At 38.6% G+C, this 242,185-nt stretch overlaps 34 protein-coding genes, 4 long non-coding RNA genes, 2 other non-coding genes and 1 pseudogene across 78 annotated transcripts; 27 read left to right on the top strand and 14 right to left on the bottom strand.

The window, feature by feature from the left end:
* The first annotated feature begins 819 nt into the window (after positions 1-819).
* On the top strand, positions 820-1,974 carry LOC112199708. Its single transcript, XM_024340683.1, has one exon. The coding sequence runs from the start codon at positions 820-822 to the stop codon at positions 1,972-1,974; it is 1,155 nt and encodes a 384-aa protein (XP_024196451.1).
* Positions 1,975-8,549: 6,575 nt separating this feature from the next.
* Positions 8,550-10,571, top strand: LOC112200129 (PLASMODESMATA CALLOSE-BINDING PROTEIN 3). Its single transcript, XM_024341142.2, has 4 exons — positions 8,550-8,759; positions 8,979-9,221; positions 9,320-9,356; positions 9,983-10,571. The coding sequence occupies exons 1-4, from the start codon at positions 8,708-8,710 to the stop codon at positions 10,224-10,226; spliced, it is 576 nt and encodes a 191-aa protein (XP_024196910.1). The 5' UTR covers positions 8,550-8,707; the 3' UTR covers positions 10,227-10,571.
* Positions 10,572-11,897: 1,326 nt separating this feature from the next.
* Positions 11,898-14,583, bottom strand: LOC112198233 (uncharacterized hydrolase YugF). Its single transcript, XM_024339317.2, has 10 exons — positions 14,314-14,583; positions 14,100-14,194; positions 13,919-14,016; positions 13,786-13,835; positions 13,548-13,643; positions 13,315-13,404; positions 13,135-13,227; positions 12,919-13,014; positions 12,413-12,478; positions 11,898-12,214 (listed from the first exon to the last, which is right to left on the bottom strand). Exons 1-10 carry the CDS (start codon positions 14,476-14,478, stop codon positions 12,059-12,061), a joined length of 1,005 nt encoding a protein of 334 aa, XP_024195085.1. The 5' UTR covers positions 14,479-14,583; the 3' UTR covers positions 11,898-12,058.
* A 5,500-nt stretch (positions 14,584-20,083) lies between these two features.
* On the top strand, positions 20,084-23,235 carry LOC112198579 (erlin-1). The gene is made up of 9 exons (XM_024339732.2): positions 20,084-20,276; positions 20,832-20,919; positions 20,994-21,061; positions 21,146-21,205; positions 21,304-21,462; positions 21,886-22,032; positions 22,434-22,648; positions 22,732-22,840; positions 22,923-23,235. The coding sequence occupies exons 1-9, from the start codon at positions 20,148-20,150 to the stop codon at positions 23,022-23,024; spliced, it is 1,077 nt and encodes a 358-aa protein (XP_024195500.1). The 5' UTR covers positions 20,084-20,147; the 3' UTR covers positions 23,025-23,235.
* A 505-nt stretch (positions 23,236-23,740) lies between these two features.
* On the top strand, positions 23,741-26,307 carry LOC112196148. 2 transcript variants are annotated; one of them, XR_005809179.1, is made up of 6 exons: positions 23,741-24,112; positions 24,675-24,765; positions 24,846-24,910; positions 25,003-25,316; positions 25,445-25,576; positions 26,010-26,307. It is a non-coding gene; the product is annotated as an uncharacterized LOC112196148 (long non-coding RNA). The 2 variants fall into 2 exon arrangements; XR_005809178.1 differs by lacking the exon at positions 23,741-24,112 and having other exon boundaries at positions 24,584-24,765.
* A 507-nt stretch (positions 26,308-26,814) lies between these two features.
* LOC112195824 (erlin-1) lies at positions 26,815-30,661 on the top strand. Its single transcript, XM_024336036.2, has 9 exons — positions 26,815-27,009; positions 27,985-28,105; positions 28,184-28,251; positions 28,332-28,391; positions 28,501-28,659; positions 29,097-29,243; positions 29,470-29,684; positions 29,777-29,885; positions 29,972-30,661. The coding sequence occupies exons 1-9, from the start codon at positions 26,884-26,886 to the stop codon at positions 30,116-30,118; spliced, it is 1,152 nt and encodes a 383-aa protein (XP_024191804.1). The 5' UTR covers positions 26,815-26,883; the 3' UTR covers positions 30,119-30,661.
* Positions 30,662-30,962: 301 nt separating this feature from the next.
* Positions 30,963-41,720, top strand: LOC112200820 (ureide permease 2). 3 transcript variants are annotated; one of them, XM_040518405.1, is made up of 8 exons: positions 30,963-31,244; positions 39,326-39,628; positions 39,919-40,057; positions 40,181-40,355; positions 40,470-40,495; positions 40,607-40,698; positions 40,784-41,158; positions 41,311-41,720. In XM_040518405.1, the coding sequence occupies exons 2-8, from the start codon at positions 39,392-39,394 to the stop codon at positions 41,461-41,463; spliced, it is 1,197 nt and encodes a 398-aa protein (XP_040374339.1). In that variant the 5' UTR covers positions 30,963-31,244; positions 39,326-39,391; the 3' UTR covers positions 41,464-41,720. The 3 variants fall into 3 exon arrangements, with proteins under 3 accessions (XP_040374339.1, XP_024197596.1, XP_040374338.1); XM_024341828.2 differs by having other exon boundaries at positions 30,963-31,270; XM_040518404.1 differs by having other exon boundaries at positions 30,963-31,274.
* Positions 41,721-42,650: 930 nt separating this feature from the next.
* LOC112196894 (ureide permease 2) lies at positions 42,651-45,087 on the top strand. 3 transcript variants are annotated; one of them, XR_002935449.2, is made up of 8 exons: positions 42,652-43,047; positions 43,282-43,426; positions 43,555-43,729; positions 43,833-43,858; positions 43,963-44,060; positions 44,147-44,281; positions 44,422-44,521; positions 44,667-44,807. XR_002935449.2 is itself a non-coding variant. In XM_024337362.2 (7 exons), exons 1-7 carry the CDS (start codon positions 42,733-42,735, stop codon positions 44,817-44,819), a joined length of 1,284 nt encoding a protein of 427 aa, XP_024193130.1. In that variant the 5' UTR covers positions 42,651-42,732; the 3' UTR covers positions 44,820-45,087. The 3 variants fall into 3 exon arrangements, 2 of the variants coding, with proteins under 2 accessions (XP_024193130.1, XP_024193129.1); XM_024337362.2 differs by having other exon boundaries at positions 42,651-43,047; positions 43,966-44,060; positions 44,147-44,521; positions 44,667-45,087; XM_024337361.2 differs by having other exon boundaries at positions 42,653-43,047; positions 44,147-44,521; positions 44,667-45,087.
* On the top strand, positions 44,820-48,003 carry LOC112196895 (ureide permease 2). 3 transcript variants are annotated; one of them, XM_040518403.1, is made up of 8 exons: positions 44,820-44,956; positions 45,898-46,207; positions 46,365-46,503; positions 46,587-46,761; positions 46,879-46,904; positions 47,006-47,106; positions 47,205-47,579; positions 47,745-48,003. In XM_040518403.1, the coding sequence occupies exons 2-8, from the start codon at positions 45,971-45,973 to the stop codon at positions 47,895-47,897; spliced, it is 1,206 nt and encodes a 401-aa protein (XP_040374337.1). In that variant the 5' UTR covers positions 44,820-44,956; positions 45,898-45,970; the 3' UTR covers positions 47,898-48,003. The 3 variants fall into 3 exon arrangements, with proteins under 3 accessions (XP_040374337.1, XP_024193133.1, XP_024193132.1); XM_024337365.2 differs by lacking the exon at positions 44,820-44,956 and adding an exon at positions 45,399-45,506; XM_024337364.2 differs by lacking the exon at positions 44,820-44,956 and adding an exon at positions 45,476-45,624.
* Positions 48,004-54,878: 6,875 nt separating this feature from the next.
* LOC112196893 (protein root UVB sensitive 3) lies at positions 54,879-59,280 on the bottom strand. 2 transcript variants are annotated; one of them, XM_024337359.2, is made up of 16 exons: positions 59,074-59,279; positions 58,929-58,986; positions 58,786-58,845; positions 58,636-58,674; positions 58,487-58,549; positions 58,302-58,358; positions 58,018-58,081; positions 57,688-57,771; positions 57,307-57,389; positions 57,110-57,239; positions 56,536-56,628; positions 55,963-56,101; positions 55,715-55,755; positions 55,439-55,626; positions 55,222-55,320; positions 54,879-55,138 (listed from the first exon to the last, which is right to left on the bottom strand). In XM_024337359.2, the coding sequence occupies exons 1-15, from the start codon at positions 59,187-59,189 to the stop codon at positions 55,222-55,224; spliced, it is 1,314 nt and encodes a 437-aa protein (XP_024193127.1). In that variant the 5' UTR covers positions 59,190-59,279; the 3' UTR covers positions 54,879-55,138. The 2 variants fall into 2 exon arrangements, with proteins under 2 accessions (XP_024193127.1, XP_024193128.1); XM_024337360.2 differs by lacking the exons at positions 57,110-57,239; positions 57,307-57,389 and having other exon boundaries at positions 59,074-59,280.
* Positions 59,281-59,354: 74 nt separating this feature from the next.
* On the bottom strand, positions 59,355-59,428 carry TRNAN-GUU. Its single transcript has one exon. It is a non-coding gene; the product is annotated as a tRNA-Asn (tRNA).
* A 53-nt stretch (positions 59,429-59,481) lies between these two features.
* LOC112200546 (pentatricopeptide repeat-containing protein At1g69290) lies at positions 59,482-64,157 on the top strand. 2 transcript variants are annotated; one of them, XM_040518402.1, is made up of 2 exons: positions 59,482-61,850; positions 62,875-64,157. In XM_040518402.1, exon 1 carries the CDS (start codon positions 59,559-59,561, stop codon positions 61,521-61,523), a length of 1,965 nt encoding a protein of 654 aa, XP_040374336.1. In that variant the 5' UTR covers positions 59,482-59,558; the 3' UTR covers positions 61,524-61,850; positions 62,875-64,157. The 2 variants fall into 2 exon arrangements, with proteins under 2 accessions (XP_040374336.1, XP_040374335.1); XM_040518401.1 differs by having other exon boundaries at positions 62,868-64,157.
* Positions 64,158-64,312: 155 nt separating this feature from the next.
* LOC112200246 lies at positions 64,313-66,213 on the top strand. The gene is made up of 3 exons (XM_024341276.2): positions 64,313-65,353; positions 65,436-65,498; positions 66,019-66,213. Exons 1-3 carry the CDS (start codon positions 64,546-64,548, stop codon positions 66,060-66,062), a joined length of 915 nt encoding a protein of 304 aa, XP_024197044.1. The 5' UTR covers positions 64,313-64,545; the 3' UTR covers positions 66,063-66,213.
* An 859-nt stretch (positions 66,214-67,072) lies between these two features.
* Positions 67,073-68,328, bottom strand: LOC112199707 (40S ribosomal protein S20-1). The gene is made up of 4 exons (XM_024340681.2): positions 68,258-68,328; positions 68,010-68,160; positions 67,786-67,905; positions 67,073-67,368 (listed from the first exon to the last, which is right to left on the bottom strand). The coding sequence occupies exons 2-4, from the start codon at positions 68,134-68,136 to the stop codon at positions 67,226-67,228; spliced, it is 390 nt and encodes a 129-aa protein (XP_024196449.1). The 5' UTR covers positions 68,137-68,160; positions 68,258-68,328; the 3' UTR covers positions 67,073-67,225.
* A 1,844-nt stretch (positions 68,329-70,172) lies between these two features.
* LOC112196296 (probable inactive purple acid phosphatase 1) lies at positions 70,173-74,349 on the top strand. The gene is made up of 12 exons (XM_024336611.2): positions 70,173-70,453; positions 70,546-70,637; positions 70,767-70,833; positions 70,958-71,080; positions 71,227-71,319; positions 71,437-71,566; positions 71,837-71,918; positions 72,062-72,194; positions 72,537-72,742; positions 72,837-72,962; positions 73,260-73,569; positions 73,748-74,349. The coding sequence occupies exons 1-12, from the start codon at positions 70,265-70,267 to the stop codon at positions 74,051-74,053; spliced, it is 1,857 nt and encodes a 618-aa protein (XP_024192379.1). The 5' UTR covers positions 70,173-70,264; the 3' UTR covers positions 74,054-74,349.
* A 407-nt stretch (positions 74,350-74,756) lies between these two features.
* LOC112196295 (probable inactive purple acid phosphatase 1) lies at positions 74,757-78,462 on the top strand. Its single transcript, XM_024336609.2, has 12 exons — positions 74,757-75,110; positions 75,217-75,308; positions 75,398-75,464; positions 75,579-75,701; positions 75,795-75,887; positions 76,025-76,151; positions 76,461-76,542; positions 76,621-76,753; positions 76,955-77,160; positions 77,239-77,364; positions 77,532-77,841; positions 77,952-78,462. Exons 1-12 carry the CDS (start codon positions 74,889-74,891, stop codon positions 78,255-78,257), a joined length of 1,887 nt encoding a protein of 628 aa, XP_024192377.1. The 5' UTR covers positions 74,757-74,888; the 3' UTR covers positions 78,258-78,462.
* An 88-nt stretch (positions 78,463-78,550) lies between these two features.
* LOC112196297 (magnesium transporter MRS2-5) lies at positions 78,551-82,056 on the bottom strand. Of its 2 annotated transcripts, none has more exons than XM_024336612.2 (7): positions 81,859-82,056; positions 80,528-81,224; positions 80,204-80,274; positions 79,974-80,102; positions 79,151-79,495; positions 78,940-78,987; positions 78,551-78,818 (listed from the first exon to the last, which is right to left on the bottom strand). In XM_024336612.2, the coding sequence occupies exons 2-7, from the start codon at positions 81,015-81,017 to the stop codon at positions 78,588-78,590; spliced, it is 1,314 nt and encodes a 437-aa protein (XP_024192380.1). In that variant the 5' UTR covers positions 81,018-81,224; positions 81,859-82,056; the 3' UTR covers positions 78,551-78,587. The 2 variants fall into 2 exon arrangements, with proteins under 2 accessions (XP_024192380.1, XP_024192382.1); XM_024336614.2 differs by having other exon boundaries at positions 80,528-81,102.
* Positions 82,057-85,404: 3,348 nt separating this feature from the next.
* Positions 85,405-88,935, top strand: LOC121053046. Of its 3 annotated transcripts, none has more exons than XM_040519362.1 (4): positions 85,405-85,567; positions 85,695-85,776; positions 86,306-87,632; positions 88,013-88,935. In XM_040519362.1, exons 3-4 carry the CDS (start codon positions 86,308-86,310, stop codon positions 88,236-88,238), a joined length of 1,551 nt encoding a protein of 516 aa, XP_040375296.1. In that variant the 5' UTR covers positions 85,405-85,567; positions 85,695-85,776; positions 86,306-86,307; the 3' UTR covers positions 88,239-88,935. The 3 variants fall into 3 exon arrangements, with proteins under 3 accessions (XP_040375296.1, XP_040375297.1, XP_040375298.1); XM_040519363.1 differs by having other exon boundaries at positions 85,680-85,776; XM_040519364.1 differs by having other exon boundaries at positions 85,406-85,567; positions 86,306-87,608.
* Positions 88,936-89,080: 145 nt separating this feature from the next.
* LOC112199806 lies at positions 89,081-92,277 on the top strand. The gene is made up of 7 exons (XM_024340768.2): positions 89,081-89,376; positions 89,824-89,940; positions 90,041-90,116; positions 90,528-90,623; positions 90,798-91,314; positions 91,473-91,608; positions 91,718-92,277. The coding sequence occupies exons 2-7, from the start codon at positions 89,824-89,826 to the stop codon at positions 91,904-91,906; spliced, it is 1,131 nt and encodes a 376-aa protein (XP_024196536.1). The 5' UTR covers positions 89,081-89,376; the 3' UTR covers positions 91,907-92,277.
* On the top strand, positions 92,266-95,390 carry LOC112199805 (proteinaceous RNase P 1, chloroplastic/mitochondrial). Its single transcript, XM_024340767.2, has 6 exons — positions 92,266-93,422; positions 94,047-94,136; positions 94,221-94,402; positions 94,598-94,718; positions 94,953-95,021; positions 95,134-95,390. The coding sequence occupies exons 1-6, from the start codon at positions 92,301-92,303 to the stop codon at positions 95,233-95,235; spliced, it is 1,686 nt and encodes a 561-aa protein (XP_024196535.1). The 5' UTR covers positions 92,266-92,300; the 3' UTR covers positions 95,236-95,390.
* Positions 95,391-95,494: 104 nt separating this feature from the next.
* On the top strand, positions 95,495-99,770 carry LOC112197586 (LRR receptor-like serine/threonine-protein kinase RPK2). The gene has a single exon (XM_024338322.2). The coding sequence runs from the start codon at positions 96,024-96,026 to the stop codon at positions 99,408-99,410; it is 3,387 nt and encodes a 1,128-aa protein (XP_024194090.1). The 5' UTR covers positions 95,495-96,023; the 3' UTR covers positions 99,411-99,770.
* Positions 99,771-105,549: 5,779 nt separating this feature from the next.
* LOC112200226 lies at positions 105,550-107,911 on the top strand. 5 transcript variants are annotated; one of them, XR_005810287.1, is made up of 6 exons: positions 105,550-105,690; positions 105,944-106,147; positions 106,518-106,703; positions 106,847-106,905; positions 107,072-107,130; positions 107,405-107,911. It is a non-coding gene; the product is annotated as an uncharacterized LOC112200226 (long non-coding RNA). The 5 variants fall into 5 exon arrangements; XR_005810285.1 differs by having other exon boundaries at positions 106,518-106,754; positions 106,853-106,905; XR_002936211.2 differs by having other exon boundaries at positions 106,518-106,754.
* A 14,335-nt stretch (positions 107,912-122,246) lies between these two features.
* Positions 122,247-123,143, bottom strand: LOC112199706 (toll/interleukin-1 receptor-like protein). Its single transcript, XM_024340680.1, has 3 exons — positions 123,097-123,143; positions 122,733-123,029; positions 122,247-122,502 (listed from the first exon to the last, which is right to left on the bottom strand). The coding sequence occupies exons 1-3, from the start codon at positions 123,141-123,143 to the stop codon at positions 122,247-122,249; spliced, it is 600 nt and encodes a 199-aa protein (XP_024196448.1).
* A 16,478-nt stretch (positions 123,144-139,621) lies between these two features.
* LOC112195807 lies at positions 139,622-145,522 on the bottom strand. Its single transcript, XM_040518821.1, has 4 exons — positions 145,380-145,522; positions 140,499-140,796; positions 139,988-140,025; positions 139,622-139,875 (listed from the first exon to the last, which is right to left on the bottom strand). The coding sequence occupies exons 1-4, from the start codon at positions 145,520-145,522 to the stop codon at positions 139,830-139,832; spliced, it is 525 nt and encodes a 174-aa protein (XP_040374755.1). The 3' UTR covers positions 139,622-139,829.
* Positions 145,523-145,880: 358 nt separating this feature from the next.
* On the top strand, positions 145,881-148,584 carry LOC112199704. Its single transcript, XM_024340679.2, has 5 exons — positions 145,881-145,978; positions 146,306-146,561; positions 147,044-147,081; positions 147,195-147,265; positions 148,350-148,584. Exons 1-5 carry the CDS (start codon positions 145,881-145,883, stop codon positions 148,520-148,522), a joined length of 636 nt encoding a protein of 211 aa, XP_024196447.1. The 3' UTR covers positions 148,523-148,584.
* A 7,871-nt stretch (positions 148,585-156,455) lies between these two features.
* LOC112197786 (ninja-family protein AFP1) lies at positions 156,456-159,537 on the bottom strand. The gene is made up of 2 exons (XM_024338621.2): positions 158,678-159,537; positions 156,456-157,155 (listed from the first exon to the last, which is right to left on the bottom strand). The coding sequence occupies exons 1-2, from the start codon at positions 159,387-159,389 to the stop codon at positions 156,737-156,739; spliced, it is 1,131 nt and encodes a 376-aa protein (XP_024194389.1). The 5' UTR covers positions 159,390-159,537; the 3' UTR covers positions 156,456-156,736.
* Positions 159,538-161,888: 2,351 nt separating this feature from the next.
* Positions 161,889-165,248, bottom strand: LOC112199968 (nuclear transport factor 2). 2 transcript variants are annotated; one of them, XM_024340964.2, is made up of 9 exons: positions 164,994-165,248; positions 164,501-164,685; positions 163,863-164,154; positions 163,496-163,770; positions 163,245-163,407; positions 162,924-163,045; positions 162,767-162,832; positions 162,520-162,571; positions 161,889-162,411 (listed from the first exon to the last, which is right to left on the bottom strand). In XM_024340964.2, the coding sequence occupies exons 2-9, from the start codon at positions 164,681-164,683 to the stop codon at positions 162,152-162,154; spliced, it is 1,413 nt and encodes a 470-aa protein (XP_024196732.1). In that variant the 5' UTR covers positions 164,684-164,685; positions 164,994-165,248; the 3' UTR covers positions 161,889-162,151. The 2 variants fall into 2 exon arrangements, with proteins under 2 accessions (XP_024196732.1, XP_040374851.1); XM_040518917.1 differs by lacking the exon at positions 164,994-165,248 and adding an exon at positions 164,792-164,930.
* A 4,124-nt stretch (positions 165,249-169,372) lies between these two features.
* Positions 169,373-170,301, top strand: LOC112201119. Its single transcript, XR_002936592.2, has 3 exons — positions 169,373-169,502; positions 169,665-169,765; positions 170,241-170,301. It is a non-coding gene; the product is annotated as an uncharacterized LOC112201119 (long non-coding RNA).
* A 1,287-nt stretch (positions 170,302-171,588) lies between these two features.
* On the top strand, positions 171,589-181,680 carry LOC112201118 (asparagine synthetase domain-containing protein 1). 2 transcript variants are annotated; one of them, XM_024342132.2, is made up of 15 exons: positions 171,589-171,606; positions 177,472-177,587; positions 177,665-177,923; positions 178,010-178,149; positions 178,254-178,389; positions 178,487-178,762; positions 178,848-178,945; positions 179,402-179,510; positions 179,652-179,757; positions 180,025-180,118; positions 180,246-180,442; positions 180,522-180,621; positions 180,707-180,823; positions 181,145-181,201; positions 181,388-181,680. In XM_024342132.2, the coding sequence occupies exons 2-15, from the start codon at positions 177,495-177,497 to the stop codon at positions 181,499-181,501; spliced, it is 1,896 nt and encodes a 631-aa protein (XP_024197900.2). In that variant the 5' UTR covers positions 171,589-171,606; positions 177,472-177,494; the 3' UTR covers positions 181,502-181,680. The 2 variants fall into 2 exon arrangements, with proteins under 2 accessions (XP_024197900.2, XP_024197901.1); XM_024342133.2 differs by lacking the exon at positions 171,589-171,606 and adding an exon at positions 177,091-177,314 and having other exon boundaries at positions 177,404-177,587.
* Positions 181,681-182,045: 365 nt separating this feature from the next.
* Positions 182,046-182,127, bottom strand: TRNAS-AGA. The gene has a single exon. It is a non-coding gene; the product is annotated as a tRNA-Ser (tRNA).
* Positions 182,128-182,204: 77 nt separating this feature from the next.
* LOC112198108 (cell division control protein 48 homolog B) lies at positions 182,205-186,022 on the top strand. The gene is made up of 12 exons (XM_024339158.2): positions 182,205-182,438; positions 182,531-182,575; positions 182,646-182,701; positions 182,784-182,933; positions 183,069-183,173; positions 183,410-183,509; positions 183,699-183,983; positions 184,055-184,224; positions 184,756-184,884; positions 185,060-185,147; positions 185,236-185,313; positions 185,552-186,022. The coding sequence occupies exons 1-12, from the start codon at positions 182,283-182,285 to the stop codon at positions 185,843-185,845; spliced, it is 1,656 nt and encodes a 551-aa protein (XP_024194926.1). The 5' UTR covers positions 182,205-182,282; the 3' UTR covers positions 185,846-186,022.
* Positions 186,023-186,435: 413 nt separating this feature from the next.
* On the top strand, positions 186,436-191,332 carry LOC112197187 (pre-mRNA-splicing factor ATP-dependent RNA helicase DEAH10). The gene is made up of 13 exons (XM_024337772.2): positions 186,436-186,795; positions 186,888-186,934; positions 187,038-187,118; positions 187,234-187,450; positions 187,613-188,024; positions 188,224-188,427; positions 188,755-188,915; positions 189,156-189,341; positions 189,468-189,705; positions 189,932-190,128; positions 190,274-190,408; positions 190,592-190,790; positions 190,874-191,332. The coding sequence occupies exons 1-12, from the start codon at positions 186,710-186,712 to the stop codon at positions 190,773-190,775; spliced, it is 2,148 nt and encodes a 715-aa protein (XP_024193540.1). The 5' UTR covers positions 186,436-186,709; the 3' UTR covers positions 190,776-190,790; positions 190,874-191,332.
* Positions 191,333-191,479: 147 nt separating this feature from the next.
* On the top strand, positions 191,480-194,456 carry LOC112197188 (putative methylesterase 11, chloroplastic). Of its 2 annotated transcripts, none has more exons than XM_024337776.2 (5): positions 191,480-192,187; positions 193,063-193,299; positions 193,407-193,550; positions 193,644-193,775; positions 193,884-194,456. In XM_024337776.2, exons 1-5 carry the CDS (start codon positions 191,801-191,803, stop codon positions 194,166-194,168), a joined length of 1,185 nt encoding a protein of 394 aa, XP_024193544.1. In that variant the 5' UTR covers positions 191,480-191,800; the 3' UTR covers positions 194,169-194,456. The 2 variants fall into 2 exon arrangements, with proteins under 2 accessions (XP_024193544.1, XP_024193543.1); XM_024337775.2 differs by having other exon boundaries at positions 193,060-193,299.
* A 2,329-nt stretch (positions 194,457-196,785) lies between these two features.
* On the top strand, positions 196,786-199,336 carry LOC112197031 (protein SPIRAL1-like 1). Its single transcript, XM_024337556.2, has 3 exons — positions 196,786-196,946; positions 197,818-198,107; positions 198,970-199,336. The coding sequence occupies exons 2-3, from the start codon at positions 197,835-197,837 to the stop codon at positions 199,057-199,059; spliced, it is 363 nt and encodes a 120-aa protein (XP_024193324.1). The 5' UTR covers positions 196,786-196,946; positions 197,818-197,834; the 3' UTR covers positions 199,060-199,336.
* A 323-nt stretch (positions 199,337-199,659) lies between these two features.
* On the bottom strand, positions 199,660-203,628 carry LOC112197030 (ubiquinone biosynthesis protein COQ4 homolog, mitochondrial). 7 transcript variants are annotated; one of them, XM_024337555.2, is made up of 4 exons: positions 203,397-203,627; positions 203,003-203,105; positions 201,110-201,323; positions 199,660-200,418 (listed from the first exon to the last, which is right to left on the bottom strand). In XM_024337555.2, the coding sequence occupies exons 2-4, from the start codon at positions 203,047-203,049 to the stop codon at positions 199,879-199,881; spliced, it is 801 nt and encodes a 266-aa protein (XP_024193323.1). In that variant the 5' UTR covers positions 203,050-203,105; positions 203,397-203,627; the 3' UTR covers positions 199,660-199,878. The 7 variants fall into 7 exon arrangements, with proteins under 7 accessions (XP_024193323.1, XP_040374229.1, XP_024193322.1 ...); XM_040518295.1 differs by having other exon boundaries at positions 203,003-203,124; positions 203,458-203,627; XM_024337554.2 differs by having other exon boundaries at positions 203,458-203,627.
* A 128-nt stretch (positions 203,629-203,756) lies between these two features.
* LOC112200268 (glucan endo-1,3-beta-glucosidase 14) lies at positions 203,757-209,913 on the bottom strand. 14 transcript variants are annotated; one of them, XM_024341298.2, is made up of 7 exons: positions 209,638-209,883; positions 209,391-209,545; positions 208,852-208,939; positions 208,668-208,751; positions 206,974-207,018; positions 206,628-206,735; positions 203,757-206,237 (listed from the first exon to the last, which is right to left on the bottom strand). In XM_024341298.2, exon 7 carries the CDS (start codon positions 205,610-205,612, stop codon positions 204,278-204,280), a length of 1,335 nt encoding a protein of 444 aa, XP_024197066.1. In that variant the 5' UTR covers positions 205,613-206,237; positions 206,628-206,735; positions 206,974-207,018; positions 208,668-208,751; positions 208,852-208,939; positions 209,391-209,545; positions 209,638-209,883; the 3' UTR covers positions 203,757-204,277. The 14 variants fall into 14 exon arrangements, with proteins under 14 accessions (XP_024197066.1, XP_024197065.1, XP_040374223.1 ...); XM_024341297.2 differs by lacking the exon at positions 208,852-208,939 and having other exon boundaries at positions 208,668-208,797; positions 209,638-209,885; XM_040518289.1 differs by having other exon boundaries at positions 208,668-208,939.
* Positions 209,914-214,567: 4,654 nt separating this feature from the next.
* Positions 214,568-216,070, bottom strand: LOC112196149. The gene is made up of 4 exons (XR_002935005.2): positions 215,947-216,070; positions 215,725-215,804; positions 215,546-215,560; positions 214,568-214,679 (listed from the first exon to the last, which is right to left on the bottom strand). It is a non-coding gene; the product is annotated as an uncharacterized LOC112196149 (long non-coding RNA).
* Positions 216,071-218,871: 2,801 nt separating this feature from the next.
* On the top strand, positions 218,872-220,920 carry LOC112198120 (cytochrome P450 78A5). Its single transcript, XM_024339174.2, has 2 exons — positions 218,872-219,945; positions 220,028-220,920. Exons 1-2 carry the CDS (start codon positions 218,983-218,985, stop codon positions 220,637-220,639), a joined length of 1,575 nt encoding a protein of 524 aa, XP_024194942.1. The 5' UTR covers positions 218,872-218,982; the 3' UTR covers positions 220,640-220,920.
* A 1,763-nt stretch (positions 220,921-222,683) lies between these two features.
* On the top strand, positions 222,684-230,296 carry LOC112198232 (serine/threonine-protein kinase 4). Its single transcript, XM_024339316.2, has 18 exons — positions 222,684-223,443; positions 223,558-223,646; positions 223,739-223,846; positions 223,960-224,067; positions 224,363-224,453; positions 224,737-224,789; positions 225,240-225,302; positions 225,496-225,540; positions 226,300-226,335; positions 226,725-226,780; positions 227,222-227,303; positions 227,576-227,704; positions 227,785-227,917; positions 228,418-228,565; positions 228,647-228,845; positions 229,456-229,656; positions 229,777-229,862; positions 229,962-230,296. The coding sequence occupies exons 1-18, from the start codon at positions 222,777-222,779 to the stop codon at positions 230,059-230,061; spliced, it is 2,394 nt and encodes a 797-aa protein (XP_024195084.1). The 5' UTR covers positions 222,684-222,776; the 3' UTR covers positions 230,062-230,296.
* Positions 230,297-230,532: 236 nt separating this feature from the next.
* On the bottom strand, positions 230,533-234,754 carry LOC112199703 (annotated as a pseudogene).
* Positions 234,755-237,761: 3,007 nt separating this feature from the next.
* Positions 237,762-239,968, top strand: LOC112199702. The gene is made up of 5 exons (XM_024340678.2): positions 237,762-238,180; positions 238,475-238,566; positions 238,663-238,838; positions 239,214-239,322; positions 239,423-239,968. Exons 1-5 carry the CDS (start codon positions 237,877-237,879, stop codon positions 239,726-239,728), a joined length of 987 nt encoding a protein of 328 aa, XP_024196446.2. The 5' UTR covers positions 237,762-237,876; the 3' UTR covers positions 239,729-239,968.
* Positions 239,969-242,185: the final 2,217 nt, after the last annotated feature.

The following is a 242,185-nucleotide window of genomic DNA, read 5'->3' as shown; positions in this document are numbered from 1 at the left end:
ACTGGATATGGGTTTGCACCCGTTGTTTTTATTGCCCGGTCAATACTGTTCACCTTTTTACTGTTCACATAAAATTCACTGTTCACAGGGGTATTTACTGTTTTTAATTCACTGTTCATTAGTTTTTTAAAAAAATGAAAAAAAAAATTTGCTCTTAATAATGAATATTTATGGATAATTAATGTCATAATTATGCAATTTACTTTTTTCAAAAAAAATTTTAGGTGGACAAATTATGAACCACCGACACCGACATTTTATCTTGAAATGAGTGAAAGCACAACCGACAAATTATGAGCCACCGACAATTTATCTTGAAATGAGTGAAGGCACAACGGACAAATTTCCTTGAAATGAGTGAAGGCACAACCGACACTTTTTGAACGGACCAGATCATTTGCATACTATTCAATCTAACGGTTATTGTTGATGTAATCTTATCTAAAATTTCAGATCAGATTACGTCGAACCAGGAGTGGACACGTGTCCTCGAAGTCTGATGACTTTTTATGTGAAAATTGTAAATAAATTGAGCAAGAGGCACCACACCATTCCTCACAAGCTGATATTCACAAATCTCATTCGTTTTCATATTCTCTAGATCCAACACATATCCTCTCCTTCCCTCCTTTCAATGAAGAGATTGTGGGCTAAGTATTGACAATCTAGAGATGAAGATCTTGAAGAGCTGTGTACAACTAATGCTCTTGTGGTAGCAGCAGTCGCTGAAGCTGAAGCTTCCTCCGGATCACGACGACGGGGTTCTCAACCGGGGCGTGCACCGAATGAGGAGTGATTTAGGGAATCAAGAGGGAAAACATGATGGAAGATTACTTTGTGGAGCGTCCAGTTTTCAGTGAAGAGATATTCCGGACAAGGTACAGGATGAGTCACAATGTGTTCAACCGCATCTCCAGTGATCTTTGTGGTACCGACTCGTACTGGGTCCAGAAATCAGATGCTGCTGGCAAAGTCGGACTACTTCCCCAGCAGAAGCTGACATGTTCCTTAAGAATGCTTGCTTATGGTGCAGGGGCAGATCAATGTGCTGAGTATTGTCGGATGGCAAAATCTACCTCCATTCAGGCTCTGAAACGATTTATAAGAGGAATCGTTAATCTGTACTCGGCAGAATACCTCCGGGCTCCTAATCTGGCCGACCTCAGAAGACTTCTCACCAAAGCTGAGAGAAGGGGCTTTCCTGGGATGATTGGAAGCATCGACTGCATGCACTGGCAATGGAAGAATTGCCCAACAGGTTGGGCTGGAGAATACAGCGGTCGAAAACATGTGCCCACTATCATCCTCGAAACAGTCGCTTCTTATGACACATGGATATGGCATGTCTTCTTTGGAATGCCTGGATCATGCAACGACCTCAACGTCCTTGCTAAGTCCCCGTTGTTTGACGAGGTCACTACTGGTCGAGTCCCTCGGGTCCAATTTCAAGCAAATAACAGGATTCACAATTTAGGGTACTATCTCGCTGAAGGTATCTATCCGCAATGGGCGACTTTTGTAAAATCAATTCCAAGGCCTACACGACCGAAGGATCTGAAGTTTTCCCAGGCTCAAGAGGGGTACAGGAAGGATGTCGAAAGATGTTTCGGCATTTTACAGTCGCGCTTTAGTATTGTTCGAAGAGCTGCTCGTGGCTGGGAAAAAGAAGACCTTCGATACATCATGCTGACTTGTATTATATTACACAACATGATAATCGAGGATGAAAGACCAGATGACAGCGACGAGGATTTGGAGTCCAATGAAGAAGAGGATAACAATATGAGGCCCAGGTTGGCCCAGGTTTGGGAAGGACCGACTGGTGATGACTTCGATCCTGTTGGTAGAGATGGTTATTACTTCAACGGATTCATGGATCGATACGATGCCATTAGAAGTGCAAACAGTCACTCAAACCTTCAAGGGGATCTGATAGAGCATTTCTGGAACGTTCAAGGCAACATGGAGATTTAGATCATAAATGAGCATTTTTTGGAATAATTGGCTAATATCTATGTTTTGTTATGTTTGTGTGCTTTGAATTTGGCTTGCATTATGTTTTGGAAAGTTGGTGTGCTTTTAATTTGGGCAATGTATATGTTTTTTATGTCAATGTGATTTGAATTTGGCTTGTATTATTTTTATTATGTGCTATGATTTTTAATATAAAGTGTGTGCTTTAATAAGGGGAATTTCCAAATACAACTTTTATTTCCTTATATTGTCGCTTACATAAATGAAAAACTAGGAATAAGTACAATACAATTACAAACATGCAGATTGTGGGCTAATTATTTAAATCATAATCATCATCCTCTCTAGAAATCCAATTTGTGTTTGAAGGCTCATCATTAAGGTTAGGGTTAGTGGAATCACCCATAGGGAAAGGTGAAAATTGTGGTTGTGTAGGATATCCCCAGGGGTAAGGAGGTTGCGGATAGTATCCACCGGGGTAAGGGGGTTGTGGGAAACTACCGGTGAAGGGAGGTGGCGGGAATCCACCGGTTAAGGGAGGTTGTGGGAATGCATCGGGGTAAGGTGGTTGTGGGTATGCACCGGGGTAAGGAGGTTGTGGGTATGCACTACCAAAATTTGATTGTGGGAATGCACCACCAAAATTGGGTTGCGGATAGTATCCACCCATAGAAGGTGGAGGCTGCTCTTCAAGATCTTCTTTCTCCGCTATCTTCTTTTGTTTTCTTGACCAATAACGCTTTTTATTTGGCGTCATTTTACTTGTATCAATCTCCATAATACACTCTTCCTCTCTTTAATTCGATCTTGCCTTTCTTGAAATAGGAATTGCTCTTTTCGTATTTCGATTTGCAAGAGGATACATGCTCTTTTCTCTTCCTCTTGGAGACTTCGAGCGAATTCGTCATCGAGTTTTTTCTTGCCCTTGGTTGCCTCTATTTGGTTGTTCGCTATACTCTCGAGACTGTTTGACAAAGGACTTTGATCTTTCGCTGCCTTCTTTCCTTTCCGTATTGCTTCTTTGGCAGCCTTCCTTCTTTGAGGCCTCACATTGAGATTTGCAGTTTCACCTGCAATTACCTCATCTACATCCATGTCCAAGTTGATGGGAGAATTTCCAGGAATTGGTTGTGTAGGCGTATGTTAGGCCTGACATTTAAACCCGAAACCCGCAAACCCGCACTATACCGGCACTCTAAAAACCCGCACAAACCCGCCCGTTTATTAATCCGGGTTAAAAAAAGCCCGCACTCAAAAAACCCGCAAATTAAAGGGTTTTGCGGGCTAAACCCATTGGAACCCGTTAACTAAAAATCCTTCCCAAAAACCCATTTCCCATTACCCATACGGGTCCCTTTTTTTCTTTTCTCTTTTTTTTTTTTCAACCAAGGCATTTTTATAATTTTTCTTATTCCCCATGAGGATCCGACAGTTGGATCTTCATATAATTGTGAAAAGACTATTCAAAAGGAGATCCGTGAGGATTCGACCGTTGGATCGTCGTATAATTTTGTGAGGATGATTCTAAAGGCGATCTGGGACGATCCAACCGTTGGATCTTCATATAATTGTGCAATGATGATTCAAAAGGCGATCCATGAGGATCCGACCGTTGGATCGTCATATAATTTTGTGAGGATGATTCTAAGGGCGATCCGGGACGATCCAACCGTTGGATCTTCGTACAATTTTGAGAGGATGAATCTAAGGGCGATCCGTGAGGATCTGACCGTTGGATCATAGTATAAATTGGTAAAGATGATCATCTAGGTGATCCGTAAGGATCTGACCGTTTGATCGTGGTATAATTTTGAGAGGATGAACCTAAGGGCGATCCGTGAGGATCTGACCATTGGATCATCGAATAAATTGGTAAAGATGATCATCTAGGTGATCCGTGAGGATCTAACCGTTGGATCGTCGTATAATTTTGAGAGGATGAAACGAGGGGCAATCCGTGAGGATCTGACAGTTGGATCATCGTATAAATCGGTAAAGATGATCCTCTAGGTGATCCGACCGTTGGATCATCGTATAAATCGGTAAAGATAATCCTCTTGGTGATCTGTGAGGGTCCGACTGTTGGATCGTCGTATAATTGTGATTTGTGAATTATTTTTTGTCCAAAAAGAAAAGGAAAAAAAATCTAAAAAGATAGAAAATAAAAAATTTCAAAATAGAAAACTATAAAAGTTCATATAGAGAAAATGGCAAATGAGGGGGATATATATAAGTCTTAATTGGTTTTAATTGCTTTGATAAAAAGTTAAAAAAAAAAATTAAAAAAAAGTTTACGGGTTTTAACGGGTTCCAACGGAAAACCCACAAACCCGCCGGGTTTGGCCCGTGAAACCCGTTAAGCTAACGGGTTCTTACCGGGTCGGCCCGTTAAAAACCCGACCCGTTAAGAACCCGCACCGTACCCGCACTATACCCGCACGTTGCCAGGCCTAGCGTATGTTGGTTTCCTTCATTTGATGTTCCTCCAGATGTATGACTAGGAATGTCTTTAAATTGTTGAAAACCCTCCACAACAACGTAACTAGCAAAACTCTGAAAATTGTGTTTTTTTGGCTTCTTTTTTCTCTTCATCCCGGCATGCCACAATTTATGTGCTTCATCTCGCTACGAAATAAATAAAAACAATTACTACAATTAAAACGATATTATAATTACTACATTATTTATGAAGACATATTTTACTAAAATGTATCAATAAGATTTATCAACAAATATAAAGGTCATAATTTTAATGAAGACATATTTTAATTATAACTAAAAACAATTACTACAATTAAAACGATATTATAATTACTACATTATTTATCAAGACATATTTTACTAAAATGTATTAATAAGATTTATCAACAAATATAAAGGTCATAATTTTAATGAAGACATATTTTAATTATAACTAAAAACAATTACTACAATTAAAACGATATTATAATTACTACATTATTTATCAAGACATATTTTACTAAAATGTATCAATAAGATTTATCAACAAATATAAAGGTCATAATTTTAATGAAGACATATTTTAATTATAACTAAAAACAATTACTACAATTAAAACAATATTATAATTACTATATTATTTATCAAGACATATTTTACTATAATGTATCAATAAGATTTATCTTAAAAAATATAAAAGTCATAATTTTAATAAAAAAGTATCTATCCCGTTTTACAATAAAAATCAATTAGTACAAATATAAACATTGTTGTAATTACATCATTATTTATCAACTACATTATTTATCATGTAATATTTTAATTTAATGTATCAACAAATTAAATGATTTATCAAAAAATACATACCTCATCAACCGCATTCGAACCGCTCTTGTACTAATTTTTCGCTTGCCTTAATGCACAATGCCACTCAAAGAGTTCAACCTTCAAAATTTTCCACCTTCCTTGCAAAGAGGAAGCTGATCGGCTCTGGGGCCAATTTGCGACAAAGTGTCGCCTCACACGCATCCATAAGTCGTTATTTTTCTGATTTGTGCCCACAGCCGGATCTTGCCCAATAATTTTCCAAGACTTGCACAATTGAACATCTTCCTCATCCGTCCATCTCCTTTTGTCTTGGATATTATCATCTTCAGTTTGATATCCCTCCATTGGACCTGTGTTTCCCATTTCTTCAGCCATATTGGATATAAATAAATTTGGAAGATGAGAGCTATATAAAGAGGAGGAAGCACAAAATTGGGTTACTATGAAAGATAAATTTTTTGGTGTGAGTTGTAAAATAAATGATAGAGAATTGTATTTATAGAGAAATGTTTAGAATTTTTTAAAATTTTTTTAGTTACCGTTTATTAACGTTACAAACATATATATACATGTTTAATTGTAAGCCGTAGGATTGCCCATTTAATTGAAATGAAGGGCTGAGATTTCATGACCGTTGGATCAGAATTCAAACCATATATATACATGTTAATTGTAAGCCGTACGATTGCATCTTTAATTGAAATGGAGGGCTGAGATTTCTTGACCGTTGGGATCAGAATTCAAAGCCTCCAACGGTTCTCTTCCACGTGGTCTGCAGCTGCCGGCCCAATGGATGTCGCTACGCGACAAGCGCGTTGCTGCAGTCGTTCAGCAGTTGCGGCGCCACGCGTCAAGCTGCTGTCCCTCACTTCCCAAGCAGGCGCTTCTCCTTCTCCCCTGTGTTGCTGACGTCCCCCACGTTCCCTTGCAGCCTTCTTTCTCCCCGAGCTCGCCTCTTTCTTGCCTGGGCATGAAAATAGTCATTCCCATGACTATTTTCTTGGCTGTAGTCAGGAAGGAGTCAGTTTTGCCCGGTCAAGCTTCCACCGGTGGAAGGGAAGATTTTACAAAGAAAGTCACCACATCAGCTTTTTCATGACTATAACCAGTCAAGGGCAAACCAGTGCACTTGCTCTTATAGGGGGAGGATCTCAAAGTCACGATATTGATTGTGGAAATATATACTCTCAACTACTAGCTAGATATGTGAATTTCACGATTACGTTTATAAAAGTTTGGAAGCTAAAACATAAACGTCAACAACCTTGCATAAGTAATAAGTAAAAGTAGTGTTTCGCAAGCTTTGGTTAGGCACTTAATAAGAGGGCAAGAGGAATGCTTACCCAAAAAGAGACCAAGAGGGAATTGGCTGTGTGGTGGAGCCAAACAGATCAAGTTTACTAAACAGTTAGATGAGAACATCATCACATGGTTGGATGTTGGTAAAGATCAAATTATCACACCTTTTTGGGTCCCAAGTCCCAACCTTCCAAAACCCTTTTGTGTTTTTCTTTTGTTCCTTTTCAATCTCGGCCTGAATTCCCCTAATAAAAATGTGTTTCTTTCCCAAGTGGCGGTGCGTATGGAAAGAACGGTCATGTGCTAATGGCAGCTAAGGTAGCAAAGGTAGACTTTGATTTCACTGTAACCTTTACAATCGAAGGCTCCATTCCATAAGAAACTGGAAAGATGAAGCATCTTACCTTTGTTTTTTTATGGTCCAATTATTCTCTTTTGAGCTTGGGTAGGAATTTCAAGTCCCCAATCAAGCTGCTCTTTAGAGACTCATGAAACAAAAGCCACCTAAAAGCAATTTCCACAGAAGACTTCCCAAGAATCCTTGATTCCTTGCTAGTGTTTTAGCTTTTGGCACCACCTAAAAACGGTGGCTTGCATGACCCATCAAAAATAATAGAAGGGTTCAATTACTTAACCCTAGAGATATCATTTTGATCTTACTGATCAGCATTTGTTGCCTAGCACCGACGTCATTCGTGTTTTTTCTGTAGAAAGTTAGTAGTTTGTTTTTCTGTGTGGAGTTTATAAGAATAGACTAGCCAAGCTGTACAAACATTTGAGTATATGCACCCAAATAATCAAGAGAGAAGAAGCTAAGCTCAACCAAGAATCACAATAGAAACAGAATGAGTAAGCCTTGGGTAGGTTTTATTGGATCTATCACATACCTAACTCATTAGGTTTATTATAAAAGTGATGTAATGATCGAATTTTCATCATATCGATCGATATTTTTTATTTTATTAGTATTAAAGTAAAATATTAAGATTAGTCGTTTGTATGTGTAAACTCATCGAAATTCTGTTTTTGACAATTACGGGAACAATCAGAACTGTCAACTATGAAAACTTGTTCATATGTGCATGGACGATCAATTATAGCACAACGTGTTTAACTAATATTACTCTTGGTCATATATAGTTATAAATCCACACTCCTCATTTCTTTTTTTAGTAGAAATTTATATAAAAGACAAAATTTAAGTTTTTTATAAAAAAAAAAAATTAAAAAAAATGAAGTGTGAATCGTAAAATAGAGAGTTTGGATTTCACTCCCCTTAATATACTCTATATTTGTTTAGTGTGAAGTACGTCTTTCTACTATGCTCTTCGGCTCTAATGTTCTCGAGTCAATATTTGCATATCAAGGTTTGGATGGGAAAGGACAATAGAAAAGGCTTTAGGTTCAACAGCTGGGATGATGATTCGCATTAAAAAAAAAAATACAGCTGGGATGATCGATCATCACATAGGTCTAGTTTTCTATATAGCTTTAAAGCTCAAAGCTTTTATATTGGTACTGATTGTAGTTACAAACTTCGAATGAAACAAGTCGAGGAAGAAGAAAGAAGCAATTCAGTGATGCGTGATCCACCCAAAAAAGTAAATGACCAATGTGGAAAAGCCATGCATCCAAGTGTCCAACAGAGATAATGATGCTGATGCTTGATGCCTTCAATCAAAGCAAACCCACACTGAGACAACACATCCCAAAAAAGATCTCCATGAACCTCCATGGTGGGGTATCCCATAGAGGAGCACCAACCCGAGCTAAACCACCTCAGAGTTAACTCTTAACCACCCAGATGAGTTTAAGACCGTTTGAAGGGTCAGAAAAACAATACAGTGATTACAGTCCATTACAATACTACATTGAGGAGCACTCTAAACTAATCTAAAGTATAGTATAAAATAGGATTTGGCCACATAATGTATAAAACAAACTCAATTAAAAAAAGGTTTATAAAGCACCCCGATAATAGATACCCACCGTCCCTCTCATATTATTGATTGTCTACTAGAATTCTCCATTTCTTCATTCTCCACAATACCATCCTCTCTCTCTCTCAAAAAAAACCATTCAACCCTCTTAAAGGATCCCATTTACTACTCTCTCTCAAATTTCACCGACAATCTGAGCTTCAATCATGGCTGCTTTAGTATATATAGTGCTTTTCTTGGCCCTCACTGGGCATTCAAGTAAGCTCAAGCTCCTTGATTTTGCTTCTTTTCATAAACTTTGATCTTATTATTGCTGATGTAAAGGTTGCAAACCATCACAAACCTTTATTTCCATCAAAGTTTCAATCTTTCTTCTGTTCTGCTTCAATTTGATTCTGAAAGTTTCTGTCTTTCTTTTTCAATTTGAGAACAAGGGACACTGAAACTGATGTTCTTGTTCTGGGTTTTGTGGAATAGGTGCTACTTATTGCATTTGTAAAGATGGGGTTGGTGATGCTACTCTTCAGAAGGCACTGGACTATGCTTGTGGAGCGGGAGCTGACTGTACACCAATACTTCAAAACGGTGCGTGTTACAACCCCAACACAGTCAAAGACCACTGCAACTGGGCAGTTAATAGCTATTTCCAGAAGAAGGGGCAAACCCAAATGAGCTGTGACTTTGCAGGAGCTGCCACTATTAGCCAAACTCCTCCAAGTAGTAAGTAGTGCTCCTTACCAGTTTATTCACATAGTTCTTTGTTTTTCCTGATCTTAGTTACTGATCTTGTATTTGTTTTTGTTCTTGGTGATCAACAGCCACGAGTTCCACTTGTGTTTATCCTGCAAGTGGCAGGTATGTGTTTTAGTACTTTGTCTGATATTAAATCTTGACTTTGGATGAAAATAAAAAATAAAAATTGGGGATCTACCTCTGCCAAAAATTTATATCTGCAAGTCCCTGATAGAAATTCTATTGTCAATGTCAAGATATCAATCCCCTCTGTTTTCTTGTGTGCAATTAAATGGGTATGATGATAGGTAGGTGCAAGTGTGCAACCTTTCAATTTGGACTTGCACCTTGTAATCCTTAATTGGTAGATTTGAAATGGGTTTTGCCTGAAGTAAAATTTGAAGTGGGGTTAATGAGCAGTTTTGGACGGTGATTAAGAAAAGTAGATCTTGAATATATAAGTCACATATGTTGAGCTGTCATGAAGACATGAAGTAGATACCTCATAAGTTCTTTGTTCTCCCACATATTCAATTCCTCTGCTTCACTGCCTTCACATATGTTCACTGCATTGTCACTTAAGAAAGATTATATTTTCCACCAAATTAGGTTCCCTTCCCCTTTGGCCTTTGCTTTTACCTTAAAGCATTGTTAATTTTTAGGGGATTTAAAATTCCATATTCAATGAATCAATGCATGCTTTTACACATTTTACATGATGATTTTGTTGTTCTTACTATCTTGTGCAGTACTTCCACCACAAACTCAAGCACCACTACTCCAAGCACAACACCAAGCACAACTCCAACCACAGGCACAACCCCAACCACAACTCCAACCACAGGCACAACAACCCCCAGTACAACTCCCTCAGTCTTTGGAATAAGTCCAACAGGGAGTTCACTCACTGATTCAAGCCCTGATATGGCTCCTCACTTCATCACAGCAGCAGCAGCTTTCTCCTTTTCAGTGTTTTTGTTGCTGTGGGGTTGATATTGATTGGTGGGATTCGATGTGTGGATGAGAGTTTACCACTTCAGGATTCAGAATGGTTATGGTGGGTAGGGATGTAATATGATATGACATTTGGGGGCTGTGCAGAGGCAAATCCCATTAGGGTTTTCTTTTTCTTCTTTGTTTTTCTTGCTCCAACGTGAAAAAGATGGGGAATTTGATTCCCATTTTGAGTGGTGATGATATATGACTGCTAGTGCTCTGTGGGGGTATAGAAGAACCTAATCTTTCTTTTTAGATTTTGTATATGTATGAATGAGAGCCAGAGCCCGTATTTTTTAATTTAATGGAACTACTCTATTTTAGCATTGCTGTTATTATATATTTCGATGGATGTGTGTGGCATTTCTGTTGCCTCTTTTTCTTATTTTCTTTCATTGGTGATGTTAACATGGAGAATGATGTTTCATTGTCACCATGTTAACTTAGTCCATAATGAAGTTACTATATATTATCTCCAAATTTCTCCGTGCACCAAACAATGGCAAATGGGCCAAATGGAAGGGAAAAGAAGAAAAGAGACTTGAGGCAGAAGGTTCTCGACTTGAGGTTTAGGTCACATCAATCTTTCAAAGTCGGTAGCTGAATAGATTTTTGATTTTACACGACTCAATCTGACCACGATGAAGTTTTGAGTTCAAACAGGATAATTTAACATATGACTCCATCGAACGTTATACAAAAAGTATTACCAGACCAACTGGAAGTTAGCGCGCGATCATTTTTGAAGAAATAAGGGAAGTGGAGAGTGAGCATTAAAATGTGAAGACTGTAAATCACTAATCAAATATGACAATTCTTTTCTTCTTTCGTTAAAATCTAATCCCTAATCAAGACTAATCTACTCAATGTCTCTCATTTTGTTTTGCTAAGAAAATGAATTATCAAGCCAATAGGGGGAACGAAAACATGTTGGACTTTCTTGCTGTTAGTGTTCGCTTTTTCCTAGTTTGTGAGCCAGTTTATACGTGAAGCAGATTTTCATGGATATATACGGCTACAACGAGCTTGCCGGTCAAAAATCCAAACAGAATAATTGAACTTGACGTGATGCATGGCCGAAAAGGTGGAAAACAATCTTAATAAATAGATGACTAAAATAAAACCTCTATGTAACTAATTTTGTTTATGACTAGAGCATTGGACCTTTGAGAGATGAAGACTCGTGAACTACCCACCAACCACATACAACCATAAACTTTCAGACTTTGAAGTAATGACATAATCTGAGACAACAATCATTCCAATCCTGACACCCAAATCCACTGTGTTTTTTGGTCTTACTTTTCACCCAATGTTGAACCATGGACTTAATGCAACAAAGAGTATGAACACTCATAGATAAGACCAAAAAATAGAGGCTCCTACCAAATTGGCAAATTCCCAATGGTTCCTGAATATTTTTGAAAAGAATCTGAAGCCGACCATCACAGAATAGTGTATATAGGGCCATGAAAATCCACTCAGCTTCTTCAAAAACGATTCTCAACCAATAGAGAAACACTAATGAAGATAATTCCTAGTCCAGGATTGCAGTTGTATGCTAGTAAAAAACTACTACTTGGTTCATCAGCTAATGAGGAGTCTGAATATGACACGGATATATGTCGGAAACTAATATTTTTATCAGTTTAGACAAGTATGCATTCGTACTTGAATCATATACCTTGCTATGTTAGAAAAGATATCATGGATGAACGATTCAAGATTTGCCAAATTTATAAAATATAGGACAGGGTGAATCCCATGAAATGGTGAGGTTCAAAACAACTATGCTCAATATCAACAAAGCGGAGATGAAAAGGAAACCTTCAGAATTGAGTACTATATTCAACCTCTTTGTACTGAGCTTCTCGAACAAATTCCAGAATCATTTTCGCAACAGAGCTCGGCCTTTCTACATGAGGAATGTGTCCGCAATCTGGTATTTGTCGTATAATTGCATCTGGCAGTTCAGAGTGCAATCTCTGCATCATAATGTATAAACAATTAGACAATTATTCAATAGTCAAGAATTGCAAAATTGTGGATAGATGAAATACTCGAAAGAAAAACTTTGCACCATCAAGGATCTCTTAGAATGCATTTGGAGAGTTGTTTCCAGGTATTCTTTAACAGACATGATGGTTCATTTATTATGCCTATAGAAAGGAGAAAAGTACTACCACTCCAAGCTTGTTGCTAATGATCTGGTCTTCCTCGCCCCATATGATAAGTGTCCTCTGCTTTACCTGCCGACCATAATGTAGAGAGAATTACCAAACAAAGAACAAGTTTTGGACATTCTAAAATGAACAGAACCTAGACTATAGCATAAGACTTCTTGTTCTTCACTTTCGGTGGTACATGTGCATACAAGAGGAGGAAAAAAAAAAAACATTATCCAATCAAACTGACCAAAAGATTAATTGATTTTATTCATCTTGAAAAAATATTTAGTTATTTATGGAAGTACGATCCCTCTTGTTCCTCAGACTTGAATCATATTTTCAACAGGAAAACTCATATTTGGCACTGGGATAAAAGTAACTTCGAATACCAAGCAAGAATAAAATTGAAGTTAAACATTAACTATTCATCTTGGCATATAAGGTAAGGTTCCTCTTTCCTATATGCATGATTGAAATTTTAAAGCAATTGTCAAACTCTAATGAAGAATAAAATTGACTACCTGTTCTATCTGGGCACTAACATTGTACACCCCACTCATCATGAAATCCACAAGTGCATCCTCCCACCAAGGAAACCAGCAATGCAAGCGGCCAATCTAGATAAGGAAACAACAGCATTAGGATCTCTTCAGCCCCGAAAAATCCTAACAGTTTTAAAAGTAAGAAATTGCATACAAATATATATAAAGGCAATTTCTTTAAGGTGAAACCCTTACATTTGTCCAATCTAGGCTGGTAGTCAATGATATACCAGTGAAGCACAAAAAGGTTACATAGAAGCGCAAAGGGAAACTCTTCAATATATATGCCTGTGTCACGAAAGTGTATGTGGTCATTTCAATGATGAAATCCAGCAACAAGGGATTTGAAATTAGTGACTACTGAGAAACACTCACTCCAGCATAGGCTAACATTTTAGACAAGGTTGGTTGATTTTCGGTGCCTTCTGTATACACACTTGCATCAATCAAAACTAGCCTTTCAACCTGAAAAGAAGATGTGAAAACTTTCAACTTTCATTAAACTTAGAAACACTAACTATAACACCCTCTTCAATGTACCACTTGAATTTCATTCCTAATGAATTTATAGAGCCGAATTCCAATATCAAACACCGGAAAGCACTTACTGCTTCTGGATAGGTGGCTGCAAAGTCAATTGCAACAGCAGCACCGAGGCTTGGTCCAACCAATATCATTGGCTTTTTAATGTAGGACTTCCAAAGCTGTCATGAACAAATCATTATTAGTCTCTCATCAACAGATTAAAAGAGAGTCTAATGATCATAGCAACAGGCCTAATGTTGTCTTCACTAAAATAGAATACAGTACCGAAGACAGGAGGATTCAAGCAAAGCGAAATTGTACCTGAAAAAAATGGTCACGCTTCGAGGCCACATTACATGGGGGGAGTCTTTCTAGCACATAACAATACAAAAATTGCAATCAAACATAAAGGAGAAAGCAATTAAACAAATCCCAAAGAATTAGACAAACCAACCTAAATCAGAGAAACCCCAACCAAGAATGTCAACAGCCCAAGTCTCGAGGCCAGCTTCCTCAAGCAATGGATAAGTGTATCTCCATTCTAAACAGGAGCTGAATAATAAGAAGAGTGAAACCCAAAAATCACACCACATCATCTCAAGCAATGGTGTCAACTTGTTGCATGTACTAGTTACCTGTCAAAACCATGGAGAAGAACCACCGGACTCTTCTCGCTCCGAACCAACGGCTTCACACAGCTACTCATAACACAATTCTCACCAAAACTAACCTGAATGTTAATGTTGGCAATGAACACAGGAATCAGTCATTGCCCAAAAGAAAAGAAACAGTTACTAAAGTTACCCGGAAAACAAAATTGAAGAAATGGGTGGTGATGGGTGGAGTTACGGGAAGCCTTTCGATTCGTGTAGCGAGTTTCCGGGCAAATGGGTCTTTGATGTTCTCGACCTCTTTGGGAAGGAAAGAAGGGAATGCATCGGAGCGAACAGTGAGACCCCTTTGGACTGTGGAGGCGGTGTGAATGGGGAGAGAGCTGGCTGTGAGTGTTAACATCTTTCTTCACCTGCGGGTGAGGTTTGAATGGAATACTCTATCCATCTCCAGGAAAGTGAAGGAGATGGTCGTGTCGTGGTTTATGTTTGTGGAGCGGGGAGGTTCTTGTCAAAACGGTGCGTTTGGACTTCACCTGTTTTTTTTTTAAGTCGTCGGAAAAGGGTGAAGTCGATGCAGCACATCAATAGCCAATATTCATTTTCATTTTCTTTGTAATTTTTTTTTATTTATTTTTATTTTTGTAGAAGACAAAGAAATTAAGACACAAAATGCGGGGTAGGATGGAATTAATCTAAAATTTTGAATTAGAGAGACTATGGCCAAATAGCATCCACAACATTTCATGTTCAAAATAGAAGTGATAGCATCCGCAGCAAAATTAGCCTCTTGAAGAACATGAGAGAAAATAATAACTTCAAATCTTAAAGCTAACTCTTGATGTCTCGAATCAAGGGTTTGAGGTGCTATGGAGTTTCGCTGGAATTATTAATATAGTTGATGATCAACATAGAGTCGCCTGCTACTTTAATTATGGTGATGTTTATATGGAGAGCATGAAGAAGTCCGTCCTTTAGAGCACTGCCCTAGCCAATAGCTAGGGACATTGCAGATGCTGAGATTGTGAGCTCCAGCAAGTAAAGAGAGCCCGGCCATTTGAATTTTTAATGATGAAACCCGCAGCCGCATTGTTATGGAGCTTGACTAAGTCGTTAAAGTTGAGCTTAATTTTTGTTTTTATCTTTATATTAAGGATAACTTCTTATTAATTAATAATAAAAAAATTAGTTATTTATTAAATTTAGAATTGATAGTAAACAATAAAGTTTATTAGAAACGATAAAGTCATAAGATCATAATAGAAAAGCATATTCTAAATAGAAAGATTGATTTTCTAATTAATAGAAAGATTGATCAACATTCAAAGTAATCACTTTCTTTATACTTGTCCCTGAAGTAGAAAACGTTCCATCTGGTCTTGAATAGCTTCTTTCAAAAGGGTTTCCGCTTCCTCGGTAAATGTCTTGGTAGAAGATATGATTTCTTGGAACTGGGGTTTATTTGTTTTTAAATAAGTACGTAACTCAACAAGAAACTTCCTTACCTGTCCAATTTCTAATGAATTAAGATAACCGTTTGTTCCGGTATAAATAGTCAATATCTGTTCTTCCACCTCGTAAGTAAATTGCTCTCGGTTGTTCAATAATTTGATAACCAGAGTCATTCTTTGATAAATGATCACTATGAGTCAGACTCAATAGAATTTGATCAATCCTTTTTTCTGTCATTTGATAGCTAAGTTTATAAGGTATTGATTTTCCTTATTCACACTTAAGATTGTCAATTGTAGTAAGGGTAAATAAAGGTCTTTCCCGCATAGGACTAAGGTTATAACTACTCAAAACAATGTCACAAAAGTGACCACTGTTCCTAGCGAACAGCAGTCGAAAACCTAATCTACACTACTCAGAAAATTACAAAAATTTACAGAGATATACTAGACACACATGGCATCGATCTAGTACACAAAATTTGGTATTATTAGGAATTGATTTACTATTCTAAATATATATATATAGAGTACAGAAGCTGAAAATAACAAAAACTGGTTTTAAGATGGTTTGAAAACAATATGATGAAGATAATTAGGGAAGATGCATCCACCCTGGAAAATCACACACAAGACAATTTGTTCAATCCTTATTCAATTAATCTAGATGAAGATGCTCAGGTTGGCTTGGTACGCTTGAACACAACCTATTACCCTTTCTTACTTCGTACGCTAGGCAGGAAGTGCTCTACACCTAGACTATTCCCAAGCAATACAACCTAAAGGTACGCTTATTAAATTAAATATGCAGAGATCATTAAGGTCTAAAAGAGTTTGAGACATCACTAGGCATCGCAATAAACTTAGCACCTTGCTAAACCTAGGACTTCGTTTACTTGATAGTGAAAACTAACAATTGCTGCTCTAGAAGGTTTGAGGAGTTCAACTATTGACACAGGCATCAAACAATCAAAGCGGTAGAATCCTAACATGCATATTAAGCGTGCACTCAAAGCATACAAACAAGCATTCATCAATAGAAAAGCAGTAAACAAAAGTCCCATCTTGAATTAAAAGAAAATAAAATCAAAAATCAAATCATCTTGTAGTTCATGTCTAGGGACTTCAAGCAGCCCCCTAACTAATAAGAACTAGTTAAACATAGAAGAAACAAAACTAACTAAAGAAAAGGGAGGAAGAGAGAGAGCGAGAGAGTTGCTGCAGATTGATCTCCTTTTATATGCTTAGAGGTTGCTTTCATCTTTCTTGTTGTGTAGCTAGGAAATCGAAAACCCCTAATTCTTTTAGTTCACGTGCTTAGGTGGAGTTTTCCTATTGGCTCTTGAACTTGATAACTTATTCCAACAATTCACATCATGCCATTTAGTCAGAATATGATGCACAAACTCGTCCTCGGGCTTTTCGGTGTGATTTGGGCTTCGAAACATAAATTCCCGTCCAATCTCAGATTCACGTGCAACATGACTTTCTTGTACTAAATTGGCCATAACTTCCTTTAGAAAAATGATATTGACGAGCCGTAAAAAGATCTGGAAACTAGACATCCAAGACTTTCCATCAATATAAAGATCATCCTCTAGTTTGTCGTGAGCTGGTCTCAGTGATCTGTCGAAATTGACTGATCTGCATAGGCAGATTTGCAGATTTTGCCTTTCAATCCCTCTTTTACTTCTTTTCTCCTTCTTTGCTCCAAGATGCCTATAAAACAAACAAACAACATAAATAACTAGAAAATACACTAAAATAAGAAAGAAAGTATAGGTTAACACTATTAACATCGCATAATTATGCTCCTGTTAAGGTGGAGAACTGAACCAAGAATTCTCTTTCTTTGTCAACAATCAAATTACTGTTCGAGACCCATGATTCTATTTTATCATCAATCCAATCACTGTTCACGTTTTTTCTTTTTCTTATCAATGAATAAATCTCTTTACTTGTATGACTTAGATGTCTCGTATTTCTCGAAAAAGCGATTCGATTGATGGATTTGGTATGATACTGATGAGATTTATATTCAAATATTTTTTCTTAGAACGTATTGATTTGACCCCATAAATGGGATCACCACCTCATAGCATGTTGTCGCCAAAAGCGGAACCCGTATTTCTTCTAGAGAATCTTCTAATTGTTCCGCCCCACGCGCCGGGGGGGGGGGGGGGGAAGGTTGGGCTTCCATCAAATAGTAGATGAAGAAGCCTGATGTGCCTTCAAAGGAGTGGGATTATGTCTCCTATAATTGGAGCCAATCAAAGCAGCAGCATGAACAATCTTATTGGGATAAGTCAGAGCATTGTTGAAGATTTTATTGTTCCGAGCATCTCAAATTTGTCAGCAAAGGATTAGGCAATCCTTGGTTATTAGAGAGGATTCCTTGATGAATAAAGAAAAGGATCCAATCAGCCACAACTAAACTCCTAGATGCTTGAACTGAAAGTGCAAATTTGAAACACTAATACAATTGCATATAAGACACAAACACACATATTGCACTCACACATACACATGCATATATAATTGTAGAGAAAAAAATATGTAGATCCTTAGAACAAGGTGTATACATGTTGGAACTGATGAAGCCATCTGATATAGGACGAGAATGAGTCCGGTTTAGTCTGAAAACCATAAAATCAAAGAAGCGGCGTAGAATCAAGAAAAGTGATTAGAAAATAGGTAACTCACGCGTAATGAGATTATTAGCCGCTGAAATGTTCAAGAAGATTTGGTTTTGGACATTTCAGGTTACTCGTACAAAACGTCAGGTTTTGATTGTGAATTAGATTTGATCAACTTTTGCCAGAATATCTGTTTGAGAAGCATGATATATTTCCAGAACGGGAACGACGAGATATTCAATATTCACTTTAGTGAGCCCTAACAGATTTAGGCCAAAATATATCGTTTTAATTATTAGATTCAGGATTTAATATTTTGAGGCTAGTTTTACATTTGTTTTAGAATTCTTTTTTTATTTTAGGTTTTTAGTTTCCTTTTAAATTTGGATTCTTTAGTATTTCTTGTTAGATTATAATTTTAGGTCTTGGATGTCTATATAAGCACCATCATGTTTTGTATATCATATCAAATTTATTAAAATCTAGAGATTTTTCTCTATTTCTTTGGTGGACTCCAGAATTATGTCTTTTATGATTTATCGCTTGTAAGAGCATCTTTAGCAGACTCTCTATTTTGACTCCTTAGCTATTTTGGAGAGCATGTTTAGCTTTTTATCTATTTTAGCAGCTGCACCAGACTCCTAAGTGGCTCTCTATTATAACTTTTAGCTATCTCGCTCCTAAATATAGAGAGCGGGATGAGGCTCTCTATAATTTAAAACATTCCTTTTAAGTTATTTTATGTAATTTATAAATACATTTAAACTATTTAATCTTCATTTAAAAAATAATATAAATTCAAAACTAGCTAAAATAGAGAGCATTGATGCAGACGTAATTCTAAAGTGGCTAGCTAAAATAACTTTTTAGCTACTTTAGCTAAAATTTGACTCAAAAATGGCTAGCATTGCTAAAGATGCTCTAAACCCCGTTACTTCCGACTGCGTCACCATCTCAAATATAGATCTTTTGTACTTCTCTGTGTGGTGTCTATCTATGGGGCAAGACAATGCCCTCCCATAAAAGGTAGTTGTAATCACAATAATGCATGTATATTCCGATATCTTAGTGCTTGATTCAAACTATTTAGGTTTCTCAATATATTCATTTGATTCATACAATAAATATATTTAAGAGGGAATATGAATTACTTATATCTCTAATTACTTGCTCTATTGGTAACAGTAATTGTTATGCTGAATATATGCTTGTGATCGTTCAATTTCAACTTACACGAACCACTTGCATCACCGACTATACTAGAAACGCTGCCAAGGCCACAATTTACTTCGTCAAATACAGCCTTAAGGAGTCTACTCCAAATATGAAGAAAGTCATAATGAAATGAAGTATTAGTTAATATCAACATATCAAACTCAACTAGAGCTTGGCCAGATTTATGCCAGACCCTACATTAACAACCAATTTCTATCAACAAACCGACCATCCCACCACCCGAAACCGAAATCGAATCAAGAAATGAGTTATCAAACTAGAATGTCGGCCCATCATCCAAGAAGATGACAACCACGAGATAACATAGACTTAATTAAAAAGAGGAAGCCATAGACCACAGAGACGAAAACCGAGAGGATCGGAAGACAATATTCTAACTCAGTTCAAACAAACAAAGGAAAATGAAAACTCTTGAGTCACGATCGGAGAATCAAAAGACTTGAGGGTTTGTGTTCGAAACCTAAAAGGAGCACCATCGGGCCAGCTAAACCCCAAAGAGTCCAGAGAGAACGTAAAATAATAATGAATAAAAGGCGCGAAACCTCACAAAACAGTTTCTCCAACACGTTCCACGTGTAGCCTGTGCTTTATCCAACGGTCAATCTGTAATGATGTAATGACCCGATTCACCATCCGTACCTACCCACGGGCTGGCCGTTTAAATAGCCGAATCCGATTTCATGTAATGAAAGAAATGAAATAAGCGTGAGAACTAGCAACCCAAACAGAGAGAGAGTGAGCGAACCGCCATGTACTCACAGCAGCAGAGACAAACAGCTCCACAGCCTCGCCCTCGGCCTCAGAATCAAGACGGCGGCGATTTCTCGGCCGTTTGCTTCGTTCTCTTCCTGTTCCTTGCCGTCGCCATTTTCACTTTGGTAACCCCTCTGACACGTTTACTCTACTGTCGTCGCTCTGAGAACTCCGGCTAGGTTTCCGTCGTTTTCAACAAACTCGTTTTTCACCGTCCGATTTGTACTCTGTTTTTTTCCATCGCATTTGAGCTAGGGTTTTGATTTGAAGCTTTGTTCATTTTACTTTGAATCTAATTACCAATACAACTGTTCATCGATCAATTTATTGTCACTTATGTAGTTGCTCTAGTTTGATTTCCACGTCGCCGCTCTCAATTTCAACTTAATGCCTAAATTTCTGTGGATTTTCATCTACTTATCTGTTTGATTTTGCACTTTCCCCTTGTTATTATCATTAATGATTAAGTTCTTGGTAAGCATGAGTTGTATAAGTTTTGGATTGTAGATATGATGACACTATAGACTATAAGATAGTTTATAGTTCCGGTTGAATTTGGAAATAGATTGGACTGACATTTTTTAACTAAGATTTTGCTAATTGTTATGGTATTCTACGTAGTGAACTTCAATCAGTAGTATGTTAGATTGTTAAAAACTGGAATTTGCTCATATTGACAGGTAATCAGCGGTCTGCACCAAGTTCCGGAAGGTCATGCTGGGGTGTATTGGAGAGGAGGTGCTCTTCTGAAGACTGTTACAGATCCAGGTAATTTAGTTTAAGCAGCTGCTTGTATAGGACTTTAACTTTACCTGCTGCTTCTGATTAACTTTAAATTTCAGGGTTTCATCTCATGCTTCCCCTGATAACCGACTTTGAGCCTGTTCAAGTCACCCTTCAGACTGATCAGGTAATTTGGTGATCACAGTTTTGAAGATTTGAGGATCTTGTCTTTGTATTCTTATACTGGAAACAATCATGTGAAATTTGTTAGGTGAAGGATATTCCATGTGGTACAAAGGGGGGTGTCGTGATTAACTTTGAGAAGATTGAGGTAGGGGATATGAGATGGTACCACTCTGTTAATGTTATGTCAAGTAATAATTTGCAATATCCGCAGTTTATATGCATTGATTGGGATGCCCTTTTCAGGTTGTTAACCGGCTTCGCAAGGAATTTGTATATGAGACACTTCTCAATTATGGTGTGAAGTATGACCGTACATGGATATATGACAAAATTCATCATGAGATCAATCAGTTCTGCAGCTCACATTCACTTCAAGATGTCTACATTGATGTGTTCGATCAGGTAAACCAGAGAGCATATGAGTTGCACCATATGCTGTGTCTCAATCTGAATAACTATACATGTGCTCATAGTTTTTCTTGTTGATATAAACCTGAGTGTTGTGGCCCATGTGAGGCAATCTATATGTAGGGCTCTACATTCGATTTGAATCAAGCTCCCTAGGGTTTGTCACTGGTTCTAGTGTTATGCCTCCACGAATGAGCTGTTGATATATTAGTGCTGTGCTGTTGTACATGTTTGTTGAGCTTGAATGCTGTTAAGGATCCTCTGGTACTTAACTTATTCTACATGTTTTAATGGAGGTAGTTTGTTATATATTACATGTGGACTGAACTTAGTTTATCTTTTATGTCCAGAACCATATCATTATTTCTTGATTGATATAAATTTCTGTTGACAAAACAATATATTCAACTCTTTCAGATTGATGAAAAGATGAAAGAAGCTCTTCAGGGTGATTGCACACGTTATGCTCCAGGTATTGAAATTTTCAGTGTCCGTGTCACAAAGCCAACTATCCCAGATAGTGTAAGACATAACTTTGAGCAGATGGAGGAGCAACGTACCAAGGTAAAGACAAAAATACTTTCCTTCTATTTCATCAATTTGTTTCATCCTTTGTTTTCGTTTGAACATGGATGGTTGCTCACTATGACTTTGAATCTTTACGTTGAATCTAATTTGTTGAATAATTTGTTCATCCCAATCTTACTTCCTGCTTTTTATCAATTTTATTCCTTTATGCACTGTTTTCCTAAATAATTCATTTGTCCTTTACATTTGACTCATTGCGAGACAAATATTATGTGTCAAGTTTTACTCTGCATAGTTCTTGATGCCCAAACATTAGAGTATCAAATAGACATGCATATGTTGACAAGCATAAATTTGTTATAAGATTTTAGGTTATCCCTTTCCCAGAGTTACAACATGTGTTAATATATCATGTGTTCTGGATTGTTACTGTGTAGGTCCTAATTGCTATTGAGAGACAGAGAGTGGTGGAGAAAGAGGCAGAAACCAAGAAGAAGATGGCTATAAGTGAAGCCGAGAAGAATTCCAACGTGAGTAAGATTCTCATGGAGCAAAAGTTGATGGAGAAGGACAGTTCCAGGAGGCAGCAAGAAATTGAAAATGACATGTATCTTGCTCGGGAAAAGAGTGTAGCAGATGCTGATTTCTACAAGTAATATATGCCTTCTAGTTTCCCACCGCTTACGAATTATATTGTGATTGCAAAGTGACTAATGGTATTACTCCCAATTTCAGAGTCATGAAAGAGGCTGAAGCAAACAGACTGAAGCTTACTCCGCAGTTCCTTGAGCTCAAATTCATCGAGGCTATTGCTGACAATACGAAAGTTTTCTTTGGGGACAAGGTCTGTCTCTCTATCTATCTATCTAGATCATATGTGTGTGTTAGTTGTATTACAAACTTTACTCAGTAGCTTTGTTCTGCAGGTACCAAATATGGTTTTGGATCAGAGGTTGCTGGGGAACTTCTTAAAGGTTTCCAGAGAGTTGTCGGGAGATGTGGCCAGGGGAGGAAGTGCAGCATATTGAGAGAGATTCAGGAGTTGAATATGTGAAATGCTTTAGCTTATGATAGGTATCAAGTATAAACAAACTCTAAACACACAGGTTAGGGAGAGAGAGAACATGATCTAGTTTCTGTAGCTGACTGCTAAACTTCTTTTGTTACAATCTCTACATTGCCTGGTGTTAGAATTGAAACGGATGCCTTAGAATTTTCCTTCTGGTTGCAAACTTCTGATTTTGACATGTGTTGCCTTCTTTTCTAGTTGGAAATGTGCTATTGCTTAATGTAATAGGGAGAGGAAAACAAGATTATGAGAGATATTTTCCTTGCCGTACCATAGCAAAATATTTGCAACGTTAATCTTCAGGAGAAAAATGATGGAGCTTGCTACAAAAAATCTTAATGGAGCGCAATTTGTAAATTTAATATTTGAGTGGTGTTAACTCAGTGGTTAGAGCACCCACTACAAAATTTTCAAAGTAACTTAATCTTTTGCTATAAGGTCCACTTCAAATTTCAGAACAAACAACAATAAATAATCTTATGCACTAACACAGTAACACTCATAAAGATCTCGATTAATAATTTAATTTTTTTTAATAAATTTGACCAAATTGATATTTGAATTATAAAAATAAAAAAAACTAATTTTTGCCTTCTAATATTTTATCGATGTTTCAATTGATTGGTGTGATGTGTCAACAAATTATTTCTTTTCACATTTTTAGAAAAATGTCTATTTCCTTCTCAGAAAAGAAGAAAAAAGAAAAGAAATCTTTCATAGGGTTATAGAAAGAGCGGGAAACGTCACACAATGTTACAGTAACACTCCACGTGTACCCCCATCCAACGGTTGAAATCAGCAACCCGCTACACATTCGGGTACCCCGACCCATATGCTGGTCCTTCAAATAGCCGAACCCGATTACAGGAAAGGAAACAAAGCAAGCAAAAAGCGGTCACTGAGAGAGAGAGAGTGACCGAGTCACTGAGTGAGCGAACCGCCATGGATCTACAGCAGCAGAACGCAAGAGCTCCACAGCCTCGCCGCGGCGGCGGTTTCTCGGCCCAGTCCTCTTTCCTCTTCCATCTAATGGTCATTTTGTTTGTGGTAACCCCTCTCACACGTTTTACTCTCCTCTCTCCTCGCTCTCAAAATAATGACTACGTTTTCGTCTTGGTCGTTTCCATCAAACTCGTTTTCGCCGTCGATTTGTACTGTATCTTTAATTGCATTGAGTTAGGGCTTCGATTTCGAGCTTGTCCTGTACTCGCTGAATTTAGTTAGTTATACAAATGTTCATCATGTTGTTGTCAGTTTTAAGTTTGATTTTGGTGGACTAGTTGATGCTCTAATTTGATGCCTCTGCTCTCAATTTCCACTCCATGCCTAAATGTCGTCAACTTATCTGTTCGATTGTGCATATTTCCCGCTTGTTTTATAATTCCATGATTAGTTTCTTGGTAAGCATGAGGTGTAGATTTGATGAACTAGCTATACACCGTGACATAGCTGAAGTTTGATAGTTTGATAGTTCCGGTTTGATTTGGAATTAGCTTGGATGGCTGTAATAGACAGGACTACATGAACATTTTGCTGATTGTTATGCCTAGCCAGTGAATTTCACTAGTATGTTAACTTCTTAAAAAGTGGAATGTGCTTGTATTCACAGCTAGAAGCCTGTCTGCACCGAGTCCCGGAAGGTCATGTTGGGGTTTATTAATGGAGAGGACATACTCTTCTTAAGACTGTTACATATCCGGGTAATTTACTTTTGACAAGTTGCTTGCATATATAGGACTTTACTTTAGCTGCTTCGACTCATTTTGTTTCTTAAATTCAGGGGTTCATCTCAAGTTGCCTGTGATATACTTTGAACCTATTCAAGTGACCCTTCAGACTCATCAGGTAATTCAGTGATAACAGTTTTGCAAAGTTGGGATGTTGTCTTTCTGTGTTTATACTTGAAATTTAAAATCCATCTGTCATGAACTTTGCAGTTTTGTGATATTCCATGCGGTACAAAAGATGATGTCATGATTAACATTGAGAAGATAGAGGTTGGAGATATGAGATAGTACCACTCTGTTAATGTTGTGAGAACTGAGAAGTAATAGTTTTCATTGTCCTCGATCAGTAAATGCATTGATTGGGATGCCTTTCTCAGGTTGTTAACCGGCTTCGCAAAGAATACGTGTATGAGACATTAAGGAGTTATGGGACTCAGTATTACTGCTCATATACATGTGTCGTCGTGTGTAGAGAGATCAGTAAGCTCTGCGGCTCACATTCTATTGAAGAGGTTTTTGATCAGGTTTGGTATTATACTATACATTGATTGAATTTAGTTTATCTTTTTCGAACGTCCAAAACCATATCATTCTTCTATTGATTAATTTATATATGTTTCTGTTGACAAAACAATATATTAAACTCTTTCAGATTGATGAAAAGCTGAGAGAAGCTCTTCACGATGATAGTGCGCATTTTGCTCCCGGCATTGAAATCATCAGCGTGCGTGTCACAAGGCCTACTATCCCATGCCAGACAGTGTAAGACGCGGAACACACCAAGGTAAAGGAAATAATACTTCCTTGTATTTCATTTGAACATAGAATGGTTGCTAACTAGGACTTGAATCTTTACACTGAACCTAATTCATGCAAAAATTTATTTATCGGGATCTTAGTTGTAAAGAATAATACTTCCTTGTATCTTATTTTCTTCATCATATACTTCACTGCAAACAGTGAATGACTATTAATAAGACTTTAAATTACTGTGAACCTAATTCGTGCATCACTTGCTTATCCTGATCCTGCTAGTTCCTGCTTGCTTGTTCAATATATATCAACTTTATAGTTCCTTTTGCATATTCTCCCTCAATAATGCATTTGTCCATTACACTTGACTGATTGAGTAGCTTTGCTCAATAAAGCAGTAATAGTCTTGATCTCTCTATTATTTGTATTACAGACTTCACTGAGTACGTAGCTGTGCTCTGCAGGTACCAAAGCTGTATGGGAGAAGTACATGTGAAAACTGAGGCGATGGAAGGAAGTGCAGAAGAGTAGGGAGATGTGTTAACATACTCTGTACACACCAAATAGGGAGAGAGGATATGATCTAGTTCAGTAGCCAAATGCTTCAGTTGTTTTGATAGATGCAAACTCTACATTACCTTGCATTAGAAAGGATGAATTGAGAACAAGCTTAAGAATGTATACATCACGCAATCTAATTCCTCAGACGTTGACCTACTTTTAATGTAGTCTACTTTTATATACATATTTATTTATGTTACTGTATGCAATTGGAATGGTATGCCCATTCCATATAAGTAAACTCGAGTTTTTTCTGCTGTATCTCTACTCCTTCAACTTCCATCTCTGCATCTTGCCCCAATTTCAAAATCAAAACCTACTAATTTTTTTCTTCTCCCAATCTCATCCGAATAAACTTGCTCAACAATTGCCTTCTAAAACTCTTCGTTTGTTATTATTTTTGCAAAGAAAATTCTTGATTACTATAGCTTTGCATTGTAACAGTATCTCCTATTTTTCGGAAAACAGAATCAGTCATCAAGTAAATAAAATAAAATTTCAATTTGTCGTTTTCTTTTTTTTGGAGTAAACTTCCAAAATTCAACATTAGTATGGTTCGCCAAACCATTTAAGATCGATTACAATAGGGGACCCACAAGCCCCACCCTAGTATATATCAACTTCCACGTGTTACTTGACGACAGTAACTCGATTCGCAATCCAAAACCCGACCCGTGACTCCCTTCAAATATACCCAAGGCCCACTCAGATTACCCAAACGCAGAAGCAAGGTCTTAGTGAGAGTGAGAGAGAGAGAGAGAGAGCGAACGAACCGCCATGGATCAGCAGCAGAGAGCAGGAGCTCCTCAGTATCGTCCTCCGCCTCCCGGTCAAGGCGGCGGCGGCGGAGAATCCTCCGCCATTCTCGTCGTCCTCGTCGGTTTCCTCGCCATCTTCGCTATGGTAAAACTCCTCTCACTCACACTTCTGCACTCCTCACTTTTTACAACCATGTCCTCTCTGTTTCCCTCATTCAACGCTTCCATCATCCTCGATTTTCATCTCTAATTTGCTTTTTATTTTTTTATAATATTTGTTTCCATCGCATTTTAGGTTAAATGCTTCTGTGCTTGATCCTCTCTTTAATTGCAGTACTGTATATAAATGTTCAGAACAGACTCTGTTCTGAGTTTAACTGTTTAAGTGTAACTTTGTTAACTAATTACTCTAGTTTTAGTCGAATTTCACCGATTTTTACTTGATGAGAGTTATCAACTTTATTTCGTTTCCTTAATGATTGAGGGTAGGGTGGGTATTAAAATGCACCAGGTGACTTCACTAATAGTGTAATGAAATGATACCTTGATTGGGCAGCTATTGCTATGTGTTTGTATTAACCCTGCTAGGGGTATCATTTCATTACCTATTAGTGAAATTGATAGGGGTATCATTTCGCTAGGTTGTAAGTGTTTGTTATTTCTACTCTAGTTTCTTTACCTCTTTATTGAAACGTAAAATTGATAGGGGAAGGTTTCTTTATAATGGCATTGAAGGTCTCTGTGGTGTTTTCTGTTTGGAGCTGTGTTGATTCTCTTTCAGGAATGTGATGCATGACCTATGTTAAAACAGACTATGAATCGTTGCTTTTGTTATTGGCCCATTTGTCTCGAATATAGGTTCAATACAGGTTTCATAAAATTTTGATTCAGTTTACTGGCCGAATAGAACACTTGTGCTATCATTAATGTACTTACCTAGCGAAAACTCTAGAGGTCATGAACTTTTCGTTATTTGCAGTTGGATTTGGAATGAGTCACAACGCATAGTTCCATTAAATAGCTGTAATTGATTGGATATCATTTTGCAAATTGTTATGATATGCTAGCCAAGAAGCTTGAGTATTTAAATCTTAAAATTGCGATGGATTGATTTATACAGGTGGTGCTTCCATCAATATCAACTATTAGCAATAGCTTTTCCATCCTGCACCAAGTCCCTGAAGGTCATGTTGGTGTATATTGGAGAGGGGGTGCTCTTCTAAAGACTATTACTGATCCAGGTAATTTGCATCGAGCAGTTCCTCACTTGCTTGCATAGGGCTTTAACCTGGCCTATTTCTCACTAATTTAAAATTCAGGGTTTCATCTCAAGTTGCCTCTGATAACACAGTATGAACCTGTTCAAGTGACCCTTCAGACTGATCAAGTAATTTTCTGATCCAAGTTATGAAGGTTGAGAATTGTCTTTCTATTGTTTTACTTGAAACTTGGATAAATTTTTTGCAGGTGAGGGATATTCCTTGCGGTACAAAAGGGGGTGTCATGATCAACTTTGAAAAGATTGAGGTATGGCATTATGAGATATTCTGTTTATATCTCGAGATATTACTCAATTGAGAAGTCTAATTTGCAATGTTCTCAATCTATATGTACTGATTGGGCTGCCATTTTTCAGGTTGTAAACAGGCTACGTAAGGAATATGTGTATGAGACACTTCTAAATTATGGTGTGCACTATGACAACACATGGATATATGACAAAATTCATCATGAGATCAATCAGTTCTGCAGCTCGAATTCTCTCCAAGATGTCTATATTGATGTGTTTGATCAGGTAAGCTGGAGTGCTAGACTTCTTAAAGTGTTTAAGAAGTCTATATAATGATGTATTCATGTATGTCTCTGTAATCAGTATTTTCCCCTTTGTTTTGCGATATGAAAGAGGATTGTGCCATATCTCAGGGCAATTGTATTTGTTGGCTCTGGCATTGGTTATGTCGTCCAACTAGGGGTCAATCATATTTTCTAGTGTTATTTCTCCACAAAGTAGCTGTTGATTAGGTGCTGTGGTATTTTACATATATACTGAGGTTCTAGGGCTCTTGAGGAGTTAGTTTATTAGGGTCATTTACTTTCTCCTTGTGCAAATGTTGGAACATCTCGTTCAAAGAGCTCTTTTGTTGTATGATATTGTGGCCTGATTTTATTTTGTCTGTTTGTTATATCGGCAACCTTATTTGATTAATTTGTTCATACACGCTTCTGTTGCAGATTGATGAGAAGATGAAAGACGCTCTCCAGGTTGACTGTACCAAATATGCCCCAGGTATCGAAATTATCAATGTGCGTGTCACAAAGCCGAAGATCCCTGATAGTATCAGACGGAACTTTGAGCAGATGGAGGAGGAGCGCACCAAGGTAAGGTTAAGAAGAGTTTCTTTTATTTAATTTTTTTCATTCCTAACTTTGTTGCAAGCACAAGATGGTTAGTAAGTACTCTAAACCTATCCCACACAGGAATTTCTTTTTTGTTTATTATTATTTTTTTCTTTGAACTGTTACAATCTTGTTTTGCTTTAACTAATGAAAAATTTGTAATAACATTAGCGCATCCGACATTATATCGTGTGGGCTGTATGTGTAGGTCTTAATTGCTATAGAGAGACAGAGGGTGGTGGAGAAAGAAGCAGAAACCAAGAAAAAGATGGCTATCAGTGAAGCCGAGAAGAATGCCAACGTCAGTAAGATTCTCATGGAACAAAAGCTGATGGAGAAGGACAGTTCCAGGAGGCAGGAAGAAATCGAAAATGCCATGTATCTAGCTCGGGAGAAGAGTCTTGCAGATGCTGATTTCTACAAGTAATATATCCGTTCTTTTCAAACCACTACCTATTATATGCTATACTGCGTGTCTGCATGTGACTAATTGTATTACTTGCTCCCAATTTTAGAGTAATGAGAGAGGCCGAAGCAAACAAGTTGAAGCTCACTCCACAGTTCCTTGAGCTTAAGTTTATCGAGGCCATTGCTGATAATACAAAAATCTTCTTTGGGGACAAGGTCAATCTCTCTCTTCCTTGCATTTGTATTGTTGTTTTTAGTTGTGCGTCTTTGTACAAACTTTACTCTGTAGCTTTGCTCTCCAGGTACCCAATATGGTTCTAGATCAGAGGTTGCTGGGGAACTTTTTGAAGGTTTCCAGAGAGGTGGCCAAAGATATATCCCAACAAACGTCCAGGGAAGCTAATGCGGACGATGGAGAAGCTGGTAACCCTGAAGTTGAATATGCCTGAGAACACAGAGTAATGCTTTAGCTTGTGTAGGTATAAACATACTGAGAAGTGAGAACACAGTAGGAAGAAAAGGATATCATTGGGCCATTGTACTGTTAAAATCAGTGAGCCTAGGATTCCAAGTCACTGAAAACTTGCTAGCTCAAAACAGGCTTTTTCGAGTCCAACTGAGCGGCCCAGTCTTTTGCTATTGGGTACGTGTTAAAACTTAATAGGGTGCTTTCATAGCCCCTTCATTTTGAACCTTTGCTTGCCTTTGCTTCTTCTGCATGTCCATCTGCGACCCATGTTTGTATCAATGGCTCCGAAATTTTCATCATCCATTCCTGGTTTGGAGGCTTCGGTTTTCCACACTTGTTATCCACTCTCGAGCTGAAGAAGACGGTGCAATATTCTTGATATGCACCTTCCGAGAAACTATGCCCAAACCTCGATGCGATATTTTTGTGGCGATTTTGTCTTATGTATCTGTACCATCGTCGTCATTGATGAATGGTTTTGTACTAGACTGTATTTACCGATTATGTAACTAAACTCGTCGAATTTTCCGCAACAACTAGTTAAAAACCCTTTTACTACTGTTAACTAAAATAGAAAGAAACGAAAGCATATGCATCACGCATACGAGGAATTCAAGGTAAGAAAATTGAAGAAATTATTTAGTAGAAGAAATTATTGGAATTTGTCAATTTATTTATTATGGTCTAATCTTGGTTTAAGGCTTTAAGCGGTGGCATCAATTATCGGATATGTTGCCTTGTAACATATGGTGAGATCAATTTTCGGATCAACTATGTTAATCCTTTAAATAGGCATGGGCTACCAACCAAGATTCTTCTTACAGCAAACCACATCTTGACGAATCCAGCTTCAAGATTCCAGTTAAACAAGGACTCTTAGAAAATTGCTAATTTCTATCACATAAATAGTGAATCTAGCTTCTACTTCGTCTCTCTCCCTTAAATCCTCAAAGTGTTTCTTCAATCGGATTCATTGAAAGGTTTTCCCAAGTTTTTCTTTGAGAAGAAGAATATGAGGTTCTTGGTTTTTTCCATGAATATGAGAATCTGATTTGCTGGAAAAGTTTATTGGGTTCTGGTGACATAGCTTGTGTCCTATTCAACTTGTGAGTGCAGCATTTTTTTTCGATTTGTAGGTGATCCTTTCTTCCTACATACCTCCAGATATAGTGTATTTTCTTTCTTTCTTGTTGTATTCTTCTTTTTGTAGCTGACCTGCATTGTTGAGGTGTAGATGATAGAGGCAATTCTGTTGTTCATCATAAATGGATTTCTTGTTTTGTCTTTTTTGGGTTATGGTCTGTAGTATATACACTTTATGTACCATGTGGCTATGATTTTGAAAACATGGGATGTTTTGGCAGGCTTTGACTTGTAGATACATATCATGCGATATACTATACTTTTAAGTAATGAATGCTTTCTATTAGGTCTTGTTTGGTTTCCTAAAAGGAAATCAAATTCATTTTTATATTCTATGGGAAAGAAAATAAACTTTCCAATAGCTTTCATTTCCACTATTTGAAAATGTTGGGAAAGTAAAGGGAAAACATTGTTTGTTTCCATTTTAGTGTTTGGTTTGTGCAAAGAAAGAAAGTTAAATCATATTAATATTCATTTATATCCTCATATATTGAAATATACTAGCAAAACCCACATCCTATGTGTGTGGGGACTGGAGATATATGAAGTAGTGAAAAGTTTTTTCTTAATGGTAAAGTAGTGGGAAGTTTTTTCTGCCATGTTTATAGCCATTTGATTTCTTTTTATTTTATAATTTTTAACTTTATCTTCTGTTTTATATATTGACGCTATCGTCTTGATAAGTAATTTAATGTTAAAGTTTATTAATATTTTAGGGCTATAATTGTATAAAAAAAAAATCAGTTATAGAGAGCAAGCTCTCTTCTTTTAATAATAGTATAGATAATTACACAAATCTCATAATGTTTAAGTATATTGGTATTGAGAGAGATTGATGAGAGAAGTGTGTTTCATTATAGAGAATAGGAGCCCTATATATAGGGATTACAAAGTGCATAATCTAATGTTACAAGGAATACCAATCCGTGTAGGATTGGGAAATCTAGAACCTTCTCTCCTATTCCTATTCCTAGTTTGATAAGGCACACTAAACTTGATTTTCCTTCAACACTCCCCCTTGTGCCGCTCAAACTTGGTAGTGACGCTTCATCCGTTGCCTCGTTAAAAACCTTGCCAGGTAACAAAAACCCTGTGGGACAAAAATAATCCTGGTCGAAGGACAAAAAGAGCACAACACGTCCTTCACTCTTCGAGATCGAACATGTAGACATCATAACTCCCCCTGATGTCGATATCTCCCCCTGATTGCTATAATCGTGGGAGTTCGGATAACTTTCTCAATCCGATGCTCTTCACATGTTTCTCGAAGGTGGATTTAGGTAACGACTTAGTGAATAAGTCCGCTACATTATCCTCTGATCGGATTTGATTCACTTCAATCTTTAGAAGTGATTGTTGTTGCTGATTATAAAAGAACTTAGGCGATATATGCTTGGTGTTGTCACCCTTGATGAAACCTAACTTCATTTGTTCAATACAAGCTGCATTATCCTCATAAATGCATGTAGGTTCATCTGTGGTAGACTTCAAACCACAACTTCCTTGAATGTGTCGAATTACAGACCTTAGCCATACACATTCACGTACAGCTTCATGTAGAGCAATAATCTCTGCATGATTTGAGGAAGTAGCAACAAGGGTCTGTTTTGTAGACCTCCAAGATATCGCAGTGCTTCCCATGGTAAAGACATAACCAGTTTGGGAGCGACCTTTGTGAGGGTCAGAGAGGTACCCTGCATCAGCAAAACCCATCAAGACATCATTGTCGTTTTGATGGAGGGAGATAGGAGAACGCCGGCCACCATGAGCGGTGGCGGCGCCGGCGGCGGCAACATGGCCGGCGGCCATTCCATGGACGGGGACGTTTTGCCTTTTGGGGTCCAATCCCAAATTTCCGTCATTCCTTTTCTCTCTGTAGAGATAGAATAAGCCCATATCAATCGTACCTCTTAGGTATCGAAAGATGGTCTTTACACCAATCCAATGGCGGCGTGTTGGCGCAGAGCTGTGTCGAGCTAACAAGTTCACTGCGAATGAGATATCCGGTCTTGTGCATTGAGCTAAGTACAATAATGCGCCTATTGCACTTAAATAGGGCACTTCGGCCTCTAGGGGTTCTTCGTCCTCATCCCTTGGACGAAACGGATCTTTTCCGGGCTCAAGACTACGGCCGATCATGGGAGTACTTGCAGGCTTTGCTTTATCTTCATTAAAGCGCCTTAGGATTTTCTGAGTATATGCAGACTGATGGATCAAGATTCCATCACTACGGTGCTCGAGTTCTAAACCGAGACAAAACCGTGTTTTCCCAAGATCTTTCATCTCGAATTCGGATTTCAAGTATTTAGCAGTTTCCTTCAACTCATCTAGAGTTCCAATTAGGTTCATGTCATCGACATAAACTGCTACGATTGCAAATCCGGAACTTGTCCTTTTAATGAACACGCATGGGCATATTTCATTGTTAATATATCCCTTCCCAATCAAGTAGTCACTTAGACGATTATACCACATCCGTCCGGATTGTTTTAATCCATATAGTGAGCGTTTTAATCTTATTGAAAACGCGCTCCGTGGTTTAGAGCCACTTGATTTGGGTAATTGAAGTCCATCTGGAACCTTCATATATATCTCTGAATCTAGATCCCCATAGAGATATGCTGTAACCACATCCATAAGCTGCATGTCAAGTTTTTCGGAAACTACCAAACTGACAAGGTAGCGGAACGTTATAACGTCCATTACGGGAGAATATGTCTCCTCGTAGTCGATTCCAGGGCGTTGTGAGAAACCTTGCGCCACAAGGCGGGCTTTATATCTTACCACCTCATTTTTCTCATTACGCTTTCTAACAAAGACCCATTTATGGCCAACAGGCTTTACACTTGGGGGTGTCTGCGTTACAGGCCCAAATACCTGTCTCTTTGTTAGTGAATCCAATTCAACCTGGATCGCATCTTTCCATTTAGGCCAATCTGCTCTTCGTTGACATTCTTCAACAGAGCGAGGTTCGATATCATCATATTCTATAATCCCTTTCGCAATATGATATGCAAATGCATCATCAATCGCCATAGAATTTCTATCCATCATCTCATGTACACTAGTGTAATTTATGGAGATCTCTCTATTCTCTGGAGTTGGTTCTGACATTGGAGCGTCCCCCAATGATGTCTCTTGGACATAACCATAATCCGGAATATTCTCATGAGATTGATTATTTATATCGATGATTAATGGATTATTCTGTGCCAAACTCGCTTTCTTTCTTGGGCGAGAATCCATCGAACCTATGGGCCTCCCGCGCTTCTTGGCGGGAGCCGTGGGCCTAGCCACAACGTCACCATCATTGAGAGATGGGACGTTGGCGCCATGCTCATGCATTCTTGAGTTGGCGTCATGTCCTCTACTTTTAGGGACATCAATCCTTGCAGGCACGTTTGCAGCAGGTATGTGTGATCTCGTCACTTTAGCGATCTCAGAAAACGCATCAGGCATCGAATCTGCTACGTTCTGAAGATCGAGAATTCTCCGCACTTCAATTTCTGACTGTGCGGTTCGGGGATCAAGATGAGACATAGTGGGGACAGACCACGACAATTCCTGTCGTTCCTGTTGAACATTGATGTTCTTATCTCCCCCTAACGACGGGAAGACTGTCTCATCGAAGTGACAATCCGCAAATCTAGCGGTAAAGAGATCGCCTGTCAAGGGTTCTACGTAGCGGATAATCGTTGGAGAATCATATCCAACATAAAGGCCTAATCGTCTTTGAGGACCCATTTTGGTGCGCTGTGGCGGCGCAATAGGCACATAGACTGCACACCCGAATATGCGTAAGTGTGAGACATCAGGCTCATACCCAGTAACCATCTGGGACGCAGAGAAGGGTTGAGTGGCAGTGGGCCTCAGACGAATAAGCACAGCTGCATGCAATATTGCATAGCCCCAAGCAGAAATAGGGAGATTGGTGCGCATCACCAATGCTCGAGCAACCATTTGTAGTCGTTTAATGGTGGCTTCTGCGAGACCATTTTGGGTATGAACATGAGGAACAGGATGTTCAACATCAATCCCAATGGACATGCAATAATCATCAAAAGTCATTGATGTAAACTCCCCAGCATTGTCTAATCTTATAGACTTAATGGGATGATCAGGGTGGTGAGCCCGTAACTTAATTATTTGTGCTAGGAGTTTAGCAAATGCAGCGTTCCTTGTGGACAATAGCATGACATGTGACCAGCGTGTCGATGCATCAACCAACACCATAAAATATCTAAATGGTCCGCATGGTGGTTGAATAGGTCCACAAATATCACCTTGAATTCTTTGCAAGAATGGTATATTTTCCTTGGTGTCCTTTGCATAGGATGGTCTTGATCCTAACTTTGCTAAAGAGCAGGCTTTGCAGAACGAATGATGGGCTTTAGAAACAACCAATGAGGATTTTGGTTGAGCCACAAAGTCACAAGTGACTTTAGAAGTAAAAGTTGGAGACAAAGGACCCTTGGTGGCGTCAATGCCACCCTGAGGCCGCAGGGGGAAGGCGGCGCCGGCCAAGGATGGCCGGATTTGGGGGTGAACGGCGCCGTGAGGCGCAGGGGCTCCTTCGGTGTCCAAAAACCGAGTTTTACTTCTTTTCGTTCTGAAAAAGGGATGTCCGTGTGAAGTCCTTAATATACGGATCATCATGTCACGACCTGGGTGTCCCAAACGGTCGTGCCAAAGCCTATACGTGTCGGAATCCCATAAATCATCTCTCATGACATGGTTGGATTCAATGACTCGAATAGTGGTTGCATACAACCCACTAGAACGACACATAAGTTTCTCTAATACTCGTTTATGTCCGTAGTCATTAGAGGTGATGCAAAGGAACTCTTGTCCATTCTCACAATGTGTTTCCACATGAAAACCATTGGCTCTTATATCTTTGAAGCTCAATAGGGTTCTTCCTGCCCTAGGAGCATAAAGAGCTTCGGTGACATTCAAGGTAGTGCCATTAGGCAACATAAATTGAGCTGGTCCTCGACCATGAATCAATTGAGATTGTCCAGCCATCGTAGTCACAGAAGATCGAGTAGGCGCCATCCATAGGAATAGCTGCCTGTTTCGAAGGATGGTATGTGTAGTAGCACTATCCACGAGGCATTCGAGCTCTCCGGGAAACATACTGAAAAATAATAAAGTTCGAATTTAGAATATGTCCAAGACATTTGAATAAAATAAATCGATACTTTATTAATAATAGCCAATGATTACATCAAAGTTTCTTGACCAAAATCTAATCCAATATAAAAATCAAACCGTAGACAAATCGTAGTCACTCAATCCTTTCGGTAATTTCAATTTAGTTGTGACCAGGTAAGGTAAGGCGAGATTTTGGTGGAGCGTTGCTCACTTTTAAAACCGTTCTCTCAGATCAAACCTTGCCTAGACATCACAAGTACTCTTGAGTACGCCTAGAGGGAAAAAGTTAATACAATAAGTCATTTTATTGATTTAAGGCATAATAGCCATTACATAATTCTTGGAAAAGTAAAGGACTATACTAATCAAAATCTGCAGCATCCTTGTGCAATTCTTTGTCAGATTTGAAGTCCGCTATGGTGAGATTGACGTTGACATCATCACCATCTTCTTCTATATTTTCGGCAAAGTTGGCTTCATGCTCTCTGAAGTCTCTAAATGCCTTGTAATGCGCAGCCAATTGTTTGCTTGCGTTGCATTGTTTGAACCAGTGCTCACTAGATCCACATCGATGACACATGTCATTGTGATTTCCTCCCTTTAATTGAGGTGCATTGTTTGCACTTGGGTGGCGTCCCCCATAGGAGTTGGCGCCATTCCCACGGCCCTGGGTGGTTCCTCCATGTCCTGGAGCCCCACGGCCTCCTCTCCCACGTTGCCATGTATTGCCACGTGATCGTCCTTCATTCTGACGAGTACCTTCCTTTGTAGGGCGGTTATATGGACCAGAACGTCCGTTGTGTCCCTTATTCTTAGGGTTCCGCTCCTTGCGCCCTCCTTTGGGTGCATTATTATAATTCGCCTCTTGAACGCTCTTAGTTCCGATAGGCCTTGAATTATAATTCTTCACGAGGATATTATCATGCTTTTCAGCTACAGACATAATAGTAATGAGCTGATGAAATCTCGTGATCCGTCTAGTATCGAACTCCGTTCGATATTGCTTTGAGAGCAAAATTGCTGAGACGGGGAAGGTGGAGAGAGTTTTCTCAATTAGTTCTTGCTCTGTGACGGGTTGTCCACAGAACCCCAACATGGTTTTGAGGCGTAGAACTTCTGAATTGTATTCAGCTACAGACTTGAAGTCGGCGAATCGAAGATTGCCCCATTGAACTTTCAAGTCAGGGAGGAGGGTATCCTTGATATTACCAAATCGCTCTTCTAGCGCGACCCATAATTCTCTAGCATCCTTGATTGCCATGTACTCCAGTCGGAGTGATTTATCCATGTGGCGCCTCATCAAGATGAGGGCGGTGGCATTGTTCGTAGCCGTACGCTCAAATATGAGAGTAGGATTAGGAGCTTGAATTAAGGGTAGGATCCCTTTTGAAGTGAGATGGTGCTCAACATCCGTGGCCCAACTATGATATTCCGAGCCAGTTGAGGTAAGTGCAGGAAAGTCAAGTTTCGACATCCTGAAATAAGAAGAAGAAATATATTAGTTTCGGAGTTTAAAACTTCCACGACAACTAAATATTAAGATTTCCGAGCTATGCTACCAAGAAATCGATTTCCAAGAAAATTGGATTAGACCGAAACAATGATGTTTATAAGGTCATAAATCGATGCTTGCGGACGCTCTTAGTCCGAAGTCTTACGAACGCTCTTAGTTCGTTAATTGCGTGAATCCCCACGATTCCGCATTGAATCGAACCCACGTTCTATGAAAGGTGGGATGAAGAAGAAGGGAGGTTTTGAAGTCCCCGAGAAAAAGAAAGAATTTCAAATCAGGAACTTTAAAGCTTACTCTTTGGATACTTACTTGTTGGTTTTGGATCACGCGCGTGTCGATGCAGGCGTGATGGAGCGAAGTAATCTAAGTAGAGGCGTGCAGCTGATGCGGGGCAGCAGGGGCTGCGGAGGTAGTAGTGGTGCAGGAGTAGCGGAGGCAAACTGCAGGGGCAGCAGCAGTGGTGCAGGGCTGCATGTGCACGGGTGCGTAGGCGGGGCAGCAGGGGCTGCGGAGGTAGTAGTGGTGCAGGAGTAGCGGAGGCAAACTGCAGGGGCAGCAGCAGTGGTGCAGGGCTGCATGTGCACGGGTGCGTAGGCGGGGCAGCAGCGTGCGCAGGTGTGCGCGGGGCAGCAGGGACGCTGCAGGGGCAGCGTGGGGTGGACGCACGGGCGCGGGGCTGCAAGGCAGCGAACTGAGCGCGGGGGCGCGCTGGCAGGTAGGCAGGCCGAGAGGGCTGCAGTAGTAGGCGGGCTAGCAAGGGACTAGGTGCTGCAGGGGCTTGCGGCAGATTTCGGTGGGAAGAACTTTTCAGGGTTTTTGGTTTTCTGTTTTTGTGGCTAGAGTTGTGCTGATAACGTGTTTAAGTATATTGGTATTGAGAGAGATTGATGAGAGAAGTGTGTTTCATTATAGAGAATAGGAGCCCTATATATAGGGATTACAAAGTGCATAATCTAATGTTACAAGGAATACCAATCCGTGTAGGATTGGGAAATCTAGAACCTTCTCTCCTATTCCTATTCCTAGTTTGATAAGGCACACTAAACTTGATTTTCCTTCAACACATAAACGTTTTATATAAAATAGTCAGGGTAGCAAGTTTCAACAAGGATATAAATATATTTATAGAATGTAATTAATGCACAACTAATGCAAGATAAATAGAAGGAAAATGAATAATCTGGACAATGATGTTGATTTATTTGTCGGAACACCAAAAATAGGAAAAGAATTAGGAAAGCCCTTATGCGAACCAAACGAGCCCTTATTGGCAAGTTTCCTTTCCCTTTTCAACTGATTCATGCATGCAAAACTTGTTCTTTGTTAGAAAATGATCGATAGGAAACCAGTGAGTGATATTGAGCTATGCATTAGCAGGATCTTCTGGTGTTCCACTGCTGATTTTATTGCCGTCTGAGTGGAATTTTTCGAGTGAGGTTAAAGATGTATGTGGTGGATAGCAAAGGAGGTGCTATAGCATGCATGCTGCTGGCACTGTTCTTATTGGGGACATGGCCTGCTGTCCTGACTATGCTCGAAAGAAGAGGCCGGCTTCCTCAGCATACTTATTTGGATTACTCTATCACCAATTTGTTGGTTGCTGTTCTGATTGCTTTGACATTTGGTCAGATAGGCAGTAGCACACCTGACAAGCCCAATTTTATAACTCAACTTTCACAGGTCAGATTCAACTTTGAACTTCCTAATGATTTTTCAAACTTCAAAATAGGGATGATCCTATGGAGAAACTTCAGTCATGTGTATTTCTGCACTGGCACTTTCCTATTCTTGTTAATTACTATTTGCTGTTATATGAGTCCTAAGCTTGAATGCTATATAAACCCAATTACCCACAAGGCCACAAGCCAATTCTTAGGACGAGGAGTTTAATACAAAAGCTTGTCCTTGCAATTATTTTGCAGTCACACAGTTTCATCTGGTTTCTAAGTACTCTCTGATGACATGTGCAGGATAATTTGCCTAGTGTTTTATTCGCAATGGCGGGTGGGATAGTCCTGAGCCTTGGAAATCTTTCTTCACAGTATGCATTTGCTTTAGTTGGTTTGTCACTGACAGAGGTGATCACTGCAAGCATCACAACTGTCATAGGTCTCTTCTCTCCTTCCATCAGTGTGGCGCTGCACGACCATGTAGTATATTTTTATGTTCCTTGGATCGGCATTTTGCAAATACTGAACGTACTGTTTACTTTTTTCGTTTTGAATGTAACAGGCACAACCTTGAATTACTTCTTAGACAACAGAATTAATAAAGCCGAGATTCTTTTCCCTGGTGTTGCTTGCTTCTTGATTGCGGTTTGTCTTGGCTCTGCTGTTCACTCGTCCAATGCAGCTGATAACAAAGTAAAACTTGACAGTTTTCCCAGTGATTCAAAAGATGGAGAAAAGTATGTTCTTCTGTCCTAGGTGCTTTTAAATTTGTGATGGGTAGGATATAAAGGTTCATTTAACAGATTTGTTGTTGGTTAATCATTACTTAATCAAGTTTGATGTTGTTACAGGGCTCTAAAACAAATTCCAGATAAGGGTAAGCACTTCTCTGAAGTTCTAACATTCTAGTATATGCTTGTCTGGTTGCTCCTTATGACATATATAGTAGGATGGTGGTTCATTTTCTCTTGATATTGAATATCCATAGATGGGTTAAAGGATTTGGAGAGTGGAAATGAGAAAGCGAAGGCTGGCACTGCAGACTATCTTGTACAGATTGAGAACCAAAGAGCAATTAAGGTTGGAGGTTTGACTTCAATTCGCTTCTCTTTTGCATAGTGAGTGAACATTCCTGATCACAAAGGGAATGGTTCTGTTATTGCAGGTTTTTGGGAAGAAGACTTACATTGGACTGGCCATAACTTTCTTTGCGGGACTTTGCTTCTCCCTCTTCACACCAGCATTCAACGTGGCCACAAATGATCAGTGGCATACTTTGAAGACAGGAGTTCCTCATTTGGTTGTCTATACTGCATTTTTCTACTTCTCAGTATCTTGTTTCGTCATTGCTATCATTTTAAACACCATCTTCCTTTACCGCCCCATACTAGACTTACCCAAAAGTTCATTCAAAGCTTACTTGAACGACTGGGAGGGTAGGGGTTGGGCCCTTTTGGCTGGCCTCATATGTGGATTCGGCAACGGTCTCCAATTCATGGGAGGTCAAGCTGCAGGATATGCTGCAGCTGATTCTGTTCAGGTTAGTTTCATGACATATCACATGTAATCAAAGCGATCAAGATTGATAGTTTAACAACTTAACATGACGTACTTATCTCTTGGTGAGTGACATCCATGCATGTTTAGCAAGTATAACATGCCTATTTATGTGCATTGGGGGTTGTAATGCAGGCACTTCCACTTGTGAGCACTTTCTGGGGCATACTTCTGTTTGGAGAATACCGAAAATCGTCAAGAAGGACATATATATTGCTTACTGGCATGTTGACTATGTTTATTGTTGCTGTTGCTGTCCTCATGGCATCATCGGGGCATCGAAAATGAGTATTCACTCCTTGTCTGGAAATTGTATATCTCTGTATAACTCAGGAATCCAGAGCAAGAAAATAATGAAGAGCAGAATGAGCTCATCAATCAAGAAGATTGTGAATTGTGGAGGTGTTTCCAAAAATGATGGTATTTTGGAATAATAATAGTAATAATAATGTGGGGTTAAAGAAAGATACAAATGGTATCCTTTTACTACTAACGACTTGAACAAAGCTTCTCAATGCTTTAGACGAGGAGTTCAGTATGACGAAGTGTTTGTTTCCTTTTGTTTTTGATAAATTAAAGAAATGAATGTTTGTGATGAACTTCATGTTACATTGGAGGAGACCCGAAATCTAGTCTATTCGAACCTGAAACCTAGTCTATCACCTCTTTCATTCTGTTTCTTAGCAGAAGCAATCATTGGAATTTGCAACTCATTTATTAAGGTCCAACTTATCTACTCCAGCTTGTCAAAGCGGTGACACCAATTATCGGATGTGTTGACTTGAAAAATTTATGGTGACATATTGGGCAGCTAGCCGTTTGTTTCTTCTTACAGCTACCCACATCTTGGGCAATCCAGCTTCAAGATTTTAGTTAAGCAAGTACCCTTGGAATATGGCCATTTTCTATCACATTAAAACTGAAAACCAGCTTCTTCTTCTCTCTCATTTTCATGGTCTTACACTCTTACTCTCACATCCTCAAAAAGTGTTTCTGCTTAGTGAAATCTGCTTCTTTCTCATTTAATGGGATTCTTTCAGTTTCATTTGAGAATAAAAAATATGAGGTTCCTGGTTGTTTCATATTATTGTTAGAGCATGAGAATCTAATAGTGATTCTGAATTTCTGATTGTGACGTGAAAAAGTTTAATGGAATCTGCTGACACAGCTTCTGGGTCCTCCACAGCTAGTGGGTGCGACACTATTGATTGGGGCAGGTGATCTTTCTTCTTCTACTGTACAGGACCTTCAGATTTGTTTTTTTGGTTGTATTATTAAAGCAACTGTGTTGTTCATCAGAATTGGTTTGTCCTCTGTTATGGTATGTAGTATCTATTAGGTCCCGCTTTCTGTGTGATTCTGAATCCATACAATGTTTTTGGCAGGCTTTGACTGGTAGATACCTAAAAGTTGGGGACTTTTCTGTATACCTAAAAGTGGGGGACTTTTCTGGTTCTTAGATGGCTATTTAGTCCTTTAAGCAAATGAATGCTTTCTATTAGTGCAAGCTTATTCTGTGTTAGAAATTAGTAGGAACCCACTGAGTGATATTGAACTATGGACATGCAGGATATCCCTGGTGTTCCACTGCTGTTTTTTTTGCCGTCTGAGTGGAATTTTTCGAGGGGGTTAAAGATGTATGTGGTGGAAAGCAAAGGAGGTGCCATAGCATGCATGCTGCTGGCCTTGCTCTTCTTGGGCACATGGCCTGCTATCCTGACTATGCTCGAAAGAAGAGGCCGACTTCCTCAGCATACTTATCTGGATTATTCGATCACCAATTTCTTGGCTGCTATCCTTATTGCTTTGACATTTGGTCAGATAGGGAGTAGCACAGCTGAGGAGCCCAATTTTATAACTCAACTTTTGCAGGTGAGTTAGAAGTGTATTTTCGGGTTCAGACCTTTGTAATGACTAATGATACATCAAGGATTATGCAGAAACTTCAGCATGTCTATTTTGTGCTTTTCCTTTTGTTTTGTGTCATTACTAGTATGCTTTTCATATTCGATCGATGATGACGATGCTGCTTCTTGGCTGTGCAATTTGTAACGCAGTGACATAGTTTCAGTTTCAACTGCTTTTTGAGTATTCTTGTAATGACAGTTGCCGGAGAATTGGCCCTGTGTTTTATTTGCAATGGCGGGTGGGATATTCCTGAGCCTTGGGAATCTTTGTTCACAGTATGCATTTGCTTTAGTCGGTTTGTCGGTGACAGAAGTGATCACTGCAAGCATCACAGTTGTCATAGGTCTATTTCTCTTCTTCCATATCTGTGTGGATGCTGCACAACCGTTGAATGTTTTTATAAGTATCTTAGATTCGCATTTTGCAATTTGTACAACATAGTGTTTACTCTCTTCTTTTTAAATGTAACAGGCACTACCTTGAATTACTTCTTAGATGACAAAATAAACAGCGCCGATATTCTTTTCCCTGGTGTTGCTTGCTTCTTGATTGCGGTTTGTCTTGGCTCTGCTGTTCACTCATCCAATGCAGCTGATAACAAAGTAAAACTAGACGATTTGCCAAGTGATCCAGAAGACAGAGAAAAGTACTTTTCTTTTGTCTGCTATGTAATTTGTTATGAGTAGTTTTCTTTTAACTGGTTTAAGTAGTTGTTAATCTTCACTAAACCAAGTTTAATGTTATCACAGGCTTTCAAGTGTGATTCCAAATAAGGGTGAGAAATTCTTTGGAATTATGACATGTTATTCTATACTTGTGATGTTGTATTTTATGAGATGGTAGTTCATTTTTTTTTTTTAATATTGGATATATCCATAGAAGGGAAGGACCTGGAGACCGGAAATGATTATGCTGAGAAAGCGAAGGCTGGGACTGCAGATTTTCTTGTGAAGCTTGAGAACCAAAGAGCAATTAAGGTTGACAGTTGTACTTAAAATTGGTTCTGTCTTTTAATCAATGTGTGAACTTTTTTATCAGAATGGGTATGATTCTGTTATTGCAGGTTTTTGGGAAGAGCATTTTTATTGGATTGGCCATATCTTTCTTTGCTGGAGTTTGCTTCTCTCTCTTCTCACCTTCATTCAACTTGGCCACAAATGATCAGTGGAACACTCTAAAGGAAGGAGTTCCTGATTTGGTTGTCTATACTGCGTTTTTCTACTTCTCAGCATCTTGTTTTGTTATTGCCATCATTCTAAATATCACCTTCCTCTACCACCCTATACTAGGCTCACCCATATCATCATTCATAGCTTACTTGAGTGACTGGGATGGCAGGGGCTGGGCCTTTTTGGCTGGTATTATATGTGGATTCGGTAATGGTCTCCAATTCATGGGAGGCCAAGCTGCAGGATATGCAGCAGCTGATGCTGTTCAGGTTAGTTTCATGACATATATACACATTTTATCAAAGTGATTGTTTGACAAGTTAGCATGTTGTACTTATCTCTCACAAGTGACATCAATGCATGTTTAGTGAGTATGACATGCCTACTTATATGCATATGGGGTTGTAATGGCAGGCATTTCCACTTGTGAGCACTTTTTGGGGTATACTTCTGTTTGGAGAGTACCGAAAATCATCACGAAGAACATATGCGTTGCTTGTCAGCATGTTGTTTATGTTTATTGTTGCCGTTGCTCTCCTCATGGCATCATCAGGGCAACGAACATGAGTATTCAACTTCAGAGTCCTTGTCAGGAAATTGTGTACCTCTGTAGAACTCATGGATCAAGATTCAAGCAAGAAAATACTGAAGAACAAAATGGGCTCATCAATCATGAAGAATATGAGTCGTGGAGGTGTTTCCAAGTATGAAATATTCCACTGACGATTATTTTCTTTGGTATTTGGTGGATGTAATTTAGTCAACAGAAAGAAAAAATATATATATGGGAGTTAAAGAAAGGATAGAAATGAAATTTGAATATATTTGTCTCGCATTGAAAGATGAAAACGCCTGACTCAAGTTGATTTTGATTGCCTGACCAAAAAAACAAGAAGTTGATTTTGATTGCTACACTTTTTTCTTAATAATACCAATTAACAAATTGAACTTGTCAATATATTTGACTTTGGACATTTAAATTATAGGCATCAATACAATTTGATTATTACAACAAACCATATCTAAGGGAATCTATATTCAAGATTCCAGTTAGGCGTAGGATTTGAATAATGGTATTCTATCACATCACAGATGCAAAACCAGCTTTTAACCATACAATAATCATATACAGCTATTCAGAAGATTGAAGCAATGAAACCTATTCTGATATAACCCAGAGGGGTCTCTCTCATCCATGGTCTTAACATCCTCGGTAGTGTTTATGTTTAACATATCAGCTTCTGCAATAAAGGGGTGAGTCCTCAGTCCTCTGTAAGAAGAATATGATATTCCGATTCTGATTCTGATTCTGATTGCCGTGATAAGCTTATGGTGTCCGCTTACTTGTGGTTATAACACTCTTTTGGATTGAGTAAGTTTTTCCTTGTCTTGTATTACACTTTAACATGTTGGGTTGTTAGTCGTAGATGATAAAGTCAATTCTGGTGTTCTCAAAAGTTGACAGGCTGTGTTATGATTGTGTCCAAAGGAAAATAGGTGGTGACTTTCCCTTCTAGTCCTTAGATGTTCTAGTCTATTACATGCTTTCTCTAACTGCAAAGTGCAAACTCATGTTCGACTTGTACATATAACTGGAAATCCAGTTAGTGAGTGATATTGAATCATTCATATGTATGTGCTGCAGGTTCTAATTCTTCTGGTATTCCACTGCTGAGTTTTTTTTACCATCTGAGTGGAATTTTCCAAGTTGGGTAGAGATGTATGAGGTGGAAAGCAAAGGAGGTGCTATAGCATGCATGCTCATTGCCTTGTCCTTCCTAGGCACTTGGCCTGCTGTCCTGACTATGTTAGAAAGACGAGGCCGGCTTCCCCAGCATACTTATCTGGACTACTCCATTACCAATTTTTTGGTTGCTGTCCTCATTGCCTTCACATTTGGTCAGATAGGCAGCGGCACACCTGAGAAGCCTAATTTCTTAACTCAACTTTCACAGGTGAGTTTGAACTCTGAAGTTTATTTACTGGTTCAGACCTTCCTAATGATATTTAGGGATTGCTCATAAGCTTCGGTCATGCATAACTTTTGTAGTTCCAGTGCTTTTCGATTCAACTGGTTTTTCATTTTTGATACTTCTGTGATGACATGTGCAGGATAATTTTCCGAGTGTTCTATTCGCAATGGCGGGAGGGATAGTCCTCAGCCTTGGAAATCTGGCCACACAGTATGCTTGGGCTTTAGTTGGTCTGTCAGTGACGGAAGTGATCACTTCAAGCATCACAGTTGTTATAGGTCTCTATTTAGTGTTTCTGCACTGCACAACATTTGGCAATATATTGAACCTACTGTCTAATCTTTCCTTTTAAATGTAACAGGCACAACATTGAATTACTTCTTAGATGACAGAATTAATAGAGCAGAAGTTCTTTTCCCTGGTGTTGCTTGCTTCTTGATTGCGGTTTGTCTTGGCTCTGCTGTTCATGCATCCAATGCAGCTGATAACAAAGTAAAACTTGACAGTTTGCCGAGTGATAAAAAAGATGGAGAAAAGTATGTTTCTTTTCCCTGTAATTGCTTTGAAATTTTTAATGAGTGAGACATTAGTGTTTGTTAAACTAGTTCCAGTAGTTGGTTAATCTAACTAAAGCGAGTTTAATGTTATCACAGGGCTTCTAGTGTGAATCCAATTGAGAGTGAGAAATTCTGTGAATTCATAACATCTCTGTTCTCTACTTGTGTTGCTGCTCTTTATTAGATGTCAGCTCATTTTCTTTCAATATTTGGTTATCCATAGATTTGTCAAAGGATATGGAAAATGGAAATGGTTCGGCTGAGAAGACGAAGGTTGGGACTGCAGAATTTCTTGTACAGCTAGAAAACAGAAGATCAATTAAGGTTGGTGGTTCTGCATTCTACGTTATATTTGTTGTCTCTCTTTTTCTTTTGATATTGAACTGATGCATCAATGAGTGAACCTGATTCTGTTTGTGCAGGTTTTTGGGAAGAAAACTTATATTGGACTGGTCATAACTTTCTTTGCCGGGTTTTGCTTCTCCCTCTTCGTACCAGCATTCAACGTGGCCACAAATGATCAATGGAACACTTTGAAGAAAGGAGTTCCTCATTTGGTTGTCTATACCGCATTCTTCTACTTCTCAGCATCTTGTTTCGTCATTGCTATCATTTTAAATATCATCTTCCTCTACCGCCCTATACTCGGCTTACCTAAAACAACATTCAAAGCTTATTTGAATGACTGGAATGGTAGGGGTTGGGCCCTTTTGGCCGGTGTCCTATGTGGTTTCGGCAACGGTCTCCAATTCATGGGAGGTCAAGCTGCAGGATATGCAGCAGCTGATTCTGTTCAGGTCAGTTTCATGTCATAAACACATGCCCGTTTCCAGACTAGGAAATTACACATTTTTCTTGAAACATGATAAGATTGAAACTCTACTGACGTAAAATTAAGTCACCTCATGATAAAAGATTGTAGAGATCTCTGTTATATGAATTTCAACATTGTGTTGTGGCAGGCGCTTCCGCTAGTGAGCACTTTTTGGGCAATACTTCTGTTTGGAGAGTACCGAAAATCATCACGAAGAACATATGTGTTGCTTATCAGCATGTTGTTTATGTTTATTGCAGCTGTTGCAATCCTTATGGCATCATCAGGGCATCGAAAATGAGTATTCCAACTCTAAATCGTGTCAAGAGCAGAAAAATACTGCAGTTGGTTGGTAAAACATGTAGTTTGTTACAAGATACAAAAAATATGGCAGTTACAGAAAGATGTAATACTCTTGTTTTCCGTCTTCTTGAAAATTCCATGTCACATGGAGAATTGGTTAGATGTTTTCCCATATATAGACCGTACAGATTACACTTTAAATGAAGGACGTGAATTGACAGAGAGGGATAGATTTGATGAAGATAATCCAAGTCCTACTTTTAGCATCAGATTTAGCATACATTACTAGCTCAAACAGACTACTAATCCCTACAAGATTGGAAGCATATATGGATAGAAGTAGACTCCTCTATGGTTCTTGATTTAATTCGCTCTCCTCATTTGGTCCCTTGAAAGCTTCGCATAGAATGGGGTAATTCGTAATTGTTTGCACCGAATGTCTCAAATGCATTTCAAATCTTCGCATATATTTCGAGAGGGTAATCAAGTGGCAGATGTTTTAGCAAATTATGGTTCTACCTCCTCTGGTTTGATATGGTGGAACTTGGATCCACCCTTTATCCAGGCACAATGTAATAGTGGAGGGGAGACATTGTATTCTTGATTTCGGAGGGGAGACATTGTATTCTTTTTAGTTCAATAAAATCTGTGTTAACGTTAGAATCCGAGGGGGCTCTAGTTAGCTATAAATAAGAGAGATAGAGAGAGAGAGAGTGACACGAGATGTATAGTGGTTCACCTCCCGCCTTAGCGGGAGACTACGTCCACTTGAAAGCTTATACTAGTGTGTCGAGCCTTGCGGCCCAAGTGCATTACAAAATGTGTAATGGAGTGTGTTGAATGGTGTTTAAGTGGGAGGAGGCATTCCTTTTATAAGTGAAGGAAGCCATCTCCTCTACATTGTTTTCGATGTGGGACAAGTAACAACTATTCTAGTGTAGAAAGTCTAGTTTGTGAGGGCAACTTGGCAAGGGCGGAAAGGTGGCTTCCCGGTGGCGGATTTGTGACTTCCGGATACCGTAGCGTAGCTTGAACATAGGGCTACAAGATGCAAGTCTCGGTTGGGCCTCACCATGGCTTGTGGATGTCCCAAAGAGGGTGTTAATTATGCTTGGTGATGTAGAGAACTAGCTTGCTAGTGTAGGTATAAACAAGTCCCCGAAGTCCCCGAGTAAGAGTAGCTTCTTGGTTGGGGAGTTCAAATCATGAAGTCATCAAGCATAAGTAATATCCGAGAGGCGCACGGCCCCTACAAGTCCCGAGCTCCGCAAGCAAGAAGGGACTCGCTATCCTGTATCACAAAAGACAAAAATTCGTATATGTAGCTACATCGAAGGTGCACTAATGTATGAAGTGCATGAGATAATGGGGTGTCGCCCGGAGGCTATACCATATGTAAGCATGGTGGTAGGTCGTAGACCATAGACTCGTGGAGCCCGGAGGCTAGACCATATGTAAGCAAACGTGAAAAAATGTGGTGCACACAAGAATTTGGAGATTGGGCACTAGCGGGAATGTCACTCCTTGGCGGAATATGGCCTCGTGCACGGCAGCACATCCCGCTGGGAGCATCGAGGCCTTCTCATCCGCTGTCGGGGGGCGCAGCTTCACCGAGCCCGGCAACCGGAACGTCCGCTTCATCCGGTTAACAGCGGCGGCATCCATCCGCCCACCTGCCTCGTCGACGGCGGTGCCATCTGAGAGGTACCACGCCGACTCGACGTTTTGGCCCGGCGCTTCCCCTTCGCCAGCGGAGCCGCTAGCAGCACTATTGCTCGCTAAGCGCTCGTCGCGCCTAGCCAACTCACCCGCCCTAGAGCTCTCTGGACGCGAACCACGATCCATAGCTATTTCCCAGGGGATGGTCCGAAGTGGCTCAACTTCAAGCGGTTCTGGCAGTGAGGTTCCTGCATGGGCAGACGGACGCAACGAGTCAATAAAGGTCATATCCGCCACGTTGAACGACACGTCAGACCCGGAATCCTCACTGCTCGAAATATCTATGACATTGGCCATCCCAAACCCTAAAACCCACATCAGTTAGCACAAATACAGATCTAACCTACTCTCACATCAGATATAGCCAAAGATGCCAAGAACAACTACCCACAAAAATACCAAAACAAAAACAACCGCACGCTCAACCCAGATTAGACCGTCTAGCAAAACCCAAAACCCCAACTTTCTGTCAAACACCATAACCTCCCTCAAATCTCTCCCTACACCCTCCGAGAACAACACAGAAGCAATATCATACCATTAACAGAAATACCAAAACCCAGAAACCACCATTGCAGATTCAATGAAACAGGAAGAGGATCCGAAATACCAACCTCACGTCGAAGACTTTGGAGTGCAGCTCGTCTTCACTAACAGATTTCGTCCTCTCCAGTCCGACTACTCCACGCAAACCCGGGGATCTCCTTCGCAATTCGCAGGCGAACAAGGCTCGAAGCAGGCAACTCAGATTTGAAGATTTTCCAGAAATGTCGAAACTCGCTCAGTTCCCCCCTTTTTATGTCAACATCAAATAATCCTGAGCCGTCCGCTACAAAACTACATCACGTACCAACCGTACACGTGTCCCACGTCTTCATTAACTCCCTGGATTAGCCGAGGCGTCGCCTCGGTTACGAAATCCATCATTACTCGCATTAATGACGAGAAGACGGCTAGGCTTAGGAGGCAAGCCTCCAGACGCTAACCCTCTCAGAGTTAGCCACGTGTCAACCGTCATCATTCTTTGGCTTCCAAGGGAAGTCACCACCTGACAAGTAAACCCCCAACCATGGCAAGTCTCCGCTGAGCGAAAACCCCGCTCAGCGGATCCATCCTCACTTGTCATCTCCCAAGTGACGGAGTCTCCGCTGAGCGAAACCCCGCCAGCGGATCCTCACTTTCATCTCCCAAGTGACGGAGTCTCCGCTGAGCGAAACCCCGCCAGCGGATCCTCACTTGCATCTCCCAAGTGACGGAATCTCCGCTGAGCGAAACCCCGCCAGCGGATCCTCACTTGCATCTCCCAAGTGACGGAGTCTCCGCTGAGCGAAACCCCGCCAGCGGATCCTCACTTGCATCTCCCAAGTGACGGAGTCTCCGCTGAGCGAAACCCCGCCAGCGGATCCTCACTTGCATCTCCCAAGTGACGGAGTCTCCGCTGAGCGAAACCCCGCCAGCGGATCCTCACTTGTCATCTTCCAAGTGACGGAGTCTCCGCTGAGCGAAACCCCGCCGGCGGAGCTTCTCTCCTCATTTAGTAAACGGGGCGTCCTCCGCTACACAGCGCACCGCTGGCTGACCCCATTTCTCATCTGACAAGCTGCGTACTTTATTCAGCGCAACACCGCTCAATAAAATACCAAGCACATCTACTTGACGCTGCTTCCTGCTACATCTAGCGGGGGGGCTTCCGCCAGCGGCGGATCCCGAGGCCACGCCTCTCTGACAACGCCGCCACGCGGGGTTACGGTCAGAATGTCCCTACGGGACACGGGGACTAGTCAACAGTCTACGACAGCCCTGATCAGGTACGTTGACCCCCGTCACCTGGGTGCTAAGATTGGGCTCGCAACCCAACACCCTCTGCTCCGTGCAGCGCTGCTCCGTGCAGCTCCCCCTCAACAAACAATAACAACGACCATCCGGAGGTCCATCTTAGCCGGGGAGTGGGGGACTCCCTGGGGGGCCTAGCAGGGGCCCACCCGAAAGGGCACAAAGCGTTTGCTCAGTAAATCCATGGTTGACAACGCACTGACGCTAATTATGCTTCTGCAAAGTCTAGCGGGAGAAACGCTTCAAACCGCCGATCAACTCCCCAACCAAGATTGCCCTCCTTGACTGGGGATTTGGGGGACTTGTACATGCATGTCCATTTGCAAGCATAATTAGCTATAATGAGCCACGCTCATGGTACCACCAGGGGTACCAACGCCCACCATATGAGTGACTGGCGTAAAGACAGTTAGCCGGGTTACCGCCTGAGCCCCGGATCAACCCCAAAGCACCGCCGACGCGCCGCCACGCGCCGTGTCAAGATGGCATCAGAAGCTACTGAAACTGGGAACTGAAGCACCATCAGTCCCACATCGAAAACAAAGAGAAGATCATCCTCTTCCTCACCTATAAAAGGTTCTCTCCTCTCTCCTCATTAATGACGCATTCAATACTTACCTACTATTACTTTGTCAACATAAATACATTGACTAACTTAGGCATCGGAGAGTTGAAGACCGCCCGGCGCGGTCTCCCTCTGACGCCCATTGTATTTTATTTGACAGGTAACGGGAACCACTCACAACAAAGGTATCGATCCGCCCGCCGGATCAGCGTTAACTAAGGTCCAGCTACCGCTAGACTTTTAGACATTAACATTGGCGCCGTCTGTGGGAAGCCGACACACAAGGGCTTCGTCACCTACCACGAACTTTGACCCGAAAATGTCGAGTCGACGCTCATTCAACATCAAATTGGGTCCGGTCAACGCCCGGCGGAGCTGGTCAACGCCCGGCGGAGTCGGTCAACGCCCAACTCACAAAAGTCAACGCCGAACAGGGCTGATCAACATCTAGTCAACGCCCAACAATGGTCAACGACCATCAAAAAAAAAAAAAAAAAATTTGGCACATCCCTTCCGCTGGACAACCTCCGCTAGACATCCTTGGCTAGACGCCCTCTGCTGGCCATCCACGGCTGGACGCACCCTCCAAGCATCATCCTCCGCCAGCTCCAATTGACAGCTCGTTGCCATGGCACCCAGCGTTCATTTCTCCGCCAACCACCTCCGCTGGCCAAACGCTCCGCTCCGCCAGCCTCCGGGCACCGCTGGAGGGTCAGGTCACCGCCGAGCGGAAGTTCACCGCTGGAGGGTCACCGCCGAGCGGCACCGCTGGAGGGTCAGGTCACCGCCGAGCGGAAGTTCACCGCTGGAGGGTCACCGCCGAGCGGCCCCGCTGGAGGGTCACCACTCGAAGTTCACCGTCGAACTTCACCGCTGGAAGTTCCAAACGCTCCGCTCCGCCAGCCTCCGGGCACCGCTGGAGGGTCAGGTCACCGCCGAGCGGAAGTTCACCGCTGGAGGGTCACCGCCGAGCGGCACCGCTGGAGGGTCAGGTCACCGCCGAGCGGAAGTTCACCGCCCAACTTCGAAGTTCACCGCTGGAAGTTCACCGCCCAACTTCGAAGTTCACCGCTGGAGGTTCACCGCTGGAAGTTCACCGCCCAACTTCGAAGTTCACCGCTGGAGGGTCACCGCCGAGCGGCCCCGCTGGAGGGGCACCACTCGAAGTTCACCGTCGAACTTCACCGCTGGAAGTTCCAAACGCTCCGCTCCGCCAGCCTCCGGGCACCGCTGGAGGGTCAGGTCACCGCCGAGTGGAAGTTCACCGCCCAACTTCGAAGTTCACCGCTGGAAGTTCACCGCCCAACTTCGAAGTTCACCGCTGGAGGTTCACCGCTGGAAGTTCACCGCCCAACTTCGAAGTTCACCGCTGGAGGGTCACCGCCGAGCGGCCCCGCTGGAGGGTCACCACTCGAAGTTCACCGTCGAACTTCACCGCTGGAAGTTCACCGCCCAACTTCGAAGTTCACCGCTGGAGGGTCACCACCGAGCGGCACCGCTGGAAGGTCACCGCTAGGAGTTCACCGCCGAGCACCTCCGCTAGCCTCCAAACCGGCATAAGATAAGTCACCATTTCTTATCTTTTCCGCTCTTGCGATTAGAGCTATTGCCATGTCTATACATGTCTCTATAACCCTTAAGCATGCCTACAACATGTTATTAGCAACTTTCCTACAAGTACATGCTACACACATACATGCTTAAATTCACTTTCATGTGACATTCATCTACAACATTGTGACACTTATAGCTCAATTAAACATGCCCGGATAAACGCTTGCGAAACGGTTACGACTCGCTTGGGTATCAAAGCATGGCCGCGACTCGCTTGGGCTACGCCCCGCACGCTCATACAGCGCCTACACCCAACTTGCTCGAACACCTAACTCGCTCCACTTATCCAACATGCTTTAGTTACGCTCTCGGTTCACAATGCTTCATAAATATGGTCTAGCCTCCGGGCACCACATTTTTTCACGTTTGCTTACATATGGTCTAGCCTCCGGGCTCCACGAGTCTATGGTCTACGACCTACCACCATGCTTACATATGGTATAGCCTCCGGGCGACACCCCATTATCTCATGCACTTCATACATTAGTGCACCTTCGATGTAGCTACATATACGAATTTTTGTCTTTTGTGATACAGGATAGCGAGTCCCTTCTTGCTTGCGGAGCTCGGGGACTTGTAGGGGCCGTGCGCCTCTCGGATATTACTTATGCTTGATGACTTCATGATTTGAACTCCCCAACCAAGAAGCTACTCTTACTCGGGGACTTCGGGGACTTGTTTATACCTACACTAGCAAGCTAGTTCTCTACATCACCAAGCATAATTAACACCCTCTTTGGAACATCCACAAGCCATGGTGAGGCCCAACCGAGACTTGCATCTTGTAGCCCTATGTTCAAGCTACGCTACGGTATCCGGAAGTCACAAATCCGCCACCGGGAAGCCACCTTTCCGCCCTTGCCAAGATGCCCCCATAACATAGCTTTCTACATGTTGAATAGACTATAATAGTAACTTTGCTTGTCCCACATCGAAGAACAAGTAAATGAGAAGCATTCCTTCATCTATAAAAGGAATGCCTCCTCCCACAACTCAACACATTCATTACATCTCTTGTAATCTTGTTAGGCCGCAAGGCTCGACACACTAGTATAGCTTTCAAGTGGACGTAGTCTCCCGCTCATGCGGAGGCGAACCACTATACATCTTGTGTCAATCTCTCTATCTCTCTTATTTATAGCTAACTAGAGTCCCCTCGGATTCTAACGTTAACAATCTGGAACTAAGAAAGCTATTTGCCTTTGCTTAGTTCTCCAGTTTCAACAAAAAAGAAAAGAAAAAAGAACAGACTACTAATCCCTGGTCATTCTATTTGCTCAATCAAAGTAATGAGTTACTGAGGTTGACATATATTTGTTACAAAGTACAAGGTTTACGCTACTTGTAAAATAATAAGAAGAATCTAAACATTCTGTTAACCCCCCAGGAAAAATTCTTTGCTCTAAGGTTAGCCAGAATTGAAGGTTTAATATGAAGTGCAGCTGTGAAAATTCTTTGTTTGTACATCATCTAACAATCTCTCCCACAGATTGATCAAGACCATTATCCTGTCGAACAACTTTTAAGTCAATATTATATACCATCATTTTCATCTCTTTTCAATATATCAAAGAAAGTTGCAGGAGACTACCTAGTCAATCTTGCCATCAGAAGACCCACAGATCCAGTTTGCCTTCCAAATGATCGTTGGTGATAAAAGACGTTCTGTTTTCCAACCAGATACCTTTAACTGCAATACAAATAAAAGGATAATATGTTCAGTGATAAATTTATCTCTGTATCTTGTCCTTCTCATCCAAATCCACATAGGCATAATGTATTGAACTTTCGAGTTGCTAACAAAGTACCTTTTGAATGAAAGCTTCATAATGTTTATCCATCCATGATTGGCTTTCAGAATGAAGACTTCGGTGTTTATCCATTAGATTTGCCATTGCATTTGCATGAAAAAATGACTGCAAGACATCTGTGGCAGCAGAATCTTTGTGCATAACAATGCAGACAATTCCTTTCCTTTCCACCAGCAAGTACTTGGCTAAAAAGATCACCACAGAACTAACTCATATAAACAGGAAAGTTCATGGCTGAAATCCATTTATTGGAAGCACAAAGCAGATACCAACCTTTCTTGTAATGAAAGCCCGCAGAATGCAATAACTCCCTCCTGTTTGACATTATTACTCAGATTTGTCAGTCATATACACAACAAATAAACTTCCCTAATAGCAGCGATGACTAGGAGCCAGCTCAGAGCTGCTACTATTCTAAATGCCAAAGTGCCTAAGTGGCTAAAGATATATTTGGTAAAAGATAACAGAAGATTCCTAGGAGCTAAGATATATGAGTTCAGAGGGTGAGAAAATAAACTCACAGTTCCAGGTGATTTAGTGAGGAGACCCTGACACCTAGAGATATATCCACATTCATCGACTCTGAATTCTTTGAGCTCCATGAAGATGCCCATATGGGTAAAACATGCTCCATCTTAGATACCTGTTCAGGTGAGAGAACTGGCAAAAAAATTCAGACACAGGTATTAAATCTCACTGAAAGAAAGCAATTACAAAGATTTAAACTTAATGGAAACCAAGTCTCAAAGCAACATAAAACATAGATATACTGTCAACATAAAATGTGGATTGCAACAGCAGTTAAAGTAACATGAGAAACAACATAACCCTCAAGTTCTTACATATATAGCAGAGTTACCGGAAATGTTCAACTTAGTGTTTTTTAAAGTACATGTTGGACAGAGTCATATTGCTTATCAATTTAAATTTATGACATTTGTCAAGATATGGAATGAGGCATTTTTGATCATGTAGAGCTGCCAATACGTTGTTTTCAGGAGAGTTTTTGATGACCCTAATGTAATTATAAACTCTGGTACAGGAAAGCACAAGGAGCTGGTCTAGGGAAAGACAAAGAACAGTTAAATGCATACCTTTGCCGGTTTTCATAAAATGCTGCAAAAGAATTGAGCACCTCTGAGGGTTCAAAGAATTTAATGCAAGGCACCGGACAGCCTTGTAGTTTGCTGCAAAGGAAAAACAAGTATCCAGTCAACAGGTTGAACTCAGCACATAAAATCTCAGTTTATAATTCAGAGAAATTCAGAGAACACAATTCCACAAAAGAAGATTAATATAGGATATCTGATGTCAACATTGGTCAGTAAAGCCTCTACATTTGTTTTAATTACTGTAAGATTTCCTTCTTTAATTATGTTTTGAATATATGAGCTCTTCATTGTTTAACAACCAAAAACCTTTCACAGCAAAAGTACTAAAATAAGTCGAGTTCAGTTTAAAAACAGGTCACATTCAATTCTTGGTAAAGTTCAATAGTAATAAACGCTCATGGTATATCTTTCCTTTGGGCCACATGCATCATAAAGTTCCCCCCCCCCCCCCCCCCCCACCCCTCCTCTGACATTTCTTGAATTAAAAAATTGAGATTGAGGCACCAGAAGTACTGTTGAAAAGACTACAGGAACCGGGGCTAGTGGGTGTACTTACCATACATATGGAACACGGTGAGAGACAAAAAAGAAAACCAAATAGCTAGTGGGTGCTCCATAGTTACACGAGCAAGAAGCATGCCCAGTGCCATACCAATCATTGTTGCCATTGTTTCTTGACTTCCTTCCTATTAGTGTACAACAATGGTTAATTGACGAAACGAGATAATAATGGATAGAAACACTGTGCTGTACCTTGGCAGATATATCTGCAGCGTTATTCTGAAGAGCAAAATGTTGTGTCAAAGCAGCTCTAGTTGCTCCACTTGCAACACCGGCTGGATGAGAAGAAATGTTGAAAGTCAAAATTCTGATCAGGTCTATATTGCAACTTTTCTGTTCTCTTGATGAAAAAATAGGGACAGCATAATGGTAACTGCCATAGTAACACTAAAGGGAAGAGCGATAGATTAAATGGATTGCAGTGTAATTGACAGCTTTAAATGTGTGGGTACACTAGAACTGACACTGATGAATAAATCAATGATAAATTGATAATCGACATAATAACATGAACATAAACAATATAATATATTACAAACAATATGATGTTACAAAGGGTATATAAGAACTTACTGAATGATCTCGATAGGCTTCCTAGACAGACCACAAACACAAAAGCAGATGGAAACAAAGGCGAAACAAGGTCCATCAACATTGCTGCAACCAAACAACAATCTTTGTCATCATTTTAAGATGTAAAAGAGAAAATGAACAACCTCAAACAACGGATAAATGAGTCTGTTCACATTCAAAATTGTCAACATCTGTCTGTAAAATACTGCTTCTATGTTTCTTTTCCTTTTTTGGTAAGGTTCTTCTTAGTACAAAAAGACAGTAGAAGGTTCTGACTATGGTCTCCAAAGTCCAAACTAAGAGAAAGGTAAAAAGATAATTAGTTCATACCAAGGTCATTCATAAGATCTGCAACTAAGCGCCACATTTTAGCATTGCTATCCAGATTTGAGCCCTGAAGATAAAGAGGTGATGCTAAGCAAGAACTTGTTAAGAAATAAGAGCACAGATTTGAGAATACTCAGTAAAGATAGACTTCAGCCACAGAAACACTAGCCTAGAACACCCCATACTAGTTCCTTCAAAAGCATCCAAGGCCAGAAAGACATATTCGGATGCAGAAGGCTACAATGTAAACTGTGAAAAGCATGATTAAAAGAACAAGAATATGGCACCTGATAAAATGTGAATAAGATACCTCCCAGCATTCCAGTCAAGTCCCTCAAGAACCACTGCAGCATTCAAACGGTCAAGAAAAAAAAAATCCATTTACTATTTATAGCCAGCTCAATTACTCAATGCAGCTCTCTCTCTTCCACCAAAAATCCCAACACTGATGCTAGAAGTACAAATTCTTTACCTGAAAGGTGGCACCAATCACAGTGGCTGATTTCTCACCGACCCCAATAGCTCCCAGCAGAGCCTTAAGTGAACACAACACACAACTCATTCATTCAATAATCAACCATGGACCTTCAACAAGACTATAAAAGTAAACAAAACGCTTACTTGGGTAGAAAGCATCATCCTTATGTAAGTAGAAAGACCCTTCAGAAAAGAAAATCAACAAATCAACCATACTGTATAATCACCCCTCTATCTTACACTAAGTTTTACTTATCAGAGAAACAGAAAAGCATTAGTTGCATAAATTAGTACCTGAAGTGAATCCCACATTTGAAAAGGGACATAATCTGGAGTAACACTACTGGGAAAGCCCTGCATTTGGGCCAACAACACCAAAATCAAAACAGAAAGCACTGTTTTCATGAAATTAGAGTGATAATAATAAAGGGTCTTGCCTCAGGTACAAAAGCTTGAAGAACTCGCCGCCAAACATGGTGGAACCGGTTCCCGGATCTTCGAAATCGGCATAAAAATTGGAACTTTGATTAGAAACGAAGTGGGTGAAGAGCAAAATCATAAAGCAGAGGAGAAAGGAGTGACCTTTGGATGCAGAGTGAAGGAGACGAAGTTATAGTGGCAGTTCTGGAGAGTTTGGTTGAAGATGAACCATTCCATTCTTCCAATATAATCTCCGATATTGCCGACGATACCTCCATCGCTGATTGCTTCACTGTCAGAGAGTCCTCCTCACAATAAAGTTGACCTCTTTTTGCTTGCTGATCAAAAATGAAGACCACCAATGTGCTCAAAAAAATCAATCACCTTGAAAAAAACAAAAAACAAAAAACCTTTTTGTTTGTAGGAAAATCACAAAAAGATTTCGCTAGAAGGAGGGTTCGAACCTCCGACCTTGTGGTTAACAGCCACACGCTCTAACCAGCTGAGCTATTCCAGCTATTGTTGTTAGTGTACTTGGTTATTTTTATTTATATGATTGATAAGATACTGAGAAATTAGGATTCTGAGCTATAGAAACAGAGCGCAGAGCAGAGGAGGAAGACAAAGTTGGAGTCTTTGATTATAGAATGTGGAGAAAAGCCTTCACTTTGCTTCAACGCAGACCCTTTTCCTCTTCCCCTGAAATCCCGACCCTCTATTCCTTTCTCCAACCTTCAATCTTCGCCCTTAAAAACCCACCATCTTCTTCCTCATCCCACTCTGACCTCCCAACCTCACCTCCCAAAACCCTAACCCCAGACCACGTCACCACTCTACAGACCACCCTCCACAAATCCCTATTGACCCACAACACCGATGAGGCGTGGAAGTCCTTCAAGTCCCTCACAGGCAGCTCTGTTTTCCCAAGTAAGTCCCTCACTAATTCTCTGATAACCCACTTAGCTTCATTGGGGGACATTCATAATCTGAAGAGGGCTTTTGCTTCTGTGGTTTATGTGGTGGAGAAAAGCCCAGAACTTTTGGAGTTTGAAACTGTTGGGTCTGTTTTGGGTGCTATGAAATGTGCCAATACTGCGGCCCCTGCTTTTGCTTTGATTCAATGCATGTTCAAGAACAGGTTTTTCCTGCCTTTTAGTGTGTGGGGGAGTGTTGTGGTTGAGATTAGTAGGAAAAATGGTAACTTTGCTGCGTTTTTACGGGTTTTCGAAGAGAATTGTAGGGTTGCTTTAGATGAGAAGATGGAGTTTATGAAGCCGGATTTGGCTGCTTGCAATGCAGCTTTGGAGGGGTGTTGTTGTGAGCTTGAATCGGTGAGTGGGGCCGAGAAAGTTGTGGAGACAATGGCGGTTTTGGGTGTGAGGCCTGATGAATCCAGTTTTGGATTTCTTGCTTATTTGTATGCATTGAAGGGTTTGGGGGAGAAGATAAGTGAGTTGGAGGGTTTGATGGGTGGGTTTGGTTTTTCGGATAAAAGGGTGTTTCGGAATAATTTGATCAATGGGTATGTTAAGTCGGGCAAATTAGAATTTGTTTCAGCAACTATTCTGCAGGGTTTAAGAGAAGGTGATGGGGAATGCTTGGATTTGGATGGAGAAACGTATTGTCGAGTTGTTAAAGGATTTCTTGATAACGGAAAGGTGAAAGAGTTGGCAACTTTGATTATTGAAGCTCAGAATCTAGAGTCTTCAACAGTTGTGGTTGATAGATCAGTTGGTTATGGTATTGTTAATGCTTGCGTTGGTATTGGATTATCAGATAAAGCACACAGCATTCTTGATGAAATGAATGCTCAGGGCGGTACTTTGGGGCTTGGTGTGCATGTGCCAATATTGAAGGCTTATTGCAAAGAGCATAGAACTGCTGAAGCCACTCAACTGGTCATGGATATTAGTAACTCAGGGCTTAAGTTGGACATGGAAACATATGATACTCTAATAGAAGCATCTATGTCTAGTCAAGATTTTCAATCAGCCTTTTCTTTGTTTAGGGACATGAGAGAAGCAAGAACACCTGACTTAAAGGGTAGTTACCTGACAATTATGACAGGCTTAATGGAAAATCACCGGCCAGAGTTGATGGCAGCTTTCTTAGATGAGGTTGTGGAGGACCCTCGAATTGAAGTGGGTACCCATGACTGGAATTCAATTATTCATGCCTTTTGTAAAGCTGGGCGACTAGAAGATGCGAGGAGGACTTTTAGAAGGATGATATTCTTGCAGTATAAACCTAATGACCAGACATATTTGTCATTAATTAGTGGGTATGTTTCTGTGGAGAAATACTTTTGTGTTTTGATGTTGTGGCATGAGGTGAAGAGAAACATTTCAGTTGATGGAGAGAGGGGGCTTAAATTTGATCACAACATGGTTGATGCATTCCTGTATGCTCTTGTTAAGGGAGGCTTTTTTGATGCAGTAATGCAAGTCGTCGAGAAATCTCAAGAGATGAAAATCTTTGTGGATAAATGGAGGTACAAGCAGGCATTCATGGAAACCCATAAGAAGCTTAAAGTGTCAAAGTTGAGAAAGAGGAGTTTCAGGAAAATGGAAGCACTTGTTGCTTTCAAGAATTGGGCTGGTCTCAATGCATGAATTCAGGCAGGGCTGGGATCAAATTTCTTTTCTGAACATCAGCTTCCACCTTTAGCTGCATTTAAAATGGTAATGATTGAGGAGGAGGAACCTCAAATTTGGCTTTTCTTGATGGATGAACAGTACAAGCAGTTTAGTTCTTCGATCACTGAATTCTGCTTCATATAGTTTAGAAGTTGACGGGGAACAATATGCTATATTGATCTGGCTCTTTAGAGGTTGATGGTTTGCTTTCATGAATTATAAAGCACATTGATTTGCAGGAGGCTTTTTGATTTGCAGGAGGATTCTTATGTCACAGAGGAGCATTTGCTGGCAATTTCAGATGTAAGTGACAGATCTAGTTGGAAATGAAAGCTCTCATCAGTTTATAATAATGATGATGTGATTCCATGACTGATGACTACATTTACTGTAATGCTGGCGTTAGTAAAAGTTGATCATAAGCTCGCACAGTAAATAAATAGGGTTATAAATTTATAACCAGGTTCTGTATGCTGGCTAGTGGCTACAACTAAAGGCATGAGGGCATGAGTCCTTGAGTCATCATACTTCATCATGTCATGAAATGATTACTGATCGATGTAGTGGAATGATGAATTCCCTTGGTTTTCCAGTACACACACACAGACACACAGCATCAACATTACCTTTCAACCCAGTTTAGCATTCTGTAATTTTTTAGCAACAGTGGCTTAATATATTAATCATAGATAATCTGACTGGAAGCAGTTTAAATTCACTGTTGCTTTTATTTTGAGTAGTATCACCTACGGTGCGTCCTATGCACCAACTTTTTAGCTGAATTGAGACTTGTAAAAGTTCCACTTTTTTGAGTTTCAGAATTGCTTTTTTTTTCTTTGGTGATGAATATCTACACTAGACGATGTCGGACATCATAAAACTTAAATTGTGCAGACTGCAGAGAGTCAAAGGATTGTTAATTTCAATTCTTTTGCCTTTTGTATTTAGGGACTAGAGACTTGAGTTAGTTTGAGATTGTTTGAATTATAAAGACTCTTACCTAGGTTGCTTAGCTTGATCTCAACAGATTTCCTAATTCTTGTGGAATATTATTTCCTTATTGTTATAGGATTGTGATATCCTTATCCTTATTATCATAGCAGTTGAATTGTCTATAAAAGGCCACACATGTTCTCTGCTTTGTGGTTTTGGTTTCTTTGGTTCTTAACTCCATTATGTGTTCAAAGATGTCCAACGAGAAGCTCTGTTGTATAGACTGGCCAGATTGGGCAAGTCTATGGGAGAGTCTTCATGGAACCCTTGTCTGTTTGTTTCTGGACAAGTTGTTGGAACCCATTGATCTTGTTCGTTTTGGTGCAGTTTGCAGGAGTGGCGTGCAGTTTCAAAAGATTATAATGAAGCAAGGCAGCGGTGGTGTAAAAGTAAGCTACTTCCGATGCTCTTGATCCCATGTACTTCCGAAGAAAAGCTGAGACTGTACAGCATTGCCGAAAGAGAAGTCTACAGCAATATTGAGTTACCATTGCGTTGTAATAATTCTAGGAGGTGTTGTGGCTCCAACTACGACAGTGGTGGTTGGTTGACCATAGTAGATCTAGTAGAGCGTGAGTTGCCATATTTTGATATAACTCTCACGAACCCTTTCAGAAAAGAAGTGGCACCCATTCATCTTCCTCGTTTGCAATCCAAATATTTTTCTCAAAAAGGACGTCGGCAGCTCCCGAAGGTTATATTATCCGGTGATCCCACATTGAATCCCGACAGTTTTGTGGTTTTAGCAATCAATAGTCAATTTCAATATGGACACCCGGTGTCTTCCATTAAGGGACTAAATAGTTATTGGATTCATTGGGACTTTGTATATAACGGTACTGATGCCATAGTTTATAAAAGCCAGATCTACTTGGTTACTGCTGATAGATGGCTTGCTTTGTTGGATGTTGATCAGGCAATAACAAACATATTCCTTCCGCCTCAACCACTTCTTCCGCCAGCTAAGGTGTATCTTGTAGAATCTACACGGGGAGACCTGTTGCTTGTTCAAAGATTCATGGAACTAAAAAATAAGAATGTGAACGGTTTGCATCAGAAATTTTGGACCAATAGCTTCGTTATTCACAAGGTGGTGTTCATCAAGAGAGACAGAGCTGGACGGAGATATAAACTACTTAAAGTTTACAGAGGGGACGATGTCTGAACTCTGAAGGTGATCGAGATCGTTCACGGTCGTTTGAGCAATTTGAGGTAGAAAGTATTGGAGATGAAGTTTTGTTTGTAGGTGACAACTATTCGTTCTCGGTTTTGGCTTCGGACTGTCCTGGGTGTCAACCCAATTCCATATACTACACAGATGATTCCATGGAAATTGAAGGGTATGAACTCGCTGGAGAAGCACCGTATGACATGGGTGTCTTCAACCTAGCAGATAAAAGCATCACACCACTTTGTTATTCTCTGAATCATTCGGAGAGGAATGTTCAACCACCGTTTTGGACAATCCCACCATTTAATGGACTCTGCCAGCTTCTTTTTCATTTGTTCAAGACACTAGTCTCTTTGATTTCTATATTCTATAACAAGCTTTCAATCTGTATCCATATTTTACAATACCGAAACTCTGGTTAATTTAATTTAATTTGATTTCTCGAATTGTTTTCAAGCAAATTAATGCATGTCTTCGATCTATTAAGATATATAGTTCAAGAAGTAAATCACTAAATTGTGAGTGATACTTCAGGCACCATTTGCATTATTAACCCTATCTTCTTTTTTCGGTCACTTTGAGCACCTTCTTCCTTCTGTTTGGAGTTGAATATTTCCCTTCTTTTCACACTAAACCCTTTCGAAAAATCCATATTGCTTTATAGCTAGCTAGAACCCACAAGAACACAGGCCGGCTCTTCTTTTTATGAAGAAAAAATAGAAAGGATGTTGCACCAGAAAGTAATCAATCACCTCCACAAAGAACTCCCTCAATCATGTAGAGGTACATATACCACACTCAGCTCTCTCAAGTAAAACCCTAGCCTAGTTACCAATGCCGTCTGCCTCAGAAACCTTGCTCCTCTCCACCATTTTCCTCTTGCTAACTCCTCCGATCCACACCGCCTCTTCCATAATCTACAAGACATGCCGTGACACATGCGGCACAATCCCTGTCAAGTTCCCATTCGGCACCGGATTCGGCTGCGGCCACCCGGACTTCACCAGGTACATCAAATGCACCAACCTAGACACTCTTCAGTTCACCACCGGAACCGGCATTTACACCATTTCCTCCATAGACTACACCAGCAACACTATCATAGTCGCAGACCCGCTAATGTCAACATGCTCCTCCATGCAAAACTCCGGTAGCTTCAGCTTGGACAAGGCCAGCCCTTTCACTATAAGAGATGAGAACATCTTTGTTCTTCTCGGCTGCTCCACAACATCTCCTGTTTTCGATCCAAGTGAAGATCTGTGTAACACGGGCTCGGCTTCTCGGGTTTGTAGAGGGTTATACTCCTGCAAAGGGGTGTCTGGAATAGGGTTGCAGCAGAATGCGCCGATATCTACTTGTTGTGTTTATGATGATTCTGTTGCTGGGTTCGGGTCGGGTTATGCGTTGGATCTTCCCAAGCTGCAATGCTCGTCTTATACATCGGTTTATGAGTTTGGAGACGAAGGGGATCCGACGAAATGGAAATTTGGGATTTCTTTGCAGTATAATGATTCTTATTATACTAGACCCTGCAAGGATTGTGAGGCGAGTGGAGGGTTGTGTGGCTTTGCTGCTACGGATCAGTCTTTTGCTTGTATATGCCGGAGTGGGATGAACACCACCACAAATTGCTTTGGTCAAGGTTAGTGAATAGTAATGGTTGCAGTACTCTTGGGACTTTTGGTAAAATTATTGTTTTTGATTTATGGTTCTGATATGATTAGGGTCTGCTTGGAGTGGGAGTGGGACATTGGAGCCCAGAGTTCAAATTAAAACCATTATTGGAGGTACGTACGTACTCATACCCTACCAACTTGGCAGTGCTTTCTTGACTCTCTTTCCTTGATGAAAATTTCTGAACGGCCAAAAGTCTATCTTTGTGGCCAAAGATTTTTTCTCTTTTACTGTTTTACACACTATAACCTTTCCATTACAATTGCTTCTTCAGTCTTATTGTTTAGTTCATACGCTTTTATGGAAGAAATACTTGTACTACGGAAGAGGATGTGACTGGAAGAGAAATGTTGCGCGGTGAAAAACGGAAAGTTAATTTCATATTAAAAAAAGTAGCAAATAAACTACAACAAAAAATTATACAGTAAATTATTATGTATGATTAATTAAACATGTACTACAACGTATAAATAAGTAGTTACTGAGTTACTGACTAGCTAATCAATAGTGAACAGGGTTAAATTTCCTTGTTGTTTAACTTTATATATATATATATATGCAAGAAACTAATTCACTGATGTGAGTGGTTATTAATATAAATTTTTTTTTAACTTTATATTTCTCTGTTTGTAGGATTTTTGCTCTCATGGGTCTTACTATTTGTAAGGAGCAGATAATCAGCTTGCTTCAAACATTTTGGGTACGTAAATTGCAAAAGAAGATTCAGGCTTCGTGAGCTGTTGGAAAGCATTAGTTATCAAATTTTGTGTGGAAGGCAGCTGTACTATATTAATCTCATTTCATATGCAAGTGCAATCTATTTGTCAATTTCACTTCCTTCCTATGCGGCACTGATTGTGACAATCATGCTCCCCCTAATTACAAAGATCGATATACGAATTTGATCAAAAGAGAAGACACAAGGAGCGGTAGCTATCCTAGAGTACTGCTCTTTCTGGAACTCTAGTAGACTGCTCTAAAGTATCACCAACAAACCCAAATTCATCTTTTTGAAAATGTTTATTATCCTTCATCAATATTAGAAAATGTTTTTTATTTTCTTTTTAAAGAATGAACATTTATCATATATCGAGTATCAGAATCGTTACAGAAAGTAGAAACGAACCTTCAATGAGTAACTTCATGTTTCTTTTCTTTTTTGAAAGGAGAAGTAGTGTGCTGTAAGATATTCATGCATCTTCAATAAGGAGATCATTTATTCTACTAAATTCTGATGTGTAACGATTGTTATATATATATATATATATATATATATATATATATATATAGCTAGAGTATATTCGATTGCATGGAGCCAAGCAGAAAATGGCCTCGAAAACAGTTTTCACAATAATACGAATCTTCTTTCAAAACATTCTCATTCCTCGGTTGCAATCTTGATAAAAGCCTCAGCATGCAAATAACTAGCTAGCCATCCAACTGTGAAGCCTGGGCGACTAGCTTCTATATATATCCTGATCCAAAGCCTTGGACGCGATTTCTCTTGATTTGTTGTTTCGACTTATGTCATCAAGGTAATTTTGCTGTGACATTGGCTTCTTAACATAATTTTTTATCTTTCATCATTTGCTAATTAACTTGAGACGACCACAATTCTTTTCAGCATCCCTGATCACTTATTGGTTTATATGTTACTTATTTGCTGCTTATAATGGTTTTGGGAAAAAAGGTAGGTTGAAGAAACACCACTCAAACTATAATGTCGCCATGCCAACAGTATTATCCATGTAAACTCAGTACCAAAATGAAAAAGGCCTATTCTGATGAGAAATTGAAGGCTTAACATGTACCCACAAAAACAATTCAAACACTCGGATCATCAAATGTCACCAATAGTAACTTCAACCTCCACGCCTGGTTCCATGTCAATTTCAGTAATCTTCCTGACCGTCCCTGGAGTGGTGAAGAGGTCGATCACTCTTTTGTGTATACGCATCTCGAACCTATCCCAGGTGTTGGTTCCTATGCGCCAAAAAACAATAATACCTCATGTTAAAATTTGGACATAATTTTGACATTACAACATATGCTCTGAAAGCAAAATAGGTAATTAAAACTGCTCAATACAAAAATTTTAATTGCCATAACCCCACAGACAAGTGATCTTATGTAAAAAGGACGAGCAAGTAACAAAACAAAACTCAAGTCCCCTTTGTACCAAGTTTTGGGACGACCCGAGAGGCAAGAACTAAAACCTAAACCTTGATTAGGTTTGAACTGATGCAAATTTACATGTTCAAAAAAGTGTTCGCAGAACCAGATCTAATGACTTGAATTTTTTGATTTAGTTACTTACAGCAGATCAATCTCATTCAAATCCAATTATTCAACAAACAAAAAGCAAAATAGATCCAATCATGTAATCATGAGAAAATATACCTTCTCCACAAGGGGCCTTCCTAGTAGTGATGCGAAGAGTCTTAGTGGGCATCCGCACTGGACCCTTAGTCCTGATGGAATCAGGATGTTGCTTGGCTCTCTTTATGAGATCACTGCATACTAATATTGCCGACGAAAATCAAAATGAAGCTCATAAACTCAATATCAAAAAAGAAAAATCAAAATAATAAACTAAACCCAAAAATATGGATGTGATAGACAACCTTTCTCAACGTTCTTCACTTTCTTGGAGGAGAGTGTGATCCTAATCTTACGAATCGGCTCTTGGTTTTGCTCCTCCAAACCAAGCTTTGCAGACTTGGTGGGAACTTGGTATGCCGCCGTAGCCATGTTTTCTTGCTTCTTCTTTTAGTACTGCAACGAATAAAATATCAATCCCAACAAGAAAAAATGGTTAGTGAAATTTGCTTGCTCTCATCAACCAAAAAGCGCAGATAGAAGATTAACTTACCCAGCCGCTAGAAACTGGCTTGACTTCTTTTGCAAGAATAACTAGGGTTTCGACGACTACTAGACCTAATTTCCACCTCTATAGTTCGTTTATATAGGGTTTTGACCTTTTGTATTGGACAGTGGCCTTTGTACAACCCAGAAGTACACCCTTTCTGGGTTGTTTTCAGCCCGGTAAGTCTTTCTCACAGCTCTATGGACTCTGTCCCTAGTTTGAGCCCATCTCTTATTGACCCACCTCCAAAACTAAATGGGCATGACTTTTTAGCCCATTTGTTAACAAGAGTAAAATTATCTTCCAAAACAAACGAAAATTTTAATTTTTTATCGGAATTCTAACATATAAGTAGTGTTTCAAAAATTTCTCTGGGCAGCACTTAGGCTAGGCCTCATCATTTAGCCCGCAGATTAAATGGGCCGATGGAGGCTCGCAAGCGTGATGGTTAAAAACCCGGCTCGGCCCGCATAAAAGACCGCAAAGGCCCGCCTCAGTGGGTAGAGGGTCGGGCTTGGTTTAGGGGTTTAAAATCCCACCGACCCATAGGCCCGACCCTCCAAAGGCCAGTAAAAGCCCTCCAGGCCCGGCCTGGAAAAGCCTGTAAATTAATGTATATTATATAAAATTATATATATATATATATTAATATATAGTTTTCTAAAATATCTATACTATTATTAAGAAAAGAGGCTTTGTTAGCCAAAACTGACTTTTTATCTTTTTTAACCCTCAAAGATTAAAATAGCATGGATAACATTTTATTCATCAGAGACAAAAGTGACAAAACATAATAAACAAAATATAAAAAATTAACTAAAAAAATTTCCTAAAACTACCCACTCATACAAGCATAACTACCCACACCCATCGGGTGTAGGCAATTTCTAGTATTATATATACAAACACCAAAGGATGAAACCAAAAGGAATATCAGACCTCAGCTTTATTTGGAAGTGCAAACCTTCTTTTTTCCACTGATCACAATCACACCTTTAAACTAATGAGGAAAGAGGACAGTTCCACACACACACACAGATATATATATATATATATATATATATATATGATCAAGTCAGCCGCCCACTACTGGGTCATGTAATAATTCATTTTCATCATGAACTAGGATATATCCTGGGTTCAAACTCTTTAAAAAAAAAAAAAAAAACTATCTTTAAAGATTTCTTCATAAATAAAGCTCGCTCTGGCCCGGAAAAATGAGGGCTACCTGACTCGGCCCGTAAAAACCCGTTTTATATGGACGAGCTTAGATCTTGTGATTTACAATGAAGCCCGATCCGACCTGTTATTATTTAAAAATGTAGTAAGACTCGACTCAGTCCGCTCCAAATCCGGCCCATTGACAAGACCTAACCTAGGTCTATTTAGACTCTAGAAAGTGGTCAGCCCCCTCGATTAGTAATTTAGCACTAGCCTCATTGGTGCTTAGGTGGAACTGCCTACTTGGCAACTGGCTAGAAGATCCGAAAAGGGTCACGCTTCCACTGCCAAAACCAAAAACAAATAATTGGATTCCACTGCTTGTTTGCCCTTTGCAGATGGCGGGCTGATCAAGTCGTCATAAAAGAGAAGGAAAGGGCCCCAAACAGCGTCGACTTTCAGAAAGCGGTACCTTTGCCTTGCAATAAATTCCCGGCGACTTTCCCCCGTGTAAATCTTAAAAAGATAGCTTTCTGTGTATAAACGCAATCTCTGTGTGTAAACGCAAGACTTGGAATCTTCCTCCACAAAGTAAACGCAAGGCTTGGATTCTCAAGTCCATTTTTGCCTTGCACTTTGACTTGGTCCATAAAAACAGCCCACAAAGTAATATATACAATTAATTCTCTCTCTCTCTCTCTCTCACAGTCTCACTTCATATCTTTAGCTTCGTGCTTCAGTTACTTCCCCACAGGTCAGTTCCACCAACTCAAACACCCACTTGGTGTTTAGAGTTTATGTATTGGAATTTGTGAATCAAAGCAAATGGAATAAATTGGTTCTTAATTTTACATGATGGGCAGGTTGAGAAAGATGAAAGTTGTTGTTACCTTGTTTGCAATCACATTGGTGCTTGCAACAGTTGAGGAGGTGAGGTCTGATGGAGATCAGCCCTTGTCCAAAATTGCGGTTCACCGGGCGTTATCTGCTCTTCATGACAGAGCTTATGTTAAAGCCTCCCCTGAGCTTCTTGGACTGAAGGTGATCAGATGTACAAATGGGAATGAGTGTGCTTCATTGGTATTAGTTCAACCTATAAATTTCTAGTGCTTATGCTGTTCTTGTTAATTCAGGGGGAAACTTCAGTTTGGGTAAATCTGCAGTTCAGTTCTCCTCACCCTTCATATGATGATTGGATTGGAGTATTTTCTCCTGCAAATTTCAGGTCAACAACATTTTTCTCTTGCACTGGTTTTGATTTTGATTTTGATTTTGATTTTGATTTTGATTTTGATTTTGATTTCGTTGCGATGAATAGTAGAGCATTGATTTAAGGACTTGATTGGATATGCAGTGCTTCAACCTGCGCTGCAGAAAATTCTTTGATGACTGCTCCATTTTTATGTTCTGCACCAATTAAGGTTACCACAGTGCTGCTTTTCCATGGCTATTTTTTACCTGGCTTCTCAGTGTGTTATGCTGTCAAGTGGATCCAGAGTTACAGAAGCGCAGCGCATATTAAATATGTTTCTTCTTTTTGTGCAGTACCAGTATGCAAATTACTCTAGTCCGAAGTACCAAGATACAGGGACAGGCTCCTTGAAGTTACAGTTGATTAACCAGAGATCAGACTTCTCTTTTGCACTATTCTCCGGTGGATTGTCAAACGTATGCTATCTTTTAATTTTTCTATAACTGTATATTGGTTCGATAGCTCTTACAGTACCATGCCTTCTTGCATTTGCCAAATTTTAAAGAATGAACTGTTGTGATGTATCTGGTTTTGTTTCTTATCTGACTATTTTGTAAAACAGCCAAAGCTGGTGGCAATCTCTGGTAGAGTAACATTCGCCAATCCAAAAGCTCCAGTTTATCCACGCTTAGCACAAGGGAAAATGTGGAATGAGGTAACGACACATTCTTATTTGGTGTACTGAATTTCTTTCCATTGAATAGCTTATTTTTCCACAAGAATGTGACCTGCTGTTTCTCATGAAATGATATCCGTTATACTTGATATCTAGATGACTGTAACATGGACAAGTGGATATGCTCTAGGGGAAGCAACACCTTTTGTTGAATGGGGTGAGAAAGGAGGAGACCTTGTGAGATCCCCAGCTGGGACTTTGACCTTCGATCGCAACAGCATGTGTGGTGTGTGAATATTTTCTTCACATGTGAAACTTCTTCTGCATAAAATAAGAGGAAAAATAAATACTAACCATTCTCTAGGTGCATGATCTAATTATTATTATCTTTACTGAGTATGGACTATGGAGTAGTGACATTTAGAGGTGAAATTTGTTGCCGCTATTTCATTCATACATTGTCTTCTTCTACCGTTGAGGCTTCTTAATGTTCTTGCGTATATATTCATTTTCTAGTACATGATTCACATTAACCATGTGCATACTACGGACACAGGTGCACCAGCAAGAACAGTAGGATGGCGAGATCCTGGATATATACACACTGCTTTTCTGAAGGAATTGTGGCCCAATACAGTGTATGCTCCATTTCAATAAAATTAAAAAATAAAAATAAAAATAAAAACTCTCACCGCTTCTTAAGTCTTTACTCTTAAACATGTTTAATTGGATTATCACCAAGTCCTATGTTGAAAATTCATGATTCTTGATTATTATGTAGGTATATCTACAAACTAGGACACAAATTGTCAGATGGTTCATATGTTTTCAGTCGACAATACCAGTTCAGAGCCTCTCCTTATCCTGGACAAAATTCTCCTCAAAGTATTGTTATATTTGGTGACATGGGAAAGGTTTAGACTCTCTTCATATACTGTGTCAATAAGACATTGCTATACCCTTGTTTTTGTTTCTGTCATATTTCAATTTATGATATTTCAATACTCGGAACTATTTCACTGATCTGTGAAGTAGTCTTCACATGTCTTAAGTCTTATGAGGATGAATAGGCTGTCTTAAGTCTTATGAGGATGAATAGGCTGATTTTGTTTTGATTCAACTGAATTTACTTGTAAGCTCTGCTGCTTCATGTCAAAGTAATGCATATATTGCATTTCTATGAATTTTTACTTTAACCAGGTTTACAAACTTCCATGTAGTTTCCCAAATCCTTTGTTTAATGTTACACCATGCAGGATGAAGAGGATGGTTCCAATGAATACAACAATTTCCAGAGAGGCTCTCTCAACACTACTAAGCAGCTTATTCGAGACCTGAAAAACATTGATATTGTGTTCCATATTGGAGATATATGTTACGCAAATGGTTACCTTTCACAATGGGACCAATTTACTGCACAGGTTGAGCCAATAGCATCTTCTGTTCCTTACATGGTTGCAAGGTTTGTCAATTCTACAACAGTTTCACACCTTGTTTAAAAATGTTTTCTTCTCAACAGTCTTCTTTGCTGATTTGTAATTTATTTATTCTTCCAGTGGAAATCACGAGCGTGACTGGCCTAATTCAGGTTCCTTTTTTGGAAGGACAGATTCAGGAGGGGAATGCGGTGTCTTAGCCCAGAACATGTTTTATGTCCCTGCTGAGAACAGGGAAAAATTCTGGTATGGAACAATTCACAAACCTCGTCATATCTCACTGTTGGATACTATGTTCAGACCTCTTACCTGTATGTAATGCCATAATTTCCTTCTAAATTTGGGATCCCATTACAATTATAGTCGTTACTTTAGCGAATTTGGCCTTGGAAATCAATTTTTAGGAGTCTCAAGTAATATCTATCACTTTAATGACACCGTTGCTTACAGTCCTGCTTCGTGATTAATGTGGATGTAAACTTCGGTAGCTCCGGTCTTCCAGATTATTTGACTGTCTTGAGCATTATTAGTTTCTTTTTCCAGGTATTCCACTGACTATGGCATGTTCCGGTTCTGCATAGCCGACACAGAACATGATTGGAGAGAAGGAACAGAGCAGTACAAGTTCATTGAGAACTGCTTTGCAACAGTTGATAGACAAAAGCAACCATGGCTGATATTTCTTGCACATCGGGTATTGGGTTACTCTTCTGCGAGCTTTTATGTAGCTGAAGGATCGTTTGAGGAACCAATGGGAAGGGAGAGCCTTCAGAAACTATGGCAGAAATACAAGGTTGACATTGCCGTATATGGCCATGTGCACAATTATGAAAGGACATGTCCCATTTACGAGGTAAACCAAAACTTCTCTGCATTGCTTTGTACATTACATTTTGTCCTACATTCTTAGGCATGACTATACTCCTGTTTTAATAAACTTACAGTACTCCCTGACCAATTGAATTTGCACCAAATACTCGGTCCTTCTATCTTTGACTTAAATTTGATCCCACAGTTATTTCATTCTGCAGAATATCTGCACTAGCAAGGAGAAGCAAAATTACGTAGGTAATCTGAATGGGACAATCCATGTGGTTGCTGGCGGTGGAGGAGCAAGTCTTGCAACCTTTGCTCCTATTAATACGACATGGAGTATCTTTAAGGACTATGACTATGGATTTGTCAAAATGACTGCATTTGATCACTCAAACCTGTTGTTCGAGTACAAGAAGAGCAGCGATGGAAAGGTTTATGACTCTTTCAGAATATCCAAGAATTACAGAGACATCTTGGCCTGCAGTGTTGATAGTTGCCCATGTACAGCAATGGCATCTTGAATTCAGAAGTTTGAATTGTTCAATAATGGTTGAAACAAAAGAGTTTGCGAGAATTTGAGACTATCTCAGCTGAGACATGCAGTAGTGAACTGCATTGACCTCTGCTTCTTCAGCCTGCCAAGTAAAGATTGAATTGCCCATCCACTATAGAGATCGAGATTGTCGGTCCAAGATTGTCTTCTTTCTTGTCAACTAGTTGTTCCCAATTAGTAACTAATGATCGATGTAACTTTGTTATCGAAATTAAACAGAAAAACATAGACAAAGAAATACAAAAGTCTAGGCTTTTCTACTTCCGGAACCACAAAGTTATTTCTTGGCTTCGTACAAGATAACATTAAGAAAATGCATCGTTTATTGTCTATCAAAAACACCCGGGAGCAACATTATCTTTATGCTTAGTAACAACTTTAACTCTATTTTTTGGGTGATTTATAATGCTCTCCGAATATTGAAATTTTTTTTGTTTTTGAGAAAATCTGAATATTGAAAATTTAGAATAGAGAACAGTTAGATTAGCTCAACGTATAAGATGCATGCAAAATTTGAATAATCTAACTACTCTCAGCTCCGGAATTTCAGAGTAAAAACTCTTTATCTTTTATAAACTTTTACTGCTAGATAAAATTTCGACAAAAACAAACTTTGATAAAAAAAAGATAAAAAATTGAAACTTCTGGAAAGGAGCTCAGTCGAATCTTCCTTTGGGATTCCTTAGATGATGCCATCGTTGGAACTGACGAACCTATAATCTCGTACTTCAAGTTACACATAACAAGCTCGTACTTAATTGGTTACTTTGCTTCTTCAACTAGTTCTCCTCTTCAACTCGCAGATGTTAGCCTTCTTCTTCGGAGATTTAAAAATCTATAGATACTGTGTGGGGATGAAACAACTGAAAGTGATGAGGTTGTTAATTCTGTTGGGTCTTGTAATCATCCAAGAGGCAACTTCACATGGAGAGCACCCTCTTTCCAGAATTGCTATTCATGAAGCAACCTTTGCTCTTCATGACCTTGCTTATATCAAAGCCTCTCCTACTGTTCTAGGATTAAGGGTAAAGCCTCACTGTCCTCACTTATTACTAGCACTCATGCTTGAAATAATATACCCTTTGATTTTGGTTTTAGGAGAAGTTTAATGGGTTTCTTTCACTATTTTAGGGGCAAGACACTGAATGGGTGACTTTGGAATTTGGTTCTGAAAACCCTTCAACTGAGGATTGGATTGGAGTATTTTCTCCTGCTAATTTTAGGTATACTAGTGTTCTTTTCTTGACCTTTTTGCCTAAATTTGGTTTCAGTTAAACCTTTTGGAGTGATTTTACTATGGTCTGATTTTCAGTGCTTCTTCCTGCCCTGAGGAAAATCCAAGAGTTTATCCTCCATTTTTGTGCTCTGCACCTATTAAGGTTCATTTAGTTTGCAGTTACCTTGTTTTTTGTACATTGCTTCTTTAGCTTCGCAAGTGTAAAATGCCTAAAGAAGTGACATGAATCCGTTTCCATTTCCATTTCCATTTCCAGTTTCAATATGCAAATTACTCCAGTCCCGAGTACAAGGACACTGGAAAAGGCTTCTTGAAGCTTCAGCTGATCAACCAGAGATCAGACTTCTCTTTCGCGCTGTTCTCTGGTGGTTTACTGAATGTATGCTAAAACTTGCGCTGCAGTTTTTATGCAATTGAACTTTTTGGTTTAATGAAGCTGCAATTTTGTAAGTCCTTCTTTTCTGTGTGGTAGCCAAAGGTCGTGGCTGTGTCAAATGTTGTAGCTTTCTCTAATCCAAATGCACCAGTTTATCCACGAGTAGCACAAGGGAAAGAATGGAATGAAGTACGTTCAATCTCCAAGTTGCTGTTGACCTTTTTCTTTTAATTCAGACAAGGTTTTTTGAGTATCAACATTGCTTCATGAAAAATGTATTTAGGCAACTATTCAAGGGAATAATATGTTTCTGTACTTAAACTCAGATGACTGTAACATGGACTAGTGGATATGGGATTGATGTGGCAGAGCCTTTTGTTGATTGGGGTCCAAGAGGAGAACGTTTGCGTTCCCCAGCTGTGACACAAACTTTTGATCGTCATAGCATGTGTGGTCCGTAACTTTCTTGCAACTTTTTTCTGTTTTGAAGAAAATAATGCAGACAAAATACAATAGAATTCATTATGGATTTCTAGTGAAGATTAATCATGCAGTCAAAAGAAATGTCAGCATGTCTTAACTGCTAAAGGGAAGATATATTAGTATTTCATAATGGTAAAAACAGTTGCTTGTCTATTGTCTTTGCTGCCAAACATGTCCGAATATTTATGTCACTGTACGAGCTTATGACATATATCTGGTTAGATCCTGTTTTATATAATCTGGATGTTTACAGTTTATGTTTTCAATGTACATGTGCAGGTGCACCTGCAAGAACAGTGGGATGGCGTGACCCTGGATTCATACATACTAGTTTTCTGAAGGAGTTGTGGCCAAATAAAGTGTAGGTTGAAGTTCTGTATATGATTTTCTTGAAAGAGGAGTGAGTATGATTGCTACTAACCACACGAGTTTTATGCAGGTATACGTACAGGCTGGGACATAGATTGTCTAATGGTACATATATATGGAGTCAAGACTATCAGTTTAAAGCATCTCCTTATCCTGGTCAAAATTCTTTACAACGTGTAGTCATTTTCGGTGACATGGGAAAGGTTTGAACTCCCTTTTGGAACATTTACATGCTGTAGTATTCAGAATCTTACCCTCCTTTTGATCACTGTTTAACCCTTTTGCTTTCTTCTAAATAATTGCTACTTCGTTCAGTGCAAATGTGGATTTGCAAATTGTTATTAGCTATGTGAATCACTTTGATGTAGTCTCTGATTTGTTCCATCTACTCTTTCACCACACAGGATGAAGCTGATGGTTCCAATGAATATAACAATTTCCAGAGAGGCTCTCTCAACACTACTAAGCAGCTTATTCGAGACCTGAAAAACATTGATATTGTGTTCCATATTGGAGATATATGTTATGCAAATGGTTACCTTTCACAATGGGACCAATTTACTGCACAAGTTGAGCCAATAGCATCAACTGTTCCTTACATGATTGCAAGGTTTGTCACAATTTGATACATAATTTATTTCAGCAAGTGTTGCTCTTTTGAATTTTTATTTTATTTTTTTGCTTTCAGTGGCAACCATGAACGCGACTGGCCAGGATCAGGTTCTTTCTATGGGAACATGGATTCAGGAGGAGAATGTGGTGTGTTGGCTGAAAATATGTTCTATGTTCCCACCAAGAACAATGCTAAGTTCTGGTATGGGAGTCTTTTTGCATTGTGATTGCAACCCCTAGATTGTTTATGACCAAGATTATCCTCTTTTAATATGGATATTTTTCCCATCGAAACCTTATCAGTTTGCTGGATTCAATATATTCACGAATTTTTTTCTCCATTATGGTCTGATAATGCTATTAATCCAGGTACTCCACTGACTATGGCATGTTTCACTTCTGCATAGCGGACACAGAACATGATTGGAGAGAGGGAACAGAGCAGTACCAATTCATTGAGCACTGCTTAGCATCAGTTGATAGACAGAAGCAACCATGGCTAATTTTTCTTGCACATCGGGTTCTCGGATATTCTTCTTGTGTCTCTTATGCAGAAGAAGGATCATTTAATGAACCAATGGGGAGGGAGAGCCTTCAGAAGCTATGGCAAAAGTACAAGGTTGACATTGCCATTTATGGTCATGTACATAACTATGAAAGAACATGTCCCATATACCAGGTATATCTTTTTCTCAATGTGCAATCACCATTTACTACCCTCAGTTCCATTTAATCTAGATTTTACTGTTGGTTATTAATGATGGAAGTGTTATTGTCTCTGTGGAACAGAATATTTGCACAAATGAAGAGAAGCATTATTATAAGGGCAGCTTGAATGGAACAATACATGTGGTTGCTGGCGGTGCAGGAGCAAGTCTATCAACTTTTACATCCCTTCAAACAAAATGGAGTATTTTCAAAGACTATGACCATGGATTTGTCAAGCTCACAGCATTTGATCATTCAAATTTGTTGTTCGAGTACAAGAAGAGCAGGGACGGACAGGTTTATGACTATTTCAGAATATCCAGAGATTATAGGGACATCTTGGCCTGCACGGTTGATAGTTGTCCAAGCACGACACTAGCGTCATGAACTGGATTGAGAAGTATATACTTGTAATTACGTATATTTGTAACAGTGAACAGTGATTTTCTGATGTATATTGAAGGTTATCTTCAGCAATAGTACTACAAGAATAATTTTCTCCCATTATTCTGGTATGTCCGTTGTCACTTGCATGTTTCCATACCCTTCATATTCTGTTGACAATAATTAGTATTTGATTTAACTGTAATAATCTCGGCGCCCCCCCCCAAAATTTCTTTTCAAAAAAGAATTCTATGAGTACTGGTTTGCTCTTTATCAGATGCAAAAACCAATTTCAGTGTATGAATCTTAATTTCATTGAAGTAGTTTGCTCTGTTACAATGGAAAGATCCTTTTGTGCCTACAATAAATCAGGAAAGCGAAGTACAAGAACCCACAGACGAAACCACAAATAATCAGAACCCAACTAAATGTGGATGGATTATCAAAAACAGAGTCTGCAAAATTCATTCCAAATACTGCTGTAACAGAAGCAAACATTGTAGCCACAAAGGTAGCTGCTGTAAGAAGCAACTCAAATTTTATCAGATGGTTCTGAACATTGCCCTATGCATGAACAAAAGTGTAATTAGAATGAAATTAGAATATATATAATAGAAATTCAAAGAAATAAAACGAAAAAGGCAATCCAGGGTTTAGAAAATTAGAGATTGTTAATCACTCTTACCAGTTTGATGTTAATAAAATCTTCAGTATCATCAATGTACTCTTTTAGCTGCAGCACAAGTACAAGTAAAATGAGACATGCCATAGATATATATCGGTATTTGCAAACAAACAGAAGGCAATTCATGTTTTAAACATTACAATTTCTAAAAACCTAAAAAACTATGACTTTATATAGAAACTAGATATCACGGAACATCAAAATGTCATACCGATAACAATTTGCTGAGAGTATGGTCAATGATAATAAAGTATGCTTCAAGCAGCATTTCCAGTTGATCAACGTCTTCTTCACTATTAGATGAACTAATGAAGCTTCCAGTTCTGCTTGAATTCACAATACTGCTAAAAGTCCTTCGCAAATTCTGTGATCGACCGAGTGACTCTACTGGTGAAACAGGAGCAGATTTCGAAACCACTTTATCATCACCCGAGGAGTTCGTTTGAAAGCTAAGGTCACTTGAGGGAAAACACTCCGACCTTTGTTTCTTCTCAGTCAGGTACATCTCAGCCATGTCGCCGTCATCATCCATGAGATGTTCTATTTCATCACGGACCTAGAATAATAAAAAGCAAATATATTGAAGATATGGAAGGTATACAGATATTATGAACCAGATGCTCTATTGGCCCCCAAGTCTTCACTCACCAACCCTCCCCAATCCCTAAAACGGACTATGTAATGTACTTTATCCGCTGGGTTACGGGTGGGCATTTTACCAGAGGTTTCCATTTTTTTTTTCCAACTTTATAAACCCAATTTAACTTGTGACCAATTTGTATTGAAACAGAAAAAAAAATAATAATAAAATAAAATAAAATATCCCATTTCCTTCCCGGCTGCAGCACCTCTCCTCATTTTCCATTTTGCAAGCCAGACATGGTCCTTTTAAAAATTTGAGTTAAAATCTTGAAAACATATTCAAATAAATGGCGGGAACATAAAGATAATAATACTTTCTTTAGGGCTTTAGGGGAGAAGATAATTAGGTGCCAATAGAATCAGCCTCAGAAAGCTAAGTACTCATCTTTTACCTTCTGCACTCGTTGTGTCAAGGCAAGGAGGTGACCTTTGAGTCTACGCACACGCTCTAGATTCAGAGTGTTAATGGATGTTGCTAGTTCATCCAGCACAGGGTATATCTCCAGTTCCAGTTCTTTTACCTATCAAATGATGCATATACCAAGTTAGTAAAGACTTCACTACTTTGGTATAATCCACACAAATGCAGCATGTTCCAAATGAAAATAGAGATATGCATTACCTGAGCATCTAGAGATGAGCAAGTTAGTTCCAACGCCAGCTCCAGTGCTCTAAATTCGAAGGGCAAGTCATCTAAATCAAATAGACTCATTGTCAGAAATGCATTTAACATTTCGTTTTTCTTTGATCACTAAAAGAAAATAAATTTTTCCAGGAGAAACGAGTTGTAACTAAATTTTAGTGGAAACCTCTTTTACTGTTGGATAAGATATTTCGGAGGAGTGGCAAAAGAAAAGAAAAGAAATATTGTTCACATGCTTAAGAAGAGTATGAGAAGCTAAAAGCATAAAAGCCATCAGGTAATGTGTAGAACTAGTTTCCTCACCAGATTGATCTTTGTTTGCCTGAAGGCGTTTGCATAATTCAGATTTGTACTGAACAACACATCGATCCAGGGAATTCATAAGGAAAACCTCTTCAGCTGTGATTATACACCTGATCTGTTCTAGACTAACAACAATAGCTTTCTCCCTTCCTAAAATTGTAGAAGGGTAAATGAACAAAGGGTCCAAAAGTCGGAGATCTCTGGCAGGCAAAGAACAATGTCTCATAATAGTAGCCTTGTCAAGCTCCAAAATCTTTGAGTCCCCAGTTGTATCAATCTTTACCCAAGATCGATTTCCATGACCTCTCTTCTTCAGTTCCTCGATACCACCAGGCCAACCACGAATTCCATGACCTCTCTTCTCCAGTCCCTGGATACCACCAGGACACTCACGAATTCCATTTGCATAAAACTGAAAGTTTCCAGTATTATTAGAGGAGGTGGATTCTGGATGATCAGAATGAATTAAAGGACTCCGTGATCCTTCCATTGGATATATTCACCCTGCTGTGGATGCTAATCCAGCATCCGGAAGAAGAAGACTTCCATCTCGGTGTACACTAAACAATACAAAACTGCAACACCACAGCCGTGTTTGAGAAATCTAGCTATTGGTGATAGAATACGTATGAAAGTGCAACCACTACTTCGACATCCATCCATGTTCTCACCACATGTTTAAAGCAGAATCTGAAAGCTGTACGTAGAAAATGATAAACCCTTTCAAATTTTATTGCCCCTAAAAGTACAATTACATCACTGACAGTTAAAAAAACAAGTGAAAAACTATGAGTGAACAGAGAAGACATGAACTGAAACTTGGAAATATCTCAGTCTCAGTTGAGTTTGATAACCACATGTAATCAGTCATTGAGTCAATTCGGTTCATGTCTTGAAAACAACAGGGACTACATATCAACCTAACACAGTTGACGATTCATATCTTGAAAACAACAGGAACTACATATCAACCTAACACAGTTGAATTGACTGCTGTAAATTAGAAGCAGCCAATCCCATTAGCCTAATTGACTCACAAAACTTCGATTCAACTAGCAAACTCCAACCCCAAATCAGAACACCATAATCAACAGTAGGAATAAGTTTAAATTACGAGCTCAAAATAAATAAAGATCACTTCTTTAGAACACCCAGAAATTAAAGGAACGATCTTTTCCATAAAAATAAAAAAATAAAAAAAAAGGTATTGATTTAGTCTCAGAAAGGAAAGCAACGAAATCCAGGTTATCATGGCCACAAAACCGAAGAGTCTCTCATTCAAGGAAATCAGTAAATGAGAAAGAATCTGAGAACAAAGAAAAAAGCTTTACCTTGGGAAAAGAGCTCCGACTGGTAACCGGGAAATGGTGGATAGCGGAAAGGTGAGGAGAAGCAGATGGTGTAAAGGGCGGTGTTTGTCTCAGTGATTATGAATGCCCAGTACGCTTCGGGTTGACGAAGGAGAACAACCTCTGGCTCTGGAGAATTTTTCTTTGATTTTTTTTTTTTTACGGTACATATCATATAATCTAAGATTTTTTTTTTGGGTGCAAATAACCAAAATAAATTTTTTGTTTTTTTATAGATAAAGAAAGTTACAAAGAAAAACCTCAAGCACTAAGAATGTTTTTGTTGATCCGGAAAGGAATGTATGAAAATTTAAAAAAAAAAAAAAAGAATTTGGTGTTATTTTTATTTTTTTCCCCTTTAATTTAAAATAAAACCGATAAACAAACAAACAAAAATATAATTTCACCATTATATAGTATTAATATGATTAATGATTAATTATTAAAATAATAATTATAATAATCAATTAATGATTATAGTATTAAATATAATTTCATGTTTGTACAATATCATTTTAGATTTATTGCCAATAACTAATAAGTAGTAATAAACATTTAACTGTGTTCACATCTTGTTGAGTTGACTTTTTTTGTCTTATGAGTGACGGTGACCTATGAGTATATTTTCAGTTACACTCCTATATGCTATTTACTAAGTTTACCATCCCAATTTTTTTTTTTTTAGAATGAATGATTCATTTATTCAAAGGAAATCAGATTATAAAAAATGGGAGTAACCGGTGGTGGACATGAAACCCCCACTCACCTCCCTACTACCTAAACCAGTTATGGATTCGTCACCAACGATGACTTCCATGAGCCAAGAGAGCCCAACTCCTAACCAAACATGTCGCCCACTATTACGAGCTACAAAACCTGCCACTACATGAGCTGTCATATTAAGCCTTCTAGGAACAAAATGAATACCTTGAATACCCATAGAACCCATTAAGAAATGAATTCTATCTACCATCCCAATTAGAGCTCGCTGCTAGACACAAATACAGTATGCTGGACGCATGTTTTAAAACAATCCGCACTGCCTGAACACAATTAAGGGAGGGCCGAGACGGTCCATTTGTCACCACTAATCCCAACTAAACAAACTTAAGAAGTTATACGTTTCAAAAAAGGGTCCTTGACCAAAAACACAAAAATTGGCCAAACTTATCCCACTTACCCCAGCAACAGAATTTTATTCTCACTAACCCAATTTAAATTGAAATGACAATCCAATTTAAATTGCCCAATTTAATTAATATATTACATCATGCCACCACATCGATCTCTCTCCTCTCTCTCTCTGCGCCATGACGGCTCCGGAATCAGAGAACGAAGCCCACCACCGCCAAACCTTCACTGAGCCCAGACCTCGTCAGACCTTTACTGCATCCAGACCCCGCCGGACCGTCACTTCCCCAACCCCGATTGGATCAGAACACGATTCCAGATTTGCTGCTTTCGGAACTCATCGACGGGAAGCATGGCGACCAGATCTTCCAGCCGAAACTCGAGTTCTCCTCCAAAAAGCTTTGGACTGCACCTTTCAGTTGATTCTTCGCCCCAGAGACGAGGACTCGAACCCGGTGATTTGGTCCAGTTTCTGACATGGGTGCCTAGAGCATTTTTCTGGGTGCCCAAATTAGTTTTTTTTTTTTTGGGTAAAACGAATGTAGATTTTTTTTTTTTTGGTTAAAATGGGGCAGAAGGCTCAGAAAGAAAGAAAGAAAAAGTTATACTAGGGAGCAGTAGACGTCTATTGCTCCCCAATAAATAGACGTCTATTGGGGGGCAATAAATGTTTTAAATTGATGCAATCTCCTCTTTTTTTCTTTAATCAAAGTTTTATTTTTCTAATTTTACAGAAATTAGTTCCCATTATGGGGATCGAAAGTTCTATTGGGGTGCAATAGACGTCTATTGGGAGGCAATAGACATCTGTTACCCTCTATTAGGAGGCAATAGACGTCTGTTACCTCTATTAGGGGACAATAGATGTACCTACATGTGCCATAACGAGCATAATTAGCTATAATGAGCCATGCTCATTGTACCGCCAGAGGTACCGACTCCCAAAGGGGTGACCTGCGAAGGCACGGCTAGGCAGGCTACCGCTTGAGCCCTGGACCGCCCCCAGATCATCGTTGACATGCCGCCACGTGCCGCGTCAAGATAGCATCAGAAGCTCCAGACGCTGGGAATCGAAGCACATCAGTCCCACATCGGAAACAAGAAAAAAATCAACCTCTTCCTCAACTATAAAAGGTTCTCTCCTCTCTCCTCATTAATTACGCAATTACTACTCATTTATTGTTATGCTGCACATATACAGTGACTGACTTAGGCATCAGAGAAGTGAAGACCGCCTAACGCGGTCTCCCTCTGACGCCCTGTCTCTCGTGTTGCAGTAAACGGAGATCATCTAATCCTCGGAGTAGCGGTCCGCCCACCGGACCCGCGTTAAACAAGGATTCGGCTACCGCCGGACTTGAGCATTAACAATAGACGTCCATTGGGGGCAATAGAGGTTTTAAGAAAAATCCGGTAGGCGGAGCCCTGTGACCGGAATCTAGCGAAAGTTGGCCGGATTCCCGCGACCGGTGACGGGCTCTGCGAAGTCTCCTATGGTTTCTCTCTCTTTCATTTTCTCTCTCTCTCTCTCTCTCCCTCTCTCTCTCTAAGTAACAAATGGGTGAGGGTAAAATGGTATTAAAACAACCAAAAAAAGAATCTTAATTGGGTATTAGGGAAGACTTCTTTTAGAGTGTTTTAGGTAAAAGGAAAATAAAAATACTTAATGGGATAAGTGAGAAAAAAATCCCTAAAAATGGGGTAAATTGACAAAAACCCTTCAAAAAAAAGAAGGAAAAAGAAGATGAAGAAGTTATAAAGTTGGACAATAATTCGTATAAAAACAATTTCATTCAAAAGATGAAAGAAAACCTTTCAAAAAAAAGATGAAAGAAAAAGAAATTTTTTTAGTTCAATCCAATTAGATAAATTTACGATTCTTTGTTTTAAAAAAAAAAAAGACAAATTTATGATTACAAAAAGAAAAGAGACAAATTCAAATTTTTCTTATCCATTTCAAGTTATTATTATGTTATATCTTTCCTTATATCGTCTTCAATCTATATTAAAGTGTTGAAAGTTGAAACCAATCACATACAGATTGTAATACACGGAAACCATTTATTTCCAAATTTATATTATGTTACATTTGTCTCAGCCCACAAATAGGAAAATCACATTCCTCTTTCCATTTTGATTGTGCCAAATATGAAGGTTGCGTTGAGTAATTGAGTAATAACTATTTAAAAACATGAAAAATGAAAACTAAAGAGGGTTTGATAATCTGTATTTATTTCTAAAAATAGGCTTATTCCATGACGTGGCATGAGGCAAATAGGTCATGACCCGAATACCCGAATAAAGCCCAGAGAGGTAAGAGTAATAAGAGATGGCGCGAAAGGCAGCGATGGTTGGTTACATACAGAAAGAAACGCCGATAATGGCGCAAGGCCTTCCATAACATCAGCATGGTCTCCACGCGCAAAAACCCTAATTTCCTTCATTCCTTGTCATCATTTTTATTTTCGTTCTCTAACAGAGAACCCTGAAAGCTCAACAAACTTTCAGGTCTCCCATCACTTTTTTTCTCTCTCTTTCTTTGCCCATTAATTGATTACAGGTACTTTTTTTATTTTGTTCTTAAGTTTCGATTCTAGGGTTTATGGATCGAGGGTTTTTCTCGTTCCTATAGAATTTGGAGTTTATTTGTTTTTGTTCTTTCCAAATTTTAGTTTCTGTTTCTCCAGCATATGTTGTAGATTCAAATTTCAATTGAAGTGAGGAAGGAGCTGTTGATCACGGCCATGCTTACAGGATCATTTGGCTAAAGTGAGTTTCTTTTCGACATAGTCTATTGATACCAATTTGAATTTATAGCAAGACTATAAATTTTATATATGAAAATGGAGTTTTATAAATTTCTGAGCAAAATGGATGGAAACGTATGTATGTGTATTTTTGATAGATATGAATGTGAGATTGATAACTGATGCATGTAATTCATGTAATTGTTACAATGAACAGATGAAATTTTATATAACTGGTATGGTGTTAAATTTGTTGGTTACTTGGTTTTGTATATGAATGGCTTGATGTTGTATGAAAATTAATAAACCACTATGTGCACCCGCCAAATTATTAAAGAGTGCTAGCTCCTTTAGTTGGGAATGTTTTGTTCAGGGTATCAATCTCTCCGCAAAGTTGTAAACATTGCTGGGAAAAATCATTTCTCATTCATGTAATCAAGTTGCAAATCCATCTCATTTTGGTCTTGTTTTCTGCTCTCTTTAACAGATTATATTGACTTCAAAAGCGAGCTATATTAATTATTTCTGTTTTTGTTATGGATTTGTTTCAGTTATGGACTTGGAACATGGCAGGACTAGCAAGCTTCCAGACATTGTTATTGAGGAGATTACACAGCCGGAAACACCTGTAAGAGTTCCTGATCGGAGTGTGGAGATTAAACAGTCGGAAACAACCGCAAAAGTTCCTGATCGGAGTGGGGAGATTAAGCAGTCGGAAACACCTCTAAGAGTTCCTGATGGGAGTGGAGAGATTAAGCAGTCGGAAACTCCCGCAAAAGTTCCTGATGGGAGTGGGGAGATTAAGAAGTCGGAAACTCCTGCAAAAGTTCCTGATGGGAGCGGGGAGAGTAAGCAGTCGGAAACACTTCCAAAAGTTAATGATGGGAGGCCATCTCCTGCAGTGCCGTCCAAAGTTGTAGAGGCTACTGCCAAGGGAGGTCATCGGCGTGCCCCATCGGAAACACTTCCAGACGTTAATGATGGGAATGGAGGCAGTAAGCACCCGTCCTCTCCTTCACCCTCATCCAAAGTTGTAGAGGCTACTGCTAAGAGAGGTCATTGGCGTGGCCCATCAGGAACACTTTCAAAAGTTAATGATGGGAGTGGAGGCAGTAAGCACTCGTCCTCTCCTCTAATCTCATCCAAAGTTGCAGAGGCTACTGCTAAGGGAGGTCATCAGCGTGTCCCATCCGATAAGCTATTGTCTTTCACCTCTACATCTTCATCGGGATCAGACACATCAATGGATGATCTGTTCCAAGTGGACTCAAATAGATTCTCTACTTCAACACATATTCCTCCCCTCCCTAAAGATTATGGCCCAAACTCTCCTTATCGCCCTTCAACATCTCGTGCGTCAAATGTCACCAATGGGTTACCAACGGAATCCCCTGCAGTCCAAATGATGGAGCGGTATGGAGGATATGATCCTTACAGGATCCCATCTTCCGTGTTTGATACAAGTAATGTATCCAACAAAGAAATATTGGAATGGAGCGCTGCTTCCAATGAGTCATTATTTAGTCTTCATTTAGGCAACAGCAGTTTTTCCAGAGACCATATACTTATGTTGAGTGATTTGGGTCCAACCAAATCAAGTGAATTGCTCGAGATTAGTCCACGCACTCCACCTCCGGTAGTAGAAACAGAAATGAGTAGGATCGAAGAGGGGAGAGAATCAGCAGCTGAAGAAGTGGCAGATGCGAACATCAAGGACACTGAACATGCAAGTGCTGAAAATCATAGTGAGGGGAGGGTACCACCAGCCCCTAAATCCCCTAGCCTTGCCCACTCCCGCCATTCCGATGGGAGTGGATTAAGTGGAACTAGCACACGGTCCTTTGCCTTCCCAATGTACGTCTATATATATGATCTAAGGTGAACTATGCATGGAAATACCTTAACTTTACATATGTATTTTACAGGTGGGCATACACGCAGTTTCATATGTATAATACAGAGATTGTGCTCATACAATAATCTCTAGTATTATACATGCTTATCTATGCACAAAATTCAGACATATATATCAACAGAATTTTGTGTATAGGAGGCCTCATGTGGAGTATGCTCACATGGGTGTATAATTTCTATGGAAGTTCACAAGCCTAGATCTTCTTTCTTTTTATTTTTCTTTTTGCTAGGATCGCACCCCTTGAACTTAGTCCATGAAGAATATACCCTATATATTTGACATCTTTTCAAATTGCTTGCAATCTATGGTATTTAACTGCTACCTACATCGTTTTATATCGCAGTTTGACAGATGGGACGAAAAATTCTCTGAAGCTTCCGGGAGATTCTGAAGAGCAGCGTCCGGAGCCACCACCACCACCAGCCAGCAGGACAAAAAAATCAAAGAAAAAAAAGACCCGTTGGCTTCCTTGCTTTTCTTGTTCTTGGTGCAAGTGGGGCTGTTGTTGTTCTTGTCGTCGGCTTTGTTCTTGTCCACGTTTTTTCCGTCGCTGTTGTTGTTGCTGTTAAGAAATGGAAGTGCCATGGTCATCATAGCTAGGCCTCCTCCTTGTCCATAATGAATGCCTTGCCTTGCCTTCCCTCATGAGGCTCGTGTGAAGAAAAGTTAGTTGCACATACACAGGATTGTTAGCAAATTCAATGAAAGCCGGCCCAAACTGCAGCTGTTCATACTTCATAGTTAGCAGTCTATTATATCAAATCGAGTTGCAAATTTTGCTTCGAGTTTCAGCTTCAAATTTGTGGTGCAACTGTGATTGTGCTCACGTTGTTTAGTGCTTCTTATAATGCATTAATGGAGCATAAAAGCCTAGCTAGAAGGCTAGAACTAAGAACAGTCGTGGATGGTGGAAGCAGACTTCAGTATGAAGGCAAGGGATGGATTCGATTGACATACATTCCTGGCAACATCACACATGCATGGTGTAGTTCGGTTTCCTGGGGGAAGATAGTGGATGACAATTGACAGACGAGCCAACTTTACTGTACCGAAATGTACATGAGATTTTTGCCTCACGTTGCTCCTCGGTTTGAATCAGCACCAGCTATTGCATAGTCCTCGGTTCGATTCAAAGAGTTCTTTTTTTGCTGTGTATACCCTATTTCAATGGCATATATATGATCTTAGTCTTAGGGGATGTATAACATATGATTAGAAAAATTAACATTTTAAGTAATTAATCTCAAAATATTTATATTTCATCTACTATGATAAACCAAGTCGAGGATTGGGATGCTCACATTTAGTCTGGTGCTCGACTTGGTTTGATTTGATCTGCTCAATTAGTAGCGTATACCAAGGTATCAAATCTCAATATTTGTCTGTTACTTTTACGTCGCCAAAAACCAAATTATTGTCAAAACTCAAAAGTCAAGACTATTCAGACCCCAACCCGGTTTGGGCCAGGTGTTATCAAACCAGAATTGGGCTTGGCCCGAAACCGAATCCGCCATATTCCCTCGCCGTTCGCCGATGTGCTGGGAGCTTCGCCATTAGCAAACTTGGTCTGAGAATACCAAAAAACGAATAACTTTTTGGCGCGTCGTTGTTGATTTTCGTTCTGGGTCTTTCAGCTCTGCTTGTATTAAGCTTCATACTAGCGGCCGAAGCTTGTTAGGCTCAGAATTGTCAGCGCAGTTTGAATAGGTAAGCAAAAAAGAAAGTGACTTTACAGCTCCGGCACCACATTGTTCCATGAAATTTTGAACAGAAACTGCTAATGGCTAAGCACTCATGTCAAACATTGCTTCATTTGAATTCGATACACTTATTTCCGTTTCAGTTTGTTTTGGGTTTTCATTTCTGTAGAATAGTGCACACAATGTGTTTGAGGAAATGCCTCAAAGAACCAAACTTCGCCTATTTCGTATTGGGGGTCTCTCTTTTTTTTCCTTGTTTAAGGGAAGCTGTATTTGAGCTTGTGTTGATTTTGGTTTTGCATTTGATAATGTATATGATCTTGTTTTGTGCTTGTCATTTCGGAGATGTATGCAGAATCTTTACAGTAAAATATGAATGGTTTGTGAAGCTCTCTATATGAGTTGCTAAATGAAATGTTGTTTTGTTTTGCTTTGACATTTGGTGAACTCTTAGATGGATGAACTGTTAAAGAACAAGATTTTTGCAACGCATGCTCTTGCTGGTGTAGGATCAGTGACATTAGGCACAGCTCTTACTTACCCTTTAGATACTGTTAAAGTCATTATTCAGGTATGTTATCTTTCTCCCTTCACCTAGATTTTGTATGCTTTCTAAGTAAGGAAGCGAAGACTGCTTCTAATCTGAATCCTCTGCATTGATTGAAGAACAGGTTGGTTCAGGTTCAAGTAAACAGTTGACAACGACTGAGGTGTTCAACAGAGTTCGGTCGTTTTCAGGAAATTCAGGTGCTTCCCTGAATTTCTTTTCATTCTCTGTAATCTTTCAAAGAGGAGGGAGAGAGTTGCTTAATGTGGTGAACTATTTCAACTTCTAATAGCTTTTGAGGATGTATTTAGTTCCTAAAAATTCATATATGATTAGGCAGAGACATGTTTAGTATTGCTTTGGGATTCAATTCATAATGGAATTGATGTGTCAAATTGAATGGTCAACTCAGAACTGCAAGAGTCATGCTAGAGCGAGTATGAAACTTAGGTTCCTCCTAAAACCATGTTAGGTAGCCGTTATCTAAGTCTTGAATCTGTATGGATTGCAAGCTGTATTATTTGCATCTGTAACTGTAACAATTCATCAAAAACAGGATAAAACATTAAATTCTCATGTTTGTCAAATTTGACCTTTAATGAATGTGGCAGGCTTGTACAGTGGTTTTTGGTGGTTGGCAGTGGGAAGAACTTTAGGTGTTGGAGCTCGCTTTGGAACCTATGAAATTTTGACGGCTTTTTATAAAGGTTATTCTCTTCACTTTTTCTTGAACCAAAAATATCTCATCTGTGTACACTTCTGATTAAACATGTAAATTCGTAAGTAGAATTATATATCAATACATGGTGTCAAAATTACTGATTGTTATATATTGATTTACAGCCTCCTAAACTTTTTGTAGTTGCATCCTTCTTTATCAGATGGTCGAGAAGATAACCATGTACATGCCTCTGAGGCCCTCTTAGCAGGACTTATTGCTGGTTTTGTAGAATCACTAATAACTTCTCCATTCGAACTTATTAAAGTTCGTGCCCAGATCACTTCTGCTTCTCGCATTCCAAAGTCGGCCTCTTTCACAGAGAAGGTAGCTGTTGCACCTTTGATACAGAGATTACTACATGGATATACGCCGGACCCAAAGGCATTAAACTATTCTGTCGGTCTTTTATCTACCCTAACAGCCAAACATCCCAATATGATGAGTGCCTTACAAGACTATCCATGGATGATGACTGGATCTGGGAGGCCACCATCAGTGTTCAATGTTAGGAAACCATCTCAAATCATCTCTTTGGAAGGATGGGGCTCATTATGGAGAGGTCTACGGTCAGGAGTTGTCCGGGACTCAGTTTTCAGTGGCTTATTCTTTGCTACTTGGCAATCCCTGCACCGAGCAATGCTTGACTGGAAGGCAGTGGGGATGAATCCAGAACCCAGGTAACCTCGCCTGTATCCTAGATGTCGTTCATAAAGATCCATCTAATGTTTTCTGAAGATGTTGTATCCTCAGATAGGAGCACCAGACGATAAGCTTACATCATTTTGTGTTTTCCTTATTCTTTCCATTGATGAGAACTTGCTTCCTCTTCTCTTAGGACGGATGATGAAATTGGTCCACTGTCACCTTTCGCTGTTAGTGTTGCGGCTGGAGTTTCTGGTTCAGTTGCCGCAGCTGCTTCTCATTGTTTCGACACTGCCAAGTGTCGATCCCAATGTGTTGTTTTGCCCAAGGTACAGTACTGATTGAGCATATGTTGCTTCTATCCTAATCACCTCTGAACCAAAGAGTATCCTTTTTTATTTCATTTCATTGTCTTAAGTTAGTGTTTTGTGGTGGCAGTTTCTCTCCATGGAGAGGAAGCTTCTGAAATGGAGAACACCAGGGAAGAGGTTCGAGAGAGCTACAGGGATCCACCCCGCCGACAGGAATCTCCTCTTCCGGGGCATTGGTTTGCGGATGGCTCGCAGTGGGATTGCATCATTTGTGATGGTGGGAAGCTATTTCCTAGCTGTGGATCGTCTTGCTTGAAGATAAAACTTCATTGTTTCTTCAATAGTCTCTGATTCAGAGCTGGACTTGCTTAGTTGTATAAGTTCACTTCTTTCTTCAACTCTATAAATCAAAACTGGACACATCCAGAATTCCAGATAAAGCAAATGGCATTCGATGATATACAAGCTGGTTTCATTTTTTTTCTTAAACCAAAAAAAAAACAGGAGAGAGTTATTTTTTGAATTATTTTGCTAAAACGACGTCGCAGCACTCCGTTGTTAGTTAGGGTTTTAGCTTCAGAGATTTCCAACCTCTGCTTCCCGCTATCACAGACTTCCAGAACCTCCTCAGGCTTAAATCTCAGCAACCCAATTCTTCGTTTCGAATTCAAATTCACGATTCTGCAGCAAAAAAAAAATCGACAAGCAAAATGTTACACGGCGGAGCCGCCGTCACAAAAACCTTCGCCTTCTTCATCAAAATCCCACTCCCCTTACTCTCCCGCCCTTCCCGCCGCGTTTTCCGGCCAATTCTCCACTACCCAAAACCTAAACCGACCCCAATCCCCACTTACAGTTTCTCCATGAATCAAAGACTCAACCTTTGCACTCTGGCCCACTCTAAAGACCGCCCGCCTGCTCCGGCGCCGCCGCGGCTTTCCAACAAGGCCCTGAAGAAAGCGCGGCGGGAGTCGCCGGAGGCGGTGCTGAAGAAAAACCTGGACATGTGTTCCCGCCACGGCCAAGTCGTCGAGGCTCTGAGGCTTTACGACGAGGCCAGGAGTAATGGGGTTCCGCTCAGCCTGCACCATTACAATATGTTGTTGTATTTGTGTTCCTCTGATGGTGAAGAAGCTGACGTGGGTTTGAGGAGAGGGTTCGAGATTTTCCGGCAGATGGTGGAGGATAAGGTGGTGCCGAATGAGGCCACGTTTACCAATGCGGCCAGGCTGTCGGCGGCGGCGGCGGACCCGGAAATGGCGTTTAGTTTGGTGAAGCAGATGAAGGGGTTTGGGATTCCGCCCAAGTTGAGGTCTTATGGGCCGGCATTGTTTGGTTTTTGTAAGAAGGGGGAGGCTGAGAGGGCTTATGAAGTTGATGCACACATGGTGGAGTCTGGGGTGGTGGCTGAGGAGCCGGAGATTTCGGCATTGTTGAAGATTAGTTTGGATTTGGGGAAGGGTGAGAAGGTGTATGAGATGATGCAGAGGTTGAGGAGTGGGGTGAGGCAGGTTGGGGAGAGTACTGCTGAGGTGGTTGAGGAGTGGTTTAAGTCTGAGGAGGCGGCGAGAGTTGGGGTGGAGAGGTGGGATGCGAAGAAGGTGAGGGAAGGGGTTGTGAGAGGAGGTGGAGGGTGGCATGGGCAAGGTTGGTTAGGGAGTGGGGAGTGGAAGGTGGTGAGGACTCAGATGGATGAAGCAGGGACGTGCTCTGCTTGCCGCCAGAAGCTTGTGTGTATTGATATTGATCCGAAAGAGACAGAGAACTTTGCTTTGTCTTTGAGCAAGCTGGCTAACCAAAGGGAGGTCAGGGCTGATTTTGCTCAGTTCCAGGTGTGTGACTCTGTCTTGCTTGTTTATCTTCAGTTTCAAAAAAAAAACTTGGTTCTGTTTGGTACATATTATGACTCGGATATCTATAATCTGAATGATAGGATTGACGTGTGTGATTAGTTCAAAGAATTTGACTTGTTTGATGTGCATCTTTTCACTTATTTCTTTGCATCATCAGAGAGCTCCGGTGAGGGCTTGGTGGATAATGCATTATGTTGTTGTAAAGTTTAATAGATTTATAGATTCTGTGCCATTACATTAGTATTTAGCTGAATAGTAATTTTGTGATGTTAAGTGCATGAATGCCACTTGAAATCAAAATTTACAATTTATGTAAATCTCTCGTCTTTGCTTGAATTATCGAGAAACTGTATTAGGAGGCATAATGTCAGTAGTGTCTAAAGAGTATTAGAGACAATGCCATCTGATTCTTATGTATGAGTTCAATTGGGAAACCAAATTCTCTTGCTTGATAAGGAAGTAAAGGAATAATTTCTTGAGTTTTCTTGTTATGTTTTTAATTAGTCGATAGTCGGTAGTCCGTATTTTGTATGCTTCAGGCAATTGATACATAATACGTTTGTCAGCTGACAACCTGATTGATTAGAAGTTAAACTCATCCAGGAGTGGCTTAAGCGACATGGTCCATTTGATGCTATTATAGACGGTGCCAATGTGGGTCTCAGCAATCAACATAATTTCAGCTTTTCTCAGGTAGGGGAAATTGTAACTAGTTTTATAATAGTATCTTTGATTTTTTTTCATATCAGTTGTAAATATAATACATCTTTGTTGTAGCTGAAAAATGTTGTGAATCGATTACAAAAAATGAGTCCAGCAAAGAGATTGCCACTTGTTATATTGCACAAAAGTCGTACGACCAGTGGCCCTGCTCAGAATCCTAGGAACAAGGCATTGTTAGAGACTTGGAAAAAGTCTGGGGCACTTTATGCTACTCCATCGGGTTCAAATGATGATTGGTAAGTTTGATTTTTCAACCTCAAAAAATGGATAGATTGAGTTATGAGACATTGTTGCACATTGAATAGGAGAAAAAATGTGAACTGCAATTTGTTGGTACAACATTACAAAATGAGAGTCATTCCTATCTGTTGCTCTCTCATAAGAACCAGACTTAAGCTTTGCCTAAAATGTCTCTCTCATGTGATTCATAGGTACTGGTTGTATGCTGCTGTTAGTTGTAAGGGTTTACTGGTGACAAATGATGAGATGAGAGACCACTTGTTCCAACTTCTTGGAACTAACTTTTTCCCAAGATGGAAGGAAAAACATCAGGTATCATTCTTTTACGGATCAATTTGTATGTGATTCCTGTTGAGAGGAGTCAAAACTAATCCAGATAATTTATCCAATCAAGAACTTGAGGGCTCTTTTAGGATCCAAATTCAAATGTATTCCCCAATTTCCAAAGAGAATAGGAAAACTTGAAAGGGCAGTGGGATGTTCTTGTATTTTGATAGTTTTGGCAAGTACCTGGTATTTGAAATCAAAGATTTTCATATATTGCAGGTTCGGGTGTCTGTCTCGAGGCCTGGACTAAATCTTCACATGCCACCTCCTTATTCAATTGTAATTCAGGTGTGATGATCAGGCCAATTTCTATGAAGCCCTATTTTCATAATGAACATAACCTTTTGCTTTTGTTGTACGGATTGCTTTCTAACAGCCTAGAACACGTTGATGAATGCAGGAGTCAGAGAACGGGCGTTGGCACGTGCCAACCACCACAGGTGATGACATTGAGACCCCAAGGCAGTGGTTGTGTGCCACCAGAGCCAGGGATACAAAATAGAGGGAGTCTTTCATTTTGTGTTTGGTTATGATCAATCAATTGTTTTTAAAGATAGAATGTATTTCATTGTACACTATGATCAAACATACAAAATATGTCTGCCTCATATTACATGTTAATTTTATAATAACACCTCAAAATTTATCCTCCTTTGATTTCTGCTTGGCCCTCTAATTCTTATACCAACTTCCACATTTATCTCATCTTCATCTATTCCTTCTACTCATATCTTAAACTCTGTATTTGCTGTGTAATCTCTGTAACCTGTTTTTTGTGAGTCAAATTCACAACCTCTCACCCACAAAAAGAACCCAATAAATTTACTTACCACAAGAGTAATTTTGAGGGGTCAGTAAAAGTAGCTTATAGAAAATGAAATCAGTCACCCGGTCCAACAGAGATTCGAAACAACAAGCAGCGAATGTTGGAAGAACCGAACCGCCACGTGGACAGACATGCATGGGCCCTCCATCGTTTTATTGGTCTCACAACCAGCAGCCATGTATTGTTGACCAGCTGATGCATTAAACGTTTGACCCAGCCTCCAGGCCCCACACTCCAAACCTCCCCCATTGGTCCTCTCACTCTTTAATAACACAGAGAAAAAAAAAGGCACTCTTTTCTTCTCTTGGCAATTCGCATGAAATTTCCAAAATTCCAATCAATCAATAAAATAAGAAACCACCTTTAAAGACCTCAGTCTTGTTGTGCTTCTCCCCCTCACAGCCTCAACTCTCAACTCAACTCAGAAACAAGGTCTTGTTTTTCTTTCGTTGGAAGACCCAAAAATGAGATGGTGTGGCCTCAGAAACACCCTGTTTCTCCTCAAAGTCTTCTCCTTTCTGTTGTGCTTTTCAGTTTCCGGCGACAAAAACGGCTGGTCGGAGAAGTCGGTTCTGCTCGAGCTGAAGACCTCGGTGTCGGACCCAGATGGGGTTCTGTCGACCTGGGCCCACGGCAGCTCTGATCACCACTGTTCCTGGTTCGGGGTCTCCTGCGACTCGAAATCCAAGGTTGTCTCGCTCAGCGTAGCCGGGAGGAGTGAAAATAAAGGAGGTAACTTTGAAGCTTTTACTTGCTCTGAGACTGTGAAATTTCAATTTCAGTTCGATGGGTTTGGGGCTTGGAGGAGGAGTGGTGAGGTTAGTGGTGGGAAATTAGGTGGAAAGCTTTCACCTTTGGTTGGGAAACTTACTGAGCTTAGAGTTTTATCGCTGCCGTTTAATGAACTTAGTGGTGAGATTCCCGAGGAGGTTTGGGGGTTGGAGAAACTTGAAGTGCTTGATCTTGAGGGTAATTTGTTGGAGGGGAAGTTGCCGAGTTGGTTCTCGGGTTTGAGAAAGTTGAGGGTTTTCAATGTTGGGTTTAATAGGATTGGTGGGGAGGTTCCGGTTTCGCTTTCGAAATGTAGGGATTTGGAGGTCTTGAGTTTAGCTGGAAATGAAGTGAGTGGAGCCATCCCTGTGTTTTTTGGTGGTTTTGCAAAGTTGCAGGGGCTTTATCTGGCTCAAAATAGGTTAAATGGATCTATTCCGGCCAAATTTGGAAGGTCTTGTTTGAATCTTGAGCATTTTGATGTGTCGGGGAATTTCCTTGTTGGGAAGATTCCGCCTACTTTGGGGAGTTGTCTGCGGTTACGGACGCTATTGTTGTTTTCAAATACTCTGGATGGTGGCATTCCTGGTGAACTTGGTAAGATTCGCGGGCTTGAAGTTCTGGATGTGTCTAGAAATAGCCTTAGCGGTCCAATCCCCGCTGAGCTCGGACAGTGTGTCAATTTGTCGATACTTGTCCTGTCGAATCTTTTTAATCCGTTGCCAGTCAATCAGAATGCAAATGGAGATTCATCGGTTAACTCATATAAAGGAGTGGATGATGATTACAATTTTTATGAAGGCTCCATTCCCCAGGAGATTACAAGCTTACCAAATTTGAGAATAGTTTGGGCGCCAAGGGCAACCCTCGAAGGCCAGTTTCCGAGCAATTGGGGTGGTTGTGAGAACTTGGAAATGGTGAACTTGGCTCAGAACCTTTTCACTGGAGAAGTGATTGGAGTGTTTGATAGATGCAAGAAGCTGCAGTATCTGAATTTGAGCTCAAATAATCTGAGTGGGAAGCTTGATGACAAACTCCCAGTTCCTTGTATGACCGTTTTCAGTGTCAGTGGGAACCTCTTGTCTGGACCCATCCCCACATTTAATTTCACAGTGTGCCCCCATGTGCCCCGAAATTCAGATCTTGTCCGCGTCCAGAATCCATCATTTGCATATCAAGTTCTCTTTACTTGCAGAACTTATCTTGACACCCATTTACCACTTTTTGGTGCTAGTTTCACATTGATTCATGATTTTAGTGGTAACAACTTCACTGGTCCAATCCAACACCTTCCTCTTGCACCTGAGAGGTTGGGGAAGCGAACTGTTTATGCATTTCTTGCTGGTGGGAACAAGTTCACTGGATCATTTACTGAAACCTTAAAAGGAAAGTGTGATGGCTTACATGGAATGATATTTAATGTTAGCAACAACAAGTTATCAGGCCGCATTCCTTTCGAGATTGGCATGATGTGCAGATCTCTCAGACTCTTGGATGCCTCTGGAAATCTCTTATCTGGGTCAATACCTCCAGATCTTGGGGATGTGAAGCCTCTTGTCTTTCTTGACTTGAGCAGGAACCAGTTGCAGGGTCAAATTCCCGCAGGTATCAGTAATTTGAAGTATCTCAAGTACCTGTCCTTGGCTAATAACAACCTTACTGGTACGATTCCTGCTAGCTTTGTGGAGTTACGCTCCCTTGAAGTGTTAAAGCTATCTTCAAACTCTCTTTCTGGTGATATCCCGCAAGGTCTTGTTAAGTTGAAAAACCTAACTATTTTTATGCTTGACAACAATAAGCTCTCTGGCCGCATCCCTTCTGGTTTGACTAATGTGAGATCCCTGTCTACATTTAATGTCTCATATAATAACCTGTCTGGTTCATTTCCATTGAACAATAATATGATGAACTGTAGCGGTGTCCTTGGAAACCCTTTCGTTAATCAATGCCGCATTGTTTCCCTCGCTGCACCATACTCAGCTCAGCTGGGTAGCCCTGCCAATTCACCACCAGGTAGTCCTGATTCTCAAGATGGAATAAACTCAATTGAGATTGCATCCATAGTATCTGCATCAGCTATCGTGTTGGTTCTCTTCACTCTTGTTATCCTCTTCTTTTACACAAGAAAATGGATTCCAGATTCCAGAGTTCAGGGTTTTGAAAATAAAGAAATTACAATTTTCACGGAAATTGGGGCACCATTGACGTTTGAGAATATTGTTCAAGCAACAGGGAATTTTAATGCCAGTAACTACATTGGGAGTGGAGGATTTGGGGCAACTTACAAAGCAGAAATTGCTCCAGGAACCATAATAGCTGTGAAGAGGCTTGCCGTTGGAAGGTTTCACGGTGTTCAACAGTTCCATGCTGAGATTAAGACCCTCGGAAGGGTGAGACACCCCAACCTGGTAACTTTAATAGGTTACCATGCCAGTGAAACCGAGATGCTACTCATATATAATTATTTACCAGGAGGGAATTTGGAAAATTTTATTCAGGAAAGATCTAGAAGGTCTTTTACTTGGAAGATTCTCCACAAGATTGCTCTGGATATTGCCCATGCACTTTCTTATCTGCATGACGAGTGTATCCCGCGTGTCCTACACCGTGATGTCAAGCCAAGCAATATACTGTTAGATGATAACTTGAATGCTTATTTGTCTGACTTTGGATTGTCTAGGCTGCTGGGAACTTCTGAAACGCATGCTACAACTGGTGTTGCAGGAACTTTTGGGTACGTAGCACCCGAGTATGCTATGACCTGTCGTGTGTCTGAGAAGGCTGATGTTTACAGTTACGGTGTTGTGCTGCTTGAATTGATTTCTGATAAGAAAGCCCTGGACCCATCATTTTCTTCACATGGAAATGGTTTCAACATTGTTTCTTGGGCGTGCATGCTGTTAAGAATGGGTCGGGCTAAGGACGTATTCATGGAAGGACTATGGGAGGCAGGACCCGGAGATGATCTGGTTGAGATGCTGTACTTGGCTGTCAAATGTACTGTTGAGACCCTCTCCATTAGGCCTACAATGAAGCAAGTTGTCCAAATACTGAAGCGAATACAACCTGCTTCAAGCTAGCTGAATGATGACCAGAGTATAGGTAAAGAGGTAGACCATAACTTAGTAAGTATAGAAGGTATGCTAAGCTGGTAATTTGTACATTTTCTTGCAGACTCACATTTGGAGGATCCCTCAAAACTGGTTCTCTGTTTGTTCTCTCTTGTAACATGTATATTTATCCAGAGCTGAGGAATTTTTGGGACGTGCATCTATACATGTCTCAGTTTATTGCCAATTATAATGGCGGAGGTTGATCGTCTTGTTATCTAGTCATTTCATGTCTCCCTAACATGCTGGACTTGATGATTTTCTGTTTACAAAGACGCCTGAAAATGTTCTTATTGCAAATAATTTGAAGATTACTTGCTGAAGTTGAAATTTATACCTAGTGAAGTTTGCTCAGATGCAGATGAGTGATGTCCCGAGGTTTGATAACCTCTTGTGCATTCCTTTGTAGTTCAGTCTGTACTGAGGTTGTGTTATTGTTTTACTCCATCATCATTAATCCATTTATAGATTAGTTACTCATAATGTTGATTGTTTACCTTTTCCAGGTTTATTTTGAAGTTGTAACTGTTCTTGCTAGTGACACATTTATGTCGGATGTTTAATATGGAAAAGAGTTTTTTTTTTTTTTTTTTTGTATCCATGAATCAGACTAAAGAAAAGGGCAAAAGGCAGCTCCAATCTTACATGACCCTTGTGTAACTTCAGCCCTTAGAGAATTACTAATTTAAAGAACCCCATCTATTGCTTAAATCTATTTTTACGGTTTGGGATGTTGCAGTACTAAAGCTGTCACCTGGATGCTCAATTGTTTCAATAAGGCACAAATGATTAAGAGAAATAAAAGTCCCAACTTTGAGAAACCACGGGACAATAATAGGTAAAGCAGAAATTGCAGAAAGCATAGAGAAATGTGTCATCTCGTCTAAATCCTCAAAGGACTGGGCGGTGAGGAATAGAAGAGCAGGGGAAGAACATACTGTGGTTGTGCGGAAGAGGATTCTATGCACCGTTGGTGCACTTGCACTGATGAATATTTTAATATCAAAAAATAATCACAGCCATTCATTTGTAGACTCGGTTATTTATGTAATCTGAGTCATCCATACATACAAACTTTTTGTTAACAGACGTTAACTTTGCTGGGATTGAATCCAAAAAAAAAAGTCAAGAAGGTAAAATTTATCAAAAGGGTAAAAACCATGGTAAGTTTCAAGCCAAAACCAACAGAGAGAGAGGGAGTAGAACAGTCGACCGGCGATATCATTGTATTTGAGGTTTTGGGAATGGAGGAATTGCTCTCTTTCTAGTTTCAATTTCAAAACCCCAACACTGCAAATTCACAGAGAGAGTGAATTATGGCAGGATTGCTATCATGGGCCGCAGACTTAGTCGGAGCCGGCGGCGGTCAAGGCGACGATGACAAGAATCTCAATTCAATCCCACTGATATTCAGATCGGAACAGCGTTTAACTTGTCCCATGGACCTTCAAATTGAAGGAAGACGTCGAAGAAGAGAGGAACAATAAGCAAACATGAATCTGCGTTTTCTGGGTATTTCTGGGCATCAGAGAGCTGACAGTTATATATAGAAAGGAAGCAATATTTCTCACCAATTGTAATTGGTACAGCGGTAGGTGCACATAATATGCACTCTTTGATGCGGGTTCGAACCATGACAACATTAGAGTCTTCTTTTTCTGTTTTCATTTTATTTTATATTTCTTGCGTTTTCACCTTCTTCTTCTTCTTTTTTTTTTTCAAAATTACAATATTTTAAAAAGACCTCAAAATACATATATAAAAAAACTACATTAATTAGTTTTTCAATTTTTTTAATTTTGTTTTGTGTTTATCTTTATTTATTTTTTAATAACTACGATACTTAGACTTCGAAATACATAAATAAACAAACTATATTAATTACAAAAATATGAAGTAAAAATATTTCATGGACATTTTATTTAACTTTGAATATCATTTTCCCTCTCTAGGTTCAGGCAGCTTCCACCTCAAACTCTATGTTTGCTGTTTTTTTCTTTAATAAAGAATATACTTAAATAAAAATTTATTGTTTCAATCATTAAAAAGAAAGAATTATATAAGCGCATTACTTGCTCGACCTCTTCTTAACAAATTTTTTTTTTTTTTTTTAAATCCTTCTTTAGGAATCTATGGTGCTTAAATAAAATTTAGGTTACGGGCATTTTAGTTTAATAGAATATAGTTGACAAATGTGATAGATATGTAAACGAATACTAAAGAAGGTAAATTTTTTACCGTAGCCATTTTATGCCATAGTGATTACATCCAACGGTCAAATTAGCAATTTCTTTTCTGTTCACGTTATTTATCTTGGAAGATATACGTTTGTATATAAGTAGTAAAAAAGTCTGACCACACTAGTAGGCATGTAGAGATTTTGTACGATTTGAAACATCGATAATGACATAAAAGAGATTTGCCATTGTTTATATATTTAGCACATAGTAATATGCACCGTGTGAAACAATTAGCCATATTTGTCATCATTTAGGCCTTGACTGAGATAGTGAACAGTTGATTACGGTTATTTACCCAAAAATTTTTTTTTGTAAATATTAACAAAACATTGAGAAAACAATTTTCAAAAAAGTTTGCGACCACAAGCTTTAATGTCGAAGCTTCAACTATTATTGTACAAATTTTCAACCTAGGAGCTCATCTGAATTAAATTGCTTGTTAAAAATTATAATGAATAAATAGAAGGGTATAAATTAATGATATGTAGGTTCGTTCTAAAAAAAAAGAGTATAGTAGGTTGGATCGAGTCAAATAGAGAACGAATGTGGCTAAGATTTTTACCATATGCATGTAAAATCCCGATCGATCATCATATCCAATGGTCGATTTGACCAATCTCTTTCTTATTCACCATGTTCATTTTGAAAGGCATACATTTCTATTTAACCAATGAAGAAGTTAGACAATCCTACTAGAAATATCAATATTTAGTCGATATGAGAAATGAAAAATGAAAATTGGTGGATTCAACTTTGTCCGTGTATCCTCCATGCAGTAATATCACTAATATGGTTAGTGTGAAAAAGATTGGCCTTGTACATTGTCATTTGGGGCACGATCAAGGTGGTCAACTCTCATTCAAGTTATTATAGAAATATCATTTTTTCTAAAATGCTGATAACGGATGTGTTACGACTCTGATTTTCAAGAGGTTCGCGACCACACTCTCATACGGATGAGCTTAATCAACCCGTGAAAAAATGTTCAGTCTAGCATCTGCTCTCTTTTAAACTAGGCTTTGAAAAATATAATGAATAAATATAAGTGTATAAATGTAGATTCAATTGACCATATAGATCAAGATTGAAATGAATATGACAGTAGGTCAGAATTTTACCATGTTCATATAATATCCAAAGCTCGGATCCAATGGTTGGTTTGACCGTATTTATGATCATAGACCGTTTTGATATTTAACAGTATACAATTATTTATAACCAATGAATAAGTCAGACAAAGTTAATAGACACATCTTTATTTTGTGATTTTGCAAAAAATCTAAAATTATAAATGATAAATTCGACCTCATATGTGTGTGTGTGTGTGTATTAGTCATATAGTGTATTGTGAAAAAAAGAAGAAAAAGAGATTAGCCTTGTGAGATGTCAATTAAGACGATTATCTTCAAACTAAAATAACTATATAGAATATTCAGAACTTAGAATTGACACGAAAATTTTCTACTCGAAAGCTTGTCATGAACATGATATGTATTTTTATATTATATATATATATATATATTTTATGACCATGAGATGTCAGGTTTAGGGTTGTGCTGTTGGGGTTAGAGTATTAGGCGGGATTGACAAAAAAAAAAGAGGTGGGATATTCAAATTATTACGACGTTTTAATTTTTTCATATACGAACAAGAAAGAGAATATGCAACGACATCGTTTTGAGGGTGGTCGGAATATTTAACTCTACTCTTGCTAGTTGCTGGGTTGTTGGTCCCGAAATATAGAAATAGAATTTGAGAACTCCAAAAGTCCCACCGTCTTCACACAATTCAGAAACTCAATTTGGAAGTTGCCTGTGAAGCCTACAGATAAGTATGACAAAAGGTCATCTACATAGGCAAGAAGCGAAGGAGGAACCATCACTGGCACCCCTCCTCCTTAGTTCGAGCTGCTAGACTTCTTCTCCTATTCGCGAGAGTTTCACTTGCTCAGTTTGGTTGTTTTTGGTGAATTTCATTCCCTTTATTTAATTGGTTTTGTTTGCCTCAAGCACTGAATTTTAGTACATTATAACCTGTATGCATCTTATTGTTTGGGTTCGCAGGTTCTATGCATATTACTCGGAGGCTTGACAGAACAATTGAGATTTCAAACCGCTAAGCTTCTCTCTATTTTGCATCAATATCAAAAAGTTACTTTCTTTTGGTAAGAACATCTAGTTTTAGTTAAATTTCTGTTGTTAAATCTTTTCAAGGTTGTTGTGGAATACACCAACAGGTTATTCATGTACAATAAAATACTGCTCTAAATCACTTATAGAGAAACTAGCAAAAAACTGAAGGTAAATTCCCAGCCTCCTCAAGATAATTACCAACAATGAGACAATTGCCATGACCTTAAGATTTGGAAACCAAACCATCAGAATCTGCAATCCGAGCATGCAAGAGATCAGTAGACTAATCAAAACTATATTCATCCTAGCACAAGTAACACTGTTCGCCAGACACGCAATTGTGGTACTCACAATAATATTGTACTGAGATCTCTTATAGAATGTAGAGATGAGCAATCTGCTACTTGCACATAAACACGGTACACCCGAAATAATATGGATAACCAAGATACCATGCGGAACACTTCCTGGGTCCCAAATCCAAATAGTCAAGCCCAACTGAGATATACCTTTGGCCCAAAAGAAGCCCAACCATACACCCCAACTATCTGATCTGGACACCCAGAGGTTGGGCACCCAAACATCGCTGATCAAATCCGGCCAGATCTGTAACACTAGCGTCAAACAAGTCGCGGCCACTTGTAGCGTCACTTCCAGAAGAAGCGCCATCGCCATCATCAAAAGCATCGTCTACAGCCGCAGGTGCCCAATGACCACCAGAAATCTATTCCATCGAAATACCAACGCAAATCCACGCCGGCTTCTACCAATAACCTCATCTCCCATGCTTATCTACGCCAGAAAAACGACTCCCAACAGTCAGCGCTGGGCATGAACCATGCCTCGATGTCGAACACCGCTTCTCGCCTTCGATGGTGCTACGTTATACGGTCTTGATTAAGTTGCTCTTTGAGAAATCTAATTAATTAATACATGAATATAAATGTATATTCGGTTGACCACGTCAAACGAGGTTGAGATGAGGATAAATTTGGCTGAGATATTTACCAAATGTATAACATATCTTAGTCATCGCATCAAATGGTTGGTTTGATTAATTTCTTTTCCGCTGATCATGTGATATCTAAAAAGATATACATTTATTGCGATTCGATATCCTAAGAAGCATATTGGAATTTCTTGCTATTCGATAAATAAAAAAACTACATAAATTTAAACTTGACATCCTCTCTCATTCGTCATATCTACCTACATAAAATTATAAACCTAACATCCTCTCTCACTTCAGTTTTCTTTTGATAAAACTAATTAAAGACGTACATTTGGTTGACCACATGGATCAAAGTTGAAACTAATATGAAAACCGCAAAAAAAAAATTGGGTTGGAAACTTCTCACAATTTAATATTTTATTTTTATTTATTTTCTTGACATTTTTTAAAATTCTATAATATCCTTAATATATTGAAAAGTATTTCTTTTTTTGTTTGAAACGATTGAAAAGTATTTCTAAAAGTGGGTGCTTTTAAATATTAATAGCATTGATAATGTTTTTATTTCTTTCTTGTTATAGATTTAAAACTAAAAGTCAAGAAAAAAGTGAAAACTTGGGAAAAGAATGCCGCCAGAACTTAAAATTTTCAAAATTTTGCAAAAATTTTCAATGGTTGTTTAATTTATGGCGGTAAAATATTCAAATCAACTTAAAATTCCCGCTATCTACTTTCATATTCCCTCACTTTGATTCAATTAAAGAAAAAAAAAATCATAAAACGCTATCCCTAACTTTAATACCTCCATATTCTCCCATTATCCATCTTCTTCATACCCAGATTGTCAGAAGATTCTCTCTATCTCGTAGCAAATCCAAGGCACCAAGATTCCCATTGTTAGGCAAAGGAAGCTCACCGGCTTTGTGGTATTTCTCTTCCTCCTCTTCCTTCCTCTAAATGCTTTTTTGTGTGTCTGGGTAGGCTTAGGGGTTTCGAGAAATCTAGAATTTGCAAAAAGAGATACATAGAGGTCTCTGAGATATCTACATTTTGAATACAGAGATACATAGAATGAGGGGGGTTTAATTCTTTTAATTTTTCAATTACAAATTTAGGGAGCAATTTGGGAGATCCAATCTATTGGGTTTGTTCAAATTTGGTTTTTGTTTCAATTAACAGAGCGAACCAAGGTGTCTCCGCTTCCCAAATTCCTCTCCTTCACTCTCTGCGGAAATTCCTAAATCATTCTTCAGTCTCCAAATCAACATTGCTGGAATGGCAGCCATTTCAAATGTCACGGGATGAGGTCACGGCGGGAGCTCAGTAAGGTCTCAGTTTCAGTCACTTCCTGGATTGATGTCTCCGATCTTTTGGCCCTTTAAGGTATATTCCTGATCGGCTTTCCCATTTCTTGCCGAGTTTCTATTGTAAATTTATTTCAATTATGCAATTTGAACTTGAAACATGCTTTTTTACTATACAATGGAAATTTCATGCTTCTGATACGAATTCAAATAAGGCTAGGTGGGTTAATGACTATTATCATTACCAACAAATTGACGCTGTGAATATTGATTTTGAACTATGGATCAAGTGAACAGTTCATGAAATTCTAGTTATAGTTTGATACTTTTTCTCGTATCTTTCTCGTAAAAGAAACTAGACGCCAGATGCCCAAGTAGGTTACATTCTTGCTGATCTAGTTTATATATCTTTGTCATGCCATTTCATACTACTGTGAATTTCGGTGCAGATATAAAGGACATGGACAAGCCTTTGGAAAGAAACACAACCTTGCTAGTCCCTTGAAGTGGAACACCATTTGTGTGAATTAAGCAGGATACAATTATGTTCAATGCCTAATTCAATCTTAAACTGATGGAACATTGGTTGAATTTAATTCACATTGCTGGGATGCGAATCATTCAAAAGGAAGTTGGTATGTGTAGATTCTGAATTCATGAAGCTTTTCTGAACAAAAAAGTAGAAGGTATAATGATTATATTCTTCATGCTAATTGTGACCTTACAATAACTTGTTTTTACTTTGAGGTATGATTTCTAAAAATAATTTTATCATTAGCTGCAGATTGGTAATAAGAACAAACTGCTACTACTGAACATTATTGAGACCCAAAAGTGGTAAGCTCATTCTTCTAATTACTTGCTTATGGTCTTCTCTCGGCTTATTTAGTTTCATAGTGCATCATTGCTACTTTCACTCCATTAAAATTAGGTGGAGGTTGTTCATTTCTTTCTTGTGATTTTGTGTAGTTGAACTTTAGATTTTCTTTGTTGAATAATGCAGGGGAGATGCATACAGCATACGCAAAAAATATTCAGTATTCAGACAGTGCTCGAGTCCGAGTATGATCTATGCTGTTCTATTTGTTGGTCCTTGTGCATTCCTATATGTTAATATTAAGTGTACATATGTGCTTGTGTGCAGTTGACTATGTTTCCTTAATCTTGCCATGACTTAAGCTCTCTAATCTGGTTTATATCAGTTTTCCGAACTCTAGCTTCTTGCCATATTTACTCTAGCTTAAATGTCAACCCTGCTGAGCTTAATGTATCTATGCATGTATTTTTTTTGCTTCTGTTTCTCCATGTGCTTGAATGTCATCTATTGTGATTGTAGATGAACATATGCCAAGTGAGCTGAAGAAAGTTATTGTGCAAGCTTGAATGGATGAGAAGCTTACTCAAGCTGAGTTTGCTCAAGTAGCACCCTCTCCATAGATAGACAAAGCAGAGAGAGAACCCGAGTTGTGAGACGCAGTGAGGCAAGAAGAGGATCTGGTATTAAAAGAGAATCAAAATATCTGTAACGTATTAACTACATCAATATATTGATTTATATCCACACTATTTGGAAGAATCATTGTTGGATGAAACTGTTGGAATGGTCCAGTATCAAAGTATGAAGAACAGGCTTGTGAAAAAGATGTGTACGCATGGCTCTTGAAGTTCTTTATGCCTATCTAGAAGACTTGAACAAATGCTGTTAACAATTTAATTTAGCTAGCTTTATGTCTGTTTTATAGTTAATCAACTTGAAGATTGAGTCCCATGAACTGGTAATCATTTGGCTCTCTGTGTAGTTATATTCTTTGTGAAAATATAGCATGTACTTGTGTAAATCTACTTCTTTGATCCATCAAAGTTATCCTTTTGTTTTTGAAATTGAATGGTGCAATAACCAAATAATAGACTTTTACAACAATTGATCGAGATAAGCAAATGTAACTGAATTGAGAGGAAATCTAACAAATTGATACTTGAGTCAGGACTGATGTTGCATACAAGAGTTTGAAAGAAAAGATGTTGTCCAAGACTCAAAAAGGGACAAATGGTGCAACAACTCATGTATAGAAATAGTCAATGATCAATTTACATACTACTCGACAACAACTAACAATAGTTATATGAATTTTGGTTTGGCAAGGTAAACTACATTGTAGTCCTTAAAAAAAAAAAGGTAAACTATACTGTAATAGACAAGAGAAACAAATTCTAGTGTTATACAGCAGTTGGACCTTGTGTTGATGACAAGGCGTCCTGGGTATTTTCTCAAGGCAGCACCATGGTTTTCTTTTAGACTGAGGACCACCCCATTCTTCTTTGAGGATAATTATCTGGAGTCATGGAGATGAGTTACCCTCTTGAGAACAGTTGTGTGTACTGCTCTCTGCAATTGGATTAAAACAAGGTGTTATACTATCATTCATACAATAGGTGCTTAAAGGATTTCAAAGTTGAGCTTGGTCTTTATGTACAGCATTTGGGTTAGCTGTCAGAACCGCTAAACCTCAGCGCTTACAATTTTGTAGTCGCTCCGGACAGGTGACGGAGAAATGTCGGCGACGAACCTTGACCGGAGACTGTTAGATCTTGGGTTTATTCGATTACCACGACCTCTGCCCTCTGCTGTCTAGTCTAATCGGGCTGTAGGGATCTCTCCGACCCGAGTCGTGTTATGAATCTGGGTAGAGTCATCTGCAGGGGGGAGGCTTTAGTTGGGGGATGGGAGGTTTTAGTTGGGCGGTAAAACTTATTTTTACTCCACTGCAGATTTTTTTGTCTCAATTTCATTGTTGTTGACTAACTGAAGATTAGCTAACGTCTATCTTCCACTAACGGCGCACGTGACCACGTGCTGTCAGTGCATATGGTCTTAGGTGCATGGAATCTACTCCCGTGGTTGTGCGTTCAGGAGAGAAACCAAGTAAGAAGAATGAGGCGGCTTAGGAGTTGAGAGGTTTTTTGACGGGTGGGTTGATAAGAAAGAGAGGTTTCTGAAAAGGAAAAAAAAAAAAAAAAGGTATTTCGAGAGGGATCTTTTTGCAAAAGCTTAGGGCATTGTGGACAGAGTAGAAGGGAGGAAATTTCCATAATATGCTGCTAGTTGGTTTGTTAAAGTTAAACTAGTTGATATCAGAAAGCGCACCCAGTGAAAGAAATGAAGGAAAAAAGGCTCTTGGTCTCCTACTCGCTGGCAACATCCACAAAGTGGAAGACCTAAGGGCAGTCATCAAAGACCAATTAGGTACGTGCTTAGCTGCTATTGCACTACCCTTCCTGTTTGTTCGATCAGCTATACAAGTGGAAGCTCAGGCTCCTAGTGCTTATTCACCAAGGATTGGCTAGTGTACGTGGACATTGAGAGTGATTGTGCTTTGACAAGGATGATTTTTCTGCAATAGGTTGTATTTTGTGGAGGATTGTTAGGCTTGAGTGAATTTTATCCGTTCACATTCAAACTTATTTATTGTGAAGCGAAAGGTGTAGTGCATAGATTATTGCACATTATTAGCTTTTGTCATATAGATAATTATTGACTAGATAACACTTCTCCTATTGATATGTTCCTCACTGTTAGGTTGACCCTCACCGGTAGATTGGGTTTCAAACCCCTTAAAAAAAAATGTTTCACCAATCATTTTTAAATGTGAATTACACACATTGATGATATTTAGCAAAAAATGTTCATCAATTTTTTTAAATATATATTACGTACTTATGTTGACGACACGTTTATCAACAAAAATATTCTAATAATTCGGAAGCAGGTCTCTAGCTCTTGAAAGGTTCTCGTCTCGTTGGTCTGCTACATCTGGAATGGATTATGCAGTTCTCATGATTATGATGTAATATTTATAGATTGAAAAAAATAAGGGTGAGGCTATTGCCACCCTATTATCTTCTCAGTTCATCCTACATCTTAAATTTTTTTGTAAATATTCCCTTGTTGCCCTTGTGCATGTACAATATCTAAAAGGCAATCAATAAAAAAAAATTGAACAAATCAACTGATAATTAGTTATTCAACACTAGAACTGCAGTAGCCATAACCAACGCACGCAGGTGTACCTCTGTCAATGTGGCCAGGGGTGGAGGACGCAATCAATTCCTTGGCCTATGAGGTCGAGTTGTTGAGGCGCATGTCAAGCATGATATGTGAATGGTTGCTATGGAGGCATTTCTATCGTATATAGCCATTAAGCCATGCCCAAAAGCTCCAAAGAAACTTGATGCTATCATTGTTAATTGCATCCATTATCCTCAATAATGGAGGTCTGGATGATTGTCACAATTAATAGAGGATTGTAATAACTCTAATTCACTATCATCTTCCTACTTATGTAATCTTCCATAATTAATAGTGATTGTCATGACCCTAGTTCTGAGCATATATAGGAATAGAAGGAAAGATCATATGATTTGAGAAGACTTGAGGTCTGGGTGGAAGATGATTGTGTTCTTAGAGTGTGTTTGGATGAGGGAAAAAAATGATGGAATTTAATTGAAAGTGAGGATTTCATAATTTCTAAAAGTCAAATTCCCTTGTTTGGCATTATCAGATTGGAAATTTTAAATTTCTTTGTGGAAAAAAACGAATGAATTCGTTATTTAAATTCCTCACTTCAATTTCCACCAAAATAGGTGCCATTTACGAATTCCTTTGCAGTATTCAATTTTTAAATGGAGGTCTGAATTAGGGTTTACTAATAGTTCTACACCGCCAGCCATTGACCTTCTAAGCCACAATTCGGAGATGACGTCGTGTAATGGATTAATCTGTCTTTATAATTATGATGTCGCTGTCCCTGTTGGTATATTTAATCCATGCACTCGAGAGTTCACTACTCTTCCAGTTTCTCAATATGCTTCAAAGTCCGGTTCCAACTCTGGGCGGACGTACAGTCTATTATATCGGGTTCAGTCCTCTTACAAACGAGTATAAGGTTTTCCGTGGGGACGTGCATCGTAATTCAAAGACAAGGAGGAGTAGTTTCATGTTCGAGATTTTCACTCTGGGTAGGACAAGTAATTCATGGAGGAATGTACAAAACATAGGCCTCGATGATCCCGATCTGGATGCTGCAGCTATAGCCTACTTTTTTTGAAATAGCAGCTATAGCCTACTTTAATCGTAGAAATGTGTGCATCCATGGGGCCATACGTTGGGCGGAAAGGAATATGAAGGGCGTAACCCTGCTTTTGATGTCGGAGAAGAGAGATTCAGATTAATTCCACTTCCTCAAGATTATGAACACTGTTATGCCGGTTACATAATTGAAGTGAATGGATGTGTGGCTATATTTCGCCACGACTTAGGGCTTGTTTCGGTGATGAGCTAGCATATGGATATTGAAAGATTACCAAAATCAGTTGTGGGTTAAGGAGGGTATTGTCTTTGCTGATGAGTGGCAGAAGTTGGGACGGCCTCTCCCGGTATGCTCAGTCCACACAGGCGAGCTGCTGCTCCGTCCGGGCCTCAGAGGTTATGGAGACGTGCATCTTTACGATATGAAACTTAAGTGTAAGTACATTGGACTATCTCTATTCAACACATGACTTTCCCAAAGCCACAAGGAAATCAGAAAATGCAAAGCACTAGGAGAGTATCTCTCCTACTTGTTCGGAGGCTTAAAGAAAATCAAAGAAGTCTGCAATATCGGATCACCAAGAGAAAATCAAGGAGAATCACTATCACTGATCTTGAGTTAATGGTAGGATTCATTTCATATCATTGTGCATAAATTAAATTGATTTGCCTATTGGATAAATGGATCTGATATGCTTATCCTCTTTAAAAGGTTTTCGGCATGCATATCAAGTAGAGATCGGATTTACACAAAGATAGGAAGAATTGATTTTAGTTTTAAAACCTTACTTACATATCTTATTCTGTGGTCCAAAAAGAGATTTGATTGAGGGGGAGTCTTCCTCCCTTATAAAAGGTTTTGAAACTGCAGTTAGAGGTAGAGTTTTGATGCATAAAATTGTTCTCTCTTGAACTACTCATTTTTTTGTTCAAATCAATTTCTGAAAACTCTCTCTGCTTGTTTCATGTATTCTATTGCATAATCTCTCACGTTCATAATTCATTCTCAAGATCAGTGATTCGTTTGAGTGCAAGGAAGGTTGAAGATAGATTGTCTAGAATGTTGTGTTGATCTAGTTAGGAGTTAGAACAGTTGTAAAACAAGTTGGCATTTGTTGCTAAGCGAAAGTGTTTGTTATGAACAACACTACTTGTATTCTGTAAACTCTAGCGTTTCATATTGGATTGATTTCTCGTGTTGGCTACGTTAAAAGCCACGCAGTGAAGTTTCCTCAGTGGAGAGGTTTACACTGCGTCAGCAAAAGCTTGTGTTCTTTTTACTTGAGTTGTTTGATTATCAAGTCTTGTTAGTTATACAAGACATTGAGTTATATATTGTTCCGTCTGGTGTTTTCATTAAGAGTTATCAGAAAACTGAGATTATATTACCGGGATCGATATTAACTAGTTATGATGAAAGCATAGAACCTCTAAGATGAGAATGCATATACGATAAAGGCATGGCATAGAATCAACACAAAAAATTCAAGGCAAAACAATGTAAATCGAGTTTAAGGTACCTTGTAATTAATAGGACAGCTAGAATGCGTCTCAACCTTTAGTTGTTTGGACTTTAGTTAATCTTCAACCATTTTCATGGTTTGATAATGTTTTTTGAATTTTTATTCTTTGTAAGGGGTTTTGGTATCATGTCTCCCCTTTTGGTGTTGATCTCTCTTAAATTTAATTACCTTTTCTTTTGCCAAGAAAAAAAAAAAAAGTTATGGCATAGAATGTCAGTTGTTCCATGCAACTGTTTTTGTGGTTTAAAAAGTGATCGAGCTCCTTGCTCAAACCCATGGGACTCGGCTCTAGTGTGCATTATGCTTTTTACACTTTTGTTTTGGGTAGGGATGAAGGTCAGTCCGCCTGAAAATATCGGTCTATTATTGGAACTTGCTTACTAGCTATTGTTATATATCGACTATAAGAGCATATTTTCTTAAGAACTCACATTTTTTTTTTTTTTGGTCTGATTCTTAAGAACTCACTTTGTAAAGATACTTTAGTCGGAATAGTGACCAGAGGTGGCTCTAGGTGCTATTTAAAATGAAATCGAAAAGTTCGGGTACTAATTGTGATCAAAATTGAAATTCAGGTACTATCGATAAGATTGAGCTATAGTTCAGGTACCATTTGTGATAATAACCCTTAAATTAAAGTTTCGAAGTCTTTTCTTTTTCTTTTTTTAAGTCATAAAGCCAATGCAATAACCTATCGACTTTATAAATATCAGGTTTTTGCTCAATTACAGGATCTGGATTGCCGGTTAATACTAGGAAAGTTTAAGGATGCCTAAAATCCTTTTGGACCACAATCCATGAAGGACAAGGAATCGATATCCAAAAAGATCTTGGAAAAGGAATATTGGCATGTTATAAATTAAAAGCCTGGGGTTTGCCATGAGAACTCCAAATCTCTCCAGTGCTTATTTCATTAGCCCCCAATAACTTCAAGCTCCTTGCTTCTTGATCAATCTGCAAGCCTTTCCATGATGACAATGCATCAGCAGCATGTAGCTGGTAAGGACCATAGGTCAAGAAGTCTCAATCCTGCTGCCAAGCCCTTTTTGTCTCTACATGAAAACCAACATCCTATTCCTTCTTCACTACAACCCTTCAAACCAGGCATACAAGATGTTGCAGCACCACCTTTTCAACCTATGCTACACCAGCCTCACGTTCTTCCTGTTTATGGATATCATAACCAGGCATGCAGCATTAGTGGATACATTAATCCAGTTCAAGGTTTTGTGCACCCAAATCAGCCTCAACCTCGATATTACGCTGCCAATTTCTTTAATCCTATTTTTGGATCCGTGCCGCTCGTTACACCTCAGTTTTTTGGTCATGATCCATGTTACCAATTAGGTCAGCCAAGTATGGGATCTCATTCTTTGAATTCAGGGGTTCCATCAGCATCGTTGAGGGATAAAATTGTGAAGCAAATAGAATACTATTTCAGTGATGAGAATCTGCCACATGACCATTATCTAATTTCGTTGATGGATGACCAAGGGTGGGTTCCAATATCAACTGTTGCCAAGTTTAAAAGGGTTGAGAAAACTCAATATTTGGAAGGAGCTTCCGAGAATAGAGGGACGAAAATTAGGGTTTTGGAAACGCACAGAAGCGACTGTTGCCTGTCCGGCGGCGTCCCAGCATCGACCATAGGTCCAGGCCTCATCGATGAGTGGAGGATGTTGCCGGACGGGATTGTGGGGGCTTGGGGTTCCAATTTTTGGTATCCGGTTCGACCTTCTTGGTCGTGTATGATTTTTCGTCCCTCTCAGGCGGCGGTGCAGGCGGGCAGGATGGATGGTTGGCGATCGACGCAGGCTTGGAGCAAGTGGTCAGAGGCTGGATCGTGGCGGCGGTTTTCCATGGATCGTACAGCGCTGACTATATCTCCGGGGTTGGTCGATCGGAGGAGAGTACAAGGGTGTCGAACTTTCAGGCGGAAGGACGAAGCCGGGCGACAAGGCACGGCGAGTTTCTCTCTGATTCTCGGTGTGGGCTCATCGAGATCTGGCTTTACGCCTGGATCTGGCCGACAAAAGTTGAGGTTGGTGTGGCTTGCTGCGTGGTTGGAGTTTTTCCGGCGGTGCGAGTTCGACGGGAAGGATTTATGGGGGTGGTCTGCAGGCGGGTCATCTGAAGAGGAGGAAGATGGTCGCGGCGGCTGGTTTTTGATTTTGTTTAAAGTAGTTTTCTTGGTCAAGATTTCAATTAGGGGTTTGGTTAGGTTTTTCTGGTTTTTAGCATGTCCCTACTCTGTTGAGCTAGGGTTGGGTCAAATTGAGGTGCCATGGATGTGGTGTTTTTCCTGGGGACGAATTGGTTTATTGTTGGTTTTGTCTTATGGTCAATGTGCTGACGAGCGATCCTTGCACGTGGTCTGGCATTTTTGGGACACGGTGTGGAAAAGGGCGTTGGTTGTTTTAGCGGTTGTCTATGAGGTGGAATCGATATTCTCGGGATTCTCGGTAGCCCGAGTCGTTGGGCGGTATTGGTGGTTAGGGGTTGGGCTCTTTCAGCTCATGGAAGTCATTTATGGTGACGGACCCGTAACTGGTTTAGGTTTTAGGGAGGAGAGTGGGGAATTCTTGTCCACCACCGGTCATTCCCGTGTTATGTAACTTCGTTTCATTTTAATAAAGGATCTTATTCTCAAAAAAAAAAAAAAAAAAAGTTTAAAAGGGTTGAGAGAATGTGTGCGGATATACCATTTATTCTTGACTCATTGTTGTTTGGTTCAAGTGTTGTAGAAGTGCAGGGTAACAAGTTAAGAAGACGTCGTGATGAGTGGTCAAATTGAATTTAGATCATCAGCTAGATGAGAAGGGGTGCGCTCGTTAGTTTCGTCTTTCGTCTATTGTGTAGTGGTAACATTGGCATTGCAAGTCAGAGACAGATGTGAGAAAACAAAATTACAAAGAAAAACCTTCCGCAGGCAAGATAAGCAGAGACGGTGAGTGGTTTAAGAGATAGGTTAGAAAGACTCCTTATGTGCCATCGATCAAACACCTGTTGATGGTTGACATAGATGCTTTTTTTTTGCCCCCTTGAGAAGGAACAACAAATTTTGATGGTACTGCTGAATTGCTGATGGGGTGATGGCCAGTGAGTCGAGTAAATTAGGTCGATCAGTGGCTTCAAGTTTTGATGATTCAGCGAAGTGATAGCGATATGGAATAGAGAATATTAATTATGGAATGCTTTTATTGTGGTTGAATGCTCACAACTCTAGCTATCTCTTTGTTTGAATTTTTGTTTGCTCTATATGAACTTGGATATTGTATGTGTTCAAAAGTCTTGTAGAAACACACACACACACACACACACACACACACACACACACACACACATATATATATATATATATATATATATATATATATATACATATATACAGATCCTATCCAGAGCGAGGCATCGCTTTGAAATTTCAGAGCGAGGTTAGGGTTTAGGGTCACTTTTCGGTCGCATATCCACATCTCAACCGTTCAGTTTCTAAGTACTAATGTATAGATCATCTCTGCAAAATTTCAGCCAAATTGATGGTCGTTAAGGCATTGATAACTGCCTTAAAGCTAGTACGGTTCAGGTTGGACAGATTCAGTTCGTCCATTGGTTTAAGCGAGTTAGATACCTTAAAGACCATCAATTTCGTTGAAATTTTACAGAGATGATCTATACATTAGTACCTAAAAACTGAACGGTTGAGATGTGGATATGCGACCGAAAAGTGACCCTAAACCCTAACCTCGCTCTGAAATTTCAAAGCGATGCCTCACTCTAGATAGGATCTGTATATATATATATATATATATATATATATATATATATATATATAGTGTTGTCAACTGCATGCTTAGAATATGGAATTATTGTTGGAATTTAATTAGAATATTTCAAAATACCAACTATATTCGAAACCTCCATTAGTTTAATTGCAGATGGTAATAGTAATTAACTCTCTTTGATTGTGATTGACACAAAGATTTCATCAATTTACTCATATACTATTATTTGGTCAAAATATGCAATTATGGTGGTTCATTCCTTATTTGCTTTATTCCGTTTTGATTTACTCATCAATGTCAAGATATATATTGCCTTTCTGTTACATAAGTTACAGAGTATAAATGTCATTCCTAATTAGACGTTTTGACTCTTCCTAATCAGTGTCATAATATTCCTTTCGGTTATATGAGTTACATAACTTAATTGCTATTATTAAATTGTCATTGCATTGATCATTCCTGCCATATATATAATCCCTAGCTTTCCAGATAAAAATACACAATAGAAATTCAAACTCCTTTGTTTCATTTCCGAGCTCGAAGTATTCATGTGTTTCCTTTAATTTATCTATTCTACCAAAAGAAAGTTTCAAGTTGTTCGATACGATCCGAGTATTGTGAGTGTCCACCTACAAGGATCGAGGTTGTTGTACCCTGGAGGGTAGGGCGCCACAAACCTGCTACACCTAGACATTGTCTCCGAGGGGCGAAATCTACTCTTAAGGGCAGTGTTTACACGCCTCAACCTTAAACTCTTTTTGAAGTGTAATCATTTGGTGGTGGCTCGCAAATCTAAAAGATAAGTGTTGATCTTCTATTTTCAACTTATTATGACATTAATTTGATTATATTTATTTACTAATAAAATATTATATTTGTGGAATTTTGTAGGAAACGAAATCTGGTGACAGAAGTAGCATCCATCGACCAAATTTTCCAACAATCTTAAGAGTAGAATATATTGGTGGATGTTTCCTTGTGGAATGCTTAAAATATGAAGATAAGTCTTTTATTCTTTGAATGAACATAATTCTATATATCTTGTTAAACATATTACTTTTCATCTCTGAGAATTGAAAAGAACATTTTCCTTTGAGAATGAAGGATCACTATTATCTTGAATTATATTTATGAATTAGTTGTTCCTTTTGCAATAGGAACCATTTGATTTGGAATTATATGTGATTCGTTGGCTTTTTATTGATTGCACTTTAATCATGCATTAAGTTTCAGTTATATTTTATTTGCTTATGGCTTATGATCGTTTAAGTTTCTGCCTATATTTAAATTACTCAATTGCATTCATTTTTGTTATTGGTGTTAGGTTATAACTTGAAAAACTAAATAGTTCTACATTTGAAGTTGATCCTATAATGTGCATTTTTCAGTTAGTAATGCATGGTGTAATGATGATCTAGGTTGTGTTGTCAAAGGGAAAGAACATAAAGTTTGTAAGCTTGTTAGATCTTTGTATGGTTTGAAACAAGCTCCTAAGCAATGGCATGATAAATTTGATAAAGTTATGCTTTCAAATGATTTTGTCATTAACAATGCTGATAAATGTTTATATTGCAAGTCTGATGGTGATTCATATGTGATTATATGCTTGTATGTTGATGACATGCTTATTTTTGGAACTAACCTTGAGATAGTTAATGAAACTAAATCTTTTCTAGCATCTAGCTTTGATATGAAAGATATGGGTGTTGCTGACATGATTCTTGGAATTAAGATTACTAGAACCAAAGGTGGCATTTCACTTTCTCAAGAACACTACGTGGAAAAGGTATTGAGAAAATTTGGTCATTTTGATTATAATTCTGTCGCAACACCTTATGATGCTAGTATTCAATTAAAGAAAAATAGAGGTGAGTGTTTTTCTCAATCTGAATATGCACAAATCATTGGTAGTTTAATGTATCTAACAAATTGCACAAGACCAGATATATCTTATGCAGTTGGAAGATTGAGCAGATACACTCAAAGTCCAAACAAGGACCACTGGAATGCTATCCCAAGAGTACTAAAATATTTAAAAGGTACCATTAATTATGAATTAAAATATGGTGGATTTCCTGCTGTACTAGAGGGGTACTGTGATGCCAACTGGATCTCAGATTCAGATGAAACAAAATCCACTAGTGGGAATGTATTTACTCTTGGTGGAGGTGCGGTGTCTTGGAAATCATCCAAGCAAACAGTGATAACTCGATCCACTATGGAATCTGGGTTTGTAGCCTTAGAGAAGGCGAGTTCAGAGGCTGAGTGGCTTAGAAACCTCTTGGCAGATATCCCATTATGGAAGAGACCAACTCCGTCTGTGTTTATGCATTGTGATAGCCAAGCTGCTATAGCTAGAGCTAAAAATAAAACATATAATGGGAAAAATAGGTATATACGCCTAAGACATAATATTGTGAAGCAATTGCTTGAGAATGGAGTCATATCTATTGACTATGTAAAATCAGAGTTGAATTTAGCTGATCCTCTAACAAAACCACTAGGCCGAAAACTAGTGAGTGATACATCGAGGGGGATGGGGCTTATGCCTATAGACAAAGATCAAGAGTGATGGTAACCCAACCTATGTGATTGGAGATCCCATGAAGTAGGTTCATATGGGTAATAACAAGTCACTTGTTGGTCAGTGGTGCACTATCAAATAAACTATTGATAGTCCCTCCCTATGATGTAGATAGATAGTGCTTGAACTGCAACGTGTAAGGTTGAACAAATGTTCTTAATGAGTTTCATAGCCCAAACATTTGGGTGGTGTGTTTGGTTGCAGTATACACTTGATGGATTCACCTATATGGATGTGGAAGTGGGGCCGCTTCCTATGAGAGCAAGGCATACTCTCTAGAGCATTCATGAATATCCAGGTAAGGTGCATGGCCTATTCTCGCCACCCCGCTTCGAACAGCTTGATCCGAGAGTTAATGTGAATGGTTAGTTGTCTGATTCACAATTAGAAATTTTGGTTCATAGAAAATTTTATTTTCACCAAGGTTTCGTGGGTCACGACTAATTTGTCCTATGGCTGGTTCATAGTCCATAAGACACCAGTTCTGATGCATTGATTCTCACTTTCTTTTGGTATTCCTTATCTTACAGATTTACACTTTCCTTAACACTTTGGTATTGGTATTTTGAAATAGTGGGGGATTGTTGGAATTTAATTAGAATATTTCAAAATACCAGCTATATTCGAAACCTCCATTAGTTTAATTGCAGATGGTAATAGTAATTAACTCTCTTTGATTGTGATTGACACAAAGATTTCATCAGTTTACTCATATACCATTTGACCAAATAAATATGCAATTATGGTGGTTCATTCCTTATTTGCTTTATTCCGTTTTGATTTACTCATCAATGTCAAGATATATATTGCCTTTCTGTTACATAAGTTACAGAGTATAAATGTCATTCCTAATTAGACGTTTTGACTCTTCCTAATCAGTGTCATAATATTCCTTTCGGTTATATGAGTTACATAACTTAATTGCTATTATTAAATTGTCATTGCATTGATCATTCCTGCCATATATATAATCCCTAGCTTTCCAGATAAAAATACACAATAGAAATTCAACCTCCTTTGTTTCATTTCCGAGCTCGAAGTATTCATGTGTTTCCTTTAATTTATCTATTCTACCAAAAGAAAGTTTCAAGTTGTTCGATACGATCCGAGTATTGTGAGTGTACACCTACAAGGATCGAGGTTGTTGTACCCTGGAGGGTAGGGCGCCACAAACCTGCTACACCGAGACATTGTCTCCGAGGGGCGAAATCTACTCTTAAGGGTAGTGTTTACACGCCTCAACCTTAAACTCTTTTTGAAGTGTAATCATTTGGTGGTGGCTCGCAAATCTAAAAGATAAGTGTTGATATTTTATTTTCAACTTATTATGACATTAATTTGATTATATTTATTTACTAATAAAATATTATATTTGTGGAATTTTGTAGGAAACGAAATCTGGTGACGGAAGTAGCATCCATCGACCAAATTTTCCAACAATTATTTTCTTCCAGAGTAGGTCGCGAAATTAAAGGTTTTCTTTGGTGAGAATTTTATGAATCAAGCCAGGGCTGTCGATCACTCAATCTGGTAAGGATAACGCAAATGCAATCCTCTCTGTGGTGTAATATTGGAGATCATCCAATGTTGGGGAGCAGATGAACTAACCAAACCTGGATTGTTTGTGGGGAAAAGGACACCAAATTAAGAAGTGGTGCGGGAGAGCTAGCTTGCTAATTGCTATTGTACGTGTAAGTTCAACGTTTAGTGCTTGTCGTTTTAGTGTTGTCGATCTACATTATATGAGACAGTCGTCAAATGCAATCCAATAATATATTCTTATTTGTTTTTTGCTATGTTCAGTCCTTAATTAATTGCCTCGCAGTATCACTATTAAACAAGAGTTCTCTTACTTGGAAATAACAAGTAACAAGTATAAAAAAAACTTACGATTGAGCTCCACACGTAGTCGTCCATAATCATAGAAGATGAGAAGTGAAAATAAAACAACTTGCAGAGAGGTGTGAGTTTTATCTCAAACTGGCCTCCTAGCTACTTATATAATGAAGATTATTGTCGATTGTTCTTTGAAAAAAAAGGATTACCTGTGAATTCTTCAATTTATATCCCCATATATAATTATATGTTTCAGTCTGAATATATCTATAATTAATTTCTTCTTAATCTGCCATGATAAAGTAATATGGGCTTCACATCTAAAATCAATTGGCAATGGATAGAGTAGTCCAAACTTTTATAAACTCATAGACAATGTCTCATGTTTCCCATATGGGATGTATATTCTCAACAGTAAACAACCTGGCTCATACATATATATATCAGATCCTATCCAGAGTGATACCTCACTATGAAATTAACGTTTGAGGTTGGAGTTTAGGGTAACTTTTCGGCCAAATTGATGGTCGTTAAGGCATTGATAACTGCCTTAAAGTTAGTACGGTTCAGGTTGGACAGATTCAGTTTGTCCATTGGTTTAAGCCAGTTAGATATCTTAAAGATCATCAATTTGACTGAAATTTTGCAGAAATGATCTATACATTAGTACCTAACAACTTAATGGTCGAGATGTGGATATGAGACCGAAAAGTGACCCTAAATTTTAACCTCGTACTTTAATTTCAGTGCGACGTCTCGCTCTGGATAAATATTATATATATATATATATATATATATATATATATATGAGCCAGATCGATCGAAGAGTTGCTAGTCATCATTGTAAGAATAACACAAACCAACATCCATCATATACATTCAAGAAACACAAACCATAATTCGATGAAGAATTACTAACCTGATGATGTAGAACCCATTGCAATACCGAAAGCACAAGTCTTCTGTTCTCTCCAATGTTTTAGCAGTCTATAATGGGGTAGACAATAATGCTTGATTAATTGTGAGAACAGGGACCTTGCTTTATGTAGGAGTTGATGATTCCTAAACCTTCCCATAAAGATTTCCTTGTGAATCATGGATTCAACTTCTCTGCAAAGCATACTTTACTTTATGTCTTAGTAAACTAATTATAGTCCACATAGGATTAGGTTTCCTCAACCTGCAAAGAGTACAATCACACTTTCCTTATTTGCAAGTTATCCAGATTGCATCACATTGTGTATAATCCTTAATTCTTGTTCCTAAGATGATCTTATATTGTGATTAATGAAGTTCCATATTGTATGATAGTCCAATTAGGTTTTACAATCATCTGCGAACCACTCATTTATCCAACTCGGAATAACTTATTCTTCTTCACTCTCATTTGCAGCTTCGTCTTCAGATCCATCTCCGAACTCATTCTCTAGATCCTCAGCTATCTCTTGTAATGTATCAAACATATTAGCAGCTTTATCTTTCCACTCGTCCAACAGAGTCTCCACATCAGCAGCAAAGTCTTTAAGTTCCCTCACAAAGTTCTTTCTTCCTGTCTTTTCACGCATCCATTTTAAACATTTGAGTACAAACTTAACAATGTCATTGACAATATTTGCTTCGGGCCTGAAAAATGATCACAATTCCATGTAAAAACAGAACCTAAAATGATCACAGTACTAGACAACCCCAAACATACACAACTCTATAGACATATCGACTCAAATCGACATTAATTAGCATATTCGGATGATAAGTTAAGCTCCTTACTTATCCTTTGTAACCCAGCCAACAATACTGGAAACCTCAATTAAAGCAGCCTTCCACATGCATGTTCTTCGACAGCCTTTAAAAACCTTCCATTCATGTTCTTCGGTTGCACTTGGTAAAATATCGGTAAGAGCACTTGCCCCATATCTTGGCTGCAATGGAGAATCTTCACCAGCTCATCCAAGCACCATGTTGAAGAAGCATAGTTTGGCGAAAGAATGACAAGGGAAATCCTCGACTCCTCGATTGCTTTCAGGAGTTCTAGGGCAATGGTATTTCCTTTCTTAAGGTCTTTGTCATCTCTAAAGCTGAAAATTTTATTCTGATCCAATGCTACGGATAGATGATCCACAAAAATCAAGCGGGTATCCTCCCCTCTGAAACTGATAAACACATCATATTTACGTTGTTCAGAAGAAGAAGAGGAACCAGATGAAGCGCTTTGAATACTATTGACGGCCTTTTCCGTTTTGCACAACTCCTTCCTTACTGGCCATTTGTTAAGAAGGAAACAGAAAAAGGGAGGTGTTTGAACCCAAAATTAACATTTTTTCCCGACAAGGGGGACTCGAAGAAAACCGGGCCAATATCCGTGGCCCAAGCAGTATATTTCCGACAAGTTCAAAATATATTGTTTAGAGGTTAAATAAAGCCTACTTAGAGACCAAGCAATCTTGAAGTAAATCTGAATATTCCTTGATCTACTAGTAATTATCAAATATTTGATAATTAAGGATAGTTGGTTTGCTTACCAAGATGGAGCAGGAGGAGGGGATGTGGACGTGAAAGCAGGGGCTCTTATTGATTAAGGAATCAAAGGGATGTATATATACATGCAATTAAAGATACATGCATATGAGTCCTAGCGAAGATATATAATCAAGGACGCGAGCGCGGACAAGTTGGGTTGCTCGCGAATATCAAGTTGGCCATATATATATATATATATATATATATATATATATATATATATATATATATATATACAGATCCTATCCAGAGCGGAGCTCCGCTTTGAAAATTTACGTGTGAAGTTCTAGTTTTGGGTCACTTTTCGGTCGCATATCCACATCTCGACGTACCGTTCAGTTTTTAGGTACTAGTGTATAGATCGTCTCTGCAAATTTTCAGCCAAAATGATGATCATTAAGGCATTGATAATTGCCTTAAAGCTAGTACGGTTCAAGTTGACAGATTCAGTCTCTCCATTGGTTTAAGCGACTTAGATACCTTAACAATCATCAATTTGGCTGAAAATTTGCAGAGATGATCTATACACTAGCACCTAAAAACTGAACGGTCGAGATATGGATATGAGACCGAAAAGTGACCCAATACTCGAACTTCACACTTTAATTTTAAAGCGGAGCTCCGCTCTGGATAGGATCTGTATATATATACATATATATATATATATATATATATATTTATAGGATTAATTTCAGTTTACCCCCTGAGGTTTGGGGGTGTCATCATTTCACCCCCCAAACTCTCAATTTCACTTTTTTACCCCCTGAACTTTCCAATTTCAATCAGCCGTGTCCAATTTCTCCTATTCCGTCCAAATTGGACGTTAACTTTGACCTTTGAGGGCTAAAATAGTCATTTCAAGACCAAAAAAATAATAAAATTCCTTTTTTTTTTTTTTCTTTCTGTTTTTTCTATTTTTTTTAATTTTTTAATTTTTTAAAAAAATTTGTCTCCAACCTATACACTACAAGTTATAATAGGTTTATAAAAACGAAGAAATACTCTAGGTGTTGAAAGCCGCTTGTTGGTCTACGATATTTATGATATATCTCCGATAAAATGAAGAATTTTAGGATATATCCCCAATAAAGTGAAGAAATATCTGTAAAAAATAATTTTACACTTTAACTGTAAATATCAGTATATCCCCAATAATTTTTACAGATATTTCTTCACTTTATTGGGGATATACTGATATTTATATATAAAGTGTAAAATCATTTTTTACAAATATTTCTTCACTTTATTGGGAATATATCATACAATTCTTCACTTTATTGGATATATATATCACAAATATCGTAGACCAAAAATGATTTTACACAAATATTTCTTCACTTTATTGGAGATATATCACAAATATCGTAGACCAGCTAGCGGCTTTCAACTATCTAGAGTATTTTTTTTGTTTTTATAAACCTATTATAACTTGTGGTGTATAGGTTGAAAACAAAATAAAATAAAAAAATAAAAAAGGAAATTTTTTTTGGTCTTGAAATGACCCTTTTAGCCCTCAAAGGTCAAAGTTAGCGTTCAATTTGGACGGAATACGAGAAATTGGACACAGTTGATTGAAATTAGAAAGTTCAGGGGGTAAAAAAGTGAAATTGAGAGTTTGGGGGGTGAAATGATGACACCCCCAAACCTCAGGGGGTAAACTAAAATTAATCCTATATATATATATACAGATCCTATCCAGAGCGAGGCATCGCTTTGAAATTTCAGAGCGAGGTTAGGGTTTAGGGTCACTTTTCGGTCGCATATCCACATCTCAACCGTTCAGTTTCTAGGTACTAATGTATAGATCATCTCTGCAAAATTTCAACGAAATTGATGGTCCTTAAGGCATTGATAACTGCCTTAAAGCTAGTACGGTTCAGGTTAGAAAGATTCAGTTCGTCCATTGGTTTAAGCAAGTTAGATACCTTAAAGACCATCAATTTCGTTGAAATTTTGCAGAGATGATCTATACATTAGTACCTAAAAACTGAACGGTTGAGATGTGGATATGCTACCGAAAAGTGACCCTAAACCCTAACCTCGCTCTGAAATTTCAAAGCGATGCCTCGCTCTGGATAAGATCTGTATATATATATATATATATACACACACACACACACACACTTCCCAAGTAAGGAGTGGTGAGACAATTAAAGAAGGGATCATGGCCAAGAACCATGCATGCAAGGAATCAAGGGGGTCCCATATATATTGCAATTAAGCCACAATGGACGTGGGGCAGATAATAAGGTAATCATCCGTGATTACAATTCAACAAGGAATATATATATCATGTATATATGATTGCTCAATGGTGGGCCAATTAAGGAAGGACGTACTCCTTTGCATGGTGGACATCCTTCGCTGCCAATGATAAGCAAACAATCATAGTTGCCCATGCAATTAAGGGTTCATGGACTCGAGCATTTTGAAATCCTTGCGAAGATATATTGATATGTATGGAAGACGTGCATGCCTAGAAGTTGTTTTCTAAGAGGCAATTAATCTTGCCTAGAAGATTGCTACGACAGAGTTAATCTTTTATTGCCTACTATAATATCAAAACTATTAAGTGTCTTGATTTGATTCAAATGCCAATAACTGTGGACTAAAATATAGTATTTCATTCATATTAGGAAGGAGAATATAGAGAACAACCTATATATATAGGCTAAAGACGAACAACAATGGACAACTCTTCAATAAATCAAACAGATTATCAAAGCCTCTCCGGAGCAAACAGTGGGACTTTATAGCGTTTCTTCGTGATCGCAACCATTGGGAAATCAAGCGCAAACCCTTACCAAAAGGTTTACGTTAACTGCCCAAACCACCGGACTTCCAGTTACAGGCCGCACTCTCGTGCAGACTGTCATGGTCTTTCTGAAGAACAGGTAACACAAAAGTTCTCACTCAACCCCCCATTACCAGACATGTAAACAGAACAGGGTGGAACTCCCCAGCCCGCTACTAAAGGCAATAAAAATCCTCATGTCCAACCTAATGAGGCTGGCAACGCGGCCAACACCGCCCAAGTGGCCGCGAGTGAGGAGACAACTAATTCCTATGTGCTCATTCTTGTCCCAGAGAATGCGAGCATAGAGGAGCGAATGGCTTTCTTTCAGCAGAACAATGCTTTGTACTATGCGAAGTTTGAAAAGGTCCTTGTGGAACTGCAAAAGAGGATGGTGGTGCAGCAAAAGACCTGGGAGCTTTGGCAAGATTCGCAGCAGACCAGGGAGCAGCTGGCCGGCATGGCCCAACCAACCCAAGAAAACCACCAATAGTCGGTGAGTGTCGTTGCGACCCAGCGCAAGCAGACCTCATCGTGTTCGCGACCTTACGCAAAGAAAGTTCCAGCTTAGCTACTCAAGTCAGTTCGCATCAAAGCGAATTGGAACATCAAGAACTTACTCATGAAGAGGTCGTTTCTGAGACTAACTTGCCTATAGGTGTCAATCAACCTAAGGGTCTCACTGGTGAGTCACAACCTTACATAGAGGCTGCACTTGGAGAAGATAATCAACAAGATTGTTCTTCTGACAATAAAATTGTCTCTGAACAGACATTTAATTTCTCCACTGAACTAGCCATGAACGTGGATATTGGTCAGATGCATGGGGGGCAAGATATGGTCCATGATGATCCCTTTGATCAAAAGAAGCAAGTTCATGATCAATTTGCTTGTGATTCTGCTACTGGACGTCATGACCATGCAAAGGGTCAAGAGCATGATCCACTTAAATTATCAATTAATGCATGGCCATCCTTACTATCAACAATTTAGCCTTGGCCATGCTACTGGACGTCATGGTGAAGGTGGCCACAATCATGGCCAACTTAATTATCAATTAAGTTGTGGTCTAGAGAAGCCAATCTGTGGCTTTATTAATCAATTCAAGCTGAAACTCTTCATCAGTGTTTCAAGGCCAAGCAGTGGCTTTGATATATGTGGAAGATACATTTGCAACCCACGTTGTAAGAATGGCCAGAATAATTATTCTAGTGGCCAATTTGTCCTTCGCGACTGTAAGTTTGAGTATCATCAATATAAGTTAGCTCTTGTTTACAGTTATTCAAATTTCTTGCAAAAGGAATTTGTCTATGATACTATACAGTCCATGGAGGCGTCTCAATATGATGCCTGGTAAAAATATAGAGGCAACCAAATATCTGATATGCCTATCAAAGAAGAGATCAATTCACCACTCTTTGGTGACTCTAAGTTTGATTCGATGCGGAGCCAATCTATGATGAATATGATGATAATTACAATTTGCTTATTGGTTCCAAAAGTCATATGCAGGAGTTCAAGTCCTTTAAAGCTTTTGATATGGAGAACTTTGACCAGCAAGTGGTCGTCTATAATAGCCAATATGTGGCTAATTCTACAAGGACCATGGTCTATGACATGGTCGTCGGCGACAAAGCCAATCTTGGAACATCTTCATCTCTAAAAGTGCAATTAAAGATCATGCTTCGTCAACCAACAAAGATACTTGGGGGGCAATATTACTCCTCCCACAAGACAAATTTCTACCAAGTTTTCGACGCAAAGTATCTTTGTTATTTTCTACAAGCTCTCACAAGAGGGGTTTTCATGCGATAAATTTTGATACATCGGAGCTTGGAGTGAAGCATAGATGGCCTCCCCCGTGGCCTTCTAGAGGTTAGCCAAACGAGTTGCTGCTAGTTTCTTTCTTTGCTTTTAATTTTCTGTCCATTTTCAATTTGCAGTTTTCTTTTCTTGATATTAAAAAAAAAATAGAAAAGACAAAAATACAAAAAAAGTTCTAAGATTGTGCATCGCTAGATGTGAAGGTAGTGTCTGGCCTAGCTGTGGCTTGAACCTAATTTCTAATATATATTTGGAGTCCATTTGACTTTGATGTCGAGTTAAGGCCTGTGCGCATACAAAGGAGATCGACGCCCGCGAAAAAAAAAAAAAAAGAGTTATGCGTTGCGAAGGACATAGCGACTGCAGCGAGTGTCCACGAGGCCATGAGTCAGCACATGTTCGCGATGTAAAAGTCAATGAATGCTCGCGAGGAAAACTTCACGAAAGCTTTTCTGGCAAGCACTGATCACGTGCAGCGAGCGTTCTCTGAAAACACTTCGCCAAGTTCTTCCAAAGAAATATGAAGAAGCAGGGCTCGCTGAGTGCACTTGGTCTAAGCCTCGCTAGTGAGATTCAAACCGGCGAAGCGCTGCGCCAGAAATTTTCCAACAAGATATGCTACGACTGAGGCAAAGGCGATCTAAAGGCCAGCGAGTGAGCTCTAATGGACAATCTTCTGCCAATCACAGTGGCAGACATCAAGGCAGAACCAAGCGGAAGGCTTTCGATGCCAAAGCGGATTTAGGGAGAGTTTCCTCCGTCGACGAGAAGGGGAAAAATTGAATTGCTGGAGGTTCCATAGTAATCTCCCACTGCTGCAAAGAATTGAGCTCAATCTCCAGGAAATAGTGATTGATTGAACTCTGTTTTGCTGATAAATTGATCTTCTATGGGCTATTCTCTTGATCTTTCATCAAAAATATGAGAATTTGAAATATGCACACAAGGTGTTTGATGGAATGCCTGAGAGAGACCTTTTACGAAGATGACATGTGCAGACTTGGGGGGCAGAACTATCAATCCTCAGGTTAGTGTGTCTCTGAGAGATTACAAGAGAATATCAGTCCCAAATGGTCAAGTGCAACGAATAGAGGCTTCTGAGTATTTGCCTAGCGCACACTGGGGGGGGGGGGGGGGGGGGGGGGGCATCAGGGGATTGGTATTTTTCAATTTTTCTTTGTGTGGCAGTGTTCTCAATGCCAAAATTGACGTGATTAAGACTTTGAGTGTCTTGATATAACATAGGGCCAATCCCTATGGCCTTAAATAAGTTGTTCAAAATTTATGGAAGCCTACTCTGTGGTTCCAAGAAAAACCAGAGCAGTTGACAGCAGTAGAGTTATCTATTCCAAGAGTCATGTGCAGTAAGTGTGTTAGGAAGAACAAGCTTGGGAGTAAGACCACAAAATTTCCGGAACTCCAAGAAGAGTCTGCTACGAGAAAGAAGAGCTGGAACTAATTGAGCTTCTTGGAGTTAAAAAAGAATTTATTACGTGGAAATAATTAATGTTATGGAGGAAAAGACCACGATCGACTCCAGTGGAATGATGACGAAGAGGTGGATTTTGGTCTTTTATATATATATATATATGGCATACAAGATATTGCTTGTGTTATTCAGGAGTCGTTTTCATATGCCTACATGAAGAAAGTACCAGCACCATCTTCACTTGAGCCAAATTCTATGGCTTTGCAAATATCAAGATTGCCTTTCCATGGTTTTTGTTGTTTTGCTCTCAACACTACAGCGCTTCAGAAGTTTTATTTCATTTAAAGATGGTTACAAACATCAACTGTCTACAGAGGGCCTATACGAGAGGAATATATGGTGCTCTGGTCTCTATTATTGGCATTCCTGAAAGTCTGGGGACTATGCAATGAAGTGCACAAGACTGCGGACTAGGGGGCAACACAAAGTCCTGCTTGGACGATGACAAGTCAAGACTTGAAGTGTCTTCATATCACCTGGGTCAATACTTGTGGCCTCTTGATGTTGCTGAGTTAAGACTTCTGAGAAAATCTAAATGCCAATTACAGTGGCATTTGAGGAAGAACTTTTGATGAGCTCGCGAAGTGAAGCTACCAAGAAATTTTCAGAGTTTCTTCTCACAGTAGTCTTGCATTACACTTTGCTTTGCATTCATGACTAAAGTTCTATTGGGAGATAATCTAGCTAGCAAGTGACTCTAGTGCATGACAGATACAGTGGCTATAGTTGCAAGGGAGAAAAGAAAAGCATAATTTATTCAAGTCAAAGGATCATTATTTCTTTTTGTCAAAGGTAGGAGTGGGCATATGTAGGGCCGGTTCGGTTCTGGACCCAAACTGAATCAGAACCGCATTTGTCAGTTGGGCCAGATTTGAAACCGACAACCGAAATGTAACGGGTCATGCCTAATTTATTGGTGCAACCGAATTCCGGATTGGGCCGGTTCGGTTTCGGTTCCATTTTGGGCCCAAATACTTCATTTTCAGGCCCAAAGTTTTATTCTTTCTGAAGCCCAAATTTCGTTACAAATACATTTGTTTTAGCCCTAAATGGCTGTTTTCAACACCCTGCAAACTGAAAATGCCCAAACTCAGCAACATTCATATAATCACACTGTTACATAACTACAAGACTACAACAACCTGCTAGTGGCAAAGTATTCAAATTTTCAAGTTTTCAACCTGCAATGTTCAAACAAATGAACTATGTTCTCAACAATCAACATAAATACATAATAATCAACATCACCAAATAAACACAGATGTAAACAAGTTCATCCCATCACAGTTCGAAGTTTAACGCATAAGTACATAACCAGCAGTCATAACTAGCAGTCCAACACACATCCAACAGTAGTTCAAATTTCAAATTACCAAATTACAAACCAGCAGTTCAATTGAAATTAACATAATAAAAACTAAAAAGTTGTAGACCCTCATGAGATATATGCGGCAACATCCTCAATTCTTCACTTCTTCCCTTTTTACTCCTCAGAAACGGAGACTTGTGTAACTCTAGACACATCTTCAAAGACATATAAACATGCAGAAATCAAGCTCAGATATTGAAAGCAACAGTTAAAGAAAATTCCAGAAATTCACAACAATCCAACATTAAACAGAAATGCAGAAACTAACAAAAATGCAAAGTTCCAACTACCAAACCTGATTCAAGCTTTTCCAATTCTGCATAGAGATCAAGCTCAGTCTTTGTTGGCTCTTTGTACAGTGTAGACACACTATTTTCCCTCAGCCAATCACTGCAGCATACTAGACATTCCACCATTCTGGGAGTTAAGCTTGCTCTAAAAGGATCGATGACCCTTTTTCCAAGAGAGAAGGCACTTTCAGATGCAACTGTGGATGCAGGAATAGCAAACACGTCTCGTGCAATCTGCGATAAAATGCGGAACCTAGCTGCATTTTCTTTCCACCAAGCCAATCAGTTGAAGTTCAGGTTTGCAGGGTCTTCGGCAGCTTCAAGGAGGTACCTGTCAACCTCTATTTTTATCTCAACAACATCTTGTTTTTTTCTTAACTTCATGAAACCAGAAATATTCTGAGCATGGCTGTCCTCCTCCACACTTAGTTCATTTGCAGAATCCATTTTAGGCATACTGGCCTCAATTGAAGCTCGGGCAGCTTCTGGATCAGCCTCAGCATATTCCTCGTATAGCTTTATAAAAGTGGCCTTGACCTCATCCACCATCAACTGCACCATTGCTTTGTCTTGCTGCAACTTGGGGAAGAAGTAGCTCAGATATAGCAACTTGTATCTTGGATCCATCACAACAGCAATTAGGTAGATCTTGTTCATGTCCTCCAGCTTTTTCCAATACTTATCGAACTTCTTCTTCATTGATGTCCCAATGTTCACCAAGAGAGGATCTGAACCTTGGATGCACTTATCTAACTCCCCAATAATGGTACACATCCAAAGAAGGGGCTGATTGGCTGTCACAACTTTGGTGCCACTAAATTGAATCGTCGCATCATAGAAAATATTCAAAAACTTCACAAGTCTTGCTGCCTTCTCCCAGTCAACAGAAGTAGGAGGCCCATCCCTTTTCTTCCCACCAACTCTTTCTTGAAAATATCCCTCAAACTATGTGTCCTCATCCTCTAACCTCATAAAAGCTTTCTTAAACTTCACGGCAATACAAGCATGAAGTAAGTTGAGTTCCACCTGGTGCATACATCCAAGGGAACAATGCCACCCTTATGCTCTACCTTTTCCTGAGCTGCAATCTTTCGAAATTTATCCAACCTTGAAGGAGAGGATCTGATGTATTTAACACAGTTCCTAATTGCATCGATGGAACTGTCCAACTCCTCCATGCCATCCTTAACTATCAAGTTAAGGATATGGCAGCAGCACCTCATGTGCAAAAAGCTACCATTCAACACAAGCTCTTTCCAATTTCCTATCTTATCCCACATTTAATCAAGCGCAACTTGGTTCGGGCTAGCATTATCCACAACAATGGTAAACACCTTTTCTATTCCCCATCCTATCAAGCATGACTCTACAAGCTTCCCAATTGTCTTGCCCTTATGATTAGGGATGACAACAAAGTTAAGGATCCGCTTATGCAAGGCCCAACTGTCATCAATAAAGTGGGCAGTTAAGACCATATAATTGATATTTTGGATCGAAGTCCAAGTATCAGTGGTCAGGCTCACTCTCTGAGAATAGGTAGCTAAGATATTCCTAATCCTAGTCTCCTCACATTGATACAAATCCCATATATCTCTCCCTATAGCCCTACAGGAAGGTGGACTAAACTGCGGCTGAGTTACCTTCATGAAGTCTATAAACCCTTGTCCCTCCACGAAACTAAATGGAAGTTCATCTCTAATAACCATCCTAGCACATGAAATCCTAGATACATCCATATCATAACCAAAAGATTTCAGGTTTGCACCAAGTTCAGCAGAATCAAATGCTAGGAACTTCTGCTTTTTTGAAGGGAGGTAGAGAGGACACTTCTTACATTGATAGAGCATGGGGTTCCTCATGCTTGTAGTCCTATTTGACTTCGAGTGCACAAGGTATGTCTGCGGACAGTAATTGCAATTGGCTGAAGGCTTCTCTATCTTCGTACAGTTAGCATTCAGAAGCTTGGTGAAATTATCCCAAGCAATGCTCTTGTTCTTTCTTTTGCTTCCAGCATCAGCCGGAGGAAGTTGACTTGAGGTATCAGCAGCAGTAGATTGAACACCTTGAAGTTGAGCAGCAGCATCAGCGCTTGGTGCAGTTCCTGATGCAGCAGCAGTTCCAGATGGTGTGCTTGCTGGTGTAGTTCCAATGCTACTCCCGGTGACATCAGTTGGTGTTGCAGTAAGCTTCGAATTTCCTTCCATCTTGAACACAAAAGATAAAACCCCAAATCAGATCACAAAACAAGAAAATCAGTCAGAAACTAAGCTTGTATCTTCAATGAACAAGCAAATCAATGAACACAGAACACTATTGAAAGCTGAAACCCTAAAATTGAAAGTTTGAAACCCTAGAATCGAAATTTCATTCACTTGAACTCTTAAAGACTTAAAGTACAATAACAATCATAACATCAACCTAAATTAAGTATTGAACATTTGAACCTAGAGATGAGAGACCCAGATTAACAACATGAATGGAAATTGAAAAATTAGAGACCCAGATTGAAAAATGAAACATACCCAGATTGAAGAGAGAGTCAGCGGCTGAGCAGATTGATTAAGTGAGTGGTTGAGCGGCTGAGTGGTTTGCAGTTTTTCACTTTGAGAGTTGAGAGAGAGTTGAGAGAGTGGTTTGAGAGTCTGAAAGAAAGGAAGTGCGGCCGAGGAGGAATTAAGTGACCTAGGGTTGTCATGTTATTCAGTGTGCTAGGGTGCACCATAAGAAAATCTAAGCGTATCAACTATTGACACATATTTATAAATATATATATATATATATAAATGAATATATATAAATTCGGTCGATTCGGTGCAAATTCGGTCCGAAAACAACTCAAAACCATTTTCGAACCGTATTCATCCGGTTTCTGTTCGGGTCCAACACCTTTTTCCCTTCTTATTTTCGATTCGGTGACCGACCCGATATTTTCGGGGCGGTTCGGTCGGAAAACTGTTTCCAAATCGGTTGTGCTCACCCCTAGTTAAAGGAGCTGCATATGAAATGGTGAAGAGGTGATTTTTGGCTTTATGTGCTCAATATGTGGCACACTTGGTGGTTATGTGTCGGCTAGCTAAGTTGTTGGCTAAAAGCCTCAATCAAAATCACATGTTCGGTATTATTACACAAAAATATTGCAGGAGCAAAGAGAAATATAGACTTGATGAAAATTTATTATCTCCAGCTTGTGGCATAGAGGAAAGAGTTCTGTGAGGTCATCATGGATTTGATATGTCAGGTAGATGAATAGGTGTTTTCTATAATAAACCATGTGATCATGATGCAGGATTACCAATTGTGGAAGAGAAAAACTAGCAGTATCTTTTCTTGGCCAATTCATGTGGTCATAAACTTATGGATATTCGCAGCATGCTTTTGCAGTGGTATTAAATGGTTAGCTATAGCATGTTCTTATCCATTAGGGACAAGAAAGGCATTATAGCTTAGCCTGATGATTTATATATACTAACAACAGTTGCCCGCGCGCTGCTGCAGGAGTTATGATTGCTGGCGAAGGGGTGTTGATTGTTTGTGAATAAAAGGTGTTGAAAGTAAATGTATGGTAAAGAGGATTGCCTATATGTTGAATGGGTGTCGAGGTTAAAATTTCAGAAATGAAGGGGCCAGACTGATAAAGCAGAGAGATTAATATTAATTTTAAGAACAGTAGCAAATAAATATCTGGTTTCAAGTTCATGTTCTTTGAACATTTACATTCAGACAAATGCTGAGTTTAGTCTAAGGGGACCTGGCATTGGTGAATTGCAGATAATGTTCTTGTTGTATTGAAAGGATTTCTGCTTCTGCAATTGTTGCTCCTGCCAGTGCTAAAGCTGATGGTGGCAATTCCCTATTCTATATGTGAGCCTTATTATCATGGAAGGACCTGCCTGAAACAAAGAAGAAAATAGTTGGGGAAAGAAAGTTTCTGTACAGAACGTTCATATCAATGAAGACAAAATTGGATGCAAAAGCACACAAACCTTCTGTACAGGACGTTCACATGTTTGACCTCAAAATCCTGATAACCACGATATTCGTTCGATTGACATACTTTTTGGAATTAATTCTTTTTGGAAGCAGGTATCATGATGTTCTTCTTCAGGGGAATCAGCAGCTACGAATAGTTTCCTCTTTTGACCAGGTGTAAATGCATGGTCAATTGGTGGCCAGGTGAGAGAGGGATTAAGATGGATGTCCAAAATTATGACCTGTGAAGCACGTAGTAAGGATAAACGCTCTCCGCATGCCCTGATTGATCCAAGGGAGAATTGTTAGCAACTAACAGTAGGGACAGAGGCAAAAAACAATGAAAACCAGCAGCAATTGTAAAAAGAATATCCCTTTTGAAGTTAGGTATATTTAACTTAGCACGATTACCCCCACATTACCATCGCAGTTATGATGACAATATAGAAGAGCTTTGCTTATCAGCATTAGAAAGAGAACAAAGTAATCAAACTTGATGAATTATGAAAATCACAGTGGAACAGCTTGACTGCAAAGTTTAGATTTTGAGGTTGACCTGATCAGATTTTGCTAAAATGTGGCATGTGTAAAAAAGCTTGATTTTGTAAAATTTAAAGAAATATGTTTTTATCACTTGGCAATATTACAGATTACTTAGCCATATTGAAATCGGCCGTATCACTTAATGAAAAAGTGGAAGTCTGGTCAATCTATTTTTTATTTTTTATTTTGTTGGACAAAGTCGACAAACTTGATGAATTTGCACAAATGGTAGTTTAAATGTTTGTACTTGAAATAGTATTCTGGTGCAGGCAGTCTGTATTGGTAGTTTAAATGTTTATATTGCATATTCGCAACTCAATCTTAGAAACTTACCAGAATATGCAAAGCACTGTAGTGTTTGGTGGAGTATGATTTGACCGATGTTGGTGTAAGCATATCACTCATCAATGGCTCTATCTGCTATTGTCGAGAACCGTTCCATCCAAAGCATCCAGCAAAATTTTGGTCGAATTCATTCATAATCGTAGCCAAATTTTGCTGGCTGGCTTGGATGGATCGGCACAACAATCTCACCATATTCACCTGGTGAAATTCAAAATGGATACTTGAATGCAAAAGAATAATAAAACTCAATCAAAACCACGATTTTATGCAATAAAAATAATAAAGAAACTGAAAACTGCCTATGGATCAAGTTTTCACTTCAAATTTAAGTTGTTTGACACAGTTCTAGGAGCACCGTTTCAAATGTTGTCAATGCACAGTTTTGGAACCTCTGAATGTATAAAAATATGTAACTACTCAATCTGACAGCACAATAGCAAATAGATACGTGGATCGTAGACAGTTAAATTATTTGACAGCACACTGTTCCCCAAATCTGTAAAGTGAAATAGAAACATCAAAAACCAAATACTCACACACAAACAAAAGACGAAAAACACACTGTACATAAAGAAGACAAACGACTAATATAACAAAAATTCAAAATGCATACCTCAATGCAAATAAAAGATGAAGACAATACTGAACAGCAGACCAAGGAACAGCGGCAAACCAATGATACACAAACTTCTTTGCATGAAATTTGCAAAAAGCGAACAACACTGCAACAAAATCATAGAATTGATCACATATATAAATTCAAACTAAATGATATATCTCCTTACTGTAAGACTTCAAAAAAGGAGTTTACATGCAAAATTAAAAACATTCCTGAGCTATTTCTCGAGATTGAAAGCTTTGAGCTCTAATTTAGAGTTGTGGATCTGTGAGGAAGCTCATACCTTTTATGAAAAATACCAGATTTCAAAGCCTTTTGAAACCAATTAAACCTTACAAAACTGCAAAACCATAAGATCTTATCATATTTCATCTTCAAAGTAACAGATAAACACGCATAAACAATCAATTTAAATTACAATAATCACAATTGGCTCTTCGCAACAGGTAAACGTTCTAGAAATCACAGTAAATCATATTGAAACAAAAACAATTGCCTTTTCGCAACAGGTAAACATTGTAGAGATCACAGTAAATCATATTGGAACAAAATAAAAATCCCCCAAACAGAAATTAGAAATCAGAAAGAGTCTATTCATCCTTTTAAACTATTTTCTTGACACAAACAGAAAAAGATTAAAAAATCCCACAAATATAAACTTAGTTACTGCACACAAATGCAACCATTGAAGTACGATTTTTTTTATTTTGACTGGGAATTTGTGTAAGGATTTTAGAGGTGGCAGGTATTGACTGAACAATGGGTGATTTGCATGACCTAAATATATTGCCTTGATCAGTTGAATTTGCATTTGTTTTGTGTTTCTTTTTCAAAACAACAACCTAGTATCAGACAAATCACAGGAAATCATATTCGAACAAAATGAAAATCCGACCACACTTATCCATTTTCATCCAGGTTTAGCAATTACTGATGGAACGCAGTTTCTTAGCTACAGAAATTAAAGACAGTCTATTCAATCTTTTCAGCATTTTTCTTCAGACAGAGAGAAAAAGATGAAGAAGTCGCACAAATCTAACCTTAGTTACTTTCCGACCCATCTATTTTCAGCAAAATCTTCTCGTGTCTGTCCTCCTCCTTTCTCCTTTACCCGTCCAAAAACGCGCAACCAAGCCTTTTTTTCCAATCTTGATGCAAGTCCGTCAATTGCAAAGCTGACAATGATAATCTTATCAGAAATAGTAGACTCCACCTTATCAGAAAAAACCAAAGGCCAAAAATGACATTTCAACCCCCACGAATGGCAGCCTCATAATATCCCACAAACGCGAGGGCAATATCAACTGTTTACTGTACTTAGAACAGCGTAACAGTGCATCCACGCTTAATATATGTATAATAAAATCATATACTTTATGAGTATATTGCAGTCAACAAAACTGATTTTAAAGTTTGATTACATGAATGTTATTTTCATCAAATAAGGATATCTTCCAACCATAACCAAGATCATGTAGAAAAACCAAAATTTCCTGCTGTGTTATATATTACATTCCAATCCCTTAATCTATTTCAGTTTAGACCAACCATTGGGATGAAGTTGTTCAGAGTGTGATTTATTTTATTTTATTTTTTTAATTTTTTTTATCAAGAGCAATTCAATAAATGTATTTTAATAATTGTTCTTTCAACTGATCATGATATCCATAGAAACTCAACATCCTCAAATTACATCAATAAATGAAAGCTGTAATGTTGGGTTCTTGCCAGGCTTTGGAACCATAATGATTTGAATTATCATATATTGTGTACAGCACCTTGTTTCAAGGTATGATGATTCAAATAATTATTCATGGTTACAAAACACTGGTTCGAGCGGGTTTAATTATTCGTACCAAAAATAGTAGTGTAGTGATTATAGAAACTAAATTTCTGTAATATTTACCTCTTGGCTTTTTTGTTCGATTCAGAGGTGAATAATTCTCTTCTGCTTGTTTGAATGGCACTTTTTCTATTGGAAGCATGATGGTTTGGTGTTGTAGTGGTTGGCTCTTCTTGCAGTGGTGGTCCAAAGGGTTGTAGGTCTGGGAAGCATAGGATCGGTCTTCCTATTTCTATTGAATATATGTGGCACTTTTAGACATATAATAAGTGTATATGCATTATAATCTCATTTCAAAATATGGTAACACCTCAGAAAAGTAAATGATTGTCCGCATCAAATGTACAGATTTCTTCCTAATCTTTGCAAACGATATCTTTTCAGTTTTCCAAAATCTATGAGAAATTGAAAAATAATAACTTCTCTCACAGTAGGATTTTGTTTTGAAAATCAACTCATCGCTTTAATCCCAATTTTTTTGACAGACAATCACATTTGTTTAATAATGAAAATCAAGATGATTTATATGCCGCTTGAGTTGCTACTATATATTATTAGGTGGTATAAAATATTGCAAACTATTCCACGCTTTGTTTAAGGGCAATCTGGAAACAAATGGTTTATAGTTGTGTGAACTATAGACAGAGCAAATGTCTTGAATTCATGAAAATCAAGCAACCCAAGCAAATTTTTTTATCATCTTTGGGCCACAGACAATCTAACAGGTTTCAAAATCTCTTCAGATTCAAAATATCAAATTATATAGCACATGTTCAAGTTGACTTCTGTAAAGCGAGAAATTCAGAGAAAAATTCTCACCTTACCAAATGAAAGTGAGCAGCAATCCAACTGCAGTATATCTACAAAGTGAAGTACTTAAAACTCAAAAACCAAAAAAAAAAAAAAAACACAAATCAGAGCCAAGTAGATCTTAGCAATACAAAAAACTTTTTCAATAGGGCTTTAAACTTTCTCAAAGTCATCCTACCCATTCAAGCCATAAAACACAGAAGTCAAAATCTTAAAAAGATAAAAACTTTCAGACTAAGATTACCTCTTAATTGAAATGTTGTAGACGCTATTGCAGTATTGTGCTCCAAGATTCACAAACACAAACTGATTAACACACCCAGACTGATCATGAGAAGAAGAAAGAATGACAAAAAGATGAAATCAGAACAAAAACAAAGGCAAAAAACCAACAACCCAAACTTCTAGCTGAAAATTAATCCACTGAACACAGGACTAATTACTTGATGATATTTGAAAGCGAGCAATATACTTAGATGAGAAAAGGCAGAGAGTAGAAGATTGAAGTTTCACCTGTGAAATTGGAGACGAAACTGATTTACCTTCTTCTCTTTTCTATTGCAGTGCCTGAGGCTTTACAAAGACTGCAAATTATGGAAAATTAATTTCAGATGAATTGATTTTTAGAGATAAAGGACAATTAGTTCTGATATCAGAGGTCAAACAATAGAAATATTTGATTGATTTAGTGTTCACCTGGTTGGTTTAGCACGATTATCTTCAGTCACAAATTCCTGTAAAGGAGAAATTGTTCTATGAGTTGTTTAAAATAAGACCTATTTTTACCTAGAATATCTAGAGTCCCTTTTGTTACTAATCCCAACTTACTCAGATTCCTCTGCTAAATATGGTTCAGACCACAATAACTATCAAACCAAAAAAACTATTAGCTCTGCCATGTAATTTGCCGATGATCAATTCCCATAATCTTTCTAAGAAAAGCAATCATATCAATTGATGCCAGAAGAAAAGAAGGATCCCAAATAATTGAACCCAGAATCAAATATAAAATACAGATTGATTTCATACAAACAGATAGTTCAATTCTAAAACAAATAGATTTGTCACCAAAGATTCAAACTTTCACACACATACATAAGCAATAGCCAAGAAAAATAAAACCCACAACGTTTTTCTCCAAAGAAAACAAAGGGTTTTCAACCAAATCAAAACCCTCAGCCGAAAACAGTGAGGAATGAAAACTTACCAAGTGAGTTCCAATTTTCCTGATGCTTAAGCTATAGCTTGAAGCAGTGATGAGAACTCTTGCTGTGTGGTAAGGAAAGGGTGAGTTTGGAGGTGGGATTTTGTTGTTGGTGACTGAAATAGACCGGCCTATGGAGAGAAAAACCGACCCCCAATTGAAATCTCCGTTGAAGAAGGTGGCGTTGGAGGAAGAGCCGCAGTTGAAGAGGTAGTCGTCTGAGGGAGTGAAGGACCGTTTAGAAAGCAGGATGAAGAAAAGAGAGCAAAAAAGTCGGGGTCTTGGGAGGCTTCTGGAGGAACTGAGGAAGAGAGAGGAAAAAACAAAAAATAGGTCACTGGCAAAGGCGTAAAAAAAATCCAAATGAGGGCAAAAATCGTCTTTTTGCCTACGAATGAACAGTAACGCGGAATGAACAGTTAACTCATCTTTTATATATGTATAATTTGTATAAGAAGATACAGAGGCATGACCATAATGCCTGAGCCACATTATGAATAATAATCGTCTTTGCTGCTTCCTTTCGGTATCTCTGAAGTCATTGCCTTTGTTTTGTGCTTGCTCAGTTCTTCTGAGCAAAATTTTCCTTTAATATCGTTTTAATTGCACCTTTCGTTGTCCATTAAGCTTCCAGATGATTCATCAAGTCTTTAATCTAATTTTCTATATTTAGCTGCATCAAATTATTGCTCTCTCTCTCTGAAAACAATTTCATAATATGATGTTTGTCTGGTGACTCTTTTTGTGTAATATCCATACAACTCCTTTCACCAATAGAGAAATTTCATTAACGAAAGGAACTGTAGCGCATCTGCCAACTTAAATATCCTTTTATCTTGCTTTATGTATATTTGATAATGGCACTTTATGTCATGTTTTTGCACCCTATTTGAAATGTGATGCATCTCAAGAGCTGGCCATAATGGTTTAACAAAATTTGCACTGTTTAATGTTAATATGTTTTTTGCAGGTAAGATTTGTTTTAATTGAGGTAAGAAAGGGAATCTAGAAGACAATTACTTTAGTTCTTGATTGTGCTCATGGCCTCTGTAAGTGTGACTCTTTTATCTGGGTTAAGATACAGCAGTGGAATTACAGTTGCTGTCAATAGTTTTCCCAGTGAGACATTTACATTGATTGTTTTTCAGGGATCATTAGCATTACAACAGCAGACATTTTGTACATCAGTTGATCAATGTACATAAAAGCTTTTTGGCTATTCTTTCTAGCTAGTTTGTAGTTAAACCTCAGCTCCAAATCAGTATGAAAAGTGCCCCTGAGATTGTACCACCAATAGTGGCTTACATATCTTTAATATATCTATTTAGAACTAAAATAATGCCTTCTCTTCTTCGTTTTACACAAGCTGATGTTGATGGGAATGGATTTCTAGATTACGGAGAGTTTGCATCAGTTACAATTCACTTGCAAAAGTGGAGAATGATGAACATCTCATTTGAGCATTTATATTTTTTAACAAGGATTGAAGTGTATTAATAACAAAAGGACCCGCAGCAAAGCGCGGGCTGCCTCACTAGTATCAAACTATTTTTTAGGGCTGGTCTAGTTTTTGTGTTTTACGATGCTTTAGTTAGATGTTCCAATATCAAGACGAAGTATTGGCACTTTGAAAGATGTGTTTCGTACACTTATAAATCATGTCTCCCAAGGACACAAACACAAAAACATAGGTAAAATAGCATCAGCTATTCGACACGTCAATTGATTTTTTGTCGGTATGGTCGGCTACTTGAGACATATAGAGCCAACAAGAGTATTGAGTAGAAAACTAGAAATGCTTTGTTCGATAATGTTCGATACACAACAAAAATTAAACTTGTCGATTCTCCTTCAAAACTTCCACAGCTTATCATTGTCATGGCTAAGAATTTCATTTCTGCATTTGTTCGAAGATCCCTGCTTATGGCTTTTTGGATCCCTTGTCAAATGGCTTCTTCCGAAGGTTTATCCTTTGTTTCAACTGGCTAGGGTTCCTGAAGATTTCTCCGGTCTGTTTCGCTTCTTATCTTTCTTCACGTTATATATACATGTTAATAGTCTGTTTCACACAGAATTCCAGCCATAAGTATAGAACTCAATTCACTAATGCTGTGGAAAGAACCCATTGCCATCAAAAGAGAAGCAAACCTTGTTAACATTGGGCATCTCGTGGGAGTTCTTAGAAATGAATAAAGGTGATTTGGCTTACCTCTGGCTGCGTGGTTATGCACAGTCTATTGAATAAAGCTTGGCTGAGGAAACTGATTTCAGAAACTATTCTTTGGAATGAAAAAAACCAATGTTTAAAACTAACTACATGACACAAAGTTTACATCCTACATTATTCAAATAAAGGAAAGAAAAACAGTTGGGCATAACCAACAAATTACACAGCTACCAAAGAAGAAATTCTGAACCACACAACCGAGCAGCTCAAATACTTGAATGCAACATCCAGATTCCTTGCTGCAAAAAGCTAGCTATGTATTATGCATTAAACCATGGTGCTAATTCAGGGGCCAGGGAACATCGGCAAAGAGGACAATGAGGATCGATCTCCAGCCACTTAACAATGCAAGGTCCATGAAAAACGTGCAAGCAAGGCAATCGACTAGTGTTACGTCCAACCTCAAAGTCATCCAAACAAATAGCACAAGTCCCGAGTTTCGTAGCTTCAAAACGATTATGTAGGTCCGCTCTAGTCACTTCATCATCAAGATGATGCATTATTTCAATCCCTGTAAATCGTCGCACATGAATGAAATCATTAGGAATCAAGGGAATGGAGTTTTGAACAAGATAAAGTATATCTGCCACAACTTTGGGGAGATCTAATTTGTCTCGAGGAGGAAAATGGGCGTTAATAAAGTCTACGATCAAACGCCCTGAAGAGGATTGCATAATACTAGTAGAATCGTGGTTGTATAACTCGGAAGGACGGACTGTAATGGCCTTTGTTGTTGTTGTGTGGGGGATCACCCAAGTTTCTTGAGTATCTCTCTTTGTTTTTATCTGATCTTGAGTATCTCTATCTGGTGTAAAAGCGTGTTGGGTTTCGTTGAGGAACATAAATTCGATCTTAAGCGCATCATCATCACGTAGTGGGATCTGGGACGAGGTATCAACAGACCTCCATAGTAGACCGTTCCAACTCACAGAGCATCGATTGAAAGCATTGATGGTGAGTAATGTCATGATTGAAGAATGAAGAAATGAATGGCAGGGATGTCCTGCTCAGCTACTAAGCTAATGTGTAATTTCAGAATGAAGAAATGAATGGCAGGGGCGTCCTGGTTATATATACTTTAGAAACAATTAGGAAAGCAACTTGGACAAGGATTCCCAATCCGTTTCTTATTTCTACTTGGACCAAGATTCCCTACAGGGCCCTCTAACCCACTCAATTAATTTTGATCATCTAAAGCCGAACAATTTATGGGCTGGTCCAAAGACCAAAACATCACGTGCGTGGAAGTGGAACTATGAGAGACATATAGAATCCAAACTACCTCCCAAGACCCCGACTTTTTTGCTCTCTTTTCGTCATCCTCGGACGACTACGGCTTAGTTTGGGATTGTTGTGCTGTGAGAGAAAGCACTCCTGATATTGTTGTGAGAGAAAGCACTTCTGATATTGCTGTGAGAGGAAGCAACTGAGGTGTTTGGTAAACTGTTTATAAAAGTGTTGTGAGATCGAAAAGCAATTTCTGAGTGTTTGGTAAGTTATAAGTAAAAGTGCTTTGACTGGGTATAATTACCAAAATGGTCATATATGTTAAAAAATGCCTCTAAAATACATAACTTTATTTTTGATTATATAACCATACCAAATTAAAAAATTTCTCTTGTATTGTCCTTATACACTAGTTCAAATTATCAATGCATCAGTTTTATCTCAATATGTTTATTAATTCTACAAATTATATAAGTAATTTTAAGTTTTTTGTAATCTGTTTGGTTATATATTGCTAGGACTGAATAAAAGATTTCCCTTAAACAATTTAATATTCTGTTTTACTATTATACAAAAAAAATTTAGCCACAACTCAATAGATTCAATACAACTCTTTTTGCGCTAGTGTATTGTGAACAGAATTCCATAAGGAAGTTTATTTCATTGAAATGATATCAATCCAAAATGGAGACTACTGATGATGAATACAAAACAACATTAAAATCAAAGTACCCAAAACCTGAAGGTCAATCCTTAAATTATCACACAGACTTGTACAATGACTAAAGCATACTCGAAGAAGTCATCCGTCTTACAGCACTCTCAATTAAAGAAGCACAAAAGTTGATTCAAGTCCTTAAAGGAAGAGAATTCAGAGGAAGGTTCCAGTGCCTTTGACAATTTTCTTCACCCTTGTCCAAAGAAAGAGGAAAGGAGAGTCCCATTTTGATTGTAACTAGGTAAAAGCAACACCAAAAAAGGAATAAGGAAAGTGCTAGGCCAAGACCAACTCCAATTAACATCACTCATTTCTTTACAAGACCAATCTTTTGCAAGTCTAAATTGCAACCAAATTTCATATCGTTGCCCAGACAAAGCTAAAACCAAATGATCATCCATGCCATAACAAAAGCCCAGAAAAGCAAAATAACAATTCAAAACCAAAGAAACCGAAAATTAGCTAAACGTCATTAGGAAAGATAAGTTCTTGAAGAAGAATAATAGGGATCGAGCATAAACCATCAACCAGAGCCCAAAAATTTACACCCATTAGATCAAATGGCACCCACAGTCGTAATCTCCTCATCATCACAACAACATAAAAACATAACAGGAACATCAACCTAGCCTTTTGATTTCAATTTTTCTCAAAGAACATCGAAATTTGCACCTATGCATCATGATAAGCCTGAAAAGCATCCCCAGTGAGCCTGCAAATCCTCCACTCCTGCATAATCTTGGCCCCCATTTCCTCATAAAACTTAATCGCATTCACATTCCAATCCAGCACAACCCACTCCACATTCCCGTTCCCCATCTTCACCGCCTGCTTCGCCACCGCCGAAAGTAGCATTTTCCCCAGCTCTTCCTCTTGTAGCACTCCCTCACAAACAAGTCCTCCACATAGAAACCCGGCTTGGCGAGGTCATCAAAACAATCAAACAAACCAAAATAGACCCACCACCAAGAAAGATGAAGAAATCAACTATTGAAAGACATAAAATACGTTTTGCATTAACAGAACACAAAAAAAACTCAAAGAGTAATATGCCCAAAATCTAACAAACCCAACAACCCAAAAAGAAAAAAATCAAATCTAAAATCAGACCAAGTATTTCGGCAAAGAGTTGGTAAGAGGTTCCCGTTTAGAATTGGGGACGACGCTGCTCTATCGAGTTTCTGATGAGGATGATTGATGCTTGAACAATTCAATGACCGTAGAAAGGGAAGGAGGAGAAGACAATCACGAAACGAGAGGAGCTCTAATTTCTGATGAGAATGATGATACTCCTCACAGAGAGGAGGAGAAGTAGAGGCCCTGTTCCAATGAGGATTAGGGATTGACGACAAACAGAGGAGCAGAAGAACCATGTATCTGCGATGAAGAGAAAAGATTGAGTTGCAGGATTCAATGTAATTTTCAGAAAGGGCGAGGACAAAATAGGTAGTTGAATATATTTCATTAGAAGCTCCGTGTTTTTTCGGAGCGGTTCCGCAGAAGCAAATTCTAAAAGCTAGGAATTGCTGCTTCTCAGAAACAGCTGTTGGGAGAAGCCGCTTCGAAGAAAATCAGCTTTAAGGAGTTTTACCAAACACCTTGATCTAGGCCCAAAAGCACTTCTTAGTTCAAAAGCAGCTTGAGAATCAATCCCAAACTGGGCCTACCTCCTCAACTGCTGAACTGCGGCTCTTCCTCCAACGCCACCTTTTTCAACCACTTCTTCATCGGAGATTTCAATTCGGGGTCGGGTTTTCTCTCCACAGGCCGATCTATTTCAGTCACGAACAACAAAATCCCACCTCCAAACTCACCCTCTCCTTACCACACAGCAAGAGTTCTCACCACTGCTTCAAGCTATAGCTTAAGCATCAGGAAAATTGGAACTCACTTGGTAAGTTTTCATTCCTCACTGTTTTCGGCTGAGGGTTTTGATTTGGTTGAAAACCCTTTGTTTTCTTTGGAGAAAAACATTGTGGGTTTTAGTTTTCTTGGCTATTGCTATGTATGTGTGTGAAAGTTTGAATCTTTGGTGAAAAATCTATTTGTTTTAGAATTGAACTGTCTGTTTGTATGAAATCAATCTATATTTGATGTTTGATTCTGGGTTCAATTATTCGGGATCCTTCTTTTCTTCTGGCTTCAATTGATATGATCGCTTTTCTTAAAAAGATTGTGGGAATTGATCATCGGCAAATTACATGGCAGAGCTAATAGTTTTTTTGGTTTGATAGTTATCGTGGTCTGAACCATATTTAGCAGAGGAATTTGAGTAAGTTGGGATTAGTAACAAAAGGGTGTGCCCTTTACTCTAGATATTCTAGCTAAAAATGGGTCTTATTTTAAACAACTCATAGAACAATTTCTCCTTTACAGGAATTTGTGACTGAAGATAATCGTGCTAAACCAACCAGGTGAACACTAAATCAATCAAATATTTCTATTGTCTGACCCTCTGATATCAGAACTAACTGTCCTTTATCTCTAAAAATCAATTCATCTGAAATTAATTTTCCATAATTTGCAGTCTTTGTAAAGCCTCAGGCACTACAATAGAAAAGAGAAGAAGGCAAATCAGTTTCGTCTCCAATTTCACAGGTGAAACTTCAATCTTTTACTCTGTGTCTTTTCTCATAGTATATTGCTCACTTTCAAATATCATCAAGTAATTAGTCCTGTGTTCAGTGGATTAATTTTCAGTTAGAAGTTTGGGTTGTTGGTTTTTTGTCTTTGTTTTTGTTCTGAGTTCATCTTTTTGTCATTCTTTCTTCTTCTCATGATCAGTCTGGGTGTGTTAATCAATTTGTGTTTGTGAATCTTGGAGCACAATACTGCAATAGCGTCTACAACATTTCAATTAAGAGGTAATCTTAGTCTGAAAGTTTTTATCTTTTTAAGATTTTGGCTTCTATGTTTTATGGCTTGAATGGGTAGGATGACTTTGAGAAAGTTTAAAGCCTATTGAAAAGGTTTTTTGTATTGCTAAGATCTACTTGGCTCTGATTTGTTTTTTTTGTTTTTTTTGTTTTTGAGTTTTAAGTACTTCACTTTGTAGATATACTGTAGTTGGATTACTGCTCACTTTCATTTGGTAAGGTGAGAATTTTTCTCTGAATTTCTCGCTTTACAGAAGTCAACTTGAACATGTGCTATATAATTTGATATTTTGAATTGGAAGAGATTTTGAAACCTGTTAGATTGTCTGTAGCCCAAAGATGATAAAAAAATTTGCTTGGGTTGCTTGATTTTCAAGAATTCAGACATTTGCTCTGTCTATAGTTCACACAACTATAAACCATTTGTTTCCAGATTGCCCTTAAACAAAGCGTGGAATAGTTTGCAATATTTTATACCACCTAATAATATATAGTAGCAACTCAAGCGGCATATAAATCATCTTGATTTTCATTATTAAACAAATGTGATTGTCTGTCAAAAAAATTGGGATTAAAGCGATGAGTTGATTTTCAAAACAAAATCCTACTGTGAGAGAAGTTATTATTTTTCAATTTCTCATAGATTTTGGAAAACTGAAAAGATATCGTTTGCAAAGATTAGGAAGAAATCTGTACATTTGATGCGGACAATCATTTACTTTTCTGAGGTGTTACCCTATTTTGAAATGAGATTATAATGCATATACACTTATTATATGTCTAAAAGTGCCACATATATTCAATAGAAATGGGAAGACCAATCCTATGCTTCCCAGACCTACAACCCTTTGGACCACCACTGCAAGAAGAGCCAACCACTGCAACACCAAACCATCCTGCTTCCGATAGAAAAAGAGCCATTCAAACAAGCAGAAGAGAATTATTCACCTCTGAATCGAACATAAAAGCCAAGAGGTAAATATTACAGAAATTTAGTTTCTATAATAACTACACTACTATTTTTGGTACGAATAATTAAACCCGCTTGAACCAGTGTTTTGTAACCATGAATAATTATTTGAATCATCATACCTTGAAACAAGGTGCTGTACACAATATATGATAATTCAAATTCTCTCTTCTAAAGCCCCAACTCCTTATGAATAGTGAATTTCTTATGAATTTTGTTTATGCAATATGATTAATTTGAGGGTTACACTTATTTCTTTATCCGAATGCATGTAATTTTGTAACATTTTTTCTGAGCTTTTGGGGGTGTTCTTCACGTTTCTGTTTCTAGGTTAGCTTACCATATACCTCTACTTACATGATAAGCTCCTTGCAATATATGCTGATAAGGCATATGAAGGCTAAATGGTATTTCATGGTCTCTCATGGCTATTTTGAATCAGATTTTTGTTTGACGTTATTTTCTTGATATCTAGGAGCCAGAGTATGGAGAGAATACAAAGCACTTTTTTTTTTTCAAGGAGGTCTGTTGTAACCTGAAAACTAAGTTTATCAGGAATTGAATGCAGTCATTTTAATCGATTTAGATGCTCTACTGCAACTTTTTGTTATGTTCTAGGGTTTAGGGCTATAGTTAATGATACTTATGCCCGGCTTTATCTGAGGAAAAACCATAATATTGTAGCAGTGACTGTGGCCTTCTATGGAACTATGAATAGGTGTTAAGTTGAATCACTGAACTTGAAAAATGAACCACCTTCGTAAGATTTGAAAACCGGATATTGCAATTGTACATTGTCCTTGAGTCTTATTTGTTTTGTTTGATTCAGATATCAACTTTTCATGTGACAATATTGAAAAGCTTCTGCCTTGACCTCCATAACTTAAGTATTTGCTTTTCTCCAGGGATACCTACCAGTCCTTATATTTATGCAGACAGCCTAATAGAAGTCCTAAAGAAGAAGCATGTTGCTTGGACATGTAAAAGCTCTCCACAGCGAGAAAGAGAGAGATTTTCTGGAAAGTTCAAGCTCAAACTAAGAGAGAAGAAACAAAGAAATAGAAAAAAGAAAAGAGGTTTGTTTTCTATATGGTTCTGTTCTTGCTTTTTCTTTATCAGATTTCTGTTTTCCAGATTTTAGTGGTTTTGGTTTGATTTCTTATGTTATCTCTTCAGTTTATCGGACAATGTAAATAGAACCCTATTGAAGCCATGAAGATATTTTTATGGAAAGTGTAGCCTATAGATGATTTCTTGGTTGTACTCCAGTGGCATTGAAATGATTAATGTTTATGAAAAGTATGTTAAATGATCAATATAAAAAAATGATTTGTGTTACTATTACTTTTGGTTCAATTTGGACCCAAGTTTGCTTAGGGTTTAGTCATTTGGGTTACCTCTGTAGAAGTCACACAGGTTGTTCATTTCTTTCTTTGTCTGTTTAACTTTGACTTCAATGATTGTTTAATTTTGTTGGGTGAAATTTGATTTTTATGTTTCATAAGTGTAGTGTGATGTGATATGAAAGCTTTAGTCCACCCACTCTCTATGATGTTCTGGTGTTCAGTTTAGCGTAGGCATATATGGTTTCGGTAAATTGGAAGTTCTTTAGGGGAAGTAGCCAGATAGGATTTAGAGTAATTGGAATTTGAAGAACTGTGTAGTGTGTGGTATGTACATGGAGGAGTTTCAGATGAGGAATCAATTTAATTCAATTTTAAGAAGCGCAACTATGTTCTTTTAGCTTTCCCTTTGGAAAAGGATTGCAATATTACTTTATATTCTTATGTAGATAATAAAGAAACAAAATGTATCTCATCCCTGTGAAGAGGCCTTCTTAGAGCAGTGAAAAGTCTTTACAAACTCCGACACTCAAATAAATGATCTTAGGATAAACCTTGCGCATACAGGATCTCAATAGAAAGAGCTTTTGGAAAATCTTGAGAAGAGTAGAGCTCAAAAGGAAGAGCTTTGGAAAAAGATTCTACATAGCGAGGCTCAGAACAAAGAGCTTAAGAAAACTGAACCTCAAAGGAAAGCACTTAATGAAGTGCTTTAGAAGATTGAAACTCAAAACAATACTTTGGAATTGTAATTGTTCTCACTCAAAACTCAGTTAAAGTATCTTTTGTTTTCAGTGCAGAATTGCACCTTACTTTGGATTTTACTAGGTGTTTTTTACTATTACTATTAGTCTATTTACTTGGTGTTCATACTGTTAGAATGAGAATTTAACACTTTCACTGTTAGAATTGAAATTGTGAGAAAAATGTTTCCTTTCTCAGAAGATAGAGAAATCAATTGCAGAGGGAGTCTATATTGTTCTTCTCTGTGTTCAAGTATATTTTTGTTCATGGGAATTCTATCGGTTGGCTAAAGTTATGCTGCGAGCATTAGCTTTGAATCATAAATTTAATTTCAATTTTGTTTACTGCTCTTTACATTTAGAAAGCGTGTATGGTAGTAAGGCCAGGTTTAGAAATGTGGTAGTTGTTCACTCTTCAGGATTCATTTAAGCTTGCCAATATGTTTGAAAAAATTTATTTTTTGCTGCTTCCTTTTGGTATCTCTGAAGTCATTGCCTTTGTTTTGTGCTTGCTCAGTTCTTCTGAGCTCAAATTTTTCCTTTAATATCGTTTTAATTGCCCCTTTCGTTGTCCATTAAGCTTCCGGATGATTCATTAAGTCTTCAATCTAATCTTCTATATTTAGCTGCATCAAATTATTGCTCTCTCTCTGAAAACAATTTTGATAATATGATGTTTGTCTGGTGACTCTTTTTGTGTAATATCCATACAACTCCTTTCACCAATAGAGAAATTTCATTAACGAAAGGAACTGTAGCGCATCGGCCAACTTAAATATCCTTTTATCTTGCTTTATGTATATTTGATAATGGCACTTTATGTCATGTTTTTGCACCCTATTTGAAATGTGATGCATCTCAAGAGCTGGCCATAATGGTTTAACAAAATTTGCACTGTTTAATGTTAATATGTTTTCTGCAGGTAAGATTTGTTTTAATTGAGGTAAGAAAGGGAATCTAGAAGACAATTACTTTAGTTCTTGATTGTGCTCATGGCCTTTGTAAGTGTGACTCCTTTATCTGGGTTAAGATACGGCAGTGGAATTACTGTTGCTGTCAATAGTTTTCCCAGTGAGACATTTACATTGATTGTTTTTCAGGGACCATTAGCATTACAATAGCAGACATTTTGTACATCAGTTGATCAATGTACATAAAAGCTTTTTGGCTATTCTTTGTTTTCTCATTCCGTTCTTTTTGGAAACAATCCACCAATTATTACTGCGACTACAAGACCCGCAGCATCGCACGGGCCTTAGCTAGTTATTATTCATAATTCACTCAGAGGCAACGAGGGAATTATGCTTTCCACTGTTTATTGATCAATTCAAAGAGCATTTCTTTGTGCCTGAGCATAAACGTTCTTGGAGAGTCGCCGCGAAGTTCCTTAGTACCAGGAACTGGAAGAAGGCCTTTGTGTCTTATTTTTTCGACCTTGGTGTTTCAAGAAAATAAAACAGAAAGGCACATCTTGATGCCATTTATGAATAGGCTATTGTTCTGTCAATAGCCTAAGACTGTCAAGGCTTTATAGCGACGCTATCGCAAGACTAGTGCTGACTCAAGACCTCTTCAGTCAAGACAGAGAACTTTGACTTCGATGTCTGGGGGGCAATGTTTGAATCCAAAATTAACATTTTTTCCCGACAAGGGAGACTCGAAAAAAACCGGGCCAATATCCGTGGCCCAAGCAGTATATTTCCGACAAGTTCGAAATATATTGTTTAGAGGCTAAATAAAGCCTACTTGGAGACCAAGTAATCTTGAAGTAAATCTGAATATTCCTTGATCTACTATTAATTATCAAATATTTGATAATTAAGGATAGTTGGTTTGCTTACCAAGATGGAGCAGGAGGAAGGGATGTGGACGTGAAAGCAGGGGATTTTATTGATTAATGAATCAAAGGGATGTATATATACATGCAATTAAAGATACGTGCATATGAGTCCTCGCGAAGATATATAATAAAGGACGCGAGCGCGGACGAGTTGGTCTGCTCGCGAATATCAAGTTGGCCATATATATATATATATACTTCCTAACTAAGGAGTGGTGAGACAATTAAAGAAGGGATCATGGCCAAGAACCATGCATGCAAGGAATAAGAGGGGTCCCATATATATTGCAATTAAGCCATAATGGACGTGGGGGAGATAATAAGGTAATCATCCTTGATTACAATTCAACAAGGTATATATATATATATATATATACAGATCCAATCCAGAGTGGAGCTCCGCTTTGAAATTAACATGTGAAGTTCGAGTTTTCGGTCACTTTTCGGTCGCATATCCACATCTCAACCGTTCAGTTTTTAGGTACTACTGTATAGATCATCTCTGCAAATTTTCAGCCAAATTGATGATCATTAAGGCATCTAACTCGTTTAAACCAATGGAAGGACTGAATCTGTCAACCTGAACCGTACTAGCTTTAAGGCACTTATCAATGCCTTAACGATCATCATTTTGGTTGAAAATTTTCAGAGACAATCTATACACTAGTACCTAAAAACTGAACAGTCGAGATGTGGATATGCGACCGAAAAGTGATCGAAAACTCGAACTTCACACGTTAATTTTCAAAGCGGAGCTCCGCTCTGGATAGGATCTGTATATATATATATATATATCTATCTATATATATATATATAGATTGCTCAGTGGTGGGCCAATTAAGGAAGGACGTACTCCTTTGCATGATGGACATCCTTTGCTGCCAATGATAAGCAAACAATCATAGTTACCCATGCAATTAAGGGTTCATGGACGCGAGCAGTTTGAAATCCTTGCGAAGATATATTAATATATAGGGGTTGTGACCACTTACCTAATTTTAACCTAAAAATTGCCTACTTACTCCACCAACAGTTTTTTTAACCCCACTTACCTTGTTTAAACCCAAGTGACATTTTTACCCCCAATCTAATCTCTCTCCTACTATCACTCTCTCTCTCTCCGCCATACACATATCCATACCTAGGGGTCGTCAATGGGCAGGGCAGGGCCGGCCCTGCCCAAAATTAATGGGCTCAGGCCGGGCCGGGCCGGGCCAAAACATATTTTTTTTATTTTTCGGGTCGGGCAGGGCCGGGCTTCTCTTAAAAATCAAGGCCCAGGGCCTTACGGGCTTTTTAGGGCCGGGCCGGGCCGGGCTTTTTTGGATGGGCAGGGCCGAGCCCATTATATTTATATGTCATATTATTTTGTTAAAAAAATACAAAAACCTATGAAAAAATGATGATATGTTAATTATTGAACAAAATAAAATACAAAATTAAAAAAAACATATGGCCGAATGCAATAATTAGTTCAATATAACTACATAAAAATATATTAATACAAAAATTGAATGGGCTTTCGGGCGGGCTTTAATGGGCATATAACGGGCCGGGCCTGGGCTTTGAACCCTCCGCCCTAGCCCTGCCTCGTGCCCAATGGGCAGGGCCGAGATGGGCTTTTCTGAGGGCCGGGCCGGGCGGGCGCCCATGGGCTTTTAGGCCCGCGGGCCAAATGATGACCCCTATCCATACCCATACCCATACACCAGATTTGACCTAGACTCCATCAGCTCCTCTGACTTCAGCCATCTCGACGCCGACAGGGACAGGACGACGACTCCAGCCCGAACAGCGATCTTAGTGGCCTCAACAACGACTCTAGCCCATAGGCGAAGACTCCACCTGATCATCTCCTAGCACTGGCGACTACTCCACCTGCACACCTCCGCCAGCGACAACCTAGATCTCACCTGCACACCGCCGCCAGCGACGACCTCGATCTCACCTGTACAAGCTGACCTCGACCGCCCAGACGCCGACGACTCCCTCTCCGGCGTTCAACCACCGACCCGAGCCAGTCGATTGCATCCCAGCTGCAGCGAATCATCTGTTATTCGACCCAGACCGAACCCGCCATTGACAACCAATAATCATCTGCCATTCGATTCAGACCAGACCCGTCATCAACAACCACTGCTCTTCCCTCAGATTTCGACTTCAACCCAGACTATCGACATATAAATTGATATATATATATATATATATATATAATTGAACATATAAATTGATCAAGGGGATTGATCAATTGTGCCTGAAGTGTATTTATTTTGATTTTGGGAGTTTATGCAATTCACCGATGGACAATAATATAATTATTATGGGGCAATAATATGAGTATTGGGGGGGGCAATAATATGTATATAAATTGATCAATTGTGCCTATCGTGTATTCAATTTGGTTTTGGGAGTTTATGCAATTCATTGGAGGGCAATAATATATGATTATTGGGAGGCAATAATATGATTACTGGGGGGCAATAATATTATTATTGGGTACTATTAGGGGGCAATAAATTCAGACGCCGGAATCCGGTCACTAGTCCTGTAGCCGAATTCCGGATTCCTGTGAACTGTCGCCAGTCGCCGGATTTCGGTCACCGGCCACTAGTCACCGAAGCACAGCAAGGTGGAGGATGACTTTTCTCTCTAAGTGAGAAAGGAGAGGGCAAAAAAGTCTCAAAAATAAATAAAAAGAATAAAATAAGAATTAATTGGGTAGTAAGAAAATAATCCCTTAGAGTGTTTTGGGTAAATGGGGTTAAAAAAAAATGTTGGTGAAGCAAGTGGGCAATTTTGTTGTTGAAATTGGATAAATGATCATTTCCCCTAATATATATGGAAGACGTGCATGCCTAAAAGTTGTTTTCCAAGAGGCAATTAATCTTGCCTAGAAGATTGCTACAACAGAGTTAATCTTTTATTGCCTACCATAATATCAAAACTATTAAGTGTTTTGATTTGATTCAAAGGCCAATAACTGTGGTCTAAAATATAGTATTTCATTCCTATTAGGAAGGAGAACATAGAGAGCAACCTATATATAGAGGCTAAAGACGAACAATAATGGACAACTCTTCAATCAATCAAACAGATTATCAAAGCCTCTCCGGAGCAAACTTACCTGCAACCTAGTTGCAAACCAGCGAAGCAAGGGTAACCCCCTCGCAACCCAGCGAAATTAAAGATACGCTTTAGCAAACCCCATGCTTTCTCTCAACTTCCCAGTTATTGCTTTGCTCAACCTACAACGTTGAGTATCAATTCGGTGACGCGAAGAGAGATCACAACTAAAGCCCTTACCCGTAAGGTAAGAAGTCATTTTCCAAAAGGCAGAGAAAAGAACCTTGTGACTAGGTTGGTGCTCTCCTCGTCCACATCGTTTGATCAAGAAGTCAGGTCAAGGGATTCTCCGACGACTGCACCCCATGGTGTTGGCACGCCTGCACACACGCTCAAAAGAGACTGTTTGCACCCATAATGGTTTTGGAGCCAAACAGGAGGAAATGTGCAGTGAAGAGAGAGTGAGATTGAATTCAGAAATTTGAGGTAACTGAAAAGCTGAAACTTATCCTGAGAAAAACACCGGATCGATCTTAAGAATTTGGGTCTGCATTCACATTTCAGTATTAAAAGGGTAGAAAAACATGTAGGGAAAACTTGGAAATTGGCTTTGAACATTTGGATCTGCATTCACATTTCATTGTCCAAGTTCTAGCCAATTTTCCATGTAGAAAAGCCTAGATCCGTATCAAAAGCGTGGATTCTAATCCAAAGAGCAAGGTAATAGTTCCCCCAAAAGAAAGGAAAAAAAAAATCTCAAGTCAAGTACCTTCTAGGAAATGGCAATGAAGGAGAGGAGAACCCAAAAAATGACTGGGACAACATTTACCTCTACTCATCCTCTGGTATTGTCCCATGTATCTCATTTATATTTCTAAATAATACCAGTTGTCCTTTCTGATCATGACAGGAAAAATAAACTGCAATAAGAACAAATGACATCCATACCCACGGGAGAGACAACAGATCTTCGTGCTTCTATTAAATTGTAGATACATTCTACATTACCTACAGGAGGAAAGAAATTAAAACCAGATAGCAAACACAGCCTAAAAGGCGTGGACTTAAAACTCTCTTCCAAATTAACCATGTACAGAACGGTTATTTAATATAAATTCCATTTCTAGAGCTCATCAAGAAAAAATAAAAGCTATCAATTTAAAATGTTTCCCCCTGTTCTTTGTTTCTATTCAGCAGCCCCTATTTTGAGGGGTATATATAAAGGAAACCTCCATCACAAAAAGGCAGTTGCAGCAGGATTTACAACTATGTGCCGAAGCGGGTGCGCAACGTCACCACCTCCTGCGTGCTTCACAAACTCTGCCGGAGAAAGAAAGGTGCCGTGGCATACACACATTATTCTTACTTCCTCTCCCTTCCCATATCGGTATAGGATTCCTTCTATTTTTCTCCCATTAGGACCGTCTCCTTTTGTGAAAACACAAGGCATATCCTCCATGGCATTCGTCCTAGTTTCCCTTCCTTTATTTTCTGAAGGATTAGGCTTCTTACACATGTTTTCCACGACAGCCCTGGAAATTCTGGATGCATGCTCAGGCGTCAATGACCCCAAAGAACGAAGGGTGGTGCCCTGATTGCTTCGTGGATCCTGATTACTAATAGGGCTTTTTGCTTCACCACAGCTGCTGGATCCTGTGATGTTAAGGGAAAACTATAAGGAAAATCAAGTAGCAGTCTCTCTTCTTTTGTTCCATCCCCATCACCTGTTGTCAAATCTTATTAATTTCAAACTCACAAGATTGACATTGGCAATTTGAAAAACCAGAAACTACAATCTCCAATGTTACAGTACATAAGAACCTTTCTGAACTATATAGACATTTATGGCACGGAACTCTTAAGTTTTCACCTCGACACAGATCAACAGAACTACCTACGGTCTATGACCATGCATCCAGCTAGCTAACTGGTTTGAGGTGAATGTCGGAGACAAACAACTTTCATGTTTCTTTCCTAGCTAGATTCGTCAAGTTGAACTTCTTACTCTCAGTCCAACCAATACCTTTCATCAGGCAGAGGAAATGACAACAACATTAACCAATTTTGCAGAGATGTACAAAAACATGTCCAGCTTGAATTTTAGAATCACCCTTTATCAAGATCCACTGGGTTAATTATCTTAAAATTTATTAAAATTAGAAATCAGTAGCAGTACAGTATTCTTGTAACAAAATACTGAAGAAAAAATGTTCCAATAGGAATGTTTTTTCTTCGAAACTTTACATGGCAAGTTCGGGACCAAGGATAACAGAGCTCCAACAACCAATCACATAAGCTAAGTTTTCTTGCAAACAACTCCACAATGGGCAGAGTAAGTTCAACCAACTTAGAGATACCCCATTGATGAGAAAGAAATACACTTCTCCGATAGAGATAATAGTTGACACACTAATAGCAACTTCAACAGCTTCCCTATAATTTATGTATAATAGGGAAGCAAAAGTCAAAATTTTAACATATTTCGAAGCAAAAGTCAAAACTTTAACATCTTTTTCTTTTCCAACTTCAACAGATCCCCTATTTTACAGCAATCTTTAAAATCTCCACATTCTTCCTTAAAATTTTAGAGATTGCTGTAAATATCGGAAATTTGGTTTTCTCTTTACTCACTTTCCCTAAAATAAGAATAGTTATAGGGAATCTGTTGGAGCAAAAGAATCTCATTTTTATGTAAAGTAGAGAAAAATCAAAATATAGAAAAGCTATTAGAGTTGCTCTAAGCACTTATCTTATCTATAAAGTGTGGAGTGAAACTTTAGGTCCCTCAATCTATTAATAACCAGCCATCCTAAGTTAAAATTGGCACTTTCTGAGAAGTAAACTAAACTGAACCCAACACAAGTCTTTAACTTTCACTCTTTCCTAGATCCAAAAACTTTTCTGAACAAACCAATTTTGCATTACAGTCCAGGGAGTGTATTAACCAACCTCATCGAGCACGTGATTAAAACACCCAACCTACAACAAAGCACAAAAGAGGAGACCACGTGGGAAACCCACGAAACCATCACACTCCAGAATAAATGAAAATATGAAGCCACCTAACCAATCAAACTAGTTAATGCCTAAGAACTAGATTCCAATCCAAGAATTCATGAAACCCAAAAAAAAATTATAAATAAATTATTAAAAAAAAAAAAAAAAAAGGTGATACCTTGAAGAGGTTTACTCTCCATTTCTGACAACCCCGACGAGCTTCCAACACCTTGTGACTCCACCGAGCCCTGAGAACTGGGCTGCAGGCCAAACCCCTGAAAGCCACCCAAAATGTCATTTTTACCCTTCGCCAAGGGATCCACTCCTCCACCGCCACCACCAACCGCTTGCCTCGCCGCCGTCACAGCCGGCCAAAACGGCTGCACCACCGCCGGATTATTCGCCCTCACCCCTGAAGTGGGTCCCACCTCAAATTCACGCCTTTCCTCTTCCTCCTTGCTGCTGTTCCTCTGCTTCTCGGACCTCCTCCGCTTCGCCGCCAACCGCCGCAGCGTCTGCAACTCCTTCCTCTTCCTCCACTCCTCCTCCGTCTCCGTCGGAAGCGACGACGCCCTCATCAGCCCAGCGTACGACGCCGCCTTCGCCGCCGCCGGAGCCGCCGAGTCGTCGTTCTCTTCCCTACAAAACGGCATAGTCACCGCAATCGAGGAAGATCGGACTAGCTTGCTTTTCTCGCTCCTGTCTACTCCGAATCTTCCTCCCAAAGACAGCCCCAGATTCAGCTCCAGCTCCTCATCCTCCTCCTCATATTTCGACTGCGACGCGTCGTTTCTGCACATTAATCTCTGCAGCAGATCTCTCGGGTACTTATCCATCTGAAACGTCAAGTTCTCCATTGCTCGCCTCCTCCCTTCGTTAGCTTCGCCCATTTAAACGACCCGCCGTTTCAGTCATGAACGACGATGAAGAATCCGGCGAGTTTTTGGTGGGAGAACACAGGGGAAAGCGAAGAAAACGAAAGAAGAAAGGAGAGGAGCGGAAGGGAGGGAGGGGGTACTTATTGGGTTCCGAAAATGCCCTTGGCGTTTGGACAAGGAAAGTGAACAAATGGCGGTTTTGAGGAATGGGAGGGCGACACGTAGCGTCAGTGGCATTGTCTTTTTGGCGTCTCTACCAGTAACAGTGATGTCAGTACGTTGTCCTTGTTCAGACACGTGTCTGTGGGAGAATTGAAGGGAGGGAGAGGAGACCACGTGGCGGTCTAATATGGACAGCGTTGGGGAGACACGTGGGGGGGCGGAGCGGTTTGGACTCGTAAAAGCTTCGGCGTGGGTTCCTTTGGTATCTAGATTCTCTCTCCCTACTCGCGTTTACTACTTGTTCCTGTCGTCTCCAATTATTTGCATACCCCCGTGAGGTCCTGGGGTAAAATAAATTGATTAAACGGTTAGTTACCGTAAAAATACCTTGTCCAATCATTAATAGATGTAAATTTAACAGTAAATTGAGTTGTTTTATTTTTTATAATTTGATATTTAGAGTTGTTGTATGGTTGAGTATAATTTTCATAATCAGTTAATGACTCAATAGACACCACTGAAAACAAATATTTTAATTATTTAAAGAAATATGGACGAATGGCACTATGAGAAGTTATTAAGTATTTCCAATTTTTAAATCTTCTCATGGGCTTCTTGTTAAGATGAACATACCATAGACACTCAATAATGTTGTTGTTAGCACCTCCACGACTAAATTAACTTTTAAAGCACTCTATCTTGTGTCAGTTGTGTGATAATCAATGTCTTGACTACAATATTGTTGAAATTGAGAAAGAACCAAACTATTTCTCCATTAAGTAATAATCGTCGGTCGAGATACTTAATAACATAGTCGATACCACCAGCGCAACGCTATCAACTTTTGAACCGCTCTTGATCACAATACTCCAATACCGGTGAAATAAACGCGAATTTAAGCTGTTGCGTTTTATTACTGTGGTGAAGTCAACGGTCAATAGCCATAACTGTGACCTCAAACGAGGACAAAGGGAGGAAGAGGAATCGGCGAGCAGAGAGTGTCATCCACGTGCCTCCAATGGAGAAGCATTTCCGTCATCATGATTCATTGAGAAAGGAAGCGGGGCCCGCAGGGACAACAAGTTGCATAAGATTTTTTTTTTTGAAATAACAAGTTGCATAAGATAAATGTCCAAAAAAAGAAAGAATACGTGGTACGTGTCAGATGGAGGTGCAGGCATCCACGTGTTGTTGAAGTGGGTGGGGGACCCGTCTACTCTGTATAGCAATCACCAACTGATGACAGCGACTTGTCGTCTATATTTTTTTATTTTTAGGTGTAAACCCTTTTCTTTTATTTTTTTCTTTCCTTGGTGAAGAAATGGGATTTTTTATGACAACTAGAAGCACTAATTCAACAAGTAACTTTTAAGCAAAAAAGAGTGATCAGTTATGAAATATTTTATCACATAGATAATGCAAATAATAACATAAGGAATCTTATAGTAGGGATGACAGGATGAGTCTATTAATTATCTAATTAAATAATGGGTGATTATAATCAATTCAATTTAATTTCTGAAAAATAATTAGGTATTATATTTGAAATTATTAAAATCGAAACAGTTAGCTGCTAATTTGGAGTCATATTAATCATAGCTATTCACAGGTGAGTTGTGTTGTTATTATTCAGATCAACTTCAAGGAAAGAATTTTAATAATTTCTGTTAGCGTTTAACTCCTCATGTTAACTCGAATATAAGTTGATCTGAGAGTGGTGGTCTTGAATATTTACAGTGAAACTTTTGCTCAAATTATATATGAAGTTAAGAGAACTTAATTTATCTTTTAATTAGAGAAAAATTATCAAAATCTCTTATTTATAAACGAGAGATGAAAGTTTACATTTTTGACCTCAGAAAAATAAACTATTTTCCCTTTAAAAGGAAAAGTAGAAAAGGACGGAGAGAGAAATAGAAATAGTCAGAGAGAGAAAAGGACAACAAAGAGGAGATCTTGGTAGGATGATCCGCTGAGGCACGTCATTGATGTTGACGTTATGAATAAAGATTCTCCGACACATCACATTTGGCTGCCACGTATCGAGTGGATTGAGGCATACACGATCACGATCTTCATCTTTTTAATTATTCAATAATTCATAATCCCAAAATAATTTCATGCCAGTGTAAATGAGACGCAACAACACCATCCGATCCGAATACCGTTTGATCTAATAATACAAGTCTCTCTTTTATTATAATTTTCTTTTATATACTGCCGGTACAATGCAGCAAGTGATATAAGTCTTTCTAATATAAGTTATAACTTATAAGTGAGGGAACGAATTCACGAAAATCTAATTGTGATTATGAATTATTAATGTGATGAAAAGAAAAAGGGAAAAAAAAAAACGAAACAACATCACGGAGAAATGAAATTTTGTTATGAAAATTATTCTATGGAAATTATTCTATAGAAAAATAGTTACAAAATTTTTTGAAAGGGAAAAAATCAATGGATGGCAAAGAATGACTGAAAAACTCTATCATAACTTCAAAACTTGAGATGCCGGCATGCCGCTTTCTAAAATCTGCCTACCAAAAAGCACAACCTATGAGATGAGGCAAAATCTTGTGAATGAGCTACTAACCAAAGCCACAACATAATTCTCATGCTGCGGCCAACGGCTTTGCTGTTTGACGAACAACCTTTCCTCCATTCTGATAAGGCCTTTCTCCATAGCGCCCGCCATTGCCCCTAGCTTGGCCTGAAAATTGACTTGATTCACCACGTAAATCGTTTCTTCCATAACCACGGCCTCCACCATAGTTCCCACGGCCTCCGCCACCACTATAGTTCTCGCGGCCCCTAAAGTTGTCATTTCGATACCCACCTTTTCCAGAAGGAAACTTTCCTCTATCATTGTTTGCTGCAATAACAAATATTGTGGGCATAAAACAGCATAGCAGCTTAGTCCGAGTATTCAAGAAACTACCATGGAAGCACATAATTCAAGAATATAAACATTCCAACTTGCCTCGTCTTTCTTCTATGGATAACAAACGAGAGCCAAATTCAATAGGAGATGCCTGATGCACACAAATGTTAAATGTCAGATACATTTCCATATAGAAACTAGCAAATATTAACAAACACATTGTTAAATGTCAGATACATTTCCATATAGAAACTAGCAAATATTAACAAACACATTGTTAACCATTACAAGCACAACACATTCCTCTCACCACTTCATCAATAGGAAGCAAAACACAAACTTATACCTTTATTGCACTCTGCATGGAACTAGCAGATTCAAATTCCACAAATCCAAAGCATGTTCCCTGTATCTGTATAGGAGTGTAATACAAATGGGGTCAACAAGATGAAATCAAACAGAAGGCTCAAATTTGAGACAAATAGAAAAAATCTAAATCATACCTTATTGCTTCTAACTTGAATCCCATCGTGCTTGATGGATCCAAACTGCTTGAAAAGCTTATCCAATTCTTCGACAGTTGCACTCATAGGCAAACTTGCAACAAAAATGGCATGAACTTTAACTGGAAGATTAAACAAAGGATATCATATAAGTTATTGAACAACTCATGCATCAGTATATATTTTTTTTCTTTTCTTTTAATTTTTTCTGATCTTGGGGAAAGGGGATCTGAACTTGGAACCTCTTTCATCAATGGGGAAAGAAATAGCATTGGACCAACTACTACCAAACAGAGATGCTTCTCAAATAAAAATATCAACCTGCAGGACCATTGTTCTTTTCCACAGAACTAGCAGTACTGTTGTTTCGGGTTAAAGCTTCAGGTGCTACAGGTGCAGGGGCCGTTGCACGTGGCCGCTCAACAGGTTTAGGTGGGGGTGCCCTCACATTGAAGGGAGCTTTATTCACACTCAAGGCATTCACCTAAAGAACCATGCAATTCATCATATGATAAGTTTAAGATTAGTGATTGCAAGTTTGCAACTACATGAGTGCCAAAACAATGACTTACAACTGATGCAAAAGTCTTTTTCGGAGCATCCTTCTGGATGTTGGAAGAAGCTGAAGAAGCTGCTTCATTGACATGGTTAGCAACACCCTGTCTTGCATCAACACCTTTTTCAACAACAACACTCTTCTCAGCAACGACACTTTTTTCAGAAATAACATTTTTCTCAGACTCCTCACAGTTCTTCAACACATGATTAACTTCATTTGCGTTGGCACTATCAACCTCCACATAAGTTGTTTGAGTGGGAATAGGCTCGTCAGTAACAGCACATAACTCTGTAATAACAATAAACGCAAAAATTAATAATTAATGACAAAGAAAAACAATCCAACCACTTCCCTCAAACCACAGAAGTGGCAAAACGTACCATCATTTGGGTTCAAAGGAACATTTGGAGTCTCTTCTGCAACATAACCAGGAGTGTACTCATTTGTATTATCATCGATGACAAACTTAAACATGTCATTTAAGACGAAATATCCTCCTGTCTCTTGCGTGGCTAAAAAGAAAGTTTGAGTAAATCTTCTTTTCACTTTGTCGTTTCCTACTATATTCCCGGTCACTAAAACAATTACTCCATTGGCCAATGAAAACTGAGAATCTACCGTCAAAATATGTATAGAAGGACAGTCCAACGATAATATCTTCTCATTGATGGCCTGCTTCAAAACAAACATCCAATCAATCAAACTACAAAAACTAAGGCTAAAACATAATAACATCCAACTACAACTTGTTACCTAAACAGTGGCAAAACAAGTATAATGAGGTGAAAAACCACTTTAGGCATCATTATAAAAAACAATTAATTCGGTAACTAAGGATATCAAACAGTCGTGAAGCCAAGGTCACAATGCAATCCTCCTGCTACAAATAGATTAAATCCCTCGTCTACGGTTCTACTCCAAATCAATCACATAACTCAAGTAATTTCCGTGTATAAAGTTTCATTGTTATGAACTTGCATGCACTTATAGGCCTTATGATCATGTTCACAGGACTTACTTGTACAGTTTCAACTGTTGTCATTGTACCATCTGCCTCAGGTCGGCTCAAGAGACTGTCTTTGGAATAAAACTTGTAAACCTCATGAGGGCTTTGATTAAGTATTGTGTAATACTGACGCACAAAAGCAGTGCCCACAATCTCTGCACTTGGGATCGGCGGATCCTCTGTCTGATTTGCCATCTCTGCACAACACAAAGCCAAAGCCAAAGACAAAACCAAAACCAAATCAAATCAACCACACCAAACAACAATGACTATAAATCAGTCCATGCAAATGCCAAACTGCACCTCCAATATAATCAACCCTAACACTAAAGCCCAATGAACAAAATACACACAACCCATTTTCTCATTGGCTTCAAACCTAAATCTACAAACTTTCCATCTACCATCCTACAGAACAATAAGAGCTGGATCTTACTTACGATAAAACACCATTAAGAATCGGTGAGAATCAATAGAAAACCAATGAAAGAAACAAAAACCCTACCGGAGAAATCGATGAAACCACAAGAGAAGGGAGGAGAGAGCGGTGCTCTTGCGGCTGAGAGAGAAGGAGAAAATAGTGGTTGGTAAAGAGAGCAGAAGGTGATTGTTGAGATTTTATAGCGATTTAAATGGGGTTTTTCCAATTCATAGTCCGATATGTACTCCTCGACCCACAGTCTTTAGTCGGACTTGGAGGGAATTTTTCGTATGTATTTCTATTGCCAGTTTTGGTGACCGGGGTCTGCCACAGAAACGAAACCTAGGCGTACGAGGATTTCGGTACTGACGGCTGAGATTTGTTTTTATACTGATCCGACGGTCCTGGTCATTGTGTGGGGCATTTATTGAGTGGGCAGTGTATGCGACGCGCTTGAGAGGTAGGGTGGAAATTGGGGGAAGCTAAATATGGTAAAAGTTTAAGAATTTTGACAGGATCTAGGTTTCCTTTAGAAGAATGAATTGCTAATTTGTTTTTTTTATCGAATAAAAAATAAATGCGATATAGTATTTGATAGTTTTGATATTTTTATATAAGAAATATAGTATTTTGAGTTTTTTAAATTTCAGCAAGTAACCATAAAAAACAGAAAGTGAATCATGAAAGATAAAGCAATAATCCCATTGTTAATTATGACAAAATCCTTGATCATGAAGTGATGAAGCACAAAATGGATCTTTATAATTGGAAATAAAAGTTGTCCTTGTTATCTATGTACGGAGGTTTGAATTTTTTCTGTACGGATGAGATAATCATTGCATTAGTGATGCGATGCGTCCAAATATCAGAGTAGTACAAAAACTTATTCATTACAAGCAGTAGAAGATAATCATTGCATAAGTGATGCGTTCGAATATTAGAAATTCATTACAACAGTACGAACACTCAACAAATAAGCCTGCCCCGCTACACCAAGTCAGCTTAAAACGATGTCGTACTTTTAGTGTGTGAAACTGGCGAAGGACTAAAAGGTTGTTGGTCTCGGCCTCCCGCTCTCTGTTGATTGCAAAAAGAAAGAGAGAGAAATCAGAAGTGAAGTGAGGTCCTTTTTAGGAAGGTTTTAGATTAATGGATTCCAACTGGTTTCGTGGAATAACACGACACGACCCGTTTATTTGCAGGCTTTTAAGCATGTGGGCTTGCCCAACACAAATTAGCATATGTGCAGATTCAAAGCGAGCGGGATGATGGGTTACATGTAAATTTGCCAGGCATAGGATCTCAACACAGGAAAATCACTTATATTTTTGTAAACAATTTAATGAAAATAATTTTGCTCTCATATCAATTTCTTTTCACTTGAATTAAATTCGTCTCTGACACATGAACTTCTTCATTTAAGTGAATAAACGTGTCATCATTTTTAAATAATTTTTTTTTTTTACTTTTCAATTTGATTAAGAAGATAGAGATTCAAATTTAGAGAATTTTAATTATTATTTTTTTTATTGAGAATAATTAACATTTCGTTAAGAGGACTAGAGATAACTAGGGATGACAAAAACTCTCAGTGGGGCGGAGCTCCATTGGATACCTTCCCCTAATGAGGGGAGAATTCGGGGATAAATGGGGTATGGGGATGGGGATCCCCAATCCCCGCTATCTAAGATTAGGGATGGGGCAAGGATGGTATTGTGATCCCCATCCCCAAACTCACCCCAATAATATATACATATATTTAATTTATATATTTTTTAAATTTATATATATATATATATATTTGTTATAGAGTAGAAAGAAGATAAAGAGAGAACAATTGGGAGGAACTAGAAGTGTTCTCATTCAGTCTCATTAGCTTCCTTTATATAGAGGTAGAGTTTACATTAAAGTACATAACTAATGAGTATTTACGTGGACAATCACATAGATAATAATATTTACAACATTCCCCCTTGGATGTCCGCCAATGAATGAAAGTATTGGACGTGCTTATTGTTTCCTAGTTAAAAACTTTGCCAGGTAACAAAAACCCAGTGAGACAAAAATAACCCTGGTCGAAGGACAAAAAGAGCACAACGCGCATATGTCCTAAGTAACATACTTCTGGATGCTCCCCCTGATGAGAGTTTCCCCCTGATTATAGCAAGCCTCAATTTTGTATGCGATAAGCTCCATGTACTGTGTACAGTGGTTTGATGTGTCTATCGCTGAAGTGAGATCATGTATGCTTTGCATATAGGGGCTTATAATGACTTTTCATACCTGCAAAGTTAAAGCAATACCAACAAAGCTAGACTATTTTCAATAAGCCTTATCTCATATAATAAGGTTAGAAACAATCTCATATGCTCAAATTCATACACTAAGTAATAGCTAAACAATATAAAGAATTTGACACATTTAACTTGTATAGTTTAAAACATTGAAAATCATCATGGCATATCTAGCCATACACATCAATATCTTTGTGTATTGATACGTTTCATATAAGCTCTTCAAGAGCTCTAAGTAATTCATAACTTCACGAAAGTTAAAATATGTTGCAACACTATAATCATAATTCGAATTCGATTTCGTAGTCTTAGTATAGTACTCATCGAGTCAATTTGGATCGCGTTAAGTATAACAGAATTAGTACATATGAGCTAGCTTTAAACTCTTTGATTCCATGAGTGAGCCTCATGCTCTTTCAACTATTCATGGAAACGCATTTGAATCATTCATGTATTGGAATCCCTTAAGGATTTGATAAGCAATACGCGTATAATGACACTTTACTTTTAAGATTTTGCTTTTAGCAATGTGTCTTTAAAATCTTCATAATATACAATGACAAAGTGCCATAAATCTCTCGTCAATATAACAACTATATGTAACACTGTGCTTATAGAAAATTGTCATTCGTATAAAGGAAGATATTCATAATCTCATGTCTCTATAAACAGACATTGTGTCCTAGTGATTTATCTTCATTTTTGATAAATAGCCTTTTGTACCATGTAGGGTTAAAGGTCTAAGTATTTCATCACATTTCAAATATTCAATTGGAATTGCTTCTTTCTAATTTGGCCAATAATATACTTTGTCGACATTTATAATGAAACGTTGTATAGCATCAATACAACCCTCAATGAATTTTGATAGCTACCAAATGTAAATTATTATCGATGATCATTAATCATAGATCCCACACATTCTTATATGCATGTATTAGCTGTAAGAAACTTATTGATATTGGGTACCCATGCCAGTTCTGGGGCATATATTGTCACTTCTAGGACAATCATCTCTCATAGATGAATTACATAGAGAATGTGGATCTTCTTACTTATAATCTCTGGTAGAGCGTTATAGGGTTTGCATGATCTTCCCTCTTTGGAAGCTTAAAACTTTAGACTTGGTGGATACATTCCACACAAATTCACGCCGTTATTTAAATGACAGTAGTCTTTCCCCCTCCTAACGGCTGGAAGACTGTCTTATTTTGCCCATGCTCAAAAGATGCGTTTAAAAATCTATCACTTTCTTTGAAGTGGAGATGTTCATTGGTTGGTGGCAAACCAAACCAAGCTTTAGGTCAAAAGATATTTTGTTCATTAGCATCAACCATATTAATTTATTATTGTATCACCAAGACATCATTTCCAAATGGCGTACTTACACCCTTTGTATGTATGACCATATTAGGAGCTGTAATCGATATTGTTTAATGACTCTTTTTTTTTCAGGAGAACCATGTTGGATACTTTTGCATCCCACAAATCAAATGGAGTCCACATTGTTTGCGTTTATATGGTTGGTCTCAGGGACTTTAACCCAAGTAGATATATTTGCATTTAGCATTTAATTTTGTCACTTTCTTTTATAAATCACTAGTTTATATATTTCTCAAAATAAAAATGAGATGGTGGATAAATATCTCACACCAATTCATGTCGTTATTCAGGAACAATCTTTCTCCCCCTCATGATAAGAGGATTGTCTTATTAAAGTAACAACTCGCAAATATGTGGTAAATAAACAATTTACTTGTGCGTAAGGTTAGCAGTACGTACTCCATGCAACTAGTCATCAAAACTTGTAAGTGATTCCATGCAACATGGCAGAAGAAAGATGACGTAACAGGTTATGCCATAATAGTATATTTGTAACATCCCGTACCTCAATTTACCAGTTTACTAGTCATTTGGACGGTAAACGACCTTTACCTTCACTTTTATTGTCGTTTCGGTACTTTTAGGGGGCCCTAAAAGATAACTTTTTGTTCGGATCAAAATTTGAGAAAATTTTCTTCATGAAAGTTGTAGGAGACGTGCATATGTGGTACGTAAAAATCGGAGTTCATATGTCAAAGTTATGAGTATTTTCGTGTGAGGGGCATTTTGATCATTTCAGCACACCTTAATTATAAGGGGCTGATCAGCCCCATTTCCAGCCATTCTCCCCCATCTTTTACGACAGAAACCAGAAAGAAAAAGAGAGGAAGAGAGAGAGAAAGAGAAAGAGAAAGAAAGAAGGAAAGAAAGAAAGGGAGATCCGTTCAAACCGTCGACATTTTGGAGAAACCTCAAGGTATAAAGTTGTTCTTTACCTCATGATCTTTCTTTTGAGTATAATTTTGCATATATATTAGAGGATTTTAGAGATTGAAAATCCGGCACTATTCACAAATTGGGGGTTTACTGTTTTCTTAATTGTTGAGGTAGTTCTAGTTGTTTTCTGAACTTGGTGTAGTTGAGAAAAATGCTAGGGGGATTGAGATGAAGCTGCTGCAAAAATTTGGTGACCATCGGAGAAGTTGACCGCCGAGTGAACAGTACCGCGCGTGAACAGTGGTGAGGTTTAAACATAATTTAAATTCTATTTTTTAGCTAGTTAAATCCTATAATTTTTGTAGAGGTTGATTATGTGAATTTGGTTGGAATTGGAGAAGTTTTTAATCGATTATAAATTTCTAAAGATTTGGATTTCGGTTAATGTTAATCGTGAATCCGATTGTCGGATTTCCTCCATAATTGTTATATAGTCTGAAATCGACGAGTGGGCAGTGTTTGTGAAGTTTGGTAATTTTTGGAGAAACTTGGAATTAAGTATGAATTTTGAAGTTTAGGGTTTCGATTATCGAATTACGAGAATCTGACCGTCGGATATCTCTCGGTTCTACCTTGAAACCTTTAAATTAACGAATTGGTATTAGTGGTATAATTTGGGCTAAATCCAAGGAGAATGGGAGATGTAATTATGAGGAATTGATTTTAGGAATCGTATTAAATTATTGAAGAATTATTCACAGAATATAATTGTGTACAGGACGACGTACCGAGCTATTGCTCGATGACGGAACACGAATGCGTGATCGTCGGAATAGTACTGTGAGTGGACTTTTATTTTTAAATATTGATGCATGCATTTATTTTCTTAAATAATGCTCTAGTTTTAATCATATTACTTATTGAGCAAATGATTTGATTTTCGGAAATTCGATCTCGGTTTATCTCGTGGATTGGCTCTCGATAATGAGTTTCAAAGGTTGATTATGACTTATAATATTATTTGACAAATTGCTTATTTCCGAGGTAATTTTCCGGAATTAAGTATATTTCTAATTGCCAATTTAAGTTCCTGGAAGATTCTCGAGATGAGTTTCGATGGAGTTGGATTTTCTCATTTATTTATTGACTTTCGGTTTTGGCATCGGGAATGCCTAATTAAGGATTTTGGATTTGATTGGTTTCTTGGAGATTTTGAGAGATTTTTGGAAATGGGATTTGCTTATACTAATTTCCGGTTTCCTTTACGGATTTGAGAATATTTTGGGCGTGTGGGACACGCCGTCGATTTATTTCTATTTCTCACTTATTTATTTTGAGATTGAGAGTAATCTTGGCGTGCGGAATCACGTCGTTGAATACATGGTTTCTATCTCGTGAGAAATGTGGGGAAGCTACATGGATTTACTGGTTTTCGATGATTTTTCCTCACCATACGCGGGTCATGTGATTTGGTCTCCTCCTCACAGACTTTGTGTTTATGAGTGGCAGTTGAGGTAGCTTATTCTCCTCCTCACGTACTTTGTGTATGTGAGTGGCAGTCGAGGCGATTTATTCTCCTCCTCACGTGGGTGGTAGTCGAGGTCATATTCTCCTCCTCACACAATCTATGTGTGAGTGGAAGTTGAGGTTATTAGTTCTCATTCTCGCATAATCTATGTGTGAGTGGCAGTTGAGGGTAGGTAGAGCCTGGGAGGCTCCATTACCCGTATGGTGATATTTCTTCCCCATATCCTATCATTACTTGACTAGCGGGGCCTAGTCTGATTTCCGTTTAACCAGCGGGCTGGTCTTATTCTGTTGAGTATCGGAGTTTCCATCATTCCTTTCAGTTGTTTGGGACTAGCGGGGCTAGTCGGTTTTCTTGAGCGGAACTCCTTTTGTTTCGTTTTCCTAAATCAGTGCATGCATCGGGATATTTTTTAATAAACTAAATGTGGGAAAGTATAAAATCTCTTTTGTTTAAAATTGCTTATTTTTGTCCACTCACACTAACGTGTTTTCAATACTTTCCCCTGGGCCCTTCGGTTTCAAATGCCCAGTTTGCAGGCGAATTAGTGAGGTCGGGCGTACACGGAGTTGAGGCATAGTCAACAGCATGGCTTCCGCGTTTGCCTTTGAGTTAGGTTGTCCTTATTTACCTTTCTATTAGAATTGCTCTGATTACCTATGAGATTTATGTTTTTCAAGTTGAGGTTTGTGTTTTGTGAATTGGAGATTGATGTTGAGTTGGGGAGCAGGGTGGCTCCAGAAGTATAAGGATGATTTGATTTAGAAGTGTAAATGCTTTCTACAGGTTTTGGGTAGCCCATTTTAGGGGAGGTTCCGCCAAATTTTTGGTAGAATTTCTTCTAAGGTGGGCCCTTCAGGGCCACTTCAGATTTCAGGGTGAAATCCGGGGCGGGTCCTGTCAATATTTGGTTCAATGAACTTCTAGTTCATGACATTATATACCTCAATTTACTGTAGAAATTTGATACAGTATATATGAGATAGCAAAAAAAATCTTCCCCAACCATATTGGAGGCACTTAGTGCAACAATATTTCAAATTTGGTAACATAATAGTAGCTCATTCAAAGCCACAAATCAAGATCTACAACTGAGTAAACAACTTGAGTAAACATCAATTGTGAAATGCTAACAATTGGAATGGACCAAATTCATTTTGAACTGCTGGCCAAAATGATATACTCGAAATTTCGAGTTTAAACTTCATGAGCAACTTCAGGTGCTCATCTAGTTAGTACAATCATTGAGAAACTTCATGTCCTCATATAATTGGAGATCCAAGAAACTTGAGGTTTCAATTTTTTTTCAATTTATAACAACCTCTTAAGGAGCGTTAGGTTCCTAGATAATCGTATTAAGAAACATTTAGTTTCAATGGGAACACAAGTGGTTACAATAAATTTGTGAAATAACACAATAATGCTTACAATTTGCTTATTGTAAGCAAAAGACATCAAGCATGTGAAATGAATCTCAATATTCTTATTAGTCAATGCAATTTAATTTGACCAGTGCCGTTTCGAAAGTGGCTTGATAATCATCTAACATATAGTGTACCATAGGTGACACACGCCCGATTTACAATTTTCTCACATGTGTGGATGTTAGGACATTATTTACATTGACTCCTGATTTCTCTCTTGCCATGATCCACTTCTAGTGGCATTTCATGGTATAGCCATGTCAATCGGCTTTCTTATTATACAATAAGATCCATGAGAGGGAGAGGTTATACATCTCTGGTAATATTGGAGACACAGGATGCAAAGAGACAATAATATGTGCTCTTCTGGAGCCATCAATCATATATGTAAGATCTGAGATGATTGTTATATTAGCCTCATAAGCATAAGCCTTAGTAATATTTTTTGGACACCATGGATAAAATTGCATTGCCTGAAAGTCACTCAAAACATAAGTTTGAAGATGACACAAATCAAATTTGCAAGAATTGAACAATGGATCTCACATGATATACACGAAGCTTCTGGTCTGTGTTATACGGGTAAAACATGATGTTCAATTATTGTATTGTTGTTCGATGTAGATTAATAACATCAAATGCATTTTGAACTTCTGGCCAAAATGATTTTGAACTTCTGGCCAAAATGATTATTTGAAATTTAGAGGTCTGAGAGGACTATGAGTCCGTAATAAAAAATTACTTTAATGAAAATAAGGAAATTAATATAATGCTAGCAAAATTTAAATAAAATTATGCAATAAAATGAACTGGGAACTTCTGGTTCCATAAGTGAAGGAAATACACAGAACTTCTGGTTTGGTTAACTTCACAATACATGATAATCTTGTATCTCATCTCAAAAAAGACAATAGGAGAACCAAGTTCTCTTATCTAAATGCTAGTCAGAAGCTTCTGGCTTCGATTGATTGTACGTCCAACTTTGAACTGCAGGTTCGAAAGGTGGTTTGAATTCCAAATTCACAAATAGTCATAAGGAGGAAGGAACCCCAACATCAAAAGATAATTGGAGGAACTTCAGGCCCTCTAATTGAGGATTATATTAAAAAACATTTGAGTTCATATACTATTATATAGCTCTGAGGATCTTCTGGCCCTCATAATTGGATAAGTTCTGAAGAGTTTCATGTCACAATTTTCCAATTTATATTTCATGACCCTAGAGGAACTTCAGGTCCCCATATAATTAGGGATCAAGCAACATGCGATTTTGATCATTGTATAATTCTGAGGAACTTTTGGCCCTTGTTAATTGTATAGGCTCTAAGAAACTTCATGTCACAGTTTTAATTATATAACTTTCAAGGAACTTCAGGCCCTCAAATAATCGAATCCAGAAACATGTAGTTTTGATCTCAAAGGATAACAAAATTCACAACAATAATAAATGTGAAAATTATTAAATTAATTTGTAAGGTAAATGAGATCCATGTAGTCAACGAAAAACAAACTTATGTACTATGATTAGAGGGAATCTTTGTTCAACCATGATATGATTAAGTCATTAATTCAGGTAACATAGTAATTGAATACCTTGATATACAATCAATACGTCATATATATATATATATATATTTTTTTTTTTTTTCTTGACAACTTGAAATACTCAATTAAAAAAACAAGGGGACAGAAACAAACAAAGAGCCAGGACCAAACAAACTAAACTAAAGGTGGACCTCGGAGCCCATCATACAACAAAATTTTAAGTAAAGAGGAGGGAGGGTGACTAACCGAGTTGGAAGGACACTTCCCACTGTTAACTAATGAAGCAACAAGATGGGCTGCTTTATTAGCCTTTCTACTGATCCAAGACCAGTTAAACTGTCGGGTTGAAGAGAGGTACCGGACTTGAGAAATAATGGTTGCAGCTTTCCAATCAGAGGTAGGGAGATTATGGGAGATGGAGTTGATCAAAGTTTGAGAATCTGAAGAGATAATGATATCCATATGAGGGAAGGAGTTTGCCAGAAGAATTGTTTTCCGAACTGCTAATGCTTCTGTTGCCAAAGGGGAAGGAGAGCGCATTTTTGCCGTTTTACCGGCAATCAAAGAACCTTTCCAGTTTCTAGCCAAAGTTGTCACTCCACACATAAGGGTATCCTTCTGTCAAGAAGCATCTATATTGATGAGGATGGCATTGACAGAAGGGGAGACCACTTAACAGGAATAGTATTGGGAAGGGTTTGACACCTAAATCTGACTCCAAACTCGTTAATGAGTGAGCTGCAAGGAATTCAGTCGTCGCTTTGAAAGCAGACAAAGCAATCTTGATTGGATCTGGAGATAACTTATTAAAAAAACAATCACATCTATGCTTCCAAATTCTCCACAGAAAGAACACAACATGGGTGACAAAATCAACAGGGGTATCCATTTGGCTTATGTTGAAGAGCCAACTTTCAAAAGAAGTGATAGCTTGTAGAGGAACTTTGTAAGATAGGGGATGAGCAAACCAAGCACTTACAATCCAAGGACAAGTGAGAAGAGCATGTTCAGTTGTTTCATTTGGGTGCAGGCATAATTGACACTCAGCTGAAGATGCAATATGCCTTGTAAATAAATTGCTCTTTGTTGGAAGAATAGCACGACCAACACGCCATAAGAAATTTTTGACTCGAGGAATTGTATGAAGCTTCCAAATCCAGGACCAAAGACTGCTAGGAATAGCAGATGAATTATGAGGATGTTGCATTACTCCAACTTGAGAACGAGAGTGAAGGAGATGATAACCTGAATTAACAATAAAACCACCGTTTTTGGTGTGAGGCCATATCAACGTATCAGAAATGTTTTGATCAGTAATAGGAATAGCATAAATCAAGAGGGATTGTGCAGGTGTAATGAGGTCTTTGACTTGCTCCAGATTCCACGTTTTTGTGTCCCAATTGATGAGAGAACCAACCTGAAAGTTCTCATGGTCTAGTGGAAGATGGATCAAAGAGGGAGGGTTGGAAGGGATCCATGTTTCACTGCCTATCTGAACAAAAGTTCCATTACCAATGTTCCAAAGAGATTTAGAATGAATAACATCTCTACCAATTAACAGACTTGACCAAATCCAAGAAGCTGAAGCACATTTTCTTGCGAAACGAAAAGAAGTCGATGGAAAATACAGTTGCTGCAGGACACGAGCCCATAAAGAAGTGGGATTGTGAGTAAGTCTCCAAGCTTGTTTAGCCAGCAATGAATCATTGAATTCTACCAAATTTCTGAATCCCATTCCACCGTCTTGTTTAGGCAAACTTAGGAAATTTCAAAACTTCCAATGCAGTCCATTAGAATCTTGATTTCCCCACCAGAAATTTGCCAAGATACTGTTCAATTGAGTGCAAAGAGAGACTGAAAATTTAAAACATGCCATAGGATAAGCTGGGATAGCTGTGGCAATAGCCTTGATAAGAGTTTCTTTCCCAGCTTAACTAAGAGTATCCTATTTCCATCCCTGAACTTTCTTGGATATTGAGTCCTTGATAAAACCAAGAGCAGCCTTTTTTGATCGATGCCAGAAGGTTGGAAGCCCCAAGTATTTCCCTGGATAAAAAACAACTGGGATTTGCATAACAACACTCAACAAATGTACAATTTCAGGTTATGTATTTGGACTGAAAAAAATAGAAGATTTGTCCATTTATCAGTTGACCAGAAGCTACACAATAAGTGTGGAGGAGATCAGACAACATTTCACAGACCAATTGTCCCTTCATACGTCATATTTGAACACTAGTAACACCATAATTTGTATGTGGGTTAAACATCCAAAATTCACAGACCAATTGTCCCTTCATACTTAACATTGTGACATGCTTTATATACACAGATTCACATTAGCACATGAACAATTAATCTGATATTAAATTTGAAGGCATAAAGCCCATGAAAACAAGAGTTAGAGATCAAGTATTAATCATGGACAAAGTCGAATATATATATATATATAAAATTATAAAATTATAAAGATATAGCAGCATTCGTTAAAGCTTTCGATTGAAAAAGCTTATATATATAGTTTGCACACCAACAATAATATTAGCAAATCCAAAAGCTATTGTAATGGATATAATTAAGAATAAGAAATAGTAGCCATCGAGCCCATGATTAATAGCTAGTGATAGTATATAAAGAAAACATAGGTAATTATGAAACCCTTATCAGGTATGGCGGAACCTCATTAATGAAGGATGTATATACATGTATATGTGCTCGTCCTCGTGATCATAAAGCTCATAGATCGTCATGGAGGTGATGGAGAAAACAAGAGAAAATAACATAGCAAAAACGCGCTGATAACATGTTATAGAGTAGAAAGAAGATGAAGAGAGAACAGTTGGGAGGAACTATAAGTGTTCTCATTCAGTCTTATTAGCCTCCTTTATATAGAAGTAAGGTTTACATCAAAGTACATAACTAATGAGTATTTACGTGGACAGCCACATAGATAATAATATTTGCAACAATATTAATTTATTTATTTTATAATAAATCACAAATATATACATTTACCACTTTACTTTAATGACTATACTTTTACTTTAATGATGTTTTGACTTTTGCACTCATTGAATTATGATTTATAAATTTAATCATGTTTTAATTTTATTTGTTGTAGATTTTGATTTTAAAAAATGCAATATGAGAAAAAAATTATTTCATTTTATTAAATTCTTATTGGGGATTTGAGGCGAGTTTGGAGGCTTAGCCACTAGTGGGATGGGGATGGGGAATCCTCAATATATTTTTATTGGAAATTGGGAGGAGATGGAGGATGAAGGATGACTCCGGATATAAGAATGGTATTGTGATCCCTATCCCGAACCCGCCCCATTGCCATCCCTGGAGGCAAGTAAGTATTTTCTTTGCCAATATTTGTTAATTTTCCAAATATAAATTCCACACGAACGGTAACTGTGTTTTATTTATTCGTTTAACTAGTTACCTTTCAAAGTAAAAAAAAGTTTTAACAGAAGTAGAAAACCAGAGCTAAAACCCTGAAAAATCAGGCGCGCATCGCATTCTAACAAAGATGTGCGGAATCGCTCTGATCATCTCCGGCATTCGCTTCGACTTATCGTCTCTGCTTCTGGACACCACACCTCCAGTCACCAACTCCGACCAAGTTCGTCTCTTTACTTCACTTTCCGGTCAACAATTCTATCCTTGCCTCGGCCCATTTAACCAAACTACTTTCTGCAGCTAGAGTTCACTATAGCCGACCTCGCAGCCGCTCTGCGACGGAGGGGCCCAGATAGCTTAGGCACCAAGAAGCTTCTTCTTCACTCATCAGGCTCGGAAATCATGTCTGGAGTAGAGGAGGAGTTCAACAACTGCTTCTCTGCGGCAAATGGTCGAACACCCTGTATGCATTTTTTTGGTGCTACTTTGCAGCTCAGGGGAGTCAACCCAGTAGTTCACCCATTGATAGATTCGTCTAAGAACGTTCTTGTCTATAATGGTGTGTATTTGTTTTTGAATTTTCGGGTGTTTTGGATTGGTTTTGTGTGTTGGGTTTTTGATTTTGTGTGGTGTTGTTATGGAAAGGTGAGATCTTTGGGGGGATTGAGATTGCTAGTAAGGAGAATGACGGTGAAGTTCTAATGGGGTTGCTGGGAGGGTGTGAAGGTTGTGTGCCGAATGTTGTTTCTAGGATCAAGGGCCCTTGGGCTATCATCTATTGGCAGGTAACTTTTGAGTGGTAAGTTTTGATTTAGTGTGACTGGAATTTGTTGCACTCTTTGTCTTGCTTTGAATACTAGTTTGAGTTATGTTTGTTATTCATGTTTAGGAAAGTTCAAGAACATTATGGTTTGGGAGAGATGCATTTGGTCGCCGGAGTCTTCTTGTTCACTGGCCAACAGTGGAGGACTCTCGGTTTCTGTTATCATCAGTATCACCCGTTGCTTCAAATGAGCATTCTTCTGGTATGCATTTCTGGGTAGAGCTTTACTTGCGTGCTTCTGAACTTAGCTTATGTAACTGTGTTTATTGAGTAATATCAATGCACTTTTGATTTTGAAGCTGAAAATGGAACAACCAAGCTTGGTTTTTGGGAGGAGCTGCCATGTGGAATATACAGTGTATCCATAGATGCTCCCAATGGTGACGGGAGTTTGGTTGGTGAAGTGAAAAAGCATGAATGGACTAATGCCATGCTAGAAGAACTGATAAAATGGGAGAGAACATCTGTCGAACCCAAACCCAAAGAGTTGCATATTTCACGTTGTGAGACTGTAAGAGGGCAACACGATATGAACTCACTTACTTCAGATATAGTGCCAATGCCATCTAAGTCAGGTTACTATCATCAGTACTGACAAACTTACACGAAGGGTTTTTGTTTTTCCAAGGTTCTTATTGTGCTTTTTGCTTGGTTGAGTAGGCAATATACAAGCTTCAATTTCAGTGCCAGCAGAGGCTGTGCTGATTGCTTTAAGGGAATCAGTTTTGCGGCGATCTTCACTGCACAGAATTTTTCAGGTTCCGAACTCTCATCCTACTTTCGCCTGGTTGGCTGGTTATATGCTGTAGGATACTATTGAATGCTGATTAATGAGGTGGTCTTAACTCTCATCCGTTCCTTTCTTGTCCTTCTTGAGTTTCTCCTAGATAATCTTCTTACACCATCCAAATGTTTCTTGGTTGTAAGCAAGTCTGTCTTCATTACTCAAATTTGTGCTAATGCACCATTTTGTACTCACACTATCAAGACCTCAAAATCTTGTAAAGTTGTGTGATGAAAGCACATCCCCTGATGGTCTCTGTCTTGGAATTTTGGACCTAGTTCTTTTATAATTTCACATGATAATTGTATTTATTTTGAACTTCTTCTAAATTGAAAGGAAACTCTCCTTGTTTGGTTTTAGCATGGGAGGTGGGTATTATGTGATTTAGGTTTCGGAATTGATATTGAACAATTTTTATTGGAATATATAGGCAAGTATGCATGTGGAAAAGAATCTTGTACCGGTGGCAGTTCTTTTTTCTGGTGGATTGGATTCTATGATAATTGCAGCATTGTTGCATGACTGCCTAGATCCAAGCTGTAAGTGTTGCCGCATAAGCTAGGTTAGCGGCCCTCTTGCCTTAGTGTTCAACATTTGCCTTAGAACTCACTTCACATATTGCATTATGGAATCCTTGTTCAATACAATTGCTGAGTTGATTTTCTAAATTTTCTTGGCAGATGAGATTGATCTACTTAATGTGAGCTTTGATGGTCAGTCTGCTCCAGATAGAATCTCTGCCAAGGCAGGAGTGAGCGAACTGAGAAGAATTGCACCTTTAAGAAAGTACATGCTAAATTTTATCATGAGTCTGTGTTTAAGGTTTCTTCACTCAACATGTGCATAAAATAATAACATTTTGATCTTCATTTCATGTTCTGAAGCAACAGATTCTTGGTTCTTTTCTTCATGCTTATGCTTAATGAATTTGCAAATACTTTCGTACCTGCTTTTTATAGAGTTCTTTGTGGTCTTTGGCTTTTGATTAGAGTTGTTGATGGTTTTATCCGCGTCTTTCTATTCATGGTGTTTGTTAATGGGATTTAAATGCAGGTGGAAACTTGTGGAGATCAATGCTGATTCATCAAATTTGACCTTTGAAACAAAGCGTGTATTGTCTCTCATAAACCCTGCCAACACCTACATGGTACTTGTTTTCATTCTATGGCTAATGTTTTTACATGCATTTAATTATTGTTTGATATATCATTGAGTGTAATATGTGCCGAGTTACATTTTTCCAAATAGTTATTATAAGTTATTTAGTGTCGCAGGACCTAAATATAGGAATCGCGTTATGGCTGGCAGCTGGTGGGGATGGATGGGTTTATGAGGAAAATAGCAAATATAATGATGAGAATCGTCAAGGTGTTAGATACAAGTCAAAGGCTAGGATTGTCCTTGTTGGTTCAGGTGCAGATGAGCAATGTGCTGGCTATGGTAGGCACAGAACAAAATATAGAAGTGGAAGGTATGCAAATAGATCATAGTCTTGTACAGTATTACATTTTTTGGGGGGTACTTATTTGGGTGGTCTGCTGTGTTACAAGTTGGTTGCGACTGCATGAGGAAATGAAACTGGATATGCAAAGAATATGGAAAAGAAACCTTGGTAGAGATGATAGATGCATTGCTGACACTGGCAAGGAGGTATTGCTAAGAACTTGAGCAAATATCATTTATTGTTCCCTTGACTTGTGTTATGCATAAAGTATGTAATGTTTGTTTATACTAGGCAAGGTTTCCTTTTTTGGATGAAGATGTTATACGAACTTTATTGGGGATTCCTCTCTGGGAGGTTACCAACCTTGATCAACCAAGTGGAATAGGAGATAAGAAGATTTTGAGAGAGGTAATTGCTAATTCTTTTTGCAGCACTTGAGTTACATAGGTAATTGGATCCTAAATAAAAACTGCATTGAATCACGCAAAACACTGATTATTGACTTAGAAAGCCAATATTTATCTGGTTATGGTTTTGATAAATGCCTCTTCTCTTCTCCCTTTTGATATTTCTCAGCCTCAGCTCAAAACACTTTTTTCCATAGATCGACTTTTGCTCTTAATTTGTACTGAATGATATGCTGTTATGCTTTTTAACATTATCTCAGTTGGCGAATAATGACCACACACTTTTTTTTTTTCCCTTCTCTTTAAATAATGTGCTGCGAAGGTTGCGGAATTGCTTGGTTTACATGAAGCTGCTACTCTGCCTAAACGAGCTATACAGGTATCAATCTTTAATGTGTATTTTCCCTTTTTCCCCTACGTGCTTTGTCACAGATACGTGATGAGAGCAGCACATAAAAGCTGGTTTGGTACAGGACCGTTGAATGTTCACTTAAACAGTTTGATAGTCACTCTCTTTGATAGTTAAGGTGATTCAATCACTGAATACTCTGTTTTTCTGGTTTAGTTTGGTACAAGAATTGCAAGGGAGTCCAATAGAAAGAATTTCGGAAGTAACCGTGCTGCAAATCAGGCATCTGCGGGAAGTGTGGTGATTCACAAGCAGTTGGACACGGCTTAGTGGGATTGTTTGATGCAAGCATGTTTACCTCTGTACTTGTATTGTTGATTTGTACGTTTTGGTCAACTTCAGTCCAAATGGCTGTCATTTAGTCATTGTCATCTTGGAAATGATTGATTTGAAGGAATTAGAACCAACATTGTATGTCTAGTTAGCAATGAAACTTTTATCTTTGATTAGCTCTTAGCCTCTTGCAGTTGATTTTAAAGCGACCTCACCGGTTTTGAGAAATTATTCAATTACATTGATAGGTTCTAGTGTTACACACTTTACTCTGATGTACTGAAAATGCATTTTGGAGAACAAAAAGATGACTTTAATCGTTCCTGCCATGGAAACAAAGAAAACCTATCAAGATTTTTTTTTTTTTTAACTAAATCCATCTTTTCTGAAAAGTTCCCAACACTTCATCAATTTCTCTCCCCAAATGCCTAGACCAAATTGTGACGGGGATCGAACTCAGAACAGATCTATTAAAAAATTTGTGATGTGAAGACGAGCTCCAACCTTAAAAAAATTGTGGGAAAAAAAAAAACAAAAAAAACGTGGTCGGCAGGATTCGAACCTGCGCGGGCAAAGCCCACATGATTTCTAGTCATGCCCGATAACCACTCCGGCACGACCACTTGATGTCCTGTAATGCTATTTAAACAAATATCTGTCGTCATATAAAATGTAATTGTAATTTCAGCGACGTGCTTAGACATCACATGAGCCCTCATAAACCCGTCTCCCGCCGTCAAACGGTAAAGCTTTCTCTTTCTCTGTTCTTCTCAGAGCGATGGAAACCCACAGCTCCTGTAGCATCACAAACGACGACGGCGAATGGAGAGCCGAAAAAGCTATAGGCGGCAACGCCCAAGCTCTCCAAGCTCTCAGAGAACTCATCGTCTACCCTCTCCTCTTTTCTCGCCAAGCCAAAAAGCTCGGTCTCAAAGTAAACTCTTCTCACCAAACAACAACACATCCCTTCTTTAAGTTTATTTTTTTCAATTCGTTGATTAATGGTATTTCTGTGTTTTCTTTCAGTGGCCCCGAGGTTTGCTTCTCTACGGTCCTCCCGGCACCGGAAAGGTAGTTAGAGTTTCACTTAGTTTAGTTTATGGAAAATGTAAACTCTCGCTAACAATCTTTTGCTTCCCAGACAAGCTTGGTCCGCGCAGTGGTTCAGGAATGTGGTGCGCATTTAGTTCTCATCAGGTACTCTCTCTCTATTCCTAGCTAGCTTTGGCATAGACTTGTGATTACTAATGGTATTGTGTTCTCTTGGTATTTTCCGCAGTCCGCATACTGTTCACAGAGCTTATACCGGAGAGAGTGAGCTGGCACTGCGAGAGGCTTTTGCGGAGGCCGCGTCACATACATTGTCAGGGAAGCCGTCTGTTGTGTTTATAGATGAAATCGATGCCCTCTGTCCTCGCCGTGATTCTAGGTATGGTACAAACCAGCATTTGCCTGTTTTTCGTACTTGGGAGCTTTTTTCAGCTGGTTGTGATCGTTGTTGGGTGAAACGGGAGGAAACTTGCACTTGTGTGTTTAACTTGTTTGAGTTTTGTTTCAATTGCAGAAGAGAGCAAGATGTTCGTATAGCTGCTCAACTGCGTTTACTGATGGAGTCAAAGGCTTCATCGACACATGTACCACAAGTTGTTGTTGTTGCCTCCACCAATAGGTATTTTTTTTTTCCCCTGGAAAATGATGTTTTATTTCATCAGGGTTTTGAACTTTTTGATTCTCCACCTTTGTAAATTTTTAGGCATCCTGTTCATCTGGTAGGCAGTTAGCCAATGTTTTGATGTTTCATATAGAACATCAATAGGTTTTCTTATGTACGACTGTTCATTTTGATCCTATATAATTTCATATTATATTCTAATATGTGTATATATCTTGTGTCTGTATACAAAGAGTGGAAGCAGTAGACCCAGCACTAAGAAGGTCTGGGCGTTTTGATGCTGAAATTGAAGTTACTACACCTACTGAAGACGAGCGCTTTCAAATTCTCAAGGTGAGTAATTTTTCCCAAACTTTAATGGAACATGAAATTACTTTTTCATTAATGTGAAGCAACTTTGTAAATAGCCACTCATTTTTCCTTTTCAAAAATCCAATTCTGTTCAGCTTGTTCAATAAAATGTTGACCATGGCAAGAGATGAGGGTGTGAGATATAATCCATACGTATGTTAATCATTTCAGCTCTACACGAGAAAGATTTCTTTGGATCCTGATGTTGACCTACGAGCCTTGGCTGCAAAATGCAATGGATTTGCTGGAGCTGATCTCGAAGCTTTATGTCGTGAGGCTGCCATGTCTGCAATGAGGAGGTATCAAGATGCAGACAAAGATGTTGGTTTGCTAAGCTTAGCAAAAGAAGACTGGGAGAATGCAAAGTCTGTAGTTAATGCAAGCATAACAAGAGGTGTCACGGTGGAAATCCCCAAGGTGACATGGGAAGATATTGGGGGCTTGAAAGATTTAAAGGTCAGTACATTCATGTGTTCATCTCCTCCTGGAGGTTCATGGTACTAATCATTGCCTTGTGTCATCGACAGATAAAGCTCCAGCAAGCTGTTGAGTGGCCTATTAAATATTCTACAGAGTTTTCAAGGCTGGGAATATCTCCAATACGTGGAATTCTTCTTTATGGTCCACCAGGATGTTCAAAAACCACCCTTGCCAAAGCTGCTGCAAATGCTGCCCAAGCTTCTTTTTTTTCTTTGAGGTATGAACTTCTTGTATAGTCAAGAGGGAAATGTTAATAGGTTGGTGCATTCATGATATTAATTTACAATAATGTATGGGGTTTGCTCAGAGTCTGCATTCTGTTTGTTGCTATTCCTTTAAGTCTTTGGGCTGAAGGCTTGGAGCCCATTTTGTTATATTATCCTGTTATTCATGATACTTTAGTTCAAACTATCTGTTGAAACTGATCACAATGACTCTGAAACATTAATTTTGAGGGGGCAAACCTGACAACAGCAAGGTTATACCATGTTTGACAAATTCCCTTCAAAACCAAGAATTATTTCCTAGCTGCAAAGAACCTTATGATGGCCAAAAATGTGTGTCAAACAAACCAACTTAAAGTGCCCAGAAGGTAGTCAGTCAAATTTTTTTTGGCTGTTTCAATAAAGTTGTCTTTAATTATTCTCTAGAAGGAATGATATGCTCCCCACATACTCTTAGAATTATAGTTAGTCTTTCTGATGAATTAAAATAATTGCATGCCTGAATTTTAAAAACTTTGAATCAGTGGTGCGGAATTGTTTTCAATGTATGTTGGAGAGGGTGAAGCTCTGCTCCGCAATACCTTTCGGAGAGCTCGCCTTGCAGCACCCAGCATTATATTCTTTGATGAGGCAGATGTTGTTGCAGCCAAACGGTTAGTATGCTGCAATTGTCCAATTGTGTTATTCACTTATTTGTAGGAAACCTTTAATATGATGTGATTTATCCGAAAACCTTTAATTTAATCTAATAACGAATACCTTAATGGAGTCCCGCACTACACATACAAGGTCCAAGTTTCATAATTTATGGTTTTCCTAAAATCATAGGGGTGGGAGCTCAAGCAACAGCAGTACTGTTGGAGAGAGGCTTCTATCTACTTTGCTTACTGAAATGGATGGTTTGGAGGAGGCTAAGGTGAGCATTACATACCATATGGTTATGTTATTCTTCAAGTGAATCCATCAGAGTGTATTTATGAAATTGTATTCTCATTTGTTCTTAGGGAGTTTTTGTCTTGGCTGCTACAAATCGTCCTCACGCAATTGATGCTGCATTAGTTCGACCAGGACGCTTTGATTTGGTAAGAATTTGTTTCTGTCACATGATTTTCCGGTGTTATTCAATTGTTTCCTATATTCTTGAAACTTGGTATTTTCATGTAATATCGAAAGAGGTACTGGTATTTTTCTGAAGTTGTTCACTTTTGGAAGTTCCAAAATTGGGCTAATGAGATTATACACTGAAAATGAAAAGAAACAAGATTTGGTTTGGTTTTAGAGAGTTCTGTTAATTCTTGCATGTTCCTTATGGAATTGTAGGTGCTCTTTGTACAACCACCGGATTTAGAAGGTCGAAAGCAGATCCTTAGTGTACTCACTCGTGAGATGAAAATAGGAGATGATGTTGATCTCAAACGAATAGCAGAAGAAACAGAGCACTTCACTGGAGCTGAGCTGAAGGGTCTATGCAAGGAAGCCGGAATAGTTGCTCTGAGAGAAGACATATCTGCAAGTGTTGTGCGTCATCGCCATTTCCAGACTGCAAAGGACTCTTTAAAGCCAGCATTGACCAAAGCAGATGTTGACTCATACAAGGCTTTTGCCGCTGCGTAGAATCAAGTGCCAAGCATAACAAGTACATACAGATCAAACCCAACACTAGCATATACTAGTCATTACCTGAAAATGTAGTTAGAAGTGTACCGTCTTTTGGCACATTCTTCGCTTGTTGGAACCCCAAGCTATATATATACACTTTCTAATTTGATGAGATTACCAAGCTTTGTATCATTTGTCTTTTTTTTCTTTTTTTTTCTAGAATTGTATCATTTGTCTTTAAATGTGTCGAATACAAAATTATAGTATTTTATGAGAAGCCAGTTTTTTGAGGAGAATCTAGGATTCAACTCATTCAAGGAAATAAGAAATGTGAACCATAGGAATGACTGCAATCTATTTCTATATCCTTGTTTTTGAGAAATTTAACCCGCGGAGGTCAACGAGTTCTAATCTAACTCACATCATGAAGGTGACTTATTCAAATCTCTATAATATATATTTTTTTTTTGGTAAGTAAATCTCTGTAATATTATGTATAAAGTAAAAAAGACAAAATTATGAAGAAAAAAAAATTAAAAAAAATTAGTGAGGACAAAATTGGAAATCCAGAATTTGTTTATTAGGAGCTGGAAAATAACAATGTCCGTAACAAGTAACCCTAGCCCTCTCCCGCTCCACCACAATTTGCATAGTTCCCGTTTAGCCCCTACCCCTCCCTCTTCTTCCAATTCCGTTCTGCAACTCCAATTTTTTGCGTTACATATTACTAGCTCCAGCTACCGCACCGCTTCCTCTTCTTCAATCTCTCACCAAGATAAGAGTTTTGCTTATTTGCTCCCAAGCCGCCGTGTTTGAAGTTTTAGCTCGCCGCGGATATCATCGCCGCCTCCGCCTCAGAAGCAGTTGCTCTATGCTTCAATGGCTCACGGACGGCTCAATAACTCCACCAGCGGCCTCAAACGCAGCTTCTCCGACGAGAATCGTAAGCCCGACGCCTTTGGCAAGTAAGGCTTAATTATTTTTCAGCTCTGTTTGGTTGCTCAGATAGTCTGTGATTTCTGATTGATCGGATTGGAATGTGCGATTTTGATTTTAGGAGGCAGAAGCTTTCGCAGCACAGGAAGGCTCTCCCGATCGCTTCTGGTATGAGCTTCGACTGTTCGCTATAGTATTGTAGTAGTATCATTGTGTGTTGTTTATGTTTATCTTTGAAATTCATTAGTAATGGTGGTGTTTTTTTTTTTAGTTGAGAAGCGTCTGGTAGAGGAAGTTAGAACGCATGATACTTTGATTATTGTTGGCGAAACTGGAAGCGGAAAAACAACACGTATGATTATTCTTATTATATGTTTGTGATTTGTTTATGCTGCATTGTAAATGCACAGCCACGTTTCTGTGAATGTATAGCTATTGACTTGATGGTGTTTCTGTGATATGTGCAGAATTACCTCAGTTTTTGTACAATGCTGGATTTTGTGGGTATGGGAAACTCATTGGGGTAACTCAGCCTAGGCGTGTGGCTGCTATGACTGTGGCGAAACGGGTTGCTGAGGAATGCGGTGTTACTTTGGGTGAAAAGGTTGGTTACGCTGTCAGATTTGAGGATGTGACCTCTAGTTCAACAAGGATCAAGTATATGACTGATGGATTGCTACTGAGGTAAAATCTATATACTATCTTTGTTCTTTAATATATTCGGAAGCTTCATTAAATACTTCACAAGTTTATATGTATCTATTAAGCTTTATATAATTTGCAAATGTTCTCCCACTCCCTTTTTTACTAGTCTTAAGACTGATATAATGTTCGGTGCACTTTCAGGGAAGCACTATTGGATCCATATCTCTCTAAGTATTCAGTCGTCATTGTCGATGAAGCTCATGAGAGAACTGTCCAGACTGATGTCTTACTGGGCTTGCTTAAAAATGTACAAAATGCAAGGTCAAAAGTTGTCAATAACCACCAAGATACAAAAAACACGAAGACAAATAATGACATGCAGTTGGATAAAGAAAATGGTTCTCAGTCCTTGAGCTTTCTCAAGCAATGCCAAGGAAGGAATCCATTGAAGTTAATTATCATGTCTGCCAGTTTGGATGCACGCATTTTCTCCGAGTACTTCGGTGGTGCAAGAGCTGTTCACATCCAAGGTCGACAGTTTCCTGTCGATATATATTATACTCATCACAATGTACAAGATTATCTAGATGCATCGTTAACTGCCGTATTTCAGGTATTTAGCGCCTTTGTAGGTATCTCTGGCAAGCAAACTTTTACTTTCATGTTAAGTTTGTTTGAGTTAATATGAGTGCTTATGGTATCATTATAAGCTATTCAAATTTATCCCCAATCAGTTCTCAGTTTTAGACTTTAAGTGAAGTTCTCTAAATGATGTTCATGTTCTTGTGTATGTCTCGTCTCTGTGCTATTAGATTCATATTGAGGAGGACCCTGGTGATATACTTGTATTTTTGACTGGTCAAGAAGAAATTGAATCTGTACAGAGACTTGTCAAAGAAAGACTTAAACAGTTACCTGAAACCAGTCAAAAACTTGTAGCTGTTCCTATATTCTCATCTCTTCCATCAGAACAGCAAATGCAAGTGTTTGCACCGGCTCCTGATGGATTTCGTAAGGTAACCTAACAATATTCATTAACTTAAGCATTTAAGTGTGTATTCAGATATACTGTGATTGTTGGCATTATAACTTGTCTACTGCCACCCCAAAAAGATTCATGTGGCCCCATATCATTTTTTTTTTATTACAAGATGACCCCTGTTTAAACTCATTTTCAAGTGACATGGTTAAAACTCTTGAAAAATGCGGCTAGACCAATTGTTTGGGTTCTGGAGAAAAGGGAAAGAAAAAAAAAATGTTTAAGTTGCTTTGTTTTGTTGACAGCATAGTCAAAATAAATTAGAAGTTGATGGGTAATCTCTAATTGTTGCATTGTTCTTTAGGTAATATTGGCAACGAATATTGCTGAGACATCTGTGACAATACCTGGAATCAAGTATGTAATAGATCCTGGGTTTGTAAAAGCACGTACCTATGATCCGAATAAAGGGTTATCAAGTTTGAATGTTATTCCAATTTCAAAAGCACAGGCTCTTCAGAGAAGGTATGCGATGCTGGTCATTCTTAAGAATCTAATAAGTAATACTTATAACTATGAATCTCAGATAATAGAATTATTGAGATTAAGTTATTGAACTATTTAGATTTCTTTGGAAGCCCATTCTGTAAAACCAGTGTAATGCAAGTTATTAGATTATTGTTCTATTCCACATTAGTTGATAACTTCTGAATATTTGAACTGCTTCAGAAAATTTTGTTCTTTATAAATAATCTCCTTGGGCAGTGGGCGTGCAGGGAGAGAAAGATCAGGGAAGTGCTTCCGCCTCTACCCAGAGAATCAATTTGAGAAACTTGAGGATTCAACAAAGCCAGAGATCAAGCGGTGTGACCTTTCTAGTATAATTTTGCAACTTAAGGTTCTGGGTGTTGATGATGTCATTGGGTTCGACTTCATAGATAAACCGTCAAGGTGAATTGTGGGATTTCTTTTGCATCTTTTGATATATCCTTTTGGAATTGGGTACATTAATGTATTTTTTTATATATCCTCTTTTATCAAACTTATGATACATGAATCTGTTATACATTTGATCAGGTCGGCTATTGTCAAATCACTGGAGCAATTGTATGTGCTAGGTGCTTTAACAGATGAGTGTAAACTATCAGATCCAGTTGGACGTCAAATGGCAAGCCTTCCCCTAGACCCTATTTTCTCAAAAGCTCTAATCCGAGCAAGTGAAACTGAATTCAATTGCCTCGAAGAGATGTTGATAACTGTTGCAATGCTCTCAGTTGAGTCCATATTTTTCGCTCCCCGTGAGAAATTGAACGAGGTATTTATGAATGGTTTATTACCTAGACGGCTTCTATTTATTCTCATAGAGTATATCGATAGAAAGTAAGATGGAAAGAATTTAGTAGCTTATTTGTCAAAAATTTATCTCTATTATACTACTTCACTAGTTCACTTACATCTCCTCCCTCGCCCTCTCTCCTTTTCTCACACACACTACTACTTTTAAGTTTAAAAAGTGCCATGTATTTCTTCCTGTTGGCCAGGCTAGAACTGCAATGAAATGCTTTGCAAGTCCAGATGGGGACCACCTCACTTTGGTTAATGTATATCGAGCGTTTAATGAGTTTTCAGAGAAGAGATCAGATCTCAGTAAAGAGAAACATGAAAAAAGTCTCAGGAAATGGTGCAAGGACAATTTCATTAATAGTCGCTCCCTGAAGCATGCTCGTGACATTCACAGGTTGCCTATTTATATTTCTTGCTCAGTAATAGACATGTTTCTGCCAGTTTCACACTAGATTTGTAAAGGGCAACACGATCTATATCCTTGTTCATGGTGTTCCTGCCAATTTGCTCCTCTAAATTTCATGGCTGTTTTCCTGCAGCCAAATCCGAGGGAATGTTGAACAAATGGATCTTCATGTAGCTTCTTGCGGGGATGACATGCTTCCGTTTCGAAGATGTCTTGCAGCGTCTTTCTTCCTCAATGCAGCTTTAAAGCAGCCCGAGGGAACTTACAGGTCTTGAACTTACTTTGACATGTTTTGAACATCTTTTGGCGGGGTTCTCTAGGTTCAAAATTTGTACCATTTTAGTAGGACATGCTCAAGTAAAATGGTATCAGCAGATCTCAGTTGTAGGTCACGTGGTTCCGCATTATTTTTATGTTTGTCCTTATGCTTCTTATTAATTCTCTGTGACAGGGCTTTAGCAAATGGTCAGGTGGTTCGGATTCATCCGTCGTCCGTGTTGTTCCATGAGAAACCAGAGTGTATAGTTTTTAATGAACTAGTTGAAACTAATCATAAATACATCCGCAACACAACTAGAGTCGATTATTTATGGTTACATGAGCTTGCTCCTCATTTCTATGCCATGCAGAATTGAATGTAGTGCCAAAAGGTATGCTTGTTTGATCTTTATTAATTTCACTTATCCACTGCATAATTTATCCTCTAGTTCTAATCTTGTTTTCCTCCACACAGGTCTTGGATAGATTTGAGCATTTCCAATTACAAGTTACATGCAAGCATTATCAGATATTTCCCACCTCGTCAACTTGGTCGAAAACCCTAGTGTAAATCTCTAATTTCAGTGTCTGATTTCTGACCTGCAACAAAGAGAGCGAGTACTGGATTGTTCGAGTCTGATTTTGGCATGGGTTACATGTTTGTAATGTTGAGAAAAGCAACTCTTTTTGAAGAATGAAGAGTTACTCAGAATATGGACTGTGATCGTGAATCAGTGATGCTGGGTCGGAGGTCCATCTGTTGTCTACTGATGAGCCATAGCAGATTTTTGAAGTGCTGTAGGAGGGGCAGAGGAATATGTACACTGACATTACCAATAAAGTCATCGATTCTTTTGTTGTATAACTCGGTTCAATTTTCTATTCGTTCACTATTCGGTGGATATCCATAGATATATAAGCTGTCGTTCAGGACCATTGGAAGATGACATATTCAGAAAGTAAACGGAGATATAAATAGAGTATTGACTTTAGTTTTGCAAATTGCAATGATGGAAATTGGAATACTCACCCAGCCAATTTTGAAGTGCATTTCTTTGACTTCAAAATCATTTACATCGCCCGTGCTTCTAAGTTTTTCTTTTTGTTCTCTCATTTTCCACGTTAAACTTGGGTCAAAGACGCGGAGCAATAAACAAAGAAGAATTCTAGCTACTGTTTGTTTAAGGGGGGCTACATAGGTATGCATGAGGCATGAGCCTTCATAGAAGAAGCCAAGTCCTTTTCTTACCGGGTCAAACTTTGTGTGTTTGCTGTGTCTACAATGCTCTTCATGAGCTCAATATTCAGTGCATTATTTTACCAGAAAGAATACTAATAGTTTTGTGCCTGCAGAAGACTTAATGTTCTTGAGCCTCTCTCATTCTCTGACATTGCAGACCAAATGGGAAACTCAATGGCATGCTTCTCCCCTGCGCACATACCAAAGAAGCTGAGCACCAACTTGTCAAGGAAGCCCTCCAAGAGGTCACCCAACTCTTCACCTTTCTTTGGCTCCTCGGCTAGTACTAGAAGAACCAAGAGTTCTCCCAAGAAGACGTCACAGACCCTTGCTGATGATTTGATGCTTCAACAACAAGCTATAGAGGCGGTTCTGTTGTTCCAGAACCACCAGAAGAACAATGGATCGCAACCCTTCAACCGGTCCACCTCTGTGGTGTTTCCGGCTCCTGGACCAAAGAAGAATCAGGCCTTCACGAAAAGCTCCAGCTCTAGGCAGCCTTTGAGTTCTGAGACTCTCTTTCAGCCTCTTGAGCTTGTTGACAAGCAGGTTTGACTTGGCTGCATTTTTTTGTTCTCTGCTTTTTGTCAAGTAATTCATTCATTATTACAAAGATCATGGGAAATAACTATGACTGGTTAAGCATGTTCTCTAAGTAATCTTAATTTCCAGGTTTCAAGTTTCCCATCTTTTCTTTTTTCTTTGGATAATTACAAGTTTTCTGTTTGGAGGATCTAGTTTTAACTTTTAAGGTTCAGAATTCAAGGAATTAGTGTTTAGGAAAAGTGCTTGACAAGTTGGTCAACCCCATTGACCAACTCTGGTTATAGGTTAAGCGGGTTATACCATTAAATAAAGTACATTTGGTGTTAATTAGAATATATTTTGCTTCAAGGGTTTTGGTGGGTTTGAACATCTCACTGCATAAACAATTGGTCGGCTCCAAGCTTGCGTTGAAGATTTCACCTACTGGATGCTGCAAACATCTATTGCACAAAGTGACGGACTGAAGGGCCATAAGAACAGATCAGAAACTTGGACTCAACTTGGCTTTTACACTCTGCATTCTACTAGAAGCAGATGCCATTATAGGCAAATCACCATACATAAGGGCCATTTGTGTGTTTAACATCAAATGAAATAGGTTCTGGACGGTGAAATTTTTTAAGACTTGGACTTGGGCGCGATAAGTTTACTCTGGGGAAGGTGTTAATGACATTGATTATATAGTGAAATTAATTATAAGGTTTTGAAAGTCCTGTGGTGTTTGTTTCATTGTACTGACGATATCGGTGCTTCCTCAAACTGTAGATATGAGATCAATATGTAATAGTCAACTGCTAAGCATAGTTTTGCAATATGTTTCCATCATTGTCTCACCTATTTCTACGATTCTAAGCTTATTTATTCAACTTTCTTAGCAGGATGTAAAGATTGATGGTCTGGAAACAAATCATTTTGTACTTGTTCACGGAGGTGGCTTTGGTGCTTGGTGCTGGTATAAAACAATGACACTTCTAGAAGAAAGTGGGTTCAAGGTTGATGCAGTTGACTTAACTGGTTCCGGAATCCACTCATTTGATACAAACAGCATTACAAGTCTTGCACAATATGTGAAGCCACTTACTGAAATCCTTGAGAATCTAGAGGAGGGGAAAAAGGTTTGTGCTCTTTTGTTCTTTGTGATGTAATAACATAGCTTTCTTAAGTAAACACTAGTGATTGCACACCATGTTGGTCTAAGCTTCATTACAATGACAAAATGCAGGTCATTTTGGTTGGACATGATTTTGGTGGTACGTGTATCTCATATGCAATGGAGTTGTTTCCATCTAAAATTGCAAAGGCCATCTTCATATCTGCAGCAATGTTAACTAGTGGGCAGAGTACTCTTAATCTGTTTGCTCAACAGGTAGATATGTCCTTCACTCCATACGATACTATAATCAGACTCATTCCTTTAATGTAGTATTTACCATGATTTCTCTTTCTCATGTCAATGCAGACAGGCTCGAACGATCTGATGCGTCAGGCTCAGATATTCTTGTATGCAAATGGGAAGGATCAGCCTCCTACTGCTATTGGTCTCGGCAAAAAATTTACCGAAGACTTATTGTTCAATCAAAGTCCAGCAAAGGTAATGTGACATGATTCTAGAAACTAACAGCAACAATTCCAATCAAGTTTTGCTTTCAGAAGCTGTCATTAAGTGTTATTGAAGCTTTTACTGTTCCTTCTAAACCAGGATGTTGCATTGGCATCAGTATCAATGAGGCCAATCCCTTTTGCACCAGTAACTGAGAAGCTCTCTCTTTCTGACAAGAATTACGGATCTGTCAGGCGGTTTTTCATAGTCACTCAAGAAGATCATGCCATCAGCGTTCCACTACAGGAGGCAATGCTAGAATCAAACCCGCCAGAACAGTTTTATCGACTAAAAGGCTCTGATCATGCACCTTTTTTCTCGAGGCCTCAGGCTTTGCATAGGATATTAGTAGAGATATCCCAGGTTCCACCTAATCTGAGTTGAGCTTCAGTTGCTTACCAGATACACATAGCAATGTTAAAGAGTCCAACACCGTTCAGTGTATAGAGTCTTAATTAAGGCATCAAAACTTTTTTATAAAATGTGTCTACTTTCTCTTGTCACATAGTTTGGCATGCTATGTGGTGAAGTGACAAGTTAGTTGTCTCATTTCATAACATCAACAATTGAGAACATAATCAAGTGTACTCACGAAATTGTTTCATTTTTAGGTTGAACTTATGACCTCTTACTTCCAAGAAAAAATTTATCCACCCAAGATATCCTTTTACATGTTTATGTGAGTGTTGAAGATATAAAAATATTAAATTTTGAGTGAATTAATCTTCTGAAAATGCAATCAACAACGATATTGGCCATGCCTGAAGAAGAATGTGCCAGCAGGGAGGTTACATCAAATGCCTAACCGGCATAATGTTCTTTTCCAAACCATGTAGAAGAATACAAGTAATACCGTGGGGTTTGGTCGGGGCTCCCTATTAGATGCCATATGGCTTGTCTATAGGTACAATTGAACATAAGGGGCAAATATTCTTGAAATAAGAAAAATAAATTGATAAAGAAATATTATATATGAAATTAAACAAATTTTTTAATTGGGTCCTTGACCAAAAACCCCAAAATGAGCCAAAGTTATCCCACTTACCCCAGCAAGAGATTTTTATTTCCACCTACCATATTTAAAGTAAAATGACTATTTTGCCCTTAAAGTAATTAATTAATTACATTTCTCTCTCTCTCTCTCTCTCTCTCTCTCTCTCTCTCTCTCTCTCTCTCTCTCCGATCTCTTTCTCTCTCTGCTCAGAAAGACGGCGCCGGAAGATTCATCGACTATAGAAACAGAAACTCGGCGAGTTTGATGGGCCGCTGGAATTGTGAGCTCGGAGAGTTGTGGTTCGCCGTCTCCGATTCCAAGCATCGTCGCTACGCGAAGAAGAACTCCCAAGCTCCGTCGATGATGCTCGGCCTCTGGAAGGACTTTCCGGCCAAGCTCCACCACAAGGTCTACAGATTCTCAATGTCGCCGGTAACCGCCTCTCCAGCGAAATCAAAACCAGAGCTCATCTCCGACGAGATTTGGCGCTCGAGCTCGACCTCCGCTTGCAGTCTCGTCGGCGCGGGTATTCAGGTCGGTGGTTCGAGCAGTCGAAGGTGCTACGATCACTTTGGTAGCAAACCTGTAGACGGTTGCTACAGTTGAAGGTGAGAGAGATAGGTGGGTGCCCGATCTTTTTTTTTTGTTTTTTTTTTTTTTAAGTAATGGGACAGAAAAAGAGGGAAAAAAAGGTTTTGAATGTCTATTGGGGGGCAATAGACGTTTTGAATTAATGTAATCTCCTCGTTTTTTTTTCTTTAATCAAAGTTTTATTTGTCTAATTTTAAGAAATAGATTGGTATTAGGGGGCAATAGACATCTATTGGGGGCAATACAAGTTTATTCAGAGGGCAATAAACCTCTCCGACCCCATATGAGATCTACAACAACCTCTTTGGAGACTTCCGGCGAGGTTTCATAAACCTCTATTGTCCCCCAATAATCGTCTATTGTGGGGCAATAGGGGCAATAGAGGTCTATTTGGGGCAAAAAAACCTTTCCGGTGAGATTTTCACCAAAATCCGGTGACCGGAATCCGGCGGCCGGGGACCGAATTCCGGCAAAGGTTGGCCGGATTCCAGCGGCCGGTGACAGGATTCCGGCTGCTGGTGACGGGGCTCCGGCGAAGTCTCCTATGGTTTCTCTCTCCATTCTCTCTCCCTCTCTCTCTCTCTCTCTAAGTTTTAAAGGGGTGAGAGTAAAATGGTATTAAAAAAAAATAAAAAACAAAAAAAAAAAATTTTTAATGGGGTATTAAGGAAGACCTCCTTAGAGTGTTTTGGGTATGAAGGAATTAAAAAAACTCAATGGGGTAAGTGGGAAAAAATTCTCTAAAAATGGGGTAAATTGACAAAAACCCTTTTTAAAAACTTTTGTGTGATTTTTATTTTATTTCTATTATTCAAATTAAAGAAGAAAATGAAAAATTAAAACAATCACCAAATGTTCAAACATTGGGTATATATATTTTATAGACTCTCAGAACTTGTTGAGGCATATTTATAAAGAATTTTAATCAAATATTTTTTTTGTAAGATTTGAATTTAATTAATGAATATGCTGAAATTTAATTATCTGACAAACTGATCATCTGAGAATATCATACGTCACACTATTAGTAAAAAGATGTGTTTTTTGTTTTTTACACGTTCAGCGTCACAATCTCACTCTCGCTTGTTTTATTCGGTCACAATATCTAAAATATACGCTTTATCCACACATTAGGATCACAATCTCACTCTCGCTTGTTTTATTCCGTCTGAGTCTAAATCCTGCTATTTTTATGCCACACTTTAAAATATAACAGTAAAAGCATTTCTTTATCATACTACCTAACAGCCAGATTTTGAAGTCGTTCTAAATTCTAACCGACAATAATATCAGCGTTGGATTCTTGTTTTTTTTTTCTATATCCCTTTCTCTCCGATTCGGACAACGGGAAAAAAAAAAATAGTGGATTCGATTTCATTAAAACTTAAATTAAAAGAAATAATAATGAATTGGAAGTTTAATAAAGGAGTGAGGAGGGGTGTATGTATTTATAGAGAGCACAGGGTATGAGCGTAGCTTTTTAGCTGTCTCAGTCGCTCAACCTTACTCTCTCTCTCTCTCTCTCTCTCTGCTCCTCCCTCCTTCCTCTTCACAAATCTCATCTCAACCACCGCCAGGTACGCCACCTCTAACTCTAGATCTCCGCCTCGGCGTTTCGATCGCTGCGTTCTGAGTTCAATTTCGTTGTTGTAACCGATTTCACTGTGCCTGATTTCATGCTTTCCTTGGCTTTTGCCACTGGATTTTGTGGTGGATTTATGGACCTGTAGTGATTTTGAGTTCTCTATTGGTAGATCTGTGTGTTGATTTGTGTTAGTGACTGACTGAGACATTTCTGTTGCTTTCATTTGATCTGTACTGCAATTTTGTGCACGTGTGCCTGCATTTTGTGGATTTAAGCTTGTTTATATGTATGAGTATGAAATGATCCGCTAGGTTTTGAATGGAACGTTGGTTGTGTATGGTGGACTGAAACAGTAGAGGTATTCGCTTGAAATTTGTGTCTGTGGCTATACTGTACTTCAGATTTGACAAACAAAGCTACCAAGAGTTTTATAATCGATTATGGCGGTAGGATAGTGATCTTAAAACAAGAAAAACAACTTGCACGTTCAGAAAAGGGAAGGGAAAAGAAAAGGCACTTTGTTAGTGTTGCATAAAGATTTTATGTTACGAGCAAGCTTGGCCTACCGAGCATTATCTAGTTTGTTTCTGTTTTTGATCAAGGCAGAAGCCTACCGTCAAGTTGATGATGCAGAATCTGAGGTTTCTTTTTCTCTTGGATTTATTGTAAATGGTTTTGTTTGTTTTTTTTTTTTATGCTGATCAAGCCTTACAGGAGGTAAGTATCTCAAGAAACTGAGTCATACATTGACAGAAGTCTTGTCTATTGGCAAATATGGGATGGTATATATGGCTATTAGAAGTATAGCGTGTACAATTTTGTTTCTTTTCCTAAAATGCATTCTAAGCATCTCGTTGTAACAGAGTTATCGTTGAAGAATATGGGTCGTGGAGTCAGCAGTGGTGGGGGTCAGAGTTCCTTGGACTATCTTTTTGGGAGTGGAGAGGCTCCAAAGCCAGGCACAAACAATGTCCAAGCTCCACCAAGGGAAGTGCCGACTGTGAGTGAACCTACTCCCAAACCTACTGCTTCTCCTCCTCCCCCCAAACCTGAATCAGTAGATATCACCAAGCAGATTCCAGCTGGTATCCATAGCACTTCTTCAAATAACTACCTGCGTGCAGATGGCCAAAACACTGGAAACTTCATTACGGTATATTTCTCCAACCTTGTCTTTTCTATGTTCCTCAAAATGTTCATACCCCTAATTGTCTTTTAGTCAAACATACTGTTCGCTTGTCTTTTTTAATGTCATTCATAGGGATATAACAAGCATGTAAAAAGTGGTTCTTGATTACTAACGTTAAGCATCTTAGTGGATTGCTAATTCAGTAAAGGTTCTTTCCTTGGAGTGGAGATTAGAAAAATCTTAGTCTTGCAAAATTTCTCGTCATCATGACATCTCACTTCTAACAGTTTCACTCCACCTTCCTCCCCTCATCCAGGCTCGCTCTCCCTCCCTCCCTCTAGAGTAGCAGATAGGTAGTAGCGAGCCTTCCTCTTTACCTGAGTACTGGTGAATGGAATATCTAGGTATTTAATCACTATGGCCCAATTAGATTTGAATGCAATCTCATAAGCTGCCTTCTTAAAGTTATTCTTAGATGTGGGCTAATACTGTCATAATAAATCAGTACTCTTACAGTTGTTTCTGATAGTGTAGATTTGAATGCGATCTCTTAAGCCGCCTTATTAGATTTATTCTTAAATGTGGGGCTAATACTGTTATAAATCATAATAAATCAATACTCTTTACAGCTGTTTCTGATGCCGTGTGCTAATTCTTTATAGAAAGTGGTTACTCTGGAGCCAGAAAGCTGTTTGATTTAAATTGATGTAAAATATGATATTATAGTAGACTGTTGAAAACTATTTAGTTGCAGCTGAAGTCCTTATTCTTCTTCCCTCCACGCTAAATTGTCTTCATGCCCTAAAACTATGTTGGTTGTTTATTTCTTTTTCTGTCTCATCCGTAATGTCATAATGACGATCATATTGATTTCCTTGCTGTGCAGGATCGGCCCTCTACTAAGGTCCACTCTGCCCCAGGTGGTGGATCTTCTCTGGGTTACCTCTTTGGTGGACCTGGACCAGCTGAAAACTGAGACATGCCTTCATATCGTTGATTTTTGTGGGATGGGGAATGTTTTCATCCTTTATATAAAAAATGAGAACTTTATGGATCATGGGATGTAATATAGGTGTTGTGGTTGTTGGGATTATTCAATCAGGAGTGCTGTATTTTAGATGCTTAAACATCTGATACAGATTTCTTTGCTATGGACAAAGCAGTTCTCTCAGTGCATGTTTGATGTTTTTCGTAATTTGCATTAAGCAATCTGCTATGTTTTGGCAGGGGTTCATTTCTCTTTGCCATCTATACTTTTCCTTTCTTTATTGCTTTTCTGTTGGATGGAATAGAATATTGCATTGTCAGTTGGGTTCTGTGTGCTCTGGTTGGGACCAACCCACGGAGCTGAAAATAAAAAGGAAAATGGAGGTTTTAATAACCTGTCTTTCCCTCTTCTCCAACCTCCGGCTTCTTGATGCTCAAAGCTTTTGTTGTTTTGGACGCATGACGTTCCAAATTTTGATCTCAACAATGGTGCTTTTATCATACCATAGGACTCTGTTTCCCATAGCAATCTTAATAGAAAAAAATCAAGAAAGGAAGAAATAGAAACACTACGTACAAGACTATATCAGATTCTGAAGTAATTGTGGAAACACTTTTCATGTGATCAAGGTTCAGAAACATTACAATAAAGCGAATTGGTTCCTCCAGTGAGGGGTAATCTTTGCCCTGAAAATATTGAAGTTGCTAGCAAGGATGATAGTGTAATTCATATTACTTGTATATCTAGCTCATGAGAATGAACTTATGGAGACATTCCAATATGATCAGTGTCAATGTTCACACAAATTTATGGCTTCTCCACTAGACCAGGTGAAGCTGCTGCTGCTTGGGTTTGTTTAGGTGCAGCAGGAGCAGGAGTTATACCCCACTTTCTCCGAACATCCTCCAAATCCTCATGAAAGTGTTTCTCATAATAAATACACATGAGTTCTGTTGACTGCATACCAGCTCGAATGGCCCAAGGAAAGTAGTGCTGGAAGAACAATTTTCTTTGCTTCTCATTGAACCTCACAGAGCCTCCTATAACGGACATCAAGCACATGGGAAGATACATTTGCTGAAACTCTATTACTTTGAGTGCTGACTCACCCATCAAGTTTGTTGGAAGGTCAAACAGGGTGTGCCAGAAGTCGTGCACCTCACGAGCCCTCATGGCTACATATGCAAGTTCATCTGTTTCCATGAAACGCACTGGTGGTCGATCATCTGGAGAGAAGTTCCTAGATCCCATGAACTTCGCATAGGCAGCACCAAATGTATTCGGCGGAAGATCCCATGCATGACCCACATTTGCAGATATTACACGGGGTTGCTCCAACAGTATGGCCTGTAAAGAAGGATGTCCATTGGTCTTAGAATAACAAGAGGAAAGTGTCAAGGAAATAGAATTTTCGGAGGTTCTATACAAATGGCTTTCAAGAAGCAAAAAAGGCTTCCTCCATGATCTACACAGCAAACATAATGTCATCTAATTCTCATTCTACAGAATTTTGAAATTTGGAGACATTTTAAGTCCATAATGGGTTGCAAATACAAGGCACAACAGTTAGTTACGTATGAAAGTCCATCTCCGTTGGAACCGCATTATGAGTACTATCTATTACTAGAATCAGTATACAATTACAAGGCAGAACAAGCATAGCTACTTGCTACCCTAATGCTATACTGTAACTTTATATCATACAACAATCTAATGGTCCTACTACGAGTCAGACTAATTCCAGGTTTTCAGTAGGTTCCATTCACTTCCAACCAAGAAAAAAACCACAGAACCCTCACAACATGAAGAACACCATTGCCAGTTTCACAAGTAACCAGGACAGACACAATTCGTAATCCAATTAAACCTTTCCTAGTAGCGGTAATGGTTAATACTACTCTCACCCCCTTCCTAAACGCTCACTTTATACCCAAATATCCAACACCCCACAACTTCATTTTCACCCTAAAAAAACCAACATAAGCAGAAACACGTTTAGGTTATATATGAATGTTGAGTGATAAGAAAGAGGGCTTACTCTGCCTTCAGGGCTACTCTTCATTCTCTGAACAATTCTTTCGAATGCCGGCTTCCCAGTTGTCTCCCCCAGAGCTGCTATCAGGTCAGCTCTTCTTGGGTCCAGCAATGCCCCCACTGCCGACCCAACTGCCACCGCCGCCTGCTGCCACCCGTTCAGCCGAACACGAGCACCTCCGATCATGGTGGCTGCTTCCCTCTTTTCCTTCAAATCCCTAACCATTACAAACATATATTCACTGAGACATTTTCACAAACACCTTCCGGGCATGAACAGCATTCAATTGAAACAACAACAATAAAATTCACAAGAAACTGAAGCACCTATTTAGGAATTATTGATTGCTAACCAAATGAGATTGTGATCCTGATGGTTACTGGAAATTCATGGCAAGAAAATTTGGGTATTAATTTCTGAAAATTGTTTTACGATTCCGAACAATCACATCAGAAAAATATATACACAAAAACAAATATCAGATCTTTGAATTATTATGGGCTTTTGCGGATGAATGTAAATGGGTCATTATCTTCTTTGCATGTTACGTGCCTCAATTGGGTTGGATCAAATATAAATGGGCCTCTTTTGAGAGATTTTACCACACACTTACTTCAGATTTTGTTTTTTGATCGGGGTTATGTTAGCAGGTTAATAATAGACTCATTCTTTCAATATTCAGATCGAGATTTACAAGGATATCCAAGTAAAGTCACACTAATCCCTCGTTGCAGGAGCACGATCCCGAAAATCCTTCAAACATGCTGGCTCCAAACTGGTGGGAGTTAGAATTCAGACGCTAGACATGAAGATTCACATTTTGTTCATTTTTAATTCAAAGCCACAATGAATATCTGTCAAGAATTTTTTACTTCACATTTTGTTCATTTTTAATTCAAAGTCACAATGAATATGTGTCAACAATTTTTTAGCAGTCAAATTTTCTAAACCAGTACAATCAAAACAGTCGCATTCTGTTCTTGTTCATTCCCTACTACCCTATTTATAATTTTATATTCTAGTCACAGTTAATCACCTTGGCATTGGAAAAGAACTCAAAATCAAGATGGGTGAGAAAGGCAGAAAAAGCTTGAGGAAATAGTTGGAATGGGAGGGTTGGACAAGAAATCATTTCAAGAATTTCCTTCCAAATCCCCCCATCTCAAAGACTTCCTAGGGTTACTCCCTTTCGCCTTCCTTCTTTTTCCACTTGTTACTTGAGAATGTGTGGTAGGAAGTTATCAGAATGGTGGGAATGAGAAGAACACTTGGAACGCATAACGTTTTGCAAAGGAGTACATTCTTCGCAAAACCTCCCCCCCCCATACCAATGATTTCCTACTGTTCCTCTCTTTCCCTAACTTATACCATTATCATCGATCTGCTAGCTCTATTAGTTGTGTTGTGTCTAGTGTGTTCCTTCTCTGAAAATTAGAATAAAAGCTAGGCATTTACTTTGAGATGCTAGTCAGTGATGGATACAGGATTGAAACCTTAGTGGGGCTTGGATATCTTAAACGAAAAAAGAAGAAAAAAATTATGGAGAATCTCGACGGTGCGAGAGAGTTTTATTAATTAAAAAAAAGATACACCTAATTAGGAGGGGACGTAGTGAGCCTTACCCCTCAATGCATATCAATACAAAATAAAAAACACCATCAACAACAAAATAAACGTGCAATGCAATACAAGGGCATAAACTAACTAAATCTAACTCTACGAGTCCCACTAGTTTCAAACTTTTTGATCACCGACTCATTGTCAATAGATTCAGCATATTCCTTCTCAATGTCAAGGACCATACAATCACCAAGAAACTCATCTTCCATCACCAACAAAAAGCCACAGTATAAGCCACAATTTTATATGCACAATGAAGAGAAGAGAAAAAAATACCTCCGAAAGCAGTAGATTTCAGCTACTCCAACAATGGACTCGATCATTTGTTCTCATCAACATCATTAAATATTGGGATCCAGGTTGAGCATTTGAACCATGCCTATAACATTTGAAATAATCTAACTATAATCACATAAACAAATATAGAAACACAAAAACAAACATTATGTTCCAGACTTTCAGTTCATACTTCATAGTGCCCATTACTTATTTACAATTAAACATTTAAACAAACATAAAGAAAGAAGCAGAGAAGTAAATGGTAGACGGCACGGCTACACCTACTAACCCCTAAGCAAAGAAACAAACAGAATTACTCAATTAAAGAAAGAAAGAAGCAGAGAAGCAAAGAAACATTTAAACCCAATTAAAGATGTAGTTTGAGATCAATCTTTAACCCTAAAAATTGCCCCATAATGGATTGATTGAATTAAAGAAAATTGAAATTATACTTGCATTCAATTGAATCAATTATGGCACTTCGAGTTAATCAGAGATTCAGAGGAATGAGAGAGGCAAGTATGAAGCAACGCAAAACCATGGTTTCGCTGGGGAGGGGGGAGAGGAGGCTATCGAAAGAACTCAAAGAAGAAAGGTTGGGCAGCTGGGTCGGGGTGTATAAGCTGGGATCGGCTGAAGAGGTAAATAGAAGATTCAAGAGGCCTATAACGATCAATAGAGAGACGAATGAGCCGACTTGATTTTTTGGCATTATAACCACAAAGAATAGTTTTCGGGTTTTTACTACCGAAAGAACTCAAACCAGAAAGGTTGGGCTGGGGTCGGGTGGGCTTGAGTTAATTGTATACCCAATAAAATTAGATGTAGTATTTTTTTAAGCCCATATTTTTGGGGTGGGCTTCAGTCCCTCCCAGGATGTACCTGGATCCGCCAGTGAATGCTAGTTAAGTGGGATTGAGATCAAAGCATCTGCACTCCTGTTATATTAGCGTTTAACCATAAGAAATGTTGAAGCTTGTCAGCCTATATCATATACATTTAAATGGGACAAAAGCCCTTTTATAATGCAACAAGTTGACCAGTTTAATTAGCTCTGATAAGGTTAAAGCCAGATCCTTTATATTGATGAACTTAACATCACAAGAGACGAAATACACACACACACTTACAAAAAAAGAGAGAAGTAATACACACACACACACTTACGAAAAAAAAAATGTTGGTGTCTAATTTACAGCATCCTATATACTTGATCGAACAAATTACTAAGCCAATTTGAACTCGCATGCGTGCATTCGCCATATTGGTGTTCTAGATCATCATACAAAATTGGAAGGTCAATACACAAAGAAAAATGTACACCAAGCTTCCCATTGTTGTTGCCTTGGCACCAAAGGAATAAGTCATACCAATCTCAGGAAGTGACGAGGGGGATGAGGCATTAGTTGAATTGGTAGCCGAGCTTGATGATTTTAATGGGATTGAGGGTGATGATGAGGCAGCAGTTGAGTTGGTAGCTGAAGTTGGTGGTTTTGATAGGCTTGGCGATGGGGGTGATGGGGCATTAGTTGAGGTAGATGATGATCCAAACAAGCCCACATTGTAAGCCGAAGTTCCATCCGGTTGGAATAGACCAAAATTCCTCTCCGATGTTGGTCCAGGCTTCTTGTTCTCGTTAAAAAGAGCGAAAATATAGACATCAAGCTTAGGCCTCAAAGGTGTACCTTCGTTGGCCAATTGCCTCTTCAACAAGTTCCCATTGTATATAGCAGCATTCTCTAAACTTGCACCAAGTTCACCAACATCCCCTTTTGATGGCCACCCTGTCTCTGCGACCCTAACCTCTATGCCATCGAAGCCCAATTTAGAAATGGCATAAGTGACTGCATCTACTTGAGCATACAACATGTTGTCATAGTGCAAATTGCTAGTAGGGTCGGTCACTCCTGCTGATGAACCGGCATTACTGAAAAGCACATAGTCTAGAGGAATTTCTTTCGAGTTGCCCTTGTATGCAAAGTAAGGATATGCATTGATCCAAAATGGTGCCTTTGTGCTTGACAGAAACTGTAACAATTGTGACATTACACTGGAGAGCTCGCTTTTGAAACTGCCAGCAGAAGGCGGATAAGACTCTTTGATCACCGAATAAGAAAAAGACGATGACACCTTGATGTTTGAGTCAAGGCCTAGCTGAGAAAGTGCCCCTTGAATGCTGGACATGGCCGGTACAAGGTTAGGTAGCAAATCCGTTGCATCAATCTCGTTCCCCACAGCTATGCCTGTAATTTTCGTTGCGGGAAAATAAGGCTTGATGTGTGTGCTAACCCATTGAAGGCCTGCTTCGGAATTGGTTATTTCTCCCAGCACTTCATTTTCAACTGTCACAATTAGCTCAATATTGGAATTGGCGAATGCAGTTAATATTTGTGGATTTGTGTCGTAGATTCTTGCTTTGGTGATGTTGTTGGCGGTTAGGAGGTTCACTACTTGCTGTGGTGGCAGCAAATTGTCACCGAGTTGGCCATAGTTTATGCCAAGTGATGAAACTCCATGTAGTAAACAAATCAGCGAACACAGAAGAAGAAAAACAGCACTGATTCTTCTAAAACTTGCCATTGACAAATAACTAGAAAAACAAAGCATGCAGCAGAAGTAGCAATAACTCTCTCAAATCTCACTACAAAGAACACGTCCAGATTATCCAAAAAACATCAGGATTTATAGGGTGAGTAAGAGTCCAAAAGCCTACTAGGAATAGGAAGAATTACACTCTTCCCTGATTAACAAGGATTCAGAATTCTTATTTTCTTTGCTAAACTTAAACCAAATGTAAAATTACGAAAGTGAAATTAGGAATGTCCCACGCACTAAAAATCTCTAACCCTAATCCTATTAGGAAACCTACTTTATTTTATATTCCTATTTTCTAATTTCTGCCTTGAACAAAAAGGAAAGAGCGTATTCTGATTCAGAGGGTGAAAGGCCGGAATTAATAGCAACATGCTAACTTACTAATTACTAGCGGTTACTAGCGGCGGAAGTGCGATGCTGGCACACCTCTTCATTCTGATTTTTGAAAAATGGCTGAATGAACTTGTAGTTGTTCCATATATATTTAATAAACCACAATATGCTTGTACTAATACAAACTTTTTTAAAATCAATAAAGGCATACATGAACTTTATTTGAAAGAGCATTGATGTTTAGCAATTTCTACAATCCAGCAGTTCTAGGAGCTTTGTATCGCAACTTCCTATTATGAACTTCCTGCAAAGCACACAATTGACAATATCAAGCATTCAAAATGGAAAACACTGCCTTAACTAAACCCCATCCAATGTTACATATTATGTTCCAAAACAGTAACTACACTCATGATCACCATCCTCTTTAATTAGTAATGCTTATGTGCTCAAATTCAATAACTTAAATAACCATGACAGCAAACTCTAATGACCGTCTGTGTGTAGCATTGGATGCCAAGCTCAATGTTTCATGCTTTTCTGCTCAAATTCAAGTAAACCCCATATCCATTTTTACACATCATCCTATACCATTTGAAAATTCATAACTAAATCCAGAAAATTCCATTTTGGGTGATTTCAGTTCTACATGACTCTTTAAGATGTCTACTACAACTCTTTAGAAGGAACTGACCTCAAATTCCCAGTAGATCAGTACAGTTTTGCTAAAGTGACTGGGTCAAAATTGCAGACAATCTGAAAATGGCTCAAATCCCTTTCCTTGGCCAAAACTTTTTCTCACCTAATGAAGCCACAAAACAAACAAAGTACTATTCAAAAACCCCAACATGAAAACAACAATCATCTTAGCAACAGTTTCTTTTGTTCATAGAAAGACTAGATTCTTCAAAGCTAAAATAGTACTACATCATCTTAAATTCTCAATGTCTTTGAAAGACCAATCACAAATAAACTTGTACCTCACACATCATATCACATAAATAGATCACAGAAACAACATTAGGAATTAGAAATCCAACCTGTTTTGGCTGAGATTCTACTGCAAAACTCGTCTCTTTCATTGCCTATAAAAACAAAATCATGAAAACCCTTTCAATGACCTATCCAAATCAATAAAATCTCAATCTCGATCAAAATCAAAACCAAAACCAATTCCCTACTTCATATCTCTATAATCCTAAACCAAAATTAATTCCAGAGCCCACTCAAATCCAACTTCGAAACTCTAGAACAAAGAACCATGCAGGACCAAAATCAATTCCAGAGCCCACTCAAACCCAACTCCAAAACTCTAGAACAAAGAACCATGCAGGAATGAAAAGCAACAGAAATCAAAAGGAAGAAAATAAAACCCAGATAAAAACCTCCTTGATATATTTGTCTCCTCTCAATTCCTCTTTCCTTTCTTCCCTCTTCTGTAGTACATCCTCTTCTCTCTTTGTTTTTTTTTTTTTTGCCTCCTCGTTTTCTATATGACTGAAAAATCCTCAGAGAGATAGTGGAATTCATTACTCTCCTTAAGTTATCAGACAATCTCTTAATTATTGGTTGATGAAACTTTGGCTCCTGTTTCTTCCTCTTTCCCTTCTCCCCCTATTCTCTTCTCTCTATTTTTTACTTGGCGTCGGCAGAAGCCTCATGTCTGTCTCCTCTCTCTCTCTCCAGGATCTGCCACCTCACCATGCTTTCTGCATTTATGTTTCTAACCCTACTTGCTGTGTTCCACCTCAGCCAAACCATGGGCAAAATTGGAAGTTCGAAAGTTTCCCCAAGATGAACAGTAAAGTCCTCTTCGACTTTCGCCCGTGAGGAAGTGCGGTCGCTGCATCTACTGACATGGAATAATTCCAAATGCCTGAGTTCAACAGCTTAATCTATTAAGCAGCGGACTTTCAAAAAACTAAGCTTTCAGTCAAACCAACATTTATTTTCTTGCTTAAAGAGTGGATACAGTTCTTTTAAGTGTTGTCAACAAATATGACCTCAATGAAAGGTTGGGTGTGAAGAGCACTCCCACCATACAATAGAAGGTGAAGTACAGAAATGTGAAATACATGAAAAATAGTTAACATAAGAATTTAGCCACAGTCCACTCAAATCTGATGATTGCATAAACTATGACACCATAGAGAAGTGTTTGGGCAAAAACTTATGGGAGCTCAATTGCAACCAGCAAAAAAAATGTGCATCCATTTTTTAAATAGGACATGCATTTTCCAAATAGAAAAAAAAATGAAGCAGAGAGTTATCGTAGAGAATGACAAAGATTTCCAACATATAAAAGCAATAAATTTTACGGATCTACTATTTAATCTATGTTGAATTTGAATATATCATTTTCATTTTTTGTTTTTTTCTGGTCGGAGTATGCCATACGTTTGCTGCTAGTCAGTTTTGCCTAGCTAGGTAGCTTGACTCCTATTCCTCTTATGATGTTCCATTAACTAAAATAATTTGTATTATATCTTTGTAGTGTAACTATTTTTCTAAAGTATTTGAAAGCTGCTCTATAGCAAAAGCACAACTGGAAACGAAGTGATTGCTACTACCCAGGTCAAAGTTTAGCTCCCCATTTCCATCATTTAAAACGTTGGCTATAAAAATATTGTTGTAATGTACCTGATATTCAAATTCATATATCCAAGAACAATATGAACTATATCAAGATATTCAATTCTGAAGTTGTACAGGAGATGCAATATAATATAATCACCTTAAATTGATACTACATTGGTCGAGTGAAATAGATCCACATGCCTAACTTCAGCAACGACCGTCATTCGACTGATGATCTTACCTGTAGCATGTTAACGTAGTAAGCACTGATTGACAATTGGCAAGACCTGCCCAATTTTGAAAATCTCACTTTCATCAGAAAAAGAACAGTCTCTACTTACCAATCAGAAGCAAAATTTAAGCAAATGAGCCAAGCCTTTGGGATTATATATTAGAAATCTGGTAATTTATATGAGGCTGTTCTCCAAACTACATGTGCATTAGAGGAAAGCAAAAGCAGTGAAACTCAATTTGACAGAATCCTTAAGGCAGATAATAGAAGTCAAATGCCAAAACAGAAACCAATATGTAACTGATTATAACCAAATTACAGCAAAATATTCAACTGATTAACTCAAACACCAATCATTCTCAGCAACCAGAGTGAATTTCAAGTCTGAACCAACTCTTTAATCAATACTAACCAAAAACCCAAAATCACAAATCACTCAATGAACTATTTTCCATTAGAAATAGAACTAGAGTACCTCACAAATGATCAAAAGAAAGCCAGTTTCCATTACCAACATCCAAACCCACATCATGAGTACCAAAATCAAAGAAAACAATAACCAAAACCAATTGAAAACATCAAACTGACTGAAAAGCATCGAAGAATTCAACTTTACGCAATTAAATGCAAAAACACGAGTAAGAGAACCATTGATCTTGGTGGGTTAGCTCAATTTCCAGAGGCTGAGATGCCAATGACCACTACCCAAATGAAAAAAAGTTATCTCCTTGGCTGGTGGAAGTTTCTTGATCGAAGCAATATGGCTTCCGATCCGATCCGATCCTCAAGAATGAAATAAATACCTGAAAACAAAACGCCAGCTGAATTGAATAGAAAGAATTGATGGGACCTAAGCTAACCATTGCACATTTCTCTTGGAAGCTCCAGAGCTTACCACTGTCGCACAACCTGGAATTTTGTTGGAAATCGCATCCTTCTCTATCTCTCTCTCTCCATGGAAATGAAACCATCTGTCTCTCTATCTATCAGAGCGAAACGAAATCATCGATAGCCACGTCTCCTCTCTTTTGCTCTATTATGTCGGCAGAAGCCACAACCAACTGTCTCCTTTCTGTTTCTCTGTAAATCATGGGCACAAACAGGGGCAAAATCGAAAGTTTCCCCAATATGAACAGTAAAACGGCTGCTCGCTTACTTAGGTCCTCAACTTAGAAAAAAAAAGGAAAAGAAAGAAATTTAGTTACGTTCTACGCCAACTCAGCGGATGCTCTGAGCACGCACATGTTATTAGTGAAGAGGGGTTTTTTTTCGGGTTTTTTTTGTTGGGTATGCATGAAGAGGGAATGTTCGTAGTCGATTACTTTGTATCTGTACCCTTAAAGGCGCATGAAGAGGGAATGTTCGTAGTCGATTACTTTGCATCTGTACCCTTAAAAGGCGCATGTAATAAATTTACTCGGCATTGTACGGTGCAAATGAGTCGATTTGGAGCAAATATTAAAATGATTATGTTTGGCCTATTTATTTTTTATCAAGCTCGAGTTCGAACCGAGTTAAAGCTAAAAGCTTGGATTTTGTTTTCCATGCTCGAGCTCGGCTTGAATATTTTTCTTAAGCCTGAGCTGAGCTCGATTTATTGGACAGCTCAAGTTTGAATAGGCTCGGCTTGACTCATTTGACTATAAAATTAAAAGATAAAAAAAAAAAAAAAAAACCTTAAAATAATAATCCAAATTTGATTATTTGTAATATACTTTACTTAAATTCTTAGATTTTCTTCCAATTGAAAAATAAGGTAACAAAAAGAATTAAAGATTTGAGATTACAAAAATTATATTTTTATTTATACTATAAATTTTTATGAGTTGAGCTTTAAAAACGAGTTGAGTTTTAACAAGCTCGAGTTACTCATGGAAAATACGAGCTACTTACGAGCTAGACGAGCCGAATATATCCTTGTTCAAGCTTAGCTCGTGTTTTTGTCGAACTTAATATTGAACTTAAACTCGGCTCATTTATTTTATGAACACGAGCCGAACTAATTAAAATCGAGCCGAATACGAGTCTAACACAAGCTGTATCGAGCCTATTTGTAGCCTTAAAGGCATTGTACCGGTTCATCAATGAGATTCATCCAATAAGCAAAGCTTGCTTGCCCAGGCCAATGCATATCATCACCACAGTCACAGTGTCAGATTGTGTTAATGCTTGTCCTTTCTCTACCAGAGGCTTCTGTTCATCTATAGCTATATCAAAGTAAGATATTAATAGCTTCTCTATATACAAGTAATACTTCCTCTTATATTGGGAAGCTGACTTTTTTTAGCTAACACTTAATAACTGTGAGCAAAGCAATTCTTTAAGTACAAGTTAAAATATGGAAAACAAAATTATGGAACCTTTCTACAGTTGGTAACTAGGTAGTCCTGGGTGGTCCATTTCACTATCTGATAACCTAGAAGCACGCTAAAACTGAAGCATGGACCTCTTTTTCATCTCTTATGTTTTCTTTATGGTATTTGTAATAAGATGGGGTTCAAAAGTCCTATGAAGTTATGAGTATGGTCTGTCAACCACAATCAAAGACGGTGTTTATATTTCGGTATAGGTGGTGAATAATCATGATTCATCAACACAAGTAGTCATGGCTGTTTTCTGTCCAACAACCTTGCAGCTAAATATAGAGTCGTGGTTAAGATTATAAATATAAATATTTGTTGATTTTTGTGTTGTCAATTTTCAGATAGAACCAAGGTTTGCTGTTGCGCATCAAATACATCTATTGATGCAATTCTTATCGTTCTGAAAATGTAGCAGATGTAATATGATGCTTATGCAATGTAATGTTTTTACAGGATGATACACAAATTGTGACAGCTTCTGGTGATCAAACTACAAGTGGTTTAAGTCCACTTCAATTTTCCAGACCCATGGGGCTTTGTTTTTTTTTAAAGGAGTTCAGAAAAATTGAAATTGACTAACGAGGATTAAAAACTTTGTTAGTAACACATGAATGAGGGGAAATGTAATGAATTCTGGTAGGAGGAAAGTTGTATATAAGTAATTCTGCCTCATATTGCAGTTGGTCTAGTTTCTAAGTGATTATGCTACTGCCTTGGTTTTTTGTTTTCTCCAGGACTCCAGGTAAAGGTATGAGAAAAAGAAATGTACTGCAGTTCTAATGGGGGAATATAGTTATACTATTTCTTACTAGGTGGAGTTCTGTTTTGAGCCTAATGGTGTTGTTCCTGTTTGTTTATGGAGATGCTGTATGCAAGCAGGTCTGCCATTACCCTAATCCTGTAACAAGGTAAACAAAATCTATTGACCTATTGAAAGATGGAAAAGATCATTTCGTTAAAGCTTTCATTTCAAAACCACATTATTTTGAATCTTTATAATAGTTTGGTTCACTCTTTACCTTAGTGAGAGCGCATCGATCAGTATTCTATCAGGAATTAGATAATAAAAAGCTTTATTGATTAGCTATTTCTTATTCCGCTTTATGCGATTCTACTATATTTGTGCCCAAATTGTTACGGTCGCAAGTTTGAATGAATTCTATAGTTACTATACTAGAGAAGAATAGAGCTTGAAGAATGGTTTGGGTTGCTTTACTTGGGACTTTTAGACATTTTTGTCATGCCAATTGAAGCTCTTTACTACATTTCAAAAAAAGGTGAAGATCCTCTTACTCTTTGTATTGTGTATAAGAGTCTTTAGACATAAGTTCAATATAAATTTCATTTGCTTCTCTTTTTAAATCTGTTTTTTTTCTTTTTTTCTTTTCATGTCTAACATTGCAGCAGACTTGAACAGAACTATATTTGTTATATTGTTGCCTAGCGTGAGTGTTTTGGAATTTTAAAAAAAAAAATGTATCTTCTAATGGTCCAATTATGTTTATTCGACCTAAAAGTTGTGGTTGCACGGTTGTATGCAGTCCAGCTTTAAGCTTACCAGAAACAGAGTAGCATCTAATTGGAGCCAATCCTGTATCAGTCCATATGACAATTAAGTTGATGCTGGATCTGCCGACGGTGATGTCTATATTTGGTCTGTAGCCAAAGCTGTGGAAGCCTTCTCTGGTCTTTGGCAATTCGTCAAACTCTCTGCTGCCTCTGGTGTTATGCTCTGATATGTTTATTTTTCTTCTCTCCCATAGATATTTTTTAATTTCTGGGTTGATGTTGATCTTCAATAGGTTGTTCCTTAATATTTAATACAGCTTGGAGAACCAATCTTAATATTGATGACTAGGGACTTGAGTCAAGCAATTATTGCTGAGGATGCCTTATCAGTTTGTTATGTTATTAATTTCCAAGTACACATGATGTTATTAATTTCCAAGTACACGTGTAAACACATCTATCTGAAATTTCTGTATTCTTTCCTCTTCCATGTTTGGTTGGTAAATGGTAATTGGGTTTAATTTTTTCATCATGACTATTAATGGTTGGGAGCTTTAGCTTTCTTTGCTGGGACAGGGTAAAGTTTCTTTTATCTCCACCGCTTGGCTCCTTCTAACTTTCTCCTTTATAATAAAGTGTACAATTTTAACTTCTTTGTATTATTGGCAAGTGATATATTTTAAAATGAGGATCCCTATTTAAACTTTAGGAAAACCTTAGTAGTGAAATGAAGCTTTTGATACATGCATATACAACTTTGCCAAAAGTACCAATTTACATATTAAAAGGTTTTTTTGGTCTATGCATTTTAATTTGTACTTGAAAATTGGAAGCACAGAATGTATTTCCATATTTCTCTTGAAATACTTCAGTTGGCAGTCTGTAGCTTATGCTTTGGTCCTATTTTCTCTTTTTGTTTCTTTTATGTTTTCAAGATAAAGCAAAGGGCACATATGCAAATGGTTGCTACAGATTGGCTAAGACCTAACAAGCGTGAAGATGATCTTGGAGGTTGTTCTAGGAGCATTGTTCAGGTTACTTTTCACCGCAGAATGTGATTTTTCTGTAAACCTTCACTGCTTCAATGCAACTAAAGTTCAGGTTAATATGCTATTATAGGATAGATGCAATAATAGAATTGGTTGTGCAACCATACTGCTAATTTTGGTTACCTGAATGTTGAGCAAATTAAAAGACACTGATCTTTTTTGTCGTGAAGTTATAGGAAAATGGGTGACAGTTCTTATTCCAATGGCAATGCCAATGTGAATGGAAATGGAAATGGAGTGAAGAGAAAAAGCCATCGTGAAGAGCTGCTGGTATGAGGAAGAAATTGAAGAAAACTTAAGCCGGAGCTTTGCTCCTAATAAGTATAGTTACATTTTCAGTAGAATCAGTTAGATTAGTTCAGTAGTCTTGGCTTCTTCTACACCATCTTTTTTTGGCGTTCCTATTCATTGTACACTTGAATTCAGTTGCGTGTGTGTTCTAGCCGACTTATAGCACTATTTTAAGATCTAAGAGTGAAAGTTCCTTACTTCACAAATTGAATCAATTCTTCAAAAGTGAGACATTATTTTTAACAACAAATATTGGTCATGAAAAGGTAATGTTGGATTAGAAGTGCTGCCGCGGGCTATACGCTAGTCTATACGCTAGTCATTTTTGTCAAATTTAAATATATTTCAGCAATCAAATTGAAGAAGATTTCAAAATCTAAAACAACTGCACCAGGAATGTAGAATTTCAAATACATACGTGTCAAATCTGAAAACATAAAATCAAAGGGGAAATCTAATCACATCATTATAACTATTCACCAAGTTTCATTTAGTATAAACTATCAAAATATTGATTTCCTATTTATTAAAAAACTAAAATACAAACATGAAATAACTTTCTCTTGGTGAAACAGCAATAAAGAATAAACAATTCAATCATTACGATGTCATATCTCTATCTAATTGACTATGTTGTACATCTATAAAAAAAAAAAAAAAGGGTGAGAAAACTACCAACTTGGTTGCTTCTGATGACAAAAACTGATTCAAAGTTTTCAGTATACCTGCAAATGCACACAATAAATTTATTAATTAGTCATCTGCGAATCAAATATAAAAGATATGTTAAAAGATTATATGACCTGACAAAGATCAATCTTCATCACTAATTTTTCATTTAACAAAGTAGAGACCTAGGCCTTCTAGATAATTGATAAACTTATTATTGTTTTCCTTATTTTCTGCTGAGTAAACAAAAAACATAGGTTATTTGGGCAGAAGTCTATGCACATGTTATAGAAATCTTGAGGCAAGAGAGTCTGGAAAGGTGACTAGCTCATTTTGACATAAAAAGAAATAAGTGGCAAGTGATTAGGTAGGGTTTAAAGAAAAAGTCCAATTCAAGAAATCAAATTTTCTCTTTAGGCTTATTCCTTGAATCAATTCTATTTTACAGATGCTTAGAGGTCATAGTCATGATAATCAATACTGATGCACGGAACTCTGATACTGAGACATTTTCTTATCTTATATGCCTTTGGAATAGACCTGCTAATGTTGAAGGTTCATCTGCTCTGAGATTAAATAATGCACCAATTGACCCGGAACTTCATCTGTCTTCCATTTTGTACCCATTCAAGGCAACAATTTCTTTTCTACTCCCCAATCCCCTAACACAATGTGTCTCAAATCCTAACTAAAACTGTGAATTCATTAGATCATCGTATAGAATAAAACTCGATCAACAACATAATGTTAAAACCCACAGCAGTGATCAAGACAAATTTTTGCTGCTATTAAATAATTCAATATTCATAGCACATCAAATAAATCCCTAAACCCAATCACCAAACGCTAATTTTCTGAACTGAGAGAAGCAAAAGTACATAGCAATGAATCAAAAACGTAAAATAAGAACAAAAGCTAATACCTGATCACCTTCAGGCTAGAAGCAGCAATATCCAATGGAGGAAGCAAGAACAGGCAGATACTTCAGTCCACAATTTCAGTAAGAAACAACACATACGAAAACCCAGAAATCTAAAACCCTTAAAAGACCGCAACTTTAAACAAAACCCAGCAATATTTAGAATCCGGTGAGAAAATTACCCGATCAAAGCTTCCTTCAAACTTTGGAGATCCTAGTCTCATGAAGACCTTCACAGCTATCACTTGTTTGATAGTCTTATCTGCCAGATTTTCACAATAAAAATGTACTCAAAAAGTTTTGTAGGCTACATTAACGGACCACAATAAATAGAGAAGCTTGTGAAAATTCATGGTTCGATTTAAGATGGGTAAGGATAAATTAGATTGATCGGCGACCCATACATGATAATTTAAGAGAGAGATTGATGATGAGGAATTGATGTCTGCGATGAGGTGATGGAGGTTTGGACGTTGAAGACGATGATGGTGGCTCAAGGTGTTAGAGGGTGATAGACGAGTTTTTTTTTTTTTTTTTTTTTGAGAAAGGGTGATAGACGAGTTGAGGCTAGTTAATTTGATAATTAAAATGAGTTTTAATCACTTTCCTGTTAATTATGGTTAATTATAGTTTATGAATAATAATTACTGAAAATTATATCGGTGAATTGAATCCTCCTTCAATAATTACACCTAAAGTCTTGTGCTTAGCAGATTCAATTCCGTATAAGTTGAGATTTGACCATTACTCAGATGTATTTGAACTTACTGCTCGCATGCATCATGTTTAAGGTATTAAACCTGTTGCGATGTTCAAAATCAAAAGGCGAGCCAATTAAGCATGTCGGAAATTGGAACTCAAACGCGTGGAGTAGGGTGGTGCAGCAGAAATAGAATGTACAGACAAGCAGGGCAGGGCAGGGCGCCGTCTATCATTATTTCCCAGACCCCTTTTTCCTGTGATACTGCGCCACATTATCTCTCGATCTGCATCAACCTAGCTACTGCCCCGTCTAGCCCTGCAAAACCTTCTCCTCGGCTCTGAAACCGAATCAAAGAGCAAACTCTACAAGCAATGCATGAAGAAGCTAGACGTACCCTAGCTCATCCCCCTAGCGCTCCCTTTTGTACTGTGATTGCCTACTCTCAACTCTTCACGGGTCTCATTGAGTTTTGCCTTCGATCTATTGTCCAGATTTAATTCCCAAACACCTCCACAGTACTTAAAAGGCCCCCATTGGAATCTGCAGAACTATTAGTAGTTCTCCCTCAACCAGTCACCAGAGGCATGCAACTTTGTCGTTGGATCTGAACGAAACCAGGAGTTTTATTAATGAACTGCTCCTTCCCACCAACTAAGATGAAATTACCGAAAGGAGTAAAGGACATTTGGAGTAACATACTACTCATGGCAATAGTTCTGCAGATTCGATCTGCTCCCATTATTATTGACATGATCACACGGCTAAAGATTTGCTCTGTCAAATCTGTCAAATTAAGCATCAACCTCATGTCCTCGTGCCCATCCATTCGTTTTTAAGCAATACTCAACACAAGTGCTTATTATATTGGCTGGGCATGAACCAAAATACGGCATATCAAAAATATCGATATTCTCGAGAATACAAATTTCGACAAAATATTGACGAAAATCAAACTAAAATTTGCACCCTCAAAAAATGTATTGTAAACAAAATATCAGAAACATGTAAATGTTAATATTGGTGCTTATTAAAACTTAAATATAAAAAAAAAAAAATTTGAGGAATTATGATAGACATTATTGATTGTTTTAGACATTTGCTCATAGAGATATCGACCGTTTAAAAAATACAAATTTTAATAAAAATTGAATCAAAAGTTACGTTATTAACTAAAAAATTTATTATAAATAAAATATCTGAAATTTTTTTAAATTTTTTTGCTGATATTATCGATTGTTTTAGACTTTTGAGTTGAGGTTTTCTAGCATAAATCTATACTATTATTAAGAGAAGAGGTTTTGTTAGCTAAAATTAAAAAATTTAACAGATTTAGTCTTGAAAGATTAAAAAACGTTGATAATAAATTAAAGAAAAAATTTCATAAATGATCACTCAATTATGACTCATTCGACGCTCTGGTCACTTAAGTTTCAAATATATCACTTTGGTCATTCAACTATTACACTGTCAATCACTTAAGTCACCCAAAGGCCATGTTTGGTTAGCGGAAATGAAGCATCAGGAAAGTAAACTTGTTCCTTTCCAGCGGCAAAAATAAAGGAAATCGTTTCCTGAAGGAAGGGAAAATAAGAGGGAAAGTGGTTCCTTCCAAATCTCAAATGAATCACTTTCCCCTTTTCTTTCCTTGCATTTATTACTCACAACATTTTATTTTATTACATTATTTACAAACTTTTTAATAACTTTCCTGATAACTTTTCTTACGTTACCAAACATCGGAATAGAAAGTTGTTGGAAACCCTTCCCATGGGAAAGACAAAGGAATTACTTTCCTTTCCATGAACCAAACGAGGTCAAAGAGTATTAGAGCAACTCCAACAGCTTCCCCATATTTTGATTTTTCTTTACTTTAGGGCAAAATGAGCATCTTTTGCTCCAACAGATTCCCTATAACTATCCCTATTTTAGAGAAAGTGAGGAAAGAGAAAACCAAATTCTCTATATTTACAGCAATCTCTAAAAATTTAAGGAAGAATATGGAGATTTTAGAGATTGTTGTAAAATAGGGAATCTGTTGGAGTTGGAGAAGAAAAATATGCTAAAGCTTTGACTTTTGCTTCTCTATTATACAAATATTATAAGGAAGCTGTTGGAATTGCTCCTAGTGACTTAAGTGATTGACAGTGTAATAGTTGAGTAACCAAAGTGATATATTTGAAACTTCAGTGACCAAAGTGTCGAATGAGTCATAATTGAGTGTTCATTTGTGGAATTCTCCCTAAATTAAATCACAAGAGTAAATGTGATAATTATAAAATAGATTTTTATTAAAAAATTAAAAAGAAATTATCCCACAACCCCACTTTTCTCTCTCATTATTTTCTCTCTGTAATAACGGTTGTGTTTCATCTATTTTTTTCATTTTCTTAAAAAAAAAAATTATATATGCAGAACATGTATAAAGAAAATTAATATAAAGTACTGTCGCAAGTCGCAACAATAACCATAATATATCCAAGTAAACAAAATTATGTGATTGGCTGACGGCCTTTTGAGCTTCAGTTTTAACCGGGGGGTTGGGTTCATTATTACCATGGTTACTGGTTAGTTCACCCGCACCAATGCACCATCTTCTATTTAACTACCCCATTTCACACGCTTCGTCTTCCACGCTCGCTCTTCACCTTCCTCATTCCCACTCTTCCAAAACCGCTTAAACTCTCCTGCAAAACACTTAAACCATTTCTCCAACCCTTTCACAACCCAAAAACTGTCCATGGATTCCGACCCTTTCCCTTTGTTCATACCCACGATGGTTCAGTCCTCCATTTCTGGCTTGGAGGCATTCGCTTGTGCTCTGTTTTTCATCTCAGTCTTTGCTCTCTGGCTCAGACCTGGTGGCCTCGCCTGGGCTCTCTGCAAGGTCCGAGCTTGTAACCCTATTCCCGGCCCACCCGGATACCCTATCATTGGTTCACTGACCATCTTCACCGGGTCTACACCTCACAGAGTTCTGGCCAAGCTCGCCAGAAGCTTGAAGGCTGAGCCTTTGCTGTCTCTCTCGGTCGGTCTGACCCGGTTTGTGATCTCAAGCAACCCGGAGACAGCTAAAGAGCTCCTCAACAGTTCAGCTTTTGCTAATAGGCCCAGAAACGAAACGGCCTACGAGCTTCTGTTTAACAGAGCAATGGGGTTTGCACCCTATGGTGAGTACTGGAGGAATCTGAGGAGAATCGCAGCGACCCATTTGTTCAGTCCGAAGAGAATAGCTGGTTCTGAAGGGTTTAGGGTTGAAATGGGGATGAAGATGGTGGGGGAGATTCGGGGTTTAATGGTTGAAAATGGAGAAGTTGAGGTTAAGAAGGTGCTTCATTTTGGGTCTCTGAACAATGTGATGAAGACGGTGTTTGGGAAATGCTATGAGTTTGGGGCGGAAGGCGGTGAGGGGCTTGAGCTTGAAGGGTTGGTGAGGGAAGGGTATGAGTTGCTTGGAATTTTCAATTGGAATAACCATTTTCCGTTTCTGGGGTGGTTGGATTTTCAGGGTGTGAGGAAGAGGGCTAGGGGTTTGGTTATAAAGGTGGAAGCTTTTGTGGGTAAGATCATTGAGGAACATAGAGTTAAGAGGGTTAGAGGTGATAAGTTTGACGAAGATTGCTCTGGGGATTTTGTTGATGTTCTTCTTGATTTGGAGAAAGATCAGAAGCTCAGTGATTCTGACATGGTTGCTGTTCTTTGGGTATGAAGTTTAGTTTTATATTATTGCCATTTTCTTTGATATTATATATTGATTAGTACCATTATGGTTGTTCTGTTTGCAGGAAATGATCTTCAGAGGAACTGACACAGTGGCTATTCTGTTAGAGTGGATTCTTGCAAGGATGGTTTTGCACCCTGAAATCCAATCCAAATCGCAAAGAGAAATAGACTCTGTTGTCGGCTCATCACGGCCTGTTTCGGGTTCTGACATCCCCAACCTGCCTTACCTCCAAGCCATTGTCAAGGAGTCTTTCAGGGTTCACCCACCTGGTCCTCTCCTCTCATGGGCTCGCATTGCGATCCATGATGTCTATGTGGGGCAGAGCTTCGTCCCAGCTGGGACTACAGCCATGGTGAACATGTGGGCAATCACTCACGATGAGAATGTCTGGTCTGAGCCGGAGAAGTTCAAGCCGGAGCGCTTCATGGAGTTGTCTGAGGATGTGAACATCATGGGGTCTGATCTGAGGTTGGCGCCTTTCGGCTCTGGAAGGAGGGTTTGCCCTGGAAAAGCTTTGGGTTTGGCCACTGTTCAGCTGTGGCTGGCTCAGTTACTTCAGAGCTTCAACTGGGTTGAGTCTGATAATGCTGGTGTGGACTTGGATGAGTGTTTGAAGCTGTCTATGGAGATGAAGAGCCCATTGGTTTGCAAAGCTGTTGCTAGGGTTGCTTGAACTGAATATGCTAATTCAAAAATGTGAACCTCGTTCCAGCCCTCTATTTGTCTTTGATTAGGTTGCTTAAGTGTAATAATAAATTAATGATCGTACGTAGTAGGCATATGTAATGGTAGTAAGCGTGTTTTGTTCTAGTCATCTGGACCAGTATTAATCCTAGTTATCCGTTTAGTTCTAGTACTTAAAGTGTTATATCATTGCATGGGCTTCGTGAAAGTTTTAGGAATATTTTTGCTGCCACATTATAATTGGATAAGGAATGAGATTCCTCTTTTTGCTGCGATATGTTTTTTGCATGGCCTTCATGAAATGATTGAAGAGCCAAAACCAGCTGGAGTGGAGAATAAATATATTGGTATATAATATATATATATATATATATATGTATATATATATTTTTTTCGTGGTAAAGAGAGCTATATATTCTCGTAAAAAAGCAACTGAACTCTCTTTCTTGTAAAGGAGATGCATTAGGGATTTGGATATCCAAAGGTACACTTTCTCTTTCATTCAGAAACTGACCATTGATTCTTATCTCTTTCTAGTACATATTCCCGCTAAGGCATAAGATATTTATGAGCATTTGGTTCCTGCATTTGGTTAAGTATACATTTACTATTTGAAAGTCACGGACAAGGATGAAGAAGCTGTCTCTATTGCAAGAAAGAACTATGGATCGGGTTAGATGTAAACCTTCGAATATTATGACCGTGAGCACGACTACTTGATGCCTCATGCCTAAAGTTCCTATTCAAAGAGTACAAGTTGGTGACCGGTATAATCAAAAGGCAATCATTTGTTTGGCGGTAAAGGTTTTATGAAAATTCCAAACATTGCAGTGAATTAGGAGATTTGTAGCATGAAGAACGTTAGTGCAGCGGATTCTTGTGCAGTACCAATCAATGTAACTACTCGAGTTAGCTGGGCATGTACTAACTATTTTTTGCTTCATGTGCACGACAATTTTATGAACTACTTGTCCTACTTAATTGTATGCACCGAGTAAACCCCTCGTACAGTTGTTCCCATGCCGAGCTATATGCTCGAACAACTCGCATGTTGTACTAGATTTCCCAACCGTTTTAAGTACAACATACTATTATCATGAATAATTGATTAGGGTTGAAATATTAATTTTTAGAGTGGATTTAGGGTCTTTAATTTTGTTGGTCACTTAGTCTTTCTTTACGTGTTAAATTTCAATACATTCACGTTTTTGATTAAAAGAAAAATTAGAAGACAAGGAATGAAGAAACACTATTAATAAGAAAAATGGGCTCGAGTTAATTAAAGTTGGTAAAACTTGATCAATATCATCTAGTAGCTACCGGAAAAGTACGTGTTGTTGCACTAAACTATCACTCGACAGTTCATGTCAAAACTTTCGTTAAATATTGCAAAGTTGTCGTTGGGTAATCTCATGAAATCTTCCTCTTCAAGACCTAAAGCATCGTGTGATAAAGTATGTCATGATGTGTAGAACTTACCATACATTCCAAACACAATAATATTCATTGCAGTGACGATTAATCTAGCTATCACGTTTTATACAATGTCGTCCGCTCAGACGCATATATACGTAGAGGCCAATAGTGTGCTTCCAGCTAACTTAGACGCATAATTACACGTATGCCTAACATTTTCCGAGATTGTAAGATCGGAAAATTTTTCTATGTACTGGCGATATAAGTGAACAATTAATTATAGCAGATTTGAGTCATTGATATTTATAGGTAAATTTTTTTTTTTTTTTAATAACTAAAAAATGTACTTGATGTTATCCAGCATTCCAGCCATCCAATTCAATTAGTACAAATGCATATCGATGTCCTGAATACTCTCTTTGAAAAATCTCCACTAACTCATGTTGCAAAATGTGAAGATTGGGCATGTAGAGCCAACCCTGGTGCGGTGATTAAATTCCTGGGTGCGAAACAAAAATGGCCCAATGGGTTTTCTTCTTTGTGAATCTCCAACTCCATCGTCTTCATCCCCCACCAAAATTTGCAGAGCCCAGTAATATCATCATCATCGTGCTCAACAGCTGGCTCCAACTCAGCACACTCGTGGCTAATGGCCTTCTTCTTCTTTATTTCTTTAACATCTAACACACACACTTGCCCACACTCAGAAAATGGATCCGACCGGCACCCCTCGCCGGACCCGAAATATCCCGCCGAAACCCGACCTCTACTCCACCGTAGTCGTCCACGGCGACGAAGATTCCACCTCCGAATCCGACCGAGACCGGCGGCGCGGCAACCAGGAACCCGACCCGTACGCCACATTCGTATACAAGAACAATGCTCACGACGAAGACGACGACGACTCCTCACTGCCTCCCCTCCTCAAACGCCTCCCCAAGGACTTCGGCGGCGGCGCCTCCCTCAACTACTTCGACGACGAGGACGACAACGGCGGCGATTTCGGCACCGTGATCGTCAAGAGCGACCGCAATCGGACCACCAGGAGGTCGTCACGTGACTGGGGGAGCCGAGCCGCGGAGGCGGAGGACGGTGACGGCGGAGATGCGTTCTCGACGTTTGTGATGAGGCCGAGTGAGAGAGAGTCGTCGCTGACCGGGACGGTGAGGAGGACCAGCGGCGGCAGTTCCACGATGAGCAGGGCAGTGGCGAGCATGCAGGCCTCCGGCGACGGGATGGGGAAGCAGAGGAAGAGCAGTGCCGCCTCGTCGCAAAACGAGGAGGCTCGCCAGAATATGAAAATGTCGGCCAGTTCCATACCGGAAAGCGTCACCAGAGAAGATCCGACTACAAAGTACGAGTTGCTCAATGAGCTTGGTAGGGTTCCATTACTAGCTCAGCTTCAATCTCCTTCAATTCATTCATTCCCCCATTGTCTTTTTCGGCCATTTTGCTTCAGTCTTAGTGGTTTTTGTGCAATGTGAATGACAGGGAAGGGGTCTTATGGTGCGGTTTATAAAGCTAGGGACTTGAAGACTTCCGAGCTGGTGGCAATTAAAGTCATTTCATTATCTCAAGGGGTCTGGTTCTGCTATCTTTTTTCGGTTACATATACTTTTTGATTCAGGAATTGGTTTGAGTTGTGATTGTGCAATGCTGTTGTTGGTTTTAGGAGGAAGGGTATGAAGAGATTTGTGGTGAAATCGAGATGCTGCAGCAATGCAGTCATCCGAATGTCGTTCGGTACTTGGGGAGCTACCAAGGAGAAGAGTATCTTTGGGTAATTTTTTAATTACTGGTGCATTAAATGATAGGAGATATGATTGGTTGGTTTCTTGTTTCAATTTTGGGTAATGCTGTATCTGAGACTAGTGGTTTCATGTGTATTGGCAGATTGTGATGGAGTACTGTGGTGGTGGAAGTGTTGCTGATTTAATGAATGTTACCGAGGATGCTTTGGAGGAGTATCAAATAGCTTACATTTGCAGGGAAGCATTGAAGGTATGATAAACTTTCATTGGATAAAACTGACCAGTTGCACCTCATTAACAGAGTCTCCCATGATTTGTATTGCGAAGCTTTCTTATTTTGTTTTACCAGGAACTGCCTATAAAACACTATAGTTGGCCTCTTAACTAGGCTTTAGTGTATATGTTGGACATAATTGAATTAACTCAACGATTCTCCAATGATAATACTGATTTACTTTTATTCATTTTCTATTCAAACTATCTGCTGTAGATTACATATATTGTTGATTTGAACAAGATTTTTTCTTTTTTCTTCTTTCCCACAGGGCCTTGCTTATTTGCACTCAATTTTCAAGGTCCACAGAGATATTAAGGGTGGTAATATTCTGTTAACTGAACAAGGAGATGTCAAGTTGGGTGAGTACAGTTATCATTCATTTTGTTCGGTCGACTTACTAGAGATAGAAAGTGAATCTTGCTCTTCTTTAACAACTCTTGATCTTTACGGTGTGATAATTCTTCAATCTTACTGGCATATTAACATTCTAATAGGGTGCAAAGTTTTAACTTCTCAAAATGAATATATAATTAGCACTGAAGTAATCTTTTTTATTCTCCATTTTTTTTCATGTGAAGTTACTTTGTTGTCCTTTTAACAGCATGCTGACCTCCAAAATTTGGTTTATGATAATATTGGCAGGTGACTTTGGGGTTGCAGCACAGCTTACAAGGACCATGTCAAAGCGCAATACGGTAGGTCAGTTTCTTGAGGATGCAAATGTCGTTGCTGTTGCACAATTTGTTTAATTGCCCCAAAGTTTGCGGTTATATAGACTAGAAGTTGAGAGTTCTTGCTTTAAGATATCATCAGAATTTGCTTTTAAAATGGATAACTTTTCAAGATAAATTCCTGTGGTGGTTACCACAGCAGTTGCTCTGGGGTTTGACCTTAAGACATGACGTACATGAGACACAAAACTCTATGTGCTTAGGCTTGTGTAGATAATTTGGTTATTAAAAAATAAAAAATCAGGCGACTAATGATTGTTGCCTAGACATGCTCCATGTACTCAAAAAAATTGAACTAGTAAGATTTTTTTTTTCTACAAACGTGACAATTGCAAACCTTGGATTTCTCTGATATATTTGTTTGTACTAGTCCCATGAAGTTTACTTCCTTGACCATTTGTTTTTTATTCTCAGTTCATTGGGACTCCACATTGGATGGCTCCAGAAGTTATTCAGGAAAGCCGCTATGATGGAAAGGTATCATGTATACTCTGTAATTTACGCAAAATTTGATTTCCTATGTATTGCTACTTCTTGGCCAAGATGCTGCCTGTATTTATTTTTTTAATAATTTGTTTTTTCAATTAGTTGTTGTGTGCTACTTTTGGAGATAATAGTACTATGATGAAACTCTTAATGATATAATTTATTTTCTTATTGTTTACTCTAGGTGGATGTATGGGCTCTTGGTGTTTCTGCAATTGAAATGGCTGAGGTAATATAGGTTTACCATGTAATTGTTCTCAAGATCGTGAAAATTTTAAGAGGTGGCTGTTTCTAAGTAGCTTGTTTGCCTTTACATTTTTTTTCCTTTTTCATGTAGCAGGGAGTGGGTGGGAAATAGGTAATGTTGGTTCCGACCTGAGTTGACCAAATTTAGTATAATTGGAATGGGATGCACTGAGTTGGACCTTATGACTACTGTATCCTAAATAAAATTAGCTTCTGTGTGAAGCAGGACCAAGCAAGAGAGGGTTTGGGTATGGTAATAGTGAGCTTAGACTGAGAAGAATAGTAAGAAATAAAACATCTTTATCGAACTGAGGAGGTGTAGGATAGGCTTCATATATGTCTTTCTATACCAAACTATACGCTATAAACCAAGAGACCTTTGGAGTACTTGGAGACATTGTACTTAGCCTAAGATTCAAATAGACTCATCATAGCACTAAACTGAAATAAATACTCTTAACTTTTATTGTGGCTCTTGATTTATCTATTTATTAACCTTTGCTAACTTTAACTCGTAAAATTACCATTGAGAGGTCTCCTTGGACCGAAAAGGCCCTAGATTTAGAGCTGGCCCAATGGGCATATTCTTGAGAGGATATTTCTTTTCTTACCATTGCTACTGCATCACATGAAAAAATAATTTTCTTTGGCCTCACTGGAAAATTTAATTATCATTCTTTGGCCCATGAGATTGTGCCAGTCCCAGTAAGAATTGATGACATATTTTCCTTATAATTTTCAGGGACTTCCTCCAAGATCTGCGGTGCATCCAATGAGGGTGAGTGTTTGATCCCTTTATTTTCATTTTATTTGAAAGTTCAAGTGTATTATGGTTGCTTGTTCAATTGGACCCCGTGTCCTAGTTTCTATGTATGCCATTCTTTTGTTCATTACTTTTATTGACAATAAGTTCAAGAGATAGTTTAATAAAATTTGGATATTTCAAGAGAAATGCATCTCAGGGATGGTCCCTCATACAGAGATATGCAAGTAGCAATTTGCCATCTCTCTAAGCATGTTTGGTGTCCTTGCAGTGTGAGATATGTGTGTGTGTGTGTGTGTGTGTGACTGTTAAGTTGGTTAAGGTTTTCTTGTCTCTATTTTTGTTTTCTTTTTCAAATCATTGTTTGATGAGGGGATATGTAACCCATTTATTGTTTATTATAGGTTCTATTCATGATATCCCTTGAGCCAGCTCCGATGCTTGAGGATAAAGAAAAATGGTCGGTTTTCATTCTATTCTCTCTGTGATCTTTTCTACCAATTCCAATGACATCAGCCTGTACAAAGCAGTTCTCTTTTCTCATCTGGCATCGTAACCTACTACTAAGTCTTAAAGCACTATTGGCCTCATAATTTCCGTTGGTGGTGGTATATGCAAACATAGTTTTCGTAAATGTTTTTAAATACATAATAATCAAATTGAATGAACAGTATGCTAATATCCGATGCCACTTTACTTGAGTTCAATTTGCTTCTGTTTCCAGAGTGGTTGCAATAGAAGTTCTCATCATAATTATAAGTAATTTTCTACAATGGCCTAGAAAATCATGATTCCTCAACTTTGGTCATGTTTATCTGCATCTGTTTTGTGCTTTTCGCTGTGACAGATCATGCTCAGATGCTCTTGAACATCCTATGAACTTGGCCATCTCCTTTTGCAGGTCTCTCGTGTTTCATGATTTTGTGGCGAAGTGCCTGACAAAAGAACCTCGGCTACGCCCTACTGCGGCTGAGATGTTGAAGGTAGTCTTCATATTGAATTGTGTATGTTCTACGTACAAATTGGGGCGATGTAGATTTTTCAAGTAAATTTCTTTTTTGTCATACTAGCGGATGTAAATGGTTTCCCCGTCTTGTTTGTTCATATGTCACCAACTATAATATTTCTTTCAAAATCAAATCCTTTCTCTGAGAATGAACTTGAAGCAGATGTATACAAAATGTAGTACTGCTTACTGTCCTGCAAATTGTCTCTATTCTGAATGAACAATAATTTTCTTTTTAATTAAATGCAGCACAAATTCATCGAAAAATGCAAATGTGGTCCCTCTGCAATGGTGCCAAGGATTGAGAAGGCCAGGCAAATTAGGACCTCTATGGCTTTGCAAGCACAAAATGAAGCTCCAGACGAACAGGAAGACGATGTATGAAATGTCCTTTTGTTTACTTGTATTCTTGTCTTTGTTAATCCTTAATCTTATAAGCAGATTGTAATTTGAAACAGACACTTGGAGCTCCCAAAGTGAATGAAGATTATGGAGATACCGTTCCCTCAAGGCCTCTAGGGGCAAATGAAGTGACAGGCAGCACATTGACGAAGCAGCACATGTCTGGTATTGGGGAGCATGCAGAGGAAGGTATGAAAACTAGACTGCAACTAAATTTGCAAAACTATCTTTAGTCATTTTAGTGTGGATGGGCTGCTATGGATGGATGTATACAATGTGCTTCTGAACTATGCAGGCATCTTGAGTAGGTTGAAATATCCAAAGGGTTATTTGTGCAGACAATATTGAATTTTGAGCAGGGATGCTAAGGAATACTTCTATTCTATTTAGACAGTTTTATTTTTTTTTATTCAATTGCAATGACATGGAATATAATGAAGTCACCTGTGGGACTGAATACTTTCGAGTTGATGTGTAATTAATTACGACGCTAAATTGAAAACTTGACAATCTCTGAATCTCCTGCCTTCTCACAAGACATCACTTGATTTTTGAATTAGTGGGATTACTCTTTTTTTTATTGTGCATCACGGCAAAGCAGATTATTGCCAACTGTTTGAGAATCTTTATGCTCAGTGGCAATTGTATAATAGCATATGACCTTCTGATGTGAAACCTGTGCTTGACAGGTAATTTTGGCACCGTAATAATTCATGGTGGAGATGAAAGAGATGAGACTGGTACTCGGACACAAATTTTTAATTCCAAAGAAGATTCACCTGCCTCTGGACTTGGCCCTTCCACTGCTGGTACAGTAGGTAAATCAAGCGAAGTCAGGTACTTCCTCTCCATTTATTCGTGAATTCATTGCCTAGTGTCAAAAGATAAAATTTCAAATTCTATTATTCATTATATCAGGGTGGGAGACGAAAATAACACCTCAGTTGGAGTACGAAATACAGTTACACAGACCAAACCAGCATTTTCTCTTTCAACCTTTACCTCTTCTGAGCCGAACTTGAGAAAATGCAAATCTCAACCACAGGTTGGAAGTCAAAGCAGTGGCACAATGAAGAATGAAACTTTCAGCCGGAAAGCTTTTGCAGTGCAAGATAAGGTAATTACTTAATGAATTTATGCTTACCAATTGATAGGTGAAGTGGGTCTTATGTACAACAGCCGCTAAGTAAGCAACAATGTTTAGTTGTCATAGAAATCATTGTGGTTGGAAAAGTAATCCAACATGCAGAGCATGAATTAAAAATAACTCGTGATCTTAACTTTTGAGTTCTCCTCTTCCATGATGTGTACTGTGACTTATAGGTGAAATGCTTGAGTATTCTTGCTACTCTCTGCAAATCCCTAAATCGTTAAATTCACTGGCCCTCTCTGAAGACATAGAAAACAAGTGTAAAAGAAATAGGGATAAAGGGTCAGCCTACCATGGAACCTCTAGTTTCTCCAAATTTCCTTGGCCTACCATTTGTAATGACCGAATAATTCACGGATTAGTTTTTTCATAAAGAGTTAATGCATGTATTTAATCACTTATTTCCGTTGTGGTGAAAAGTTCATGGATTAGTGTATTCCTGAAGATGCCTTTTTGTCAATACAACTATTCATTCGCTTGTTTTCATTGTTGCGAAAAATTCACCGATTAGGTTGTTCCTGAAGATTCCTGTTTGTCAATGCAAAGTATTTAATCAATTAATTTGATTGTTTTGCAGCTTTCGTCCATATATGCAGCTGGTAATACGGTGCCTATTCCATTTTTGAGGGCAACAGATATATCCCCCATTGCTCTCTTATCAGATAATGTTGTTGGAGGCATGCAACGAGATCATAGTGGAACTGGTGCTATAGATGCACTGCAGGAGCTTTTTTCTGGCGATGCACAGTCTAAAAAGGGACGAAGAGGGCAAAATGAGGTCAACTCTCTCTCTCTCTCTCTCTCTCACACACACACACACACACACACACACACACACACACATACACATATATATAACATGTTTTTTTTTTCTTTCCTGACATTTGGTGTGCTGCAGATGCCCCTTCCTCCAAGTGTTTACAAAAGACTCTTTGCAAGTCCAACTCTATTAAATCTCACACAAGCTTTAGCCTACCACAAGATGTAAGTTGATTTTGGTTTGGCCAATGTAATAATCATTTTCCTGCTGCTGTATCAAAGGAGCGCTGAATATAACCAGATTCTTTTGTTCATTTAATTCAGGTGCTATGAAGATATGCCTCTCCAAGAATTGCAAGCAACTCAGGAACAACAGACTATTCAAAATCTTTGCGATACACTAAGAACCATTCTTCGATTGTAGCCATATATATTCTGACAGTGTCTAACTTTGTTTCTTTTCATCTATCACATTGGTATTACTGTATTAGTCAAGGCTAGATAATGGTAGAAAAGTTGGGTAGCAATACAATGAGTAGTCTTTAGTTTGGCCTATGTTGTCTTTGTGTAGCGTAGTGTAAATAACTTTCCTTGTACATCACAGCCAGACAAATAATTTTGTCGAAATGAAAGTTGTTCGAGCTTCTTTTCTTTTGTTATTTATGGAAATGAAATTTGTCAACAGATTAATGGTGAAGCTTGATGGAGAAGAACTAAATTGATGGTGAAGTGTATCCATTTACAGTGTATAGTGAACTAAATTTTAGTCTAGACAAGCTAGAAAAGTAGATGGGAGAAGGAATATAGTCGAAAAACTACTAGTCAGTTGAACTACAAAGAAATTAACAGATTACTAATTCAATTTTTGAAAATATAGACTCGATTGCTGGAGCTGAACCCAGAGAGTGAATTTTACAGTATCAACTCCCAGGTGCCCAGTTGTTCTTCTAGGTCATCAAACTCGGAAGGTTAGCACACAAAGAAACATGATCCAGTACACCCAGCTTCCCATTGATGCTGTCTTGGCACCAGAGGAATAGGTCATATTGATCTCAGGAAGTGATGAGGTTGGTGGTTCTGATAGGCTTGGGGTTGGGAGTGATGAGGCATCAGTGGAATTCGTAGCTGAGGTTGGTGGTTCTGATAGGCTTGGGGTTGGGGTGATGAGGCATCAGTTCAATTAGGAGCTGTGTTTGATGACTTAGATGGGGTTGGGGTTGGGGTTGATGCGGCATCAGTTGAGTTAGGAGTTGAAGTGGAGGCAGATGAGGATCCAGTCAAGCTCGCATTCTAAGCCACAGTTCCATCAGGGTGAAACAGATCGAAATTCCTCTCCGAAGTTGGTCCAGGTTTGTTGTTCTCGTGGAAAAGGGCAAAAACATAGACGTCAAGCGTAGGCTTCAAAGGTGTACCTTCCTTGGCCAATTACCTCTTCAACAAGTTCCCATTGTATATAGCAGCATTCTCCAAACTTGCACCAAGTTCACCAGCATCCCCTTTTGATTTGCCACCCTGTCTCCGCGACCCTAACCTCTATGCCATCGAAGCCCAATTTAGAAATGGCACAAGTGACTGCATCTACTTGAGCATACAACATGTTGTCATAGTGCAAATTGCTACTAAGGGTCAGTCACTCCTGCTGATGAACCGGCATTACTGAAACGCACATGGTCTAGAGGAATATCTTTCGAGTTGCCCTTGTACGCAAAGTAAGGATATGCATTGATCCAAAATGGCGCCTTTGTGCTTGACAAAAACTGTAACAATTGTGACATCACACCCGAGACCTCGCTTTTGAAACTGCCAGCAGAAGGTGGATAAGACTCTTCCATCACGTACGTACCGAAAAAGAAAAAGGCGATGACACCTTCATGTGCGAATCAAGGCCTAACTGAGATAGGGCCTTTTGAATGCTGGACACGGCCGGTACAAGGCTAGCTAGCAAATCCGTTGTATCAATCTCGTTCCCTATCATAATGCCTGTGATTTTCGTGGAGAGAAAATAAGGCTTGATGTGTGTAGTAACCCATTGAAGGGCTGCTTGGGGGTTGGTTAATTGGCTTAGCATTTCGTTTTCCACTGTCACAATGAGCTCAATATCCGAATTTGCGAATGCAGCTGGTATCTGCGGATTGGTGTCGTAAATTCTTGTTTTTGTGATATTGTTGGACCTTAAGAGGCTCATAACTTGCTGTGGTTGTAGCAAATTGTCGCCGAGTTGGCCGAAGTTGATACCAAGCGATGCAACTCTTTGTACGAAACCAAACCCTGAGAAACATATCAACCAACATAGAAGAAGAAAAGCAGCACTGATTCTGGTACACATTGCCATGCCATGGAGAACTATGTTTGGTTCTGGGTAAAAAGTTTTCTCGCAAGATCAATGAAAATTATTAGCACCTACTTCTCAATCTCACAAGCAGAACGCATCTACATTGCATTGACGCGTGAGGTACGTATTTAAGGAGTTACTGTAACCCTAGACCGCCCAAAACAATTAGGAATATGTATAATTTACCTTGACGAACTTGGGAACGAAGAATAAAACTTCATCTTATCTTCCTGCTATAGGTAAAGCTTTTCTACTTGATCAAAAGGTACCTTGAACAAAAAGACAAAAGTATATCATGTTAATCATTCGTGTCATCCTAAAGGCTCTAATTTTTAACCCTTTTATTTTATTTTATTTATTATTATTAATTTTTTTAACCTCTTACTTAAGCTCCATGACTACTGCTCCAATTTATTGTAGTGAGGTGAAAAAAAAAAGTTTTAAACTAACTATAGTTCATGCCCTAAATTCGTGGAAACCAAACCCATTACTTAAAAAAAAATAAAGAAAATAAAAAACTTCCCCAAGACTAAGATTTTCACTTAAAATTGTGGACTATATATAACACATGATTTTTGGCCGAATTGTATATTTTTATTTTCTCACCAAGATTTTCACACTATCAAATAATGACTTTTAAATACTTCTCAAATTGTCGGAACTGAAAAATCATGACACAAAATTATTTTACGATTTTTCAAAGTCACAAAATAATAAATTCATTACAAGAAATTGTTAGAAAGTCTTATGTATTCCGTTAATTGGAACACTATTTTAAAAATCATGCTCTATAAATGATGAGCTTATAGCACCAGAGAATTTTAAGAAAAAAATCTTTGTTAACAATGTTTAATATATTTTGGCATGTCATTGCATTCCACCGGTGTTCTCACGACACCTGCCAAAGCATAAAAAAACCTCATTTCTATTCAAATTGTTATATTTTTTAATCTCACCATTGGTAAAACATGATTTTTAAAATATATATATATATATATATTTTTTTTTACAAAGTGAACCAAACTTTCATTAAAGAAAAAGGAATATTACAACAGAAGCCCAAGAAAGGGCTGAAAAACACAAAAGAAACAACAAGAAATTAACAAGGCCCACTCCAAGAACAAGCACCAATCCAGAAGCGTCCATGTCGGTAGACACCGCCACAAGAGGAACACAACCCCGCAGAAGCAGGTAGCAGAGCCAGCCAATCCTTCCAAAGGAACACTCCGATAAGACCAGGATCCAACACCGAGAGGCACCTAACTCATCCCTCCGACTATCACTGGGTCCTCCGAAGTAAACAAGCACCGAAAATAACACAAAGAACCACGGAAAGGTAGTATAAGCAGGAACCACAAGGGTAAACTGCTCGGGGGAAAACTACGGAACAAAGCCGCTAAGGGTAACGCTCTGAAGAGCGAAAGTAGTGATAGTGATTGAAGACGAAGATACATCGGTGGAATCGGTGGTACTTAGAAACATGTAAAGGGATGGATGGTGGACAAGAGACAGAGAAGAGATTAAGAAGATGGAGAATAAGTGGAGGAACAACAAGAGAGAAAGGAACTGGGAAGAGTGAAGGAAGGGTGGAGAGTGATGGAAAGAAAGATAGGGAGGGTAGCGGACAAGGAGGAAAGAAGACAGAGGGACCATTACAAAGACAACAAGAGGAAACAAAACAACACACAGAAGAAAAACTAGCCGAAAGAGGCTAGAAGCCTCAGATCTGGGATAGATCCCAGGGAAAATTGCCCATGGCGGGCAGGAGGAAAGGCCACCGACTCTCAACGCTGTAGAGAGGAAACCCAGAGCGAGGGGTAAAGGACCTGAAGCTCCAGAGGTGTAAAGAGGGTGAGACTAACTGAAAATGAAAGTAGACTCATGAAGATACCTACGGTTAAAATTTCACTTGAAAATCAGTTATGAGTCAAATATCGTTGGCCTCCAAACTCACTATTGTGTTCTGCAACTTCTGCTGTGTGGTGACCCGAGAGGGGGGTCCCACATGTTGTGCCCTGTTTCTGACCTCTATCACTTATATTTCTTAAATGATGGATTACCAAAATCTCTAATTGATTATTTTAAAGTCAAAATGCCCAAAAATTCATTAAAAAAAATTAAAAAAATTTGTTCGATATGTCATTGTTATGAAAGTTTAGGCATATTTTAAAGGATTAAATTCAGTTTACCCCCCGAGCTTGTCAATTTTCCTCAACCGTGTCAAATTTCCCAGATTCCGTCTAAATCAAACGTTAAATAAGATGATGGGGCCCACTTTCAGGGCTAAAATGGTCATTTCATGACAAAAAAAGGCAATAAAAAATTAAAAATAAAAAAATAAAAATTCTTTCTTCTTCCTTTGATCCCCAAAGCTTCCTCAACCTCACATACACCTATCAGCTCATAAGTAGAGAACCATTAAACTCAACTCATCCTCTCCTGACTCAGTCATGGCGTTCATCCACACCATAGCTCCTGAGAGCTTCCTCAACCTCCGAAAATCAAATCCCAGGAAATCCATTAGTCCATTACCATAATCTCCAACTCATCTTCGCTCCAAAATATCTAATAGAATACAAACAACAACCATGCTAAAAATACTTCAAACTGTTGCTATTCAAGAAACTACCTCCACCAGTGACCAGGTCAGCACCCCAATCTGTGCAGCCCGGAACGACGACGCGAAAAGGATTCCAGTAGTCTTTGACGTGACCTCCATCTCCAGTAAAATCCCACGATTGCAAAGATCGCTCCCGAACCCAAACCACCGCACAACCACCCCCATTAGCCAGCACCGAGATGCAAGATCCGAGATCTGATCCCAAACTAGGTTAACCGTGCCCAGAGCCCGCCGCCGCCACCTCAAAAATCCAATCTACAAGCGTGCAGGCCCGATCCAGAAGCAAACAGAGAAGCAACTTCGTTTCGAGAATCGGAGACTCCTACAGGAGCGAGGAAAAGAGGAGGAATCAATGAGAAAAAGAAGAGGAGGATCGGCCTTGGCGGAACAATGGGTGCCCAGAGCATTTCTGGGCAGTGGTGAGATCGGCGCGTAAGGCGGTTTCTGGTGTCACTGGACGACGCCGAGGACGGACAGGATTTGTTGGAGACTGGCGAGCATGGTGGTGGTAGAGGTGAGTTGCGATGTGTAGCTAGGGACCAGTTGGTAGAGGAGAGAGAAACTCCGATCTATTCTCTCTCCTCTTAAGTCTCTGCAATCTGAAACCCAGGAGCTTAGGGCTTATGAGGGAGGTTGGAGATTGCACGGTCCGGCAAGGTCAAGATTTAGAGGAAGTTGAGGACAGTGATTGATTCGAGAAAGGAAGAACCCAGAAAAACCAGAGGGGTGGTGGTGGGATAGGCGAACTAGGTTTCTGGGGGTGCAGGAAGAAACGGGGAGAAGATGGAGTGGTGGTGAAGAAATGAATTTTTTTTTCTTTTTTTGGGTTCTAGTGTTTGTTTTTTTTTTCTCCTTCTTGAAATGACAATTTTAGCCCCTAAAGTGGGCCCCATCGTCAGATTTAATGTTTGATTTAGACGGAATCTGGGAAATTGGACACGGTTGAGAAAAATTGACAAGCTCGGGGGGTAAACTGATTAAATTGAGAGGACATAGACTAACATGAAGTTACCCCCAAACCTCAGGGGGGTAAACTGAATTTAATCCTATTTTAAAAGTCATGCTTTATAAATACTAAGCTCATGACACATGTTTCAAATGATACATGAAATTTATAATATAACCATGTGGTACATCGTTACGTCCAAACATGTCAAACCATGCTATCCTTATTTTCATTCAAATTCTTTTATGCCATGAGCTCTGGTTAAAAAATAGGGTTTTTGTCAATTTACCCCATTTTTAGAGATTTTTTTCCCACTTAGTCCATTAAGTTTTTTAAATTCTCTCTTACCCAAAACACTCTAAGGAGGTCTTCCCTAATACCCCATTAAGATTTATTTTTATTTTAAATTTTTTTAATACCATTTTACCCTCACCCCTTTATTACTTATAGAGAGAGAGAGAGAGAGAGAGAGAGAGAGAGAGAGAGAAACCATAAGAGACTTCGCCAGAGCCCGGTCACTGGATGCCGCCCACCGGAATTACATGAAAATCTTACCGGAAATGTTTTTTTTGCCCCATATTGCTCCCCAATGGACGTCTATTGCCCCTCAATAGACGACTATCAGCCATGTATTGCCCCCAATAGACGACAATCAGCTATGTATTGCCCCCCAATAAGACTTTCAGTAGCTAGATAAGAATTAATCTCCCTAAATTTAGACAAATAAAATTTTGATTACAGAAAAAAAAAAAAAAAAAAAAAAAAAGATTACATCAATTCAAAACGTCTATTGCCCCCATTAGACATTCAAAACTTTTTTTCTTCCTTCTATCCCATTACTTTAAAAAAAAAAAAAAAAAAATCTGATTTAGGGACCCAGAAAAAGCTCTGGTCACCAAATCATCGTTCTAGTAAGAAGAAGCCTCTGGCGATCTCGAAATGGAGCTTGAGATGGTCGCCGAAGAGGACAGCGGCGGAGGCGAGGGCCTGAAGAGCGCCCTGGAAGACTCGAAAGTTGCTGTCCTTGAGAAGATTCGTGCAGCAATCGATAAGTGCAATGACCTCCTGGCTCTGGTGAAGTGAGGCTCTTCCTGGAAGCTTCGAGAAGCTGGTGGAAGCGGTCCACTCCGGCCATGCGCTCCTTGGTGTCCTTGGCGCGTGCGAGGTCAAGCACTTCCTCCATCGGGGCTTGATTTGGTGCTGGCTTGTTCAGATCTTGCGGATTCCGGCGTTGGAGTTAGGGCATGCGATTGGTTGTTGCGGTGAGTCAGTGAGTGAGACACTGGTGTGGCTAAATTTACAGAGGGGGATCCTTGTCTCCGAGCCTCAAGCTTAGAGTGGGGGCTTGCTTCCTGGTTTAGATTTTCAGAGAGAGTTCAGAGAGAGGGATAGATGTAATTTATTAATTAGGTCGAGGGTAAAGTTGTTATTTTACTTTAAATTGGGTAAATGGGAATAAAAATCTGTTGCTGGGGTAAGTGAGATAATTTTGGCTCATTTTGGTGCTTTTGGTCAAGGACCCAAAAAAATATTAGTCAGAATTCATAAAAAGCCTCTCATTGAAAAATAGAATAAAAAGACACATATTCACCGATTATTCATTTATTCTAATAAAAATGGGACAACCTCTCGTTGGCAAAAAAGCAAATTTGCAGATGAAGAATCTTCGACGGACAATTTTTAGGTTTACCCCTACTTCATGGTACGGGATTATTTGGACTACAAGATCAAACCAGATTATAGAGCAAGATTTGATAAGTAATAGTCAACAAATTGGAATTCATTTATCAACAGATTTTTTTCTTCCATTTGAATTCATTTCGATAATTCTTTTAGTCGCTTTGATAGGCGCAATTGTCGTAGCGCGCCAGTAAACGAGCATATTCACCCCCGTTGTCGATTAACATATTTTTACTTAATAAATTTATAATCCAACGGTCTATATTCTAAATTATCCTTTAAAGATCATCTCTGTAAAAAATAAATCAAATCAGATATCGTTTAATTATCTAATTGAATCAAACTACGATGATAAATCGTCTATATATTTCATAAAATTGAATAACTAAAAGGTCTTCAATTTGATTGATTTTTTACAGAGCTAATCTTTGTATTACATTATACAACATGAATAGTTAGATTAGAAAATTATAAAGTTATTATGCATTAATTGTAAAAAATGGTGAATATGCTCATTCACTCCAGGTACACCTAAGAATTGTTCATCTTCGACGGTAGCGGTACCTCACAATTTAAACAGGGTTCGGTGTTCTACTGTGAAGCCTTTCGTTTCACATTTCAGAGTTTGGTGGAATTTGGAAATGCCATTCTGGTTCTTATTATGCTCTTAGCTTCTTCTCTCGTTGCAGAGACAAGAATGATGAACCTCCTCCTACAATTACACTTGCAAACTGCTCGAAGGTGTATCACATCTTCTTCTTCTTCTTTCAGAAGAAACTCTTTCTTATCAACCCACCCAATACAACAACCTCTTAAACCCTCTCAACACTTAAACCCTCCTCATTCTTCTTTGATTGGTTTCTCTCCTAAACCCAGACCCACAATATTTTCTCCCGCTACTCTTCGATTCCTAACAACCCAGTCCTCTGAGGACCTCGACGATTACCAAGATGACACCTTTCAAGGTAAAGCTCTATGCTTTCTGCAATTTCTAATGTACCCATTTTTGTTCTGTTAAATTCTACTTGGTTTTGACTTTTGATTTTCTGGGTATGTCAAAGTTGGGGTTTTTATTTACTGAAACAATTGAGTAGATCAGTGCTAGTTATCAAGGCCATAGCTTTAGTACTATAACACCCTTTAAACCTTACATAAGAATTAAGCGATTGATGGGTTCTTTGAAGTTGTCTTTTTTCATATATGCATATTAATATACAGCTGTGACAAGTATTTTTGCTTATGGAACTTTGGATTTTCAGGTGAAGAAACAGAGGAGGGAGGAACATCAGATGGATGGGAAGAAGGAGATAGTACAGATGGTTGGGAGGACGAGGATGTCGCCGAGCCTAAGGTACATTGTTGTGGCTTGAACACTTTGGTTGTGTCATTTTGATTTTAGCTTAAAACTTGGGTTATGTTTGATGATGCTAGTAGTTGGTCTATATAGGTTGGTGATGGAGGCGATGGTGGTGGAGTGGTGTTCCATGGTGTTCCCTGGGGTGAGCAGGCACTGTCCATTGCTCGTGAGGTGTTGACACGGTTCTGTGATGACATGAAGCTCTTCTCTTTCAAGACTACTCCTCGAGGATATGTGTTTGTGAGACTGGACAAACTATCAAACGAGTAAGTCTTATGCTCTTTTCACTGAAAAACTTGCGAGTAGCTTGACATGTACGTTTTTTTCAAACTTTGGCACCAAAGTTTTGTTTTATTTTTGCAGCAATTGTTTATTTAAATGAGCTTAATAGGGTAAGACATGCTTAACATGAGTACACTCTAAAGACTATTTCCTCCACTTCATTGTTGGGTGGAGGCTGCTAATAGAAAAAAAATAAGGGAAAAGTAGAAACCTTGATCCAAAGCTTCTTCTTTTTTGGCACACTCTGTTTGTTTTGTGGGAGGAGAGGCTGAATTTTACATGTTGAACAGTAATCTCCTTTTTCCATATGTAACCAATTGTGATGTTAGCATTAAGACATAATATCTTTCTTTTATCAGATATGGATGTCCAAGTATGGAAGACCTTGGGCGCTACAGTAAAGAATACAAGAAAAGGTTGGATGAAGTTGGAGCACTTGGAGAAATACCCGAAGATTTGGCTGTTGAGGTTCATAGAGGCTAGCTGCTCTTTTACTTCTCAATCAAGTCTCTGTCGTGTTTGATCCATACAAATATGTGTAGTGATGAAATTGCCTTTTATTTTGAAGGTATCATCTCCTGGCGCGGAGAGATTACTAAAGGTACCAGGTGATTTACCTCGTTTTAAAGACAAGACCATGAGAGTATGCTATTTAGAAGACGTGGATTCTAAACACCCAGAAAAGGATGGAGTATTTATGCTGGAGTCTGTTGAGACAGAGTCAGAGAGCTGTGTGTGGAAGTTGGCAAATGTGAAGGAAAACAGAGATCCGGACAGCAAAGGTAGACCATTAACACGTAAACAGACAGATTGGAGATTAAAATTGCCATTTTCTGCGCATAAAAGGGTACTTCTGTACCTAAACTCAAGTTGAGAGAATTTTGATGCTTTAGTGAAAAATGTTGATTAGGATTTAGAGAAGAGGATTTTTGAAGAAGAAATCCAAATGTCTTTGCAGTTTGTATCCTAGTCAGGATTTAGGAAGGACAGATTATGTTAGAAGAATTCTGCTGTCTTTGCTGTTTGTACCCTACCTTGAATTTTGATTCAAAACATCTTACATAATCGTAGTAACAATGCCAGATTTTCAAAAGCTTTGGCATTGAGTTTCATATATTCAGGTTTCCTTGTGGTTTCGAAAGTTAATTATCGCTCAGGTTATGTATGTCTTCAAGCTAGCTATTTAAATTTCATCTGTTTGCTCTTGATCTTTTTTTATATTTTTGGTGTTGTTGTGTTGTTTTATTATTACTCTTTATCTTTGCTGTATGCTTATATATGTTTGTGTTGCTGTCCTGTTTAGCGTTCTTGTGGACTCTGCCCTTGGCTCCTTCTGGTTATAGAGCTTTTTATCAAAAAAGAAAAAACTAGGGAAAAAAAAAAGTGTTACCCTACGAACATAAGGAATAGGTCAATAGGATCGGTCGCTGCAACCTATATTACTTGATTTCTGCATTCACTAAATTGGCATTCAATTGAATCAATTCATTTGGCATATCATTATGTGTTACAAAGATATATCAGAACCGAGTAGAAACCAGCCAGTCAATTCATAGTAGTTACTGTTTCAATTATATGCAGCTGGTATTTTCATCTAGTCAAGCAACTGTAGCAATTATATTTCAGAGGGTGTAATTTCAGAGGGTGTAATAGTTGAGTGACCGAAGTGATATATTTGAAACTTTAGTGACTGAAATGTCGAATGAGTCATAGTTGAATGACCATTTGTGGAATTCTCCCTATTTCAGAGGCTGTTTTGACAGGATACTGAATGTCTATCTGTCATTATGTCTAACAGTTGGGGAAGCATGAGCATGCAGCTAGCTAAGCTAGGCATTTTTTTTTTCCAACATGGGAATCAATCTATGTTAATGTTCATTTTTTAGATGCATGATTTCATGCTGGTCAGATGCAAATGAAAGATTGTGATCATGGCACGCAAGTCCCTTTCAAGAGGCTAGCGATCAAGCAAAGTAAATGAGGCTATCTTTTCTATCTACTCATCATAACTACTAATATTTGTAAAAGATGAACAGACGAGGCAGGTCCATATCATCATGCTAGCAATTATGGAGCTGCAAAAAGGATCAGTGATTCACATTAACGCAAGCAAAGTAAGTAGCATTCCATCTCTATCACAGAATTATATTGCTGCTACTAGCATTATAGTCATCTCAGCCTTGGCCTACGTGTGTTACTTGTAGGGAAGTATTAATTTCATTAAAGGAGTCTCTCCCTGGCTTCTATGCTAAAATTTACCCTTGCAAATGTGCATGCTTTGTGGTCTTAAATCAAATTTTTCTTATCCCTCCCACCTTTTCCCATTTCTTTTGATGGCTTGAGTTTTATTTTTCTAAGAGTGAAGGCTAGGGAATCAAGTAGTTTTACTATGTGATGGATCTTTTTTCTTTTTCTTACTTTTTTTGTGTATCATGAACTGTATATGTTTGTTCGATACAAATGTTTGAGGAATGTGAACTACTATTAGAAAGGTTCTACAGAATCCACTTAGCAATCTACAGCATGCATACATATTCAGACCAGTAGATCTCAGTTTTCTTCTGTAGATATTTCAAATGTTCTATGCAGGTTACTCATCAACAAAAATAGACCCATGTCTTCTTCTATAATTTCATGATCCATCTTTGTACATCAGGGAAAGTTGAATTATTATAGTGAGCAATAGTGAATCATTTTTTTTTCCTTATCTTCATAGGTGACCGTCTTGATGTCACCTTTTTTGGCATGACTGTATAACACCTCAGTATGGCATTGATTTGAAGTTTTTTCTTTTCACTTGGGATTGATTTGAAGTACGGATTAAGAGTGCAGTCCAACAGTGCACCCAATAATTCATTGGCCCATTTAGTCCTTTAGCCACAAAATCCAACAGTTATATGATTTGCTTTGCTTTGTTTTCTTGGTTGAGATTCTTTTCTTTTCTGGGCCATACATACGCTGGATGAGATTTATATAGTGGCCTAAGGAACCATTCCACCTCTTTCCATGCCTATTTAGGTTATGCAAACTTTTACTGGGAGTTGCATGATTTCTCTCTATGTACAGAAGTAAAAGGTTTTTGTCACCAATGGGTTACAGAACTCCATTCTGCTAAATTAGTCTTCAGGCTTCCGAGGCTCTAGTAGAAGTTCTTATCCGGAATTTCAATACTCTGGCGCACCATACAACTAAAGAGATATCATGTCAGCAGCTGAATTGATTCAGGGGAATCTGTAGGAGTTTTCAAAGGGAGAGTGAGATAAAACGTCACTATTTTTATAAAGCAAACCAAGAAAAACAACAAGGAAATGATCGAATTAAACAGCTAAAT

The sequence above is a fragment of the Rosa chinensis genome, chromosome 4 (genome assembly GCF_002994745.2).
Source record: "Rosa chinensis cultivar Old Blush chromosome 4, RchiOBHm-V2, whole genome shotgun sequence".
NCBI lineage: Eukaryota > Viridiplantae > Streptophyta > Magnoliopsida > Rosales > Rosaceae > Rosa > Rosa chinensis.
The sequence above is the reverse complement of the archived record's forward strand: the minus strand, read 5'-3'. Positions and strand labels throughout refer to the sequence as shown.

What these genes read in the sequence shown, in the direction of transcription:
- LOC112196296 (XM_024336611.2), top strand. Translation starts at nt 70,265, where the DNA reads ATGATGGGCAGGTTGAGAAAGATGAAAGTTGTTGTTACCTTGTTTGCA. An exon ending in TCTCCGGTGGATTGTCAAAC is followed by an intron (nt 71,081 to 71,226) that starts GTATGCTATCTT and finishes TTTGTAAAACAG; the next exon opens with CCAAAGCTGGTGGCAATCTC. An exon ending in GGACATGTCCCATTTACGAG is followed by an intron (nt 73,570 to 73,747) that starts GTAAACCAAAAC and finishes TTCATTCTGCAG; the next exon opens with AATATCTGCACTAGCAAGGA.
- LOC112198233 (XM_024339317.2), bottom strand. Translation starts at nt 14,478, where the DNA reads ATGTTAACACTCACAGCCAGCTCTCTCCCCATTCACACCGCCTCCACA. An exon ending in CTTCTCCATGGTTTTGACAG is followed by an intron (nt 14,017 to 14,099) that starts GTAACTAGTACA and finishes CTTATTATTCAG; the next exon opens with CTCCTGTTTAGAATGGAGAT. An exon ending in CAGCCACCTATCCAGAAGCA is followed by an intron (nt 13,405 to 13,547) that starts GTAAGTGCTTTC and finishes TCTTCTTTTCAG; the next exon opens with GTTGAAAGGCTAGTTTTGAT.
- LOC112196893 (XM_024337359.2), bottom strand. Translation starts at nt 59,189, where the DNA reads ATGGAGGTATCGTCGGCAATATCGGAGATTATATTGGAAGAATGGAAT. An exon ending in TGATTGGTGCCACCTTTCAG is followed by an intron (nt 58,359 to 58,486) that starts GTAAAGAATTTG and finishes TGAATGCTGCAG; the next exon opens with TGGTTCTTGAGGGACTTGAC. An exon ending in CTGCAGATATATCTGCCAAG is followed by an intron (nt 57,240 to 57,306) that starts GTACAGCACAGT and finishes GTACACTAATAG; the next exon opens with GAAGGAAGTCAAGAAACAAT.
- LOC112200268 (XM_040518294.1), bottom strand. Translation starts at nt 205,612, where the DNA reads ATGCTTTGTTTTTCTAGTTATTTGTCAATGGCAAGTTTTAGAAGAATC.
- LOC112199805 (XM_024340767.2), top strand. Translation starts at nt 92,301, where the DNA reads ATGTTACACGGCGGAGCCGCCGTCACAAAAACCTTCGCCTTCTTCATC. An exon ending in CTGATTTTGCTCAGTTCCAG is followed by an intron (nt 93,423 to 94,046) that starts GTGTGTGACTCT and finishes AAACTCATCCAG; the next exon opens with GAGTGGCTTAAGCGACATGG. An exon ending in ATAATTTCAGCTTTTCTCAG is followed by an intron (nt 94,137 to 94,220) that starts GTAGGGGAAATT and finishes TCTTTGTTGTAG; the next exon opens with CTGAAAAATGTTGTGAATCG.
- LOC112198579 (XM_024339732.2), top strand. Translation starts at nt 20,148, where the DNA reads ATGTACTCACAGCAGCAGAGACAAACAGCTCCACAGCCTCGCCCTCGG. An exon ending in TCACCCTTCAGACTGATCAG is followed by an intron (nt 21,062 to 21,145) that starts GTAATTTGGTGA and finishes GAAATTTGTTAG; the next exon opens with GTGAAGGATATTCCATGTGG. An exon ending in ACATTGATGTGTTCGATCAG is followed by an intron (nt 21,463 to 21,885) that starts GTAAACCAGAGA and finishes CAACTCTTTCAG; the next exon opens with ATTGATGAAAAGATGAAAGA.
- LOC112200246 (XM_024341276.2), top strand. Translation starts at nt 64,546, where the DNA reads ATGCCGTCTGCCTCAGAAACCTTGCTCCTCTCCACCATTTTCCTCTTG. An exon ending in CACAAATTGCTTTGGTCAAG is followed by an intron (nt 65,354 to 65,435) that starts GTTAGTGAATAG and finishes TGATATGATTAG; the next exon opens with GGTCTGCTTGGAGTGGGAGT. An exon ending in AATTAAAACCATTATTGGAG is followed by an intron (nt 65,499 to 66,018) that starts GTACGTACGTAC and finishes CTCTGTTTGTAG; the next exon opens with GATTTTTGCTCTCATGGGTC.
- LOC121053046 (XM_040519362.1), top strand. Translation starts at nt 86,308, where the DNA reads ATGGACTTGGAACATGGCAGGACTAGCAAGCTTCCAGACATTGTTATT. An exon ending in GTCTATATATATGATCTAAG is followed by an intron (nt 87,633 to 88,012) that starts GTGAACTATGCA and finishes TTTATATCGCAG; the next exon opens with TTTGACAGATGGGACGAAAA.
- LOC112199707 (XM_024340681.2), bottom strand. Translation starts at nt 68,136, where the DNA reads ATGGCTACGGCGGCATACCAAGTTCCCACCAAGTCTGCAAAGCTTGGT. An exon ending in AGTGAAGAACGTTGAGAAAG is followed by an intron (nt 67,906 to 68,009) that starts GTTGTCTATCAC and finishes CGGCAATATTAG; the next exon opens with TATGCAGTGATCTCATAAAG. An exon ending in GAAGGCCCCTTGTGGAGAAG is followed by an intron (nt 67,369 to 67,785) that starts GTATATTTTCTC and finishes TTTGGCGCATAG; the next exon opens with GAACCAACACCTGGGATAGG.
- LOC112199968 (XM_024340964.2), bottom strand. Translation starts at nt 164,683, where the DNA reads ATGGCAAATCAGACAGAGGATCCGCCGATCCCAAGTGCAGAGATTGTG. An exon ending in AAAGAACAATGGTCCTGCAG is followed by an intron (nt 163,046 to 163,244) that starts GTTGATATTTTT and finishes TTAATCTTCCAG; the next exon opens with TTAAAGTTCATGCCATTTTT. An exon ending in TTCAAGTTAGAAGCAATAAG is followed by an intron (nt 162,833 to 162,923) that starts GTATGATTTAGA and finishes ACTCCTATACAG; the next exon opens with ATACAGGGAACATGCTTTGG.
- LOC112196894 (XM_024337361.2), top strand. Translation starts at nt 42,733, where the DNA reads ATGGACATGCAGGATATCCCTGGTGTTCCACTGCTGTTTTTTTTGCCG. An exon ending in TTATAACTCAACTTTTGCAG is followed by an intron (nt 43,048 to 43,281) that starts GTGAGTTAGAAG and finishes TTGTAATGACAG; the next exon opens with TTGCCGGAGAATTGGCCCTG. An exon ending in GATCCAGAAGACAGAGAAAA is followed by an intron (nt 43,730 to 43,832) that starts GTACTTTTCTTT and finishes ATGTTATCACAG; the next exon opens with GCTTTCAAGTGTGATTCCAA.
- LOC112197031 (XM_024337556.2), top strand. Translation starts at nt 197,835, where the DNA reads ATGGGTCGTGGAGTCAGCAGTGGTGGGGGTCAGAGTTCCTTGGACTAT. An exon ending in ACACTGGAAACTTCATTACG is followed by an intron (nt 198,108 to 198,969) that starts GTATATTTCTCC and finishes CTTGCTGTGCAG; the next exon opens with GATCGGCCCTCTACTAAGGT.
- LOC112199806 (XM_024340768.2), top strand. Translation starts at nt 89,824, where the DNA reads ATGGATGAACTGTTAAAGAACAAGATTTTTGCAACGCATGCTCTTGCT. An exon ending in GTCGTTTTCAGGAAATTCAG is followed by an intron (nt 90,117 to 90,527) that starts GTGCTTCCCTGA and finishes TGAATGTGGCAG; the next exon opens with GCTTGTACAGTGGTTTTTGG. An exon ending in GGGATGAATCCAGAACCCAG is followed by an intron (nt 91,315 to 91,472) that starts GTAACCTCGCCT and finishes CTCTTCTCTTAG; the next exon opens with GACGGATGATGAAATTGGTC.
- LOC112201118 (XM_024342132.2), top strand. Translation starts at nt 177,495, where the DNA reads ATGTGCGGAATCGCTCTGATCATCTCCGGCATTCGCTTCGACTTATCG. An exon ending in CAGTCACCAACTCCGACCAA is followed by an intron (nt 177,588 to 177,664) that starts GTTCGTCTCTTT and finishes TACTTTCTGCAG; the next exon opens with CTAGAGTTCACTATAGCCGA. An exon ending in ATAAGAAGATTTTGAGAGAG is followed by an intron (nt 180,824 to 181,144) that starts GTAATTGCTAAT and finishes TGTGCTGCGAAG; the next exon opens with GTTGCGGAATTGCTTGGTTT.
- LOC112197188 (XM_024337775.2), top strand. Translation starts at nt 191,801, where the DNA reads ATGGGAAACTCAATGGCATGCTTCTCCCCTGCGCACATACCAAAGAAG. An exon ending in TTGAGCTTGTTGACAAGCAG is followed by an intron (nt 192,188 to 193,059) that starts GTTTGACTTGGC and finishes CAACTTTCTTAG; the next exon opens with CAGGATGTAAAGATTGATGG. An exon ending in ATCTAGAGGAGGGGAAAAAG is followed by an intron (nt 193,300 to 193,406) that starts GTTTGTGCTCTT and finishes GACAAAATGCAG; the next exon opens with GTCATTTTGGTTGGACATGA.
- LOC112196295 (XM_024336609.2), top strand. Translation starts at nt 74,889, where the DNA reads ATGTTAGCCTTCTTCTTCGGAGATTTAAAAATCTATAGATACTGTGTG. An exon ending in CTACTGTTCTAGGATTAAGG is followed by an intron (nt 75,111 to 75,216) that starts GTAAAGCCTCAC and finishes TCACTATTTTAG; the next exon opens with GGGCAAGACACTGAATGGGT. An exon ending in TGTGCTCTGCACCTATTAAG is followed by an intron (nt 75,465 to 75,578) that starts GTTCATTTAGTT and finishes TTCCATTTCCAG; the next exon opens with TTTCAATATGCAAATTACTC.
- LOC112199706 (XM_024340680.1), bottom strand. Translation starts at nt 123,143, where the DNA reads ATGGCCAGTAAGGAAGGAGTTGTGCAAAACGGAAAAGGCCGTCAATA. An exon ending in AACGGAAAAGGCCGTCAATA is followed by an intron (nt 123,030 to 123,096) that starts GTATTCAAAGCG and finishes TGTGTTTATCAG; the next exon opens with TTTCAGAGGGGAGGATACCC. An exon ending in CCGAAGAACATGAATGGAAG is followed by an intron (nt 122,503 to 122,732) that starts GTTTTTAAAGGC and finishes ATCATTTTTCAG; the next exon opens with GCCCGAAGCAAATATTGTCA.
- LOC112197187 (XM_024337772.2), top strand. Translation starts at nt 186,710, where the DNA reads ATGGCTCACGGACGGCTCAATAACTCCACCAGCGGCCTCAAACGCAGC. An exon ending in CGTTAACTGCCGTATTTCAG is followed by an intron (nt 188,025 to 188,223) that starts GTATTTAGCGCC and finishes CTGTGCTATTAG; the next exon opens with ATTCATATTGAGGAGGACCC. An exon ending in TTCATAGATAAACCGTCAAG is followed by an intron (nt 189,342 to 189,467) that starts GTGAATTGTGGG and finishes ACATTTGATCAG; the next exon opens with GTCGGCTATTGTCAAATCAC.
- LOC112195824 (XM_024336036.2), top strand. Translation starts at nt 26,884, where the DNA reads ATGGATCAGCAGCAGAGAGCAGGAGCTCCTCAGTATCGTCCTCCGCCT. An exon ending in AAAGACTATTACTGATCCAG is followed by an intron (nt 28,106 to 28,183) that starts GTAATTTGCATC and finishes TTTAAAATTCAG; the next exon opens with GGTTTCATCTCAAGTTGCCT. An exon ending in TGGAGGAGGAGCGCACCAAG is followed by an intron (nt 29,244 to 29,469) that starts GTAAGGTTAAGA and finishes CTGTATGTGTAG; the next exon opens with GTCTTAATTGCTATAGAGAG.
- LOC112199708 (XM_024340683.1), top strand. Translation starts at nt 820, where the DNA reads ATGATGGAAGATTACTTTGTGGAGCGTCCAGTTTTCAGTGAAGAGATA.
- LOC112197786 (XM_024338621.2), bottom strand. Translation starts at nt 159,389, where the DNA reads ATGGGCGAAGCTAACGAAGGGAGGAGGCGAGCAATGGAGAACTTGACG. An exon ending in GGAGAGTAAACCTCTTCAAG is followed by an intron (nt 157,156 to 158,677) that starts GTATCACCTTTT and finishes TTAACATCACAG; the next exon opens with GATCCAGCAGCTGTGGTGAA.
- LOC112199702 (XM_024340678.2), top strand. Translation starts at nt 237,877, where the DNA reads ATGCTCTTAGCTTCTTCTCTCGTTGCAGAGACAAGAATGATGAACCTC. An exon ending in CTGGACAAACTATCAAACGA is followed by an intron (nt 238,839 to 239,213) that starts GTAAGTCTTATG and finishes TTCTTTTATCAG; the next exon opens with ATATGGATGTCCAAGTATGG. An exon ending in CCGAAGATTTGGCTGTTGAG is followed by an intron (nt 239,323 to 239,422) that starts GTTCATAGAGGC and finishes TTTATTTTGAAG; the next exon opens with GTATCATCTCCTGGCGCGGA.
- LOC112200820 (XM_040518405.1), top strand. Translation starts at nt 39,392, where the DNA reads ATGTATGTGGTGGATAGCAAAGGAGGTGCTATAGCATGCATGCTGCTG. An exon ending in AAAACAAATTCCAGATAAGG is followed by an intron (nt 40,496 to 40,606) that starts GTAAGCACTTCT and finishes GAATATCCATAG; the next exon opens with ATGGGTTAAAGGATTTGGAG. An exon ending in CTGCAGCTGATTCTGTTCAG is followed by an intron (nt 41,159 to 41,310) that starts GTTAGTTTCATG and finishes GTTGTAATGCAG; the next exon opens with GCACTTCCACTTGTGAGCAC.
- LOC112198232 (XM_024339316.2), top strand. Translation starts at nt 222,777, where the DNA reads ATGGATCCGACCGGCACCCCTCGCCGGACCCGAAATATCCCGCCGAAA. An exon ending in TTTGCAGGGAAGCATTGAAG is followed by an intron (nt 224,068 to 224,362) that starts GTATGATAAACT and finishes TCTTTCCCACAG; the next exon opens with GGCCTTGCTTATTTGCACTC. An exon ending in CTGCAATTGAAATGGCTGAG is followed by an intron (nt 225,541 to 226,299) that starts GTAATATAGGTT and finishes TATAATTTTCAG; the next exon opens with GGACTTCCTCCAAGATCTGC.
- LOC112197030 (XM_024337555.2), bottom strand. Translation starts at nt 203,049, where the DNA reads ATGATCGAGTCCATTGTTGGAGTAGCTGAAATCTACTGCTTTCGGAG. An exon ending in GAAATCTACTGCTTTCGGAG is followed by an intron (nt 201,324 to 203,002) that starts GTATTTTTTTCT and finishes TGTAATGGTTAG; the next exon opens with GGATTTGAAGGAAAAGAGGG. An exon ending in AGAGTAGCCCTGAAGGCAGA is followed by an intron (nt 200,419 to 201,109) that starts GTAAGCCCTCTT and finishes CCTTCTTTACAG; the next exon opens with GCCATACTGTTGGAGCAACC.
- LOC112195807 (XM_040518821.1), bottom strand. Translation starts at nt 145,522, where the DNA reads ATGCTACTTTCGGCGGTGGCGAAGCAGGCGGTGAAGATGGGGAACGGG. An exon ending in GGAAAATTGGAACTCACTTG is followed by an intron (nt 140,026 to 140,498) that starts GTAAGTTTTCAT and finishes TCTCCTTTACAG; the next exon opens with GAATTTGTGACTGAAGATAA. An exon ending in AATCGTGCTAAACCAACCAG is followed by an intron (nt 139,876 to 139,987) that starts GTGAACACTAAA and finishes CATAATTTGCAG; the next exon opens with TCTTTGTAAAGCCTCAGGCA.
- LOC112200546 (XM_040518402.1), top strand. Translation starts at nt 59,559, where the DNA reads ATGTGGAGAAAAGCCTTCACTTTGCTTCAACGCAGACCCTTTTCCTCT.
- LOC112196895 (XM_040518403.1), top strand. Translation starts at nt 45,971, where the DNA reads ATGTATGAGGTGGAAAGCAAAGGAGGTGCTATAGCATGCATGCTCATT. An exon ending in TCTTAACTCAACTTTCACAG is followed by an intron (nt 46,208 to 46,364) that starts GTGAGTTTGAAC and finishes TGACATGTGCAG; the next exon opens with GATAATTTTCCGAGTGTTCT. An exon ending in AAGCATCACAGTTGTTATAG is followed by an intron (nt 46,504 to 46,586) that starts GTCTCTATTTAG and finishes TAAATGTAACAG; the next exon opens with GCACAACATTGAATTACTTC.
- LOC112196297 (XM_024336612.2), bottom strand. Translation starts at nt 81,017, where the DNA reads ATGGAAGGATCACGGAGTCCTTTAATTCATTCTGATCATCCAGAATCC. An exon ending in GCTCATCTCTAGATGCTCAG is followed by an intron (nt 80,103 to 80,203) that starts GTAATGCATATC and finishes ATCATTTGATAG; the next exon opens with GTAAAAGAACTGGAACTGGA. An exon ending in TGACACAACGAGTGCAGAAG is followed by an intron (nt 79,496 to 79,973) that starts GTAAAAGATGAG and finishes TTATTATTCTAG; the next exon opens with GTCCGTGATGAAATAGAACA.
- LOC112198120 (XM_024339174.2), top strand. Translation starts at nt 218,983, where the DNA reads ATGGATTCCGACCCTTTCCCTTTGTTCATACCCACGATGGTTCAGTCC. An exon ending in ACATGGTTGCTGTTCTTTGG is followed by an intron (nt 219,946 to 220,027) that starts GTATGAAGTTTA and finishes TTCTGTTTGCAG; the next exon opens with GAAATGATCTTCAGAGGAAC.
- LOC112198108 (XM_024339158.2), top strand. Translation starts at nt 182,283, where the DNA reads ATGGAAACCCACAGCTCCTGTAGCATCACAAACGACGACGGCGAATGG. An exon ending in CCAAAAAGCTCGGTCTCAAA is followed by an intron (nt 182,439 to 182,530) that starts GTAAACTCTTCT and finishes GTTTTCTTTCAG; the next exon opens with TGGCCCCGAGGTTTGCTTCT. An exon ending in GTCCTCCCGGCACCGGAAAG is followed by an intron (nt 182,576 to 182,645) that starts GTAGTTAGAGTT and finishes TTTGCTTCCCAG; the next exon opens with ACAAGCTTGGTCCGCGCAGT.
- LOC112197586 (XM_024338322.2), top strand. Translation starts at nt 96,024, where the DNA reads ATGAGATGGTGTGGCCTCAGAAACACCCTGTTTCTCCTCAAAGTCTTC.
- LOC112199704 (XM_024340679.2), top strand. Translation starts at nt 145,881, where the DNA reads ATGACCGTAGAAAGGGAAGGAGGAGAAGACAATCACGAAACGAGAGGA. An exon ending in CCTCACAGAGAGGAGGAGAA is followed by an intron (nt 145,979 to 146,305) that starts GTAGAGGCCCTG and finishes GTTCAAAAGCAG; the next exon opens with CTTGAGAATCAATCCCAAAC. An exon ending in GGAAAATTGGAACTCACTTG is followed by an intron (nt 146,562 to 147,043) that starts GTAAGTTTTCAT and finishes TCTCCTTTACAG; the next exon opens with GAATTTGTGACTGAAGATAA.
- LOC112200129 (XM_024341142.2), top strand. Translation starts at nt 8,708, where the DNA reads ATGGCTGCTTTAGTATATATAGTGCTTTTCTTGGCCCTCACTGGGCAT. An exon ending in GGCCCTCACTGGGCATTCAA is followed by an intron (nt 8,760 to 8,978) that starts GTAAGCTCAAGC and finishes TTTGTGGAATAG; the next exon opens with GTGCTACTTATTGCATTTGT. An exon ending in TAGCCAAACTCCTCCAAGTA is followed by an intron (nt 9,222 to 9,319) that starts GTAAGTAGTGCT and finishes GGTGATCAACAG; the next exon opens with CCACGAGTTCCACTTGTGTT.